The sequence below is a fragment of the Aedes aegypti genome, chromosome 2, assembly GCF_002204515.2.
Source record: "Aedes aegypti strain LVP_AGWG chromosome 2, AaegL5.0 Primary Assembly, whole genome shotgun sequence".
NCBI lineage: Eukaryota > Metazoa > Arthropoda > Insecta > Diptera > Culicidae > Aedes > Aedes aegypti.
In genome coordinates, this window is record NC_035108.1 from 199,119,663 (window position 1) to 199,408,020 (window position 288,358).

A 288,358-nucleotide genomic window follows, 5' to 3' on the forward strand; every position below is an offset into this window, starting at 1 on the left:
CCTCTCTGGGTACATTCAGGAACCGGTGCCAGGTGACCGGGTATCCGAAATGGCCAGAATCAATGAGAACCAATGTAATTCGACCTTCTGGCAGCTTTTTACTTATAGAAAGTACACAATGAATAATTTTCTTACCGCTAATCTTGAAAAATCTAAGGGAACTATCACTTCCGGAACGAATATACCCCATTTGAATCCGGAATAACTCCGGAACCAAGTGGCCAATCCTATTTCTTCCGGAACACAATAAATCTTGAGGAGTATGCGGTTTGTTTGAGACCAAAAGATCCAAAATTGATTAATAATTGGCCAGGTTATGATTTTTTAAAGTTCATTTTTAATGAAAAGTCAGACGTTGGGGGTTTGAGAGTTAAAAATAAAAATTAAAAATTTGTTTTGAAAAATATTACTGCTCATATGTATGTAGGGTGCAGAACCACTTTCATAATTCACTTTGGCATGGGGGGTTTTTCTCGGCAGAAACGTCTGAATATATGCTACACTCAGGAAAATGGATTATCGATAAACATAGGAACCCCTTATGAAAATTCGCCACAAGAAATCGGGTTGAAATTCATAAATTTGCCTTATGAAACCATAATTTGAAAACAAAAAACGTTTACGCGGCAACCTGGAATCGAACCAAGAACCTCGCGATCGATAGGCCCGAGCGTACACCACGCGCCTATCGACGCCTTAATGTGGAGTGATGCTAAAATGATACATAAAGCGTTCGTTTTGCAATAATCGTTCCAACTTTCATAAGGCAAAATGTATGAAATTCGATAGTCCAGTTCGCTGCGTGTATATTGCACTATGGTCCAGAAAGCAGTTTTACGCGGAAAGATGCATTTTGAGCTTTAGAATGAAATATTAGACAAAAACGGTCGTTTACAAAATTGTTCGTATTAGTTAAGCCATTTGTTTGGTGTTATTGTGTATCTTGTGAAACATTCTCATTTGTAAAAATTATATTATACATGCTTTATCAAAGTTGCAGACCATTCAATGTCAAGTAACTTTGCCAAAACAAGTTTTTTTGTATCTATTAAATTGACCGATTTAGCGCCTTTCTCCTAAGGTGACATAAGGTGGTCCAAACAAAACTGGTTTTCTGACTCTAGCGTTTTGTGAAATCTGTGAATATTGAATATCTCTACTCTAATTGGGGCAAACATACAAAATATCTTTGACGGCATTCAAAAGACAACATAAAATTGTATACCCAGAGGCGTCCCGTAAGGAATGTGATTACCTGTGCACTGATTTGCACAAACCGTTAAATTTGGGATTATGTAAACTTAGAATAATTTCGCTGAATAAAATTTTTACCACTCAAATTTTACCTTACTAATATCATTGGACTTAATTTTAATTGAACTATCTTACTTCGATTGAATCTTTGGGAATATTGTTGGCTGGTCTGACAGGTTATTGGGATCGAATCTCGGAGGTCGGTCTGATAAAGGGGTTGGATAACTAGGCTAGCTGGGCAAACCGATCTGTAATTCCTAGCAGACGAACATAGATCTTCTGGCGCATAAGCTAGGAATTTGGAGGCCCCACTAAGGCCCTCCTTACAATTAGCGTTGGGCGATTTTGAATCGATGTTCCGAAAATCGATGTTTTCATTCCGATTAATCGATTTTTTAAATCGATGTTTGGAGTACCCAAAATCAATTGAATCGATTCTCTTCATTCGATTTTTCGATTCGATTCATGCTGTTGAAATTGATAAATATTTCTTAATGAGTCACTGATAGCGTTGGGCAAATTTGACCCGAACATCGATGTTACTGAATCGATTCAAATTTAATATGTCGAATCGATTAACCGATTTAATCGAATCATTTGAATCGATGTTTTTGAATCGATTCGATCTGCAAGAGGATATGAAAATTTACAAAAACATGGTCTCAAAATAAAATCTAAAGCAATTTTATATGGTTTTTAAATTCCTTCAATTGAATTACGTTGAAGATTAAAAATTATATATTAAACAATTCAAGTCTGATTCAAAATTAGGTGTTAATTTCATTAACTCATTAAAAAATTCTAATCCATTTCATTCTTTTGAATCGAAACAAAAAATCGAATGAAGAAAATCGATTCACTCGATTTTGAGTGCTCCTAACATCGATTCAAAAAATCGAATAATCGGAACAAAACAATCGATTTTCGGAACATCGATTCAAAATCGCCCATCGCTAGTCACTGAACAAGAAAACAAATTTTTAACTAGCTTTGAAGTAGTAAATTTGTTCAATTGATTTTCAAAACTGTTTTGATTGAAAGATGTTAAATTCGAATGCGAATGAGTTTGGTCTCATTTTAAACTTCATAATTTTCAATTTGCATCCGATTCGAATCGATTCAAAAACATCGATGTAAAGGATTCGATTAAATCGGTGAATCGATTCGGCAGTTCAAATGTGAATCGATTCACTAACATCGATGTTCTGGACAAATGTGCCCAACGCTACTTACAATACACTTCCCCCACTGTACCTTATATAAAACAAAACATAATAAATTTTGCTAATATGATAATAATTACATCTAGATTTTGTTCCGATCAATATCGCGCGTAGTAGGTATCGCGCGACGCCTGAAAGGTCTAGGCAACATATTCATATAGCATATAACATATCTCGCATAATCTGGGATAACGCCCTAAAAGCCATTGGTAACACCGTGTGTAGCATGGGGTAACGGTCGTATTTTGGACCCCCTAAGGAAGTGATTTTAGTTTTTTGTCCCAATTAATTAATTGCACAGCGTAACCATGTCAAAGAACATGCCAAAATGTAGAGAAAAACTTCCTCTACAAGGTAAAGATTCTAATACGGTCATGCAGGATCCATAAAATGTCGAAAATAATTGAATTGTGAAGCACTGTTTTTCATTATTTTGGACACACCAATACATTTTGGACCCTCAAAGTATATATTTTGGACCCCCGGCATTTTCTATCATCTGGCGGCAAAGTCCATGACACTGGTTGTTTAATATGCTTGCCCATAGTCTAATCAATCGATTGACAATGGAAAACCGAAGAAATTCTAGAAGAAATATGAAAAAACTTTTTGTTTACATTCGAAAAAATTCTGACGGCTTCAATTTCTGTGTGTAACGTATTGTAACGGTTGCATGGATAAACTGATCAAATTAAATTAATTTCAGATACAATAAACACATTTTCTATGTACAAATGGTTGATGCAAGCATGGAATAGACCTATCTTTCCAAATGACATGCGAATTGAGTTGGTTTTTCGATTTAAACTGGGCAATTTGCAGGAAAATGGCCCAGGGGGTCCAAAATATATAGGGGTCCAAATTATATTGGTTACCCTACAGCTAACGTGAATATTGTATATCAAACTTTTTTCTGTGGATAACAAATGAGGGGCTATTATACTTCAAATCATCATTTCTGATTGTTATAGGGTAACAGTCGTATTTTGGACCCCATAAGGAAGTGATTTTGGTTGTTTGTCACAATTAATTAATTGCACAGCGTAACCAAGCCAAAAAAACATGCTACAATGCAGAGAAAAACTTCCTTTACGAGATAAAAAGGCCCACACAGTCATGTAGGATCCAAAATACGCCGAAAATAATGGAATTGTGAAGCACTGTTTTTCATTATTTTGGACACACCAATACATTTTGGACCCTCAAAGTATATATTTTGGACCTCCGGCATTTATTATCGATTGGGGACAAAGTCCACGATACTGGTTGTATGATATGCTTTCCCATAGTCTAATTAATCGATTGACAATGGATAAGCGAAGAAACTCCATGCTATTAATCCAGAAATTTGAAAAAAGTTTTTGTTTACATTTGAACAATTTGTGACAGTTTAATTTTCTGTGTGTAACGTGTTGTAACGGTTGCATGGAAGGACCGATTGATTTTAATTAATTTCAAGTAAAATAAATACATTTTCCATGTACACACGGTTGATGCAAGTGCGAAATAGTCCTATCTTCCTAAATGACTTGCGAATTGAGTTGGCCTTTTGATTTAATCTAGGAAATTTGTAGGAAAACGGCCCAGGGGTCCAAAATATATAGAGGTCCAAAATATATTGGTTACCCTATATTGAGTATGAGAGACTTAAAAATTTACGCCAAATGATCCACTTGCCCCTCCATGGTGGGGTAAGTGGATCACCATTAAAAAAAAAAAATCTGTTCTCGAAACAAATGTGGTGTGATTATGTATATGTAATAAAAATGATATTACTTTCGTTCTTGTTATTAGTTCTAGCAATGTTACATTATAATTCTTTAAAATTAGAGAAAGTACCAATTAACAATTCAGGTTAAATTATAAGAAACATTTTTGGCTACACTTGTATGAAATTTTCTCGTTTGGGGTCGTCCATAAATGACGTAGCATTTTTTCACTGATTTTTTACACCCCCTCCCTCCCCTTTCGTAGCATTTCGTCACAAATGCTGGTACTCCCCCCTGGAAAATACGTAGCATATCAAGTACCCCCCCCCCCCATGTAAATGTAAGGATAATGTAATTTAACAGTTTGATATACGGTAGTGCTCAAAAGTAATTTGGAAAACAATTTTAAATAACATTTTCCTTGGTTTTAGTTTCCAGTTTCATATAGGCTAAATTATATTACTTTTGCTGTTGTTACCATAAAAACAAATTTACTATAGAAAATGTAAAAAATGTTTGATTAGATTGAAGAAGCTCGTTACTGTCGAGTTAGGGTGCAATATATTTTATAATATATTGAACTAAAATTTCGTTATATCAGAGGATTGTTTTTTTAATTATTCGTTGGAAATAGATTTCAATGAAGATAATCAAGAAAATATTGGGTCTTGCACAAGTGTTTAGATTTTTGTGATAATTTTGACATCCCTCTAAGCATGATTTCGCTGCGACATTTTCACCCGATTAGACTCAACGATTATCACAGTACGATTTATTGCGCACAAATCACACAATCGCGCACAGCAAGATCTGTTTAACTAGGTAGGCCAACTGGTCAACTGTCAAAAAGCTGAAACAACCTATCTTATGACAGACCTTGCTTGTATACATTTGCACTGCGAAATTGTATGCGAGATTCGACTGTGATAATAAGAAATTTGGGATGAGTCTAAATGGGTGCAAAAGTCGCAATATTTTGATTTGAAATGAATCATCGTCAATTTCAAATCCTTTTAGCAAACAGTGGCCAGATACATAAAAGATTACACTTGAAATACTTGAAATGTTTAAACAATTTAAGTGATTATTCTACAAATTATTCTATTCATACAACTATCTTTATTAATATTGAAGGCATAATTCGCGGAATAAATATCTTATTTTAAATGTAATATTTGCCAAGAAGAACATATTTTATTTTCTTAAAGAAATAAAGCCCCAACAGAAACTATGGATAATACTAAAACGACTGACTTTATGTCATGTTAGCAAATGGCAACACAATGTTCTCCAAGTAGTTAAAGCACTGATTATTAATCAATTTATTAAACTTGTAAATAGTTTATTTATAAATTTGTTAATTTAGAAACGATTATAATATAATATTCACATAATTATTTAAAGCTTCAAAACATCTGTTTGATTACATTTATCAAGAAAATCTAAAGTTTCATAGATATATTTTCAATCTTGTCAAAAGAATGTTTTGAAGCTTAATCATAATTTTATAACCCAAGTTTATAAGTCAAAAGAAAGAAGTTTGATAAAAAATAATTGTATGTAATTTTTTTCCGCGCCTTTCTTTTAACGGACTTGATTCAAAATGCTACGTTCACTAGCTAGGACCCCTACCTCCCCCTCGTCACACTTCGTCACAAATTTGTGAAGACCCCCCTCCCCCCTAAAAAGCTACGTCATTTATGAACGACCCCTTTCACATTTTTTTGGTAGATCGTATCAGAATGAAACTTTTAACAGCTACTGTTTGTTTACGTTTGGACATGAAAACGTCATAGTTTGTATACACTGCAAAAATGTGTTTTGGTATCATCCTGGAATACTAAAATCTTAATATCATTATTCCTGTTTGGAAAATTCAAACTGTCCGGCCATAGAGGACTTCCCCCTAATAGTTTTATTAGATCTTCCAGGTGAGCGCTGCTTGAAACCTAGAATAGAAACACTAGCAAATAATCTGTAAGTTCCCTCATAAGATTTTAGCTTTCTTTCTCTGAAAAAGAATATCAAATTTTGAGAATCTCTTCTAGGTATATTTAGGCGAATAATATGAACCATTACACGTGCAGTGATTGCACCCTGTTCGTTAAGAGATAGTCATTGTCGTCAGCTACTTTAGTTAACCGCGTTTCGAAAAATTCCTGCACCGTATCGGTGTTCCATTTGGTAATCGACAACGTTTCCTTTACGTTACCGGCTTCATCCATCAGTTTAACTATCGGATCTAAGCCACGAACATATTTGATCGTCAAATTGGGGAACTTTTGCGGTCGATCGCTCTTGATGAAGGCTTGGATCTGAGGATAAGCCCCAAACTTGCAAGTACAAACTTCCAGAACTGCTTTTGGATAAACCATTAGCTTTCCGGTGCTCTCGACATCCTTTTGGCAGCATTCCCGGCAATGATCCCTGGAATGAAATCGGAATTTAAGAATATTTGTTTCTCCATCCCATAAACGTAGTCAATATACTTCAACTCATCCAGACCATATTCGCCAAGGGTATCACACGACGAACAGTACAGTTGGGATTTAATGAATCCTAGGTCCCGGCAGTCTTTTGCAGTGAATTCTGCTTTTATATGCTAGCGAAAATAGGAAACATGATCATCGAATTAGCATCTAAAAACACTTTGAACTCACCTGAAAAATAAACATCAGCAGGGGTAAAAGTACTAAGAAAAGTTTGCCCATTTTGTTGAATTTTAGTATTAAATATGTTGAATAATATTCACTTCCTAAAAACAGTGAAATTTGCCGAAAATGATCCAAAAATCTGCGGAACACGACGCGAACCGAACCACGTATTTGTTTACGTTTAGACTGCGTGACGTTTAAAATTGCCCGCCTACGGAATTCAGAATTAACCCAAATTTAGGATTTTCTGTTACACGGAGAAATCAGACTACCCAAAAAATAAGTCATTTTTACTCAAATTTTGGTAAACTGCATTTAGTTTTTACCCACAAAAGTCAAACTCGAACAAAACCCGCATAGAACCGAGGGGGGCGACACTCGCAGATCACCGTTTAGATGCACTTATGGATAAAATCCGATTTTTTAGATCAGTGCATTATTCTAGATTTGACGTTCTTCATGCGTTGACATCTTCTGTTGAACGATGCGCGTAGATTGATGAGATGTAAGAAGATGTGAATGGGTGGCGGGAGAATCAATGATGATGTTGATGATGGGGAGCGTAGAGCTACAGTTTTTTGCAAACAGTTCCAATAATTCATACTTGTAATTTTCATTGTTGTTACTCTCATATTCAATACAATTCAAGCTAGGTGAAAAAAGAATTGTGAGCTAGGTGAAAAAGGATTGTACTAATCACTATTCTGATCTTTAAGGTGCAGCTCTGCACTACACAATTTCATCGTTAAAGTGAACCGAAAAATATAAGACGGAATCCCTACCTTCAAAAGGCAAAGAGCAATGAGTTTTGTTTATATATTGTTAAATTAAAACTCGATTCGATAATCCATAAAATATGTATTTTTGGGTAAGGGCGTCTACAGAGAATTTATCATTTCACAACATGCACCAAAACTAAAAATGGGTTAGAAAATATATTACTCGTATTTTCCGAGCTTCTTCCGCTGCCCTTTCTGATTCAATGCCACCAGGAACGCCAACTGTTTCAGGCCATCTCCACCCACAAAGCCTCTCGATCACCGAAATGATCCAGATCGTTTATCCTCCAGCCACATGCCTCTTCTCTCGGACCCGGTTTGAACATGATACGTCTCGTCTCGAAGACAATCACCAATCTGATCGTACAAGAGCCGCTTCCGTCGGGAAATTCCATACTCAGTTCTTCAGCCTCTTGAGTAGTCTCGTGCACCACGCTTCCGTTCTATCCATCCTTTCCAGTAACATCATGGAACCGATGATCAGCATCCTGCTGAATCTGGGCCAAACTCCGAACGATTAGCAAACTCAGGAGAATATATACTTGGTGTTCCAGAATTCGAATTTGTCATGGTGTTCGGGAACATTCCATTGATGATGCAGCTCCGTGTTGCTTTGTTGCTGATCGACGACAACTGAGTCAATCCGTTAAAACGCTCATGTAAGATGAGGAAAGATGAGCTAGATTTATGAAGATGGATAAAGATGTTTTGTAAGATGCCACAGATGAAACAAGATAATTTGATGCAGAAAGATGAATAGTCATCGCAAAGATTGTTCAAAGACATCCTAGTAATCTAAAATATCTGGATGTGTCGTCCCCCTCGCATAGAACTAAGCCGTACCGCAAGTATATTAAAAATGGTTTATATTCCACCCAAAACCATATTCACAACGGTAACGTCGACCATAATCGAACCCCTACTGGTTACAGTTTTGACCATACTAATTAATGTTTTCAGAGACTCGACCATACAAACAACGGGTTGTTAAAAATGTTTACCATTTCAAAACTGAGATTTTCCCTTATAATTTCAGCACAGACACATCACTAGTACCACAAATCGTATGCTCAAGTACTAATCATTGAACAATTAGTACAGAAGTCGGGGTACTGTCCTACCATAACACTGAACATTTGCCGGTATAATTCGATCGAAAATAAATAATATTCACTTGAAAATTGAAAAAAAAATGAATGAAACATATTGAGCTCGTTGTTTGATTATTATTATTTACTCATCATTAGAAAACATACATGCACTAGTCACTTTTTTATAAAAACCAGCTGGGAAATATACACAGGGCATCATTTCAGTAGAGCTGCGCAATGCCTCATATTATGCGTGGCGCGAAAAATTCTCGCACCGACTATCTTAAAAAACGCTTGTAGATCGCCGCAGGTACTTCAAATCGTTTTGGTGTCTTCTGTGCGATCATGCCTTGGACAATCAGGAATAATCGCGCAGAAGACACCTAAACGATTTGAAGTACCTGCGACGATCTACACGCATTTTAAGAAGTTTTTAAGATCGCCGTCGCGATAAATAATCGCGCAATGCACAATAACTTTTGACCTAAGCAGATTTCATCAAACACTCTGATGAACTTTTCGGTGGCGTTATCCTCATAATGAAAATGTTTTCACTTGCTGCAACACAATTCAATTTTTTATTATTCTAAATCAATGACACAAGTTATAAACCTGTGATAATAGTTACATATTACGACGATTAATTGATGAAATTTTGCCTAAAAACCACTGCCTTATGTTAAAGTAATCAAAACACAAAGCTGCTGAATGCAATGCACAAAAATCATCGACTAACTTGTGAAAAAGTCCAAATCATGAAATCTCAACATTAAATGAGACGCTCAATATTTTTGAAACTATTCTTATCAAATAATATGATTGAATATTTCATGATAATAAGAAACGAAATGGTATAGGAATTAATAATACACCACGAAACCAATTAATTAATATCAGATTTGTCTCCCACCAACAGGTACATCCCGCATAGCAAAATACAGTTTGTCTTACTTTAAGAACAATAAACATCTTGTAACGGTTACGGTTAATGTATCATAAATAGTTGCTTTTATGTATAACCATATGGATTTCAAAACAGTTCACCATTTCAAACAGTATGAGTAACCCATACCAATCAGTAACAATATATGATACTGCTCGGATATTGTTAAATGATATGGGAATGGATTCAAGCAAGATATGGTGGAAATATACCACCACCATTCGGCAAACTGTTTTTGTTTGAATTTGTGCAACACACTCACACTTGCATTTGGCAATATATAACTAAATTTTTACAGTTCGACAAATACTTACATTTTGTTGGTATTTGTAGACGACATTAAATCTAGCGTTGAGTGTAGAAAACAATCGCCATGGGATTGCCGTCGAAATTTATTCGAAATTAAGTTTACAAAACAACGATTCACATCAAAAAATAACAACTGCAATCGACCTAGTAAGTACATTTCATTCGCCAATCTGTTAGATGTTTCGTTCAAACCCAATCCCCGTAGGAACTGCGCACCAAAATCGATATTGTGCATTCAGATTAACTTTAGACCGAAGTTCATAAGAGAAATGAAATATCACCGAAAGTTCGCCGAAGTTCGGCGTCGGCTTTCTACCGAAGTGCTACGCCGACAAAGGCAATCCTTATGCGTCGGCGAAGCACCAAATTAGAATGCCGACGCCGAACTTCGCCGAAGTTTTGACTGCCGAATTTCTAATTGTCACTCGAATTGTCAATACCGCTTGCCGGACGGCAGAGGAGTTCACCAAACTGCACTACGAAAGCGTAGATAAGAAGTGGCATCAGATGGCCCGGCACTAAATGGACATCGGTTTGTTGGTGTGGAACGGAAATGACGCCAACGGGAAGGACAACATCCAGAAGTACTTCCAGGAACTGCCCCGTTCCGAACACATTATAAACACCCTGGACGCTCAACCGATAATTGACGCTGTGTCCTCGCAGCTGACGTTCATCATCCAGGTTCCGGGAACGGCCAACTTCCAAGACAATCCCACCGAACGCTTCCAGAAGAGTACAGCCCAGGACGACAAGTGGAAGTTTGCGAGCGATTGCTTCCGGTTGCAAGATGCTATCTTTTAAGGGAATAGATTAATACATGGATGCTTTGTATTGATCTATTCCCTTAAAAGATAGCATCCTGCAACAGGAAGCAATCGCTCGCAATCTTCCACTTGTCGCACTGGGCTGGGGAGGCGATATTCCGTGGGTTTCATAATGAGTGAAAGAATATCCTTGAGGTGTAATTGAATCATCGCAGGGCTGGTAGCGGGTCTTTTTTTTTCTATTTTAATGATGGTTAGATAAATTACTCTAGAATTTTCCCCTGGAAACGCTACTACCTCCTGTAATTGGCTACAGGAAACTAAACTTAAAAAGTCAAGCTGATGCCTCCGGAGTTCAAGCTACAGAAGCGTTCTAATATTAGACGGATACGGATGTGAATCTGAAAATATAATGGAAATGTGAACACGTAACTGTAAAAATGTTTAAAACAAACTACTATTAATGGAGGATAAGGACTGGAACAATCAGTTTTTGCATTGATTTTATAATTGTATCTATGAAAAGCAAACTATGAAAACGATGAATACTTGTACTTCAATAACGTACAACTGAAGTCAGTTATGTATTGGACTATGTTGATATGAGTAAATAATTGATTAAGTTAAAGCATGTGTTTCATTATTTTTTATTTATTGAATTCAATTCAAATATTTGATTCTTATGGTATAACACTTACATAACAGTATAGGAAAGGGTAAAAATACAATAAAGCACCGTAAACCAATAATTATGCATACGTTCTTTATTTCCCTCAGAATCATATGGTTCAAATGTTGCGAAACTATTTGGCTTACATTATTTTGCCGAAAAAAATGGACAGTATATGTACCTTTTGGAAAACTGTTGATGCGAAATTTTGTTCAAGAAAATCGACGTTTTCATACGGTTACATAACTTAACCGCCCATTCCCCACATTGTGATTTTCCTATTTACCGTTTTTCGAACTGTTAAAAACATTTCGGGTATGGTGGATATATTGTTATACAGTCATCTCTCCCTTACTCGATATTTCAAATCTCGATATCGAGTTAGAGAACCATAGTAAAAGTTGGTTTTCATGGCTACCTCGATGGTCCCTTGGATCGCAGTTGCATTGATTTTGTGTTCTGTAACTCGATACCTCCCTAACTCGATGGTCCCTTCAATATCGAGTAAGGGAGAGATGACTGTATTTCATTGTAACCAAAATCTTTCAGATATTGTTGCAAATGGTTGAGGACCTTTTGGGAAACTGTACTGATATAGTTCTTGTTTATGCGGGATATTTGGTCATGGACAAATTTGAAAATTTTGCTTTTAGACCTAAATTTGATGAAATCGCTTAACCCTCCCACTACATCGCAGTGGTTTGTAAATTGTATATACTTTTTCAAAATTATTGAACCTATTGTCAAAAACAAGGTATTCCCGACAAAGTTGTACTTTTTTCAGAAAACTTTTTTTTGTCATTTTGCATGCACGTATAAGTTTTAAAAGAAAAAAAAAGTTCTAGGAACATGTTTTGGATCATATAAATAATAACCTCAGTAAGTCAGCATTAAAATAATCTGCTTTTTTTTTTTTTAATTTTGTGATTTGATTATGAGCTATTTGCGAATGTTAGGGCCCATTCACAAATTTCATAACGCTAGAGGGGGTGGGTGGCTGTCCTCGTGATGTTACGGCTCATACAAAATTTATAAAATATTCATACAAAGAGCGTTACGAGGGGGTGGGTGTGTGTCGAAAATGTCCATTTTTGGCGTTATGAAATTTGTGAATAAACCCTTAGGCTTTTATGCCATTCCGAAAGGGGAACAAAAGTTTTAATGGTTTGGAAGAAATTATCTATGGTAGCTCAAACGAACAATTGTTCTAATGTTAATGAACCATAACGAATACGGTAACCTCAATGCATATTACCAATCCTATTGTTTTACCGTTCAACTTGGAATGTAGTTCGAGCATAACATTAATAGGTAACAACATTAGATATATTTACAATATGTTTGTGAACATTTCAAGTACGGTAAATATTTATGCGGGAAGTGATGCGAGCGCCGCGAGTGGCCCGTCGGCCAACTACCAAATATTAGAATTGGACGCTATTCTGCTGTGCGATGAAAATAATTAGAGTGTTAAGTCTGTTTGTCTGTGCCATCACGGAGACTTCGAAAGCTAACGCTGGGTAGATTTTTTTTGCACTGAGTTGTTTGTGTTGCCGCTGTCAAATGGAAACAACCAAATGATAGGTATGTATCAGTTAACCCAAATTTGGGTTATCCTACGAAAGAGCCGAATTGCGTCAAAAGAAGTCAAAGTTGGGTTGATTTGCGGCTCCGTCTACCCTCTTTGTAGAACTTAAACTCAAAAAAAAAAAAAAGAGCAGCCGTCAAGGGCCCATTCACAAATTTCATAACGCTGAAGGGGGTGGGTAGGATACATTTTCAAATCGACGTAAGTAACTCGATTACTTTTTCAAATCGACGTAAGTATCTTTCATACGGTTTTGAGAAAGTTAATTAAGAAGAATTACAACCTTTCTTCTAAAACTGTTATAGATGAATCCCCTTTTTAATTTTTTTACCGTGTACATCGCTTAAATTTTGCATGCAATCAACTCGCGTTTAAACACTACCCAAGTAACCACAAGCATTAAGGTATTACCGTATTTTAACTTTAATTGGGTCCTAAAATGTTTAATGAATTCTTGTTTTTATTTAATAATACGAAAGAGCATGTTATTGCAACTACTTTAGCAAGTTTTCCAGCTCAAATAACGGCTATAACATTTTTAAACTTCAATTTTAAAAATGGTTTCGAATATGAACCTTGACACTTGTGATCTTGTTTGACATTCACTTTTTCGACAAAAATGCAACAGGGCATATAGTTTGAACACTGGGGTTGTTCCTATCTGACATTTCGGAAGGGACACGGAAAACAAAATATACCCAACATTTGAGTTTAAACCAAAAGGTGTGATAAAATCATAAAAAAATGTTTTTTGTACTTAAACCAATGAAAATCAATTAAAAATTGAGTAAACATGTGTTTCTGCCCTAAACTTAAGCGTTTGGTACTAAAATTGAGACAGGGCTTTAGGACCCTATTCAACGAGTGCAATGCATCATTGCTTTTATTCTGCAATATGCGTGCAGTAATGCTTTAATTCCATTTTATGAATGCAATGTAGCATTGTTTTATTGTAGCAATGAAATGTGCATTAATGGGTGATATACGGTCACCATTCAATGCTTCATTGCATCATCTTACTCAATGGTTCATCGCAACAAAAATGGCAAGATTTCATTGATCTATTTATTGTCAATCCTTCGCTTACTCAGGCAAATCCAGGTTTTTACGAGCGCTAATGGATGTTGCAAACTGTCTCGCTTTCTGGTAGGGATCAGTCGATATGATGTTTGGCTTGGGTCCGCACAATATAAAACGACCCAAGCCAAACGTCAAATCGACCGTTCCCTACCAGAAAGTGAGCGTGTTTGCGGCAGCCATTAGCACTTTTAAAAAGCTGGATAGGCTGAAGAAATACTTTAATATCCCTTATGAAAATTCGCCACAAGAAGTCTTGTTGAAATTCGTAGATTTGTCTTACGAGAAACCAGAATTTGAAAACAAAAAAATAGCAACACCCTGGAATTGGACCAAAAACCTTACGATTAATAGGCCCGTGCGCACACCACACGGCTATCGACGATTTAATATGCCAAGATGCTAAAACGATACATAAAACGTGAAGATTTAGCCCCACACAATGAAAACAAAACAAAATCTCAACAGCAAAAAAGCGACATCCGTGGTAAACTTGGAAGTGCAACAGTCGTGTCTACTTACTTATTGCGCACTTCACCCCAAATTGGACTATCACAAAAATTATAGAGTGCAAAAAAGTGTGATAAATAAGGGTGCACGCGTGCATCGGTTCATCAAAACGTATTCGTTACCATAAGAATGTTTATTTTACATTTTTACCTCAACTCGTAATTTGCTCTCGCCAAAGTCTAATCCTTTTCTGCGTTTTCTGCTAACTGCTAAAACTCGCCAGAGCATCTTCCAGTGGTGATAGTTGATGGGAAAGTATTTCCACACCTGCAAAGACGATATGTGTTGATGAATTATAATTTCTAACATTTTTTATATGATTTATATTCAAATAAATACCTTCAAGTTATCAATAGAAAACTATGTTATTTTTTCTTCGGCGGCCATCTTCGTTTATACCATGTGGTATGGGATACACATAAGTAAATTCTACACATGCCTTTAATATGACCCAGATAGAAAGTATTCGATGAGAATATGGTGAGTATGTGGGGCAAATAAATCTAATGAAAATCAAAAATTGAGCTCTGTATATGCAATTGCACATATATTTATGGGAGCTATTATCTTGAGTGTAGTGTTTTGTTTTGATTCGTGTTTAAGTCACTTTGTCTCCCATACAACGGAGCGGCGAAAGTAGTGATTAGGTTGCAAAAGTGGAGAATCTTACTTTTGTCGCTTTGAAAATCCGGAAATTAAACGTTCTAAAAGTAAAAAATCGAGTTGGTTTAGAGCGGAACGTGTAGTTTTTCGTCTGCGAAATACGTAGGATTGATTAAGTAAGTTTGCTAACTTTTCTGACTTGAGTCTGTTCGAATAAGTCTTCGAGATTTGTATAACATTACAAACATAACATACAAAATGCGTTACGAGAGGGTGGGTGGGTGTCAAAAATGGTCATTTTTGGCGTTAAGAAATTTTTGAACAAACCTCAAAACCTGATTTGCTGGTGACAAGTAATTTCTCGGCCTATCTTTATGCATGGAAAATTTCAGCAAGGCATCGCTCAAGATTGCGCTTTTTTTTCTGATCGCAGTACGCAGTTGAAAAGAAATGTCAGTCCAAATGGGAGTCGCTGTAGAAAATTTCTGCAAGGAATTGACGAGAAATTTCTTAAGCGATTTCTTTTTAGTAGCAAACCAGGCATAAGGGTGGAGTGCGGTTATCGAATGGGAGTAAAATTGAAAAGCCGATCACTTAACGGTTCATTCACAAATATCATAATTTTGTATGAGTTGTTACATATTAAGGACACTCGTTACGAAATTTGTGAATGGATCCTAAATCCAGAACAAGTTTAAAGGCTTAACGCGGACGAGTAAAAATCATTGTTCGCAAAATATCAGTTCAACAATGTTGATAAAAGCGATTGTTTGCAAGCAGTTAAAAACTACGTGCTATCATAGACTTAAAAAGTAAGACCTTGAACTGTCGAAGAAGAAACGCCCTAAAATTTTGGGGACCAGTCGGGTACCCAGTATACTATAGTAGCTATTGGTTGGTGCTATTGCAAAGCGCTGTTGGCAGTTGGTAGTCTGATTTCTTCGTGGATATACTAAATTTTGGGTAAATTAAAAATTTAGATAAGCAAATTCCCCGTGTATATATCGATGATACATAAATACAAATTTTGGCAACCCTGATGCTCAAGAGGCGGGATTAAAGTGCAAACAGTAAACAAACATCTTGCGTAGTTTGAAACTTTGATAAAAAATTTATCATTTTGCGAAAATGTTAACACGATTCATTTGTTTTTCATTGCACAAAAGCGCAAATTCTGTGTCTTTATTCAATGCATTGAAACTTCGTCCGCTACAGTTATGGTAGGTATATTTTTCGCGTTTATTCGTGTGTTTCCCTTAATGTATTAATGCGTTCTTACATCACTCGCAGTGTTCGCCCGATTGCGACGAGTTTTCCTCCGCAGCAAGGACCACGAACCATGAAAGAGGAGCGCTACCGTAAGAAGGACAATGTACCGGAAGAGTACCGTATTATCTATCGGGCCCCAATGGAGTATTACCTGTCCGGTAAGTGACGAAACTTTCGCGCATTATGCCGGTTGTGGGAATCCGCCCGCCGGTCAATCAGCTGTTTTATTTGTAGTCGCCAGCGCCTCGTCGTAGTCGGTTGTCAAAGCTGTCTGACATTTCGCTTACGCAAACTTTACAAAACAGCTCTTCGCGTAATGAAATTGTTGTGCCGGAGTTAATTTTGGTCGTGTTTCGTTTAATTCTGCGATTAAAATGTTTTCAAAAAGTGGTATTTGCCAGCGGTTATTGCCAGGTAATTCGGTATTATACGGTTTCCACAGAATGTGCATAAAATACGACATTTTTCAGGACTACTGAGGCAAGCACATAACCAACAAATAGCCACCCTGAAGCACTTTGCGCCTCCCATTGAGTACAAAAGTAAGTATTCGCTTTCTGGTAATGAATTTGATCAAATCTAATAAGTTTCTCATAGACAGAATCAAAAAAGTAGATTTAAGCATAAATACGTAAATACGTAAAAAAAATATCTCATTGTTTCAGATGTTGTCATGCCGGAGCGACCTAAACTGCGGTTTATGGACAAGGTACCCATCTTGCCAACAAATATGAAGGCTCCCAAATTGCAGAAGAAGCTCAAATTTATGAGAGGTCCGGAAACGGTCCACAATACGCTGCTGTACAAGCAGTACGGAATCATAGCGACAGGAGGTGGCCGCTTGCGGTGGGGTCATTTCGAAATGATGCGTTTGGGTATCGGTCGGAAGATGGATGTCAATCGTATGTTTGCCATCTGGCGCGTCGATGCACCCTGGCAGCCGATTACCAAAAAGGGCCAAGGTCAGCGAATGGGCGGAGGTAAGTCCGCAATCGATCACTACGTAACTCCCATCAAGAGTGGGCGCGTGATTGTGGAGATGGCCGGAAAGTGTGAATTTGCCGAGGTTAAACCGATTCTGGAAACAGTATGCCACAAGCTGCCCTTCAAGGCAATGGTGGTATCGCAGGAAATGATGGAAGAAATGCAGGCCGAAGAGGAACGACTGGAGCGGGAGAACACCAATCCCTACACATTTAAGTACATTATCCAGAATAACTTGGGTGGATGCCACAGATGGTTGTCGCCGGTAGATCACAAATGGTTTGGAAAATATCTGTAAATGTTTGAAGTAAAATAGTTTATCTCAGTGAAAAACAGGCTTTTTATTCATCAGTTTTTCCCTTTCTTTCCCACAGCTTTGTTCGACAATTTAACTGTCAAAATGGGGTCTCTGAAAAAAGTGCTTGAACAAATTGCAAATGAGCTATATTATTCAAAATCATCATAAAAAAAGGATTGTTTGTCAATAGTTTGATACTTAGGCCACTTATTTCGATGTTTGATGAGACAAATGAGCGTATAAGTTTATTCCAATCATTAAGCTAAATCGGTGGATCACCTGTGCTACCATGGAAAAGAGAGGGTTAAAACTCAAAGCTTAACTAGGCTGACCATACGTACCATATTTAACCCGTTTCCGTCCGTAACGGCACCGGTTTCAAGATCTTGACGGATAATCCCGTCTTTTTGATGATAATTCTTCATTCAAAAATAATCATTCTTTCATAGATTTTCTGAAAATTATGGAAACTTTTATGAATTTGACCGCTTTGAACGCTTGTTAAAATACATACCAACCCATTTCGTTGTAATTTTTTAGTTTATCTTTTCAAAACTCACATTTCATCATAACTTCTGAAACATAATCGGGATCGGTGACCCAATGGCATTTCCTATAAGGGCAAGTGGATAAATGGGGTAAGTGATAATAACTTGTATATTTCACTGAATGGTCTTATCCACTGGTGTACTAAATCAACTCGGTCGAAGAATTTTGACACTAGAGCGGGTCCGGATCACGTGGGGATCAAACGGGAGCGTGCCCCGCTCAAGTGTCACAATTCTCAGACCTAGTAAATTTAGTACACCGGTGGATTAGACCATAAGTGAATGGGCTTGTTTAGGGGTATTGATTTTCTTACATATTCTGAATCTAGGTTAAAATTTAACTAGAATCCAAAGTTTCACAATTTTCCGTCACCTGGAACTATTTTTAAAACGCATTTGAAATTAGTATGGAAATCACTTTTGAATCACCCCTCGGCAAATTTTACTTCGGGACGAACTGTCATTGTGTAAATTGAAATGTCATTGATTCGACGGATTGAAATCTTTTTTTAATCATTTATAATATCAACATTGAGATATTGAAGTGTAATAAAATCGTGTTATACTTAAAAAAAATGAGCTCTTTCGATCAAGCTGGAACAAACAGTAAATTTTTCTCCACTAAACAACCCAATTGTCGTTTTAAAATCATGCGTAAACCTTTGACGCTATTTAGTACATTACGATGGTCTTATCCACTGGTGTACTAAACTGACTCGGTCGAAGAATTTTGACACAAGAGCGGGTCCAGATCACGTGGGGATCATACGGGAGCGTGCCCCGCTCAAGTGTCACAATTCTCAGACCGAGTGAATTTAGTACACCAGTGGATTAGACCATAGGTAAGAGACTCTTGAGATTAGACCATTATTGCATAATAGAGCGAAAATTTGTTAACCTGTCAAAAATCACTCCGTAACAAGTTGGCGGCATGCAATCTTATTTTAATACTGTGCATTGCGCGATTATTTATCGCGACGGTGATCTTGAAAATTTCTTAAAATACGTGTAGATCGTCGCAGGTACCTCAAATCCTTTTGGTGTCTTCGCGATTATTCCAGATTGTCCAAGGCATGATCGCGCAGAAGACACCAAAACGATTTGAAGTACCTGCGGCGATCTACAAGCGTTTCTTTAAGATAGTCGGCGCGAGAATTTTTCGCGCCACGCATCATATTTTCAGTGGAAAAAAGCTGCAAAAAATAATTTTCTGTACCACTTAGTCCTCTCTGACAGTTTCGAACTGAAATAAAAGTTTAAAAATTAATTTGACGTAGACCTAAAATAACTAAATTAAAACTCCGTCAATTTTCTAATCACGTGGTTCAAGCAGAGTGTCTACTCATTTACAGAAATAAAATTCCCTGATATTTCCAAAATTACAGGTTTTAAAAAATAATTCCAGGTTGAGGAAATTCTTGAAAATACATAAATGGTTGACGAATAGTTAATTTTAGATGACTAAAAAGTTTATTTTCAAAGATAGGCATCTTAATATAATTAAATTTCAAACAACACAGGGTACAGAGCTACTTGGGCACTTCCATGATTCACTTTGGCATAGGAGTTTTTTTTACCGAATTGTCTGAAACTTTACAATAAGAAGCACTCCAATACGACTCATATTGTGGCCAAATATGAGCTTTGTAGCTTTCAAAAAACCTCACTGCGGAAGCAAATCAAAAGTGCCAAGAATAGGATGCGGCTCCCCACTTAGATTTTTTTTCGTTGTTCGGTATTTTTTCTACCGGAAATGTGCTGTAAATAAATATTGTACTGAAGTTTCGGTATTACAAACGAGATTTACCGAACACCCTTAAATATGTATGTATATATATATATATATATATATATATATATATATATATATATATATATATATATATATATATATATATAAAAAACATCAAAACAATATTTGTCCACTTCTACCGAAATCGTTTTGTTTACCAAAAATCTGTAAATCCTTTAGATTCGCCATAGACTGTAATTTTTTAGCGTACTTTAGTTCATAGTTCTACAATGCTTTACCGAACAAATTGCAATTTGGGGGCTGTACACAGCCTTCTAAAAATGTTGCTAGGCTTGTCAGATTTTCCATGGTTTCCCCTTGTTTGTTTTGCATTATTTCCTAAATGATATCTAGAGGAAATCAGGGCTTCCTCTTTCCCTCTTACCCCAAAAAAAAAAAAACAATTATAGCATAGCATAGATTGACTGTACATATCAATGGTTGCCCAGGGGGCCCAGATAGCCGTAACGGTAAACGCGCAGCTATTCAGCATGACCATGCTGAGGGTCGTGGGTTCGAATCCCGCTGGTCGAGGATCTTTTCGTAAAGGAAATTTTCTCGATTCCCAGGGCATAGAGTATCTTCGTACATGCCACACGATATACACATGCAAAAATGGTCAATCGGCAAAGAAAGCTCCCAGTTAATAACTGTGGAAGTGCTCATAAGAACACTAAGCTGAGAAGCAGGCTTTGTCCCAGTTGGGACGTAAAGCCAGAAAGAAGAAGAAGATCAATGGTTGCTACTTCGTGATTGATCGGAACTGGTAAGAATTGCACTAGGATCCAAATGAATAAGGGATGGGAGTTTCCGCTTACTCTCGAAGTGCAATTTTAGCAGATCTAATATTATTGATCAATAACGGCGCCGGCCAAGTCCTTACAGTCATTTGGGATGGGGAAGGAATGTTACGGTGTAATGATTGTTGCTTCTAGAGACCGAGAATACCTCTGCATCTCCGCAATCACCACGGGAAGGGTGTTTATTAGTGAGGGAGGAAAAGATCTGGGAGTCACCTAAACTAGAATTATTCTATACTTATTAATGATGGGAAATTTTGTTCCGAAAACATCATACCCCTAATTTTACGCGTTTTTGAGTTATTCAAGATTTAATCCAATTTCCAACATATGTTCCCTTAAACTAAAGGTTTCATAAAAAAATATTTTCAAAGTATTCGGAACAATGGGAACAGTGCGAGGGTGACTCTTTTCAAATTAACATTTTTTACATGCGAACGTTTTGTATAATCAATTTTACATGATGAACAACATGAAGTGAAATAGATTACTCATATTATTTCAACAGTCAGTTCTTGTACGCAAACAAACAGCTAAACCTGCCCATCAGATTTTAAACCCAATCTTACTTAACAACAGTTAGCTAAAAATTAGTTAGTAGTTAGTTAAAAATAGCTATTATGGATCCGACAGAAATAAGGACAAACATTTTTTTCTCAATTTCCAAGCGTCGCGACTAATATTTGAATAGTGCGCTGTGTTCATAAACATCGTACGAATGCAGTGCCACACATGTCATTTATGACAGTTATGTTATGTTATGTGCCAGTCTTACACGCGCGTTCCGATTTGGTGGGCGCGCGACAATATGAACGGAAAAATAACGGCTGTGAGCAAACTCTGCTCATCCAGCAATCATGCTCTGTTTACATTTGTTTTGTTTTGGATCTCGAATTCAAGAATCTTTGAGCAAATCGGTCGCTGTTGGTTCGAGAGTGTGTGAGCGTGGATCCTGCTTAACATTGGTTCATTTTGCGTAAACGGCATGATGCTTTCCATCACTGGCTATGATAAGCTAATGTTATAAGTTTTTCATTTGCAAGAAACGAAATTGTGTGGTGCAATGAATAGTTTTATGCTACTGATCAATTTTATTCGATTTTACGTTACGAAGCTCACGATTGAATTTATGGTGTATACATTTCGCTTATTATAAAATTATTAGACACCATAAATTCGTAGCTTTGTGGTTTGTTTGGAAATTTATACTCTGACAAATATTTCATGTGTCACATGTGAACACATTTAGGATTTTACCAAAATTAAGTTCGTGACAAGTCAATTTTGGAGCTGGATTTTGAACGTTTTTAAAAATTTCGATGATAATCTAAATTTTGACAATAATCTCAACGTTAGTGTAATAAATTCAATGTAATAACCGAATATTTTGAGAGAAGGCTCTCTATAAGCGTCAGCCAAAAATAGCTTTGTAAATCTTCTCAAAAATCTGGAATAATCTCGTCAGGCAGCCGCTGATCACAAGGACTTTAAAGGAAGTCAAAAATCAAGAACAAATCAAACAAAAAGATCACCAAAATTTTGTTCAAGCACCTCAAAAACCCCCAATAGCTTTGCAAAGAATCGACAAATCATCATATATACATGCACACTGGACATCTACAAAGAATATACTGATAAATCTACTTCGTTTATAATCAGCTACGAATCTTGCCAATCATTTGCTGAGGATTTCATCAGAGTTTGACCAAGATTTTTTCACAAATCGCATACAGGGGTTCTTCAAGATTCTCATTAAGAATCTTCTGGGGATCTCAAAAGAAATCCAATAAGTTCTCTCGCAAAAAAAGTAAAGTTGGGAATAAATCGAAACCAAACAACGAAATTTTGAGTGCTCAAACCAAGAGAACTGAACAGCGTTCTGAATTGATAATTTGAACAAATGATCGCCACCAGCAAGTTTCCAATCGAACACATTTTCAAAGCAAAGGGATATTTGATCATCTAGAAACGTGGCTTCTTTCTATATTTACCTTAAATTGTAAGGAATTCTTCAAAAATCAAGGTTCTGCCAAGGAATTTTGAAAAGGAAAAATGCTCGAAGCAAATGTTGTTAAAAATTGTCTAAATTCATCAAAATCGTAGATTTTGACTGTAGGTCAATAATTATTGGATTGTCTATCAATAATTACACTATTGGATCAACAGAAGGATGTATGACTGTTCTAATAAACTTATTATCTTATTCCAATAAGCTACGATATAGCATCGAGCTGTATTTGTTGAAAAGTGAGCATTAAAGGGTTGATTTCATTTGAAAGGATAACAAATAGCTAGATTGAATGAGTAATAACTGCATTGATTGAAATCTGATGTGTATTCTCAAAATGCTTACAAAAAATCAATCAAAATTTTGCTTCGCCAATTCGGGGTTGAACTGGGAATTGTATTTCTGCTTGATCATCGGTACAGCAGCTTGCGGTGGTGGTTGTTTGGGAGCATCCGGGTCGGGATCTCCCCTCAGTTTGGCAAGCAGCTTTTCCGAACGAGCTTTCTCTCCCTGTTCGCGCAGCAATCGTTCTTTCCGCAATGCTTCGAGCTTTTGCTTTTTGACTCGACGTGTTTCCTCATCTGTGGATTCCGAATCCGATTTATTTCGTTTTTTACGTTTCTTCTTCTCTTTCTTTTTATGCTTTTTGTGGTGGTGCTTTTTCCTTTTCTCACGTTTTGGTTCAGCACTGGAACCACTCGAGGAACTACTGGTTCTTTTCCGTTTAGAACTCTTTTTAGTTTTACCAGTCAAAGACTGATAGGTTAATTTGCTGGTAGATGCAGCCACTATATCTTCCTTGGCCTTGTCTTCTGCCTTAGGAATGGAAGGAAGCGACTTGGTTCGCATTTCAGGAAGGTATCGACGCATCACATTCAATGGGTCATTGTATACCTTCGATTTCAACCCAACTTCTACCCGTTTTCCATCCTTATCCAGATCATCATCTCTCTTCGGAGCAACATCATACCAATCCCTTTTACCCAGCGCTTCATTCGTATCTTGTCCCAAATAGGTCAGATACCCAACCTGCTTTTCATACTTTTCCTGCTCTTCCTTTTTCTCCTTCTCGTGTTCCACATTCTTCTTCTTCACCCCATCGTCCTTTCCGCTTTCCAGATTCTCAAAAAAGTTAACGTGTTCTTTGCGTTGCAAACGTTCATCGATTTCGGAGGATTTCGTTCCTCCTGCTGCTCTGTCAGAGCTCGGTCCACAATCTGCCTGTCCCTTGGCTCGAGCTTTTTGTCGCAGGAAGTCAATTTTAGCTTCTTGGTCGGCCAAGGCAATCCTTCGCTGGCGTTCCTTTTCCTCTTCCGCGGCTTTGGCTTCATCACGGCGAACGCGGGCAATGTTGTCCTTGTTGCGGACATGCCAGCTGCAAGGGCACAAATTATGTAAATTGCATGTTCATGGTGTGAAAATCAATAAACTTACCTCTTCTTCGGTAAAATATTCATTTTACTTTATTTGAGAACAATTTTAGTTACATTTACTGTTAAATGCGGTTTGTTGTTGTTATGTTTTCTTATGCTTTTCTGTTTTTTGTGCTTTGATTTATGTTTTCTCGTGATGCGACTTTATTGCAACATGTGTGTGACAAAACAAAATCGTGACATGCAACATTATTGTGCGATACAAATCACACACTCAGGGAAGTGTATATGCAAAAATTGAAAGGCAATCCTAACAATGAATGCATTCTCGCATCAATGTGATGGATTTTACTAAGGTGGCGCAGATGATTGATGCGTGCCACTAGTCCTCTCTTTTAATCTCCCGCTGTTCTTTTCTTTTCTTTTTTTTTTTAATTTCTTTATTAGTATCATTCCAAACATTACATTCATTTCTTATATCTAGGTGTTCTGTGTTATTAGACAACACTATCATCCTAATTTGGTAAAACAAATTTAAGATTTAATCAACATTTTGTTAACAACATATTACATTTCATTTGCCATAGCAGTTCAGTTTTTTTTACAGGTGAGTTGATTTCACCTGCTTATAAGAGAAAAAAAAAACGTTTTGAATATACTTAACCTAACTTAACCTCTCCCGCTGTTCTTATGCAGCACAAATAGTGACGTCACTATTTGCGCTGCATAAGAACAGTGGGAGAATGAAAGAGAGAACTAGTGGCACGCATCAATCATCTGCGCCACCTTAGTAAAATCCATCACATTGTTCTCGCATCACCTGTGATCTCGCCCTAAAAGCCATTGGTAACCGAGCTTGTAGCTTGTTGTTACCGAGCAAATGAATGAATTTACACGTTATTCAACTATGATACGATGAAGAGAAGATCCTCCTATATCTCCCAGTGGTGATAGTTTCCATCCTGGGCCATTCATTTGCTTAGAATCAAGAGGCTACACACTCGGTTACCAATGGCTTTTAAGGCGAGATCACAAATTATGCGAGCATTGATTGATAAAAAAAATCTCGCTTAATTCTAGACAACATTTGAAAAGGGCGCAAGAGGTATTGAGCCTTTTTTCAGAAACGTTTCTGTTGAGCCCTTTTTTGCCCGCCATCGCAAACTCACGCCACTATCAGAAAGATTGATGTTAGCTCTTCCTGATAGTGGTGTTCGCGAGCGTGGTCGAGTTGAATTCTCTGCTTAATCTGGGATAACGCCCTAAAGGCCATTGGTACGTGGTTACCAGCTGGTGGTTGTAGCTCGTTGTTTCTGAGCAAATAAATGAATCAGCATCCAAACCAACACCCTTGGCAGTCCTAGAACCAGAGGCGCGTCCACGTTCGAAACCATGGGTAGGACAAACGTTAGAAAATAATGGCACAGTGAAGCTAAGAAAAATTTTAACCCTATGGAAGCCTAGGCTGGAAATTGAAATTTACTATGTTTGAGGGGCTCAAACGTAATGTAAGTGACATTTTGGTTGTTTTTGAGTTGAGTTGGGGAATTTCTAATATTTCCAAACGTTCCAAACGATATTTTCAAGTGATTTTTCCGCTCAACAAAAAAAACATAATTCTTAGAAGACTGGTTTGTAGTTTGACTCCCACACAATTTGTATTGATTGCTAAAAAATGCTGTGAAAACTTCAAAGTGGATTTTCTTAAAATTGGCTTTTTGTCGCTGTCACCTCAGAAGCTTCAGAAAGCTTTTTGCCTTTACAGAGGTGGGAGCGAATGAGTGCCTTAGAATTAGGAAATTAGAGACCTGTTGCCTGAAAAAGAGACCTTAAAGCAGTGATTCCCAAAGTGGGCAAATTCGCCCCCCTGGGGGCGATTTTCAGGCCCAAGGGGGCGAAAATTTGTAAAACAGAATTTGGGGGGCGAAAAATCCCGAAAGGGGGCGAAAAAGCTAACATGGGAGCATTTGAAAATAATTACTCATAACCTTTGGAGGACAAACATCTGAAGGTTAATCAATTCCAAACTTAAATATTTCCAGGAATATTTTACCTTACATCGTTATATCTCTAATTATGGTCATTGTTACGAAGACGGTCACGGTTCGGACTCTTAACAGCAAACTCGTTCTTTTGCTTGAGTAGGCTTTAAGCTGTAATTTAGTTTTATTTAGTTATATGTCGCATGTTTTAATTTATTTTACTTACATTTGTTGTCTTCTACGTTAACTGTCCGTCTACTAGTAACAAATGTGTAGTTGTTGTGTATGTCCCTTCATAGATTAAGTTTTACAATTAGAATCAAATTCATTTTAATAGATTAAGCAATACTTACTTATTTTTAGGAACAAATTCTATTTTAGCAACTTTAGAATAAACAATTTTAGAATAACAAATTTATGAGATTCAATCTAGCTTAGAGAGTCTTTGTGTAGATGTCTGCTATTCGTTTTTAACAATAGGTTATCTCAATTTTTCCCCAATCATCCCCATGACGTTTTGTGCTGCACTTGTCAATCGATCGTCGGATCGGTTGAACCAATAGCGGTAGCCGATAACGAGGGGTCTTGTACCGTTGCGCACAGTCATTTTAAAAGTATTATAGACAACATTACATGATTGTCAAACACAAAATATGTGTTTTATTCATTGAGCTTTTTAAATATCATGTGAGTTTTAAGAATGGTCAGCATTTTAGATTTTCACGAGATTTTGCAGATGCCCAATATATATAAGGGTCTTTTTTTGTATGTGAACTTTAATGTTTGGAAGTTAATATTTCTGGCATCCAGCTTTTTACCAAAAAAAATCTACAGTACCATTTGTGATGTTTTTAATCATTTTTAAAGAAAAAAAATTTGTCCTACAAAAATCGCGTTCCAGCGATGCCAAAGACAAAAAAAAACTATTTATAAATAGAATTGAAGAAATTTCAGAGATGCGTTGGATTTATACCTCCAGAACGTCTGAAAAATTCGAGTTTTCTTGTTGTTAGAAAAACACCCTTTTGATAAATTGAATTCAATTGAAAGAAAAGCGTTAGAAACGTCAGGCATTCATTACTCACAATTTCTGAAAATTTTTCCAATAATTTAGAAATAGCAGATAAATCACAATTCACGGGGCGGGATCTTTCGAAAACGAACAATTGCGAACAGAATCATTGCAGTTCACCCAAATGTGACATATTCATGTAAAAATGAATTCATTTGCTTGGAAAACATTGCATTTGGTTCGATTTTCGATAACTTCGCCCCAAACTACGTTACAAGGCGCCTATGAATACATAGCATTTGTTAAGTTGAAACTGGACCAAACTTTTACCGATCAAATCAGTAGCCTGTAATGTAGGCAAGATATTTTTAAAATCGATATTATAATTTACAGCACAGGTTACCGATATTCAAGAAAATATTTTTACATAATAATTATTTCTTTGGATATGCGAGTCGAAGACATTTTTTGTCCTTATTAAAATATTTGAATCACATATCAGGGGGGCGATTCCAGATTAATATTGGCCTCAAGGGGGCGAAAGTTGAAAAAGTTTGGGAAGCACTGCCTTAAAGGAACCAACAAGAGGCCGGAAAGTGACCAAACAGGAAACAAAAAAACGAAACCTTATAGAAAGATGAGAGTTTTATTCTTCATAACATCAGAGTAGACATTCCTCTAAGATCTAAAACATTGTTTGAGAATTCCTCGTGACATTATGCCAAGTATGTGTTTTCCATGATTTTTCCTAGGAATTTCATCAGAAATTTATTCAGATTTTATTTGATCAAATGTTCATTTAGTAATAATTTCCTAAAGGAATTTCTTTACAAGTTTTGTTTAGGACACCCCAAGAATTCAACCTGGATTTTCCCAAGAAGAAACACATAAATGAAATTTCTGCAATGACTATTTCTGAAATCATCTAAATTCATCCAAAAATTCCTTGGGAAATTTTTCAAGAAAGTCTCAACTTTTCCAAGATTTTATTCAGTAATTTATCTATCGATTCGGTTGGTAAATGGCTGGGCATGGCGTACCATTGGTACCTCGCGTACCTGAAGGAATAAAATAGACCCCTTTGTGCGGTCCTTAGCCTCTTGCCCAGCAACTCCTATCCCTACCTCCTCGCGGTACTGGCCGGGGTACGAGTAACCTTAGGGAAGATCGGGTAACCAACCCCCGGTGGGAACTTTGGTCGTATGCTGACAGGGAAGGGGGGGTTTGCTTTTGCTTTTGCTTCTGCAAACCTTGAGCGTCTGTACTCCATGTTAGGAGCGGCTCACAACAGCGTCTGTTCCCCATGTCAGGGGCGGCTGATCATCGTCTGAGTGCCAGAGAAGGACTCTAAGCTAAACTGCGCACTATGGTCCTCCGAACATTTAGGGGGAATGGTCCTCCGGAAATCTAGGGGGTTGGTGTCAGGCCCTGCAAGCCAGCCGTAAAAAATCAAGCAACGAATAATCAACGAGAGAATACGAACTGGGACAATCGGCGAAGACCACAGCGACGTAAAGGGACTAGCGATTGGAAGCTCGGTACGTGGAACTGTAAGTCTCTCAACTTCATCGGGAGCACACGCATACTCGCCGACGTGCTGAAGGACCGTGGATTCGGCATCGTAGCGTTGCAGGAAGTGTGTTGGAAGGGATCAATGGTGCGAACGTTTAGAGGTAACCATACCATCTACCAGAGCTGCGGCAATACACATGAGCTGGGAACAGCTTTTATATATCGATGGGTGATATGCAGAGGCGCGTGATCGGGTGGTGGCCGATCAATGAGAGAATGTGCAAGTTGAGGATCAAAGGCCGGTTCTTCCACTTCAGCATAATAAACGTGCACAGCCCTCACTCCGGAAGCACTGATGATGATAAAGACGCTTTTTACGCGCAGCTCGAACGCAAGTACGACAGCTGCCCAAGCCACGACGTGAAAATCATCATAGGAGATCTAAACGCTCAGGTTGGCCAGGAGGAGGAATTCATACCGACGATTGGAAAGTTCAGCGCCCACCGGCTGACGAACGAAAACGGCCTACGACTAATTGATTTTGCCGCCTCCAAAAATATGGCCATTCGTAGCACCTACTTCCAGCACAGCCTTCCGTACCGATACACCTGGAGATCACCACAGCAGACAGAATCGCAAATCGACCACGTTCTGATTGATGGTCGGCACTTCTCCGACATTATCGACGTCAGGACCTATCGTGGCGCTAACATCGACTCTGACCACTATCTGGTGATGGTCAAACTGCGCCCAAAACTCTCCGTCGTTAACAACGTACGGTACCGACGGCCGCCCCGGTATGACCTAGAGCGGCTCAAGCAACCGGATGTCGCAGCGGCATACGCGCAGCAACTCGAGGCTGCATTACCGGAAGAGGGTGAGCTGGACGAAGCCCCTCTTGAGGACTGCTGGAGAACATTAAAAGCAGCCATCAACGATGCAGCTGAGAGCAACGTCGGGTACGTAGGACGGAGTCGACGGAACGATTGGTTCGACGAGGAGTGCCAGGAGGTTTTGAAGGAGAAGAATGCAGCGCGGGCGGTCATGTTGCAGCAAGGGACCCGGCAGAACGTGGACCGCTATAAACGGAAACGGCAACAGCAGACCCGCCTCTTTCGGGAGAAAAAACGCCGCCTGGTGGAGACGGAGTGCGAGGAGATGGAACGGCTGTGCCGGTCTCAGGAAACGCGTAGGTTCTATCAGAAGCTCAACGCATCCCGCAACGGCTTCGTGCCGCGAGCCGAGATGTGCAGGGATAAGGATGGGAGCATTCTGACGGACGAGCGTGAGGTGATCGAAAGGTGGAAGCAGCACTTCGACGAGCACCTGAATGGTGCTGAGAGCACAGGCAATGAAGGACGGGACAACGGAGGAAATGCCTTCGTCAGTACTGCGGAAGATGGAAACCAACCAGCCCCCACTTTGAGGGAGGTTAAGGATGCCATTCACCAGCTCAAGAACAATAAAGCTGCTGGTAAGGATGGTATCAGAGCTGAACTCATAAAGATGGGTCCGGAAAGGCTGGCCATTTGTCTGCACCGGCTGATAGGCACAATCTGGGAAACAGAACAGCTACCGGAGGAGTGGAAGGAAGGGGTAATCTGCCCTATCTACAAGAAAGGCGACAAGTTAGATTGTGAGAACTTTCGAGCGATCACCATTCTAAATGCGGCCTACAAAGTATTATCCCAGATCAACTTCCGTCGTCTGTCACCTGTAGTAAACGAGTTCGTGGGAAGTTATCAAGCCGGCTTCGTTGACGGCCGATCGACAACGGACCAGATCTTTACTGTACGGCAAATCCTCCAAAAATGTCGTGAATACTAGGTCCCAACGCATCACCTTTTCATCGATTTCAAGGCGGCATACGACAGTATCGACCGCGTAGAGCTATGGAGAATCATGGACGAGAACAGCTTTCCCGGGAAGCTCACGAGACTGATAAGAGCGACGATGGAAGGTGTGCAAAATTGTGTGAAGGTTTCAGGCGAACACTCCAGTTCGTTTGGATCCCACCGGGGACTACGACAAGGTGATGGACTTTCTTGCCTGTTGTTCAATATTGCGCTAGAAGGTGTTATGCGGAGAGCCGGGCTTAACAGCCGGGGTACGATTTTTAGGAGATCCAGTCAATTTGTTTGCTTCGCGGATGATATGGACATCGTCGGCCGAACATTTGAAAAGGTGGCATACCTGTACACCCGCCTGAAACGCGAGGCAGCAAAAGTTTGACTGGTAGTGAATGCGGCTAAGACAAAGTACATGCTAGCTGGTGGGGCCGAGAGCGACAGGGCTCGCCTAGGTAGCAGTGTTACGATAGACGGGGATACTTTCGAGGTGGTCGACGAGTTCATCTACCTTGGATCCTTGCTGACGGCTGACAATAACGTTAGCCGTGAAATACGGAGGCGCATCATCAGTGGAAGTCGGGCCTACTATGGCCTCCAGAAGAAGCTGCGGTCAAAAAAGATTCACGCCCGCACCAAATGTACCATGTACAAAACGCTCATAAGGCCGGTAGTCCTCTACGGGCATGAAACGTGGACGATGCTCGAGGAGGACTTGCAAGCACTTGGAGTCTTCGAACGTCGGGTGCTTAGGACGATCTTCGGCGGTGTGCAGGAGAACGGTGTGTGGCGGCGAAGGATGAACCACGAACTCGCCCAACTCTACGGCGAACCCAGTATCCAGAAGGTGGCCAAAGCTGGAAGGATACGATGGGCAGGGCATGTTGCAAGAATGCCGGACAGCAACCCTGCAAAGATGGTATTCGCTTCGGATCCGGTTGGTACAAGAAGGCGTGGAGCGCAGCGAGCTAGGTGGGCGGATCAAGTGCGTATCGATTTGGCGAGCGTGGGGCAGAACCGAGGATGGAGAGATGCGGCCACGAACCGAGTATTGTGGCGTGAAATTGTTGATTCAGTGTTATCTGTGTAGATGTTAACTAATAAATGAATGATCTATCGATTTCCCTGGCCATCGTCTTCTAAAATACAATTTTCAACTTCTACAGAAATTTCCAGAAATTTCTTATAAAATTGTCTTTTAGGATTAATATAAGATTCCAACTATGGATTTCGCTAAAGATTTCTGGATTTATAAGATTTTTTAAGTAATTCCTCCAGCAATTCTTTGAGAGTTTCTCAAGTTAATCTTGTTTTTTTTTCAGGAATTATTTCAGGAATGTCTCCATAGAAATTTCAAAGAAATGTTTCTGAAAAATAAATCCGCAAGTTATTTTTAAAGAAAATCCTAAAGTAACCTCTGATAAACTTGTGTAAGTTTTGAAGTCACCCTTAATGAACAAGGATCTCTGAAATAGCTACTGGACTCTTGAGGAAGTTTTAGGAGATTACCTAGATAATTTTCTAAGACAAGGCCGATACAAATTTGACTTTGTTTTTTTGTCAAAGTAAATCCCTGTAGAAGATCCTGAAAGTAGGGTAGCCAATATATTTTGGACCCCTGCCTATATATTTTGGACTCCCTGGGCCATTTTCCTGCAAATTTCCCAGTTAAATTCGAAAGATCAACTAATTTCGCATACCATTTGGAAAAATAGGACTGTTCCACACTTGCATCAACCGTTTGTACACAGAAAATGTGTTTATTTTATCTGAAATTAATTTAATTTTATCAGTTCATCCATGCAACCATTACAACAAGTTACATACAGAAATTAAAGCCGCCAAATTTTTTTCAAATGTAAACAAAAACTTATTTCAAATTTTTGAACTAAAATCGTAGAATTTCTTCGGTTTTCCATTGTCAATCGATTGATTAGACTATGAGTAAGCATATTATATAACCAGTGTAGTATACTTTGTCGCCAAACGATAAAAAATACAGGGTGTCCAAAATATACACTCTGAGGGTCCAACATGTATTGGTGTGTCCAATATAATCAAAAACAGTGCATCACTATTCAATTATTTCCGACGTTATTTTTGGATCCTACATGACCGTATGGGCATTTTTATCTTGTAGAGAAAGTTTTTCTCGACATTTTGGCATGTTCTTTGACTTGGTTACGCTGTGCAAAGCATTAATTGGAACAAAAAACCAAAATCACTTCCTTAGGGGATCCAAAATACGACCGTTACCCCATTCCTAATAAATTCTCTGTAATAATTCCTGGAGCTCTTCCTCGGGGAATCTGAAACGAAATTCTTAAAGAGCATTTTAAAACCGTCATAGTCCTTCAAGGTTTCTTTGGAGCTTGTATGTTTTTGCATGAGAATTCAATTTAAGCAGAATAAGGAAAAAAGACTATAGAGGCCATTTTGGTTAAAAGAATTACTTTAGAAATCCATTCCATAAAATACTTTTTAAAGACTTGCATTAAAATAAAGACTAAAGCTCTGAAAAGAAAGGTACTTTCAGTCCTGTCTTTAGGATCATTCATTGAATCAACTTTTGTTATGAGTCATATTAAAAAAAATATGATTATCCTCATTTATTATTACATTTATTATTACATTTTAAAAGAATTCAAAGAAGATTTTAAAAGAATATATTAAAATCGATTTTGAAATGAAATTTATCAAAAAAAAAAAAAAAAACTGTCTGCCTTTACAACCAGTAAGGTTGTAGATAACAAATGGATGATCAGCAAAAAATCTGTGAATTTCTGTAGCTTTTTTTCTTTGTACCGAAGTTTTCAAAAAATTTCGGCAATTCTGAATTAGCCAATAACTTCTAGCGAGGAATTGCATTAAAAATCGTCAAGAGACTCAGCGATGCTTTAATAAATGATATAAAGAGTGATCGCACATTCAGTAATCGCTAGCACCATCATTCTCGTGCTGTGTATTGCACGATGCGACTGATATTAGTTTAATCTAAAAAATCTTCAATAACCTTCTGATAATTATAAATGAATGTTCCAGAAACTTTTCAAGAATAACTTCCAGGAATGCTCACGGCAATTTGCCCCAGAACGCCGTAGATATCTTTAAGAAACCATCCATTAATTCATTCAGAAATGTCATAGAAGATTGCTTCTTTTATTTTTCTAACGGCCAAAGACATATCTTGTAGCATTTATTACAGTTAGTTTCTTAGGATTTTCACTATAGATATCTCAATCTTTCTTTTGACGAGCCAGATCTGTTGAGGATTATGCACGAAACATTGCACGCTACCATGAAAAACCTTGTTGTATCGCCACAAGAAATCGGATTGAAATTCATAAATTTGCCTTATGAAACCAGAATTTGAACACAAAAAACGTTTTCGCGGCAACCTGGAATCGAATCAAGAACCTTGCGATCGATAGGCCCGAGCGTATACCACGCGCCTATCGACGCCTTGATGTGGAATGATCAGGCATTGCAGAATTCGCTCTCTTTTGAGAATGAAGTACGATCAAAGTGAACAAAGAAAAACATCCCATCTGTTGCGGTCCACGATCGTCAATGTATCGCAAGTTGTAACAAGTCTGATAAATGGAAGCAGCGAACAAGAGCCCCAAAGAGAGAAAGCGATTATAAAATCAATTTTTCTCGCTTGTTTACCGTTGGGGGTAGGGGTTTTTCTTTACTAACATGATAAACAATCCACGAGCTTCCAATAGCAATAGTGTCCCCCAGGTTTAGAGCATGTTTAGATGGGTTTTATCATGCACTATTATCCCCCCAATCTGATCAAAGTTGTAGCAGTATACGTTAAACAGTCTCTCATAATGTGCAGCATATTATGATAGTTGCAGAGAGCGATACGTTAGAGGTTCTCTCAATTTTCTCAGGATTCAATCCCTGGGAGTGATGCTTAAACGATACATAAAGCATTCGTATTGCAATATTCGTTCCACTTTTCATGAGGCAAAATGTATGAAATTCGATAGTCCAGTTCGCTGCGTGTACATGTCCTACCTGTCCTACCCACTTCCCGCGATCCGATTATTATTTATTAAGGACACTTTACCACTTTAGTGGCATTCGTGTCAGGCGGAAGAAATGATGAAGGAATTTTTCACAGTGAGCTCCATTTGATTTGACGTTTCTTTTCAACTGCGTACTGCGATCAAAGAATAATACCTTTCTTGAGCATTTCTTGCAAGAAATTTCCCATGCATCGAGATAGGCGATTACTTTTCTGTTGAAGTGCATACTTCCCATTATACGAGAATTGGACTCAACAGCGTCATGCAAAGCCAATGTTTACCAATTTCTACGTGCCCTTTTGAAATGTTTGTCCAGAATTTATAATCTCACCCTGAAACAGGGTGGGTGTACGGCTGTCAACTAGCCTTGAAAGTCATTGGTAACTCTTTACAAACGAATGGATTGTTGTTTCTTTAAGGTGAAACATCTTGGAATACAAAGATGGCCGTCACAATGGCCAACTTGGGCTCCTACTCACGATTTCTAAGGCACTAAACTGGAGAAATAGTTGCCAAACATATCTGATCTTCTTATTTTAAGCTTTCTGCTAGTGCACAACGCCAAAATAAAAAGTTCACTGTTGTTGGATGCTTTCTTCGCGAGATTAGTGTCTTTGAAGTTTCAGTGCAATCTTATAAATTGATTCGGAACTGTTTCACCTTAACGTTCGTTTTTCTGTTCAAAATTAAAAATTATTCGATGAAAATGTGTTCACTCCTGATCTATCAATGCTGCAATTCTTTATACATCTTTGTCCAGCGATGGCGATCGCCATCGATTAAAATTGAATCGTTATCGATCGCTATCCAAAATCACTGACTGGTTGACCAGGCTGTATTTTGGTTGGAGAATAGAATACAGTGAACACATTTTCGTGTAAATTTTCTTGATCTTGAACGAAAAAAATAATTTTGAAAATTCCGAAATAAATGACCTCTTAGGCTGTGAACCGTTTCACCAGTTCGTTCAACTATTAGTTGAAATTTGACATTTCGATAGTTGAGGGGAAAATTCAAATGGTTAAATTGAACATCGCGGTCAACCCATTTGTGCTTTGACAGTTGAGTAGTTATTTCGGAACAAAGTTGACAGATGGTTAGTTATTCTCAAATTCACGGGAGCAGAAAATAACTTTCGAACTGTCAAGTTTAACTTTGCTTTAGAGCAGGGTTATTTCTAACCGGAGGGGAAATAACGATAGAGCTGTCAAATTTTAACTAAAAGTTAAACGAACTGGTGAAACGGTTTACAGCCTCAAAACAACGAGCTATGCACTCGATTACCCTGGGCATTGGTAGCGATTCATAATTTTTATTAATTTTACCATATCTCTCTTACTTACCATAAAAATAGTGTACTTCAGTGTACAGTGCACAATGGACCGAATCGACAATTTAGCCGGAAAAAAGTGTTTCCTCTGTTCTGGTCGATTTTAGACGATCGATGTCTTCAGAGAAGTTATTCGTAATTGACTTTTAAGAAAAAAATTGAATAGGGTAAACCTCATTTAAGTTAAAATTTTGACTCAAACTTTTTTATTTGATGAAATTTATGGATGCGCTCTTCTGAAAACTTTGAGAAATTGTTGTTTTGAACTACTTTGCCGAAGACACTTTTGATCCAACTCTTCATTTGAGCTAAGTAAATTGATTTTAAAAGTTTGAACTTGGAGTGGATCCAAAAAATCAGTTTTATCGATCTATTTTTTTTTTCAGTTTTACGTGAATGTGGTCTTCAGAAGAGTTGCAGAGGAAGTAAAGATATACGAACATCGCAAGTTTGTAATTATTGTGATTTTGATGTTATAAACAAATTTAAGTAAGAAACTATGGAATCTTTAGATGCCCATAACTCATGGAGTTGGTTCGATAAAAATTTTCTTTTAGTAGCATTAGAAAGGCCATATAATAGGCAACTTTTGCTACAAAAACTGTGAGAACGTAATTTTTGTAAATTGAGAAAATTCACTTCAAAAATACACTTAAAAAACTAGAAATTCGCTTGTAACTCACAAGATTTTAAAGTTTAAAGGCGTGCTGTCTTCAGCCAAGTCTTAGAATTTAACTAGATCTGCAACTTTCCCATGCACCACTTTTTTGAGAAATGTCAAACAAAATATGAAGAAATGATGATACGATTCAGATGTAGGTCGCCTTATATTCATTACTATAAAACATTAAGTTAGTATACCAGTAGTCGCTTTCATATACTTGCTTTTGTAAACTTTGTATGGTATTAGGATTTTTTCATTATTTTATCAGTACTCAGACATAATATATATAATTCAAAGTGTAAAATGGTTCCAATGCAATTTAAGAAACTTTAAATGTTTCGTCATTGTGACTGCTATTATTGTGACTGAATACATACAATAGTGTCCTGGGGTACAGAACTGTGGAAATGGTGGAATAATCTAACATTATTGAAGAAGCCAAGATTATCAAAAAGTGCGCAGGTTTGGAAAATTATTGATAGAATAAAAGTACAATTATATTGCTACTACTTGAGCAATTTTGTTTTAACAAATAAATAGTAAAATGTATTATAAAGTTCTACATATTTTTGTTTCACATTTCTCCATTAGGTTTGATATGAAAAAGTTGTAGATCTGGCTAAAACGTAAAACTTTGCTGAAGGCAGCACGGTGTTAACTTTAAAATCTTTTGAGTTACAGGCGAATTTTGAGTTTTTTAAGTGTATTTTGAATTGAATTTTCTCAATTTAAAAAAAATCACGTTCTTACAGTTTTTGCAGCAAAACTTGCCTATAGTATAGCCTTTCTAATGCCACTTAAAGAAAAATGTATCGAACCAACTCCATGAGTTATGGGCATCTAAAGATTTCATAGTTTTTCACATTAATTTGCTTATAAATTCAAAATCACAAGAATTACAAACTGGCGATGTACAGAAAAAATGTATATCTTAACTTCCTCGTAAAACTGAAAATAAAAAAGTTAGATCAATAAAACTGATTTTTTTGGTCTAAAAAAACTTTCAAAATCAATGTACTTACCTCAAATGAAGAGTTAGATCAAATGGGTCTTCGACAAAGTTGTTCACAATAACATTTTCTAAAAGTTTGCAGAAGAGCGCTGCCACAAATTTCATCAAACAAAAAAGTTTGAGTCGAAATGTTAATTTAAATAAGGAGACCACCCCATTCAACTTTTTTCTTAAAAGATGCAAAACTCAATTACGAATAACTTCTCTGAAGACATCGACGAGAACAAAAAACACTTTTTTCCTGCTAAATTGGCGATTCGGTCCATTGTGCAGTGTACATGTGAAATTTTCAGCTTTTTCGATGGTTATTTAAAGGTGGTCCAAAGACAATGTAGGTTTATATGGAATTTACTATGGAGAAACACATTGGTACTGTAATGTAAATACATATTTGTCATCCCATAGTGAAAGCTCATTCCTCAAACCTTAATAAAGGATATTGCTGAAGCAACAAATCCCTTTTGAACTGATTTTGTTGGGGATTTTTGTAGATGTTTGCAGCTAAATAATAGCTAACTAACTCATGAATATCTCTTGTCCTATCCGTCGGATTGAATTGCTCTTTTCAAAAAAAAAACCTTGATTTGGTTTTACACTATTTTGATGGTAAGGATTGTAAGGATGATATGGGAGATTGGATTTTCAAGCTTGTTTAAATTTTGAACCGCCCTCCTGCACAGTGGTCAGTGTCAGACCCTTTGTTTGGCATAATTGAAAATTACCCACATTTTTAAAAAATGGTGTAACTTTCTTCTTTGTAGAAATTATAGTATACATGAGACAGGATTAGTGGTCTAATGGCTACCGCTTCTGCTTCATAAGCAGTAGGTTATGCGTTCAATCCCAGGCCCGTCCCTTAACAAAAACATTGTTATGTGTAGTCAGTCTAAGCTACGCTGTAGTAATTATAGTACCGTCGTTGGGGGTGACAATGGGTCTAGGGGGTGAGATTGTGTCAAAACGGAAAAATATGTTTTGTTGAATATTTCAGCTAATAACGCTGATATTACTAAAATTAATAATTCATAACAATATTGCGACTTTTGCACCCATTTAGACTCATCCCAAATTTCTTATTATCACAGTCGAATCTCGCATACAATTTCGCAGTGCAAATGTATACAAGCAAGGTCTGTCATAAGATAGGTTGTTTCAGCTTTTTGACAGTTGACCAGTTGGCCTACCTAGTTAAACAGATCTTGCTGTGCGCGATTGTGTGATTTGTGCGCAATAAATCGTACTGTGATAATCGTTGAGTCTAATCGGGTGAAAATGTCGCAGCGAAATCATGCTTAGAGGGATGTCAAAATTATCACAAAAATCTAAACACTTGTGCAAGACCCAATATGCATTTTTAAAAATAGTAGTTTTTGTTTACTATATCAATAAACTTGCATGATGAAACTAGATAAAATTTACAACATTAAATTTCTCCTATACAAAGTATCACGCATGTACTCTAGCCTCTCTCGTTGTATTAGTAGAATGTTGAAAGTCTTCTCATTACACATCACAGGTATTTTCCGGAATCTGTTTGATTTTCTCACAAAAAAATTTTTTTTTCGGTACGATGTCTAAAACATTGAAAATGGGGGTGAGATTGGGTCAAGCAAGAACGATAGTAAATGAAATTCCAAGTCAACTTTTTTGACATTTTACGGTGCCGAGTGTTTTCTTTTTTCATTAAGATGTGTTTATTCTTTCTAAATACAGCATCTCTGAAACATCAAACAAGTCTACTTGAGTATTCCGTGCATTGAATAACAATACAACGCATTTTGACAACTTCTCAAACCAGCAACTGTGTTTCGTGCGCAGCATCATCGTAAATTTTTATCAAAAGGGTGTTTTTTTTCTAAATTTGATTATTTATCTGTGTTTTCATATTATAGAAACATCTCACGGAAGTACAAATGAGTTGGATCGCTGAAATACTGGGATTATGACGTCAACTTCTACCTGAAATTTATTGATCGTGGAATGTCGCAATTTAACTATTTGCGAAGGTTTAAAATAATCACTGTTTCAGTACACCTTTGGGGAAACTGAATGGGCTTTAAAGCAATGGGGATGAGACTTTGAAGACAATTTGAGGGAAACACCAAGAACATTTATGTAAACTTGACGATAAATGTTGGGTTTACATATTTTTTCTCATAGCTCTTCAATTTTCAGTATAATCTTTCTTTTAAGGTGAAGATGAATCAAAGCCAAACCTCAATTTTTCAAGAGCACGGATCTGGAGAACCAAACATCCGCTTAAGTTGAAAACTCAATCGATTGATCACTCGCTGGAGGAGACCAATCGATTAAGTTTTCAGCTTAAACGGATGTTTGGTTCTCCAGATCCGTGCTCTTGAAAATTTGAGGTTTGGCTTCGATTCATCTTCACCTTAAGTGGGTTTTTCATACTTGTGAAACATCTTAGATATCTTTTTGTCTTGTTTGCATCGTTTTTTATCAGTTGTGAATGGTTTTGAAATCATATTCTCAAAAACAAGTTATTTCAATTACAGTGACCCAATGTCACTCCCTCTATGGGGTGAGATTGGGTCATTTTTCATTCACTTGTGGGGCCGCTGTGAATAAATATTTGTCTTTAATTTTTTGAACAGTTGTTAATGTACTATCAAAGTACATACACACAAAATTTGAAGTTTATTGGAGTTAAATTGCGATAGTTATTCAAAAAATAAATCGCACATCCCTTTTTGACCCATTGTCACCCCCAACGACGGTATACATGCTTCAGAAAAGTTTTAGACCATTCAATTTCAAGCAACTATGCCAAAAAATGTTTTTGTAGCTCTTAAATCGACAGACTTAGAGCTTTTTCCTATGGTGACAGGGTGGTTCAAAGAAAACTGGTTTTCTGGCTCCAGCGTTTTCAATTCTAACATCTCATCAAAGTAGTCTATGAAACACTTGAGCAATTCTCGCTGAGACCGGCTCACTATTTATACTTGGTCTTTCAAAATGTTTAAATTTATGCTCATTCGAAAGCTCCTGTCGAGTAACTAAAGGAACTGCATTCGGTTGGTTAAAATGATGGACCCCTCGGTAGTTATAATCAGAATAGTTATTGAGGACCCCTTGATTTTTGACAATTCTTGCCTCACTCAAACTGCCATAGTTCAAATATTTCTTCAACAACCCCTTCACAATAACATAGTATTCTAAAAACTTCATTTGCAAAAACAAAAATAGTTGGCGGCCATATTAAATTTGGCCGACATTAAAAATGTCGACGCACTGTTAGATAACTTTTTTTAAATTGATGCTACATGAACAGACATTGTATTTACTTATGTTATTAGTCATTGGGATTCCTGTGTTCCAAATGTTAAAGTTAATAGAAATCGTAAATTCAACAATTAGTTTTCCAATTGTTCAAAACGATAAACTATTCACTTTCCCCATTTGTGGGGTTACCCACTTGCCCCACGGTACCTTATTCAATACTTAATTGATTTTTGTTTTCAGCATGCAACTTGGCCACTACATTCAGTTTCGCGGCAGTCGCTGGAATTACCGCGTATGGATACCTTCACGATTACCACACCATGTCCGTACCATTTGAAATCGACTACGGGTCACTCACAGCGAACGAAAATGATTTGATAATATTTTTGGGATTTTTCTTCCTTGCAAATGTGATGATTCGTGTGATGGTCAACCGTTATGTGCTGCGCATTTACCGCAATGAAGATGAGTAAGCAGTTGAAAGTTAACGATTCAAAACCCAATATTAACGATAAATCTTTCGTTGCAGCTATATCGCTATTTTCGAAGGGCGTTTTCCGTTTACTCGAAGGGAATTAAGGTTCAAAAGGGGGAACGTTGTACCGGTTCCAGAAGGAGGAATAGTTCCGTGGCAGGATGCTCGATTCAAGATCAATGACAAAAACGTTCTTCTGTTAGAAAGTCATTTCCGAACACCGTCAGAGTTGAACAATATGTTGAAACAATATATGAAATAATCATTTGTAAATAAATGTGTTATTTTGAATGATTTGCATATTATTTATCTGCACCTTTGCTCCGGTCCGGTCCGGTTCATGGCTTCCTGCATCCTCTGTTGCGAACCAAGCTCTCCAATTTCAGTTAAAAGTTAATTTTTAGTAAAAAATACCAACAACCTTCCTTCAGGTTTTATAATAAAAAATTTCTTTAGGAATTCATTTTTTGATTCATTAACGGACTTTTTAAGGAATTTTGTTCAAGGTATGTTTAAATGTTCAACCTGGATTTTCATTGATCACCCCAGAAATTACTCCAGATATTCCACCAATAAATTTTTCAGGAATTATGGTAGAACTCAAAAAAAAAAAAAAATACCATAGACTACTTTACAAAATTGTGCATAGCCATCCACGATTAGTGCAAGTGTTCATGCTATGCTAATTCATGATACAAAATGAGGGCAGAAATATCTGATATGGAATGATATTAAAATGGCTGGAAGTATACTTATGTTCATCACTTTGTAAAAAAAAAACGAACAAACTTCCACAAACACTTTTACTCACATATTATTTTTGATTTACAATGTCATTATCAAACACAATCACTTTTTGTAAAGAACCTCACTGTCCTAGATCTAAACTGTAACTGACTGATTTTATCTAACTTAGTAATCTAGTAACCTACCTAATCCTACGGTCGATGACGGCGAGATCCCATGCGATCGTCACGTTCGGGATGCTGAGGTCAGCTGGGAATCGCTGGCGCGCGATGTCTCCTATGCAATTGCCACGTACAGGATCGGATGTCCGTTGTTGTTGTTTTGCCCGGCGCTAACTCTGGCGTGGGAACTATGCTGTGTGGAAGAACTTGTCGAATTATAGTTTGGCAGGTTGGGACATAACTGTATAATTGAAAAAAAGGAGGAACTCCTTGAGGAATTCTTGTAAGGTTTCCTGAGAAAATCCCTTATCGAATTTCTCCAAAAACTCTGAAATCAACCTAGGGGATTTTCTTGGAGGAACTGTACAAATGTTTGGAAGATTTGCTAGAGCTAGGGTCGATGTACCAATAGCCGCATAGCTAAGAACAAATATTCGTATAAAATCGAAAAATAAAGCCTGCGGAATTATGTTTAGATCATCCGAAAGCTTTTTATCTTGGCTTTGTGTAAAAATTATGAAACATACGAAAACTCATGTTTTTGTATTTATTATCGCTTGTGCCACTATCGGAACACATGTGCCTATAGTAGCACTATTCCTAATTTCTGTTCCTATAGTAGCACTAGCCTCACGGAATAGGCAAAACACAAATCAAAACCGTATTTTTACAAAACTTTTATATTTTTCCTTTGAAGTGTGGATCAAAAGCGTTCGATTGATGTGAAAAGTTTCTAATTTATCAACTATTTTGTTTAATAACAAAATAGTTTCTCTTAGTAGTGCTACTATAGGAACAATAGGTTAACTATAGGTGCAAGGGAGCTAAAATTTTAAGCAAAACTATTTATTTCGATCATTTTTTGAACAAAATCGAGCTGTGTGTCAATGGTACCTAGATAAATAGCTACTGATCTTCATGTCAAAAATTATTTTGCTACGATTACCAGCGAAACGGCCGTAAAAAGCCACTAGTGCCACTATAGGGGACCGTCCACTAAGGGAACACCGACCCTACTAGAGAAATCGGTGGAAGAAGCTCTGAGAATCTCTGAAATAGTAACGGGGGAAATTTCCAAAGTGATTGCTGTGGAAATTACTGGAGACAGTTGGGTTGGATTTCCTGAAGCAAATTCAATATAATTTTATAAAATTATCTCTGGAGAAATTTTGAAGGAATCTTTGAATGTATTTCAAAATAAATCTCTGGAGAAATCACTAGAAGAGTTCCTAGAGCTTTTCCTTCAGCAATCTGATAAGAACTTCTGTATGTGAAGGTTTTTCCAGAGCATTTAGAATTCTGCACAAGGATTCACCGCAATGAAACAGTTAAAATGTGTTTTTGAATGACATTAGTTTAATTATAAAAATATTATATTGTTGAATTATATAAGGACACTATCGAGTAATTCTTAGAAAATATTTTAAGAAATTATTATTAGTTCAAAAATTCCCTCACGATTTATTTCCACTAATTCCAGAAATAATTACTCTGACAATTCTTCCATAAGATTTTCCTGCGATTCCCACAGATATTCTTTGAATTCGTTCAATGATTTATCGATCCTCCAGGAATATTCTCCGAATATTTCTTCCTGATTCACAGCTTTCCTAGAAAATTCCTAGCCCAGGAATTATTACTATGGCAATTAATCTACTAATTCTTTCATTTTTTCCTGTAAATAATCAACAGGGATTCCATCCGAAATTCTTCAAGATTTGAACAAATCTAGTGTTTGATGATTTTTTCCGCAATTATTTCAACGATTGACATAGATGGTCTCCAAAAACTTGCTCAGGGAAGAACCCGTAAGTTCATTAAATGTTTTCTGTCAGAGTTTATCAAATATTTATAAAGAGATTTATTACAGGTAACTTAAGGATTTTATGTTGAAAATCTCCCGGATTGTTTTCAATTATTCTCCCAATATTTTCTGAAAATATCTCTTGGAAAATTCCAAGGGAAAATTTCTTGAGTAATTTTGGGAAGAATGTCAATTTCTGAATATTAGATAAGATTCATGATTGAAATGTTAGGACAATCCTCGGTGATAGCTTTAGAGGTAATCTCAAGGAACCATACATAATTACCAACAAGAATTGCAAGAAAAAATCTTCAAAAAAAAACTCTGGAGGAAATTTCTGAATTCAAAATGAAATACTATAAAAAATCTTGAAGATATTACTAGGAGGATAGTAGACACTTGTTGAGTTCTAGAGGACTGATTAGGGGTGGTCCATTAATTATGTATAACAATTTTGGTGGTTTTCGACCCCACCTCCCTCCATGGTAAGGTCTGTCCTATCGAGGTCTGTGTTCAGAATTTTTATAGAGGTCAATGGGCGACCTCTGGCAATTTTTCTTTGCAAAATTAAGTTTTCTCATAGTAAATCCCATTCAAACTTTGAACGGCTGGCGCTAAAATATAGTTTCACCGATCGAGCTGAAATTTTGCACAGTTGTTATGGGACCTAAATGCAACCCAAAAATTAGACTGGAGCGAGAATCTAAATTTTGTCCCACACTAATACACATGCAAAAATGGTCAATCGGCAAAGAAAGCTCTCAGTTAATAACTGTGGAGGTGCTCATAAGAACACTAATCTGAGAAACAGGCTTCGTCCCAGTTGGGACGTAACGCCAGAAAGAAGAAGAAGAAGTAGACCATGATGTTAACATATGTTTTGAGCGTGTAGTACAGATACTAAAAAGTTCGTGCACTTATAAAAACGAACCAAAACACCACGTGTTGACAAGTTGTTTTAATCGTTGTATATTATTCATTACTCTCGTGTCAATGCAATAATCCCTCTTCAATTCGCTTTATTCCCATCCTAATTATATTGTCAAAGTAAACATCGTTATGGACTGTTTTGAAACAATTAAGTAGGAGTCATTCTATTTAATTTTCTGTGATAAATGTTAACAATTGACGAAAATATGCTTCTGATCTATAAGCTCTTGCTTGAGCTTCGAGCTTTGATTGGCCGCCCGTGGATGCTACTCCAGTATCGCCAGATCAGCTGCACTTACACAAGGAACCAACCGATTGACTGCTTGGGACTAACAGACACCCTCAGTGTATAAGTGCTGGTGATCTTCTATTTTTAGGCTATAATAGCGCCTGCCACGTCAGAATGCAGACCAATGTGGGGAAGGGGGAGGAAATGATGTTGCACTTATACTAGCCCACTGTAGACCGTGGAGTCCGACTGCATCTACGCCAGTTCATGCGGAGTGTATGGATTGGGGGAAAGGCATGGCAGAGAGGTTTGCTTTTGTGGTTAGCAGACTGCCTATGTATCAGGCGTAAGGAAAGGCATGCGCGTGGAAGAATGGAAGCGTTAGGGAAATGGTTTCTTGTCCGTCTCTGGTTCTAGCGTTGGCTATGAACGAATAGTTTGAGTGTGATAGATCTAGAATGGAAGACAGAAGCAAGTGAGAGATATACAACTACAAATTACGAGGGAAGGGACGGGCCTGGGATTGAACCCATGATCTTCTGCTTATGAAGCAGAAGCGGTAGCCATCAGACCACCAACCCCGTCAAATGCTTCTGATCTATAAGCTCTTTAATACAAAAAAAAAACTTTTATCTTCTTCTAACCAATACAAAAAAAGTACTTCAAATTTCTTCTCTAAAATCCACTTTAAAATAAAGTTTAAAGTATTTTTTGAGTTCTAGAAGAGATTCCAGCTGCATAAGTTTGCCGATTGTATGTAATTTTATGATTTTTAGGCTATGCTGCCACAATCATCAATAAAGATTACATATTTCAAGCAGTGGTTTTCTGCCGAAGAACCCAATCGAAAAAATCATGTTTTGAATTTCAGGTACAGTTGTTGTGGCCCTGATTTTTTCTCCCAGATATTTGAGAACGAGTTAAAAATGTTTTGCAAATTTTTTTGTTGCAAAATAAACCAAACATGGACTAAATGTGGAAGATCATACGAAATTTTCGTAGAGGAAAACTCCGACTGGTTAGCAAAGCCTGTTCAGCTTTCGTGAATTCAAAAATTGACAATGCAGAGTTTTCCAATTTCGGCTACAAAGGCTGGCATGGGAAGGTCTCTCAAACCGTTAATGTGGAATGTTCAAGAATAACCAAAAAGCGACGTGTTGCGGATATTATCAACAATAATGAACCTGAAGAGCTTGCGCTCGCTGCCACTGCAATGGATCAAACTCTTCGAGTGGGGATCGAGTACAGGTCATGACTGCAGCACAGGCATAAGCTTTGTACATTGATCTAGATCTGTCGGAACGGAAGTACAATTTGCTTAGAAACACTTTGAATGAATTCATCCGAACTTGCTTCCTAGCCTTTATGCCGTTTCTTAGCGCGAAACAAAAATTCCGAAACCGATTTCTGCATCAGAAACATCTGCTACGATCGATCTACAACAGCTCATCAAAGTTCAGGGAATTAAGGACACAGCAAGTACAAATAAGCAATTTCGGAAGCAGGAAAATCTGATGAATATTTGCTGACCGTCGCAATGGTTCCGTTAAAAATAATCGAAACATATGAAAAATTTTAATCTGCTAAGTTAAACACGACAGCTCTACCTGAAGGAGTATAATTGATATTGTATGTCTGTAACTACGCACAAAATTCTGATGCAAAGTGCAAACATAATAGAAGCTTTTGAAATTCCTTTTGGTAATTTATCCGAAGAAGCTTTGGAAGCAAACCATAAGTTGTTCAGTGAAAATCGGATGAAACATACAGAAAGTCATCAAAAATAAACAGTAACACGGACTTCATGAATTAAAACAATAAAAATAGTTTCTTATAAAAAGAAAAAAATTGTTCCTTATAATCATTAAACAGAAACCCACAACATTTGAACTTTCTTCGTGGAAAATAAAATAATGATTCGATTGATCTGTTCTTGGTAGATTGATAGCTGCTAATTGAATTGTATTGCTATTAAAAAAATATACAACCTTTTTTAGCGGGTTTAAATTTATTTGTTGGAATAATCCATACTTCAACATTTTTATAAAAAGTTGGTTATTGAGACACTTTTATGGTTACATCGTTTATGCAAACGACTCAAGTACGTTTTCATGCATTTTTATTATGAACATTTATTCCATTGTGGTGTCAAAATTGAAACTTGACGTATAAACCACTTATGCCATTACAAATGTAATATGTGTCATTCATGCCAATAATTATTATTTTTTGTTTATAATGAGTTCCTCCTCAACATCGTAGGGTAGAACCGCATAAAATATCCTGCTATGAATTTTGTCCCCAAGCGCCAGACGTTCGAAGCACTGTGCGATGGCGAATGCTTCAAGACAAAGTATGCTAGTAACACAGACAAGCAGACGTAACATTAAGAACAAATTTCATTAGAATCCCTAACCCATTTCACACCATCATTATCTGGTGATTTTTTTTTTGCATAAAATCCTGTTTCGTCAAGGCCTGCAGAAGGCGGCATCCACAAATTACGTAACGCTCTAGGGGAGGGGGGAGTAGGCTCAAGCGTTTCGACTCATACAAAAAATTGAAATTTTTCATACAAAAAGCGTTACGGAGGGGGGGGGGGATGGTTGAAAAATTTCCATTTTTAGCGTTACGTAATAAATGGACTCTGCCTATTATGAAACGTCAAACACGAAGAAAAACGATGCGTGGTTGTGAGGTTTGCAATATGAACGTTAAATGAAGAATATTTCGTCAGTGTTACGAGACCGGTAGTCCTCAACGGGCATGAAACGTGAACGATGCTCGAGCAGGACCTGCAAGCACTTGGAGTCTTCTAAAGTCCGGTGCTTAGAACGATCTTTGGCGGTGTGCAGGACCACGAGCTCGTCAAGTTCTATAGTGAAGCCAGTATCAAGAAAGTAGCTAAAGCTAGAAGGATACGATGGGCTGGCCATGTTGCAAGAATGCTGGACAGCAACCCGGCAAAGATGGTGTTTGATTTGGATCCGGTTAGTACAAGAAAGCGTAGAGCGCAGCGAGCTAGGTGAGCGGATCAAGTGTACAACGATTTGGTGAGCGTGGGGCAGAATCGAGGATGAAGAAATGCGTCCACTAGATTTGTGGTGTGAAATCGTTGATTCAGTGTGAAATGAATATCAGCCCCGTAGCCATTATTGCAGGGTCAATAAATTTTCATATATTCTGGAAGGGCAAAAACTCCTGAATCCGAACGCAATTTTTGATATCGGTGCGGAACACTACCTTGTTGCAAATGTGTAGCATCGCATACACCATGCAACACCACTATCCCCCACATCGCATGCAAATATCCTTGTTATGCTTGTTATCCTTTGGGCTCCATGCATAAATGTTTTTTTTTGTTTTCTCTATGATTCTCTCCTGTGCTGACAATAAAAAACAACCATCACAGGACATATATGTTTCCACGCATCCTTTCGATTTCTATCGATCCTACATTAACGCGTAGTTACATCCTAGAAGAGTTCTTGTGTTATTTGCCGTCCTTCTAAATGCAGTACAGATCAAGTGTGTCCAGTAGGTGTTCCCTTTTCCCACAGAAGAGTCCCATTGGAGGTGGCCGCCACCGGGCAAAACCTGCACTGCCACGGTTGGGAAAGTCCACCGAAGGTTTCAATGTAGACTCTGGCTTCGAGACATCCGAATTCGATTTCATCGATTTTGCCGAGGATGTGTTCAATTGCCAGGACCCGCATCCTCCCCAGTTGATTGCAGAGGCGGCGGCTCTGTTCGGATTAGTGGCCGGAACTGCCAATCGTAGACACTCGAGTGCGACACATAATCGGTACAAGTTAGTTGATTTACCCAGACGAAGTGTGAATCCATTTCATACGGGTAAATATCAACGGAGGAGGAATCGGAGTCGGGTGTAAGTATCGCATTGTTACGATGAAACGTGTTAGAAGTGCATGCTCGCGATAAGGCGAGGCGAAAAATCGATGCATGGTCCTGATAAACATGTAATAGCCTTGACACATAAACCATTGATAATAGAATATAGGTTTCTAAATGGCATTAACTCGGTGATCCGAGTTACAATAAATTAATAAATAAATTAAGGACAAAAAAGACAATAAATAAATTAAGGACAATAATTGAAATTATTACACGAGAAAACAAATCACAGAACACATATTTACATTTGTAATTTCCCTTGGTCTCTTAGGGGCCATCCGTTAAATAAGAGATTATGACATTCCTTACGCGCCATACAATTTTTTTTAATTTTCATACAAAAAATCTTATCATGGAGAGAAGGGGGAGTGTGAAATCTCGCTTAATTTTTCTTACGTAATTAATTGACAGTCCCTTTGAAGAAAACGTTACTAGGGAAAGTGTACCAGTTTTGGCCACCCTAAGGAAAAATATTGTTTATACATAAATCAAACGACCTATGTTTACTGTCAATACATTGAACGAAAACTTTCAATCCAAGCTCAGCAGGGAAAATATAAAAAATAGTCAGAAACTTTGTTTTTGTATTAAAAATGGGGGTGGCGCAAGGGGTGGATCACTCCTGATGCATCTGATGCAACAACAAAATTAAATGCATTTAAATGCACATTTCGGAAAATGCGCAATTCATGGCTTGCTTCAACTATTCTCTGTTGTTGTTGTCAAAATGTCAGTTTGATTTTTTTCGTAACCAACTTGAGAAAACCAGTTTCCTTTTAGAAAACGTAACGAGCAAAAAGTTGTAAATTTCTTCGTGAATAATAAAGCTGGTAAATTATTGGAAAGGAAGAATTACAGTATCATGCACTGCTTCACCGTATCATGGTAATCTCATCAGTCTCAGTTGCTTAGAATATCTCAAATATAATTAGCGTTGTTTCGGATAGTCATTTTTTATATAGGTATTATAGCTTTGGAAACCGACAGACTGGATGTGCCACGGTTTGGAGCATGGATTCTGTCTTATCAAATAGGTGGCCTGTAGCTCAACGAAGATAAAATTTAAAAATGTTAAAAGTTGTAGGTTTAAAAATCAAAATACACCCGATTCTGTTTTTGCACGGATTTTTTTTACACGGCCGTGCAAAAAAAGTTTCCATACATTTTTTTCCGCCAAAACCTTATTTTTGCATGAAACGTCGAGAACTGGTGTTACTTTTTTTACACGGTTTTTGAAATTTTGAACTGAAAACTTTTTTTGCACGGTACGCATCCCCCGTGCAAAAACAGAATCGGGTGTATTCGTTTCCTTATCTGGCATAATCCGCATAAGTTAGCACAAAGGATATTATTAAAAATAAAGTTTTTGCAGATTGTCCCTACCTAGGAAGATTAATATCCAAGAACAGTTGTTTCGTTTTTCGAATCTGCTTTAAATGCTACTGAACAATGAAGGGAGTGGATTTGATAAATGCCCTAAGAGCAGTTCATAGGCAACATGACAAAGATAATTTTTACAAGATTGGAGTCTGGGATACTTTTGGAGTTTTGGAACAGCTCCTTTCCATAGTTTATAAACGGCAGTAAAGGATATCATTGTTGCTGGTAGGCAAGGCTTCGATGAATATATCCCTTTAAAGGTGATATAGTTAGATCAACATCAGTTTTCGTCTTTTTATACAAGCCCACAACCAACATTAAAGCAAATAAAACAAGTTTTAGCACATTATTGTTCTGCAGTTTTTTTTTTTATCTAAGTTCTATCCATCCGATCATGTTAAGGTGTCGCCAGCAGAGTGGGGCTTATTCAATCCGCCACCAGTTAATACCGTTGTCTACAACCAGCTCCATTAGTGACTTCCATACGGGAATACTAAACTATTTGGTTCTATCAGGCCATCAACGCCCCGTCCGCTGCATGTACCATAAATGTATATTGTTCTTATATTTGCTAGCTCTTCAATTGAATCAAATATAACTTTTCTGGTTAATTTACAAGCTGAAAGAAATAACGGTTTTGATTGATTAGAAAATATAGAGATGGACTCTAACAACAAACAATGACGCGTTGCTATAACACGATACGATTGTAGTCAGGGCTAAGTTGATGTAGAAGTCCAAAAAATGCATTTAATGCAATTCAATGTACATCTGATGTTCATTGAGAAAGTGATCCACCCCTTGGGGTGGCGAATACTGGACCACTTGCACCAGTATTTGCCACGATTTCAATTCCGGTTCCTGAATTCGCCACCTAGGGTAAAATCACCGGTTTTGGCCAGCCCAAGAGAAAATGTCAATAAAAATTATATGAGAAGTCGTATTTATACTACAAATATGTCAAATGCAAGCTTTCAACCCATATTATGTATGTAAAATATCGGAACTGAGCTAAGACCATTTTTTTGCTTTGAAAATCTCGTTGGTCAATATATTACCAGTTGACAGCTGCCCTTCGTGCGCGACAGACGTTTTCATTCGTATCTCGAGCTTCTCGCGAAATCTGTGTCGAAATACAAGATGTCTTCTTATCGGAAGAACACTCTTGTAGTGGACTTCAGTGTTTTGCCGAAGCGCCCCCCAACGGATCAGGTGGAGGAGTTCCTCAGGGATATCGTTAAACTCGATATGGCCGACGTCAGGAGCATCCAACTGCACACTTTAAGAAACTGTGTGTACATCGAAATGTACAACGCAGGTGTACCCCTTCGCCTAGCGAAACTACATCATCTACGATACACGATCGGGTATAACGGAGTGAAATACTTCATCCCAATATACGTGGATGGCCCAACAACTACCATCCGGATCCACGATCTATCACCACAGATGCCAAACTCAACGATATCCGACTATCTGCGACAGTACGGCAAAGTCATCTCCATAAGCAACGAAGTATGGAGAAATTACTTTTCGGGAACGCCGAACGGAGTGAGATTGGTGCGTATGCGAATGGAGAAGCCGGTGTCGACTTACATCACAATCGACAACCAACCCTCGCTCGTTACCTACCCAAAAGCCGAGAAACCCAAAACATCATCAGAGAAAGGAGATGAGCCAAAGCAACAGAAACCCAACTCTGTTACAAATGCTATCGATCAAGCGAACAACGATGATAGCCAACCGATACAACAGCATCAAATAGACGTGGACGATGGCGATGAAGATGACGATGACGACGCACGCACACCGTGCGACAACGACGACGGCGACGACAACGACGACGATAATAATGCGGTAGATGACGATTTGCAAACCACCACGAAGCGGCGGCTGTCAACCAGAACGTCAAGCGATGAAAACGATGTTGATCGAGCCTACGATAAGGGTCAAGGAACTAGAACAGAAAAAGAATTGAAAGAGCCATGCGAATCCCCCGATTTGGGCTGGAGGATTACCCGATCCAGAAAATGTAAGAAGTTGAATCAAAATTAATTCTTTGTAAAATTAGGTAGGATAATTAATAACTGAATTTGTCGATAGAATAAGTAATTAATCAAAATGAACTGTATTGTTAGTCTTAATTCAATCGGACACGAATGCACCACACTGGAGTAAAGTGTCGATAATAAACAAATCAATCAATCAATATACTGCCCATAACTGCATATTTGTAACATTCGACAAAAGTAGGCATTGAGTAAATGGAATACCAAGTGTACATTTCATGGCAGTATGGGAGGAAACTAAAATTTCTAAAAATTATCAGGAACTCAAAAGTGCTTATTTGAGGCTGATATTTTGTACAACTCATATCGCATACTAGGTGAATAGTCAGAAAATAATTCTGGTAGAAATTTCATTGCTGTTACATTACGAGGCTCATTTATAATCTCAATGTTACTGTTATGCGGTTATAATTACCAATGTGACAAAACAACTTGGTATATTTTTCGAATTTTCTCGAACAATCTCACATATTTCAGTAAGTTGATCGAAAGTATTTATCATTTGATGACTCTCCATGGTATTAACTTCAATTTGTCAAAAATGTCGGATGTGACAAATATGCAGTTATGGGCAGTATAGGCCACCAGAACCAATTTCAGCCAGAGATTTAACTTCAGTTTCTAAATTGGCCAATCGCATTGATTTCTTATGAGAGTGGCCAAATCAGGAGTACCCTGGCCAAATTAGATGTATGGGTATTTGGACGAGTAAATGATTGTAGCTCCATCATGGGAATGTGATCTACCGAACACAAAAGATTTCATGCTGATTGGCTATGTAAAGCGCTGTATAATCCACTATGGCTACAACTGGCGTATGGCCAAAACCGGAGCTTCTACCCTACGTTGATTTCTTATGGAGGGTGGCGAATCAGGAACACCATGGAAAAAAATAGGTGCTAAGGAGCACCAATTTTAAGGAAAATGATTTGTTTTTCTTTTATTTTCTTAGAAAATTTTGCGATTTCCAAGAATGTTTCCGGAGCATCTAAAGCAATTTAGCGAACACTAAACAATTGGCAACCATATATGTCGTAAAACGCTATAAAATCCGGGGTGGCGAATAACTGGAACATAGCGAATACCGGTACACCTTCCCTATTTGCGCGCTACGGGATGACGAAGTTTCGTATTAAATATTTGGATGTTTAAGTCAATCCCGTAAATATTCGATTAAGCACATTGCATTTAGTCAACAGTGGCACAGTTTCTGCCTTCATAGCTGAAATTGATCTAGGATTCCGATTCCTACAGAGCACTCATACTGAATCGATCCCTTTGGAATTATCAGTTAGATATGTGAGGTCGGAGACCAATAAAATACAAAAATATACATTGGCACAAGTTAATTGAATCTTAAATTGATTGCTTACTGGAATGCGCTTTAAAGATCAATGATCGAAAAAAAATGTTGCACCAAGAAGTTCCTTCAGGATTGACTCGAATGTTGGCATTTTTAAAGGTGTATGAAATATGCATTTGTTAGGCCCACAAAGATCGATCACAAGACGAATATTGGTATTTCCTTTTGTAACTACCAACAAGGAGGAACAGAATGATCGGTCCATAGATTCAGTCACTTTTTCAGAAAAACCTGAGTAATGAAATATTAATGTATGATATCTACACATATTGCTATAGCCTAAAGTCTATAGACCAGGCTCTTTGATTCAAGTGAGGAAGCAAAGAGTGCCGCCTATCGTGGTCAGTTGTTCCGAATTTGGGGGATTTAGGTAGGAGATCTTGAAGTCCATTTAGGGGAATCAAGGTCTCCTTTGAAATCGGAAAGAAAGGAGACTGTCGCGGTTTGCCGGAAACTCTTAAAGATCGCAAACTTCTTCTCAAACATCTTGAAGAGAAGTAGCACAAATTTTATGACGACAAAACTGAAAGTTTGTTCAAAGTCGTCTAAAGATCAAAAATGAAAATAATGATTTACTTGGATTTCCCCAGTACAAGTAATCATTATAAAAAGAGAACCCAATCTGGCATTCTTCGGAAAGGGCTTTCTCAAGAATATTATTTAGTTCACTTTAACAAAAAAGATCTAAATAATATGAAAGCTTTAGAAAAAGCTAGACTTATGTTCGATGTCCGTGTGAAATGGGAACATTTCCAGAAACGTGCAGGAAATTGGGCTTAGGCTTCGGCTTGGGCTTCGTGGTCGTGCGGTTAGCGGCGTCAGTCATTTAGGCGTATTGTGCCATGAAGCGTGGGTTCGATTCCCACTCCAGTCGGTGGAAACTTTTAGTCGAACGAAAAATTCATCACTGGGCTACTGGGTGATTGGCTGAAGACGGTGCAAATTGTCTTTTTAAGGTGAAAATGAATCGAAGCCAAACCTTAAATTTTCAAGAGCACAAATCTGGAGAACCAAACATCCGTTCAAGCTGAAAACTTAGTCGATTGGTCTTTAGCTGGTGGTGACCAATCGATTAAGTTTTCAGCTATAATAGGTGTTCGGTTCTCCAGATTTGTGCTCTTGAAAGTTTGAGGTTTAGCATCGATTCATCTTCAGTTTAAACCTGCAGGATTTTTTCCGAACCCAGCTCAGGGCAGGAGGTGCCAAAAGTGGGGTCATGGCACATGGATATTAAGGTGATTATAGAACGAAGCCACACCTCAAAATTTCAAGAGCACAAGACTTGAGAACCAAACAGCGCTCCGCGTTGAAAATTTATCCCATTGGTCTTCACCAGCAAGCAAGCAGTTTGATTGATTTTTAATGCAAACTGTTGTCAGATTCTCCAGTCTTGTGCACTTGAAAATTCAAAGTTTGGTTTCGTTTTATAATCACCTTAAATGAATGATTTGCGAAGGTTCTTCCCACGCTAAGGATGTCTGTCCAGTGAAGGATGATATTTCAAAGTTTGAAAGCTCAAATTGCAAGGGCCCTCATAAGTCTAACTTTTGAGATTGCCCTTCGCGTAGGCGTCCGTTACGATAACGATCGTTTCCGTAATTCCCGGGGAATTATTCCCCTGGTAGAGTACCAATGAGTTACATAGAATATCCAATGTTGAAACATTGGAACAAATGTCAAATGAAATCATTAAGAATTTCAGGCAAAAATCGTTGCAATCTCCTATTGCCACGATAAATGCGTTATATGTTTAGGTTAAGTTAGGTTAAGTTAAGGTTAGGTTAGCCGTTCGAATGTTTTGATTTCGAATGGATATACCCAAGGAAAATCCTACGATATCGTAGCATTTAAACTCCTCCACTTTTTATGCTACGAGTAACCGTTCTAATTGTTTCAAATCAAATAAAAAAACCCTACCGCCACGAGAAACTTCTATTCCGCCTCTTCGTCTACCGAAAATGCTAACGGAAAATCATCAGATAATCACTTCAAGTAATATGTCTTCCTCTGATTTTACTTTTCTAATTGAACAATTAAATCAAATGATTGATGCAATGTACAAAACCACCACTATGACTGAAGCGGTACAAAATGGCGTAAAATTTACTAATCAAATTGTTATTGGATTACGCTTTTCTAATGGATTCGAATAATTTAATAATTTAAATATTTTAAATTGGAATGCTCGTTCTCTGAATGATAAACAGGAAGAGAGTTTTCTTACAGCTAATAACGAACATATAGCTGTTATTAAGGCTAAGTAACCCGTCACTCGTTTTGGCAGACGTGATGACTTTTGAGTTTTCAATTTCAAAGTGATAAAACTCTGTCGTGATAGTCTATTTTGACTTGAAAAAGTATCACTGTACGCGCTTACATGCATAAAGTATGCTGATACTTTTGCAGCTGTGTCAGTGCAAAACCAACTGATTTTCTTCAATTCGAAATCTTGAGATGAATAAGCAACAATCACCAACGACGCGTACAAATTTCAGTGACGGCCTACTTCGCCTTAATGAAACGTACTTGATACCTGGATCCAAACTCAAAAGAGGCGTATAAAAAAGGGGCCTTCCTTGGACGAGTGGTTAGAGTCCGCGGCTACAGAGCAAAGCCATGCTGAAAGTGTCTGGGTTCGATTCCTGGTTGGTCCAGGATCTTTTCGTAATGGTAATTTCCTTGACTTCCCTGAGCATAAAGTATAATCGTACCTGCCCCACGATATACGAATGCGAACTTTGGCAAAGAAAGCTCTCAGTTAATAACTGTGGTAGTGCTCTGTAGCATGGTCACTTTTTTGTAAATATTATTTTAAGATTTATTCAATATAATTATGTAACAATTTATGTACATCTATATTTATATTGAATAAATCTTAAAATAATATTTACAAAAAAGTGACCATGCTACATTATCCTCTACTAAAAGTACGAAAATTTGATTGAAATTGAGAAAATTTCAATCAAATTTTCGTAGGGTTAAACCCTAAAAAATTGTTCCAGCTGATATTTGAATCTATTGAAGAAAAGAGATTGGGCTATTGAATTGAAAAAAATGACTGTTGGCAGGCAACGCATACACACAACAACATTAAAAAACGTGACAATAAAATACTTGCATCTGGAGTAGGCCTTCACTCCAGAGAAGTAAACATGAACTAGGACCCCTGTCTTCTACTCCAGCCATAATGAGCCGAAAACTAAGACAGTGTCCGTAAAACTCCCACAACAAGAACCTGTGAATCCTGAACGTCAGTCTACTCCAGAACATGTTCCGAATCCTTGACTGTGTTCACTTTCCACAATAAATGGACTAGTGAATCCTGGCTGCGATCTCTCCAGATATTCTACCCGAAACATATGATCACAGCCGCTTTCCACTTTAAACAGTGTACTGCGAAAATACTCCAGACATAAGTCCGAACACACTTCACAACACACAAACAACATAAATTTCAAAATTTTCATCATAAATATTTCATTCGAAATATTATGAGAACGTACAATACCACAAACAATGAATCACCCCTCGATCGGTCACTCCGGGAACGAGCCGTCACTCACTCCCTTGTAACTCATCCACTCATGCGCTACCAACTTAACGGAACAAACTGAACACAAACGTCAAAACAAGCAAAACAAAAAGTGGAAAAAAAATAGAAAAGTGCAAATTGTATTTGGAGCTGGCTCGGAATTTAAAGTTTTTACGATGAAATACTACAAGGATAGTGGAAAACATAACGGAAAGTTTAAAATTAATTGTATCGTTGGTTGTTGTGGCTAATTGAACTGTTTTTCGGGCTCGGGGAGGGTTGATTTTCTATTTTTAGGTGAAGCAACGTCTACGAAGTTCAACCGTTCAACAATGGCATGGGCGATTATTTTAATTGGAAACTGGTTCTAGTGATTGATTGGCTAACTGGATTACAAGAATTGCTTCGAATAGCACAAGGACGGATATAAATAACAAACGATGGACTGTATAACTTAAACGCGAACGAAGACGGACGAACTATTCAGAAACGCCATAGAAGGACGAAAATAAACACTGTCGATAAAGAAGGACGAACACTTGACGAGATGAAAACAAATGCAACTAGGACTGGATACTAAATCGAAGGACGAAAACGAAGGCTAATTCCAATAAGAATCGTGAGTGAATTTACTTTACTAATTAATCTAATTTTAAGGTACTAATAATAGCATTACCGTAGGGCGTTAGGCGCGTACTAACTAACTAATCTGATATTTACATTATGTACATGGGAGGATTACGTTTCGTAGTCTCAACTCCCTTTAAGCTTGGATTTCTTTGCCCTTGAAGGTGTTTTCGTGGAGAGTTTCATGGGAATGCCTTAGTTGCTTCGAGGGGAAGTGTTCATAGCTTAAGTTTTCAATGTCCATCGAATTTTCCATGTGAGATGACGTCATTACAGGCGATCGATCACAGTGATGGGTGATTTAGAGCCACCGTATGGTCAATTGGGGCCAGAGGTCAACCATGGGCTCCTTCCTTGGCTTCATAAGAATCAGTACTAACTTAGTACTGAGTACTAAGGATCTGAAGTCATCGCTTAGGCTCTCTGTAGTCTTCGTGTTGCCACTACTACTTTTCAGATCATCGCCCAGCTCCTTCTATGCTTTATGATTCTTACTACTTCAGTGAGAAATCATCGCCCAGGGACACTCTTCAATCGACAATGGTGATTCTCAACCATTTCTCACCCTAATCAAATCGGCTATGTGACGTATGACTTTTCCCCGAAGGTTTTTCTTGAAAATAGTCTCTCACTTTACATAGCTTTGGAAAAAGTCATTGGTCACCTTAGTGACTCGGTGGTTTATGAACCCGTAGGCGTGTTTTTCTATAAAAGGTCACTCCGAAGAGGTTCATAGTTTGAAAAAAAAGTTGTCTAAGACTGTGGGTGCATCTTCTTCAGATGACTCCCATAAAAGACGCCTAGCCGTTTCCCTTGAAGGTCCTCAAGCTCGTAGCAGTGTTTTCCTAAAGTTTTCCTGACTACGGCGAGTTCGTACTTCGGGGCTAGCTTCGCGCAGAAGTTTTTTGCCTTGCTCGACTGTTCGAAGGTTCGCTTCAGTACCGTTTCCCCAGCGATGTAAGTAGGACATTCCGCATTCGATCGCAGATTGTATGTTCGCTTGTGGCGTTCGTATGCTTTCGAGAGATGCTGTTTTATCTCCTCATACAGTCTCTTTCGCTTGTCTTGAGAATTTTCACCACTTGTGTTACCCGAACCTTGTCGCAATCTTTGGTACTCTTTCCCATCCGACACCATCTCCCGACCGAACACTACAAAGTACGGGGTGTACTTGGTGGACTCGTGTACTGCGTTTCGAATCGCACACGCAATCGATTGCAGATTTTCCGCCCAATCTTTGTGTTGCCTAATCGTGGCCCGTATCGCTGTCGTTACCACCCGGTTTACTCTCTCTGTGTTGTTCACCTGTGGGTGGTACGACGGGGTAAGCCAATGATTGACCCCATATTCAGACAGGAGATCTCGGAACGCTTTGGAAGTGAACTGAGTTCCATTGTCCGTCAGTATCACTTCTGGAACTCCGAAGAGCAAGAAAATCATATTTCGTACGAATTCAACCAGTGAACTGGCTTTCGCTTCACGAAACGGTTGGACTAACACGAACTTGCTAAAAACATCGGTGGCAACGAGTAAGCACGTGTGTCTTCCCTTCCCTGAAGCTGGCAGAGGACCAACGTAATCCAGCGTCACAAATTGCCAGGGATACTCTACAAATTCCTTCTGACCTCCCATCGGAGGGTTAACGTTAGTGTTTCCTGATTTTGACGTCTGGCACTTCAAACACTTTTGACAGAGATTCCTGACTTCTTTGGCCATTCCCGACCAGTAATACCGACGTTTGAGCCCCTGCAAAGTCTTCTCAAACCCAAAATGTGCTATCTCGTGCTCTCTCTTAATGATCTCGGTTCGCTCTGCCTCCTTCGGTATCAGCTTCCATCGAAACCGATTATCTTCCGTTCGATGCTTACTTTTTACGTAGCGGAAAATGTTTCCATCGGACACTCGATATTCAGGAAATTTCTCCGGTTCGGCCTGTATATTCTCGGCAAGTTCTTCATATTCTTCATCGTGTGATGATAAATCTAGCACATTCAACGAACGGGACAGGCAGTCTGCAGTGATGTTATTCGCTCCTTTCCGATACTCAAGTTGAATGTCGTATGACTGTATTTTTAAGGCCCATCGGAGAAGTTTCGAGTTGCCGGACTCTACTCCGATGGTGAACAACCACAAAAGGCTTCGTGCGTCAGTAATCACCTTAAAACGTGACCCCTCAACATAGTGGCGGAAGTTTTCAACCGCTAGTAGCACACCCAAACACTCCTTTTCTACGCTCGAATACGCTCGCTGAGTTCGGCTCAACTTTTTGCTAAAAAACGCCACTACTCTGTTCTCCCCTTCCTGTTCTTGAATCAAAGCTGCGCCCACCGCTGTATCTGAAGCATCGCTTTCGATTATAAACGGTTTAGCGAAATCTGGATTGGCCAGTATTGGCGCAGAAGTCAGAACTGACTTCAATTCCATGAACGCGTCCTCCGCAGCCTCCGTCCATTCAAATTTTTTCTTTGCCTTTTTCAAAAGGTCAGTTATGGGTGCGGTGATTCGGCTGTAATTTTGTATAAACCGCTGGTAGAAACCTGCTAACCCCAGCAATCGGCGTACATCTTTAACGGTTTTTGGCCTTGCGTAGTCCAAAATTGGCGAGATTCTAGAGCCGTCTATTGCCACGCCGCGCTCGGTCAACAGATACCCTAGATACTTGACCTGCTTTCGGCAGAATCGAGACTTTTCGAGGGATATTGTTAAGTTGGCGTTCTTCAACCTTTCAGCCACAACTTTCAGTAGTCTCAAATGCTCCTTTAAAGTTCTAGACGCGATCACGATGTCGTCAAGATAGACGAACACCGAAGGTATCAGGTCGAAACCAATGACCTTGTCCATTAACCTACACATGGTGAAAGGGGCGTTGGTCACTCCAAATGGTAAAACTTTAAATCGGAAGAGTCCCTTAGTCGTCCGGAAGGCTGTGTAATTCCGGCATTCCTCTTTAAGCGGGATTTGAAAGTAGGCATCTTTCAAATCTATGATTGAAAAATATTTCGCATTTTCTAATCGTTGGAAAATCTCCAACATGTTCCTTATGGGATAGCTATCCTTAACCGTCATCGTGTTAAGTCTACGCGAGTCCAGGCAAACCCTTATCTTGCCATTGGATTTCCTGACCGGCACTAAGGGGTTCGTCCACTCGCTGTAGCACTCTTCTATGACGTCCATGTCCTTAAATCGTTGGATTTCTGCATCAATCTCTTTCTGTATAGCCGGTGCTGAGCGGTACATTACCTGATTTTTAGGCTTTGCTCCCTCCTTAAGCACAATCTCGTGTTCGATCAAGTGCGTCCGGCCTAAGTTATTACTGCTGGTGAACGGAAACTGTTTGATAGCTTGAATTAACTCCTGACGCTCTTTATCGGTTAATTCGTGCTCTACCTCCAGCGTTTCTACCGTTGGCTCCTGCGATTCTTCTGGGATGTCAAAGGTTGGTACATCAAGTGTCGTATCATTTCCCGTGGACTCTATTCTTGGAAGTTCTCCTATCGGTTCAAGGGTGAAAGCGAATGCCTCTTCGGTTTCCGCGAAACTTCCCACTTGTTCCGGCCCGTTCCCTAAATCTGCCATAGGCGAAATTCCAAAACTTCGCCAGAAATTGCAGCCAAGGATGGGTTTAGATATCTGTGGGACTACTACAGTTGGTACAACTCTTGTCACGTTCTTGTATGTATACGGAACGTTAAGATATCCCAGGCATCGATATTCGGTGTTGTCGGCAGTACAAACTCTAAGTCTGGTTGGTTGGAGCTTCAGACCGTACTTTTCCGACAACTCCAACGAGTTCACCACACTGATTCCCGCTCCTGAGTCTAATAATCCTAGGATCTCGGTGTCGAAAACGTTTACTCTTAAATAAGGACATTTTTTTGTCTGAATTTTGATCGTATGTATGCGGTCAACTGGGTCGAAATAGCCTTTTTCGGTGGGAACCTTAATTTCTATTGGAATGTCCGTAGTTCCCATCGCACATTCCCTTACTGGTTTCCCTGGATTGGTGCATTCCATCTTCGGTTCGATTCAGCGCAACGCTGACATGAACGGATGGTTCGCCCTAACTCCCCACAACCATAGCAGAAGATTGCTCGTGGCTCTTTACAGTCCCGCCAGTTATGGCCTGTTTTCCGACAGTTCCAACATGCATTCCCTGTTGATTCGCTGGTTTGCTGTTGATTCGTTTTGCTCGTGTTCTGCGCAAACGTTGGTTGGACTCTTCTTCTCGACATCTGTCCCCGATGATCCATTCTTGCATCTACCACATCTACTCCTTCCGGTTCGTCGCATTCGTCTTGCGAAGATGCACATTCTATCTGGTGGACGTTTCGCTGATTCCTCTGCTCCGTATTCCTGAATTCGTTATGAATTTGGAAGCTGCTATCGGCTGCGTCGATTCTATGGTTGAGTTGAATCAAGTGCTCCAAATCTCGGACTCGAACAATGGAGATCTTTGAACGATAGTGTGGGCGCATATTGTCCCACACCATTTCGAACTTCCGCCGTTTGGAGAGTGGTCTCGACAGCATCTTGTTTAGACGCTCTATCTCCGATACGAAAGCGCTGAAAGACTCGCCTCTGAGTTGCTTCCTCTCGTGGATTTTCTGCCGGATCCCTTGGTCTTGATTTGGATTTCCAAACCGAAACCTTATTTTCTCCTCGAAATCTTCCCAATCTTCAAACTCGTCCACGTACGTAAAGAACCAGTCCGAGGCTAAGCCTTCTAGGACTAAGTGTATATCTCGAAGCAGATTCTGCTGAGATACTCCTTCACGTGCAGCGATCTTCTTCAGCTTGTACAGGAAGTTTTCGACTGAAACTGTCCTGTTATCTCCCGAGAAAGAGAGCTTCCAATGTTCGATCCTTCGGATTTGTCGACCGTTCCTGTGCTGATAACCATCCGATGAATATGAACCTCTTGCGCTAAACCGATCATCGCTCGGTGTTCTGTTCCTCCGCTGTTCATGCATACGGTTCGGGTTAGACCTGTAATTCCTATTCCTACTCGGAATCTGGTTCGCTGTCGGAAACTGTTGGTTTGTTTGACGCACCTCCTCACATTCGCTGTCAGATTCGTCGGACCTTCCCTCAAGAGTCCTCGTTGCTCTGTGACGCTGACTACTGCCCAATTTGTGCCGGTGTGACCTGCGTTCCTCATCGTGCTGTTTCACCATTTCTGGTTCACTGATGCCGCTACCGATGTCATCTCGTTCCGTAATTGTCCTGATCAGACCAGTCGGCTCAGATTGCTTCCAATTTCGAGATCTCCGTTCATGGCCTTGGCTACCCTGTGTTCGCATCTGTTGAATAGCAGATTGGAGCTCACGAATCTTCTCCTGTAGTTCTTCGTATGTCGGTTGAGATGATTTTGGATCCTTAAAGTCATCGTCTGGTTTCGATTGCAACGGCAAGTTCTTGGGATATGCACCCAAATCCTTAGCAGTCTGATTCTCGTTACCTTGCAGTGTACCCGGGTTCGTTTTGCTCTCATCATCGCCTGGGTACTTATCGGTAACGGTGCGAAGAGTCTCTGAAATAGACCTAAGAAGTTCCCTCCTAGTGTTTTCTACTTCTTTGTCTGTAGTTTTCCCCCTTCGAACTCGCAAGTAGTAATGTTTTAATCGCGAGACTAGCCTAGGATCCCCTTCTTTCCCTTGCCATTCCTGTTGAATCAGTAGAACCCTATTCGAGATTATGTCTACCTCCTGCTCAAACCTGTAAGGTGATCTGTAATCCCTTCCCTCTTTTTGATCCGTTTGAAACAGTTTACGCAACAACCGCAATTTTGTTGGAATATCCTTGTCAGTTTCCTCTTTGTAATTTCGCAGAACCAGCTCATAATTTATTTCCTCATTAGTCAAATAATCAGCGTGTGGAAACGACATTTTTATAATTATTAGAGAATGTGCAAGGCTTATGAATAAAAAAATAACTACAAGTTCACTTTAAATGTCTATTTACAAAGAAAATTTTAGAACGGCACAAATTTGTACACAACATACAACTACGAATATTTCTTTCACACAACAAAATGCTTATAATTGTAATGATATAAATATGATAATATATATATATATGTGTGTGAATTATGTGTAAAAAAAATTATGAAAAGGATTATATATGAAAAATACCGCATACGATAATAAATAAATAATTTTGTATTGTGTATATGTTTTTTTATACTATTATGTGCAAAAAAACACAAAAAACGAAAGAAATTCTAAAAAATGTGCAATTGTCCAATAAGCGCCAAAAATTCGAGAAATGTGTCTGCCTTCTAAACGTTTGGGCGCCAAAATGTAGCACGTAAAATACGGCTAAAGGTTTTCCGTCTCCTGTTTCGTTCCCTGGCTCAAGAAACAGACGGCTTTAGCGCCACCTCCGAAGAGGACCGTCTGTCGAGTTATGTTTGCCCGGCAAGAAACCCAACCTCAGGGCGGGTTTGTTTTATAAGAGTCCAAATAGCAATTTAGGAAACGATACAGAAAACTCAAAGGAATAGTGGATCGAGATTTCTCAGTTATAGAGGTCGCCTTAAGCGATTCTCAAAAAATAGTTGATGTTGACCGTCGTTCTACCGACACAAAAAGACACCACTCACGAGTATCATCACTGGAAGAACTCACTAATTCAAATTTCCCTGTCCGCTTCAGACACGTGAGTGGAGAGACTGATTTCCCAGGCAGTCTATCCTGGCGTACAAAAAACAGAAAAAGAAACAGGTAGAACGACGCGAAACGTGAGAAATCTCGAAGACCAAAAAAACTGTTACAGGGAAAGCTCTAACATATTACAAAAATACATAATCTGGTTGAGAACAGCAAAAACATTTAGAAATTTATTCAAATTTGATAACCTAGGTTTTATTCATAATTGTGTGTTCCTTTCCCCTTCTACTTCTTCTTCCTACTTTCCCTAATGTGTGTGCGGATTTGCTAAACTAATTCTATCGACATTTATCGATCATCTTCTTCTTATCTTCGAGCTCGGTTATTGTGTGGAGTTTTAACGCATGCGCATGGTTAGTTTGGTTGGCTTGTACTCACGGACCCTTTTAGATGCTGCGATGAATGCCGCCGGCAAAGCAGAAGCGACGGCCGTTCAATGGGCTGGCAAAGCAGAAGTGCTGGACGAAGAATGGGATGGCAAAGCAGGATTCCGAAATTAGCACATCGACGATGGTGGTATTGCAACTGTCACTCCAAATACGGCAACGAACTGCGACTTTTTGGATTTACTCCATGATGAAGTGTCGCACGCCGGAAATTACGTGCGTCGGTGACGTATGACGCAGTTGACGACGGTGGGGATCGTCGGGGGCTTCACACGTGGCCTGTCCACGAGGTAATAGAAATGGTGGTGGCCGCTCTGTCGGAACGGTTTGTTCCCTTCCGGCTTTCCCCTCAAACCGGGACTTCTGAACGCTGAAGCGTGGGGTCGAGAGCAGCGTTTAGCTTGCAGATGCGGTGTGCCGAGCTTGGGCCGTAGATCGCTAGATTCCGATCCTAAATAAAAAGCCGTCGAACGGCTGTTCGACGCATTAACAAAAAAATTCTCCACACAACAAAAAAATCACAATTACCTTTTCTTATTCACAAACGCACACACAAACTAGCTTGACCGCACGTAACCTTTGAACTTGGCTAACGAACTTTACTATATTACAGAAAGGAACAAAAAGTAACATTAATTTTAATCTAAAAGACTTCTCACATTTTGAAACTATTACCAATTTAAACACACCGCGACACTAAAAATATTCACGCACTCTCGCCTCTTCCACGGTCCAGGTCAAAATGGACGAGTAGAGATTCTGAAAGTCCTCAGATAAGGTGTGATTTTACATCTTCGTGGACGGAAGTACGTAAAATCACCGAAGTAATTTCACGACCTTTTCAAACGACGATCCTCATCAACTACGAATGAGAACCGATTGAAGCGCTATCTCTTTCGCTACCATTCCATCTGAATGACCTGTATCGTTCCGTCTATTTTTGGACTCCGATCTATTTATAACGATCGTTAACGTTCGGGCTTGAACTTTGAACCTTAGGCTTATTCGTGTTTCGTGGTGTAGTGTGTAAGGCGACAGGGACTTTTATTTGATATAGTATTGGTAGAAGGCGACTTGTATGCGAGTTTTGTATGCGGTTTTGGAAAAGTGCATTTCATTTTGAACTGTGATATTGAATATCGCATATATTTAAGTGAACTATTGAATTTGTTAAATTTGACAATGAAATGATATATGATTAAATGAAAAATAATTTAACACGAATAATAAATTAACATTGAAGAACATGAAAAAACAATATAATTATGTAACAATTTATGTACATCTATATTTATATTGAATAAATCTTAAAATAATATTTACAAAAAAGTGACCATGCTACATTATCCTCTACTACGACTACGACGACTTTTCGAGGGATATTGTTAAGTTGGCGTTCTTCAACCTTTCAGCCACAACTTTCAGTAGTCTCAAATGCTCCTTCAAAGTTCAAGCCCGAACGTTAACGATCGTTATAAATAGATCGGAGTCCAAAAATAGACGGAACGATACAGGTCATTCAGATGGAATGGTAGCGAAAGAGATAGCGCTTCAATCGGTTCTCATTCGTAGTTGATGAGGATCGTCGTTTGAAAAGGTCGTGAAATTACTTCGGTGATTTTACGTACTTCCGTCCACGAAGATGTAAAATCACACCTTATCTGAGGACTTTCAGAATCTCTACTCGTCCATTTTGACCTGGACCGTGGAAGAGGCGAGAGTGCGTGAATATTTTTAGTGTCGCGGTGTGTTTAAATTGGTAATAGTTTCAAAATGTGAGAAGTCTTTTAGATTAAAATTAATGTTACTTTTTGTTCCTTTCTGTAATATAGTAAAGTTCGTTAGCCAAGTTCAAAGGTTACGTGCGGTCAAGCTAGTTTGTGTGTGCGTTTGTGAATAAGAAAAGGTAATTGTGATTTTTTTGTTGTGTGGAGAATTTTTTTGTTAATGCGTCGAACAGCCGTTCGACGGCTTTTTATTTAGGATCGGAATCTAGCGATCTACGGCCCAAGCTCGGCACACCGCATCTGCAAGCTAAACGCTGCTCTCGACCCCACGCTTCAGCGTTCAGAAGTCCCGGTTTGAGGGGAAAGCCGGAAGGGAACAAACCGTTCCGACAGAGCGGCCACCACCATTTCTATTACCTCGTGGACAGGCCACGTGTGAAGCCCCCGACGATCCCCACCGTCGTCAACTGCGTCATACGTCACCGACGCACGTAATTTCCGGCGTGCGACACTTCATCATGGAGTAAATCCAAAAAGTCGCAGTTCGTTGCCGTATTTGGAGTGACAGTTGCAATACCACCATCGTCGATGTGCTAATTTCGGAATCCTGCTTTGCCATCCCATTCTTCGTCCAGCACTTCTGCTTTGCCAGCCCATTGAACGGCCGTCGCTTCTGCTTTGCCGGCGGCATTCATCGCAGCATCTAAAAGGGTCCGTGAGTACAAGCCAACCAAACTAACCATGCGCATGCGTTAAAACTCCACACAATAACCGAGCTCGAAGATAAGAAGAAGATGATCGATAAATGTCGATAGAATTAGTTTAGCAAATCCGCACACACATTAGGGAAAGTAGGAAGAAGAAGTAGAAGGGGAAAGGAACACACAATTATGAATAAAACCTAGGTTATCAAATTTGAATAAATTTCTAAATGTTTTTGCTGTTCTCAACCAGATTATGTATTTTTGTAATATGTTAGAGCTTTCCCTGTAACAGTTTTTTTGGTCTTCGAGATTTCTCACGTTTCGCGTCGTTCTACCTGTTTCTTTTTCTGTTTTTTGTACGCCAGGATAGACTGCCTGGGAAATCAGTCTCTCCACTCACGTGTCTGAAGCGGACAGGGAAATTTGAATTAGTGAGTTCTTCCAGTGATGATACTCGTGAGTGGTGTCTTTTTGTGTCGGTAGAACGACGGTCAACATCAACTATTTTTTGAGAATCGCTTAAGGCGACCTCTATAACTGAGAAATCTCGATCCACTATTCCTTTGAGTTTTCTGTATCGTTTCCTAAATTGCTATTTGGACTCTTATAAAACAAACCCGCCCTGAGGTTGGGTTTCTTGCCGGGCAAACATAACTCGACAGACGGTCCTCTTCGGAGGTGGCGCTAAAGCCGTCTGTTTCTTGAGCCAGGGAACGAAACAGGAGACGGAAAACCTTTAGCCGTATTTTACGTGCTACAGCTCCTAAGAACCCTAAGCTGAGAAGCAGGCTCTGTCCCAGTGAGGACGTAATGCCAAGAAGAAGAAGAAGAAGAAAAATGCATATAAAACATTAACTGTTTTTGTCACTTGAAGCTAAAGTTTTTGAAACTTTGGGCGTTTTTGTTGAAACACAGCTTGGTGAATATACTTTTATTGCTGCCTATTTGCCTTTTCAATGCTCTGAGCAGCAAGTTAATTTGCTCCAATCTAACTTACGAAAATTGACTCTCAATAAGTCAAACTTTTTTGTCATTGGTGACTTTAATGCCAAACATCGGTCATGGAATAATTCGCCAAGTAATTCCAACGGCAAAATTTTATTTGATGAGTGCTCTTCAGGATATTTACCCTGATGCAATACCCTGATAGACCTACATGTTTTTCCTCTTCTAGAAACATTTCTACGATTGATTTGGTCTTAACCGACTCTAGTCATCTTTGTAGCCAACTGATTACTCATGCTGATTTTGATTCTGATCATGTCCCAGTTTTATTTCAAATATCCCATGAAGCGATTCTCAATCCTATCAGCTCCACTTTCAATTATTTTGGAGCCGACTGGAATATGTATGAAACATATATTGACTCTAATCTTGATGTTAACATTTCTTTACAAACAAAACTTGATATTGACAATGCTCTTGAAACTTTAACAAATTCCATTGTTGAATCCAGGAGCATTGGAATATGAAGTAAAATTTGAATCCGTGATTATAGACGATAAGATCACAAGACTCTTGATCCGTCTTAACAACGTGAGGAAAAGGCAATTCATACGCACTCGCAATCCTGGTATCCATCTTGCCAGCTTAGCTTAGATTGACTACACATATCAATGGTTGCTATTCCGTGATTGACCGAAGTCAGTAAAAATGCACAAAGAATCAACTAGAAGTTCGGCTGGGATTGGCCATAATCTTCTTCAGTGTGCATAATTCAGTGCCTCTATTTATACATGGTCAATAACGGCGCCGGCCACGTCCTTGCAGTCAGGTGGGATTGGGGGAAGGAATGTTAGTGTGTAACCTTTGCTATTTGGAGACCGTGTTTGCCTCTGCATCTCCATAAAGGTTACTGGGAGGGATGTTTGTTAATGGGAAGGATCGTTGGGTCACAGGATTCACTTTGATAAGCGATTAGACCATGATAAATAATTATTTGTGAGATATAAACATGCTTATATGTAAATAAAATATTTTCATTTGATATGAACAATATCTATGTAGAGAAAAAATATGCCGACACTTGAGGTGACGAACCTTTCAAAGTTTGTTGAATAAAGTGAACCTTTCGGAAGTCTACACTTGAAGTGTCGAACCATTCAAAGTTTTATTTTTAATTACAAAAATAAAGGTAAAATGAAGGTGTATTGAATAAAAAAAAAAATTAGACATAAATAATTTATGAATCAGAGTTTATGTCGACACTCACAGTGACGAACCATTCATATTTTTTTGAAACATCATATTTACATCTCACCGTTGTAACGATTAACGGTACAGTCATACATATTTTATAGATTAGGAACAGTAGCATGAAACGAGCTCACCAATTGATCCGTCATCATTAAGCAGCAACAATCCTCTTTCAGCTTCAGTCGTTTGCTCGGCTATATAAAAGCACTCAGAGAAAATAGCGACATGTTTGATCCTGCCCTCATCGCCGGCCCCCGCAGGAGCAAGCGTCAAGGTCGGAAGATCAAACACAACTAAGCAATCGCGGTTTTTTTTCACTTTCACTTGACCGACGCGCGACATGTTTGATCCTGCCTTCATCGCCGGCCCCCGCAGGAGCAAGCGTCAAGGTCAAAGGATCAAACACAACTCCCAATCCTGGTATCCATCTTGCCATGCTATAAAATCTTTGACAGAAGCTGACTATCACCACTGAACTGAAACTCGAAAATAAATCCTTAGTAACCCATCACTCACTGAAATAATTTTCGTTACTATTCTGTCACTTAAACTAAAATCTTATTTCGATTTGCATAGATAATGCTTTAATCGCTTAATAATCATTCCCTTTTGTTTTTTAGACTTAGATCATGGCCGAAATACCTTTTTGAGCAGCATGCCAAATCATTGAAACAATATAGTACGGTACAACATTTCCGTAAATATAATGAAAATCAGTCAGCTAGTGTGTAATTTCAACAAGCAAAAGCAAAAGCAAACCTCCTCTTCCCTGTCAGCATACGACCAAAGCTCCCATCGGAGCACGCTATGTTTAAACCAGCAGATTATGCAAATCGAATGTCTCCGGGTTTTTTCCGCTAAATATCAGTATTTGGTCTATAATTTCATAATCGGAAAGTTATAAAATATTATATCGGTGAAATTTTTCCCATACATTTTGTATGGGCTGAAATGTGTAGGAAAACGTGATTTTCATTGACTTTCATAGTCTGTTTATGAAAAAAAAGAAAGGTGGAAAAAATCAAAATTTCACCGATGGTATTTTTAAAAACCTTTCGATTATGAATATATACTGACCTCTAGTGGAAAAAAAATCCGAGGTACATCCGATTTGCATAATCTGCTGGTTTAGACATAGCGTGCGGGGTTGATTACCTGATCTTCTCCAAGGTTACTCGTGTCCCGGCCAGTACCACGAGGAGGTAGGGATAGGAGTTTCTAGACAAGAGGCTAAGGACCACACAAAGGGGTCTATTTTATTTTATATTTTTATGCAGGTACGCGAGGTACCAATGGTATGCCATGCCCGGACATTTACCGTGCAATGTTTGATCCATATTTTTTGTTTCAAAAATTTATAAGCCTTGGTCTTGCGAAATTCAAAGAGCTAAGCCAGGCCTTTTATACTTCTCCTTCAAGTTGTTGGGTTGTATGGTCAACCAACTTATTTAAGCCTAAAATAAAATAAAGAGTTCTTCAATAACGAATAAGATTATTTCCGCAATTTCTAACAAAATTTTCATTTCATTAACAGAAAGAAAAACAATGAAATTTGACTATTCGTCAAGGCATGCTGAGGATATATTTCCAAGTTTCAGTTCAGTGCTGATAGTCAGCATCTGTCAACTATTTTATAGCATATTGTTTTTATGGCGAGCGTAAAAAGCTGGATAAAAATTATATGGCAGGATCTGCAGAGAGAAATTGAAGAACGATTTTCACAATTAAGAAATTAAAATGTTGAAAATAAAATTCCTCAATCCTGGCTCTAAGCCCTTTTGGAAATTATCTAAAATTTTGCAAAAACCTCAGAAGCCAATACCGACATTGAAAGAGGAAAACAAATTATTACTAACTAATTGCGAAAAAGCTCAAAAACTAGCTATGCAGTTTGAAAGCGCGCACAATTTTAATTTAGGATTAGTCCAATTGAAAATCAAATTACTCAGGACTTCGAAAATATTCTCAATCAAGAGAACGTTTTCGAAAATGCCTGTGAGACTGATTTGGAAGAAGTGAGAACTATAATTAGAAAAAATTAAAAATAGAAAGCTCCTGGCGATGATGGAATTTTCTACATCCTCATCAAGAAACTTTCAGAAAAAAAGCTTATCATTTTTAGTCGATATATTTAACAAATGTTTTCAATTAGCATATTTTCCTGACAAATGGAAATATGCTAAGGTTGTTCCAATTTTAAAACCAGACAAAAATCCTGCAGAAGCTTCTAGCTATCGTCCAATCAGTTTGCTTTCTTCCATCAGTAAACTTTTTGAAATAGTCATTTTGAACAGAATGATGGCCCACATCAACGAAAATTCAATTTTTGCCAATGAACAGTTCGGACTCCGCCATGGACATTCGACTACTCATCAACTTTTACGTGTAACAAATTTGATCCGTTCCAACAAATCTGAAGGCTATTCTACTGGTCTTGCTCTTCTAGACATAGAAAAAGCATTCGACAGTGTTTGGCATGAAGGTTTGATCGTAAAATTAAAAAACTTTAATTTTCCAACATACATTTTTAGAATAATTCAAAGTTATCTGTCAAATCGTACACTTCAGTTTAATTATCAGAAATCCAGATCTGAAAGACTTCCTGTAAAAGCATTTTGGGACCAATATTATACAATATTTTCACATCTGACTTACCTCAGTTACCTCAGGGATGTCAAAAATCCTTGTTTGCGGATGACACAGGCCTTTCCGTCGAAGGACGAAGTCTGCGTGTCATTTGTAGTCGATTGCAAAAAAGTTTGGTTATTTTTTCTTCATACTTGCAAAAATGGAAGATTTCTCCTAATGCTTCCAAAACTCAACTAGTAATATTCCCACATAAACCAAAAGCTCTTTATTTGAAACCTTCAAGTAGACATGTTGTCACGATGAGAAGGGTTCCAATAAATTGGTCAGATGAAGTTAAGTATCTAGGGCTCATGCTAGATAAGAATTTTACTTTAAAAAATCACATTGAGGGCATTCGAGCCAAATGTAATAAATATGTGAAATGTCTATATCCTCTTATTAATAGAAAAACAAAACTTTGTCTTAAGAACAAGCTTTTGATATTCAAACACATTTTCAGGCCAGTCAAGTTGTATGCTGTACCAATATGGACTAGCTGTTGTAATACCAGGAAAAAAGCTCTGAAGAGAATACAAAATAAAATTTTGAAAATGATACTGAGGCTTCCTCCCTGGTATAGTACCAATGATTTACATAGAATATCCAATGTTGAAACATTGGAACAAATGTCATATAAAATCATTAATAATTCGTTGCAATCTTCTATTGCCATGATTAATGCGTTATATGTTTAGGTTAAGTTAGGTTAAGTAAATTAAAATCGTTATTTTTTTTTCTCTTATAAGCAGGTAAAATCAACTCACCTGTAAAAAATCTGAACTGCTACGGCAAATGAAATGATATATGTTGTTAAAAAAAATGTTAATAAATTCTTAAATTTGTTTTACCAAATTAGGATGATAGTGTTTTCTAATAACACAGAACACCTAGATATAAGAAATGAATGTAATGTTTGCAATGAAACTAATAAAGAAATAAAAAAAAGGCAATTTCAACGCATTCCCTGCTATGAAAATTATATGGCAGGATTTGCAGAAAGAAATCAAGAAACGTTTTGCACAATTAAGAAACAAAAATTTTGAAAATAAGGTTTCTCAATTGAACCCTAGCTCTAAGCCCTTTTGGAAATTATCTAAAATCTTGAAAAAACCTCAGAAGCCAATTATTACTAACTAATTGCGAAAAAGCTCAAAAACTTGTTATGCAGTTTGAAAGCGCACAATTTTAATTAAGTACCTACTAGTCCAATTGAAAATCAAGTTACTCAGGGCTTTGAAAACATTCTCAATCAACAGGACGTTTTCGAAAATTCCTGAGAGACTGATTTGGAAGAAGTGAGAACTATTATTAAAAAAATTCAAAAATATGAAAACTCCTGGCGGTTATGGAGTTTTCTACATCCTCACCAAGAAAATTTGAGAAAGTAGCTTATCATTTATTCATTAGTACCAATTTTAAAACCAAACAAAAATCCTGCAGAAGCTTCTAGCTATCGTCCATCAGTTTGCTTTCTTCCATCAGTGAACTTTTTGAAATAGTCATTTTGAACAGAATGATGGCCCACATCAACGAAAATTCAATTTTTGCCAATGAACAGTTCGGATTTCGCCATGGACATTCGACCACTCATCAACTTTTACGTGTAACAAATTTGATTCGTTCCAACAAATGTGAAGGCTATTCTACTGGTCTTGCTCTTCTATATATATAAAAAGCATCCGACAGCGTTTGGCATGAAGGCTTGATTATAAAATTAAAAAAAAAAACTTTAATTTTCCAACATACATTGTTACAATAATTCAAAGTTATCTGTCAAATCGTACACTTCAGGGTAATTATCAGAACACCAGGTCTGAAATACTTCATGTCATTCAGCTGGTGTTCCTCAAGGCAGCATTTTGGGACCAATATTATACAATATTTTCACATCTGACTTAGCTCAGTTACCTCAAGGATGTCAAAAATCTTTGTTTGCGGATGACACAGGCCTCTCCGCCAAAGGACGAAGTCTGCGTGTCATCTGTAGTCGATTGCAAATAAGTTTGGATATTTTTTCTTGCATACTTGCAAAAATGGAAGATTTCCCCTAATGCTTCCAAAACTCAACTAATAATATTTCCACATTAACCCAAAGCTCTTTATTTGAAACCTTCAAGTAGACATGTTGTCACGATGAGAGGGGTTCCAATAAATTGGTCAAATGAAGTTAAATATCTAGGGCTCATGCTAGAAAAGCAAAATGCAACAAATATGTAAAATGTCTCTATCCCCTTATTAATAGAAAACCGAAACTTTGTCTTAAAAATAAGCTTTTGATATTCAAACAAATTTTCAGGCCTGCCATGTTGTAAGCTGTACCAATATGGACTAGTTATTGTAATACCTGAAAGAAAGCTCTGCAGAGGATTCAAAATAAAATTTTGAAAATGATTCTGAGGCTTCCTCCCTGGTATAGTACTAATCTGAGAGAGACTCGCGAAGAGGGAAAATATTAACGTCATATGCAGCCCAGATTCTGCTGCCACGAAACGTCAAATGCAGCCCGTCATTTTTATGGCTGTAAAAGTGTAAAGTATTATATTCAAAATAAACTATTATAAAAATACCTCAATCAGCGGAGCAGTTTTTCCAAAGAGGCTGATAAATCAAAACACAAGACTATTTATTTATAATGTCTGCTACGTTTGCTGGCATGAAATTTCACTCAACATGCCGTTTATGCTTCGGTGTGATGCAAACGCAATAGCTTTCTGCTGAGATGGCCATGTGAGAGCTTGAACGGCTTGCGCAAGATTGATGTAAACACCGAGTGTAATAAGAAAAAAACTCAGCAATCGCAGAAAAAGATGACCGTCTCCGCGAGTCTCGTCTCAGGTACCGTTTTGTCTCAAATTCCGAACAGACTCATATTCCGAACACTCGGTTTTTGTATGGCTATGAGCAGGGTTGCGATGGATCTTCTTCGTGAACAATGATCGACGCATCTTCGCGATCCAACATTCGCCAAAATTCGTTTTTCATTTTTGCGTCACGAAGAGCATCGCAAAAAGCGAACGGATGCAACGTCGAAGAAGCAAAATGAACACACCGATAAGTGGTTCGCGAAGCCTCTCCCCTCGTAGGATTCATTTATCCACGTGCTGTTCATTCTCGTGATTCATTGCAAGGTTGCTTCTTCTCGTAAAGCCAAGCAAACACTCCACGCTAAGCCAGCTCCACGCAGCGCATGTGTTAAAACTACACAGAATAAGGCAACCAATGCAGAACTAGCTGACTGAGTGAAAATTCTGAGTAGGTCGCACTAATTCTGTGAGTTGCCGACGTTTTCGCCTTCGGCTGTCCGAGATCGATGGAAAGGGAACTGTCAATGATATCCCGCGTGGCAGCAAACAGTTGGCCGTTGGTAAGATGGGGAGTTTTCTGAGATGTTTTCAAGCGAAAAGCCGGAAGGTGGTCGCAAATGCGAAAGTTTTTTCCCCATTTGCTTCCGCTATTCAAATGAAAAAATCTCTGAAAATCTTTAAAATTGGAATGTTTTTTTTTTTAATGTTTTCAGAAGCAAAACAAAAATGGAAACGAATTCCGCATTCCAAGCGTTCCTCCTCTGTGCGCAATTCACTCATTCAGTTTTGTTTACCACCGTTTGCACAAAACTGTGTACAGCCCCTTTACACAGAATCTGTGCTGCACGAAAAGAGGCCAATTTTGTGCGCTCGGCACTCATTTTTGAGCGGAGCAAGTTTAGCGTGATTGTTGCAAGCCCACATGAAGATGATCGAAATGAATATTTTTCTGTTCTTCGCGAAGAGCAGGCGGCGTGGATCGTACCGTTCACATTACCAAGCGATGGAAAATCACCCGATGATAGCGTCTGGAGAAACAGCGATCCGACAATGAAACACGAACGAATGAAGCGCCCGAATGGTTGTTTGTGTTTATTCGCAGATTCTGTTTTGATGCCTACGAAAATTCATCGTGCCTCGCGTTTCCGATCGTTGTTCAGCAACATTGGCTATGAGGTTGAAATGTTTCGCTGAAATATGTCACCAAATTATCAGAAAATAGCAGTCACTTGCAACTCAATTTTAACGTCTGCAAACCTATTTTATACCTCGGGAGTAGTGATGATTCTCTAGTTCGAGGTCAGTAAAAGTAGCTAAAATAAATTTATTTCCGAAATTATTCATTTGGACACGTTTTATTCATGCTGTTCGGAATTTTAATCAAGGTGTTCGGAATATGAGACAGAATCAACACAGTGTTCGGCATTTGGATCAAAATGTTGTTCCAAACTTTTACGTAAAAACAATACTAAACAAGTTTGAACAAACATTTTTAACGGCACTCTCAACAGTTAACAGTTAGACTTTATGAAGAAATTAGAATTTACACGAATATCAGCTAATTTATGCCTACCAGATGCAGTTGAAGTCACTGTTGGTCTTGAGTGTTCGGAATATGAGTCAAAACGGTACTAATGAGTTACATAGAATATCCGATGTTGAAACATTGGAACAAATGTCAAATAAAATAATTAATAATTTTAGACAAAAATCGTTGCAATCATCTATTACCACAATTAATGCGTTATATATTTAGGTTAAGTAGATTGAAAGGTGAAATCAACTCACCTGTAAAAATTCATAACTACTACGCAAATAAAATGTGATATGTTGTCAACAAAAAACCCTTAATTTTATTATACCAAATTAGGAAGATAGTGTTGTCTAATAACACAGAACACCTAGATATAAGAAATGAATGTAATGTATGGAATGATACTGATAAAGAAATAAAAAAACACATATTGGATCCAGATCCATAGTAAATAGTTATTCAGATTACAGTGAATCCGAGGTGGTCATTTTCACACGTGTCGTATGCAACATTAAGTGTAAACCTCTGCAGATCCAATTATAACTTTCGTTGCTTTTTGTCGGATTCTAGAGCAAACGTACATTCTCAAGTTTCTATTTAACGGAAGGATGCTTTAAGTTACCTTGAAAGTATGCATAATGCTACCTTTACCTTTTTGGCAACGGTACAATCTATCGATCTAACGTCGTGCACTTATATCCTACCAGGGCCGTACATTTTCATTTCATTGAAAGCATTTTCAGTCCCCAACTGACTGACTCAAGCTTGCCTTTCATTTGAAACTCTACTGTTTCGTTTCAATCCGACAAACCTTTCCTTTCATCACAGCAAGCGTACTCTTTCATTTCTTTCTTGCTGCCTGTGCATCGCGCGTCATAAATCAGAGCCTCACCGCAGCGAGCTGGTCTTTCAATCGGTAGTCTCTAAATTTAGGAGCTGATTAATTCAAATGAAGGACGTGGTGGCCCGCATAGATTTTAATTTATTACTTAACATGTTACATACATTATTGTTGCGAAAAATAGGTAAAATTCAATTTTAAACATTTTGATGGATTTCAATGAAATCAAATGAAACGAAATGCCTCTTTCATTTAACTTTTCCTTGTTCGTTGCTTTCAATCGGGCAACGAAACGAATGAGTGTGGAACGAAGAACGAAGCGACGCAGTTGTTCGTCACCATCGAGACGACACAACCAAGCCTTCGTGTTTCACAAAATGCTTTCGAAAATGCACAGCCCTGCCTACTATGCTTTTGTGCATTTTAGGTTAAATTAAAATTCATCCTCATCAAAATTCCGAACGAATCTCAACGTGGTCTAAATGAATCCTCAACAGAGAACATGCTTTGTCAGTTTCAAGTTTATCAACGAGACTCACATATAGTGAAGTATATAGTACTCCAACTGAAATGCTATTCTATGCCAAAAGTACAGCAATTGCACATGTATACATTTTGCAGCTTGGTTTGTTCTCTAGTTGTCGTCCCAGCTCTCATACCATCTCTCTCTGTGAGTGACGACGTTCCGGTTAATTTTTTGGCATGCACGCAGATTTCATCCCGCCACCACACTTTGGTGATATGTGTCTCTGTTAAATTTCGCTTTATAATGGCAAATCAATACAGACCGGAAATTGTTTCAGCTCTTTCGACTTTGACCCATCGTCCCACGACCCAGTCGATGATTTGCAGCCTCAGAATCAGTCGAGTGAGGACCAGCGCCGACAACAGTCGCAACATCTGCCATCGTCGCCCGCAAAACAACCGCAGCCTCAGCCGTTGACCACGTTTACGTCGGCCAAACCGAACCCTTCGCCGTCTTCTGCAGTTTCGTCCCCTAAATCCCATCAACCGATGAACTGGAACCGAAGTGATGCAACCAAGGCTCTGCTAGTGGAAGCAAAGGCCATTGAACTGCTCAAGTCTCCGAATGTGCTGGTGCTGCGTTTTCCCGATCCGGAATTAAACAAGGAAATAGTTCAAGGCTATTCGACTTCTATCGAGAACGTGGTTTTCCATCGGCCTTCAACACCGCGGTAGGTAAATTAGCATGTTGTGTTTTACAGTGCGTTGCGCATCTTTGTGACCGTGTTCATATTTAGAGTTTGGGTTCACTGATTTATATAACGGTGCAGTGAAATGGTTCAATCTTAAGTGTTTATCTATCCTATGAAATATTTAATAAATAATGATGTCTTTAATTTTCAGTTTAGTTGTTTTTCGACGTTTCATTCGTGCATATGATAAAAAAATACACAAATAAATACATGATGTGTAATAAAAGATGAAAGACTTGAAGTCAATAAATTACGTTACCCCGTTTTTGAAGTCTCTATTTAAAACTACAAAAATTAATTCTACAGAGAATACCACTGCACATCCTTAATAGGGAGTACATTATCAAACAGCATCCATGAAACCAGTTCGATTCTATGTTTAAAATAACTGATTAATTACGAGTTGAAAAGTTTGCAACATTGTTGCCTCCTGTACCGTGCTGCATCAATATCCGGACGCTTAAGAGGCATCAATTGTTGCAACTTAATTTTCGACACATTATTGTCTTATCTAATTAAAGTGTGATTTTCATACAATACTCTAGGCTCCAATATTCATGGAAACGATGAAAATTTTTGCGAAAATGGAAAAAATAGCATGTAAATCGCGGATATAATGAAGAATGTTGTGTTCTTAAACCCGGACACATGAATCGATAAGCCGGACACTTATGAATCAAAACCCGGACAGCTTCAATTAAATTGACCATTTCTACACGAATCTCATCAGAATAAACATTGTTACAGATAGAAAATAACTTTTCTGAGAACACAGTACTTGCATTTGGTATATCATACACTAGTGCCGTGTAGTGTCGGTAGTGGTTGTCTCAACTGGCTAAGAATAACACTACGGATTGCCTGATCCTGTAGTAAAAATCTACTAATCAGGTAACCCCAATCCCAAGGTGTGATGCGACCCGTGCTGATGGATGAATGGTTGAGGGGGTTTAAAATATGCTCAATCGCTAACGGAGCCTGGAGAGCACCAGGGCGAACTCTCCAGCATGTAGCTCTTACTGCATTATGGCGGGGCAATGATGCAGCGGACCGTTATTCCCCAGCGACTCGTGGGAACAAATATGAGTACAAATCAAAACAACAACAATCTTGAAGGTGTCGACTGCCTCTCTCAGTCGGAGCCAATGGTAGTGGAGGACGTGCAGAGCAATACTGAGCTAACCGAAGAGCAGTTACTCGCAAGTTCACAGGAGGATATGCTTACCGATGCAACCGAAGTAAGCAACAAAATCCAAAACGGATCCTTCATATCATCCGAACAACGCGAATGACCAACAGACGACAAAAATAAACCTCACGAGAGGACAAAGGAAGAAGTTTAAAGCACTGATGCAGAGCAGCGTGAGTCGATCTGAAGCCCTCATTCAACTTGGGAAGGGCAAAGATGAGCTAGCTTCCTCTAAACGTGGCAGGACGGACCTAGACAACTCGGCTACCAGTGAGGACGTCCCCAAGCAGAAACGAACCAAGAAACGCCTGGATCCCAGAGATCGAGCTGAGCAATCCAACCACGATGGCCCAATGGCTCAGCAGTCAAGTGACGGTCACCAAAATAGTGGAGAAAACCAAACGGCTGGTCATAGCTACAGTGACATGACCAATCGTAGGAAGGTCGGAGTTGTTCCGAAACACTTTCCCACATCCCATCTTTCCACGACTCAGCTTGATGCTCTTCAGGAGGCCCTGCTGCTAAAAGTGGAGAAACAGCGTAATGAGCCGATGAAACCAAAATTCTGCAACCTGCTCTACAAGTCTGGATACATGGTTCTTGTCTGCAAGGATCTCGAGACTGCAGACTGGGTAAAAGAAATAACTCCTTCACTCATCCCTTGGGAAGGTGCCGAGTTGGAAGCAATGGACGAGGAGAAAATTCAGCGTCCAGAACCAATTCGTGCGTTCTTTCCACAAAGTGCAAAATACTGTGATGAGCGCATAAAAACGCTCATCGAGAGTCAAAACAAGATCACAACCTCTAGTTGGCGTATTCTCCAAAGAAGCACACCAAACGATATCCATGTCGAGTGGATATTTACGGTTGATGGGCCGTCTATGGCGAACCTAACAAAATCCAACTTTATCCTCAACTATCGCTTTGGCGAAATACAGCTGAGAAAAATAAAGGGCAAAACCACTCAGTCGAACGAAAATTCAACTAATAGGGTGCCCCAAGAGAAATCTAAGGCAGCCTCTAGCAAAAACCCACAATCAAACCCCATTAAAAAGGCCAGTCTGCCTGTCTCTAAAGATTCAAGCTCCAACCAAACTCCTAGCTCTAGCGGTGGCAGATTGGTGCCATCTAAGAGCAGTGGATCATTCAAGTGAATCTCCATCATGCTCGAAGCGCAACGGATGTGCTTTGCCGGAGATTCACAAAAGAACTGTTCACTGTGGCTCTTATCCAGGAGCCATGGGTCAACCAATCTCGAATACAGGGTATTCATGTAAACTCATGCAAGTTGGTATATGATGACAGCCAGCTCTCTCCAAGAGCAGCTATTCTAATACGCAATGACACTAAATGCTTTCCAATTACAGAATTCATTAAACGCGACATCGTAGCAGTCAGGGTGGAGGTTCCTACCGCTAGAGGGAAGGCTGATATCGTCATGGTCTCGGCTTATTTTCCAGGCGACGCGGAAGATGTTCCTCCTCCAGAGATTGCTGCGCTAACCTCTTACTGTGAAACAAAAAACATTCCCCTTGTCATCGGATGTGACGCGAATGCGCATCACACTGTATGGGGAAGTACAAATATAAATCCTCGAGGTGAGTACCTTTTACAGTTTCTATCCTCAAACAACATAGACATATGTAACACAGGTGACAAGCCTACATATGAAAACGCCATACGACAGGAAGTGCTGGATCTGACTTTATGTAGTCAGTCCATCTCCCACAAAATAACAAACTGGCATGTTTCTGATGAAATATCTATGTCAGACCACAAACACATAGTCTTTGAATGGGAAGGGGGTCTAACTATTGCAAAATCGTTTAAAGATCCTAAGAAGACTGATTGGGAAACCTATTCAGCCACTCTCCGATCCGAAGACTACATCATAAATCCTAATATCAAAACAGTACTAGAGTTAGAAATGGCTTCTGACTCTATAAAAACCAAAATTCTTAATGCATATCAAGAAAGCTGTCCGACTAAAACTGTTAGGTCGAGCAGAGATGTTCCTTGGTGGAACAACCATCTTGAAAAGCTTAGGAAAACTGCACGGAGGGAGTTCAACCGTGCCAAACGCTCTACTGATTGGAGCCTATACCGAAAGGCTCTGACAGACTACAACAAGGAAATAAGGCTAGCTAAGCGGAAATCATGGGTCCTCATGTGTGAAAGCATTGAGAAGACTCCCGTAGCTGACAGACTTCAAAAAACTCTATCGAAAGACCACTCCAATGGTCTGGGAACTCTCCGAAAGACTGACGGTTCGCTCACTGTGGATCCCACAGAAACACTGAGTGAAATGCTGAGGACTCACTTCCCTGATTCAATCCCTGACGCGATCGTGAACGCTAATGGCAACAGACATGGCGTCTCTGGTCAACAAGAGCTCCTGTCATGGGACTCAAGTACCAAAAGAGACGCATTGAAGGTTGCCAAAGAAGCCTTTACGCGAGCAAGGGTGGAAAGGGCAGTGAGATCCTTTGAGCCATTCAAATCTGCTGGCATGGATGGAATTTTCCCAGCGCTTATCCAGAAAGAGGAGCAAACGCTTATTCCTCCCATGATAGAGATTTTTAAGGCCAGTTTAGTCTTAGGACATATTCCAGATGACTGGCGTCAAGTTCGAGTTGTCTTTATCCCGAAGCCGGGAAAAAAAGACAAAACCAATCCCAAAGCATACAGACCGATAAGTCTGTCGTCAGTGATGCTTAAAATAATGGAAAAGGTCTTAGGAGAGTTCATAAATTCAAAATTTATGGAAGCAATGCCTCTTTCCAAATACCAATTCGCTTACCAAAGTGGAAAATCTACGATCTCAGCACTACACATGCTAGTCAACAAGATCGAGAAAACTTTTCATGCAAAGGAAATCGCCATCGTGGCATTTCTTGACATTGAGGGTGCATTCGATAACGCTTCCTATTCGTCTATAGTGTCAGAAATGCATAGGAGGAAATTTGACCCATGCATTGCTACCTGGGTACATGCTATCCCAACTAACAATTTTAGCGCTATAAGCCAAGATTATTTGCTTTGCGCTGTATAACAGTTGAATTGAAGCAGCGAACGCAGCAAAAAATGAAAGCTGTCAAAAATAGAATGATAAGCGTTAATACAGCTGTAACGCAAACGTTTTGCAGCTACAAATCTTAGCTGAATAAATTTCGTCAGTTATCGCTTTTGCTGCTTTCACTCAGCTGTAACTCAACACCGTAAAAGATAGCAACCTAATGATGTGGAATAAAACTCGCCATCATCAATCCGGCTGCTTCTATACAATATGATTTGTTATGCTGCTCAATATATATTTAAGAAGCGCTTTGTCGTTAGTTATACAGCGAGCATACAGCAGTATGCTGTAAAACAACAACTTGTGGCGCATCTACTCAGCTTATTGGATGTAAACATTGCGTTTGACGTTTCGCACCCTTTTACAGCCTGATGAAGCGGTGTAAGCGCGGCTATGGCATCTTTTACGATCATTATAAAATATTGTGTGAACCGTTTTCGATGTAGAACAAAACGGTGTGTTTTCTTTGCCTTTCGATATAGACTGTGGTGGCAACAAGGACAGCGTCGAGACTTGTGGATGCAGAGATCGTAGGTTCGATTCCGAGCGGTGGCAGGTAACGTTGGGGACATTAAATTCAGATACTTATGATATGAATTCCGGAAGCTGTGAAACAGCTTGAAAATAAAATTTAATCGATAATACAGCGAAGCTGTATAATAATTATTCAACAGTTGCGAAATGGTTGAGAAAGCGCCTTCCGAAGATGTTACACAGCTACTTGTCGTATAACTGTCGAGATAGAGCAATGATCGGTATGAATAAGAGCTGCCAACACAGCTTAAAAGTAGCTGAGTAGATTCGCCAGATTTGTTGGTAAAAGAATCGCATAGAAGCTTTCGTTCGTATGTACAACGCCTTTACTCAGCATAAAGCCGTATAAAGAGGGCCTAGAGAATGTTTACATTTGCACTAATCACAGACAAACAGACGTAACACTTAGAACAAATGTCGATCAAAATCATAGTCACGAGGACATGTACGCCCAATGCTAAAATTGGTGTGTTTGGCCGATAGGCCAACAGATGGCGGTAGTGTGCAAACGTCAAACACGAACAAAAACGATGCGAGCGCTGCGGGTGGTGGATCGGCCACCTACCATATTTTTGAACCGACCGTTAAAAAGGTTGTCGATGGCCAATGGTGAGAGTGTGACGTCTGTTTGTCTGTGCACTAATGTTAGTTGGGATGCTAGCAAATCGCCGAATCTCATCCGAGTTGAGCGGATCGTGCGCCACTGTCATGGCCACAAAGGGGTGTCCTCAAGGAGGGGTACTTTCACCTTTGCTATGGTCTCTAGTGGTGGATGATCTACTTAATAGCCTGGAAAAAAGAGGATTCGAGGTTGTTGGCTACGCTGATGATGTTGTCATCATTGTACGCGGCAAATTTGAAAGCGTTGTCCTTGCAAGAATGCAATCAGCTCTCGATTACACGCTCTCCTGGTGTCTGAAAGAGAAACTGGGGATAAATCCTTCAAAAACTACGATTGTTCCTTTCACAAAGCGCAGAAAGGTACAGCTGCAACCTCTTTTCCTTAATCAAACACAATTGGTTTACTCAAATGAAGTCAAATACCTTGGCATTACGCTTGATGCTAAACTCAATTGGAACACACATCTTCAAAACATGGTAAATAAAGGTCTCAATTCTCTGTGGGTCTGCTCAAAGACCTGTGGTAAAAAGTGGGGCCTAAAACCTTATATGATCATGTGGATATATAAAACCATCGTTCGGCCTAGAAAAGCCTACGCTTCCCTTGTTTGGTGGCCAAAAACAAGCGAGGTTACGGCTAGAGCCAAGCTGAACAAAATCCAACGCGCCGCGTGCGTCGCCATTACTGGTGCAGTTCGCAGCACCCCTTCATTCGCCCTAGATGCATTGCTTAATCTGCCCCGGCTAGATCAATTCATAAAGCTGGATGCTGAGAAAAGCGCTCTGAGGCTAAAACGATCAATAAACCTTCTGCCAGGTGATTTAACCGGTCACCTAAGCATACTAAACGAATTTTCTATAAATCCAATTGTAGAAAAATGCAGTGACTGGATGGAAATGGTTGTGAATTATGACATATCATATACGGTGTTCATTCCTTCTCGCCAAGAGTGGCAAGAAGGTGGACCGAGTATTCCTCCAGGTTCAATCAAATTCTACACTGATGGATCGAGAATGAACAAACGTTCTGGATCTGGAGTGCACGGACCAAGAACCGAAATCTCTGTCCCTCTCGGACAGTGGCCTACAGTTTTTCAGGCTGAAGTGTATGCTATCATTGAATGTGTGCAGCTCAGCATAAAGAGGAATTACAGAAATGCCACAATCTGTATTATCTCCGACAGCCAAGCAGCTCTTCATGCTCTGAAAGCTTACACTTTTAACTCAAAATTAGTGTGGGAATGTGCTCTTGCTCTAAAAACCCTAGCCATCCGCAATCGAGTTAAACTATATTGGATCCCCGGGCATACGGGTCTAGAGGGTAATGAAATTGCCGATGAGCTAGCCAGGAATGGATCGGCCAATACATTCATTGGTCCTGAGCCATTCTTTGGCATATCAAACTGCTCACTAAATATTGAACTGAACAGCTGGTTGTCCAGGCAAATTATATCCAATTGGAAAACAGTTTCCAATGCGAATCAATCTAAAAGATTCGTCACAATTAATTCGAAACAAACATAAAAACTCATTGGTCTCAACAAAAGGGACCTCAGCACCTACACCGGTCTTATAACTGGACACTGCCCCAGCAGATACCATTTACAAAAGATCGGAGCCATCCAAAACCCAAATTGCCGTTTCTGTAGTGAAACGTGCGAAACCTCACAACACCTTCTCTGCTCCTGCAGTGCACATATACAACGAAGATCCAAAATATTTGGCAAGCCCTTTTTGGAGCCGGCCGATATTTGGAACGCATCTCCCAGGGAAGTGGTCTGCTTTATCAGGCTGATCGTACCAGATTGGGGGATTCACAATGCTGCAACTTAGGACTTCTGCCCATCAATGGCAGATGGCCAAAAGTTCAGTCACCGCGCAAAGTATTCCGGTGGCGTTCCCGCCACTGAGGGTCTTTGTAAAAGCAAAAGGGTATACCGTTTTGATTCATATTACGGACACTTAAGGCCTCAGTGAAGTATAACCCAGCTTGGACCATACAAAATAAATCATTCTGTATGATTTTTTAACGTTATCGAGCGTCGGAAGCCCTTAACTTTCGGATGGTGGGTAAAGAATACGCGTCCGCAACTTGAATAATTTTAAATAAATCAAAACGTGTGGCCTTTTCATGATTCTTATTCCGGACGCTCCCTCATTTTTGCCTCATATTCCGGACGCTTTGATTCGAATTACGGACAGCTCATGATAATCATTAATGGAACAGTCAAATCATCAATTGAAATCGTTCAACCACTTAAGAGACGTCTAAGGTAGTTGGGCATTATAAATTTGCAATGATATTTATGGAAAAACCTAATAAAACGAGCCTCGAAAATGAGAACTTTTGGACGGCGAAAATTGAAACATTTCGTGTGAAATGTTTCCCATACAAACGAGAGTGTCCGGAATTTGAAGCTGTCCGTAATATGAATCAAAACGGTATCACAATAGTTCTAAAAAATATGGACGCAGTGATCTCACACCCGACAGAAGGAGGATCATACACTATAAAAGCACAACTTAAGAAGAAATTTGTTATTTTTACCTGTATTCCTTACCAGCGGTTCGATGCTACATCTATGCTGCAGCGTTACTGAAATAATCATGTTTTTATCAGGTTTTCTGTGCATAATTATTGTCTTATCACTGATTATATTGTTTTTAACTTTAACTTCAATTTTTCTACGAATACGCTTGACAAATATTCGTTTACACTGCAGATATGCGACGACATCACCTTGTGTCCGGCTATATAAACACTGGATCACTAAGCCGGACAGCATATTTTTGTTCTTAAAATGATTAAATTACACGTAAAATCACCACTTTCACTTATAAAAATTAACAATCTATCATCACATTCAGCATCCCGAACAAAACTAGTAGATAAACTATAATTTTTCCACACTTCCACGAATGAACCAACGCCGGTGAATTAGTCCAAAACCACACAACCAAAACTAAAGCTTACTAGATTGCAAATTATTAGTAAATGATGAAATGAGAATAAATCTATAAATACGTGAAAATATTACCAGATAATTGTAGATTGTCATCGTTAAAGTAATGAATATTGAAAGAGTGTCCGGATATTGGTGCCGTCCGGATTTTGATTCATCACGGTAATTGTCAAGACAATTTTTCATTTGATTGTACCGTGGTGAATCAAAATCCGGACGGTACCAATATCCGGACACTGATAGTATTTAGCAAATTAAATATAAAATTAAACAATAAATGTAGGTTTGTAATTTATATTCATAGCTTTCAATATTACTCTTCATTTTAACTCATGGTTTCATCTAGTAATTCTTTGCAATAAAATATTAAAAATAAAAACAAAGCGGCCCCACCAGTTGAATGTCGTTCCTCCAAAGCACCAAATCCAATAGTGAAGTTTTCGACAAGAACGTTAGCTACTTTCGACTTACGATGAAGCTACGCAATCATGCAATTATAATATTGTACGTCTCTGAAAAGTGTTCGGAATAATAGCGTTGGAGTGTAGTGCACGAAAGAGTGGAAAACTTGTGCAAATAAGCATGTTCGGTCTGAAACTAGGCTGCCTCGAACGCTGTCCGGATTTATAGCCTAGTGATCATTAATCCGGACGCATCGAAAAACCTTATATTTATTGAGCTTTAGGAAAATATTATAATGTGAATTGGTGTAAAACTGTACAATAACAAAACAAAAAGTGTAACAAGTTACCAGATAATGGATTTACGCAAGAAAAGTATTAATATTGAGGATCATTTCAGTGAACCCAAACTGCAGGCTGTTGGCACGGGGTGCAGGTAAAACTATAGTAATTTTCTTCAACGTTTTGGCCTTTCATATATTTTTAAGCATATGAATGCATCGAATTCTATTGCATTGAAGATTTTAGGTTTGAGTTATATGTCTTTTATTAGTTTTTCATATGTTATGACTTCCCAAACGCTACTGTCCGGATTTCGATTCAAAAACGTCCGGCATTTTGGTGCATGTGTCCGGATTTAAGAACACGACATGCTTCAGTAATGTAACGTTTTACATGTTATATTTGTATTTTTAACTATTTTTTTGGTCCATGATACAAAGCTTAGACGTGTACCTATGTGAATAACAATAACACTAGTTCTAAATGTGGCAGAAACATGTTTAAAATAGCGTTTGAACTTTCGGCGTTGCTTAAGTGTCCGGATAATGATGCATCACGGTACCTTAATCCGCGAAAGTTGAGACAAACGGTTGTGAGCATGCTTGCTTTGATGTTTGTCTTTCTTCTATTTTGATGACAATTTGATTCACTGGTTTCTGCAGATTTTCTTCTAGCAATTTTACCAGTAGAGTAAAGTGGGGCAAAAGTTCGAGTGGGGCAAGAGTTTCTTTTTAAGATTTCTAGCTCAAATCAAATCAAAACATAGAAATGTCATGGTGGTTCGAATGCTATTCAAGTAAGAGACTTTCACTCCAAGTATCATAAAAATCGATTGAGATTTGGAAAAGTTATGTATTAGTTTTTCCATAAATAGTTGGAATCAATTTATGGCCCATAGCGGGGCAAAAGTTCGAATCTGCGGGGCAAAAGTTCGACCCATGTATACTGCTTCGCGACTAAAAATGGGTGAACCAACGTGCGAAGTTCGATTTTTGACCAACTTCGCCGCGTCGCGAGTCACTTCGCTATAGTGCGCATCTATGCTCTCAACCGTGTGCATTATGCGCACTATTGAGATTCGAGTTGCGACGCGGCGAAGTTGGTCAAAAATCAAACTTCGCACGTTGGTTCACCCATTTTTAGTCGCGAAGCAGTATATAAACCCAAGGAAAATTTTTCAAATTTCCTGAAATCTACATATTATCTTCAAATTTAGCGAAATTTGCCTGATCATGCGAAAAATGTCACCAAAATTTTACATTTTCACTTAGTTTTGCGAAAAACTGCTATTTTTTGGGTGTATTACAATTAACCCTGTTTTGGGCATTTTTTGATGAAAATTTAGTGTGTATTTTTCGGCAAACATAAGTTTACGGCTGGTATAAAGTATGCCTGGCATAAAAGTATTGATATTTTGTGTTTTAGCCAACGAACTTTTGCCCCACACTAGATTCGAACTTTTGCCCCACCGGTGGGGCAAAAGTTCGTTTAAGACAATCAATTTTAAAACTGTTATAACTAAAAATGGGTAAACATTTTGACACAGGTTTGTTCAGCAAAGTTATAGCCAATATGTTGAAGGTTCGCTGTATGGTATTTGTTTTGTTTCATCTGATATTATTTTCCTGGAAACTTTGATTATACCACTAAGGTCGAACTTTTGCCCCACCTTGCTCTAACCATTTTTGGTAATCCTCAAATAAGTATTCTTAATGTTTACCAGTAGATCTCAGACAGCTATATTAGACATGGATATGTTTTTACATCACAAAACTTTATTGATTTAAATGTTTTGTTGAACCTTCAGCTTTCTCGTGGCTCTATCAGAGAATTTGACGATAAATTATCGCATATGCTTTAATTCTTGTTGGAACCATTTCAAGTAGTAGACACTACACAAATCAATAAGTTAACATTGGACCTAATAGAACCACGGTTTTTGGGGCCTCTAATATTTAGATATGTTTATTTGAAGGCAAAGTGATTAAAAAAACTGTTTTACAAGATTGGCCCAGATAGCCGTAGCGGTAAACGCGCAGCTATTAAGCAAGACCAAGCTGAGGGTCGTGGGTTCGAATCCCACCGGTCGAGGATCTTTTCGGTTGAAAATGTTATCGACTTCCCTGGGCATAGAGTATCTTCGTACCTGCCACACGATATACACGTGCAAAAATGGTCATTGGCATAGTAAGCTCTCAGTTAATAACTGTGGAAGTGCTCATTAGAACACTAAGCTGAGAAGCAGGCTCTGTCCCAGTGGGGACGTAACGCCAGAAAAAAGAAGAACAAGATTGAAATTGTGTTTGAAATAAACGGACCAATATCATATATACTAGTTGATCAAGGGGCCCTCATAAATTATAAATTCAAACATCATCTCAACCTGATTATGCATTGATGGTTTACAGTTAGTTCAACGAAAACTAATTTTTCACTGGGATGAAGAATTTTATCCACGATTCTGGGGCCCCTATGAATCCGGGGCCCGGTGCGGACCGAACGAAGTGTTCAGCTATCACCGTTTTCAGCCATATACATCATTAACCAGCAAGTACAGCCAATACTGTTCAGTTTTCATTGTTACTTGTGTAAATACATTCACACAATAAATATGATGAAACAATGAGCATGTCGACCTAAAGGTCCCTAAATCCATTGTGTACACCTGAATGGGCTGAGTGGGGTCTTTGCGGTATAGAAATCTCTGCGACTGTGCATCATTGGGCAAGATGCGAAATTGATGAAAAATTTGTTTCAAATCCCCACATAGGCTACCCTCCATTCACTGAATCCGAAAGAGACTGTTAACAATGGAGTTTGAAAATCATGCTTTTGAAAGATATTTCTTTGACCTTCGCTGAAGCGTCCCACACAAGGCGTATTTTCTCCGGTTTTCTGGCATTTCGCACTGCTCCCAAAGGTAGGTACGAAACTTTTGCCGGGCCTGACTTCAGTTCCTTTGGAGTAGCATGGTGTATGTAGCTCGAGATATACGCTGATTTGTCGATGGACACTGTCATGAAGTGCTGGTTCTGCCGCTCGAAACACTCTAGTAGCCTCTTGGCCATACCGAAACTGTCAGGAAAGTTGAAGCGGCCATAACGCTACAGAACATCTATTGTTCTTTTTACGGAAAGACGAAACCGCCCCGAGCAGCACACATGTTATAATTAAGCATCATTAACTTTTATATAACCTTAATTGGTCATGTATGTACTCAATTATACTAGGGTCGATGTACCAATAGCCGCATAGCTAAGAACAAATATTCGTATAAAATCGAAAAATAACGCTAGCGTCATTATTTTTACATCATCTGAAAGCTTTTTATCTTGGTTTTGTGGGAAAAATATGAAAACTGCGAAAACTCATATGTTAGTATTTATTATCGCTTGTGCCACTATAGGAATACATGTGCCTATAGTAGCACTATTTCTAATTTCTGTTCCTATAGTAGCACTAGCATCACGGCGTTGACAAAATACTTATCAAAACCGTATTTTTACAAAGCTTTTATATTTCTCCTTGACAGTGTGGATCAAAAGCTTTCGTTTGATGTAAAAAAAGTAATTAATTCATTAATTATTTCGTATAATAATAAATAGTTTCTCTCAGTAGTGCTACTATAGGAACAATAGGTTAACTATAGGCGCAAGGGAGCTCAAATTTTAAGCAAAACTAATTATTTCGATCATTTTTTGAACAAAATTAAGCTGTGTATCAATGGTACTCAGATGAATAGCTCCTGACCTTCATGTCAAAAAATATTTTGAAAAGATTCATAGCAAAACGGCCGTAAAAAGCCACTAGTGCGACTATAGGGGACTGTCCACTAAGGGAACACTGACCCTATGTGTGTTACTTGGGGCGATGGAATTCGACTTTTACGTCTTCTTGGCAATGAGATTAATGTGATTGATCAAGTAAAATATGTCGGAGTCATTCTCGATTCCAAACATTCATGGACACCTCACATTGATTTCAGAGTCAAAAAAGTTTGCATGGCTTTCGGTCAATGCCGGGAATTCTTTAGTAAAACCTGGGGCCTCAAACCCAAGTATATCAAATCCGGAATTACACAACAGTTGTTCGACCAATATTGGCATATGGATGGCTTGTGTAATGACAAAAGGGCGAAGTGAGAACAATCCAATCAAAATTGGGCTATCTCCAAAAGATGTGCTTGATGGCGATGTCTGGTGCGTTCTCTACAACTCCCACAGCAGCGCTCGAGGCCCTTTTCGACGTTGCGCCATTACACATACATCTTAAACAAGAAGCACTTTCTTGTTCTTACCGTTTATGGGTACTGGATCTACTGGAGAAAAATCCAGTGAATCGTAGATCTACACACACTTCGATGTTTCCACTTTTGGTGAATTGGGATAAAATGGTCCTTACTCACTTTCCTTACAGGACATTTACCACACAATTCCCTTCATGGGAAGAGTGGACGTTTGGCTATTTGGAAAGAAGTATATCAAACAATATACAGGGTGATTACTATGTCCTGTCAGTAAAATAAGTAATCATAGAAAAAATATGGTTGTATGAATTTTAATGACCAGTGCATATCCAGTTTTGGACATCTAGAACATTTATCTTCGCTATACATACATATGATATTAATTTTTTTACCTCAATTTCCAGCCACATGCGTGGTTTCATAAGCATTACAGTTAACACGAACGTTATTCAAAAGCATATATTTTAACCAAAAATGACATATTTTTTTCGCTAAAATTTTCCATAATCAGTCTTATGCTATTTCCTAGTTAGTCTTAGAGATTGTGGTAACATGCTGTTTCAATCAAGCAATTTTTCCAGCGGAGTTTAGTCAAAAATACAAATCTGTGGAAAACGTGCGTGCCAAGTGCAATGCCTTTAAAACAACACATATGGCTAAAAACTAAGGTAAATGAAAAAAGATTTAATCTTTACTTTGTCAAAATAAACTTTATAGACATGCAAAACAGGATATACACTGGAAATTAAAATTCATACATACATTTTTTTATCTACGATCATTTACTTTACTGACAGGAATTAGTAATCACCCTGTAGTATGCTACACTGATGGCTCCCTTCTTGAAGGTAGAGCTGGTGCAGATGTATATTCTCGTGAGCTAAGGCTGAATCAGTTTTACTCACTTGGTAGGAACTGCACCGTTTTTTAGTCGGAAATATTTGCTCTTATGTGTGGAGTGCAATCAGCACTTCAACAGCGCGTAATGGGTAAAGTCATATACTTCTGTTCAGATAGTCAGGCTGCTACAAAAGCTCTTGCTTCGGCCAACTCAAGGTCGAAGCTTGTTATCGCATGTCGAACTCAAATTGAGGAACTGAATTCAGTCAACGCTGTAAACCTTGTATGGGTACCTGGCCATTCTTCCATCGCTGGAAATGAATTGGCTGATGAGCTAGCTCGCGATGGAGCATCGCATGACTTCATTGGCCCTGAGCCGGCTATTCCAATTCCAAGTGCTGGGTGAAACTTCAGATAAATTCCTGGGCGGCAACACAGCACAAGCAATATTGGATTAGTTTGGAGTCGTGTCGTCAAACAAAATTGTACATTACTGAGCCATCTCCAAGGGTGGCGAAGTATTTGACAAATCTGTCAAAGCAGAATTGCAGTCTCTTGGTCAGAGCGTTGACAGGCCACTGCCGACGCAACTATCACATGGCAAATATTCAGAGTGCTTACTCATTTGTGTGTGATAGTTGTGACTCCGATTATGGAACTTCGTATCACCTGATATGTAACTGTTCAGTTTTTGCGCAAATGCGATTAAAATTACTTGGTAAACACTTATTAAGTGAAACTGAATTCAGAAGCCTGAATCTTCAGCACACTCTGTTATTCTTAACTCGCTGTGGTAATGAGCTATAGGCTCTCTTTACGCTCATGCGTTTTGCAGTGCCCTTTTTAGGGCGCTGTTCGAACCCATTGTGGTATGGAGCTACATGCTCTCATTTCGCTTATGCAATCTTCCCTCTGCAAGGGACCCCACTCCTATTTCCTCCCATCTTTCCCTTCCCTTTCCTCTCCCATCGGGTAGATGATGAAATAGGCTCAAATATGGCGATGGCACAAATCTCCCAACTGGTGGGGAACGTGCCTTTGGAGCCGGCCTTCTGATACCTGATAGCTTGGCCATACCGAAACTGTCAGGAAACTTGAAGTGGTCATAACGCCACAGAAGTCCCATTTCAAACCCCGAGGAAACGTGGCGCCAGTATTGATCGGGCACGCTTGTCATAATCACTCTCTAGACGTTTGAAATCGGCTACTTCCAAGCCCTCAACGGTGAAGAATTCCTTTACCATATCGTGCATGTCAAGATCTTTCGTACATTCGCTGATGTGGAAGCTTGCGCTGGCTGTGGGATTACTTCCTACATCCATTCCCGATATTGTCCAACCCAACCGTTGGTTGACCCTCTCATGTATTAAACGCTGAACACCATGCCGTTTACCGAGAAAAAACAAATTTCGATGAATTTTTATCTCGCACGGACGATTTAGAGCATAAATCTGAGTGTTCGAGTTCATACGTAGGTCAATAGACCATTTCCGTGATTTTTTTTATAGGCTCATATGATTTCTGTCAATTTACTGAACAAACTTTCCTAAGGAACCGATATGTTTTGGAGCCTTTAACTAGTAGAAAACAATGAAAAACTTGCGGCACGTTAGTTCACCCCTCGGTCCCCTACAATTTGTTTCACCTCGAAAAAATGCATACCCCTTTTTCCCCTATGATTTTGCCACCACGTTGGGGTGAATTTACGATCAGCTGGCATGACCAGATGATTTTTGTTTATGTTTTCATTCATCATAATGGGCTCCGTTGTGGTTTCGCTCCCTCCTTCCTTCACGGCTCCTGAAGTCTCCGTAATCACCGCGGAAATCACCTTCTCCGCTTCGGCCGGTTATGACCGCACCCGGCGAACACTACACGGTTCTGTAACGCAAGGATTGTAGTCGACAGATGCCTGATCTCTCTGCTTTGTGACGACGAGGATTGAAGGGATGAAATATGCCGGAAGATTCCCGCCTAGAGGCAGCAACAGCCGCTCAAGCCTGATTCGCTGCTGACAAGTAATTTCTTGGCCTATCTTGATGCATGGAAAATTCCTGGAAGGAATCGATCAAGGAAGCACTTTTTTCTGATTGCAGTACGCAGTTGAAAAGAGATGTCAGTTCAAACGGGAGTGATTGTAGAAAATTTCTGCAAGGAATCGGCGAGAAATTTCTTTAGCGATTCCTGTTCAGCAGCAAATCAGGCTTCAAGGCGGCAATCTTCCGGATCAACAGCCAACAGATAGATTAAGGCATTTGTCGGCATGAATAGTAAAAAAATAGTCTTCAATAGAACTAGCAGTACCGTAACTGCTGGGTGGATGAGAGATTTGTTGTTAGGGGGTGGTTTTGAATTTTGAATCTGTGGAGGAAAATATATTTTGCTAAAGGAAGACTTGAATCGGGTTGGAGTTGGAACTGTGATTCAGAACGGATTGCGCCAGTTCCAACCTGGTATAAAAACGTTTGTTTGAGTAGTTTCGGTGGCGCTCCTGTTTGGGGCGCCCTGACCGGGATCACGGTCAGTTTGAGCGCGCACCTGATTTGACGTTTGCAAATGTAAACAAGCATCCCAATGCAGGGGTGGAATCGAAAAACTGTTGCAAAATCACCACGCTGATACCCATAGGGTTGAACAAACTGTGCCGCATCTCGAATTATTTTTCAAAATGTGGTGAGTATCCATGTTTTCAAAAATTTGTAAGAAAATCAGGAGTTCATATAAACAAAATCTGAGAGCGTTAATATTCATTAAAAATGATTGTCTTTCGAAGAAAAATACAATAAATGGGGGTTAGATCTGACGGAAATGGTCTATTGAAGTGAAAATATCAACCAAAACTAAGATTTTAGAAAACCACGTTTGAAAATTAGAACTGACGTAACTTTTAGCTCGGCTTTTTCAGTGAGGTGAATATCGTTATGATATGATGTCAAATCTGATACCTTTAGAAATATTTTTGAATGGATGTATTTTCGGTGGGGCAATGAAAATTTTCAGAAATATTTGTTTTGCTCGCGTTTTTTGCATGGTGTTCATTTTACCACATAGTGCAGCTATTTTAATCTGAATCCATGTCGCTGCTATAGATTACATCCCTATTTTTGATGTTGTGCGATAGAACTTTACAAAGTCCTCGTTTTTCTATCAGAAACAAGATGATATCCTTAAGGTGTTCATTTTACCACCCCTTCCCCTATCTTGCGGACTGCATGGCGTCGCTGATCTCGATCGGAATCCGCTAAGATTTCAGTTCGTGTAGTGTTACGTTGCTTGTTCATGTCAATCAAAGCTGGAGATCTTCTCCGTCGTCAATTCCGAGCTCTTTCGCCACCGTATTCTGTACCAGAGTCATGGCCGTCTAACAATGAAAACGTTTCCACCGATCTGCCTTTCCAGTACAAGCGTTAAGGTAGATATTTGAAAAGAACAGAATGCTTCTGCGCGTGACGTGCGTTTACCCGATCGCTTGTTTCTCCCGTTACCGTCCTTCGTTTCATCTTCGCCTGGCCTGTTTTGCTTGTGGAGAATGATGATGACGCATTGAACGTCTCTCTATGCCACAGCTGGATTGTGACTTACATGGCCAGCGACCAGGCACGTCCGACATAAATGGTGTTCGTGGACAACCTTCTAACGACTTTCTGGATAAATTTTCTTGGAAATAGCACAATCCTTAACTTTATGCTGCAGATCCTCACACGCTAGACACCGTACTAATGGAGAGGACTCCGGCTTCCATGACGGGGATCTCTTTGCTGATTCCTACACCTCCATGAGCGTTAAGTAAGTTCCTTTATTTTTCCTTCTCGTTCCTAGTCGGCTACGAGAAGTGTAGACAAATAAGCTGAGAACGTAGGAAGATCAACTGCTGGAAACTGCCGCTTGCACAACGCCCAATCCAGGCGCAACTGCCTCGGAACCTTCTCGACGAACTCTTGGATTAACACTGGGTTGCACAAATGTGCCACTTGACCCGCAGCCTCAAGATGGTCGCAGAGATTCGGCACCCTACTGCATGCTGTAGTTGCAGCTGCCGGTGTATCCCCCATTGTTGGTAGTGGAATTGAAGCCATCACTCGACTCCTCGGAATAGCTCCTTGGTTCATATATTCAAACTTTGGTGCCTGGAAAGGGAGTGATGGTACGATACTGTACGGCATGGCTGCTGGCCAAAACGTTGATGACACCGAAGGCATTGTTGACATCGGTGCCGTGGTCATATTGGGTTTCACGGGAGCCGAAATGGGAGCATACGATGAACTGGTTGTCTATTATCGTTCTGGAAATTGGCTTCTTCTACTTCTTGGCATTAACGTCCTCACTGGGACAGAGCCTACTTCTTAGCTTAGTGTTCTTATGAGCACTTCCACAGTTATTAACTGAGAGCTTTCTTCAACAAAGTTGCCATTTTCGCATTTTTATATCGTGTGGCAGGTACGATGATACGATGACCCAGGGAAGTCAATGAAATTTCGAAAAGATACGAAAAGATCCTGGACCGACCGGGAATCGAACCTAGACACCTTCAGCATGGCTTTGCTTTGTAGCCGCGAACTCTAACCACTCGGCTAAGGAAGCATATTGGCGTGGACGTTGAATTGAACGGGGCTGCCTTTGATACAGGAACCTCTGTCACAACTGGATGTATGAGTGACAGGTTCGTGAACTGATTGTTTACACTTTTCGTCCGTTTTTCTGCTCGTCCTGCTCCGGACTCTTCGACTATCGTAGTCATCGTCGGCATATCCAGTTCTCCACTTTGCAAAATCTGATCTCCGACCTTCGAAATCGCTGACTCTTAATGTTGCTTCTTCCTTGCCAGCTCCAGCATGTGCTGAGATTCCATCTCCTGTTCCAGAAGAGCTTGTTGCTCCTGTAATTTGCGAAGAGAAGCCTTTGTTTTTTTTTTCGGAGAACTGGGAGGAACAGCTCACGATTGGGCTGATAACACTATCGCCTAAGACTACAGCCGCAGGTCAGACGACATCGGAGTGTTCGACACTCTAGCCCAACAGTCACAATTGACAGGGTCGACGTTGAAGGGATCATCAGGGTTGTCCTCAGGGGTAGGGTTGGTGGTAGAGGGCGATAGGCAATCGATGACTTGCATGTCTCGCATCGCTAATTTCTGACCTTCCGGACGTTGCCATCCACTCCCGCACATCCGTAATTGATCCACTCCTCACAGGGCATCGCGGTTGGTTAATCCGATCGTGGACTTAACCTTGAATTTTGTTGGATGGTTGAACAGCGTTTCGGATCCGCCTCGTAAAATACGAATTTTGGCCATTTCAAGCTGTGGATCAACATGTTTTATTTTAAATGTTTTCATTTTACAATAACTTACGTTAAGGTATCCAACTAATTAAATTATTCCTCGAATGCAACAAATAGTTTATTTTTATCAGAAAGAGCGTGTTACAAACGTGATTATTGAAATTCAAATGTTCTGAATGAAACCCTTTCGATGACAGTCTCGTCATCGTTCTGGACTTTATGACGCTGTCCGTCCAATGCTATCAAATGTCGGAATTAGATTAGAAAAAGGCAATTGAGGAGTGTCCCCGGCACTGGTTCTAGTTCCCGCAACACAGGCCGTTTTCGTTCGTCAGCCGTGGGGCGCTAAATTTTCCAATTGTCTGTCTGAACTCCTCCTCCTAGCCATCTGAGCGTTTGAACCTTAAATCTTCTATGATGATTTTGACGTCGTTGCTTGGGCAGCGGTCGTTCTCGCGTTCTAGCTGCGCGTAAAATGCATCCTTGTCATCGTCAGTGCTTCCGGAGTGAGAGCTATGCTCGTTTATGATGCTGAAGTTGAAAAATCGTCCTTTGATCTGCAATTTATATAGTATGGCCCATAAAAAAAAATGCGAAAATTGTTTTAACGTAAATATAGCTTCCACATGCGTTATTTTCTTTGTTTTTGTGAGTGAATGTAATTTCTGATTACTGTAATATATTTTGACATAACTTCGTTATATAGGACAATTTTTGTCAGATTTTTCTTACTGTCCTAAATAATGTAATAAAGCAAAGAAGTTTAAAGGTTTTGTCCGCTCAAGGTTAGAAATAGCGTCTGATTGTCGTACACTCTGGTGATAAACTTTCCATCTTCGAAAATCACACTTTATTGTTGAAAATTTTAGTTTGTTTGGTTTCAGAGGATGGCGAAGTTCTTAGACAACGTGTTTTTCATGGTCACAATAAAATATTTTGTCAGGATCATAGTTTTGAGGGCATTTGCGTCTAATAAGTTTGATATGCCTTTATTTTTTGTAAAAGTTAAATAAAAAATAAATATTGAGGCCTATAACAGTTTTTTGAGAATGAATTTCGTTCCTTCGGTTAGAGACAACTTATATCAATACTATCTCATAAGTTTTGAGCAAAACAGAGCCGCTTATCACATTTATATAAAATTCTCCAAAGTCTCCAATGACCCAGATATGAACCAATTCTACCATTTGATATGGGCGAATGCTGGAGACAAGGCGTTTGTAGAATCTCACGCCATCGTTGATGTTTTAGAAGGTTTAATCTCAAAGATATCGAACTCGACAACTGCATGATAAAATTTAAAGGTATGCTTCATATTCCTCTCTAGTATGGTGAAAGTAACAGACAAAAATCATGTCCAAAGCGAAATACTGAGTCTAAATATATTGAACAATACAAATAATGAATCACGTTTATGTTTCGTTCACATTTTCTATATAAAAACAACCGCAAAACACGATGGGACGATTTTCGCATTTTTTTTATGGGCCATACTGTACATTCTTTCGTTGATCGGACACCAGTGCTGCTGTGCTACTGCTCTGTTTCGATATTGCATTCTAAATTCAATGAGCTTCGAGTTGTTTTTTAAAATAATAGTTTAATTAAGTTATGTTATAATGTACTTGCAATGAAAGTAAATTAATTCATGATACTATAAAATGTTCTGTATACCTTTTACTTTTTCCATAGTCATAGAATTGCGCTACTCACTGTAAGGATGCACCATGTGCTCTCGTTAGGCGGGATTATTCAAATTACTACATATATCGTCCTTGCTTGCTGCTTTGCTAATTCCAGGTACTGTTTGGTGCACTTGAAGCCAGATGCCGACGTGGACCGAGTCATTCAGCAGCTTTCCAAGATCTCGTTCGGAGCCGGAAAGATATCCGTGGAGCGGAAGACGAAAAATGTTGAATCGAAGCCAACGGTGAGCTAGTGCTATTTATTATTTATTTGCTTTCCAGGGGTGATGATCCATGATAGTGACATCGTTTTCTACATATGTTTGTAGTGTATTTGTGCGGTTGAAACCCGGCTCCTTCCGCGTGTGAAGTTTGCTTAGCTTCCTATGAGCGGATGTAAATAACCTAATTTATGAATTATCATGGTGCTACCGCAATGTGCATCTGTGCTCGAGATGTACAGATTTGTATGTATCTGCAGATGTGCAATGGAGTGTATGTAGATGCGAGAGGCGGGAGGAAAATATGCTACATTTTTTCAGTTTTTTGGGAATGTTGCCAAATTACGACTTGAGGTTTTTTGGTCACCTATGTATTATTACTTTGAGCCATATGCATATGGGGAAACTATCAATTGCAGTGGTTTTCCTCTATAAAACGTCAACGGAGCAGATTTTGAAAAAATATTACCAATATAATTTTATAGAACTCTTGTTTAATTTTTTCACAACTTTCCCTAATGTTTTATATTTCCCATGTTGAGCTTAATAATTTGATAAAAACCTGGTAACAGCATTTTGCCTATTTATTCGTTCATTCCCGAGGAGGAAAGAATAACTCGCCAATAACTTATGCATACCATATTTTGGTATCATACCACAATTAGGTATTGTTCAGTTATCAATACCTCATTTTGGTATTATAATGGTATTTGAAAAAAATGTTTAAAACAATTAAAAATACTTCATTCGAATACCAAGACAGCTATTGAGGACTGCTGGAGGTATTGAACTAGTATTGAAAAATTTCACTTTTATATGAAAATCCATCAAGTATTATTTAGGTATTACAATACCTGATCTAATTATCAGCTTGGTATTTGTATAATATTCAGAAGGTATTATTTGAGGTATTTTACCTCTTATGCAGGGCTCATGCATACCTCATTCAGGTTGTAAGTATTGGAAATTATCTGGTATGGAATACCTCAATTTGATATTCAATAGTTATTTTCTTCTGCTCGGGTTAACGTGCCTCTCCACTAGACAGACATCTATAGTTGCAACCAGCAAATTTGTTCATTTGAACCCTCAGAAGATGCTGTAGAAATTTGAAGGGAAGCCATCAGGTTTAAGGGGAATTGGGGAGTTTCAACGAGCTTGAAGTTTGTAACGGGAATCTGTATATTACAATTGCTTTTTCGGCGCTTTAGTCGAAATTTTTTATTTCGTTTGTGATTCGAATCAAGGGATTAGAGACTAGAATGAGCATAAAGTTTGAAAAAAAAAAACTTTTTTCTAAGGAGTAGCTCGTTTCACAGATGGGGAATAGCCTGAGACACGGTTATATGAAAAATTTAGATTCTCGCTTCACTTTTTGAATTGCTTTAGGGTCCCAAATTCAACTCGATCGGTGAAAGTATATTTTAGCGCCAGCCCTTCAAAGTTTGTATGGGATCTACTATGGGAAAACTTACTTTTGCAAAAAAAAAAAAAATTGCCAGAGGTCGCCCATTGTCCTCTACAAAAATTCTGAACATAAAACATTCCAGTTATTGAAGTCTCTTCTCCATTATCCAAAAAAATATGAAGAAAATTCGTCAACTTATTGGCGCCGCCTAAAATTAAAAATGTAAATGAAACATTTTTGTTCATTATATGTTCATACAAACTTTAAGCTCGTTAGCAATTTATTTTTTCTAGATATAAAAATCCTGAAGTTGCGATTAATTGCAAATCCATTTACGGGCGATTTCGCTGTGGCCAGTTCAGGTGAAAAACCTTGGAATCCAATTTCAATCATGTTCCAAAACTTTGAAAGTACAAATTTCGCAAAGGAAGCATCAAACGACAGTGTAATTTCTATTTTAGCTAGGTAGGTATGTGCACTAGCAGAAAGTGTATAATGAGAAGATACGTAGGTTCAATATTCCGACATATTAGTACCTTTGAAATCGTGATTAGATGCACAAGCAGGTTATTGTGAGCGGCATGTTTGGATTCCGACATGTTTCACATTAAAGACCCGAAACCAGATTGTATCAAATGTGCATACAGTTGCTCCCAAAAAGAAACAATCTTCATTAAATATGTCAGAATTTGTTCCAGGATTGACTCTAGACACACAACCTTTCTGAACAAAAATTTCCGCTAGAAATAACGCCATAGGTTCTCCAGGCATCATCCTCGAACATTTTTTGTAGCATTTCTGCAAGGATTCCGACAGAATTTTCGCTTCTGATGTATTTTAGAATTCTTTTATGATTACTTACTTACTTGATGAGCAACTATTCCTTACTTTTAATTATGCTAACCAGCCGAGTGGAATTTTGAACAACTATCGAAAAACTAAATATTACATTGGATTTCAGTGGCGCGGGAAGTGGGTAGGACAAGTAGGACATGTACTACACACAAAAACACCTGAGTAGAACAGTTAGAAAGCTGGAAAAATGAATTGAACTATTTATCATCTGTTCAATATATCAATGTCGTACTTATTCTTATGGTACAGTCACCCCACAGTTATGGATCAACAAATCAAAATTACCTCCCTGACACTGCAGAATATAGTTGTTTTTGAGAATACACCTCAAAATTCGCGGTTCTTTACGAAAAAGTGTCGATTTTGACAGAAATTTCAAACGATGTCCACCCCACAGATGTGAATCAGTGGGAGAGGAGGATCCCTATTATGGATCAAATCGACTCATATTGTGGATCAGAACACTATAAAAGCAATTTATCTGCGAGGGAAACGAATGGTGTGTTAGTGAAAGCATAAGTTTTGGCGTTTGTTTCGGAATCGTCTTATCTTTGATTCATAACTGTGGTATGGTGGTCAATGCCCCACAGTTATGAATCAACGCTTCGGGGAATACGGTTGACATTTTATTTCCTACGGTCGGAAAAAATATGCTTAAGCATATTGTAATTTATTGCAATGCTGTACAGATTTATGGTTCACAAAGGTAAAATGTGTTCTCCATGATTGCAATTTTATTTGATGAGATATTACTGTTTCAATCCAACTCTGATCCATATCTGTGTGCTATCCATAACTGTGGGGTGACTGTAAATGGAAGACACGATAAGGTTTTTCATTGTTTTCTCATGGCTAGGTAAGCGTGACATGGTTTGTGCCTCACCCCCAAAAAGTTCTGGCTTGTGTGAAGAACGTCTAAGAATATCTAAATTGAAAATCTTGGGAAACTAACTGTAAGAATTGTTACAAGAAACTTCTTTAAGACTAATCTGCTGCTAAAAAGGAATCACTGAAGAAATTTTGGCTATTTCTTGAAATCAGTTTGTATCAAATTCCCTCTCTTGTTTTGTGGCATTATTCATAAAAATAGTTAGAGCAGATTATGAAGATTTTCTGAAAGATTCTGTTTTGAAACATTTTTCAATAATCTTTAGTTTCTCCTGATTTTTTTTGCGAAAAAAAAACAGCTACGCAAATTAACATAATTTTTGATGTTTATTCATTTGTTAACAACCCAAATGGTTACATAGAGAAGCAGTTTGTTCTATTTTTGTCAAATTTGTTTCATAAATTGATTGTAAGCGGCTTAAATATAAAGGAAACTATATTTTTGTGTCACTTTGTACTTTATAATACCTGCATTGAATCCCGCTGCAAATTGTACAGGCTCCAAGGACTATAGCAGCGGGTTTAACAGACTCTTAAATAATTTCGTCACAGATTCTCCAAGGAGAAATTTCAGGAATTGTTCAAAGGACGCTTAGTAAAATTTCTCCAGAATTTGCCCCAGGAAATCCATGAGAACTTCAAAGCTACTACCTCCAGTAATTTCCTCAGAAATTATTATGATCTTTTTTTTTCCAAAACTATCCTAGAATTCCTCCCAGATATTTTTTTCTTTAGTTATTTAAATACTAAGGTTTATTGCCATGGCCTTAACATATGCATTTGCTTGCTGTGTCCATTATGCCCCTGGAGTCATATCTGAACATACTTCAAGTAATTTCATAAATAGAGAAGATCATGAAAAAAACATACACAATACTTGTCTTAATGTCACGAGAAAAAAGTCTTAGATCTTCGATAAATATCTGCTCTGATGGTATGAAGAGTCAATCTCTTATCTCCTTATTTGTTTTCTTTTTGGTTCATGTTCGGTCTATTTTTTTTATTCGTTTAAGTTTTTTTCTCAGGCAAGAGGTCTCTAATTTCCTATTTTTAAGGTCCTAAGTCGCTACCAGCTCTGTAAAGACGAAAAACTTTCTTGAGCCTCTTCTAAAATATAGTAACTTCTAATTTCCAGCCTAGTTTTTTGTAATTCGTCATTCAAATTTCAGCCAATTTGGATTACCAGAAGCTGAAATACAGAGCCCCAAACTTGGTCATTTTGTATGGAAAACAGCATTTAGTTACTAACTTTTGACTTTTGGCACGTTTTTAAAGGCGGAGTAGAAGTAGGCAAACGTTTTTGATCTTATTATTTTAAGCTTTCTGCTAGTACACAAAGCCAAAATGAAAAGTGCACTGTTGTTGGATGTTTCTTCGTGCGATTTGTGCCTTTACAGTTTTATTGCAATCTTTGAAGTTGATTCCAAACTGTTTGACCTTAAAGAACCTTTTAAATAAATGCTAATGTATCATACGAGAAATTTCTGATATTTGTTACAATTCTGAGAATTCCTGATAGAAGAATGCAGTGTATTTAATATAAATTTCGTGTAATTTCCGAGAAAAAAAATATAACCTAAAGAAAAACTTATGCTTCAATTACTGATGAAACTCTAGAAATTATTTTAATCTCCTTGGGGTTTTTTGAGGAGCTGTTATATGATTCCATGAAAAATTCTTAAATATAATTTGCGGTAAAACCTTCTGTGAAACATACAAAAATTCCTGAAGAACTTTTTGTAGATTTTTTTGAAATAATGTCTTGAGTAATTTCTGGAGTAATCCCATAGAGAGCAGTCTTAGAGAAAATACAAGGGTGAAATTGTTCAAGGTAAAACTATTCAAGGATACAACTATTCAAGGCTAAAAATATTCAAGGTAAATTGCAATAATTCAGGTAAAATCCAACAATAAATCTCTAAGGGTATTTCTTAGAAATTCCTAAAATATGCAAAGTTTGAACAAAGACAAATTGAAGACCCCCATGTCCCTTGCATTTGCCCAAAATTTTATGGCTCATGAGGTAATCTAGAATGCCGTTCAAAGTGTACTGCGATCTGTCAAACGTGGGTACCTTTTGCACTACCGAGGGACCAAATGCAGTACTAGAAGTGGTATCCAATCTGAGCCCGAGTGGGACGGACCTGGTTTGAAGATGTTCTTAGCAAAATTCCTACTTAAATTCTTGGAATAATCACGGGATGATTCCTATGGGAATTCTCAGATAATTTTAATTTCGATAACTCCGATTGGAATTGCTTTGATCCAAAACTCCAATGCTACTACCTCCAGTAATTTCCTCAGAAGTTATAATGATCTTTTTTTTCCTAACACCCCCTGTTCATGTTCTCCCAGGAATTGCATTGAAGGATCTGAATGAATTCGAGTAAGTTTCAATTCATGAGAAAGCTCTGAAATATTTTTTTTTCTCTAGATGGATTTTTTCGCGAGTTGCAAGATTTAAAAAAGTGATACTAAACCTTAAATGAGTTCATGCAGTAATTCATGGAAGAATCCCAAGAAAATTGTTCGAAGTAATTTCAAAATAAATTTTTGAGAAATTTCTGATGATATCTAAAAGTGAAAATGCATCGAAGCCATACTTAAAAATTTCATGAGCACAAATCTAGAGAATCAAATAGCGGTTCGAGCTGAAAACTTGATCGATTGGTCACCATTAGCGATCACCGAAACCATTAGACCATTTTTGTAGAATGAAACGCTTCGGAGGCAGATCATGCATCTCAAATGATCCGTATCCGAGGGAATGGGGTTCGAGAGAAAGAATAGCCGTGATATCAACCATACGCAGCATGTGAGCGAACTTTGGGCGGATTGTATATACTCAGCTCGAAAAGCTATGCCTAATTCTCTAAATTTGTACCCTTGAGGTTCGGATTATTTTCAGAAAAAAATAGGGAGGGGGAAAACATAAAAGCTGTTGCGATTCGTAAAAAAACTATAGGGGTATTTACGTGTTCTAGGCCATCTAAGCCCATAGCACGCTGCTCGGACATTAGCAAACATATGATATGACTGCCTATTATGCGCTATCAATCCTCTAGCGTTTTGCATCGAAACATTTTTGGAAACGTTTTAACAAACGTTTCAATTTTCTCATGCCATTGCCACTATTTTTTTCGGTAGCCTTTCCCATAAGAACTGCGGGTAAATCTGTTGTTCTATTGTCGGCAACTTGGAATCAGCTCTATTTTGGTTAATGCGACTCAATTTACGACAACTTTTGCGAAATTGTTCGCTCAGTCACGGAAACCTTATCAAAGGGAAGCTAATTAGCATTAGCATAAGCATTAAGCATTTCGCACAAATTCGTAGGTGGTACAGTTCTAGACTATTGTATGAGGGTTGCCTCCTTCCCTTTCGTTACCAAAGTCAGAAATTTGGGAATAACCTCTAATTCTTAGACAAAATTGACGCATCCTCCAATAGACGAGAGCTGTCCTGGCCACGTCCTTGTGAAAATTGGGGAATGGGAAAGGATGATTGATCGAACACCTACTTAAGAAAGATGCAGAGAACTCTACGACCTCTCATAGGAGTTACAGGATGTTGTGGAATGTTGATAGGAAGAGTAGTGCCATAGGATACGTTCGGTAGACGTTCTGGTCAATGAAATATTCACGCATTGTGATCATGTGCTGCTGATCAGAACAAACTCACCAAATTCCTTTAATGATACTCCTGTACAATCTGTCGCTCCTCTTATATTGAACATTGCACAGTGGTCCAGGAATCAGTTTTACGCGGAAAGATGCATTTTGAGCTTTAGAATGAAACATTAGACAAAAACGGTCTTCTACAAAGTTGTTTGTATTAGTTAAGCCCTTTGTTTGGTGTTATTGAAAATTAGGGTGGACCACATTTTCATAGACACAATTTCTATGAACTAACTTTCTTATTTGTAGAAATTATATTCTACATGCTTCAGCAAAGTTGTAGACCATTCAATTTCAAGCAACTTTGCCAAAAAAAGTTTTTTTGTATCTCTTAAATTAACCGATTTAGAGCTTTTTTCCTACGGTGACATAGGGTGGTCCGAACAAAACTGGTTTTCTGGCTCTAGAGTTTTCAATCCAAATTTCTCATCAAAGTAGTCTGAGAAACACTTTTAGAGCTTTGAAAAATGCGTAATTTGGTGAGTGAAGAAACTCGCTATCTCCTTCCGTTTAGGAGTTATTGTTGTTTTTCTCTCAAAAACATGCCTACTTTGATTATGAATATCTCTGATTGGGGCAAACATAAAAAATATCTTTTGACGGCATTCAAAAGACAAAATAAAATTGTATAATATATCAAAAAAATACAGATGTGTTATTTTTGTAACTCAAATAAAATGCCTTGAAAAACAAAGGATTTTAAGCAGAAAAACTTTAATAACTTTTGAACTAAAATAGATATCATCAATATTTTTACATAAAAATTTGCGTTTTGTTAAGTTCTTGAAGTCGTTCATAGACCGCTTTGACGATAAATCCGAAGTAAGAAAGATAGGGCTCTAAAACTATTTTGAAGATTTTCATAGTATGTATTTCTTTATTATTTTACATTTTGAGCATGAAAATGAAATTTTAGACAAAAATGATCTTCTACAAAATTGTTTCTAAAAATGTAAGCTAACATACTGTGTCATTTAAACTAGGGTGGTCCACAATATCACTCATATCATATAATCAACTTTTTCATTTGCAAAAATACTGGTATATGCTCTTAGGCAAAGTGGTAGAACTTGAAATTTTGATCAACTTTGCCAAAAAAAGTTTTTCTGTAGCTCAAAATTTGACCAATCTAGAGCATTTTTCCTAATCATCGCAGGGTGGTCCAACAAAAATAAGTTTTTCAACTCTAGTTTTTTTAATATTATTTTCTCATCAAAGTTGTCTATCAACGACTTTTAGAACTTAACAAAACGCAAATTTTCATGCAAAAAGATTGTTGATATCTATTTTAGTTCAAAAGTTATTAAAGTTTTTGTGATAAAAAATATTTGACTTTCAAGACGTTTTATTAGAGTTACAAAAATAACACATCTGTAATTTTTTGATATAATATACAATTTTATTTTGTCTGTTGAATGCCGTCAAAAGATATTTTTTATGTTTACCCCAATCAGGGATATTCACAATCAAAGTAGGCATGTTTTTGAGAGAAAAACAACAATAACTCCTAAACGGAAGGAGATAGCGAGTTTCTTCACTCACCAAATTACGCATTTTTCAAAGCTCTAAAAGTGTTTCTTAGACTAAAACAAAATTCCACAAATCAGCTTCAGATACAATCTCTGTAAAAAAAAAAACACTTTTACCACTTTGAAAACCATATTCCCACAGAACATTTGCACGTGGCGTAGCACCATCCGAATCTAATTTTTACCAGCCGAATTGAACAAAAAAAAAAAACGCTGAACGAGGTAAACGTGACACAAAATTCAAAACGCAGCCGCCCGCGCGCACGGCTTGCTGCGATCTCTTACGTTATCAAAGGGAAGCTGATATACCAAAAATCATCTACATGTATTCATTAAACTGTTTGGATAAAATAATACTGTGAATTTGGTATTTCAATTTTGTTTGCCGAGCATAGTCGAAAAGGGCCGAAACAGAAAATTACATTAATTCCTGAAGAGGAAATTTTGATGTAATTTCTGGAAAAGTTTTTATGTGAAAATGCGTGAAGATGGGTGTAAAGAAGAATTTCTACAATGATAGAATAAACTCCCTAGTAGGTTCTTTGCTATAAGAAAATTGGTGTTTTGGGCATGGCCTCTTAGTAGCAAGTTATTGAAACTAACATGGTTTCCTTCGAAGAGAAAATTTGTCGTCGAATGCCTGCAGATATATTTTTTATAAAGTGATAAGCATTTGAATTTAGACATAATTTTGCCTACTCGATTTTGAGTGCCTTTCCAAAATTTGACATTATTTGAATGAAAAGGGAGAAAGCACAAGTCATTCAAAGTTTGCAAGAGTTTGATGCCTTTTCACAAGCACAATCGACTTTGTTGATGAAGTTCAACTTGTTGTCGGTAGTTAGGGGAATTCGGTTGTTTAGTGAAGAAAATCCACAATTTTTTTGTAGCTTGATCGAAAGAGCACATTTTTCTAAGCATTACACGATTTTATTGGACTTCAATATATTAATGTGGATATTATAAATTATTAAAATGATTTCAATCCGTCGACTCAAAGACATTTCATTTTACATAATGACAGCTCGTACTAAAGTAAAATTACCCGAAGAGTGATTCAAAAGTGATTTCCATACTAATCTAGAGCGTGTTTTAAAATTAGTTCCAGTTCACGGACAATTGTGAAACTTTGGATTCTAGTTTAATTTTTACCGTACATTCAGAATACCGTAAAATCGGGTGTAATTGATCAGAAGGGTGAAATTGATCATCGTATCACACGATTTTATTTTTTCGTAATGGATTACAAATATCAATGTAAGCTGCAGTAAATGAACGTTGTTTGTCGTAACTATTGTCGAATTGTGTGTTGTGAAGTTTTTTGCGTTAAAGAATGTTTATTTAGCTTAGCTTAGCTTAGCTTAGACTGACTACACATATCAATGGTTGCTATTCCGTGATTGACCGAAGTCAGTGAAAATGCACAAAGAATCAACTAGAAGTTCGGCTGGGATTGGCCATAATCTTCTTCAGTGTGCATAATTCAGTGCCTCTATTTATACATGGTCAATAACGGCGCCGGCCACGTCCTTGCAGTCAGGTGGGATTGAGGGAAGGAATGTTAGTGTGTAATCTTTGCTATTTGGAGACCGTGTTTGCCTCTGCATCTCCACAAAGGTTACTGGGAGGGATGTTTGTTAATGGGAAGGATCGTTGGGTCACAGGATTCACTTTGATAAGCGATTAGACCATGATAAATAATTATTTGTGAGATATAAACATGCTTATATGTAAATATAATATTTTCATTTGATATGAACAACATCTATGTAGAGAAAAAATATGCCGACACTTGATGTGACGAACGTTTCAAAGTTTGTTGAATAAAGTGAACCTTTTGGAAGTCTACACTTGAAGTGTCGAACCATTCAAAGTTTTTTTTTTAATTACAAAAATAAAGGTAGAAAGAAGAAAGTGTTTTGAAAAAAAAAAAAATAATTTAGACATAAATAATTTATGAATCAGAGTTTATGTCGACACTCACAGTGACGAACCATTCATATTTTTTTGAAAAATCATATTTACGTCTCACCGTTGTAACGATTAAGGGTGCAATCATACATATTTTATAGATTAGAAACAGTAGCATAAAACGAGCTCACCAATTGATCCGTCATCCTTGAGCAGCAACAATCCTCTTTGAACTTCACTCGTTTAATAGGCTATATAAAAGCACTCAGAGAAAATAGGCGTGCAACCCGTGAGGGAAAACAACTGACGACTACTCGGGCTTTCTTGACGCACTGCCCAGGAGCAAGCGTCAACGTCGGAAGATCAAAAAGAACTAATCGAAAGTGGCACTTTTTCACTTTACTCGATCGACGCGCGACATGTTTGATCCTGCCCTCATCGCCGGCCCCCGCAAGAGCAAGCGTCAAGGTCGGAAGATCAAACACAACTCCATGCCATGGAATCGGAAGACCACACACTACAAACGCGAATCTCTTTTCGCACTCGCGCCACGCGGACCGAAAACAATTGGTCTTGATTCCATCGCTCGCCCTGCAAGAGCATGCCATGGAATCGAAAGACCACACACTACTAACCAAACTTTTTTGCGTTAAAGAATGTTTATTTCTATAAAAATAATGTAAAATTTCAAAATCGTGCACGGTGCAGTATTGACAAACACCTATGAACTTCTATTTCTAAACAAGGATTTGAACATGGTATAAACCTGAAAGTTGGTGAGGATGCTTGAGATATATCCCCAAACCAGATTTCATCTTCTAAACTCTTACCAATTAGCTCATATGGTTGAAATAATTAAATTTCTGTTAGATATCATTGAATTCCTTAGAAAATTGCATACATTTAGGCGTTTTCCGCGTAATTCTTGAAATTTAAATATTCGTTATTTATATAAATATTGCATTGTTAAGAATTTGACAAGCATATTTGGACTCAGGGATCTCAAATTTATCAAGTAGAGTTGTTTTGAAAACTAACAATAATGGCATTGACAAGTGATCAATTTCACCCCGAAATGAGATCCCCTGATTTTTTATTTTAGAGATATTTGTTAACACTAAAATGACATTTGTTAGAAAATTTCGGTACATGAGTCGATGAGGCTCACCTTCGTACTTGTTTTCCTGCATTTGGTTGTTTGGCTTTGTTAAGATTATAGAAAACAGACTAGAAAAAAACGTGAAAAATGATCAATTTCACCCGAAATTACGGTATGTAAGCAACTGGATAACCCTAAACAAGCCAATTTACGTATTCTCGGCAGTCTAAGCCGATGCCGCGCATCTTTTGTAGTTTTGTCAGGTATCAGCAGACAAATTACGTATTTGTCTTTTTTTTACATTTATGTGCTGTTGAGGATTGATCTATCGATTTATTCTGAGAGACTTGTTAAAAGCTTTTTGGAAACGGTTTTACACCGCTTCGAACATCTCTTGTCAGTGTGACTATTGTCAGCAGCTTTGTTTTCTTCGGCAGCTTTCCCAGCTGCAGGAAAATCTATTCGGTAGCTTGAAATCAGCTGCATTTTGATGCGTATTAATTTTAATTGACGACGTCTCTGAAGAAATTGTTTGTTTAGTCTCGGAAATCTTGTCAAATACATCTCCATAATACTATGTCAATATTCGTTTTTATAGAGCCAGCAAAATTGAAAATAAGTGTAGAAACCCCTGATGTAACAGGAAAAATGCTATCATTCCAATCTTTTTCCAGTTGAAACCGGAGGAAATCGATCCGCTAACTCTTTTTATTGGAAACCTTCCGAATGCTGTCACCGTTTACACTGTGAAGCAAATGTTTCCCACGGCCAGACGTATCGACATAGGACACGCTCAACGTATGAAGCACACTCGGTACGCCTTCATCCGGTTCCACAATGTCGGTGACGCTATCGCAGCTTTCAAGGCAAATTTCAATAAAGTCATCGACGGCAAAAACATTATCGTGCGCTTTCGGCGCCACAATGCTCCCATCGCTATGCCAGAAGATACAAACACTCCCAAAACGCCAAAGAGACAGAAAGGATTGGGACAACTGTTTGTTTCAGTAGAGCAGAAACCAACGCGCAATGTACGTAGCATTGATAAACCGCACAATCTAGAGATACACCATTCAGGTAATGGTACAAGTTTGGAAAAGTTTCCTAACTGATTAGTCACGCTCTTGATTTCAGATACTCTTAACACCATTCGGACGGATATTTTGGACGAAGACATTGTTAAAAACGAAATGGCTCATCGGCATAGAGTTAAAATCGAACCACCGGAAATTCCAGAAAACGACATTGAAGAAGAGGAGTCGGATGATATAGAGGATTGTATGTTTCGGACTATTGTTTAATTGTTGTGTGATTTATAAGAAAATATTACCTTTTCTTACAGTTTTGGAAGATGACGAAGCCGAAGATTTAAATTTGGATGAAATAAATGCAGACGATAATTATTGCGAAGATGACGACACAGATGTGGATGCTATCGATAAAAATTACTGGACGTTGGAGCAGCTGCGTAGCAAGGCCAGTAATGACGGGACGACCTCAGTGTCCGAATCGATCAAAAGTGACATATTCATGGAACCCGAATCTGCTACCAAAACCAGTTGTTCCACGACATTTACGGTAAGTGTTAACAAAAAGAAAAGTTTCCTTAAAATATCGATTTTTTCCCATAGACGAAGCCAAAAGATCACAAACCAGTGTCAACATTTATAGTCAGTAAGAGACGAGACGATCAGTTGCAAGACTTGTTCAGCTGTTTGGAGCCCGATGATGATTTATCGCTTTAAAAATATCAGTGTTCGTTATGCATTCACATTTCATGACCTGTATCTCAGCGTTGGCGTTCTTCTAGGACTTTTAACTGAATCACTTAGAATAGGTTCGTAAATGTGCACTTTACTTGCAATCATTGATTATTTAGAAAGACTGCTTTGCTATCGATAATAAGTAATACGTATATCTGCTTTATCGCATTTGGATTAGCCGAGTTTGCCAAATTTGCTACAAGTGTCGGGACCTTGAAATCAATATTTTAAAGGTGAATATTTTGCCAATTAGAAATAGTTTATTGAAGAATTCCAGTCAAATATTCCAGTTTGCGTGATATAAATTATTCAGTACCGATCAAGCTTTCCACATTTTACGATTTTTTACGATAGAAGAGAAAAGAAATCCCTCTCATGATCTTGCGATAACTGTATTTGTGAAACGTATTTGTATCGGAGTTGTGGCCATGTTCTTGTAAGGTTTAACGAATTCCTTCAAGCTGGACACGTTTGACGGCGTCACTCGGTCGAACGGGAAGCCCATGTTGCGTGCATCGGGATACATTCGGTCACGTAAGCCGCAGAACGAGTGAGAATCGTCGCAAGGCGTGTTTCTGTAAAATAAAAAAGAACGTGTTGGTTTATTAATTCCTACTACATCTTCCAATTTTGCATCTTAGCTATAATTCAGCTCTAAACTCTACAGCAATTTCAAGATTCAATCCTGGGCCCGATGTTATGGAATGCGATGAACGATGACGTACTGAGGCTGCCCCTTCCGACAAGTGGTAAAATTGTTGGTTTCGCCGACGACATTACCCCAGTGGTCTATGGCGAATCGATGGAGAAAGTAAAAATGACAGCAGCGTACTATCTATCTCCATAGTTTAGGAATGGATGAGGTCTAGGAAATTTGGACTGGCCCATCACAAGACTGAGGTGGTGGTGGTCAACAATCGCGGCGCTTTCGAAGATGATGTCTACCAACACAGCTGTAATTCCCAGCAAACGTAAGCTCTGGTTAAAAGCACATGGAAACCTAAAGCGGTTGGAAAGCACGTATAGGATCATCAAAGGATTCTGGAGAAGAAGAATGCAGCACGGGCGGTCATGATGTAGAAAGGTACCTGGCAGAACATGGAACGCTATTGACGGATATGGCAACAGCAGACCCGTCTCTTTCGGGAGAAAAAACGCAACCTGGAAGAGACGGAGTGCGAGGAGATGGAACAGCTGTGCCGGTCTCAACAAACACGGAATTTCTATCAGAAGCTCAACGTATCATGCAACGGCTTCGTGTCACGAACAGAGATGTGTAGGGATAAGGATGAAACCATCTTGACGGACGAACGTGAAGTGATCGAAAGGTGGAAGCAGCATTTCGACGAACATCTGAATGGCGCTGCGAGCACAGGCAATGAAGGTCGAGATAACGGAAGAAATGCTTTCGTCAGTACTGCCGACGATGGAAACCAACAAGCTATCACTTTGGGGGAGGTTTAGGATGCCATTCATCAGCACAAGAACAATTAAGCTGCTGGTAAGGTTGTATCGGAGCTGAACCCATAAAGATGGGCCTGGAGAAACTAGCCATTTGTCTGCACCGGCCTATAGGCACAATCTGAGAAACAGAACAGCTAACGGAGGAGTGGAAAGAAGGGATAATATGCCCCATCTACAAAAAGGTCGACAAGGAAGATTGTGATTCGATCGACAACTGACCAGATCTTTTACTTTACGGCATATCCTCCAAAAATGTTGTGAATACCAGGTCCCAACGCATCACCTTTTCATCAATTCAAGGCAGTATACGATAGTATCGGCCGCGTAGAGCTATGGAAAAATATGGACGAGAACAGCTTTCTTGGGAAGCTCACAATACTTATGAGACCAACGATGGAAGGTGTGCAAAATTTTGTGAAGACTTCAGGCTAACATACCAGGTCGTTTGAATCCCGCCGAGGACTTCAACAAGGTGATTGACTTTCGTGTCTGTTGTTCAACATTGCGCTAGAAAGTGTCATGCGGAGAGCCGGGTTTAACAGCCGGGGTACGATTTTCACGAGATCCAGTCAATTTGTTTGCCTCACGGATGATATGGACCTTGTTGGCCGAACATTTGAAAAGGTGGCAGCCTGTACACCCGCCTGAAACGCGAGGCAACAAAAGTTGGACTGGTGGTAAATGCGTCCAGAATAAAAGTACATGCTAGTAGGTGGATACTTTCAGTATCTTTATATACGAACGGAAAAACTGTCTTGGCGCACGCATTCCTGCACAACGGTTACCCCCGGTGGTGAAGTGGAAGCTGGCTGGCTGAACTCGGAGTAATCGGTGACGTCAGTGTTGGGATAATTTTAAATGTAAATTGGTGAAGCCGCTAGCGAATGACGCCAATCTTAAGTTTGAGTTATGAGTAGGGTTCCTAGTACCGACCCCTTTTGACGAGTACTGGTTCCACGGTACTGTAACTCTCAGTACCGGTAGTACCGGTAAAATACCGGTACTGGAAGATTTTTTTGCAATCAATATAAAGCATTCAATATTGGACAAAATTAAATCATCTTTTTCACATTCACCAATAAGCCCAAGTTTGCTAAAGCTTGTTCTTCATTTTTTATAAATGAGTAAACCGTTCTAACTTTATAACTCATGAAACAATCAAAAATAGGCGTAGACATTCAAGTTTGGTCTGACGTGGTGGGTCACATTAATTCATATATGTTCTTTAACCATCCATAGTTGACCGTTTTACAGGAAATTAGAAAAAGTTGCAGATGCATTGTGTAATATTCTATATAGTGCAGAAAATCGTACAAAATGAATAGTTTATTGACTATTTTCATGTTAACACCTTGCTTATCATTCATAAATAAGGATTTAAAAATCCAAAGCTTGTTGAAAGGTCAATGTTTAACTGCCATACTTGTGTATTTATATAACTAAACTTTCAGACACGGAGATCTCTTTTCTAGCCCATCTGGATGCATCTCGAATTGTTGCCCATGCATCCTGAAGTGTCAACATTTTTTTCGTTTTGAACAGATTCGCAATTCACGAATTATTCCAACAATTTATATCAATCTTTGTATCATAATTGAAGCACCTTTAAATGCTTCAATATCCTGATATTGAACAGAGGAAGTCTGATATTCACCATTAGAAACTTCATTTGTATTCGGCAATTGATGATTCGATAATCCTGTTGATAACCATAGGATCTGCTGAATCATTTCCGTTCAATAATTTAAGTTTTAATTTAGATGTTCAAAAAAATTGTTTTAACAAGATGCAAACAATAAGCGTGTCTCTAACGTTTTATGTACGGAGATAAACCGTCCTTAGTGCTGGAAAGATTATAATTCGAATAGGCCTGTATGTAAATGTTCCTTGATCGACCTGAGAAATTCACCATCAACAAACTTTTCCAAACTTACGTACCATTTATTGTGAAGGAATTTGTTGATTCAAACGGTTATTAGATTTTTCATCAGTACCGAAAATACCAGTACTCAGTGCTCTCCGGTACCGGTATTTCGGTACCAAAAAATGGTCAGTAGTACCGGTACTTTCGGTACCGGTACTCCCGATACCAAAACCCTAGAGTTTGTACTTACTCGTTATACTCCTGGTTAACCGTGTCGTTGTTGAAATTGGATACCATCACAAACAGGTCGTACTGCTGGCCCTGTGGGGTACCTTTCGGAAGTAACATGTGCGATGGCCAGCCACAGTTGCAGAACCTGAATTGATCGCTCTCGGGTTGATTGGACATGGCAATGTTTCGGAACGTACGCTCGTACGGAATGGTCACACTGGATTGTTCCGATCGGCGCACTACATTATTCTCGCCTGGGTTCACTGCAATCACGAATCTACAGTTAATGTGTCACCATATAGATGATCAACGTACTTACAGTTGACAGTAAATTTATCTAGCTCGATCATCCAACGACGCTGATCGCCAAACGGAATGTTGTTGCCCTTCTCATCGGTTCTAGGGCCCATAAACAGACGAACAGTGCCACGCTTAGGAGTTCTACTTTCGTTCTTTATCTCGATCCTGTAAGTAAAGGGAGCATGTTGGATATGGGTAAATGTGGCGAACACGTTGCCTTCGGGTCCAAAATCGAGACCAGCTCCCAAATCCACTTGGGATCGTTGCCAAAATGTCAGCAAAATGTTGTTCTTAGCTCCAGCTCGATTGAGTTGAACGTTGAATGAGTCCACTTCAACATCCGAAAAGGAAAGCTGAAATAAACATGAGATTTTAATTTTAACGACAACCCTTCGATTCTCAGTCTCACAGACATCGTCCTTGGTGTACGGTTTGAAACGGCGCTTATGACGTTGGAAAATATCGTCGATGTGTTGGTGCCAACGGTAGAAGACTGGATCTCGCATTGCCGTCGTATTGTCCCCAACTACTCCGAAACTTTCCAAAAACGAGTTGTCCGGATCGTGCACATAGGCCAGCATGTTGTGTCCTTCGTTGTGTAGTCTGCCATAAAAGTTAACGTTCGGTGAAAGGGACGAGTTTTCCACCATATTTCCCAGCACGTCGATGCCAGATTTGTTGTCAAGAGGGATTTGACGGCCATCGGACTAAGGAAATCGAATGTATATTTATTATCAGGGGTCATGAACAAATAACATTGCGCTACTAACGGGAAAGGGTTATGGAAAGTGTGGGAAGTTTAAAAAAAAAACTCAGATTGACCCTAAACCAATCCGTATTATAAGAATTATTTCAGAGTTGGGCCAAATTAATATTGAAACTCAGAGACACGTAACACTATAAACGATATTTACCGTTCCATTTTAAAAATTGAATTACTCAACTAGGTAACGGCTCTGGTCTAGCTATCTTTATTTGAACTTTTGCAAGGATTATTCCTGTTATCTCGGGCGCTTCTGCTAGTTTTTTTTCCTCAATTTATCAGGTGTTATAGATATTATTATATTTTATGTTATTCTTCATAAAATACTCTAAGGACTTTATCAGAAATTTTTAAGAATTCATCTTGAGTTTTCATCAAAGCATTCTACTAATGCCATTTTAAAAATATATCATGAGATTCTACAAAAACTTTCATGGTCTTGATTTCCTTCACAAATTCAACATTAAACTCCAAGATTTTTTACATTCCAGGGCAAATTCATCTTGAATTTTTCTAATGATTCCTGAAGAATTCTTTCAGGAGTTTTGATGGATGAAGTGTAAAGTCATGATAATAAGCCTAATAGTTTCTCTACAACTCAACTCTTGTTTTTTGTCAGAGGATTTCAGAGGAAAACAATCCTCTGGGATTATCATTCAATTATTAATGAATCTTAAATTAGTTTTCTTTACCAAACTTGCCATTTTTTCGCATTCGTATATCGTGTGACAGGTACGATGATACTCTATGCCAAGGGAAGTCAAGACAATTTCCATTACGAAAAGATACAGCACCGACCGGGAATCGAACCCAGACACCTTAAGCATGGTTTTGATTTGTAGCCGCGGACTCTAACCACTCGGCTAAGGAAGGCCCTTTTACAATCCATGTGTAAAGAATTATTTCGGAGTTGGGTAAAATTAACATTAAAACGCAGACACACGTAGCACTATAAATTATATTCATCGTCCCATTTTTAAGTTGAGTTTCTCAACTGGGTAACGGGTATTAACAAATCTTCTCTAAAGGATTCTAGTTACCGATGTTTCATTTTACCCACCATGGCGGGGCAAGTGGACCATTCGAGTCAAATTCTCAAATCTCGCGTATTCAATGTATAATAATTAAAAAAAAATGCCGCAAATAAACATGTGAATATATCATATATATACGTAAATTTGCTTTATTCACATTAGTGATTGGACTGAGCCAGTATTTCTTTGGTCGGTTGTACGCCGTTGAAAATGAGGTATGAGTTTTATTTTTAAAATTTTATTGCTGGAAATTTGGTCCAATTTTTGAGTTCTTTTTTCTCTGTTGTTTTTTATTCAAATTATCATCAATCAGAAGTGCTAAATATGCCACTGATTGATGCAATTGAAGCTTACACCTTTGGTTCTACTAGCTTCGCGTATGTGGAGCAAATTGAATGGATCTTCAAGATCAATAAAATTCCAGAGGAGGAAAAGCTAGCATATTTTCTTGGGCTATGTGGTCGAGAGACTTACAGTGAACTTAAATTGTTGCATTCTGGCGTCGACCTTGCGAAGTTGACATATGACGCAATGATTGATTCATTGAAAAGACGTTTTGATAAGGCAGAAACTTACATGTTTCAGCGCTATAAATTTTACAATACGATTCAAAGTGAATCGGAGGCTGCTGAAGATTCCATATTAAGGGTCAAGCTCCTGGCGGAAAGCTGCGAATTTAGCGCTTTTATGGAAACAGGTATCAGAGATAAGATAGTAATGGGGGTCCAGGATAATCAAATTTAACAGAGATTAATAGAAGAGGAGGATTTAACGTTGGCCAAAGCAGAAACACTCATCGTAAACCGATAATCCGCAGGCGTCCTATGAACTAAAGAAACAGAAGAAGTTGCATGATAAATTCGTTGATGCTCCTCCAGCTTAAATTCCCAGCACTTCGGATCACTTCGAACGCCTGAGAAAAGATCCAAAAGATGACGATTCTGAATCTAAGGAAAACTGTATGAAAATTAAATCGGTCAAGCGTAGGAAGGAGCCATGTTGTGTAAGACCAATAGTTGAACAAGTGGAAATGCGTATGGAAGTCGTCTGCGGTTCTGGAGTCAGCGTCATTGATGAGCGAGATTTTCTTGATTACTTTGGAAATTTGTCTCTGGAACGAGTTTGGAAGTTTTAGGATGCGTTCGAGTTACAGTCGAGTTAAATTCCATTCGCGAGTATCAACTGGAGCTAGTTGCGTTGAAATCCACCAAGCGGCTGCGTAGAATTGTCCTTCTTCTTGGAAGAAAATGGCTGGATGTTTCCAGAATGGTGTCTGTCTTTATCTAATGAAAGAGTCAAACAAATTTCGGAAAATCTAATCGAAAGTACTCTTGAAGATGTGAAGCGTAAGTTTGATCATATTTTTAAGAAAACTTTACTAGATCCAATTGTTGGTTTTAGATATGATTCTGAAGGATGATAGACCCATTTTCAAAAAGTCTTAAGGCGAAGTAGGCCGTCATTGAAATTTGTACGCGTCGTTGATGATTGTTGCTAATTCATCTCTCGATTTCGAATCAAAGAAAATCAGTAGGTTTTGCACTGACACAGCTGAAAAAGTATCAGCATACTTTATGCATGTTAGCGCGTACAGTGATACTTTTTCAAGTCAATATAAACTGTCAAGACTGAGTTTTATCACTTTGAAATGCAAGCTGAAAAGTCATCATTGTTGCCAAAACGAAAAAAAAAAAATTCAGTTTGTTTGACCTACTGTGTTCTACAAAGTTGTTATACTTATCATTTGCAACAACTTTGATGAAAATACCATAGTTGTATTTCTTATGGTTTTCAGGTTAATTGAGTTTTTTATCTTAAAATTTACTATTTTCTATTTTGCGTCCCTCTTGTGTTCACCGTAAAAAAATCATGCGTAAAATTTTGTAGTACTGAAATTTCTGAACATATTCTCAGAAGCAACTATGGCTCTAAAATCGATAAATCGATGCGAAAACCTCATGTCCGCCTAAATTAGCTTCCTGGACCAGTGTGCAGTGTGTCAATATTTCAAAAGACCATATTTTGAGCGGTATACCTTTGGTAGTTTGTTATGAAGATGACGTTCTAATTGCAGGAGTTGATTTTGAGGTTTGCAAAAAAAAAACAATTCTAGACAGGCTCTCTGAAGCAAATATTAAAATGAATCTTAGCAAATTCTTTGTAGATTCTTTACCTTATATTGGGCATGTAATATCTAATAACGGGTTTATGCCGTGTTCAAAAAAATTAAAACTAATCGTGCAGCGAAATCTCCACAAAATGTGTCTGAATTGAAAGCTTTCCAATTACTTTTGAACTTTTACGAAAAGTTCATTCCGCTTTTGTCATCTCGTTTAAGCTGTCTCCATAAATTACTGAAAAAAGATACTCGTTTTGTTTGGTCCCAGGAATGTCAGAAAATTCTTGACGAATGTAAACATACCTTTTGTGTTCAAACCTTTTGGAACTTTTTGTTCCTATAGATACTATATCATCTTATAAGAAACCATTAGTGGTAGTTTCTGACGCTTCAAGTTACGGACTTGAAGGAGTGATTGACCATTAGGGTGCGGCTTATTTTCCGAGATGCCTCAAAACCAAAAATTCGTGTGCTCTTTTGAATTTATATCACATGAAAATGGAAGCCTCCAATTTTGAGCCAAAAATGTTAAGATTTAGAGGTGGCGCAAGCGACTTGAAGGTGAATTTCCAAGTTATGAAATATGAGCTTCAGTGAAGTCTTCATAACTTTGTTATTTTTCAACCAATTTTGAAGCTCATAGCATCATTCTCTCTTCAAAATTAAATTTAAGAAAAGTTTATACAACATCAAATTTGTCTAAAATTAAAAATAGTCTGCGTCAAAAGTAGTTTTCTCTAAATGTTTCCTTGTTTTACCAAACAAATTATTTATGTTTGATCATACCATCATGAATGCTCATTCGATTCCAGATCTTTTTACATGCCTTTGAAGCTTATTTAATTGTTTTAATACTGTGTATACAATGTGTTAAATTTAAAAAAACATGTTTGACTACCTTATTTAACAAAAACTACCCAAAACATGATTTTTAGTGAACAAAAATCAAAATTCTTGATGGTGTTGAAACCCCAATTTCATTTGTATTTTTTTTCATTGAATGACGTTCAACGTAAGTTGCGCATAATACATTTGGAAGCTTTGGTGGTAGTAAGTACAATAAAAAATTTCATAAATTTTTTTATGAAGAAAAATTTACGGTGTACATCGACCATAAACCAACTCATTGGTATTTTCGAAAAAGAAGGGCGTAGCTCTATGTACGTAACACGACAGATTTTCCAGCCGATTATCAACAAATTGCCAGTGAAACATTGAAAGATAATTTTCTTGAGCAAGTTCAATATTTTATAAATTTTGGCTGGCCAATCAAACCGAACCCAGAATTTAAAGACGTTCATACACACTATCAGAATCTTGAAATAATTGATGGGTGCATTTTGTTCCTAGACAGAATACTCATACCATGGACAATGCAACACACAATTCTAAAAATGTTGCACAAGAATCACATTCAGATTTTTTTCTATCTATATAAATAAAAATGGAATGGTGTTTGTATGTCACGAAATGGCTTACGAACGGGTTAGCGGATTTGGATGATTCATTCTCCATTTTGTTCGTCAAGGGTTCCGACGTGTTTGTGTGTATAAAAGTTCCAGGACATTCACCGGGAAAGCCGGAAAAACGACAGTGAACGGAACTATCATTTTGTATGGGACGATTCGTAGCGGTTTTCATCAGCCTACTTGATGGCAAGACGAAGTTTGCCGGGACCACTAGTTTTCAATAAAAAAGTATTTTTAATAATAGTTGATAGTAATTCTAAAAGGTTAGAAATAGAGCTGATGCCACATAAGACAGACAGCAAAAAGGTAATAAGGAAATTTACTCCATTATTTGCTAGATTTGGATTCCCAGATGTAGTAGTTACTGACGGAGGTCCTCCTTTCAATTCAACTTCATTCATAAAATTTCTGGAAAACAAAGGTATCAAAGTGATTAGGAGCCCGCCTTGTAATCAACAGAGCAACAAGCAGAAAGGATGGTAAGACTGATTAAAAAAGTGTTTAAAAAGTATTTACTACGCCCGCAAATACATTCTTTGGACACAAAAGAAAGGTTCCGTTATTCGGGGTGTAGTTGATCAGTGGAGAAAAGTTGATCATTTCCGTAGCCACATGTACAATCAGTCAAGGGGTCTGTAATTCGATTTCAATTATCAGTATTTATGTATTGTTGCATTGCATTGTCTAGTACATGTACTTGATTTTCCTTAATTTGGTTTGACATTGAAAATAATTATACCATGGAAAAACAGGTTTTTATGGAAATGTCTAATGAGCTGTTGAAGGGTTTTCTCCAAACAATCGACTATTACTAAGGCCACATGAAGACACCATTTAAATAAACTGTATAACTGAATAATTCCAGATATGTTTCCTTAACCCATTTTCATATTTGAGTTGTGGATACAAAATTTTTTCCAGAGAAAAACATACTCTTTTCGTGAACAGATTGTCAATTTAAAAGGAAATTTCCTACATTTAGGCGTTTGATGTGGTTTATTTTTTAAATCACAAAATTAAATTGTAAAATTTATCGATTTATCAACAAGTTGTAAGATTTTTGAGACTTGATTCAGATTCAGTGATCCCATATTTAGGGAATAGCCTATCCCTTTAGTTTTGGAAACCTATCAAAGTAATCGCCGCGGAATCAAAAATTTAACTTTTCGACTTCTAAAACTTATTTATGATATCTTTATATAACTTTATCAAAATTTCCTTTACATAATTCGATAAATATCCAATCAGTACTGGTTTAAAAAATATCTGGATGATAATAATTGCATCCCACCAGATTTTATTGAACAAAATCGCTCAGAAGTGATCAACTTCACCCCATTTTACGGTTCTACAATTTCCTATTAAATTACAGAAACACTTGCCTAGACAACGGTGATTTTCCTTCAAAACGAGTCTTTTGCTTCAAACCAAAACAGATTTGGATCTAATTAACCTAACATTACAGTATCAAAACAGCTTACAGTCACAAAAGAACAGTTATATGTACTTGCTCATGACCCTTTGACTAAATGACAGCAGGTGATCACTACAAAAACCATAACCGTACAGACATACGTCGCTCGATAAGAGTAAAGTTCATTAAGAAGTTATCTACCAACATTTTCCAGATATCGTTTGGTGGTCGTCTGATGTCCGCACACTGGCAACAATTTCGATTGGTGGAGAACTGTTACGGAATTTTGTCCCGGTGTTGTTCGATCGGGACGCGCCGGATCGTAAACATGACCCAGACCAAGCTAGCACAACCAATACAGAACATACCGAGTTAGAAAAAGAAGATTTTTACGGTTTTGCTGCGGAGTCATGTATTTACAGTGCACCTGTCCAATCTTTTTCCTTACCTTTGAGGCTGGACGATGTAAGCTTATCGAGGAAGCGCAAGAATGTGGACACACCTGTTTGGCGATCGAACAGGCTCAAGCCTTCCAAGAAAAACTCTGACTATCTATACTATTAAAATTAAATTAAATAGCTTATAACTAAAGGCTAAAGAATTCTAGGCTTTTCGGGCTTATGGAACAATTTTTTTTTTTAACTAACTCTTAATGAGCTACCACAAAGAACTTTAATACTCGTGTGAGTGTTGCTCTACGACTATAAAAGAGAACTGAATAAACCAGCTGATCAATGTTCATACTTGGATCATAACTAGTCAACAAGTGGTGTCGCTCAGTGAAAGAAGTTTCCCTCAAGCTAAACGTCGCAGTTGGGATAGAGACTACTTCTTAGCTTTGAATTCTATTATCATTTCCATAGCGAGCAAAAGCATTTTCATTCACCTTTCAATCTTTTCCAAAATTTCAAACCCGAAAAGATCATCGATTGATATGAGTTTTATGAAATCGTGTATAACTTTGATATCTAGATCTGTCTTACTGATGTTGACACTTACCGTTGATGCAGATCCTGAGTCGATTGCTTCGAATATTCTACCAGTCCATGTTTCCATATCAGTAATCGAAACAATAACTTGATCCTCAACACGATTCAAATCCTGGCGGCAAAAACAGAAATAAAGTTTCCTTATATATTTATCACTACACTTTGCCACTCACATTTAGAAGTTGATTTCGACCACGACCCGGATAGGATCGATTATTAGAACTCTGGGTAATTTTCGGATAATACCCATCTGGAATTGGTTCTCGCAGTTGAGCAAAAGGACGTACTCTTGACAGACCATTGCAAAATCGTTCAATATTGTACCGAGCCATCGTTTGTTGATGCATATAGTAGAACAGTTCTCCACGGCGATCTTTGCGAACGACAACATCTGGACCTTCAGCAGGATACACCAGATGCCAGTGCCAATGGTGTAGATTGACGCCGATATCCTCACGCCAATAGGCCATTCTCTGCTCAAGCTCTCGATCCGAAGCCGTATAGTTCACCGGAATATCGATGGCCATCTGTCCACAAAAAAATGCTGAATAATCCAATCACTAGGGATTACATGATATACCTACTCTATCACCTTGATTAACAATTCTGCCTTCTTCCTGTAGCTGTGGAAACGCGGATGCTTCAATGAATCGATCTGGAAACAGTTCTAGGAAACTTGGCACCGGTATTTCGGCCGTATCTGTGCGATGTTGTAGGGCTACGGACAAAGCATACTGAAAAAGTGGTCCATTCAAGCGATCTCTGCAATACGAAGCAACAGCACACAGCGTATCGGCATCATTCTGATTCAGGAACATCTCAATCAGTCTGCCAGCCACTTGACGATGACGTTGGTTGAATACACTGAAACCTCCGCGTCGGGGAATCACTTGGGCAAACGTTATATCAGGAGCGGTAATGTTTTGCACGGGGATCCTGGTTTGTACGTTGGAACCAAAGCGGTTCTGAAGCGATTGACCGAGAGGACGGTAACGATCCGTGAGATAGTTATCGGGAAGGTCGAAGTATACCTGTCCATTGGACTTGGGCAGGAACATGGGCTCGTAAGGCCGCTGAAGAAGACCATGAAACTTGGTGCTATTGGATGCCATCGCGAACATCAGAGATCGACTGACTGTGCGAAAAGGTTGCGAGGGAGTATTTATGCACATGCAACCGACGGCGGGAAGACCGCAAATGCAGATAAAAGATGGGATGTGGTTACGAAGATTTTAGCATCGCTTGTTGACAGTGACGGGACTTACATTGTTAATGAAATTAATATGCAATTCATTCACGCATTGGCTGATGAGAATAGCCATGCTAGGAATTGCATTCCAATAATAATATAATTTGAACTTTGCCTTTAGAACTCATTTTGACGGTGTGTTTTGCCATGATATATTGGATAAGATTTTTATTCTATTTTTTCAGCACAGTAGGTATATGTTTTCTGAGTTACATATTTGTTTAATATTTGAGAATGGAAGAATTATTTTTCTTGTAAGGTACAGCTGAGTAAGGGCAGCGAGGTAAGTGAATTAATTCATTTTGCAAAGTATTCCTGGTACCGTTATCCGGGGGCAAATTGATCACTGGGACGAATTTGATCAGGTCGGTACCAAATATAATTTCCTTCCAAGGGTGCTTAATGTATCGTTGTCATCACATAAATTTCAAGTATTCTAGTTTATAGATGTGTAATGATTATTTTTAACCATATTATTTTTTATTAGGATCTGTATTTTTGAAGGTGTAAGCAATGTTGTTGGAAATGTCGATACTAAACAATTCGATGGTGCTAACCCTACATGCAAACATTGAGTGTTCAAAAAGTAGTATAAGATTAAACGTACTGGACTACTGCACTCATTTTTTTTTTTAATCATACAGCATTATAAGCATAGTGTTTCGCTCATAAACCCGTTTTTCTCAAATAAATTGCTTATTTCAAGGGAAATTGAATACATGTAGGTGTATCATGCAAATTTATAAAGTTTAATTTGGCACTAAAATAATCAAATATGAGTTGTAACAATTTTGACATAATTTTATGATTCAAAATACTCAAACTTAGTAGATAGAGAAATTCATTCCCTAATCTGCTATTAATTACGTAAGACAATTCTGGCGGATTCTAAATCCCCTTCACTCCAAAGTATGATTTTTTGTATGAAAATAAAAAGTAATTTGTATGGCGCGTAAAAAATCTCAAACTACCCTCCCTCCATAATCCTTTACGTATTTAAGTCCCCTATGCTATACGGTGATCAATTTCGCCCCAATGCGTCATTTTCAATATTTGATATTAAAACTTATTTTATAAAAGGTAAGATGTTATTTTATAAAGGATCGATTACTTAAACTGATAAAGAGCAATTAAGTTTTGATTTTGTCGAAATCAATTTGACAATATTTGACGAGTAATATAACAGAAAAGTTGTAAAATAGTGATCAATTTATCTCCGGACTACGGTACTAAGCCTAAACATGGACTCCCAGTGAGACCTTTACCCTACATAAACCTGGGAGCCTACATATCGAACCAATCAATACATGACCTGATTCCCTTCCGAAAGAAGACGTCGTCATAGATTTTATGTTTCAAAAAAAAAAAAACCTAGTAGTATCGGTGTACTCAGATGATTAGAGTCGATCAGCTAAGAACAGATATTAAAAAAAAAAAACAAATACTGAATCTAAATCCATAATAAATGTAATAATTTACGGCAAGGAATTTTATCTTAGTTTTGTCGTAAAAACCTAACAAACTTGTTATCTCGTAAAAATCTACAACTTAACTAAAGATACCATGAAGCTATTCTGTCAATATGTTTAGTAATATCAATTATAAAAAATCGTCAAAAAACTAACTTTAGTAACGATTTACTGCTTTTGAGTTCATGATTAAAAAAATTGCTCAAAAATATATGTTTAAATTCAAATTATTTCTGAAGAAAATTTCATTCAAATCGGTCTATGAATAACTCAGATATAACCCTCTAAAGTTGATCATTTTGTATGGAAAAACAAAAAAGTTGCAAATGTTATATCCAATACTGTAGGTGTAAGGGAACTTAACATTCAATCGCAACACATTACATTCAACTCTCTATAACTCGATATTGAAGGGACCATTGAGTTAGAGAGGTATTAAGTTTTAGAATCCAAATGCGATCCAATGGACCATCAAGGTAGCCTTGAAAACCAACTTTTACTATGGTTCTCTAACTCGATTCGACATGCGGAATATTATGTTAGGGACTGTTGACCGTATTTTTTTTGCCAAAACCGATCTTTAAATAAATGGTAACGTAAAACGGAGTATCTCTGATAATGCGAATAACTTTGATAGGGAGGGATCCACATATAGTAAACGAAACCAATATTCATTAATTCGATTAGATTTAAGGGATTCCTGATTAGATGTTTGATTAATTGCTGGCTAGATTATTGCTTAACCCCTCTACCGACAGCTTCATTTTTTTCACAAAAATATATTCAAACAGCAATAACTATTTTGTTTCTCGATATTTTTGCACCATTTTTTCACAAGACTTCAAAAATTTCTTCTATTTTTAGAATCTCTATCAGTATTGATCATTGGTCATATGGTTTTGAAGATATTCAGATGTTCCTTGGGGGACTTACATTCCCCATATACAATTTTTTTGACCGCCATTTTGTTTTTAGTCAATTGATCAAAAAACAAAAATGTGGGCTATACAATCTCATGTTATAAGGAGCTCCTCTTAAAAAATCATATAAATCGGTTGAGTTTTCTCCATGAAATCTGAAAATAAAAAATTGATTTTTTTGAAATTTTCGAGATCTTCAAACGGCCTGATTGATACCAGAAACAAAAATGTTCATTACTCAAAAACGGTTGCACCATTTTCTTTGTGGTTAAAAACAAACTGCCGGTAGAGTGGTTAATTATTGATGAAATCCTTGACAAATTGTGAGAATTTTTTTAAACTTGTTGTACGTGGAATGCTTCCATTCGTAAATGAGCGGTACGATTGACGGATTGGACGTTTTGTCGAATTTACTCTTTAAATGGATAATATGTTGTTGTCTTTATTTATACTGTTAAAAAAATTATTGGCAGTAAATACCGTAATCCGGGGTAACATTGATCATTTTTTTTAGTTTTTCTTAATTTTTTCATTTCACAATACAAATGTTACAAGTTTCATATTTTTAAAACAAGTACTGGCACCCACCGCTCCTAGCTATGTACTTTATTTTGTTTTTCGAAAGGTTTAAACATGTTTAAATAAATGTTTTAAGTGATTTTTTGATTCAGCTGATATGGGGTAACATTGATAACCCAAGTAAACAACGTTCGCTAATATTGGAAATGTCGTTACTTACTAAAATCAGGGCCCCTGAAGCCGAATATGAAGACCAAACTCTTACAAGTCATTTACTTTTTGAGTTATTTCAAAATTAAAAACACCTTGAACCACGTAATACGCCTAAAAGTAGGCAATTTCCTCAGGAAATTCTACATTCGTAATAGTATTTAGTTAATGTTGCCTAAATCAATAAACTTATGAAAGATTTGACAACGAAATCGTTTTGGCGATGCCATTTTTAGTAACACCCGCATTTTCCTTGATCACATCGTCTGCAGAACTCATGTGAGACATGAATTATCGGTAGTGTCAGTGAAAATGATAGAAATCATTGTTTCAAAAAGTTGACAAATTTGCGCATGAACTAAACGCAATTTTGGCAAAAACCTTAATTATCATTAGCTTATGAATGTACGAAAGAGAGGCACCATTCATGGTTCGAAAATGCTTCATCAATAAATCTTTATTTGAACGTTTAACAAGATGAGTCATCCCGATCAATGTTACCCCGCTGATCAATGTTACCCCGGATTACGGTATGCCAAAGATCCGTAAGGTACCGTGGGGTAAGTGGATACAGACAGATCAATAGTCAACTTCATTGTTATATACAGCTAACGTAAATAATGTACAGTCAACTCTCTCTCACATGATATTCCGTATCTCGATATCGAGTGGGAGAACCATATTAAAAGTTGGTTTTCATGGCTACCTGGATTGTCCCTTGAATCGCAGTTGCACTGATTTTGTGTTCTGTAACTCGATACCTCCCTTACTCGATGGTCCCTTCAACATCGAGTTATAGAGAGTTTACTGTAATTCAAACTTTTTTTCTGATGATAACAAATTAGGGGCTAATATACTTCAAATCGTCATTTATTTCGATTTTTCTGATTGTTATGTATTGAGTATGAGTATTAATTACGTAAGACAATTCTGGCGGATTCTAAATCCCCTTCACTCCAAAGTATGATTTTTTGTATGAAAATAAAAAGTAATTTGTATGGCGCGTAAAAAATCTCAAACTACCCTCCCTCCATAATCCTTTACGTATTTAAGTCCCCTATGCTATACGGTGATCAATTTCGCCCCAATGCGTCATTTTCAATATTTGATATTAAAACTTATTTTATAAAAGGTAAGATGTTATTTTATAAAGGATCGATTACTTAAACTGATAAAGAGCAATTAAGTTTTGATTTTGTCGAAATCAATTTGACAATATTTGACGAGTAATATAACAGAAAAGTTGTAAAATAGTGATCAATTTATCTCCGGATTACGGTACTAAGCCTAAACATGGACTCCCAGTGAGACCTTTACCCTACATAAACCTGGGACCCTACATATCGAACCAATCCATACATGACCTGATTCCCTTCCGAAAGAAGACGTCGTCATAGATTTTATGTTTCAAAAAAAAAAACCTAGTAGTATCGGTGTACTAATCATCTGAGTCGATCAGCTAAGAACAGATATTAAAAAAAAAAACAAATACTGAATCTAAATCCATAATAAATGTAATAATTTACGGCAAGGAATTTTATCTTAGTTTTGTCGTAAAAACCTAACAAACTTGTTATCTCGTAAAAATCTACAACTTAACTAAAGATACCATGAAGCTATTCTGTCAATATGTTTAGTAATATCAATTATAAAAAATCGTCAAAAAACTAACTTTAGTAACGATTTACTGCTTTTGAGTTCATGATTAAAAAAATTGCTCAAAAATATATGTTTAAATTCAAATTATTTCTGAAGAAAATTTCATTCAAATCGGTCTATGAATAACTCAGATATAACCCTCTAAAGTTGATCATTTTGTATGGAAAAACAAAAAAGTTGCAAATGTTATATCCAATACTGTAGGTGTAAGGGAACTTAACATTCAATCGCAACACATTACATTCAACTCTCTATAACTCGATATTGAAGGGACCATTGAGTTAGAGAGGTATTAAGTTTTAGAATCCAAATGCGATCCAATGGACCATCAAGGTAGCCTTGAAAACCAACTTTTACTATGGTTCTCTAACTCGATTCGACATGCGGAATATTATGTTAGGGACTGTTGACCGTATTTTTTTTGCCAAAACCGATCTTTAAATAAATGGTAACGTAAAACGGAGTATCTCTGATAATGCGAATAACTTTGATAGGGAGGGATCCACATATAGTAAACGAAACCAATATTCATTAATTCGATTAGATTTAAGGGATTCCTGATTAGATGTTTGATTAATTGCTGGCTAGATTATTGCTTAACCCCTCTACCGACAGCTTCATTTTTTTCACAAAAATATATTCAAACAGCAATAACTATTTTGTTTCTCGATATTTTTGCACCATTTTTTCACAAGACTTCAAAAATTTCTTCTATTTTTAGAATCTCTATCAGTATTGATCATTGGTCATATGGTTTTGAAGATATTCAGATGTTCCTTGGGGGACTTACATTCCCCATATACAATTTTTTTGACCGCCATTTTGTTTTTAGTCAATTGATCAAAAAACAAAAATGTGGGCTATACAATCTCATGTTATAAGGAGCTCCTCTTAAAAAATCATATAAATCGGTTGAGTTTTCTCCATGAAATCTGAAAATAAAAAATTGATTTTTTTGAAATTTTCGAGATCTTCAAACGGCCTGATTGATACCAGAAACAAAAATGTTCATTACTCAAAAACGGTTGCACCATTTTCTTTGTGGTTAAAAACAAACTGCCGGTAGAGTGGTTAATTATTGATGAAATCCTTGACAAATTGTGAGAATTTTTTTAAACTTGTTGTACGTGGAATGCTTCCATTCGTAAATGAGCGGTACGATTGACGGATTGGACGTTTTGTCGAATTTACTCTTTAAATGGATAATATGTTGTTGTCTTTATTTATACTGTTAAAAAAATTATTGGCAGTAAATACCGTAATCCGGGGTAACATTGATCATTTTTTTTAGTTTTTCTTAATTTTTTCATTTCACAATACAAATGTTACAAGTTTCATATTTTTAAAACAAGTACTGGCACCCACCGCTCCTAGCTAAGTACTTTATTTTGTTTTTCGAAAGGTTTAAACATGTTTAAATAAATGTTTTAAGTGATTTTTTGATTCAGCTGATATGGGGTAACATTGATAACCCAAGTAAACAACGTTCGCTAATATTGGAAATGTCGTTACTTACTAAAATCAGGGCCCCTGAAGCCGAATATGAAGACCAAACTCTTACAAGTCATTTACTTTTTGAGTTATTTCAAAATTAAAAACACCTTGAACCACGTAATACGCCTAAAAGTAGGCAATTTCCTCAGGAAATTCTACATTCGTAATAGTATTTAGTTAATGTTGCCTAAATCAATAAACTTATGAAAGATTTGACAACGAAATCGTTTTCGGCGATGCCATTTTTAGTAACACCCGCATTTTCCTTGATCACATCGTCTGCAGAACTCATGTGAGACATGAATTATCGGTAGTGTCAGTGAAAATGATAGAAATCATTGTTTCAAAAAGTTGACAAATTTGCGCATGAACTAAACGCAATTTTGGCAAAAACCTTAATTATCATTAGCTTATGAATGTACGAAAGAGAGGCACCATTCATGGTTCGAAAATGCTTCATCAATAAATCTTTATTTGAACGTTTAACAAGATGAGTCATCCCGATCAATGTTACCCCGCTGATCAATGTTACCCCGGATTACGGTATGCCAAAGATCCGTAAGGTACCGTGGGGTAAGTGGATACAGACAGATCAATAGTCAACTTCATTGTTATATACAGCTAACGTAAATAATGTACAGTCAACTCTCTCTCACATGATATTCCGTATCTCGATATCGAGTGGGAGAACCATATTAAAAGTTGGTTTTCATGGCTACCTGGATTGTCCCTTGAATCGCAGTTGCACTGATTTTGTGTTCTGTAACTCGATACCTCCCTTACTCGATGGTCCCTTCAACATCGAGTTATAGAGAGTTTACTGTAATTCAAACTTTTTTTCTGATGATAACAAATTAGGGGCTAATATACTTCAAATCGTCATTTATTTCGATTTTTCTGATTGTTATGTATTGAGTATGAGGGACTTAAACATTTGCGCCAAATGATCCACTTGCCCCACCATGGTGGGGTAAAGGGATCACCAATAAAAAAAATCTGTTCTCAAAACAAATGTAGTGTAACTATGTATAGTAAGAATGATATTACTCTCGTTCTTGTTATTAGTGCTAGTAATGTTACATTTTAATACTTTTAAATTAGAAAGTATCTTTATTTAATCAAAATATAATGAAAAATATGTATACCTTCGTTCACAATAATTCGAACAAAAAAAAAAAAAAAAACATTGTAACTAGAATATATTTTTATTTATCCATTCATACATATAAGTTATACAGAAGTGTTGTTGGATTATTTCTAATGATGTTTTTGAAAAACACTCGTAGTTTAGAAATATTACATTTACTTTTGAATAATAAACTGAAATTCTTTAAGGGGGCAGGATCCGTAATTGATTTTGGAATTTTCAAAAGCAGTTTTTTCATTCAAAATCAAGAACATTTACAGGAAAATGCGTTCACTGTATTCTTTTCTCCAACCGAAACACAGTGAACACATTTTCGTCGAATAATTTTAAGTTTTGAAAAGAAAAACTGATTTTGAAGTTTCGATGATGACGATGATTACGATGACGGAGCGTTGATCGTTAATTCTATTCATGAATATATTTGTATCATCTCTCGATTACTTTTTCAAATCAACGTAGGTAAATTTCATACGGTTTCGATAAAATAAATTAAGAAAGATCACAACATGTCCTTCAAAACCGTTTTAAAATGAAATTCTTTTTAACATTTTTTTCACCGTGCACATCGCTTAAATTTTGCATGGAATTAACTTGCGTTGACATACTAGGTAGTTCCTATCGATTCCCACAAAAATTGTATAACAAAATGATAAGCCGTTTCGTTCAGTAACTTACGACGCTTTTGTACCATACATACATACATAACGATAATGATCTTTTCATCGAAGCACTCCGAGCAGTAAGCGACGCTCCAAACATGGATGCAGGAGAGCTGACAGAAGCGTTGGCGAGAGCGTGTGACGCAACTATGCCGAGAAAGTGGAGCCAAGGAATCAACGGCGTCCTGCATACTGGTGGAACGACAGACTCAGCATCCTTCGCGCAGCCTGCTTAAGAGCCAGAAGACGCGTGCAGAGAGCTAGATCCGAAGCCAGCATGGAACTTTACGTTCGTAAAGTGACCTACCGACTGGCCAGAGCCGCGTTCAAACGGGAAATAGCGACGAGTAAAACGAACTGCTACAAGGAGTTGTGCCGGGAAGCGGACGCAAATCCCTGGGGCAACGCCTATCGAGTAGTGATGGCGAAGATCAAGGACCCAGTTACTCCAGCAGAAATGCGTCCCGACAAACTGAAGGCGATAGTGAACGGTCTCTTTCCTACGCATGCTCCAACCGCGTGGCCGCCCACACCGTACGCTGACGTAGAGGAAGAAAATGCGGGTATACAAGTGTCTAACGCCGAGCTGATAACGGTTGCGAAAGGATTGAAGCTGAACAAAGCTCCCGGACCAGATGGTATCCCTAATGCAGCGCTAAGGGCAGCAATCTTGGCGTTCCCAGACATATTCAGGACAGCGTTGTGAAGTGTTTAGCGGAAGGCTGCTTCCCAGACAGATGGAAGGTGCAGAAGCTGGTGTTACTGCCAAAACCGGAAAACCGCCAGGAGATCCGGCTTCATATAGACCAATATGCTTGCTGCATACTCTTGGCAAACGTCTGGAGAAGGTCATCCTCGGCAGGCTGACGATCTACACGGAAGGTGAGAACGGATTGTCGAAAAGGCAGTTCGGATTCCGTAAAAAGACTTCGACGGTGGATGCTATTCGGGCAGTCATCGCGTGCGCGGAGAAAGCGTCCAAGCAGAAGAGGAGAGGCAATCGATACTGCGCAGTGGTAACAATAGATGTCAAGAACGCGTTCAACAGTGCCAGTTGGGAGGCTATCGCCGCAGCCCTACACAGAATGTGAGTTCCCGGATATCTGTATAAAGTTCTGCAAAGTTACTTTCAGAACTGGGTACTGGTCTACGACACAAACCACCATACTTGGTCCAACATTGTGGAACATGATGTATGATGAAGTGCTAACCTTGTCACTGCCGAATGGAGTCGGGTTCGCAGATGACGTCGTTCTTGCGATAACTGGTGAGACTGCGGAGGAGGTGGAGATGCTGACGGCGAAATCGCTAGACACCATTGAATCGTGGATGACTGGAGTCAAGCTGCAGTTGGCTCATCATAAAACGGAGGTGGTGCTGGTCAGCAACTGCAAGGTGGTTCAGCAGTTGGAGATCAACGTCGGAGGGCACGCAATCCCATTGAAGCGCTCTCTAAAGCATCTTGGAGTAATGGTCGACGACAGGCCAAACTTCAACAGCCACGTAGACTATGCCTGCGAAAAGGCAGCGAAAGCTGCTAACACCGTAGCTAGGATCATGCCCAACATTGGAGGACCAAGAAGCCGCACGAGGCGTCTTCTGGCGACCGTATCATCGTCTATACTAAGGTATGGAGTCCCGGCTTGGGCGGCAGCGTTAGCGACCAAACGTAATCAAAATATGCTGGCAGGTACGTTCCGGCTCATGGCGATACGGGTGGCGAGAGCCTACCGTACTATATCATCGGAGGCAGTGTGCGTTATCGCCGGAATGATCCCCATCTGCATCACTCTGGCTGAGGACATCGCATGCTACCAGCAAAGGGAAACTAGGAATGTGAGGAATTCCATTAGGTTGGAAACAATGGCCAGGTGGCAGCAGAAGTGGAATAACTCGGAGAAAGGAAGGTGGACCCACAGGTTCATTCCTAACGTGTCGGTGTGGACGACCAGAAAGCATGGAGAAGTCAACTGACCCAGTTTCTGTCAGGCCATGGATGCTTCCGGAAATATCTGCACAGATTCGGACACGCAGAATCTCCACATTGTCCGGCCTGTCCAAATATCGAGGAGACACCGGAGCATGTTATATTCGACTGTCCTCGATTCAGGGATATACGAAGCGAGATGATGCCAGAAACCGCAAGCGTCCTAAATCCGGACAATATCGTGCAGAACATGTGCCAGCATGAAAGTACCTGGAATGCGGTGAACAGAGGAATAACGGCGATTATGTCGTTGCTGCAAAGGAGATGGCGTGAAGACCAGAGAGCTCCGGGTCGCGATCGGAGTAGGCTAGATCCTCCGTCGGGGACTAGGCCGAGTAGAGCGGGCGTAGCGTAGTATCGGTTAATAGTCGTCGGGGCGCCTGCAAACCGGAAGCCATCCTCCAACCGGAATTGCAGAACCGACCCTGGCACTTGGCCTACCAACGTAGAGTCCGAGTAGGCTGAGTCCACCGCCGGGGTCTAGCTGAGTAATTCGCGAAATAGCACCGGCAAATGGTCGTCGGGGCGCCTGTGAACCGGAAGTTTCCCTCCACCGGAATCACAGGACCGACCTCGGCATCGGCCCGGCCAGCTTCGGAGTAGGCTAAGTCCACCGCCGGGGACTAGTTGAGTAGATCGCGTTGTTGGCCGGCAAATGATCGTCGGGGCGCCTGTGAACCGGAAGCTTCCCACCACCGGAATGGCAGGACCGACCTCGGCATCTGCCCGGATAGCATCGGTTCGGGAGATCTTCCGCCGCCGGGGAAATCTCCGTCGGAGTAAGATAGATCCACCGCCGGGGACTACTCTGAGTAGTACCTAGCGTATCTCCGGCTTGAGTCGTCGGAGCATCAGTGAACCGGAAGCCATCTTCCAACCGGAATCGCTGGACCAACTTCGGCACTCCACCTGCCAGTATCGAAGCATGAAGAAGCACATAGCCGGAGTAGGCTTGCTCCACCGGCGGGGACTAGGCCGAGTAGCATCGATCGTCACAAACCAGTTTTGGGTCGTCGGGGCGCCAGTGAACCGGAAGTCATCCTCCAACCGGAATCGCTGGACCGTCCTCGGCATCCAACTGGTCAACCAGGAGAGCTCGAACAGCAGCAGCGGAGAACGAGTCGTCGTAGAACAACGAAGTGCACCTGAGCGTCCAGAAGAGGTTCTACAGGGCTGTGACGCGAGGCCAGCCCAAGGGAAGTATGCGTCGTCGCACAGAAAGCTGTCCAAAACCCGCCCGGAGAGATCTTCAACCGCCAATTGGGCAAAAGTCACAGAGACACCGTAGAAATGTCGTGTTGATCTGCATTTTTGACGACATTGAGCTCCAACAGCGAACTAGCAGAACAGCTAGCGGCTGAGATTGACGAAGTGCATGAGCACAGCCCTCCCCCGATGAAGTTGCCTGATGTAGTTCCGGGGGGGATCGAGGCACAGGAGTAGTAGGGAAAGTTTTTTAGTGGTTAAGCAGCCTAACGTGAGTCCCACTGTGCCAACATACAAGGGCCCATTCACAAATTTCATAACGCTGGAGGGGGTGGGTGGGTGTCCAAAAGATGTTACGGCCTATATAAAAACAGAATAATATTCATACAAAAAGCGTTACAAGGGGGTGGGTGGGTGTCTAAAATAGCCAATTTTAGCGTTATGAAATAAATGAATGAGCCCCAACAGGCCAGGCTTTTGAAGCTTTATTGTACCCTACTATAAATAAAAAAAAAAACATACATAACGGAAATTTCCCCAAAGGGGCCCTTGTGCAACCTGTGCAAGGAGCTCTGGAATGAGCACATCTGTTCGTACCGAGTTTTTTCTTCTTTTACTGACATGTTCTTCCGAATTCATGAAGATTGAGACGTCGCACGATATGTTTTGGTCATGAAGCGGAAATTTCCCCAAAGGGGCCCTGGCGGAACCGGCTACGATGTTCCGGTACGATTCACTAATTCAAATTATGATTAAATGATTAAAATCGACCATCATCTTACGTTTTACATAAAAACTTCGGTGTTGTAACTGCAATAAATGAAAAAAATATTACATTTCCAAAATTTGTTACCATCATGACCTCAGTACAACCCGGAATATCTCCAGCATAGTCCTGAATTCAGCATTGTCCATTTGTGACAAATATTTGGTACCTTTTTAAAGTCAGCTGAGGGTGGTTTCAAAAAAATCCAATGGAAATTGACGAAATAGCAGCTATTTGAAAATGCCTTGTCGGAGGTCGGGTTCGTAAAGGTTAAAGTGTTATTTTTGAGACAAAAATAAAAACAATTTATCTAAAAATATGATAATTCCACACATTATTCCATAAAATTAGTTTTAAAATAGATCAAGTTTTCATTGATGATCCATATACCCAACCATAGTGGGAAAAGTGCAACTCCAAGTCCCTCGTACTTCATTTATAATAATCAGAAAATGGCAACAAATTACAATTTGAACTATCCTTCATTTGTAACAATTTAAATTACTCAAAATAGGTGCCGCCAATCATGTTCAGCATTTTCAAGTTTGGTGGACTTAGGCAATAGATCTTGAACTTCAACAGTGAAATCAAAGTTTCTTTCCAAAACGAGAAGAATGAAGACTGCAGTGTTTTAACGAAAACCCTTAAATAATACGAACAAAATTGAGCGTCTGTTCAAGGTCGTTTTAAAAGATCTCCGAAGTGACTATAAATCTCCTATAAAGATCAAAAGTGAAAACAAATATTTGCTTAGATTTTCCCCAGCTGCAGTAATTATAATGAAAGAGAAATGCTTACAACGGAACGGTCTATCTCAAGAATATTGTCTAGTTCACTTTGACAAAATTGATTTATGATCGAACATGCTCGAAACCCGTGCCAAATTCTTATTTATTAAATCATATCAGAAGACATTTATTTCAATAGATTTTGTGTTTTTTAATGTTTTATCCATCGTGATTTGTGCGATAAGTGACGGTAGGGAAAAAAATCACAACATTAGAAATTTTCACACGTTTTGAATTTTATTTTATTTTTATTGTTGATTAACTGAATCAAAAAAAAGTTATATATAAAGTATGTTATTATATATAGGCTTTTAGATATATTATTTTTCGCTCGTGCAGTGCAAATACATCTTATTAAATTATAAAGTATTCAAGTCACATTTTGAAGTACAGTCAACTCTCCATAACAAAATATTGAAGAGACTATTGGGTAAGGAAGTTATCGAGTTACAGAACTCAAAACCAATTCAACTGCGATCCAAGGGACCATCGAGGTAGCCATAAAAAACAACTTTTACTGTAGTTCTCTAACTCGATATTGAGATACGAAATTTCGAGTAAGGGAGAGTTGACTGTATGATTAAATTACTTCTGATAGTCTAACAAAACAGCTTTTTTGAGATTATGATCTTGCAATTACTGTATTGGTGAAGCGGATTAGCACTTGGTTGAGAGCCATGTTCTTGTACGGTTTGGCGAAATCTTCTAAACTGTTCACGGATGGCCCCAACAGACGATCGAATGGAAATCCCATACTTCGAGCATCTGGATAGAGGCGATCACGCAACCCGCAAAACGTGTGAGCATCGTCACAAGGGATGTTTCTGGAAGAAGTTGAAACTCTGGTACGGAAGAACTACATGAGGATGATCAAGTACTTACTCGTCAAACCCTGGACTGATAACGTCATCGTTGTAATTGGAGACCATTACAAACAAATCAAAACGCGTTCCCTGAGGAGTTCCTTTTGGTATCAACATGTGCGATGGCCAGCCACAATTGCAGAACCTAAATTGATCACTCTCCGGTTGGGTTGACGCCGCAACATTTCGGAACGTTCGCTCGTAAGGAATCGTTAAATTCGATTGTTCGGAGCGACGAACAACATTGTTTACTCCAGGATTCACTGTAACGAAGGTTGATTTCATAACCATAGTTAAGGAGAAGATGAATCGAAGCCAACCCGTATTTTCAAGAGCACGAATGTGAAAAACAAAATAGCAAATTAAAATACAAACTTGATCGCTGGTGGTGACCAATAGTTTACAATTCGAGTCGCTATCTGGTTCTCTAAATATGGGACCTTGGATGATTTAAGGTATGGCTTTGGTTCATCTTCACCTCAAAGTTACTGATACTCACAATTCACAGCAAATTTGTCTAGCTCGAGCATCCAGCGACGTTTCTGTTGAATGGGAATCGATTTCCCATTTTGATCGCCAGTTGGGCCCAGAAAGATGCGAACCGTGCCCCGTTTGGGAGTTCTACTATTGTTGGTGATCTTGATCTGATAACTGAAGGGTGCATGTTGAATGTGAGTGAATGTTACAAAAGCATTGCCATCTGGTCCGAAATCAAGCCCTATTCCAAGGTCCACTTGTGATCTTTGCCAAAAGGTCAACAGGACGTTGTTTGAAGCGCCGGCACGGTTCAATGAGATGTCGATCGAATTGACCTCAATATTTGGATTGGAGAGCTACCGCAAAAGAGATCTGATTTAGCCTTAAAATTATTGATAGATATTACTGATACATACCTCAGATGCGGTATAAGGTCGGAATTTGCGCTTATGTCTCTCAAAGATGTCGTCCACGTGTTGATGCCAACGGAAGAAGGCCGGATCGCGCATTGAGGTTGTATTGTCAGCAATAACTCCAAAGCCTTCAAGAAACGAGTTGTCGGGGTCGTGGATGTATCCAATCATTTGGTGTCCTTCGATATGCAATCTACCATAAAAGTCCGCATTCGGAGACAATGATGAGTTTTCAACCATATTCGCGAGAACGTCGATCCCCTCTTTATTGTCGAGAGGAATCCGCTGTCCATTGGCCTTGGAAATTTGATAGGTTATTGATGGCAGTTCACTCTCATTGTTGAAATACTTACGGACATAGCAAAGCCAGAATCGATTGCTTCAAATATTCTTCCAGTCCAAACTTCCATTTCTGCAATTGTTACTTCAACTTGATCTTCGACACGTCTCAAATCCTGAAAAAGTATTCGCTATGCTTAGACTTCTTTATATAGAGAGCTGTCAATAATTTCAGTTTTTATTTGTTCTTGAATCGACAATTAATACATGGAAATAACGGCATCATACCCTCGTGCTGCTCTCTGAAGTGTTAAACTACCTGAAGCAATAAAACAGTACTTCTCATGCTACTTTTTATTCCAATTGATATTTTTTCAATCCTTGTTTGGACCCGTGCCTTCGATTTCTCGTTGGACCCGTTAACGAAAGCCAACGGTTGTAATCAGGGACGAAAAAAATCATGCTCACTATACTCAATTCACTGACATTTATGCCACCATCAAAGTAACCGCACCACCACCAAAATGATTGCACCACACACTCAATCTGTTCGGTAAAAATAACTGGGTTTTGGAACTACCGAAAAAGTCAGTAAACTAAAAAAAAATGTTAGAAATCGAAAAACAGAGATTTTTCACTGAAATCATATATCGATAAAAAATAAAACATGGTAAAATTTGCTTTTCAATTACGCGTGGCGACAGTTTTCATTTTACTGATTTTTTCGGTAGTTCCAAAACCCAGTAAAATTTTACCGACCCCAGTATTTAATCTAAGTGTGCAATGAAAATGGCACAAAAGTAGATGAAAAAACAAACAACGATGCCCGTACGTCGCTGGTGTTTTTGATTATCAGGAGCAGAAGAGTGTCAGTTTTAGAAAATTGATTATCATTGAGGTTCATACTAATTAAAAAATATGCTGCTTTACGGGTAATGAACGATCCGATGCACGGAATCGATGATGTTGACGCGTCTTTACTGTGCTTTGTGCAAAAATTACAACTTCCCGAAGCGGAATGTAAAAAAGTCAAGCTGTCCAGAATGAATATCATTTTTTGCTTCCGATGATCATAATGCGGTTGAGTATCAGCAGGGTAAAAGGAAACTGACAATCTTGCGGCAAGCGCTTCGCCAATCTTTGTTGTGTTGTCAAGGCGAGGATAAAAACAAATAAAAATCAACGAAGATTCTACCCAGCAAGTATCAATGTAGGCGAGGGTAGATTGAGTATTTTCGTCCCTGGTTGTAATCCTTCTTGGACACCGTCTTGGGCACAACATTTTGGTTGGTATAACTTTTATTATACATCATTTTATATGAATCAATTCAATCGTATAGAATGCATGAAATACATACCAAAGTTGAGGCTATATGCGTATTCAGCTCGACTTTTGCAGACTTTCTGCGATCAGAAATACGATGCCACAAAATTTGGATAGATTTGAATGCCGTTGGGCTCAAGATTAAAGGATTTCTTTTAGCTTAGAGCATACTCTACCAGAGGAAGAACAAATACCTCGCAATAATACAGTGGGTTGTCAAAATAACTGGGACAGGCAAAAATTGGGCCAACTTTGGAATGCTGTAACTTTCACAAAAATTGGCCGATTTCAATTTTTTAAGAAGTAATGGACGGGTCAACTAATCTAGTTTTGAGGTGCATCCACGGAGATGAGCTATGACCACTGGATACCGGTGATAATCCGGATTTCTGGAAGCATGTTTTGTGCAGTAAAATTATGACGTGTTTTTAGCAAATATCTCGGTTAAAAAATCAAAATTTTACTGAACATGAAGAAAGAAGATCAAATTCTGAAGCGATTGGTGCGCCAAGTATTAAGATAGGTCCAGAAACAATCAAGATATGGCAATTTCCCCGAAATCGTTGCCGGTAGTGGATCCGAATTGGGATCAAACAATTTATTCACTCAAAATATGTCGCGCAATATTGTTTTTCCCCTAGCTTATCATTAAATACCCTATTATAAGTTGAAAATGAGTCTTGTACATATTTGGCCACTCATGGCGCTGCCAAGTGCCCCGGGTAACCTTGCATAGGGGACATTTCGATTTTGACACCAAAACATATCATGCGACGGCTTAACTTTCATGTCTTGTCATAAATAGGGCAACTGTAGACTCAAAATGGATAGTTGACTACAGCGACTACTTTTGGGACCACCGAATGTCCCCGAGGGAACCTGTAATTAGGGACAATTGAAATTAAACTCCAATACATATCGTGCGACGGTTCATTTTTCATGTCTCGTCCTAAATAGGGCTATTGTAGACCTAAAATGGATATTTGACTACAGTGGCCACTTTTAGAACCACCGGAATTTCCCGGAGGAACCTGTCATTGGGGACATTTCTGTTTTTTCACCAAAACATATCATGCAACGGCTCTTTCTTCATGCCTTGTCGTAAATAAAGTAACTGTGGACTCAAAGTGGGAATTTAATTGCAGTGGCCACATTTGGGACCACCGGGTGTCCCCTAGGGAACCTATGATTGGGGACAATTGGAATTGAGCTCCAATACTCATCGTGCGACGGCTCATTCTTCATGTCTAGTCATGAATAGGTCAACTTTCGACCGAAAATGGATATTTAACTAGAATGGCCACTTTGGGGACTACCTGTAGTTCCCTAAGGAACCTATCATTGGAGACATTTCGATTTTGACACCAAAACATATCATGCGACGGTTCATTCTTCATGTCTTGTAGTGCATAGGGTAGCGGTAGATTCAATGTGTATATTTAACTATTGTGGCCACTTTTGAGACCTTCGGGTGTCCCCGAGCGAACCTGCAATTGGAGAAAATTGGAATTGAACTTCAATAAATATCATCTATTAATAAAAATATTTGCTTTTATAATTCCAAGACAACTACTGCAAATTAAAATAATAAGAATCAATTACCTCGATTTCCATTGTAAACAATGTTGCCTTCAATTGATTTACAGTTCTCAAAACCATTGTCTTTGTTTTAAATTAAAAAGAGATTTGTCTAATAATGTTTTGGGCCATTCTTTTCAATTCAGATCGGGACTCGCTTGGTTTGGTTCCACGGAAACATTTAAAAAGATAATTATTATAAAATATTCTAATACTTCAACACTTCACATTAAATTGACTCAACGAAGACGAAGTGGTCCAACAAAGAGTATTGACTCAAACTAGTGACCACTATTGTCAATATTGACCAAGCCTACAGTTATCCTATTGATGGCAATACATTAAGAATAAGTTGCACGAAGCATAGGCGTGGAAACATTTTTTTCCAATCCCTCGTTCCCTTGATGTCCGGTGATCCCACTATAGTCAAATATAGTCAAATATAGTCACTATAGTCAAATATACACTTTTAGTCTACCGTTATTTTTTTCATCACAAGACAATAAAAAAGCCGTTCCTTTATATGTTTTGCCGTGAAAACACAAGTGTCCCCAATAACAGGTTCAATTGGGGAAATCCGGCGGTCCCTATAATGGCCATTGCAATCAAATATCCACTTCGAGTCTATAATTACCTTTATCATGACTAGACAGAAGAATGAGTCGTCGCACGATATTTTTTGACGTTCACACATAATTGTCCCCAATCACAGCCTCCCTTGGGGATATCCGGTGGCCACAAAAGTGGCCACTTAAATTAAATTCCCACTTTGAGTCTACAGTTACTTTATTCACGACAAGACATGAAGAAAAAGCCGTCGCATGATATGTTTTGGTGTAAAAACAAAAATGTCCCCAATTGCAGGTTCCTCCGGGAAATTCCGGTGGTCTCAAAAGTGGCCATTGTAGTCAAATATCCTCGTAAAGTCTGCAATAGCCCTATTTAGCACAAGACATGAAGAATGAAGCGTCGCATGATATGTATTGGAATTCAATTTCAATTGTCCCTAATTACAGGTTCCCTCGGGAACATCCGGTGGTCCCAAAAGTAGTCACTGTAGTCAACCATCCATTTTGAGTCTACAGTTGCCCTATTTATGACAAGACATGAAGAATGAGCCGTCGCATGATATGTTTTGGTGTCAAAATCGAAATGTCCCCAATGACAGGTTCCTCCGGGAAATTCCGGTGGTCCTAAAAGTGGCCACAGTAGTCAAATATCCATTTTAGGTCTACAATAGCCCTATTTAGGACGAGACATGAAAAATGAACCGTCGTACGATATGTATTGGAGTTTAATTTCAATTGTCTCTAATTACAGGTTCCCTCGGGGACATTCGGTGGTCCCAAAAGTAGTCGCTGTAGTCAACTATCCATTTTGAGTCTACAGTTGCCCTATTTATGACAAGACATGAAAAATGAGCCGTCGCGTGATATGTTTTGGTGTCAAAATCGAAATGTCCCCTATGCAAGGTTCCCCCGGGGCACTTGGCTGCGCCATGAGTGGCCAAATCTGTACAAGACTCATTTTCAACTTATAATAGGTGCGTCATATGATCTATCAGATCATTCCTACGGTCGATGTCGGACCTGACTGCCCGCTACGCTACGTATATGCTATCGAACCCACGGAAGATTGGACAGCCAGGTGCGTACATAAACCAAAAGCTCTTTATTTGAAACCTTCAATTAGACATGCTGTCACGTTGAGAGGAGTTAAAACAAATTAATCAGATGAAGTTAAGTATCTAGGGCTCATTCTAGATAAAAAATATCTTTTAAAAATCACAATGAAAGCATCCAGGCCAAATGTAACAAATACATAAAATGTCTGTATTTACTTTTTAACAGAAAATCGAAATGTTGTCTTAAAAACAAGCTTTTGATTTTCAAACAATTGTTTATGCCCGCCATGTTGTATGCTGTGTCAACTGTTGTAACACCAGAAATAAAGCTCTGTAGAGGATTAAAATGAAAATCTTCAAAATAATTTTGAAGCTTCCTCCTGAAGCACTTATGAGTAACAAAGAATTTACAATGTTGAAACATAGGAACATATATCGAACAAAATAAATCATAATTTTAGACGAAAATCGTTGCAATCGTCTTTTGCCACAATTAATGCGTTATATATTTGATTAAGTTAATGGGAAGCAATATTTTTCTCTTATAAGCAGGTGCATACAATTAATCTGTAAAAAATCTGTACTGCTACGGCAAATTACATTTAACACATTGTTAACATAATGTTAATGAAAGCTCATTTCAGTTTTACCAAATTAAGGATGATAGTGTTGCCTGTGTTAACCGTAATAAAATAAATGATTGTAATGTTTGAAATAATACTAATAGAGGGAAAAAAATAATGAAAAATATTGTGTTTGGCAATGGGTCAAATTTCACTGAATTATTCTGCAAATTTTTGTATTGCTACGAATTAATTGAAAATGTATGGATATTCCGAACTACATTTGGAGAACATTACGAACTAGCCCTTCCCTACCCAAACTCACATGCAGCACTTGATTGCGACTCCGGCCCGGATAGGTACGATTGTTTGAACTCTGCGTGATTTTCGGATAGTATCCCTCTGGAATCGGGTCACGAAATTGTGCCAAGGATTTTACCCTTGGCAGTCCATTGCAGAACCGTTCAATGTTGTATCGTCCTTGAATTTGTTGGTGCATGTAGTAGAATATTTCGCCACGGCGATCCTTGCGCACTACCCGGTCTGGACCTTCCGACGGATACAGCAAGTGCCAATGCCAGTGATGAAGATTGACTCCGATGTCCTCTCGCCAGTACGCTACCTTCTGTTCCGGTTCAAGGTCCGATGCAGTATTGTTAATCGGAATATCAACGGCCATCTACAGGAGTACATATTATCTGAAATCACGTTGTGGAAAGAAACACCAATTATTACCCGATCTCCTTGGTTAACGATCCTCCCCTCCTCTTGCAATCGCGGAAACGTGGACGCCTCGATAAACCTATCAGGAAACAACTCCAAGAAACTGGGTATCGGTATATTGGCCGTATCAGGTCGATGTTGCAATGCAACAGACAATGCGTACTGGAAAAGTGGTCCATTCAAACGATCTCGGCTATAGGCAGCTACTGCAAACAACGCATCGGGATTGCTCTGGTTCAGAAACAACTCGATCAACTGCCCAGCAGCTTTGCGATCCCGCGTGTTGAACACGGAAAAACCACCACGCCGAGGGACAACTTGGGCAAAGCTTATATCCGGAGGGGTAATGTTTTGAAGGGGAACTCTCGTTGAAATGTTGGTGCTGAATCGGGTTTGTAGGGATTGACCTATAGCGCGATAGCGATCAGTTAGATAGTTATCCGGAAGATCGAAATACAGTTGCCCGTTGGATTTGGGCATGAACAAGGGCTCGTATGGACGTTGGAGAAGCCCACGAAATTTTGCGCTGTTTGATGCCATCGCTAACTATGTACGACTAATCGATACTCATTGCATCAGAAGTATTTATATGTAGGTCAATCAACACGTGCTTAGATGCATTGCAATTGAAATGCAGTATTACTGCACCACAAGCCGGATGTTGATAAAGGGATGCACATGTGGTACAAATGCGGTTTAGTTGTTCACTTCGCATTGCCCATGATTGTTAATTTGTATTATAGATCAATCTCTAATGGTTTGCGATTTAATATCGGGAATAAGAGTTTGGAATGATAAGTGGGATTAAATTTGGCTGTTTCTTTTAGCCTACGGAAACTTCTAATACCGTTATCACCCCCGATAACATTGGGCCATGGTGGTGACCTTAGGGCAAATCATGATCGGGAATATATAAGCACATATTGGCAATATCGATATAAAATATTAATTTTGTATTACTTACAGTTATGAACAGATACCGTAAAAAAAGGTCTGGGGAGCTTATAATTAATTTTAGTAAATCTTTGAAAAAGCTCGAAAATAATCACTTTTAAAATCACTTTTAGGGTGTTATAAAAAAATACCTCTTAGGTGGATGAATACTATACTAATCTCACAATCATGTCCATCATGTGACCTGTTTTGGACAGCTGTAGGAAATTTGAGCAGCAGACGATTTTCTCAATTTGTTATTATTGTGAATATCGGGTTTAGTTTGTTTGGCCCAATGTCACCCCGTCGAAAGGGTATGAATGGGCAAATTTTAATTCGTTTTCCGTTCAATGAAAAACAAACGAACTTCAAATATTTGTTCAGCATTGGCAAACCATGAACGTCTTCTTCTTCTTTCTGGCGTTACGTCCCCACTGGGACAGAGCCTGCTACTCAGCTTAGTGTTCTTATGAGCACTTCCACAGTTATTAACTGAGAGCTTACTATGCCAACGACCATTTTTGCATGCGTATATCTTATGGCAGGTACGAAGATACTCTATGCCCTAGGAAGTCGAGAAAATTTCCAACCCGTAAAGATCCTCGACCGGTGGGATTCGAACCCACGACCACCAGCTTGGTCTTGCTGAATAGCTGCGCGTTTACCGCTACGGCAATATGGGCCCAACCATGATCATATTCTTATATTAAAAAAAAACTGTTGTGGGGAAGTCGTCCAAAGTACTGAACTGGCTGGTTAGTAGTTAAAATAACAAAAAATATAACATAATTTCCTCTACACTAAACAAAATTGAAAGTATTATAATAAATCTTGTTATTAGCAATTGATCTCATTTTTTATAACAAATTGTGCTAAAATTATGTTGGTAAATTGAAACAAATTTTAAACAGACTTTGTTGTTGAAACTGAATTTGTTTTAAATATGTTATAATTTTCTCCATCAACTCAATGTGCTTCTAACAAAAATAAAACAAAATTTATTATTTGGTTTGGTTTTATTATTTGGTGACGCGACAAAATTCATTTCATTAAAAATTACGAAAATGGCTCAAAAATCAATCACGACATACGTATTTTTTGCCAGTCTCACCACGACCACGGTAGGCTGATGTGCTAGTATCCATCGTATTAAGCATTGATCAGTGAGAACTGCAATTTTCTCAGTATTGCAGTGAATGATGCTGATACAAACCAATGCCAAACATTTCTTTCTCAAAACGGCTTTAGCATTGTACAATTAGATTTTGATAAATCTTGATCTCTTTTTGGAAATAAAGCATCTTGCTGTATTCTCAATTCGCCGTATCGTTTTCATTTCTGTCGCAATCAGTTTCCAGATTCATCTCACAACTTACGGCTCACTGTGATATAGTGAATGGTCAAAACACAACATATCGACGCTATAATAAAATGTTATAGAATATATAGATCTACGGGCATCTCCCTCCATATCTTCAGCATGATGGAATATGCTATTTTCCTTTAAAATTCATTGTTCGTCATCAAAATTCAGCCCAAACTTATAAACACAATTCCTTTTGACAGTGCAGCGAAAACAACACAATCAAAGGAACCGTATTTTTACGTCGACCATCGCGCACACATTGAACTTTGTTTACATTCTCAATTTTACGAGATCGTTGATAAAATTTCATAAAATTCCGTGAATTATATTTAGAACTTTAACGGCGTGTGATTGGAATGAAATCTTTTAGTGAGGAAGTACGAAAGTTTTCCATAGCGAAAATAAGTGCCTGGCGAAGTGAGTCACACAGGAGGGCGGGTACAGTCACCCCACAGTTATGGATAGCACACAGATATGGATCAAAGGTGGATTAAAACGGGAATATTTCATCAAATAGAGGTGTAATTTCGCAAAACACATTTTACCTACGTGAACCATAAATCTGTACAGCATCACAATCAATCATAATATGCTTGAGTATATTTCTTTCGTCTGTAGGAAATAAAATATCAACCGTATTTCCAGAAGCGTTGATTCATAACTGTGGGGTATTGAAACCCTTACCACAGTTATGAATCAAAGATAAGACGATTCCGAAAGAAACGCCAAAACGTATGCTTTCACTAACACACCATTCGTTTACCTCGCAGATAAATTGCTTTTATAGTGTTCTGATCCATAATATGAGTCGATTTGATCCATAATAGGGATCCTTCTCTCCCACTGATCCACATCTGTGGGGTGGACATAGTTTGGAATTTCTATTGAAATCGACACTTTTTGGTAATTAACCACGTACTTTGATGTGTATTCTCAAAAACAACTATATTCTGCAGTGTCAGAAAGGTAATTTTGATTTGTACAACGTCACCATGATTTTTAATCATACTTTGTTCTGAAAATTGACCCTTAGTTGATCCATAACTGTGGGGTGACTGTAGAAACTTGTATCATAAAGTGGTATGACTGGTGTCGATCGTTAAGTCGAAGCAGCGTGTAACTCTAAGTAACTCTAAGAATTGTTGAGAAATTAGGGATGGTACACAAATTATGTCACGCTAAATTTCGACTATTTCGACCACCTCCCCCCCCCCCTTTGTCACGTTTTTTGTATGGATCCTTCGAAAATTTTGTAAGGCTTGTCACGCTTGGCTTGACACCCCCCTTAGAGCGTGACGTAATTTGTGCATGACCCCTTATATGGAATTTTATATGAAAGGATTTGTTAGATACATTCATGATTAATTTAAGGGAAATTCGGAGGAATTTCAATTTGATATTATCTCAGAAGGAAATCGAAAAATCTCAAATCGAAAAAAATCTCTAATGTTGTAATTATTGCGGATGTCCGGCCAAATTTCGTTGGCCAAATGCCATGCGATAGGTCCTGATGTCGATAATGTCGGAAAAATGCCGTCCATCAATTAGAACGTGGTCGATTTGTGCTTCTGTCTGCTGTGGTGATCCTCGGATGTATCGGTATGAGAGACTGTGCTGGAAGTAGGTGCTACGAACAGTGCTGATAGACTCACACTCGAATCTCAATCTGCTTCGCAAATCTCACGCTTTTGATTTTGATGCAAAATCACTGAAACAACTTAAATCGTATAAAATGATTCAGTCGCAAAACCCGTCAAATATTCATGAAAGCCGAATATTGTTGTTTACATTAGAAAGGATTACTATAATAACCAGACTATAATTACCAGACTAACAAAAATATATTGCTGTGTGTGAATAAACTGTGGAAATACGAGACAATGAGTCAAAAAATAAGCCAATTCATCCATGATTTTTTGACTGCTGAGTTGCGTGATTGACAACTCACGCATGAAAAATCTTTAGCATGAGTTATGAGAAATTGAGTTTTTCACAACACTGGCTACGAATGGCCATATTCTTGGAGGCAGCGAAATAAATTAGTCGTAAGCCGTTTTCGTTCGTCAGCCGGTAGGGCGCTTAACTTTCCAATAGTCGATCTGAACTCCTCCTCCTGGCCAACCTGAGCGTTTAGATCTCCTATGATGATCTTGATGTCGTGGCAGCGATCGTATTCACGTTCAAGCTGCGCGTAAAATGAATATTTTCCATCATCAGTGCTTCTGGAGTTTGGGCTGTGCACGTTGATTAAGCTAATGTTGAAGAATCGGCCCTTGATACTCAACCTGCACATTCTTTCATTGATCTGCCATCACGCGCTTTAGCATGCCGCCCATAATGATGAAAGCTGTTCCCTGCTCGTGTGTGTTTCCGCAGCTCTGATAGATGGTATGATTATCTCTAAACATTTGCACCATTGATCCTTACCTACAAACCTAATGCAGCGCTACGATGTTGAACTTGATGGATTCCTCATTGTCATCAAATTAGGATGAACTCTCAGAAGAGTGCTGTAAAAATATTTGATGAAATTGCACAAGTGAAGAACAATATGGAATAAAATGATCAGCATAATTTTAATAAATATCAATCATTTATGTATATTATTCAGAAATAGTCTTGATAAGGTTCTTCGTAAACACGTTCAAGTTCTAGCCACAACAGTGTTAGTAAATCTAATATTCACCGTCGTCACGGTCATGTTCTGATACGGTGCCACAAAGTCGGCAAAGCTATTAACACCAGGCGGAACACGGCGGTCAAATGGATATCCCATGTTGCGAGCATCCGGATAACGGCGGTTACGCAGGCCACAGAAAGAGTATGAATCGTCGCAGTTTTGGTTCCTGAAAACGACATTTTTTTAAGGAAACTGATTTGATAACCTTACTGCAAAACTCTTACTCATCATAATCAACATCGACGGCATCGCCACTGAAGTTGGAAATCATCGCGAAAAGATCGTATGTTACTCCTTCAGCATTTCCCTTCGGAATGAGCATATGCGAGGGCCAGCCACAATTGCAGAAACGGAACTGTTCATTGCCGGATTCGTTGGATTGCGATATGTTGCGGAAGGTTCTCTCATACGGAATGGTGACGTTGGATTGCTCAGATCTGCGCATTATGTTGTTCACACCAGGATTCACTGCAAATGGGTATGAGAGTGTAGCGTATCTTGAAATGTAAAGTAAAGGGATGAATGATCCATACGTCTCACTCTAAAGCTATCCAGTTCAATAGTATGGAGGCGTTGCTGCTCGAATGTTAAACGAGCTCCTTTTTCATCATATCTTGGGGCTAGATAGATACGAACTGTACCTCGACGGTTTCTAAAAAATATTTGGGTCTTAACCATGTGTTTCTTTCCCCGTTATACCCAAATATACCTGTTGTCACTGTTGATGACCTGCAGTTGATAGAGGAACGGTGCATGCTGAAGATGGGTAAACGTGGCAAACAGATTGCCTTCGGGTCCAAAATCAAGCCCAGTGCCTAGATCTACTTGTGATCGTTGCCAAAATGTCAGCCACAAATTGGGAGGAGAGCCTCTGCGTTGTAGTCTTGTTTCAAACTTGAGTAGAGTGATGCCTTGGTATGACAACTCTGGATACGAGTAAGGCGAAAAACGATTCTTGTGTCGTCGACAGATTTGATCGATGAACAAGTGCCAGCGATAGAATATGGGATCCCGCATAGCTGTTGATACATCTCCCATCACTCCGAAGCTCTCCAAGTAAGTACCGTCTGGGTCGTGAATGTAGGAGATCATTATGTGACCATTGTTGTGTACGTCTCCGTAGAAATCGGTGTTAGGGCTTAAAATTGAGCTTTCCAGAATATTGCCAAGCACGTCGATACCTCCCGGATTGTCTAGCGATATGCGCTCGCCGTTTGACTGTAAAGAATAAAAACTTAAGAGCCAGTTCGCGAGAGCCGCAAGCCCATCTTGTATCGATGTTCTTCGATCGGGCTTGTTTTCTCATGTAAGAGAAGATATTTTGCAAAATTTTAGATTTTATAATAAACCTTCAATTTAAATTTATATTTAAACTGAAGGTTAATATGTTTATTTTAATTCTTTACTTTCGATTTAAACATGATTGATCATTTCACACGCATTGATTGTTTAGTTAGCATTGATAAATAATTAAAAATAACAAAAATAAAAATGTTGCTCCAAACGAACTTCTGTTCACCGTGGTGCAACTTATATTAGTTATAGTGCCGATGAATGCACCCACAACGTTTATCTCTTTTGGGACGGACCATATATGAGTGATTATTTCAAAATTCACCTTATAAACTCATCATCTCGTAGAACAAAACTTTATTTAGTTTGGCTATTCTATCAATCCATGAACTTTTTAGGGTCAACTTCCCCAAGGCGGTCAGTGTTCGAAAAAAAGTTTTTTTTTATTTTTTTCCAGTCATGGCTTTAAAAAAAATGGACCCGTATTTTTTATTTCATCATTAGGATGCTTTTTCGTGGGATAGAGTGACCCAAAAAATCAGAAAAAACTGATAATCTCTAAGATTTAAAGCATTGGGTGACGATAACGTTTATCGCGATAATTCAAAATGGGTAAACATACGTGTGTGAATAAAATGAAAACTAATTTCTAATCTCAATGAAACCGTCATGGTTTTGCTATGTTAAATGAGCCTTTGGATTGTTTAGTGGGATACCTATAAATAACTGAACACTGAATTCAGAACTATACCATTCAATTCCACTAGAGTCCTTTGACAGATACGCGTTATTCGACTTCCACTATAAAGACGTTATCAGAGTCGTTTACACCCGATTCTGTTTCTGCACGGATTTTTTTTAACCAGCCGTGCAAAAAAAGTTTCCATACATTTTTACCGGCAAAACCTTATTTTCACATGAAACGTCGAGAAATGCACGGTACGCATCCCCCGTGCAAAAACAGAATGTGGAAAACAATAGAAAATACCTAGTTTTCGAACGCGAGCTGATTGTATGCAAACTTTAAGCGATGTACACGGCGAAAAAATGTTAAAAAGGTGATTCACTTTAAAACAGTTTTAGAAGACAGGTTGTGATTCTTCTTAATTAATTTTCTAAAAACTGTATGAAAGTTACTTACGTCGATCTGAAAAAGTAATCGAGAATTATTATAAGAAACCACTTCCGAGCAAGAAAATAGTGCGATCAACGAAGTGAACCGAAAATCCATATTTCAAAGCAAATATGTCTATCTAAACCATTATTATGCCCACTATCACGCTTTTTCCCAAGCTCCTAGTGCATGCACTGTCACCCTTTGGTACCCCCCCATTTTCCTAAATAATTGACGTAATTTTTTAACTTTCCCCAAAAATTTTACTTCTTCTTAAACTTTGCTATAGGAGATTTAAAGGATTAAATGTGATTTCCATTCTATTTCAAATATGGACGTATCCAGCTTTTTACGAGCGCTAATGGCTGCCGCAAACAGGCTCGCTTTCTGGTAGGAACATGCCGATTTGACGTTTAGCTTAGGTCTGTTCAATATAGGTCAGTGAAATTTGAACACACGTAGACTAGCATACGCTCGTAGTAGGGTAACGTATATAACTTGGACATGCTTATAATTTGGACAGGCTAGTCGTTCTATGCTCATTTCCTATGAGATGGTGAGAAATATATGTACGGGAAATCATGTATTGCATAATTAATACACTATGCTTCTTATAAATAATGACCATTTTCATGACAATTATAAATTGGCTTCATAAATATCAAAATTGTAAATTGTATCAACAGAACATCTGTAAAACATACGAATGCAAGAGGATGTGCATTTCAAGAACATACATTAAATGCAATAAGAGCGCTCAGAATTTTCATTCATAAAAAGTTTAAACGTGGCAACATGATAAAATATGTCTAAAATTTAACCTAAGTTCATCTAAAATCTTAACATGAGTGTATAAGGCATAAATCAGGTGATGTCCAAAATAGATTATGGCTTTGTTCAGTTGATATAATTTAGCCAAATGGCTAGTCAAATGTTTGATGAAACACACTGAAATGTCGTATACATGCATACTTGCAGGCGTTTTTCGTGGATCTATTGATATTTGCTTGCATTCAATGAAATTATTGATTATCACTAATATACACATCCGATAAGCGAAAAAAATGCATAAGTCACATGTAAACTCTTAAAATTTGATGATATTGTCGTCTTTTTAAGAAACCATTGCATGAATTTTGAGATAACGCCCTTGTTCAAATTATATTCACATGAGGGTGTCCAAAATGTATATTTGGTTTCCGAAATGTATAACAGACAGGCTGCCAAAAAATGGTAGCTAATACCACAGTTTGTAGGCTTTTGCTCCCCAGAAATTCAAATTACAATGGGACATTAAGCATATAAGTAACATTAGGTAATAAAATATTATTATCTAATGCAGTTAATCAATTGCCGTTTGCAGACATATCCTTAGCCTGTCCAAAATACATAATTTGTTTTTGTTTTCCTCAAAGAAACTTGCACACGCTTTCCAGACTCATCAAAATGCATATGGAAATATTACCCAATTTGAAAAAAACACCCGGTTCTGGGTATTTTTCGAGACTGAGTGCATATCGTTTTCCCCTATGGTTCATAACTACATCTACACTAGGACACCCATACCATTGAGCGTACCTCCAGAAATCTTTGCTGTTTGAATCAATTCACATTTGGTCTTCGCCATTTCAGAATGGCTCTTTCACTTTCGATTCGTATCTGTGCATACCTAGGAAAAAACGAATAGATGAAAAGTAGCGATAGATAAAAGTTGTTCAAATTCTTACGGTGTTTGTTGTGCTTAACTACAAGTATCAATGATAATTCAGTAATCGAAATCAAAAAAGTTCAGTAAAACAATGACTTATTGGCTAAAAGAATCAACCAATGTCATGGGTGCCAAATTGTGAACAATAGGGTCCTAAACTGCCCATAACTGCATATTTGTAACATTCGACAAAAGTAGGCATTGAGTAAATGGAGCACCAAGTGTGCATTTTATGGCAGTATGGGAAGAAACTAAAATTTCTAAAAATTACCAGGAACTCAAAATTGCTTATTTGAGGCTAAAAATGTGTACAGCTCATATCGTATACTGGGAGAATAGTCAGAAAATAATTCTGATAGAAATTTCTTTGCTAGTACATTACGGGGCTTATGCATAATCTCAATGTGACTGTTATGCGATTACAATTACCAATGTGACAAAACAACTTGGTATTTTTTTAGAATTTTCTAGTACAAAACCACAGATTTTAGTAAGTCGATCGAAAGTATTTATAATTTGATGACTCTCCCCGTTATTAACTCGAAATTGTCAAAAATGTCGAATGTGACTGATATGCAGTTATGGGCAGTAAAGCCCTGTGCCAAACGCTTAAGTTTAGGTCAAAAACACATGTTTACCCAATTTTTTAATGTTGTTTGTTTGTTTAAGTCCAAAAACCATTTTATGTTCTTTTAGATTTTGTCACACCCCTTGGCTTAAACTCAAATTTTGAGTATATTTGGTTTTTCGTGTTTCTTGCAAAATGTCAGATAGGAACAACCCCAGAGTCAAAACTAAAACCCCTGTGGTGTTTGTGACATGATCAAAAGTGCCAAGGTTTATTTACGGACCCAATTTTTAAATTAAAGTTTGAATATGATATAGCCGTTATTTGAGCGGAAAAATGCTAATGTGGTTGCAGTAGCAAGCTCATCCATGTTATTAAATAGAACAAGATTTCATTAAACATTTTAGGACCCTGGTTCGTCCCGATAGGGATACGGGGTGATTTTTGATTAATTGCATGTACAAAATCTTAACCCTCTAATACCCCATTTTTAATCTTCGATTCAAATATCATTTTCTTCTTTAGACATAGCTTAAATCGATCTAAACACGTTTAATGCATTTTTTCGCGTGTTCGTGTATTTTGGTTTTTGATGTTTTATTTTGTTATTTTATATCATTTAAGCCCTTTTTTTAACTCTGGAAAAATTCTTTGAGAGTTTTTCGAAAAATTCCAACGGATATGTTTTAAAAATGCATGGATAAACGGTAGAATCATATAAAATCACAAATATCCCTTAGAAAATCTTTGAATTCCTAGAAAAACGTACACACCTGAATTCTAAAACCGAACTCAGCAAACGGATTTGCCATGAACTCAACAGCTGATATCTTCGTAAGCGATTACCAAATTTCGTTAGCGGTCTTCGATATCTCGGTACCGTAATCCGGGGGCAAATTGAACACTGAGGTTAATGTGATCAGTTCGTTACCAAAAAACATTTCCTGTCAAGGATGCTGAAGGTTTCGTTTCCACCACAGACATTCCATGCATAGAAATGCATAGAAATATCCATACTTTTCAAAGGTGTAAGCAATACAGATGGAAATGTCGGTGCTAAACAATCCACTGGTACTACGACATACAGGCCCAGACTTGGACCCCCCCTCCCCCCCCGAGGATCGAAAAAAGTGAAACATGAATTTTATTTTACACATCCAAATCCGATACGATTTGGAATAGAGATATTATGACATGAGATTATTCTATATATAATAAATAGTAAGTACGATTGTTATCTGAATCTCTCAGTTTCAATTTACTAACGAGTTAATAATTAGCAAATTGTCACTGCTTTCTTGTAAGATAGGCCGAAATTATGGTGCTATGCCCTGTAGAGTAAAACGGGGCAAAAGTTCGAGTGGTACAAGAGTTCAATTCAAAATGTCATGGTGGTTTGAATGCTTCAAGTAAGAGACTTTCACCCTAAATATTATAAAAATCAATTGATATTTGGAAACTTTATGGCTATTTGTTGTTTTCTGATATGAAAATTAAACTTCGTCGAACTTTCATTGCATGGAATAAAATAAAGATAAAATATTATTCGAGTTTTTGACGTAAGGGCGTTTCTAGATCCATCTGATGCTTTGAGGTGTATTAGTTTTTGTATAAATGCTTAGAAATCATTTTCGGCCCATAGCGGGGCAAAAGTTCGACCCATATATAATCAAGCCAAAAAAATTTCAAATAGTCTAAAATGCATATATTATTTTTATTTGGCAAAATTTGCCTGATCGTGTAAAAAAGTCACCGAAATTTCACATTTTCACTAAGTTTTGCGAAAAAAAACTGCAACCGGAAATTCGAATTATACTTATTTCACTGCATTTTTTTTTACATTTGTGGTCCTGATATGTATATTTTTTTGTTATTTTTTATGGTTTTGTTTACCTATTGCGATTTTTACTGAATGCTCAGAATTCACCTTAATTTTAACCCGAATTTACAGATCAGAGTATTATCTACCAGTTATCTAAGCGTGTTTAACCTTCCAGTCGTCGCGCGGTTCGCCACCGTCAGAAGCACCACGCTGCTGTAGTGACCGAAAAGCGAGATTTTTTAACAACAGACTGAACAAAATATAAAATGTGAGGGAATTAAATACGAGCCTTGGCGTAGGCATATGTAGCTGTTTGCTGGAGTTTTTAGAGATATTATTTTCATATAACTGAACTGGTTAGCGTTATCGACTCATTTTGCACTTTTCAAGAGATCTGACCCAGCACCGCGTATTTCGATTTCGATACCGCGAGACTCGACTTGAAGAAAATCATCGTATGCACACATTATATATTTAAAATAGGTTTAAACGTAATTCCCTACACATTTTCTATAAGATTAAAATTTAAGAGCTGTTAGGTACATTCCATCAATCTTTTGTTGAAACTTTAAATTTAAGAGCTGAAAGGTACATCACGAGAACGATTAGTACACTCAAGCAAATGTACTATCGAAATACATAAGAACCCTTTATGAAAATTCGCCACAAGGAATCGGGTTGAAATTCATAAATTTGCCTTATGAAACCAAAATTTGAAAACAATAAACGGCGACCGGGAATCGAACCAAGCTCGAAAGGCCCGTGCGATCGATAGGCCCGTGCGTACACAGATAAAAATATTTGAATTCCAATGTAGTGCAATGCTACATGGTCGTGTAAATTTAAAGTGAATTTGATTGAAAAATAAGGGATTTATCATTGATATTTGAGTTTATTTTGACGCTCCAAATATGTGCATGAAAATAAACTAAAATTTAAAAATATTTTAGCTGTGTATGTACCTGTTTGCAAATTTCCAGACTCTCCGCCACATCCAGTTTCCAAGGAGAAGAAACATTTCGGAGAGTCTGGAAATTTGCAAGCAGGTACCTACGACGCTACTAAACAGAGACAACGGCAATACATGGCTTTTCTACTGGATACCTACTAAACGTTCCCGTGATGTACCTTTCAGCTCTTAAATTTAAAATTTCTACAAAAGAGGGATGGAATGTACCTAACAGCTCTTAAATTTTAAGCTTACTTAAAATCGAACATTATTGGTAAATGATACATTCTGTTGAAAGGTCCGTTCCGGTTAATGGTTTTCCGGTAGCAATAATAGTAATAATTTATATAGAATCAGTCATGCACATTTCTGTGCTTTTTTGCCTGTGTAGAAAAGTATATTTGGTAGATGGAGGTTAAGGCTAAGTAGCCCATCATTCGTTTTGACAGCCATTGAAGCTCGCAATTTCAAATCAATAAAACCCATTCCTTAAGGTTAAGTAGCCCGTCATTCGTTTTGGCACCAATGATGACTTTTCAGTTTGCAATTCAAAGTGATAAAACTCAGTCTTGATAGTTTATTTTGACTTGAAAAAGTATCACTGTACGCGCCAACATGCATAAAGTATGCTGATACTTTTTCAGCTGCACTCTTTGAAAAAATCATGTAAATTTAAGTCTTCATAGATGCACATAAAAGAAGCGAATCATATGACATAAATTTACGTCCGTTCTTAAAATTTCATGATACCAACAAAACAAAAAAACGGCATGGCGTGAAATCTATAATGACTTACTTTTACATCATGACATAAAAGCAAATCGCTACAGATTTCACGCCATGCCGTGGGTTTTGTATTTACGATTTTGTTTTTCTCTAGGCGAATAAACGAAGAATAGGAACACTCACCCTCTTATCTCTATTATAAGGATTTCTCCCGCACTTATCGTACTGTATATTCGCTCTGCAGTAATTAGATCCTTTTATGGGAACTCGCACGGTAACGCAGTGAAATCATCGATCATATAGATCAGAAACTTTGCTGCACTAAACTTTCAATTTCCATTTCAATATCACAAATTCCTCTTGATTATTAGTCGATGAGATTATCGAACACTTTGATTATTAGCATTTATGCGTGTCATACCATTTACTAGATCAGCTATCAGTTATTGAACTATTCACTATCAACATCTTTAACAGGAATCGTGGGCAGCACAAACGAAAACCACGAAGAACGAAACATCATATAATCTTCCCCATCCGGATTTTCCCGGCCGTTTACATCACTACCGTACTCGCATAATAATCACGCACTGCTTCAAGTAATACAAGATCGTCATCGTTTGTAAAATTGTATTCAAAATTTAACACAAATAAAAACTTTTCAGAACATTGAAAAACTAAATCACTCCCGACGTCGTGAACCGGCCATGTTTGAAAACAGACTTGATGGTTTGCAGGACATCGTCTGGCAAATTCATTTTCATGTAAAATTAAGTTTCAATAAACACAAAAATTAGCTATGTTTTGAAGTTTCCTAGCTCGAAACACCTGGTTTTACGAAGATGACGTTCATTTCAAAAAACTATGTAAAATTTGGTTACCAAACATTGAAATATTATAATACGTCAAAATAAGCATAAGTTTCAGTCGTTTTTGAGATTAAGTAACAACATATTTAAGTGCAAACAGGTTTACGTCACCCGTAATTCTCATTATTTTTAAGAGTGTGTGTCAGAGCAAAACCAACTGATTTTCTTTGATTCGAAATTGTGAGATGAATTAGCAACAATCATCAACGACACGTACAAAATTCAATTACGGCCTACTTTGCCTTAAGGCTGTCATTGATATTTGTATGCGTCGTTGATAACTGTTGCTAATTCATCTCACGATTTCGAATCAAAGAAAATCGATTGATTTCGCAATGACACAGCTGAAAAAATATCAGCATACTTTATGCATATTAGCGCGTACAGTGTTACCTTTTCAAGTCAATATAAACTATTAAGACTGAGTTTTATCACTTTGAAGTGCAAGCTGAAAAGTAATCATTAATGCCAAAACAAATGACGGGCTACTCAGCCTTAAAGTTCATATTGAGTCGAAAAAGTATCACTAGGTGCGCTTACATGAGATGAATTAGCAGCAATTATCAACGACGTATGCAAAATTCAATGACGGCCTGCTTCGACTTAATGAACATTTCTCGTGTCGTTATTTTTACTTACACTCATGACAAATCCATCATCAATGGACCGGATAATCCGGCTCAGCTGTTGCTCCATTTCCGCTACAGTAATATTAATTTGATCGGCGCTGCGATTGACATCCATGAGTACCATTCCGGGATATCTCGCAGGGTGAGTTCTATTATTAGCACTTCTTAAAATTTTCGGATAGTACGGTTCTCGGATCGGTTCCCTCAAATTATCCAATGGCGCCAGCGGACCCAATCCATTGCAAAACCTTTCCACGTGGTAACGAGCAACCATTTGTCCGTGGAAGTAGTAAAAGAGCTCACCTCGGCGATCCTTATTAACAATTTCCCGAGGACCAACGCCCGGATATACCAAGTGCCAATGCCAGTGGTGCAAATTCACTCCAATATCTTCGCGGAAATAGGCGAGCCGTTGTTCTGGTTCTCTGTCTAATGCTGTAAAATTCATCGGAATGTCGATTGCCATCTATAAATTAATGACATTAATTCCATTATGCAGGGTTTGTATTATCAAGAATCTATTACCCGATCTCCTTGGCTAACAATCCGTCCTTCTTCGCGCATGCGTGGGAACGTTGCAGGGTCAATGAAACGATCCGGAAAAGTATGGAGAATCGAAGGAACCGTAACATCCGCTGTATCTGTGCGGTGATGCAATGCAACAGACAAAGCATACTGGAAGAGAGGAGCATTCAAACGATCACGCACATAAGCACTAATCGCATTTAATGTATCCGCATCCGGTTGTTGCATAAAAAGCTGAATCAACTGATTGGCTGCTTCGCGGTGCGATCTGTTGAACAGAGAAAAATCCCCCCGGCGAGAGACGACGTTGGCGAATTCGATGTTGGGTGGGTCAATGTCTCTGACTGGAATTCGAACGCCGGCGTTGGTTCCAAATCGATTCATCAAGTTTGACCCGAGAGGCCTGTATCGGTCCGAAAGGAAACGTTCCGGAACTTCGTAGAAAACGCGGCCATTTTCCTTCGGCACAAAAATTGGCACGTGAGGATTGTAGAAATGTCCTGAGAATTTGACTTGATTAGAAATCATTGTTGCTTTGCGGTGCTAGCTGTTGAACTGACTGATGCATCGTCGCATTCGGTGGGTTTTTAAAGGCACCAAACTAGAGCAAACATTAGATGCTCGAATTTGGCAGCAGCGTTTTGGAAGTAACCTACATTCGAAAAGAGATTAGAAATAGATGACCACACTAGGATGTGGTCAAAAATTGCGCTGCCAAATTTCAACAGCAGAACATATAAGTTGATTAGATTTATGTTGATGTTCTAATGTATCTATTTTACTAATATGCGCATGCATCTATTTTGATTTACAAATTTAAGATATTGATATATTGATCTCCATTATTGCGTTCAGTGAAAAGAATGCCAAAAATAAGCAGAAAGTCTTGTATATTTTGCATTAGAATTGTTTTCACCTTTCAAATGTGATTGAAATTTCACAATTATTGTACTATGAGCACTTACTATTCAATTTATGACTAAAAATCCTACAAACCTCTGCCATGACATTCGCTGCATGATTTTGAGACATCACGTTACTGGTAAAATTCAATTTGCAACAACAACAAAAGCAAAACTCTCAAACTTTCTTCAGTTTTTTGATGATTTCGCATTACATAATCCATGCCAATGTGCCAAAAATGTAGAATAATAGAGACTGTCATGCTATGAGCACAAACTGTAATTGCAGGGTATTCAATAAGTTCGATTACACTTTAAAAGTGTGTTAAGAAAAATACAAGATATTATTTTCTTAGTCAATTTCTATTGAAGCAATATTTATTGAGAATCTTTGAGGAATATTAGCTAGGAACACACCCCCTGTGTGCCTTACGAAAAAAAAATAATTGCAGGTGGCATGCACCTGATCCATTGGCATCTCGTCCCAGATCTTGGAAATGAGCTTCTTAAATTGGTCCATAGTGTTCACTTGATGTTCGCTCTGCTTGGCCGGCATGTACGATCATACATAAAAATCCAGGGGATTAAGGTCCGGGAAGCTGGGAGGCCACAAAGTCTTATCGAGAAAATCAGTCAAATTATCTCGTCTCCACGCTTGGACAATATTCGCCGTGTGGGCCGGTGCACCGTCCTGTTGAAAGTCGAAATGATTCTGCCCGTAGAGGTCCCGAAATGCCTGGGCCACAACCTTCTCCAGAACCTCGGTCTTATAATACGCGGCGTTGATGTTCACGATTTTCTTGATAAACACCAGTGGGAGCATCCCACGCCTGAATTCTTCTTCTTCTTCCTGGCATTAACGTCCCCACTGGGCACTATGGGCCAGAAATTAAAATTTCACGACAAAATTCCAAACACTTCCATTATAAACAAAAAACAGCTCATATGCAACAAAAACTCAAATTTATCTATGCAAGTTATGTTTGAAGTGATATAGACATTTTTGAGAATGATTTGTTTAAGTAATGAGTATTAAGAAAAAATGATTATTTTATTAATTATTGTAAATAATCAGTTAAATTTCTTCATATCAATTTCACTATTCGATTGTTTCTAAAAAAAACTTCTGAATATCCGACCAATTCCATAATGAAATTTATTTCAACAAAGTATGGAGACGAACCAGCCGCAGGCTGAAAGTCTCGATAATAAAGAGATAATAATAATAATAATTTCAACAAAGTATGAAATAAACAAAAAAAATCAAAAAAAAATTGGGTTTTCAGATCTTTTTCTTCCTTTTGGCGTTACGTCCCAACTGGGACAAAGCCTGCTTCTTAGATTAGTGAGCTTTCTTTGCCGATTGACCATTTTTGCATGTGTATATCGTGTGGCAGGTACGATGATACTCTATGCCCTGGAAATCGAGAAAATTTCCAACCCGAAAAGATCCTCGACCAGCGGAATTTGAACCCACAACCCTCAGCATGGTCATGCTGAATAGCTGCGCGTTTACCGCCACGGCTATCTGGGCCCCAAGATCTATTTATTTCAATAATAACGCTTAAAAATAAGGCAAATTCACAATTTATACTTCAGAGTCACTCAGACAATTTTCTGTAGGTTCATGATATTGCTCAAGCATTATTCCATATTGTCCTTGTCATACATCTTATACACTTATTCCCCCGATAACAGGGAATCAAAATCCTAACGCATTTAATACTTCTGCTAATTCACGTGTTGTAGAGTTTTTTCTCTTCTTGCTGATGATTAAAGGATTTGATGAATCCATTACCCTATAAAAACGTTTTCATAATCGAGGAGGAATGCACCAAAATCTTGTGCAGTGTTGCTGACATAGGATACCAATTATAATAGCGAATGTACAAGTTGTACTTTTCTTCACAAAATTTGTCGAACTCCTGGATATCGATTTGATATTTACTATTTATAATAATCAATATCGCAGACAGATTCCTCACCAAGTTCTCATTCATATCCAATGCCTTTGCTAATGCATCTGGTTTTGCTAACATTTTGCGGCACACAGCACCGGTTGTCGTGTTTCCACTCGATCCTTCTTTTGGCATATCAACGCGGATTTTAAATTCTGCCAAAAGACGTTCTTGAATTTCCTTCTAGCGACGTTTCACTTCAGCCTTATCCTCAACGGTTTTTGCCTGCCATCTCATCAGATTTTTTGACGTTGGATAACGTCTTACGGCAACATACTGGGGTACAATTTCGAAGAACGAAAATCGCTCGCGTCACGAAAAGTGGTTAGATTTTGACTGTTAATAACATACTAAAGCAGGGACAGATTTTCGAGATTTTTGCATCAATCGATTGGAAATCTTTCTACGAATCGACTCCAATGATGAAAACTATTGATTTTCATGACTAAACTATTGATAAATGGGTAAATATCGAGGCATGTCTTATTTTCCATATAAGAGCACATTTTTATTGCTGTTATAAGGTTTTGACGTTTTGAAGTTTACATGTGCCGTAATTTCGGGTGAAATTGATCTTTTTTCACGGTTTTTCTTGATTGTTGTTTTTCAATAATGTAGAAAATACCAAACAACTGAATGCAGGAAACCAAGTACGACGGTCAGCCTGTTTGGTTCATGTGCCAAAATTTTCTGACAAATGTGTTTGAGTGCTACCTAAATATCATCCCTTAAAGAAAAAATCGGGGAATCCCATTTCGGGGTGAAATTAATCACTTGTTAATGTGATTATTGTTATTTTTTAAAACGACTCTACATAATGAATATGAGCTCCCTGAATCCTAATATGCTTGCTAAATTCCCAATAATGCAATATTTAAAGAAGTAATGGATAGTTAATTTCAAGAATTGCAATGAAAACGCCTTAATGTAGGCAATTTCGTAAGTAAATCCCTGATATCTAACAGAAATTTAATTATTTCTACCGTATGAGCTAATTGGTACGAGTTTATAAGATGAAATCGGGCTCGGTGATATATTTTAAGTATCCTTAAAAACTTTACTTACTTTGAATATTGCCGTTGTCGTCGTCGCTACCTACATGTAAATGCATGGTAGAGCGATCAGAGTATCAACTTGTTAACCAAAGAGCTAAACTAATCAGCAACAGCTTCGTAGGGAGTAGGAAAATGTATGCAGTTTGACAGTTATGTAGCAAATATTTTTCTGAGCGAGAACAAAGGGAACACCAGCGACATTCATCCTCTATAGTTTTCTTTCTCTAGATGAAATTTCTCTGGTTGTAACTCTTTTACGTCGAATGCTTTGGAAAAGGATCGTTTGTTTGTTTGAAATGGATGGTATCCTCAAACAAACTGATCAGTTAGGCCACTCGCATCCTACAGGACCATGACGGCCGAGCTCTGGAATCGCAGATTTGCCTCTACATTTCCCCGGATACCACGACGAAGCAGAAGAAGTTCTTTATGGTGTGGAACTTCTTCGAGTATCAAAAGGAGATCATGCCAATCATCGTGACTGACAACTTTAACATCGATTTGAGCAAAGAGGAGAACATGCTCAGAATATGGTCGTGACGATCTCAAGCCAGGAAATAGAACAAGCTAACGTTAAGAATGAAAAACTTTGCCTCCGATCACCACGGCATTCACAAACCTCTGGTATCAAAAGGTCGGCTACGTTCCCCGCTTATTGGACCGGATTTATTCCATCGTACAGGAAAATAGCACTAAATACTAATATTTGGTTGTGTACCACATGTACAGTCACCCCACAGTTATGGATAGCACACAGATATGGATCAAAGGTGGATTAAAACGGGAATATTTCATCAAATAGAGGTGTAATTTCGCAAAACACATTTTACCTACGTGAACCATAAATCTGTACAGCATCACAATCAATCATAATATGCTTGAGTATATTTCTTTCGTCTGTAGGAAATAAAATATCAACCATATTTCCAGAAGCGTTGATTCATAACTGTGGGGTATTGAAACCCTTACCACAGTTATGAATCAAAGATAAGACGATTCCGAAAGAAACGCCAAAACGTATGCTTTCACTAACACACCATTCGTTTACCTCGCAGATAAATTGCTTTTATAGTGTTCTGATCCATAATATGAGTCGATTTGATCCATAATAGGGATCCTTCTCTCCCACTGATCCACATCTGTGGGGTGGACATAGTTTGGAATTTCTATTGAAATCGACACTTTTTGGTAATTAACCACGTACTTTGATGTGTATTCTCAAAAACAACTATATTCTGCAGTGTCAGAAAGGTAATTTTGATTTGTACAACGTCACCATGATTTTTAATCATACTTTGTTCTGAAAATTGACCCTTAGTTGATCCATAACTGTGGGGTGACTGTACAGCGTACACTCTTGGTGCTCGTATTGCTTTTGTTTGAGTTATTTTAGCATTGGGCGTTGATGTTCGCGGTACTATGTCTGGTTCTGGTCAACATTGGCGTAGACAAAGGGGGGCACGGGGGGGCACGTGCCCCCCCAAACTCCAAATCAAAAATTCGTTTATATTCAGTTTTGATCACTTCACTGCACTGAACTGAACTGAACTTATGTTTAATTATATAAATATTGATAATGATTGTTTAGGCTTTTGTTGGCCTTATTGAAATAGCGATTAATTGGTGAATTTCGATATTTTCAGTTGGTACGTATTCTTCTAAAAGCATTTTTTATTTGTTGATGGTTGGAACATTACAACATACATTTTATTGATAATACTTGCAAACATTAACAGTAGTCGACCTTTAGGCGTTTTTGATTATTGTACTGCTATGCAATCCTGATTCTTATTAGATAATTAGGTTTATGGCAAGCGATTCAAACCCGAAAACCTCACTTTAAAAGGTTACTCTGTATTTTTATTTTTGCAAATGTTTGGGGAAAGTTTACCTTCAATATCAATCATTTTTTGCAACTAAGTACTGGAATTCATGCATCTAAAGGCAGATCATGTATTTTTAAACAACCATGATTTTGGAGATTATAAATATTGTGTTGACGCCAAAGACAATTTTATTTAAAGCATGTTTGAATTGCTCATCTTCAGTCTAGGCCATACATTTGTTACAAATGCTAAAATCAGAGGCATCTTGAAAAGATAATTTTCATTGAAATGTAACAAAATTCATATATTTTATTTCTACATCTAAAGTGTTTCTTTTTGTCATGAAGATATATTCTACAACGCGGATTTTTTTGTAAATTATTCATAATTTCAAGATTTAAGTTAGTGAACCATAACTTTGACCAAGTGCATTGGCATACCCAGAGGTGGAGGTTGGTGGTGTTGGTTTAGGATTAACCCCCCAGTGCTGAAAATTTAGGAACGAGTTTTTGGTATGGAACGACATGAAATTTGAAAATTTCTCGGCTGCGCCGCCTTTATCACCAAATTAATCCCCATGAGATTTTTGTGTTTCGGCTTGTTTTCTTCTGAAAATCTTAATTGTCTATGAGTGTACGATAAATGAGATTCCGATTGATTTTACTATTGCTGAAAGGTTCATTGATTGACATTTTAATACTGCTTAAACATAAATTTAATTTAACTTTTTCAAATTGATGTAAAACTAGTATTTCTAACAAACTGATTAAATTTAATTTTTATAAAACGCATTGCGAGAAAAATGTAGATTCCAGGAATAACCAAAACATTCGTTTGAAAATTTAAGTTGCGTCTATAATTTGTAAAAATAATTCCTTGATTTTGTTGAATCTACTATTGTATTGAGCAATGTTTGCAGCAGGTGTGCAAACAATAAATTGCGTCTCATTTATATACACTCCCGTGCATAAAAAACCTACAAAAATGTTCAGTCCATATCTCTGGGATTACACGTCCAATTGAAACTGTCTTCGAAAAGCAAAGAGTTATTCTTACTTCGTATGTAGTTTTGCAAAAACATTTTTTGAATTTTGTGTACAAAACTTTTACTTAAAGTTGTGCAGTCTATTGCTTATAGGTCAAACTCATAGTTGATCGAGAAATTTATCGTTATAATCTAAAGATGTCCGTCAAGCAAGTAGCTACGTTTTCAACTTCAAATAATCCAATCCACAGATTATATCCTCCAGAAGATCTACACTCCCGTGCATAAGTTTGGGTTCACCCCCTAAAAAACATACAAAAGTGTTCAGTCCATATCTCTGGGATTACACGTCCAATTCAAACTTTCTAAGCTGCATTCGAAAGGCAAAGAGTTATTCTTACATCGTATGTATTTTTCCAAAAACATTTTTTGAATTTTGTATACTAATTTTTTACTCAAAGTTGTGACATTTTTCAAAAAACACACTGAAAAAACATAGCCAATTTCCTCAGCATTGGATCGACTAAAATTTTAAAACAATGTGTCATTAGAATCGTAATCTTATATTCTTTGAAGGGCGCTTACGATTTTTTTTGCGGAAAAATCTGAAAACTATTTAAAATCAATGAAAGAGTCATTCAAGTCATCGTGCAAAAGTTTGGGTTCACCCCTCAATATGATGCAAATCGTGCAAAAGTTTGGGTTCACCTGAGCCGCACACACATATTTTTTGTTTCATTGATTTTCAATAGTTTTCAGATTTATCCGCAAAAAAATCGTAAGCGCCCTTCAAAGAATATAAGATTACGATTCTAATGACACATTGTTTTAAAATTTTAGTCGATCCAATGCTGAGGAAATTGGCTATGTTTTTTCAGTGTGTTTTTTGAAAAATGTCACAACTTTGAGTAAAAAATTAGTATACAAAATTCAAAAAATGTTTTTGGAAAAATACATACGACGTAAGAATAACTCTTTGCCTTTCGAATGCGGCTTAGAAAGATTCAATTGGACGTGTAATCCCAGAGATATGGACTGAACACATTTGTATGTTTTTTAGGGGGTGAACCCAAACTTATGCACGGGAGTGTAGATCTTCTGGAGGATATAATCTGTGGATTGGATTATTTGAAGTTGAAAACGTAGCTACTTGCTTGACGGACATCTTTAGATTATAACGATAAATTTCTCGATCAACTATGAATTTGACCTATAAGCAATAGACTGCTTCTCAAGTACGATACATGTTCTAGCTGAGATATTATTTAAGAATATTGACGTAATGTTAACTAGAAATCATCAAATATTTGATCAGCCCATTGTTTTAAATTAAAAAATGAAAACTTTTTCTGAATTATATTTAATGAAAAACATTCAAAGTGTATATTAATGCGGATTAATATTGAATGAATGGATCTCTCACGAAGAACAGTGTGTTACCATTCAACTATACTTCAGATTTCGAACAAAAAAAAATCTCATTTTCATGATTGCTTGTATTTTAAGTATTTTATCTTTTAAAGCAAATTAAAAAAAAACAGAATTTGAATAACTTTTCTAGCTGACAAAATTGTGTGATGTTATTCTTGAATTCTAAATTAAGAAAGGTTGACGTTGATCTTAAATGCTATTAAGAGAGGTCCTAATTACTTGATGATTATGATTAGTTATCGTTCAAAATGAACGATCTTCTATGTTTTGAACCTATATGTTTAAATAAATATTCAAAAATAGTAAAGATTTGTATATCAAGGAAAAGAAGAAATTCAATTGTATTTTAGACTACAAAATATTTGCAGTAACTATTTTTGAACTGACTATATGCTTAAGATCATAACAGAACGTTAGTTTCATTTTTACGCAACCATCACAAGTTGGTAACATTGAGTAAAATTATGTGCCGTTTTTATACAATTGGATGGGTTCGATGCACAAGTTTAAATCATAGGAATTCGTACATTTATCATAGATTGTTAAAAAAATAAAGTTTAAATGTTTTTCTAATTTTCTATAGATTATAATTGCTCCTTATCCGAGGAAAAATTGATCGGATTTTGAAACTTAAAAACATTTTATCACCTAAAGCCAATAATGCAAGCCTAATATGTTTCAAGCAAGTGTTGTTTTACAAAAATTGGTACTACATAAAGTATTCTTCATTTTGATGGTCAAAAATAGATTAACAATTTTAAGATAGATTTTGTTCTTGATTTAATCTCTCACTCATATACAGGATATGCGGACATGTTGAGAAAAATATTTAAAATTAAATTTATGGTATTTAGTGAGAATAATTAGATGAAATTCTTGCAACTCTTACAATTTTCTAGCAACGTTCAAGAATCCGTCATCGTCTGTGTTTTTGTTGGAGAATAAAATACAATGAGCACATTCTTGTGTAAATTTTCTTGATTTTGTACGACAAAACTGCTTTTGAAAATTCCGAAATCAATGACAGATCCTGCTTCCTTAACGTTCAAAACTAAAACTAATTGGATGAACATGTGTTCACTGTGTTTCGATTGGAGAATAGAATGCAGTGAACACATTTTCATATAAATTCTCATGATTTTAAACGAAAAAACAGGTTTTTAAATTCACAAATGAATGACTCATCCTGCCTCCTTAAGATCACAAAAAAAAAAACACCGAAGATACTTGAATGGTAAGAAATTGTCTAAGTGTTTTTTGATGAAAAAAAAAAAACAGAAACATGTGCATGACTAAACCGACTCCGGTGATTCCATTTTAAGTAAAAAAAAATCTACTCCCTGGTTCATATCGTTCATGAAATTTATGTGAGGTATGAAAGTTCGATCAGATTATTATATCATTCTACCATTCAGTGTTACCTCACTTAAAGATGTTACGCCATTTAACAGTACTATGAACCACATCTAAAAAAAATTATCGTAAACGCAATCAACAAATATTTTCGGAAATTTAAGGCTCAAGAATCCATCATTCAATCATCAGTAATCATCGAAAATGAAAAACCAGTTTTTTCGTACAAATTGTAAGAAATCCTCATAAAAATCTATCATTGCAATCCAGATAGCAAGTGTAATGCAATGATAGATTTTCTTGAACATTGCTTAAATTTTAAGCAAAAAAACTGGTTTTGAAAATTTGAAAAACGATGATGATTATTTTCCTCTTTAGTCACTTCTATATTGAATGAATACTGTGAAAAACAACTATTTTTTGAAAATAAATCTTTGAGCTGTTTAGAGGAATATCTAGAAGTAGATGAAAACCCGAATTTAGTACTATACCAATTAATTCCACTAGAGTTTGTATCCTTCGACAAATACGCGTATCTATCAAAAGATACAAACTCTAGTGGAATTAAATGGTATAGTACTTAATTCGGTTTTTCATCTACTTAACTATTTTTTACTATTTAATGGAAGTGAAAACTATTTCAGTATAAAAAATATAGTACTTAAAATATTAGAACAATTTGAAATTTGAGTCAACACAGATATATTAAGAAACTTGTCATGTCTTCAAAATGGCATCGAATTTTAACAAAAAAAAAAAAAAAAGTTTATTTATGTTTGTTTTAGGTATGACCCCAAACTAAAAATAAAGTAGTAACTCAAAATAGAATATGGTTTTAGGTTGTTCAGCTTGACTCAAATTTATTGTTTTCAACTATATGGTGGTTTGGATTTGCCAACTGTCAACCCAAATTCATTTTCAAATAGTCTATATGATGAGATACGATGTAAAAATTTGTAGTTTTAGCTATAATGTCATTACATAAACAAAGCCAATAAAAATGTAATTGATCACGTAGTAGAAACACGCAAAAATATGTTTTACACAGATTTTGTGAAGAATTATGTTGGGTATTTTGTTTGGTGCTATTTTTGGCACATATCAGGTGAAGTGTTTTTTCTTTAGAAATATCAATATCTTATACTTCAATCAGCGTACTTTTATCCCCGACTTATTTGAAAATCTTCATTGGCATTCCTTTTTCAAAGAGAATGTAGATGGTAGATTAAAGATCCTAGATATACAATTAATATATGAAACAAGACTGGGGAGTGAAATTTGATCCAATCTTAAACAAGAATACCAAAACGATGAACTTCGCTATTCTCGGCCACGCCCATCTTTACTGTAATTTGGTATAGTTGGACAGTGCTACGGTGTTGGGTATTGGTAGAGATATTAGGTCAGCATTTGCCTGAAAATTTAACGACGAACCCAGAGCATTTATTGTTCAAGTGTGTTTAATTTAATCTTTTGTATGTCGGCAACCAAGGGCAATACTTGTTTTATTCATAGTATGAAAATATCGTGGTGCGTAAAATGAATCAAGAACCTGTAGAGTTCCTTCAATAATTCTTGCGAAGTTTCTCCAGGAATTCTTGAAGAGTTCCTACAGGAATTTCGGTGGAGTTCTTTCATAAATTCATGCGGTGTACCTCCAGTAACTCCTGCAGAGTTCCCAAGAACAAATCCTGGATACATTTTAAGGCGGATCCTTGGTGTAATTTGTAAAACTTAAAACAAATTCTTAGGGAAACCGCAGAAAAAAATTCTACAGAATTATCTAATGTATGTCTTTTATGTGTAACGCCTTACCGAGAGGACGGCATGGTATTCAAAATCAAAGAAGGTTGAAATTTCTAATAGCTTTAAATTATATACATCAACATATTGGAATAGATGATAGATTTTCCAAATTCATAGGATGAATATTAAAAAGTAAACCGAACAGTATGTTATAAATCAATCTTTATAATACAACAGTAAAATCCAGAAGGTTTTTTTTTCGAAAAAAAGTACATATTCTAAAAAAAAAACTTCATAAAGAGTCCCAGAAGGTTTTTTTTTCGAAAAAAAGTACATATTCTAAAAAAAAACTTCATAAAGAGTCCCAGAATGAGATTCTGAAACATTCTCTGGAGGAAATGATAGTGAAACTCATGAATAATTTACAGTAAAGTTTGTGACCTAATGAATTCAAAGAACTTTGTTAGTAAACACAGAACTAATTTTTGTCCTTGGACGAATTGCTGCAGGAGTATCTGAAATAAGTGTTAAATAAGTTCCTATCTACGATCTATGAAAACTAAACATAAATCGTCATAAAAAGGAAACCAGGGAAAATCTCTAAAGGATTTCTCTAGAACATTCTCTGACAAATTTGTGAAAATGTTGCTACAGAACCAGTGAAATGTAAGGAAATTCCCAAACGATTTCTTTGAAGAAATAGCAAGGAGTAGTATTCGATGATCTGATCTGATGAATTTTTTTTCGATGAATAATAGTTTTATCAGCAGGATTTATGTTAGAATTAATTAAATTGTAGAGGAAATTTATTCGAGAGTTTTAGCAAGATTGCAACATGGATTGAGATTATTGAGCAGGATGTATACTGCAAGTAAAAAATAATCACAGACTGAGCCATCACGATGTAAATCTTCATTCGCCAAAATAAATGCATTAAAACTAATTGAATTATTGAATTGACCACTACGTTCATAATTTGACCATTAAAAAAATATTGTATTGTTTAATTGAATTGAAAAACTAGCAAATGAGAACAATAAAAAAAACATCCATGGAATATTGAAAACCGCAAGTATTTACTCTGGAACTAGACGTTTTTGCCAATGATAGTATATATAGAAGATATAGCTTCAATGGATCTTTTTCCTACTGCTAGTTTTAACTATCATATAAATATTTTTGAAAACGTTGCATAAACATAAATAATTGTTTAAAATGAAAAAAAATCCTAAAATTTTATCAAAGTTATTGATTTATCTTTTTAAATAACATTGTTTATGGAATCAAAAATAATTCAAATTCTTGCTTTGTCTAAATTATCATTCTGTTTTCTGCTTCCAATTAAACAGAGATTGTGTTGAAACATACAAACACCTGAATTAATATAACAGAGATTGTGTTGAAACATAAATAACACCTGAATTTTATATTATACCATTTAATTCCATTAGAAATTGAATCCTTTGACAAATACGCGTATTTTGACCCAAACTGTGGCCTTACAAGTACGCGAATCTTTCAAATGATATAAAATGTAGTGGAATTACATGGTATAATACTTAATCCGATTTTCATTTATTTATAAATGTCCCACTAAATAGCTTGAAATTATGTTTTCAAAACCCCTTATTATGTATATTGTTCCTTAAGGAATTCAACTTTTAAATAAACCCTCGGAAGAACACTGAAAACCAGGGATGCATTTTGAACAGCACATGAGCTTGGGTTTTGAACAGGACACAATTTGCAGCGTGTTCAGAATAGAATATGAGCAGGTAACTGAAACATTTCTATATAAATGGTACCTAAGTTCAAAATCACACAATCAAGCATGCTGGATTTATACCATAAAACTGATCACGTGTTTCCATATTTTTGTGATTTCTGCAAAGCATGGCCAAGAATATGAACTTGAACAGGCCATTTGCAAATTCGTCTCTGCTGAAAGCTATGTGTTCCTCTTGACGAATATAAATTAATGAATAGAAAAGAATGTAAAAACAGTTGCGACAATTACTTGGGAAATTTGTGTGAGAGTTTTACGAAATATTCTTGAAAGAAATTGAGAAAAAATATGTTTTAAAAATCCTGTACACATTTATGTGTTTATAAAAAAGATGAACTCTTAGAGAAATTGATAATTCACCTATTTGTTTGAAAAAATCCTGAGAAAGTTGGAGGGAATCTCGAGAAATTCATTAATTAATGTTCGACAATGATTCATGAAGAAATAAATGATTAGTCGTCAATTAAACCGTTCTGCGATTTCTAGAAGAGAACTTTTAAGGAATTTCAGGAGGAATTTGTTAATCATTTAAAAAACATTAAAAGTTCCTGGATCAAGCATTGAGTTATTCTTGAAAGAATTATTGAAAAAAACCTACTGAGAAAATTTTGAAGGCATGCATTTTGGAGATTATTCGAGCGATGGCCTTTTATGTGGTGGTCAAAATTCCTGGAATATCGTTAGAAATAAAAACGATACAAATCCCCGATAATATTACAAACGAAATTACGAACAAACTCCTTATGGATGAAATTAATTGAAAAATCTGGAAAACTTTCTATTAGGAACACTCAAGGATGGCTTGGAAAATTCCAGAAGAAATTTTAAAGTTAATCGTTTTGTCATCAAGACGACCGTAAGATATACTAAGATGTTTAACGCACAAAACTAAAAAAGTCAGCAGTGCTATTCCCTTTTTTGTAGATAATATTAGATGACCAGTTTTGTAGCTCTACAGAAGTCAGGAATTGTCAATTGTAGCAATCATATTGAGATTCTGGATGTTTAAACTTCAAGTAGAAGTTTTTGATGATTTCCTGTGGAATTTATCAGAAGAATCACTTTTTTGAATCCTGTGGAAATTCACAGAGAAATCATTTATCAAAATGTATAGAAATCTCAACAGGCCTGGATGAATCAATAAAGCTTATCTTATTTACATCGAGACAAAACTTAAACAAAATGTTTAATTTATGAATCAAAAAAATGTAGTGAACAAAATTTGGCCACTTTGGAATATATTTCAGCTAAAAAAGTTTTTGAATGAGCAATGTTACTTGAAAAACTGTTGGAAAGCTTACATACCTTTTCCGAAAAAAAAATTACAATGCACTGTTCCACTAAAAGAATAACTGTTTCGATTAAAACTAAGTTCATTTGAGAGATAACGAGCACTTTAATGTTTGCTAATCAGATTCAACGTATTTGGGTAGAATATTATTCATAAGAATACTGTAGAATTTTATCGTGCTTTTGTTAGTCGATTGTTAAGTGTTTGAGAAATAAATAATAGGAATCCATCAACGAGAAAACAAAGTTTAGAAAACTGTAGCTCAAATTGTCAAATCTAGACAATCTTCTGCCGCCAAAAAAATCATTCATGGTTAAGATATGTTCAATTCACTTTTTCCTAGGCGCCAAATAATGTGTTATATGAACTCTCACTATGTACGCCATCGTCGAATCACATGCGCCATTTTTCTGAAGTGCCCCCCCAAACACAGGCGCCTAGCTCCGCTAGTGCTGGTCAATCAACTATAAATTGCTGAACAATAATTGAGGTAATGCTCAAAGTATTAAAAATTAGATAAGGGTGTATAAAAGAAGAACAAATATAATAATCTACTTCCAAAAACAGAGTACACAAGTGTTTTTACGTCGATAGACGTTCTGTGTAAAAACTGCGTTGTTTCAAAACGAATCAAACACGAAGTCATGTTTTACGTCGTTTTTTAAATTAACGCGGTTGTACGTCGTTTTTTATTTACCACGTTTTTACGTTGTATTGAGAATAAACGCGTTTTTTTACGCGGGACGTCGACCGACGTAAAAATACCTTAGTGTATTGCTCTGTTTAAATAAAAACCTGACTCAGGTTTTTGAAGCCGGTTTTAAAAATAACGCCGTTTAAAAAGCGCAAAAATAAACCGTGAAAGAAAAACTTCAATATAGGTTATCAATCGGTCATCCAGCAACAATCACATAATTAATGTTTGAAATTGACATTTACACGTTGTCGTCTGTTTGTCTGTGATGATCCAAGTTCTCCTTAAGATATGAAAACAATATTTTATTTGTTATTATGAAAATTTATTGTTTTTTTTTCGGTGAATACAATACCTATACTCAGAGTGAAAGGGAGTAACGAAAGTAATGAAATGACAAGATGGATAGAATCGCAAGCGAGCGACGAGAGAAATGAATAGAAGTTCAAAATTTGTTTTAACAGAGGGCCATATGTGTAAACAACACAATCGAAACGACAAATCGTTGCCTAACGTCCTGGTCTTGAACGGCTAAATGTTGTAGTGTTGTACTAACACTAGACAGGCAAAAAATTGCATTCTCGACCTGTTAACTATATTGTAACAGTTCTATCGATCGTTGGCATATTTACGTTACTTATTGGATTTTTTCGCGTCTAATATCACATACCCCTAATTTGCCCAAGTGATCATTCGAACTGAAGTTAGATTTCTTTGCCAATTATATTCTCAGAATACTACCAAAAAAAGGCCAATAAATTTTCATGATAATAAATTCATGCGGTGATTAAACCTTATAAGGTAATTTGCCCATTATTGCGGTATTCCCTATTATTGCGGTATAAGAATTAAACGCTCATTGTTAATCGAAAACTCTATTTACCATGGATATTATTGATGATGATGAAAGTTTATAGTATTCCCAAGCCGTACTACATAAATGCTTTAAAACTTAAACGATTTTGATCGTTGGAAGAGCAGTTTTAAATGATGCATCAAGAAAGGCCTATATTTTTAACCAGACCCTCTATCTACGGACGGGTTTTCATAAGCGTGATTTTTAAAGTTTAGAACCAAACCAATTATATGCAGCGGGTATATCAGTTCAGTATGGATGTAGTTACATGATAGATATTGAATTTTGAATAAAAGTTCTATATTTTTGAGAAAAAGCATATACCGCAATAATAGGACAATGAAAGATAAGATCTGTTGATCGTCGGCTAACCTGTTGCTTGGTGCAACAGGGCACAGGACCGATAGCTCAACTGGAATGGGTTCTCAATGACTCAAGCCTTCACGGAAGGCTTGTTGGCTTCCACTGAGGAGGAGGAAAAGATGATTTGAATTCACTTGACTACTGTTCTGTATTCTCAACTTGATGTTACAAAGCTTCAAAGAAAACTGATACTAAAATGAATCGAAACTGATGATGTTCTTGCGCATGCAAGCTGCTTATATAGGCTGCAGGTAAACAAAGTCTTGCATGCGCAACGGTGTGGGGAATGATGGAAATTTCCACTGCCTGGAAGATGCTGCAGTGGGTTCGATGATGATGGTGATGGTTGTGCTGGTGGTTGTGAAATCTTCTTGGTTGACGCGTTCACGCTATGCATAGCTGGCTGGATGGATGATGAAACGAATGAGCAGAAAAGGGATGCAAATTCTGGACAAACATTTCAAAAGGGCACATCGACATTGGTAAACATTGGCTTTGCAAAACGCTGTTGAGCCCAATTTAACTCGATCACGCTCACCAATACCACTATTAGGAAGAGCTAACACCAATCTTTCTGATAGTGGTGTTAGTTTGCGTGGGCGGGCTGAAAAGGGCTCAACAGCCACGTTTCTTAAAAAAGGCTCAAGACCTCTTGGGCCCTTTTCAAATGTTTGTCCAGAATTGTCCTTTACGCGACAATATGGCGACAGTGGGTTATTTTCCGTTCCCTGTGATGATGCTGCAAACCGGGTAGCGAAATGCGAGGATGTTGATGATGGAATATTCCGCTGCTGCCTGCTGCCAGCGTTTATCGAACTGAATTTTGTGACGTCGGGACGGAACACAATCTTTTAAAATTGCATTGGATTTGTGAAAACTAGTGAAAAATATGTTTAAAAGCATCAAAGTTGTGGCTATACTTAAGTCAAAAAAATAATTTCTTATATTGCGATTAGTGGTCTCAGATGGAAGAACCTTGTCTAATGTAAATAACATTGTCCAGCAACGACGGAAAAGGAGACGAAACCGGCAGAAAATCATTCGATTCTGTTGATTTGTTTTCGAATCGTGACATAGAGTAATGAATTAGTTTTTTTTTAAGATATGTCCAAAGTCACACAAAATGACAGTACCGTGCAATGTCATTAGCATAGAGGGAGCTTATTTTCAATGCTAGAACATTGTGTGGCATTGAATGTATACTGAATGTAATAAAATCTATGATTTTTGGTATACCGCAATAATAGGACAGCACTACCGCAATAATGGAACGGAATACCGCAATAATAGGACAGAGGAAGAGCTTCAGATTTATGTTAAAAATGTATGTTTGGTTCCAAAATTTACTTTTTTACTTCACTGTACTCCAGATAAAGGATAGTTTTAACACTTCACATTGCAAAATACTATAATATTTAGGTTTTGGACAATGAAATACGATTTAAATTTCAACACCGTGCTTAAGTCCTCCATAATAGGACGGATACCCTAAATGTAGAATATTTTATTTGTTACATAACCACGATGCAATCCTTGGTAAATCAGTAGAAATCAAATTACAATACTTCCCATCAAAGGAAACATATTGGTGGGTGGTACACGTATATTCAACGAGTCTACTGCAACGCACACAGTCCAACTGATTTACAACTACAGAAACAATCTAATGATTGCTTTCAAAAACAAAAACAAGAAGATTAAGAAAACGTTAAAAACAGGATGTCAACATCTTCAACCTTAAAAGTATTATTTTGTTTAAAAGTAAAGTAAAAAGTACAATACGTATTGTAATGTAAAGTACATTGACATGATACCGTTTAATTGTCTATCTGTGTTGTTCCTCAAATATGTTTTCAAGTTTTTTAGGATGAGAACAATCTTAGAGCGCAAAATTTTGCAATAGAAATCAGCATTGCAACACAACAACCCAGAGAATCGAATCTAAAAGTCAAAAATGAGTTCTGCTTTCTCTTTGAAGATTCCAAGACCAAATTTGTGTGAACATCTTATTTTTTCAATAATATCATCAAATTTTGTTATTGGATGATTTTGTATAACTACTGTAGTGATTAACGTAAAAATAAAATGTAGTTTCTCATCAACAGCTTCAAAATCTCGTAATTGTTGAAATGCCAAATGGAATAGATATGCGACAATCTAATTCTTTTCGTAATCTTCAAAACCGTTATCCGTTGTTAAGATAGTTGTAAAATTTGGTTAAATTCGACCCCCTAATCCCCCTCTGGTTGAGCCACTGAACTTGGTCTCAGAATACCACTCAGACTTAAAGTGTGAAAGTACAGTCAATCTATGTTTTCAGATCCCAGTTGCGAACCTCCAATAAAATCCAGGTAATCTTTTGCTTCAAATTTAAATTTTATTCTTCCAAAAATCGTAAACCAAAGAACAGGCCAAATATGTCTTAAAACACAGCGTGCAACGTCGATCCTATCAACCCCAAGTATCAAACTTTGGAAATGGTGGTATTTGTGAACCGAATTTCCACAACCGTCCGTTTCATGTTGGAGAAAGAACCTGTGAAGGCCTCCATGTGGGTGATTTCCTTCGGCACAGTCCTATCGAACGGGAAGCCCATAGCACGACGATCGGGGTAGAACTTATCCCGCAAGCCACAGTAAGAGTGAGAGTCGTTGCAGTCCAGATTCCTGGAAGTATAGAGAGAGAGAGACCATAAATTGAAAAAATGTATTAATTTTTGGACATCTCAATACATACTCATCGAAGTCAACGTTGACAGCATCCTGTTTGAAATCCGAAACCATGACAAACAGATCGTACGGCAGTCCATGGGGGGAACCTTGCGGAATGAGCATGTGGTCGGGCCAGCCGCAATTGCAGAAGCGATAGCTCTTGGTGCCTGGCATTGTGGAGATATCCTGTCGGCGGAAAGTTCTTTCGAAGGGAATTGTAACGCTGGAGTCTTCTGAACGACGGACTATGTTGTTCATACCAGGAGTCACTGAAAAAGGTAACTTGTAAGTTACAATGAATGTAATATACTTATGATTAGGGAAACTTACAAGTTACGGTGAATTTATCTAGTTCAATGACATAGCGACGCTGTTGATTGAACGAAAGAGGTTCTCCGGATCCATTGTAGATAGGAGCAAGGAAGATTCGGACGGTTCCTCGACGAACCCGTTGAGCGTCGTTCATAACATTGATCCGGTAGACAAACGGAGCATGCTGCAAATGCGTGAAAGTGGCCAGCACATGTCCAGTAGGTCCAAAATCTAGACCAACTCCAAGATCTACTTGCGATCGTTGCCAGAACGTAAGCAAACGATTTACTGCGGCTTTCCCGTTGACGTCTTGCACGGAAACATCCTCAATGGTAACTCCTGGATATCCAAGCTCTTTGGTCGTGTATGGTGCAAGTTTCTTTTTGTAGTCTTCGAACAGATCGTCCACAAACGTATGCAGTCGGTAGAAAATGGGATCGCGAATGGATGTTGCGATGTCGCCAATCACCCCCACTCCTTCAAGATATTTATTGTCCGGATCGTGCACAAAGCCGATAAGGGAGTGTAGCATGGAGTGGATATTGCCGTAGTGCGGAATGTTCGGCGATAGGAGTGAATTTTCCATCACATTGCCCAGCAGATCGATACCGGTTGAATCTTCCAGCGGAATGCGCTGACCATCTTCCTACAGGATGAAAGTTTGTTATGTTAGAAGATTATGAAGAACCAAGCTATCTGAATTGAATTTTGATTCGGAGTACTTAAGAAGATTTTTTCAGCAATTCATTTAGTGAATTTTACGGAGTATGTGTTTATGTGTTTGATTCGTTGATTCGATTGCATGCTCCTGTGGGCGAGCGACAGAATCCGGATTAATCGTGTCCATTTTGCGTTGTGAGTTTGTGAAAAAGAATTGATATCTATGATCATGTTTATGTTCTGCTTCTTCTTCTTCTTTTTGGCATAACGTCCTTACTGGTACAGAGCCTGCTTCTTAGCTTAGTGTTCTAAGAGCACTTCCAGAGTTATAAACTGTGAGCTTTCTTTGCCAAAGTTGCCATTTTCGCATTCGTTTATCGTGTGGCAGGTACGATGATACTCTATGCCCAGGTAAGTCAAGGAAATTTCCATTACGAAAAGATCCTGGACCGACTGGGAATGGAACCGAGAAACCTTCAGCATGGCTTTGCTTTGTAGCCGCGGACTAAGGAAGGCCCCTCATGTTTATAAATTCATTTCAAATTATTTTATCGTTTACTGAAACGAATCCCTTAAACAACCCATTCCCATACCCAAATGCCCAGTGGTTTCTTCTAGAAATGCAGAGGACTCAAAGGTTTCCTTAAAGCAAGTAACAAGTCAACATTTCTCCCTCATCCCAAAATTGACCTGCATTCGGACGCAGCTGGCGCCGTTATTGTTTCTTATAAGGCTGATACAAATATTAAATTTCTTCTATGTCCGAGATCACTTGGAAGGTACGGGGGGGGGGGGATAAAAATAAATAAGGAAAAAAAAATAAAAAATGAAAAAAATAGTTATTTTTACGATTTTTTATTTTTAACGATAATTGTTAAACTTTTTTCAAACGTTCTTTGGATCATTATTTTACTTGTTTTTTACTTTAAAAATTGAAAAAACCTAACTGATGTCAAAAAAATGATGATTTTTTTTCTCCCCTTTAAAATTTTCGGAATTTTGAAGGGGCACATATTTTGCACCCCGCAGAGAGATTGAATACTTCTCCCGTATCTGGCCAGTCGACTGGTTGGTTGGTTGGTTTGACTTTATTAACGAGATTTTTAGCCCTGGGCTAGTTCATCTCGGGACCAACGGCTTTACTTCCCTTCCGAAGGAAGTCGTCACTATAACTTTTGTACGTCATAAGTGACTATGTCGGGGATGGGATTCGATCCCAGGTCCTCGGCGTGAGAGGCGAGTGTTCTAACCACTACACCAGGTCCGTCCCCAGTCGACTGGTCTATAAACTTATAAACTTAAGGTTAGAACATATTAACGCAATCTTATCCATTTTTTTTTTAAAATATGTGAAAACAGAATTTCTATCACGAACAAGAGACTTATTGCGAAAATTCGTAACACATGCTCTCTGAAACAAAAGCTAGATTCTCTTATAGTTTTGGGCATAGTTTTACGCAGTGTTTAATAAGATTCTTAATAAGTTAGGCAGATTTCCCATAATAACCTGGATTAGTTTTATTAATACACCTAGACATGATACACACCTTAAAGATTCTCACTATGTATCCGGCAAAATTTTGCAGAATCTTTACAGGATTCTACAGAATATAAGTTACGATCATCATCGAATCCGAGACTTTATTATCACTAAGTACTGGGCAGGATTAGTATTCAATACAATTATCGCAGCGATCTTGCTAGATTCAGGGCAGAATGCTCCAAAATCCTTTCGGTGAGATTTTTACAGAATATGGACAATGATATTTTTATGATTTTGGGAATGACTTTTTAGTAATACTGTAATAATAATTTAGTAATAATTTAGTAATTCTGATAGATTACCTTACAAACATCAAAACTATGAGCAAAATTCTTATAAAACTGTGCATATGTTGCGGAATCCTGGGCAAGATTTTTACAAAATTCTTCTGAGATGAAAGGGTTAGAAGCAATAAAGTGTAATAGATAAATCACTACTTTTGAATTAAATGGTTTTAAAGGTTTTCACTAGATCCGTGCTCCCAGATCCTACAATTGGCTCATGTACCGAAATTTTCTAACAAATGTTATTTTAGTGCTAAAAACCAGCTCTTAAATAAAAAAAAAACGGGAGGTCTCATTTCGGGGTGAAATTGATCACTTGTCAATGCGATTATTTTTGGTTTTCAAAACAATTCTACATAGTAAATTTGAGCTCCCTGAATCCGAATATGCTTGCTAAATTCTTGACAATGCAATATATATAGGAAGAATGAATAGTTAAATATCAATAATTACGCGGAAACGCCTAAATGTATACAATTTCCTAAGAAGTTCCCAGATATCTAACGTAAATTATATTATTTCAACCGAATGAGCGAATTGGTAAGAGTTTTGGCGTTGAAAGCTGGTTTGGGAATATATTTTAAGCATCCTCACTAACTTTCAGGCTTGTACCATATTCAAATCCTAGGTAAGAACAAGAACTATTTCTAGGTTGATGTCAAATCATTATATTTACAACAGCCATTTGTATCGCATCAACATAATAGATTCTAATTTGTGCGATTGTGGGAAATTTTATGAAGACATTGATCATGTAGTATTTCATTGTAACAAACACATTTCTCTTTAGGTCTCCCAGTTCCTGTGTCTGTTCGTGACAAACTTGGTGCGAAATGTCATCCAGTTTCGGCAATTTTGTTCAATTTTCTAAATAAAATCTCATATATTGTTTGATACTTTTCTGTTTTTTTTTTAACTTTATTTTCAGATGAAGGTTGTGCCCCGTTCCATGACCTGTTACTTGTTACGCTTGGTGATAGTTTCCCATTTCAAGACTTAATTGATGCCCTTTTCAAGATTATGGCTCTGCTATGGTTCGTTACCATGTGAGCCTTTAATTTTAAGTTTGTGTTTATAACGTTTTGTAAAAGATAGAGAGGTTTTGTGCCTCTTTGAGAATGATTTCAAAGAGAAATCACTCAAAGGGGTTTTTTCCTCTCTCAAAATGTTCAATTAAAATAAATAAATAACAAGAAGTTTATGAATATTTGTCAATACTGCACCGTACATGATTTTGAAATTTTACATTTTTTTCCATAGAAATGAACATTCTTCAATGCAAAAAGCTTCACAACACACAATTGGACAATAGTTCCGACAAATACCGTTTATTCACTGCACGCAACATTGATATTTGTGATCAATTTCACCCTGCTGAACAATTTCACCCGAATTGGTGGTAATTTTGTTTTTCTGACATATTATATGGGAGCCAAAAACAACGAATTATTTGTCCTTGGTCCGGTCAGGCCAAACAATCAACTTAAAGATTTTTGAAATGCGAGAAAATTTTGGAATTTTTCAATATGTTCAATACAGTCCTAAAGCCCTGTCTCAATTTTAGTATCAAACGCTTAAGTTTAGGCCAGAAACACATGTTTACTCAATTTTCAAATGCTTTTGGTTGCTTTACGGCAAAAATACATTTTTTTCTGTTTTTTAAGATTTTGTCAAACCACTAGCCTTAAACTCAAATTTTGGGTGTTTTTTGTTTCCGATTCCTTCCGACATGTCAGATAGGAACAACCCAGTGTTAAAAAGATGAGCCCCTGTGGCATTTATGTGGACTCACGTGTACGTCAAACATGATCCTAAGTGTCAAGGTTTAAATTTAGACCCGTTTTTAAAATTCAAGTTTAAATATGATAAAGCCTTTATTTGAGCGGGAAAATTTGCCAAAGTAGTAGCAAGAACACGTTCTGTCGTGTTAATAAATAAAAACAAGATTTTATCAACAAATTTAGGTACCTTCTCAACCAAATTGTCTCTTACACCCTTCTGCTGTTTAGGCCCTTAATTCTGTTTCAATCCTAAGCTGAATTTTAAGCAGTATTTGTTCAGCAGTGGTTCCCAACTTTTTGAAGCAGCGACTCCTTTCAAATCTGTACAACCATTTCGGACCTCTGTTTTTTTTATTTGAAACTAATACAATTTTTTTCCGAAACTATACGAATTATTTCGTGTTACAGCTCAAATCATAATAGACATCCATTGAATTTCTCTCAAGTAATGAACTAAACTCGCCAGATAGAAGTTCTAGCAAGAAGCCTAGTTAGAGATTCAGATTCAGAATGTATTCAAGGAATATGACAGGAATGTGGCAAACATCCTGGTGAAATCTGCCAGGGATTGAACCAAAAATATGCTAGGAATGTTTCATGGATACCTCAAAGAACGATTGTTATAATTATATACAATTGCAAATCACTGTTTGACAGAATAAAAATGAAAATATCTTGTCAGTAATTGCAATGGCTTCGTGACCCCCTTGAGAAGTCTTCACGTCCGCCTAGGGGTCCGTGGACCACAGGTTGGGTAACCCTGCACTAAAACAATTTTACCCGCCGCACAATAGTTCAAAAAGCTTGGACATGCGTGAACCCTCCATGAATTTATCAATCTACTGATTCTTCCATCGATTTCGCTTGGATTTCCTCGAAAATTCTCGTTTATCACATCTTCAAGAATTCAACCAGTTATATCCAGTTACACCAGTTATATATCAGAAATACCTCCAGGGAGTTCTAACGATTTCCTACAATATTGTCGTCCTGGATTTCTTTTAGATATCCTGGTTGAATCCAAGTGAAATGTAATGTTTGCAGGAAATGTAGGAATGGTCCTTAGATGAACTGCTGGAGAAATTTGAGAAGGAACTTCATGACGATTTTCAGGTCGAATTTATTGAGGATTTAGTTGAAAAGTTCCTAATTGATGTTCCCAAATAATCTCTTGAAATATTTTTGAAGTAACTATGAATGAATTCTTGAAGATATAGGGTGCAGGTCGTTAGGCCAAAGGCCATTAGGCCGTATGCCGTTAGGCCAAAATAATCGTTAGTCCGAAATGGTTGTTAGGCCGAAATTGCATTTGATCATTTACTACTTTTTCAAATGGCTAACACATTCAGCAGTGTTTTTTCCTCCTTTTAATCAAAGGCTGTTATTTCTAGTTATATATCACAGAGGATATAGTCGGCTTCTAGGTATTGTAATTTATCTTGATCTAACAATTTACATTTATTCATAGAACCTGGATGAACTTGTTGAATAGTCGCGAACTTATAATGTAATTTAGCAAGCAGAGCAAGGTAAACGTGACTTTGAAAACCATATGAGTGAAAATTTAGATTTGAGAAACCATACGTTGAAAATAGAGACTTATTAGATACGTGCATTAAAATAGTGACCAAGTTTCTAGAAAAAGTCCTGCTCATTAGACTGACCCCTAAACAAAAAAACTTAAAAAAAAAAATCGGTGCACGCCCTAGATATGTGCCTCAGGGTCAGAAAAAGCTCCCTCTTTATTTTTTTTGTTTACAATATTTAAACTCAATCGGTTGCTTTACTAGCTGGCGTACTCAGTCCAATGTTTGTATGGGATAGAGTAAAAGCACTGATTCTGAGCATCCTAAGAGAAAATGTATTTAAAAATTATATGCGAAGTACGAAAAATATCGGAACTGAGCTAAATAATTGTTTCACTTTGAAAATCTTGTTGGTGCATATAGGCTACCAGAACAAGTTTCGGCCAGGTTCCTTAATTGGCCCATCACATTGATTTCTTATCAGAGTGGCCATATTAAGTGCCCTGGCCAAATTAGGTGCATGGAAGCTAAAATTATGAGGGAAATAAATCATTTTCTTATGTTTTCAATAAATTCGATCGAATAAATTAATGTAGCTCTATCATGTCAATGATAGAGCACACGAAAAACTTCATACTGATTGGCTTTGCAAAACGGTAGGGTAGGTGTGCCAGTTATGAACATTGTGGTTCCCTATTCCGCCATACGTGATTATTTAAATGGCTACAAATTTTGAAAATTTGTGTGTGTGGTAGTAGTTAGATTTAAGATATATCTTGATATATCTTATATATTCATACACCTTGTACAGTAGCTCACTCAGCATCATAGGTGGCTATAATGCGCCTAGTGCCTACCACCATGCTATGTTGAAAAATTGAAAAGTAGTATTTCAGGAGCTTGAAAAATCTGCTTCAAATATTAAAAAAAAACAACCGTTATAGGGTGTCCCAAAAATTATGGGCACGACTTTGATAACGAGACACACATAACTTTTTCAAACAAATATACATTTTCATATTTTTTTTTCTTGTGGCATTTTAAATGCTGCCTGTGAAAATTTTGTTTTGAAAAATAAACTTTTACATTGTTTTTTTTTTTTTTTATGCAATCAATTATTATGTACAGTCACCCCACAGTTATGGATCAACTAAGGGTCAATTTTCAGAACAAAGTATGATTAAAAATCATGGTGACGTTGTACAAATCAAAATTACCTTTCTGACACTGCAGAATATAGTTGTTTTTGAGAATACACATCAAAGTACGTGGTTAATTACCAAAAAGTGTCGATTTCAATAGAAATTCCAAACTATGTCCACCCCACAGATGTGGATCAGTGGGAGAGAAGGATCCCTATTATGGATCAAATCGACTCATATTATGGATCAGAACACTATAAAAGCAATTTATCTGCGAGGTAAACGAATGGTGTGTTAGTGAAAGCATACGTTTTGGCGTTTCTTTCGGAATCGTCTTATCTTTGATTCATAACTGTGGTAAGGGTTTCAATACCCCACAGTTATGAATCAACGCTTCTGGAAATACGGTTGATATTTTATTTCCTACAGACGAAAGAAATATACTCAAGCATATTATGATTGATTGTGATGCTGTACAGATTTATGGTTCACGTAGGTAAAATGTGTTTTGCGAAATTACACCTCTATTTGATGAAATATTCCCGTTTTAATCCACCTTTGATCCATATCTGTGTGCTATCCATAACTGTGGGGTGACTGTAGCCAGCACATACCCTACTTTTGTGTTTGTTGGAACTTAACTAGTAATGAATGGTTTTCTCAAAATCCTTCGATGTAATGAGTTCAAGTACATTATATATAAGACGTTCCACAAGAATTTTTGTTTGTAGTTTTGTGTGGCTTTGCAAGAAACCATTTGACAAAATGGTAATATTTAAAAAATACCTAGATTTTCTTTTCACATCCGATAATTTCACGAAATCATAGCTCTTCAGGTATTTTCAGTATAAATAAAATTATTTCATTTAAATTTTGTATGTGTCAAATATCTATACTTTTGGATTTGCAACAAAAATTATAGATTTTTTTTACATGTTTTATGGATATACAAAGACTTGGTTATGACCCTTTTAAAAATCGACCACAGCTGAAATCGGACTTTAATTTTCTATTTAAATTTCATATACTTAAGTTTATAATTTGGGGGCCTTCCTTAGCCAAGTGGTTTGAGTCTGCGGCTACAAAGCAAAGCCATGCTGAAGGTTGATGGGTTCGATTCCCGGTCGGTCCAGGATCTTTTCGTAATGGAAATTTCCTTGACTTCCCTGGGCATAAAGTATCATTGTACTTGCCACACGATATACGGATGCAAAAATAACAACATTGGCAAAGAAAGCTCTCAGTTAATAACTGTGGAAGTGCTCATAAGAACACTAAGCTGAATTGCAGGCTCTATTCCAGGGGGACATAATACCAAGAAGATTAAGAAGAAGTAGCAAGAATAATGTCAATAATTACGAGAACAATATGACTTCAAAGAACAACCGTTGATTACAAGAAGGGATTAAACCTTTGATTAAAGAAGGGATAAAAATCTACAACACAAATAATCTGAATAACTTGGATGAACTGCTTGTGACTTCAAGAAAACAAAATTAAAATATCATTTGCTTTGACACTAATGCTTATAAATGCTCTACATAGAAAAAAGGGAGTATTTTTAATTTGTTTAGATCACATTTCGGAACCCTACACTTCAGCATTGTTGGCAACCAATGTTGGTTCATAATTCGTCCTAAAGGCGTTTGGTCAAACAACATTCAGTCAAATACCAATGGCTTATTAATTAATTAATTATAAGGTTATTAATTATCATTATCATTATTTCCCCATTTTATTCCATTTTGTACCACTGCTGTCAACATCGTTGAATTCTTTTCATTTCACACGCTATTTACACTGAATTTAAATGATTCGATTGTACTGTTCAACTTGGGAGTAGTCGATCCAAAATTTATAGCTGGTAAGTGAAGACGCAACAAAGTAAAACGAACAGTTGTTTACAATCAAAATAAAAAAAAAACAATAATTTTCATTGATGTATAGAGTCAGGCGGGCCAAGATGAGCACCCTAAGGATAAACGCGATTTAAGCCTACTTAAACATTATTATTTTACCGAAGTAACCATCCTTAACTTTTACATTATTACTTTGACCTCAAACCATTAAAAGTTTCAAAAAGTTATAAATAGTTTTCTAAATAACACGTTAAAAAATAGCTTTTTTATCATCGGTCAAAAATACTCCGGGGCAAGATGGGCACCCCCATGAAAAGATGAAATTGACTAAAGAAAACTATTATTTTTCAATGCTTGTAATATCCGAAGATATTATCTTTAATTTCTAATGATATTTATTTTCAACTAGCTTAAATTTTTAGGCTTTTATCAAAAAATAAATAAATTTTAATAAATTACTAAGAGTTCACTTAAAAAAAGATCAATTTATTGTTTGCTAAAATATTTTTTTAGAAAAATAGTTTTGTCCAAAGCGGATATCGTAAGTCAAGCCCACAGCTAAATGTGGTTCAATAATTTCATTCTTTTACATTATTTTGAACATAGTGCTCATCTTGCCCCGAAGGTGCAAACTTATTAATGAAATCAAAACAATTGAAACATTTTAGTAATTCGATAAAAGTTCTGTTCCAGATGATCTACAGAAGATTGTTCTATAACTATACGACCAAAAACAACTAAATGAATTTGTTTACGTAACTAAAATAACAGTTTTAAATGATAAAATCTTATATGAAAAAGTAAATTTTTGGACAACTGTGTATTTTTGACAATATTCACGTTGTGTTGTTGATTTTTTGGCTGTCATATTAATTTAATGATATTCATCAGAACCTCAAATATTTTTTTGAAAAATTTCGGTAAGAACGACACAAATAAGGGGTGCTTATCTTGCCCCACGTTCCCCTTCCATGCACTTTGATATACAAATTATTAGTTGCATGTCAAATTTATTGAACCCTGAATACATGGGTTCAACAAACTACTCTGAATATTGTGCTGCAAGGACTAATTTAATTACATGATGAAATTAGGTTCGTAATGCCCAATGAGCCTATGAGAAACCAGTTACTTATGAAAAACTTTAAAAGTATGTTATCACGGTTTGTCGTAGAGAATATTCAAACATGATGATCGGTTTTAGAATGCCTCATTAGTCTAATGAAATAATGTTTTTGATAGGAACGCCGCAAAAAGGGCGTAACTCAACATTTTGTAGATCTCTTTATTCAGAACTTCACCCAAATACTAAAAATGACTAAACCACCAACTTCAAATCAAGTTTTTATGGTGAATTTCATTTGTTCTTTTTTTTCTGATAATAATGGTCTGGGGAGCACCGTAAGACACTTCTTAACGACATACACACTCAATCTGTTCGGTAAAATGGTTGGCCGTAAACCACGATTCAAAATTAAAACAAGTATTTATCGAGCAACGGACTCATGTTCCGTAACCGGTCGTTTGAGAACGTCGCGACCCATTGGAAGCCCACACAATAGAAACCTCAGCCAGCGCAGTTGCTGGCTAGTGTAGTGTGCTATTCCTATACCTAAAAAACAATGCGCTCTCGGGCTAGGCATTGGATATATATAGAAAGCGTTGTGTTTGGATGGGCATCTAATTCTTCCGAAAGAGGTGCACTTTGCGAAAGAGGACCACGTGATTATTGAGCTGAAATCGAATTCAGGTTAACTTCTGCGTTCATGAGTCCTCTCATGGCGTAGTGGTTAACGCGCCCCAACTAGAGATCGGGGAGTCGTGAGTTCGATTCTCACTGAGAAGACGTGTAACTTTTTCGCAAATCTTCACATCAATTTGTCCATCTAATCCAATTGCAAATTATATGTAATGTTTAGCTTTTCGGTAGTTGTTAAAAATAACTGGGTTTTGGAACTAAAAGTCAGTAAACAAAAAAAAATGTCAGAAATCGACAAACAGAGATTTTTTACTGAAGTTTTGCAGAGAGCTTTCCTTTTATATCATTTATCGATAAAAAATAAAACATGGTGTAATTTGCTTTTCAATTACGCGTGGCGACAGTTTTCATTTTACTGACTTTTTCGGTAGTTCCAAAACCCAGTAAAATTTTACCGACCCCAGTAATATAATCTAAGTGTGTAAGGTACCGTGGGGTAAGTGGATACAGAAAAATCAAATTCTAACGATGCTTTATAACAATACTAGTATTTTAAAAATATTAGTTACAGTTACTTTTGAATAACAAACTGAAATCCTTTTATTCTAATTATGAATATATTTGTATAATGTGTCTAGAACAATTTATATGGTCAAATAAGGTACGATGATCCGCTTTCAATTGGAAAATTAGTATATTTTGCTCTTTTGCAACTCAGCTTAGATAAACCACGAAAAGTTTATAATAATAATACTTGATCCACTTACCCCACCCCATTTAAAAGTAGTACCATGTACAATATATCTGTATTTATTTATAAAAACCACATATTTTTCATTGTGATTCATTCATTTAGAACTAAAATGCTCACCATGTGTCGAAAAAACTAATAGTATTCGATTTTAGACAGAGATACAATGGGTTTTTGATTGATGGAAAACAATTTGCAAATTAATTATTTTTTGCAGGTAATAAGTTTGCTTGTGTTAGAGTACGTGTAGTACCAGATTTGCAATAGTATCAGTGTGGGCGTAAGAATATAACCTAAAACGAAGCAATCGTATGAAAAACATTCAACATATTCAATTATTTTTGCTTAATATTGACGAATGATCCACTTACCCCACTGTTACACTTCCCCCACTGTACCTTACATAAAATAGTTACCAAGTCTCTAAAATGAATTTTCTGGTATGGCAAGTGCAATTTTAGTGCAGTGGGATCATAGTTGGTGAAACTGTCCCACCTGGAGAGATTACTGTATTCGTGACTTGACTTACCCCTACAACATAACCATGGGTGATGGCTTCCTTGAAACGGGTTATCCAGTTTTCTATTTCCAAAACGGTTGCCACAGAATCCTCATCCTCTGGTCTGTTCACATGCTGTACATTACAAAAATAAAATGATTAGCTACATTCAAACTTTCAAATAATTGTATATTTACAGTCATTACGGCATTCTCGTGCCTGCCCGAATACGTCCTGTTCAGTGCACTGTTCAGAAGCTTAGGGAAGTATGCCTCCGGGATGGGCTCTCGTAGATTATCCAGAGAAGTCGGCGCCGGCATAAGATGGCAAAAACGTTCTGCAATGTAGCGCACCAAAATCTGACGATGCATGTAGTAGAACAGTTCACCACGCCTATCTTTGCGGACAATTTCGATTGGGCCCTCCATCGGATAGATGATATGCCAGTGCCAATGGTGCAGATTGATTCCGATATCTTCTCGGAAATAAGCCAACCGTTGTTCCAGCAACTCCTCGGATGCCGTGTAAACCATGGGAATCTCGATCGCTACTCGCTGTGGCTGATCAACCACGAATCCTTCTTCCTCCAACTGTGGGAACAATAATGGATCAACGAATCGCTTCGGGAAGGTTTCCAATAGTGAGAGCACTGGAACATCCTGCGTATCTTTTCGATGAAGCAAAGCGACCGTCAACGCATACTGGAACAGCAGTGGGTTCAACCGATCCCTGCCATAAGAAGCCATCGAAAGTAAGATTTCCGGATCCGGGGCGTTCATGAAATCTTGCACCAATTTACCGGCGATGTTGCGATGCTTCGGACTAAACTGGTTGTAATTGCCGTTACGGGGAATCTCCATGGCATAGGTAAAATCCGGTGGGTCAATCGATCTTACAACCACATGGTTCGGGGCAGATCCAAAGCGATCATTGATTATTGGAGCAAGTGGTCGGTAACGATCCGTGAAGAAATGTTCCGGTAGTACCATGAACGTTTGGCCTCCATACTTGGGATAGAACAGTGGTTCCCGAGGCCGGGTCATCAGGCACATGAATCCAGTTTTCCAGTCGGTCATCTTGAGTATTTCGATTGGATGAGATTGATCAGAGCAGATCGAATTCAAAGCAAGTTGTGGATACGACGAATGTTTCCAAACTGACTTCTGTAATGATTGGGTAGAGCTTTTATATGGTGAATTTGCGAAAAAGTAGTTACAATGTCATCGATCTTAAGTTCGTTTACATCAATAGAACTGAACGTTCATAGAGTTCTCACAGAGGAAACCGCAGCTGATCGCAGTGCACCGTTAGAAACAAAGTATTAGATGCAGCTGATATCTCAATCATTAGTCATTGCACTTTAGTTGCACTTGTTTCGTCTAGCACAACCATACTGATCGATCGCGTACCGTACAGTATTATCAATCGGCCTTTTTGTTTTGTGGTAAGCGTGTATAATTATTTATCAAGGATTGGTATAATAATGGTCCAATGTCAAAAAGCAATGCCTCAAAATGGAAAGACAAATCATGTAGCCAAACAGGTGACTCTTAGTTTATGTTACATATTTAACAAATTTACATGATTTGAAACTTAAAATTACATGACTTTATGAATATTTCGTATTTATGGTCGGGGTTCTGCTAAACCGCACCAAATGCCAATTTTCAAAAGTGAATTATTTGCAGTAGAGGATTCAGATTATCATAACCATTTCACAATAAAAATATCAAACAATTTAAACCGTCCCTCGTTGAGTAAATTCATAATATTACTCAAGCATGATGTGTGAAACAGAAATTGTATCTATCCAGAGCGAACCATAAACCTCAGATTGTGATTGGAGGTAATTTAGTATTCTGATTCAAAACGGCATTTTTTACATTCTTCTTAAAACATAGTGATCATTTCGGATAACATATAGAAACAACGCCAACAAATTTTAGCATGTAAATAAATGAAAAATGTGGGAAAATCTCTTGAAAATAATCGTTTTTGAAGCACAGCATCAAATCACTGGTTTTGGCGATTACCAATCGCGTTACAAACGAAATCATTTGCTTAGATCAGATTTGGTGAGTTTTACCCAATTACAGTACTTATCTTTAATGAAACTAGGAGTGTTGCAGACAAAAGGGTCATTTGATCTTCTCGTTTCAGAGAGCGATCAATGTTAAGCGCCAAAGCTTTTTAGCTTGGACACATAGTGGAAATCCGTGGAAGACACATGCATTAAGCGATAATAAAATTCTTAGCAACGTCACTCCCAACAATTGCAATCCCAAACTTCCACTCGGCTGGTTAGCCGTAAACCACAATTCATAATTAAAAACAAGAATTTTAATCCGTTTGTATCACTCGCTTATAGTGGATCCTAGACTATTCCTATCATCCTACTCTTAGACGAGAGTCGCGGAGACGTCTCAGCTAAAAACTATTGCGTTTGCTTTACACCGATGCATAAACGGCGTTTTGAGTAAAATTTCATCCCAGCAAACGTAGCGGGCATTATAAATAACTAGTCTTGAGTTTAAACTTATCAGCATCTTTGCTCCGCACGTTGATATTTTTCCTCTTCGCGAGTCTCTACCAGATGTGTGTTTTTTGAAAAACGTCACAACTTTAGGTAAATATTTGGTGAACAAAATTCAAAAAAGGTTTTTGTCAAAATAGCTACGAAGTAAGATTAACTCATTACCTTTCGAATGTGTCATAGAGAGTATTAATTAGACGTATAATCACAGAGATATAGATAAAACACTTTCGTATGTTATTTTGGGGGTAAACCCAAATTTTTGCACGGGAGTGTATTTGCAAAGTTTCACTTATAAGATGTCGTCAAAAAGCCTTATGCGTTCAAAATTGGAGGCAATATCCGTGCATATTTGGCCTGATGAAAAATGGCATGTAATGCGAGGGTATAGATTTTATTGTAAACTAATCTGCACTCTTATGCGACATAATTTGTGATGACAAATGTTGATTTGACAGCTATTACGGATTGATTCGACTTACTTTGTACTAGTATATGACACGCTGACGACAACGCCTTCACTGTTAACTCCTCAAGCTGCTTCATCACCTGCCACCCCCGTAATGGATCTGAGCTAGATTCATCAAGTCAACACTCGTCATCTTCAGCTTCGGGATGCACGCCTGCAAGCCTTATGGGAGCCCTCAATCCCCTCGTCGCAGTCGAGCCACTCCTGCCAGCGTCCAGCAGTCATCCCGGCCCTGCGTATGAGTGTGGAGAAGAGGTCTCCCAACTCGCTCCAGCAGGCAAGTACTCCCATCCTAAAAACGCTTCTCGTCCAGTAATTTGCACCACTTTTGACAGCCCTACGCACACTGCCTCCAATCCGTCTTCTGAATGGATCGAATTTTCCTCGAATTGGCGAAATATTTCTTCATCAACGAACGAACTCAGAACTTCTTCGAAAGGTTGCAACGTTTCATCATCATTGAGCAAATTTTCTTCAGCACAACTTCAATCCTCGGGATGCGCGCCTGCAAGCCTCATGGAAGCTCCCAATCCCTTCGTCGCAGTCGAGCCATTCCTGCCAGCGTCCAGCAGCCATCCCGGTCCTGCGTACGAATGTGGAGAGGGAGTCTTCCAACCCGTTCTCGCAGGCAAGTACAATCACGTTAAAAACACTTCTCCGTCAGTAATTCGCACCACCTTTGGCAGTCTACCTCACATTGGTTATGGCAGTAACTCATCAAAGTGTATCGTAACCTCAACAATCGACAGCATCAGATCTCTGACATCAAGCCAACCATCATTAGCCCAACATTCATCTCAATCAACGCTTCCATCGTCGTCCCCGGGATGCATGCCTACAAGCCTTATGGGAGACCCCAATTCCTTCGTCGCAGTCGAGCCACTCCTGCCAGCGTCCTGCAGTCATCCCGGTCCTGCGTACGAAATCGAAGAGGGGGTCTCCCAACCCGTCCTCGCAGGCAAGTATTCTAGCTACGAGAACAACTACCTCCCAGTAATTTCTACTGATTCCAGCAGCCAAGCTCAACGCATTGATCGTCACGCTCCAAGCACACCACCATCGAGCGACATTTCACCGGGATCCAGCATAGCAGTATACTACCAAAACGTACGAGGTATGCGCACCAAGATTTCTCGACTCCGTTTGATACTGTCTAGTTGTGATTATGACGTGCTTGTTTTCACTGAAACCTGGCTCCGTGATGACATAGATAGTACAGAAATTTCTCCCGACTACACGTTCTTCCGTTGCGACCGCAGTAGAGTAAACAGTCAGCATGCACGTGGTGGTGGCGTGCTGATTGCCGTTAAGCATCATCTTCGTTGTGAAATGTTCCCACTGTCGGATTGCGATCAATTAGAATAGGTTGCGGTTCGGATGAAGTTGGACAATCGCTCACTCTACATTATTACTATCTATATTCCTCCTAACTCGTCCGCCGACTGATATTCTGCCCACGCAAATGCAGTACAGGGCCTCGTAAACAGTGTTTCAGCAGATGATATTGTTCTCTCCGTGGGGGACTTCAACCTCCCAAATTTGCGATGGCAGATGGACGACGAGCTGAACGGCTACATTCCCTCGAATGCTTCATCGGAACAAGAGAAATCTCTCATCGAAACCCTTTTCGCTACAGGCCTGCGACAAGTGAACAATTTCGAGAACATCAACAATCGACTCCTTGATCTTGTTTTCGTAAGTCTGCCAGAGCTACTGGATCTAGTTCAACCTCCCGCCCCACTATTACCCATTGACAACCACCATGCGCCATTCATTTTACTTCTCGACGTGAGTGTTAGTATTCCAGCCACACTCGATGACGATGCTGACAGAGTGGAGTATGACTTCAACGTGTGTGATTTCGATCAGCTGGCTATAGCTTTAGGAAATGTTGACTGGAGTATTCTCGAGCAAACCGGTACGGTCGACGAATTGTCTGCAGCGTTTTACAACAAGCTTCTCGAAATTTGTGACGCTTTGGTCCCGCGCAAACGACGTACGATTAACTCACCTTCCAGCAAACCGTGGTGGACTTCCGAGCTGCGTCGTCTCCGTAATTTACTGAGGAAAGCACGACAACACTTCTTCCTCTCGAAGTCTGAAGGCGACAAAATCGCCCTACGTGAAGTCGAGGCAACATACAAGTCTGTTTTGCAGACTACCTACGACGACTACATATCCGGAGTGCAGGCCAGCGTCAAGCAAGATCCAACGCGCTTCTGGGGCTTTGTAAAGAAACTGAAGTCATCCACCCGCATCCCTTGCAATGTAAGCTATGACGAAACTCTTGCCAGTTCTAACGAAGAAGCCGCTAATCTCTTTGCTGAATTTTTCGAAAGCGTGTTCAGTAAATCGTCTCCTGTACCCCGTCAGGACTGCTTTGCGCATGTTCCTTCGCACAACATTAACTTCCCCATCATGCAGTTCACCGCCGATGAGGTGCTGAATGTCATTTACACTCTGGACTGTAAGAAAGGACCCGGGACGGACGGCATTCCACCACTGCTCCTGAGAAAATGTGCTGCAGAACTTGTCACTCCTGTCACGCTTTTATTTAATCGATCTCTGAGCGAAAGAACATTTCCTTCCGTGTGGAAGACAGCTTTCATCGTTCCAATCCACAAGTCAGGGAACATCAACCGAGTCAGAAACTACCGTGGTATTTCAATACTGTGTTGCTTGAGCAAAATTTTCGAAAAACTGATGCACAATGCCCTCTACACCGTAGCTGCACCGATAATATCCGAGTATCAACACGGATTCATGAGACATCGCTCAACAACAACAAACCTGATGTGCTACGTTACCTCGCTGTCACGGGAGATAGAGTCGGGAAATCAAGTTGACGCAGTGTATGTTGACTTCGCAAAAGCGTTCGATACGGTTCCGCATATTTTAATCATCGATAAACTCAAGCGAATTGGCTACCCGGATTGGCTCACGGAGTGGATTTTTTCGTACCTATCCGCTCGTACTGCGCAAGTAGTGGTCAACTCATCAAGGTCCCGTCAAATCAACGTAACGTCTGGAGTGCCCCAGGGTAGCGTATTGGGTCCACTGTTATTCAATATCTTTGTGAACGACTTGTGTTTGTGCCTTTCATCTTTCAAACTCTCGTTCGCCGATGATCTCAAATTCTACCGTATCATACGTTCATCACTTGACTGTTTTGCGCTGCAAGAGGACATCAACACTTTGCTGATCTGGTGCAGCGACAACGGTATGCGTGTCAATAATGATAAATGCAAAGTTATAACTTTCACTCGCTCCAACAACCCCGTTACCCACCAGTATCACATGGAATTTGCACATCTAGAACGTGTAGCTTCGATCTGCGACCTGGGAGTTACCATCGACGCTAAGTTACAATTTCATGAACACGTTGGAATCACGACTGCTAAAGCTTTTTCAGTCCTGGGACTAATCCGGCGCCACGCTTCAGAATTCACTGATATCTATGCTTTGAAAACACTCTACTGCAGTTTAGTGCGGAGCATTCTTGAATACGCGGCCCCTGTCTGGTCACCGTATTATGTTGCACAGATACTCTCCATTGAACGCGTTCAAAAGAAGTTTGTTCGTTTCGTACTTCGCTCCCTTCCTTGGAATGATCCGGACAATCTTCCTCCGTATCCGGATCGCTGCCAACTGATAAGTTTAGAACCGCTGACTGTCAGGCGTGTAAAAATGCAACGTCTATTTGTATTTGACATTCTTAACGGTGCTATAGACTGTCCTGCGCTTCTCGAGCAAATATCTCTGCAAATCCCTTCTCGACGACTGCGAAACACTCCCATGATTGCGATTCCTTACCATCGCACTAATTATGGTTTCAATAATCCGTTCGACTCTTGTCTTCGTTCCTTCAATGTTGTTTCCGATCAATTTGACTTCGATATGTGCAAAAATGTGTTTAAAACTCGAATAAGTAGAATTGTTTAGATGTTAAGTATGCGTAAATTAGTGCTAAGTGGTTCAGTCTGTACAATTTTAATTCGAAGACGGTGATTATAAATAAATATATGGGAAGAAATGCAAAGAACAAATGAACTAGCGTTTTGTGCGACGAAATTCATCAATCAAACGATTTCATTCATCGTGTGATGCGATTTGTATGAATAAACGGGTTATTGTGTGAATTTTATGCGATTTCTGGTTGTTTGAAAAAGCAAATAACATGACAATTTTCAGTATGCAATCTACGAAATACTCCGTTACCACGCAACGCAACGCCATTCATTCACCAAATTTTTGTGTAACAACGGGTACCAACGTGCCGAAGCCCGTATGACTTTTCGCTCGCCAATAAGTCGTCCGGCGTGACCATTATTCCAATTATAAGCTCTTCACTCCACTTCAAGGGGATGCATATACCCCGTAATCGACGTCAACGCGCAAATCACATGTTAGCTTTACCGGTCGATGGTCTAAAGATTCTCGGCAATCGGTGAGTACCTCAGTTCCATTCTGCTGCCGTTGGACCACGCGGGACATTCGACGAGGGTACGTCGCGAAGAGTAAAGACAGGTCTAACAATTGAGGATAAAAACTAGCTCAAAGCTAGAGTTTGAACTGGTAATAAATTGGAAACAAATCGTGAGTGTGACGTCAGGGGCAAGGTTAACTTGGATTTAAATAAAATAATTACAAATTATATTTCAGGCAATCGATTTGAATTTTTAATAATCTTACTTTAATGTTAGTGAGATCACTTCGCTAGTTTCATTACGTCACGGTTTTATTTATTTATCAAAGACCATTTAATCTGTTGAGATCCTTCAGGTCGATAAACTTATTAACTTATCATTGACATTTTTTTCGTTCTCGTCACGAATGAATATTTATCTAGATTGGTGTTTGGGTTCTTTTAGTGAATGAGCATATCCCTCATTGGTTAAATTTGGATTTGATTTTCGGTTCCGGTATTCTTGCTGACATTTGACACTGGTTCTGGTTAGTTGTTGGAAACGTTCTTATAGACTAGTTTTACTTGCCCTGCCGGATAGTTTCATGTCGGGTATTTGAAGAGCTAACGGTTCTTCTTATTGGAAGGTGGCACCTCAGCTGTTCGCATAGCGTAACAGAACGAAACGTTACAGTAACATTAACCTATTATTCAATGCTAGGGGGAGGACAGCTTTGCTCTGAGCAGGCTATGTGCATCAAGCAACTCTTTGAGTTACTCAAACCTGCTCAGATAGCAACACATTTAGTCAGAGGTCTGATTTGCTTCGATCTTACATCAGGGTTTGACAAATGTAGAATAGGAAAGTTATTACGAAGAAAGCGTTATCATATTTTAGAGAAGTTCGATAGATGGAATATAATAGTGCTAAATAATATTTTTTCCTAATTTAAGGTTAATATGAATTGAATCCACGAATCAGTACCTCAAAATTTGAAGAGCACGAATGCATTGAACCAGACTGCCATTCGTGATTGAACCAGGCTGAAACCTTTATCATAATCACTTGATGGTGGTTACCAATTGATCAATTTTTCGTTAAATTCTCTAGATTTGAGCTGTGGAAGATTTGCGATGAGGCTTTGACTTTTCTTGACCTCTTACCTCAGCCTGATCTTGTTGAACGTGGCCTTCGTAAATATAATTAATAATACTGCATTTTAGGAGTAAACAAAAGCTATGTGATTTAATATTTTATTATAAAAACATTGATTGAAAACTCATCAAAACCGATTTTTTGTCGAAATGTAAAAATAAATTCCCTGCATTCATTCATTCATTTTTTGTTACTACATTGTTATTACAATAAAACCGCGTCAACAATTCCACGCCATTTCACTCGGTTCGCAGCTGCCTCCCTCCATCGTCGGCTGCGGCCTACACTCGCCAGATCTTGCAGCACCTGGGCAGCCCACCGTGCCCGCTGTGCTCCTCGCCTTCTTGTACCTGCCGGATCGGAGGCGAACACGTTCTTCTGCACACCGCCAAAGATCGTCCTAAGCACCCGACGTTCGAAGACTCCGAATGCTTGCAGGTCCTCCTCGAGCGTCGTCCAAGTTTCATGCCCGTAAAGGACCACCGGTCTGATCAGCGTTTTGTACATGGTTCATTTGGTGCGGGACGAATCTTTTTTGACCGCAGGTTCTTCTGGAGCCCATAGACTTCCACTGATGATGCGTCGCCGTATTACACGGCTAACATTATTGTCCGCCGTCAGCAAGGATCCGAGGTAAATGAATTCATCTACCACCTCGAAGCTATCCCCGTCAATCGCAACGCTGGTTCCTAGACGAGTCCTGTCGCGTTCGTTTCCGCCCACCAGTATGTACTTTGTCTTGGACGCATTCACCACCGGTCCGACTCTTGTTGCTTCGCGTTTCAGGCGGGTGTACATTTCTTGAAGGCGGCGAAATCAATCAGTCGAAGGCCGTTCCCGTTCGCCAACCGGTAGGCGCTGAACTTTCCAATCGTCGGTCTGAACTCCTCCTCCTGGCTAACCTGAGCTCCTATGATGATCTTAATGTCGTGGCTTGGGCAACGATTGTACTCACGTTCAATCTGCGCGTAAAATGCAGCTTTATCATCATCAGTGCTTCTGGAGTGAGGGCTGTGCACGTTGATTATGCTAATGTAGAAGAATCGGCCCTTGATCCTCAACCTGCACATTCTTTCATTGATCGGCCACCACCCGATCACGCGCTTTTGCATGTCGCCCATCATGATGAAAGCGGTTCCCAGCTCGTGTTTGTTGCCGCAGCTCTGGCAGATGGTATGATTACCTCTTGAACCCTTCCAACAAACCTCTTGCATTGCTACGATGTCGAACTTGCGGCCCTTCAATGCATCGGAGAGTATGCGGTGCATCCGATGAAGTTGAGAGATTCACAGTTCCACGTTCCGAGTTTCTAATCTTTAGTCCTTTTTCGTCGCATTTATCTATGCCGATTGTACTGGTCCATATTATTCAGTTAAGGTCCCTGTGCTTGTTATTTTTTACGGTTGGCTTGCCGGGCCTGACACCAACCTCCTAAATTTCCGGAGGACCATTCCCCTTAAATGTTCGGAGGGCCATAGTGCGCAATTTAGCTTAGAGCCCTTCCCTGGCACTCGGAACAGAAGCTGTTGTGAGCCGCTCCTAACATGGAGTACATATGCTCCAGGTTTGCAGAAGCCAAAGCAAACCCCCCTTCCCTGTCAGCATACGACCAAAGCTCCCTTCGGGGTTGGTTACCCGATCTTTCCCAAGGTTACTCGTACCCCGGCCAGTACCACGAGGAGGTAGTTGTTGGGCAAGAGGCTACCCAGGTAACCATAAGCCGTATATCGGGCCCAATCCCCAATATACGGCTTATATAGTGCTATTTAACGGCTTATTGGCATTATATTAGCCGTAAATCAACATTTTGGCCCAATATACGGCTTATTGGTTACCTGGGTAAGGACCACACAAAGGTACGCGAAGTCAACGGCATCCTTAACTTCCCTAATGACGTCAACTTTTCTCTAGCACCCCTATTTATAGATATGCTTGAAATCAACGTTCTCTTTTTAAACAGTTAAACTATTTGGACAGGTATGTGGGATTCAGTAAGTAAACGACATGATCCTTCTATGCCTCGTCTTTCGATTGAGGTGCTAATCAAGGAATTTTGTTAAGCCAGCAAAAAGTTAAAAGAGTTTAAAATATTTCATGCCAACGTAACGCTCTTAATTTTGGAATTCCTATTTCACTTCTGTATAGAGAATTATTATTTAATATCAAACTGAGCGGCATATTCAAATGCAAACGTGTTTCCGGTGGTTAAACAAACAAGAACCGTTTTCAGGCCCACCAAAATGAGTCCAAACAGAGTTATCTTCTGAAAACTTCATCCGATCTCTATAACAACACAAAACTAGTACACTAACAAATTCATACACATGGCAAATAATCTTTCACTACACTCATACTCAAACTTCACTGTCATTCAATCATCATAATCAAATCAAATCCTTTTTAAAGTATTTTACTTTGAAATCCGAAACTCTGAAAAAGCTTCCAAACCAAAATGCAGATCTCCCTTAAAACCATAAAGTTACTGAATACTCTCAATCGCAGCATCTATCATCTATCATCAAACATCATATCACATGCAAAAAGCTACCGCACTGTTGTAAAAGACTGACCCAGAATTTATCGAAGTTGGGTCCGTAGTAGTCCTACGTCAACCCCGCGGTAGTGTAACAGACATTACCCACCCTTATTTTTTCTACGCACTCATCACTTCCACTCCAGTGATTTTGCTCTAACACGAAAAACTTGAAGAAAGTGTTTAATTCCATAATTCCATATTCCTTGAAGATCAGAGCAAGATCTTTAGTAGTTTCATTGATACAGTACGTCAGAGTTAGAGTTAAAAAAAAATAATTCAGTGCAAACACAAGGTATCCGTTGAATGAAATATACTACATATTCATAATATTTCATACAAATATTTGTACACTGTTTGGAAGCTTATTCAATGATGAATGAAATCAAAAATCGTACTTTAGTTCGATTTAACTTACCCAACTTACCACTTCGTTTAACTACCCATAGTGCCCCTATGTTACGCCCTTTCCTATACCTAATACATGCACTGTCACACTTACGTAGACTTCCCCTCCCCCAATGATGAACGTCATTTTTTAATGTGCCCTTTAGAATATTTCTCGATTTTTCGAGAATTTTCGTGATTTTACCTGATTTGCAGAAAACATCATTCACAGTTATGGTTATGTCCTCAATATTATGTGCATCTTGCAATCAACCATGCGCCCTCATCGAACTGCTATATTTCTGCTTACATATTGATTTTGTGATTCTTATCGATCTCATATTCATTACTATGAACATGTAACATCAACTCATTATTTAATGTAAAATATGTCAACATTTTAATTTCTTTTTGTATTGTATTCATTTCATTTTCGTTGTATATAGTCCTACAGGGTTACCCAATAATCGGACGACAATGCAAGAATTTGTATGTAGATTGAACAACATTTAACACACTATAAAACCTAATTTTGGATCATTCTTTTGAATTGCGTAAGATTCTCAAAGATGTCCCAAGAGACGAACCAGCCAAGGGCTGAAAGTCTCGTTAATAAAGAAAATTCATACATTCATTCAAAGATGTCCACGTCGTTGTAGCCCTCGTTGTAGGTCCGGCATAAACGAGATAAAGGCGTAGATTTACCCAAGTTTGTTCTTGACCTGGGAACGTAGAATAGATCCACGTGGCGAAGACCGTTTGTTGGAAAGCGATATTGGAGATCGTTGGTAAGGCTGCAGTGGATAGAACCATGCACTAGTCGGTGAAGCGTAGACATGTCAAGAACGCGCCGTCGGTCATATAATGATGTCATCTGCAGACGGCTAATCCTAGTCTGATAAGGCTCGTATGGAAAATGAAATTTTATGTATATAAAACGAGTGAACGTATGCTGCACTGCTTCAATACGTTCTACATACTGCAAATAGCATGGGTTCCATGATGGTGAACAGTATTCTAGAATTGGGCGTACGATACGGTTAAAACGTGATATCATAGGATCAAGTTGGTTGAAGCTTCTGCATATCCTCATCACGAACCCAGACAACCTTGCCGCTTTTCGTACAATCATATCAACGTGTGGACTAAAGCTCAAGCGTCTGTCAACTGGCCTAGATGACACACCATTCAGTTTAACTTGATACGCCCGATTTGAAAGGATGTGGCACTGTAGCAGATTTTTGAGAATCCTTTCCATGATTTGACCGAACCCGTTCTGCACCACCACACCACGATAGTTTTCACGATTCATTGCATTTCCATCCTTAAAGATCGGTGTCATATTCCCCAGCTTCCAACGCTCGGGATATCGCTGCAAAATTAGTACTCTGTTGAATATAAAAGCCAGTGGTGTTGAGAGTGAGCGAGCATTAGAGATTCCATCGGGTCCCATCCTTGTCCTCTTTGAGTGAACTCAACACACGATATACATCTACATCAGTTACCGTTCCAAATGAGAAAGTGTCTGAACATGAAAAATCGAATTGCAAGAATGGCGAATGTTGACTGGTTGATGCGAAAGTGGTACTGAAGAAATCCGCAAAGCCTTCTACGATCTCGTCTGTGCCAGTCTAGTGTCTGCTACCATAAAATGCCTCGTTGGGTGCAGAGTTTGATTTCCTTAATGACCTAGCGTACGCCCAAAATGGTTTGACTTCTCTTTTTGATTTGCGCTGTAGATCGTCTAGATATGAACGCTCACATGTCTGCAATAACTGTTTCGCTTGTCTACGAAGATCACTGTATGATCGGTATCCACCAATCATGGTTTCAAGAAATTGAATTATGTCTGTAAATATTGTACATAAAACTAACCCTAATATTAAGATATTTGAATTGAAATCAGACTAACCCGCAATGAACTTGAACCAGCCTAATTAAATGTTATACGCTCGCGAGAGCAAGGTTGAAATACTCAGCACTGGTCAAACTGCTGCTGACCAGCTATCGTTTATCGAAAGCAGTTTAGTTAGAAATACACTTCGGGATCGTCCTTCATGTCCTCCGATTTGGCATCCTTGTCCGTCGTGGTCGTTTCCGAGCGCCACCCTTGTACGACCGGTTGTCTCTTCGACCGCCCTCGCCTTCGTCTTCCGAGTCGGAGAACTCATTGTTCGGTACTATCCGCTTGTCCTTGTCGGCCTGTGGTAACCGCTCGTCTTTGTCGACTTTGTCTTCGTCGTCGCTTTCCTCGTTAACTGCATCCTCGGGGATGGCCTGTACCTGAACTTCAGGTGCGTGTGGCAACATGCGTAGATTCTCGAATAACCGGTTCTTGATATTCTCCAAGTACTCCGTCGTGTTCTGGTTGCTCATGTTGCTGGGGCTGATGTGCAACTTGAAGTCCGGTCCAAAGTACTCAAAGTAATCGTTGTACGGCAACTCGTTGGCAATCTCGCAATCCAGCGCAACGGATGTTTCGTACGTCCAGCAGCGGGAGACGTTACGGATTGTGTAGCCACCGCCATCCACCATCAGGAAGGGAAGAATGTACTTTTTGACGAATTCCACACATTTGCCGTGACCTTAATGATCGGTATCCACCAACCATGGTTTCAAGAAATTATCTTAATATTAGGGTTAGTTTTATGTACAATATTTACAGACATAATTCAATTTCTTGAAACCATGGTTGGTGGATACCGATCATATTTTTTTTGGGCTTCCAACGGCTGCAAACCATGGTTTGTGGACTGTATCCATAGCTCGCTGGTTCATATCCGGTTCGAAGGACCAATGCCGGAGACTCTGTATTTTGCCGGGATCGACGGGTTTGCTTCCCGTTCGAGCTTCGAACGGCGCACAGGAATCTCAGGCCACAAATTAACACCACTAATCACTTCCAGGTGATTCTTCTCCTTCTTCACCGTAGGCAGAATGATGTCACTAGCACTAGATTTAATTAATAATCTTCGATCGCCCCCACGCACAACGCACGATTTATCACCAACGGGCCCGTAATTGATTGTTTTATTGCCCCTTGGCCATTACCGCAAATATCTTCGGATCGACAAAGAAATTCAATTTCACGTTTCTGTAGCACCACTTTATTACAGCACAACGGTCAATGGGCGAGAATGGTTGGTAGGTAGTAAAAACGATCGACAGAGCTACCTTCTGAACGCTACCGAGATGTATTTCTAACTAAACTGCTTTCGATAAACGATAGCTGGTCAGCCGCAGTTTGACCAGTGCTGAGTATTTCAACCTTGCTCTCGCGAGCGTATAACATTAAATTAGGCTGGTTCAAGTTCATTGCGGGTTAGTCTGATTTCAATTCAATTATCTTAATATTAGGGTTAGTTTTATGTACAATATTTACAGACATAATTCAATTTCTTGAAACCATGGTTGATGGATACCGATCACTGTAAGTCATGTAATCCAGTGGGTCCCTCGTATGTTTGTACTTTTTATGCGCCTTGTCTATTCTACGAAGCAGTCTTGTAAGTTCTCTTGTAAAACAAATCGGATTTTTATGATGACGTGGGAGAGTCTTGCGGACAAGACGATTCACGATGTTATATATCGCGGCATAGAACTTATCTACAACATCGTCAATATCAATGCAGTCCAGTACTTGGTCCCAGCTCACTTCTGAAACCTCTTCATTAACCTTCCAGTCGTCGCACGGTTTTCTACCATCTGAACCACCACGTTGCTGTTGTGAATGAAAAGCGAGGTTTTTTCAACAATGTTGTACAAAATACATCAGCGCGACGACTGAAGTGTTAATAACTTCATAGTTTGCTTTTCTGAAGTTAAAGAGAGTCATCTCATGTTGAGGGGCGTAACGTGCTGCCGAAAATGAAATCTGAGTAGAGGATGATGTGGATCAACTTTACAGAAAGGTATAGCATTTGCGACAGTGATGCTTGACAAAGGCAGATCAGTGAAGCACAAGTCTAACGTACGACCCAGTTCATTTGTTATCCCGTTGAGCTGGGCGAATCCATTGCATTCCATGAAGTCAACAATGTTCTCAGCATATCTGCCTTCGCACTATGATGGTACCAAACAGTTGCTCTCATGTACCCATTGGATATATGGTGCGTTTATGTCGCCTAAAATCAGCAGATATGTCTTATCATCTAGTTGGTTCTTTATGGCAGTGACGTTATCAGTAAATTCGTGTAGTTCCTGAAGTGAGGTATTGGGCTTAAGGTATACGACGCATATTAAGAGCTCATAGTCACCACCAAGTGCAACTTTCATCCATAGATCCTCGTTGGTCCTCAGAACTTCGAGATGTTTCATTCTCTTCAAAGCCATGTCTTCATTCGACAACGCCACGCAGCCACCTCCTCCTTGAATTGCAACTGCCACTAGATCTCGATCTTTCCGATGTATCAAAAATTTCGAGCCAGATGGGCAAATTTCTGCATCAAAAACATTATTTTGAATCTTTGATTCGGTACCACAAATAATATCATAAGACGAAATGTACTGCTCACGTCTGATATCATCTAGTTTGCTGCGTACTCCGTTAAAATTTTGGTAAAATAGACTTAAACTGTTTCCAATCATTGTGATGGATTGAAAAGACACGAGTAGCAAAGAATAATAAAAGTGAGCTTACTGATCAGCGCCAATGTTAACTTGCCTAAGAGCATCAATATCGCCTTTTGAGCTAATTAAAGACACTTTTTGGCCTTCACTTTTTTACCTGATTTGCAGAAAACATCATTCACAGTTATGGTAGTGTCCTCAATATTATGTGCATCTTGCAATCAACCATGCGCCCTCATCGAACTGCTATATTTCTGCTTACATGTTGATTTCGTGATTCTTATCGATCTCATGTTCATTACCATGAACATGTAACATCAACTCATTATTTAATGTAAAATATGTCAACATTTTAATTTCGCGAAAATAATACAATACTTGGTTTAAAAATAATATATTCAGGTTAGGCGATTCACTTAATATTAATTACATATTAAAATCTACCATGTGCCTCCATCGGACTGCTATATTTCTACTAACATATATGGGGAAAGGCATTTTAATGCTTTTCTGAAGTTACGTCGGAAGCTTTTAGACTTGTATGCAAGTTTTATTCCTAAAGCTACTGAAGGATTCTGCAGTCCATATAGCTTGCAAGAGGATTGTATGTAGTTGTGAAACTGTAGGTAAGCAACAAACATTTTGTATAGAAAAGTAGAAGAGAAGCAAGTGACAATTGCTCAGTTTGTTTTGATCGGTCTAGCTTGAACGGTTGGAATAATTCTTTTCTTTGATCCAGGGAATACTTTCATTTGTTTCCGAAATGATTATATTTTGTGCTGTGAGGGGATGTTCGAACAAACTATGCCTTACGAAGGGCATTACAGAAATTTCATACCACAAATTTCCAAGCCATCCGGATTGTTTGGACCAGTGGATTCGTTTTTGTGGGTGGCACGATGGATGGAATCCTCGGCCAAATCAGGGCATTTGCTCAAAACACTTCAACCAAAGTTGCTTCGGTGGACAATATAAGATGCGGCGCAAGTTAAAAAATAGAGGTAAATTTGTTGAATTTCTATTTTATTGTTTTAATAAGTGTGTATTTGTAGCAATTCCCAGTAGGAAACCTGGAACAGACGTCAAAGATATTACAAAAAATGGACAGGGTCCAAGTAAAGGTACCCATTATTTAATCTCAAGTATTAGGGAGACGAAATTTTCCACTTTTTACTTATTTTAGCAAAAACTGCAGAAATCGGTCATACAAAACATCCAGACATAGTGACGGAAGAACATATAAAAACTGAAGATGAATTTAGTCAAATTGATGTGGAATCTGAGGCAGCCCAGCAAACTGATACGAATTTGTGCAGGGTTTGTCAGTCGGATTTACTACCTGATGCAAAACATTTGCTTGAGCCAGCAGTGGCAAGAAAATCTTACGCAGATGCAATCGGAGAAATACTACATATTCAGGTATGAATAATGCATTCTTAGTGTGTTGATTGTGTATTACATTTACTCTTATTCTTTGAAGGTGTTCTGCGATGGTGACGCAAACATGCGTATTTGTGAAAAATGTAGTAGTTTCATTAAAGATCTTTATTCCTTTGCAAAATTATGCCGAGATTCATTAACGGAAATGAAGTTACCCCATAGCAATTTAAATACAGTAAGCCAAGAGCTGTCGGAGTTGGAGAAGGAGAAGGTTCTAGAAATCCAGATTGAAACGATTGATACTCATGAAACCCAAAGTGAAGCATCTTCACAATTGGATCCAAAGCGAGTCAAATCCGTCGATCCAAAGCAGTGTGATATTTGTGGTGTTTTCATCAAACAAGATTTACAACTGCACAAGAAGACGCACTTCAACGTATCAGTCAAATGTGATGTCTGCGGAAAAACCTACTCGAACGCTCGTCAGCTGCAGGTGCATATGAATGTACACACGAAAAACATTCCGTATCCATGTCAGTTTTGTGACAAGGTTTTTTATGTCTGGAGATCACAGAAAGATCACGAGGTCCGTTAAATTGTAATACGCCATATGCTTCAACTAAAATAATAAACTTTCATTGTAGCAAACGCATTTGGACAAAATTAACAATGTTGAGCATCGTTGCACTGAGTGCGACAACGTTTATGCTACTAAAAAGCAACTCGAAGTTCATTTCAAATTGAAGCACTTGGGAATTCGGAAATACGCCTGTCAGCACTGCAACTTCAAAACCAATCTAAAGTAAGTAGCTTCTCTCTTTCTTTAAAAATGCTGGATTCTTCAAACGTTCTACTATTCTAGGGATCGCTTATTGCATCACGTCCGAGCCACCCACACCGATAAACGACCTTACGGTTGCACGGTCTGTGATAATACGACTAGTAATGATTCCAACCACTACATTCACTTCAAACGGCACAAGAAAAAAGGCGAATCAACTGAGTACCAGATTAAGTGTGCCTACTGTGGGAAAGTTTTCACGAAAGATGCTGTTTTTGAAATGCATTTGGTTGATGATCACCCGGAAGAAGCTGTTATTGTTTAGTTATGAAATAAAGTTTCTAAATACAACATTGAGATTTGATTGAGTGGAGTGTAAGTTTTGATTTACTTCTTGGCTTCCCTAATCAACAGGACAGTTTATGTTGGGGATCCTTCCGCCGCTCTGCTTGCCGAACAACCTGTAGATTAAATCGTGGAACGTCTGTACTTCATGTTAGGAGCGGCTCAAAGCAGCGTCTGTTCCCCATGTCAGGGGCGGCTGATCATCATCTGAGTACCAGAGAAGGACTTTAAGCTAAACTGCACACTATGATCCTCCAAACATTTAGGGGGAATGGTCCTCCGGAAATCTAGGGGGTTGGTGTCAGGCCCTGCAAGCCAACCGTAAAAAAAACCAAGCAATGAATAATCAACGAAATAATACGAACCGGGACAATCGGCAAAGCGACGTAAAGGGACTAGGGATTGAAAGCTTGGTACGTGGAACTGTAAATCTTTCAACTTCATCGAGAGCATACACATACTCGTCAACGTGCTGAAGGACCGCGGATTCAGCATCGTAGCATTGCAGGAAGTGTGTTGGAATGGATCAATGGTGCGAACGTTTAGAGGTAACCATTCCATCTACCAGAGCTGCGGCAACACACACGAGCTGGGAATCGCTTTTATAGTGATAGGTGATATGCAACTGCACGTGATCGGGTGGTGGCCAATCAATGAGAGAATGTGCAAGTTGAGGCTCAAAGGCCGGTTCTTCAACTTCAGCACAATAAACGTGCACAGCCCTCACCCCGGAAGTACTGATGATGCTAAAGACGCTTTTTAAGCGCAGCTCGAACGCGAGTACGACAGCTGCCCAAACCATGACATCAAAATCATCATAGGAGATTTAAACGCTCAGGTTGACCAGGAGGAAGAATTCAGACCGCCGATTTTAAAGTTCAGCGTCCACCGGCTGACGAACGAATACCTACTTCCAGCACAGCCCTCCTTACCGATACACCTGAAGATCACCGCAGCAAACAGAATCACAAATCGATCACGTTCTGATTGATAGACGGCACTTCTCCGACATTATCGACGTCAGGACCTATCGTTGCGCTAACATCGACTCTGGCCACTATATGGTGGTTGTGAAACTGCGCCCAAAACTCTCCGTAGTTAACGCCGTCAGTACACTCCGGTATGACCTAGAGTAGTGATCCTTTATAGAGAGATAAGCGGAAGTAAAATGGAATGATTTGGCAACAGACCAGCAGTGCTGATTTTGCTCGGCGTCGAGAATAATATTGTAACACGGACATGACTTCCTCATTGCTAAAAAGTGTATTTTGTTTTGTTATAGATCTTTGAGCTACATATCCAAACTAATAAACAGCCGAAAAAATCAACAGCTAAAAATCGCATTGACAAAATTTTAAAAAGAAAAATATTTCATTTTTTTTTGCTTCATGCAAAATTACTTTTACCGAAATAATTTCAAGCGGACTCCATTACTCCTCAAGAAAAGTTTAAAACAAACATAACGCATGTTCGTTTGGCTCACACTTTGACAGCTCTCGCTGCTCGATTGGCTCACACTTTGACAGAAATGTCACCTTCCGCGAATCTCTCTTATAAAGGATTACTAACCTAGAGCGGCTCAGGCAACCGGATGTCGCAGCTGCATACGCGCAGCACCTCGAAGCTGCATTACCGGAAGAGAGTGAGCTGGATGAAGCCCCTCTTGAAGACTGCTGGAGAACAGTGTAGGCAGCCATCAACAATGCAGCTGAGAGCAACGTCGGTTACGTAGGACGGAGTCGACGGAACGATTGATTCGACGAGGAATGTATTTATTTATTTATTTATTGCAAAAGTCTTCGATAAAACTAACTATCGTACAGACTATAGCTTAATGCGCTAATTCTTAATCTAAACACATTTTTGGACAAATTAAAATCAAACAAGTGGTACACTTCATTAAAACGTTGACAACATATATTTAGAGGGTTATTCTGCCCATACTGGGTGCGATGTGTAGCCCTTTGAAGTCGTCAGCATACATCACTTTAGAGGATTTGATCACAGTGCATAAATCGAGAGCAAACAGCACAAAAAGAAGCGATCCTAGGTGGCTGCCCTGCGGGACACCAGATGCGACTGCGAATGGGGCAGGGATTGATGATCCATCCCTTACGTATGCTTTGCGACCTGTTAGATACGAACGAATCCAATCTGGTAACCGATTTGGAAACCCATATCGTTTCAGTTTCTCGACTGTGATGGCATGAGGGACACGGTCAAATGCTTTCGAGAAATCGACGTAGATGCTGTCCACTTGCTGTCGTTTTTCGATTTTGTCTATGAGAAAGGACACGTAGCTCATGATGTTGGTGGTAGTTGACCGTTTTTTGACAAACCCGTGTTGTTCGTCTGCGATGATATGGTGGACCGACAGGTATACGACGTCGAGTAGCATACTCTCAAAAATCTTCGGTACACAATCGAGGATCGATATACCTCTGTAGTTTTCGACATTGTGGGTGTCACCTGATTTGTGGATAGGAGTAATCGCCGCCATCTTCCACATTTCTGGAAAACATCCTTCCCTTAGCGAGCGGTTGAAGAGTAACGACGAAGGAAGAGCCAGCGAGGAGCAACACGCTTTGATAAACGAAGGCTGTAGCTTATCTGGACCTGGACCTTTCGAAGCATCGTTGTGGGACAGCTTAGTTTTCACATCTTCCTCATTCAACGATACTAAAGGCATGTTGATATCAAAGGACGGCAGACTACTCAAGTATTCTTCATTCAAAGGTGGTGAGTTTTTACTTGACACACTTTGAAAGAAACATGAGAATAAGCCTGCGGACTCGGTGGGCGACGTAGACGTGGTATCCTTGTAGAAAACGTTCAGAGGAATTCCGTTGCTCGTTGTACGCTGCCGAATATATTTCCATAAATGCTGTGGGTTTACCTTCATATCGTTTTCGATGCGAAGCACGTAAGACCTAAGCATGCTTGGTACAGAGAGTTGAATTGGCCCTCTAATTCCCGCACAACTGCTTTTTGATACTCGCCTCTCAACCGAAAATAACGCTTTCGTGCCTTCCTAAATCGATTTCGCAAATTTCGCAGCTCCCCGGTCCACCAGGGTCGTCTGTTCGCTGCTTGAACATATCGTTTTCGAAGCGGTACGTTCAGATGAACGATCGTGTCCAGCTCTAAATAAAATCTGCTCACAGCGTCGTCCACAGTTCCGATTGTGAGAATTTTTGCCCATTTAATTGATGAAATTTTCCTATTCAAATCGTCAAAATCGCATTGGCGAAAATCGTAAAAGTATTCCTGTTCTCGATTAGTCGATGTCGTGTTTAATGAGCAATTCTCGCTGAAACCAGGCCGCCATCGGTACCCATAGTTAGAATTCCAATTTTATGTCACTGATCGCTAGTTTTCGATAAAACTTAAGGGTGGTCCTTTCGGTTTTTTTCAAATCGGTACGCCAAATGGCTAAACAGTTTGCAAAAAAGCCCATTTTTTGATAAATCTTGGGTATTTCTTCACGTGATATGTCCCATATTTCCCTTGGAACACATAGCAAACCTAGTGGCATCGTATAGAGAAAGGATATACTTTGCTGTCATTTGAAGTTAAAAAAAATTTTGGCGGCCATTTTGAATTTTGTTAGAAAAATCGATTTTTCACCATTAGCGCACCGCTTATTCGAGTCGAGTGAAGAATAAGAGTATTATTTAGAGTAATAAAATCTGACGTCCATCTTGGAGTTTGACGCCATCGTAGAAGGAAATTCGTACTATGAGTACCCATTCTACTTGTTTCAAATCAAATGGAAAAAAAAACCCTACCGCCACAGGTTACTCCTACTCCGCTTCTTCGTCTACCGAAAATTCTAATGGGAAATCGTTAGATAATGTACCCACTTCAAGGGACATGTCTGCTTCTGATTTTAATTTTCTAACTGAACAATTGAATCAAATGATTGATGCAATGTTCAAAGCCACCACTATGACTGAAGCAATCCAAGTAGGTGTAAAATTTACAAATCAAATTGTTATTGGATTACGTTTTTCTAATGGATCCAAATAATAATTAAAATATTTTAAATAGGAATGCTCGTTCTCTGAATGGTAAAGAGGACGAGCTGTTTAATTTTCTTACGGTTAATAACGTGCATATAGCAGTTATTACCGAAACATATTTAAAACCTGGATCTAAACTCAAAAGAGATCCTAACTTTTTTATTTATCGTAATGATCGACTTGATGGGGCATGTGGGGGAGTTGCAATCATCATTCATAGTCGTATAAAACATCAACTGTTTTCGTCATTTGAAACTAAAGTTTTTGAAACTTTAGGTGTTTCTGTTGAAACACAGCTCGGTAAATATACTTTCATAGCTGCCTATTTGCCTGTTCAATGCTCTGGACAGCAAGTTAATTTGCTCCAAACTGACTTGCAAAAAATGACTCGAAATAAGTCAAATTTTTTGTCATTGGTGACTTTAATGCCAAACATCGGTCATGGAATAATTCTCAAAGTAATTCCAACGGCAGAATTTTATTTGATGAGTCCTCTTCAGGATATTTCTCAATTCAATACCCTGATAGCCCTACATGTTTTCCTCTTCTAGAAATCCATCTACGATTGATTTGGTCTTAACCGATTCTAGCCATCTTTGTAGCCAACTGATTACTCATGCTGATTTTGATTCTGATCATGTCCCTGTTACATTTCAAATATCACAAGAAGCGATTCTCAATCCTATCAGCTCCACTTTAAATTATTTTCAAGCCGACTGGAATATATATGAAAAAATTATTGACTCTTATCTTGATGTTAATATTCCTTTACAAACGAAACTTGATTTTGACAATGCTCTTGAAACTTTAAAAAAATCAATTGTTGAAGCCAGGAGCATTGCAATTCCAACATGTGAAGTAAAATTTGAATCCGTGATTATAGACGATGATCTTAAACTCTTGATCCGTCTTAAAAACGTGAGGAGAAGGCAATTTCAACGCACTCGCGATCCTGCTATGAAAAATATATGGCAGGATTTGCAAAAATATATCAAGAAACGTTTAGCACAATTAAGAAACAAAAATTTTGATAATAAGAAATCTCAATTGGACCCTGGCTCTAAGCCCTTTTGGAAATTATCTAAAATCTTGAAAAAAACTCAGAAGCCAATACCGGCATTGAAAGAGGAAAACAAATTATTACTAACTAATTGCGAAAAAGCTCAAAAACTTGCTATGCAGTTTGAAAACGCGCACAATTTTAATTTAGGACTTACTAGTCCGATTGAAAATGAAGTTACTCAGCAGTTCGAAAATATTCTAAATCAAGAGAACGTTTTCGAAAATGCCTGGGAGACTGATTTGGAAGAAGTGAGAACTATTATTAAAAAATTCAAAAACATGAAAGCTCCTGGCGATGATGGAATTTTCTACATCCGCATCAAGAAACTTCCAGAAAGTAGCTTATCATTTTTAGTTGATATATTTAACAAATGTTTTCAATTAGCATATTTTCCTGACAAATGGAAAAATGCTAAGGTTGTTCCAATTTTAAAACCAGACAAAAATCCTGCAGAAGCTAGAAGCTTCTTCGTCCAATCAGTTTGCTTTCCTCCATCAGTAAACTTTTTGAAAAGGTTATTTTGAACAGAATGATGGCCCACACCAACGAAAATTCAATTTTTGCCAATGAACAGTTCGGATTCCGCCAGGGACATTCGACCACTCATCAACTTTTACGTGTAACAAATTTGATCCGTTCCAACAAATCTGAAGGCTATTCTACTGGTCTTGCTCTTCTAGACATAGAAAAAGCATTCGACAGTGTTTGGCATGAAGGTTTGATCGTAAAATTGAAAAACTTCTATTTTCCAACATACATTGTTAGAATAATTCAAAGTTAAAAATAAATAAGGAACAAAAAAAATAAATAAATGAAAAAAAGTTATTTTTTCGAAGTTTTATTTTAACGATACTTGTTTAACTTTTTTCAATCGTCATCTGGAGCATTATTTTACCTGTTTTTTATTTTAAAAAATTAAAAAACCTAACTGATGTCAAAATAAATGATGAATCTTATTTTTTCTTTCTTACAAATTTATATTTGTATCAGCCTAATTTCAGGCAAAAATTGCTACAATCTTCTATTGCCACGATTAATGCGTTATATGTTTAGGTTAGGTTAGGTAAAGTATATTCAAAGGTTTTTTTTCTCTTCTAAGCAGGTGAAATTAACTCACCTGTAATAAATCTGAACTGCTACGGCAAATGAAATGTAATATGTTGTTAACAAAATGTTAATAAAATCTTAAATTTGTTTTACCAAATTAGGATGATAGTGTTGTCTAATAACACAGAACACCTAGATATAAGAAATGAATGTAACGTTTAAAATAATATATTAGTATAAAAAAGAAATAAAAAAAAATAAAAAAAATACAAAAGTGTTTTGTGAGTGCAGCAAAATTATAGAAACCGAACCGAGTGAAATTGTTTCTTTATTTCTTTTTAGAGTCATCAAATGATAAATACCTTCGATCAACTTACAGATTGTTCTAGAAAATTAGAAAACAATACCAAGTTGTTTTGTCCTTTTTTAATTGCAACCACATAACAGCCACATTGAGATTTTACATGAGCCTCATAATGCAGTTGCAATTAAATTTCTATCAGAATTATTTTCTGACTATTCTTCCAGTATGGGATATAAGTTGTACAAAATTTCACCCTCAAGCCTAATTTGCTGCTGACAAGTATTGCTGTTTGCATTTGAGATGCAAATGTTGAGTATACGTCCTCCAAACGAGGTAACACAAAATAATCAAAGGACACTTAACAACGATTACATAAATCACCGCCGCCCTTGTAAGAAAAATCTATCTTTGACATCGCATTTCTTGTGAAAAATCTTACCGCGTTTGGTGTTCCCGCATTTGATATTTGCATTTCAAACGCACACAGCAATATTTTCTTGGCCTATCTTGATGCATGGGAAATTCCTGCGAGGAATCGATCAAGTAAGCGCTATTTTATGATCGCAGTACGCAGTTGAAAAGAGGTGTCAGTTCAAACGGGAGTCGCTGTAGAAAATTTCTGCAAGGAATCGGCGAGAAATTTCTTTAGCGATTCATGTTCAGTAGCAAATCAGGCTTCATATAAGAATTTTTGGGTTCTTGGTATTTTTTAGAAATTTTGGTTTCCTCCCATACTGCCATAGTGCCATAAAAGGAACACTTAGTATTCCATTTACTCAATGCCTACCTTTGTCGAATGTTACAAATATGCAATAATGGCCAGTTCAGATGTTAACAATATAAATGAAATGGAAATGAGCCAAGTGGCTGTGAAAGGACTTGGGAACCCTAAACTTTCGGGGCCACCTGAGAAGTAACGTCCATGGTCGATGAGGACGGAGCTAAACAGTACGCCTGGCAATAGTGTCGGGATGCTACGCAATAGCATTTAAATACAAGGTAGGCATTGACGTAAATAAGGAATTGCAAGTGGGCCCCAGCCCCTCCCCATGTATAACTTTTAGACCCCTCTTGAACATCAAGAATCCAATGCTGATTGTGAGTATGTTTTAGCTTATTAGAAAATTTCTCGATTGAATGAATCTGACTCTTTTTTATATTGAAATTTAAATACGCCAATGAAAATAAGTAATTTGAAATAAGTAAAATTTATTGTTAATCATATTTATTTCGTTTAGATTTGCAATTATAAACTAAAATTCGATTCATTTGTAAAGTATCCTTTTCCATTGTTCACGACATCAATGTTGTACAACCAAACTACGTTCGGGCTATGACTGTATTAGTAAAGCGGACCTGCACATTCGTGAGAGCCATGTTGCTGTTCGGCCGTACAAAGTCCTGCAAGGTGCGAGTAGCGTTGGGAGCACGACGATCGAATGGATAACCCATTGGACGACGATCAGGATACAGACGATCCCGAAGGCCACAGAACGAATGTGAATCATTGCAGTCAACGTTTTCATCGAATTCCTGGTTTACAGTATCGTTAGTGAAGTCGGAAATCATCGCAAACAGATCGAACGACATTCCCTCTGGTGTACCCTTGGGAATCAACAAGTGAGATGGCCATCCACAGTTACAGAAACGGTAAACTTCGGTGCCGGATTGATTAGAAGGTGCCGCTGAACGGAAGGTTCTCTCGTATGGGATGGTCACACTGGATTGCTCTGAACGACGGACAATAGAATTGGTACCAGGGTTTACTGAAATGTAAGATATAATTAGTAGATTATCCAAGGTATTTGATTGGCTGGAAACCTACATGTAACAGTCCATTTATCTAGCTCAATCATGAGAATACGTTGTTCCTGATAGGTAAGCGCTATGTTGCGTTCATCTGTCTTTGGACCAATGAAGATTCGGCAAGTTCCTCGACGTCTGGCCCCAGTATTGTTGACCGTTAGACGGAAAGTGAACGGAGCGTGCTGCAGATGTGTAAACGACGCAAATACGTTTCCTTGTGGACCGAAGTCCATTCCAGTTGCTAGATCAATTTGCGAACGTTGCCAGTAGGTCAGTAATACATTCGGCGGGGCATTAGCACGATTCAACTGAACTCCAAGAGATTGAATCTGAACACCGTTATAGTTGAGCTGGTTCGCCGGATATGGTTGTAGAGTATTTTTGTAACGATGGAACATGTTATCAACTTGAGCGTGCAGACGATAGAAGGTGGGATCTCTCATCGCTGTTTGGAACTCTCCAACAACTCCGTACCCTTCCAAGAAGCGACCCTCAGGATCGTGACTGTAAGCAATGATGTTGTGTAGATTGCCGTGGTAGCTTCCATAGTATTGACGGTTGACGGAAAGTGAGGATGGCTCCATAATGTTTCCTAATATATCGGTACCGGTTTCTTCCGTCAACGGAATACGTTGACCATTCGCCTGATAAAATATAAACAAGGTTGTTAGATTTCAGCAGCAAACACGTTAATTGGAAACGGATTGACTCACCCCCATGACAAATCCAGCATCAATGCTGTCTGCAATACGTTTCTCCCAGTTCTCCAAATCGGTAACGGTGAAGATCACGTCATCGTCTACTCTATTAATATCGGTTAAAACCTGATTCTGAGGACGCGGCGGGAAGGCTCGGTTATTAACACTCCTGATAATCTTCGGGAAGTATCCTTCAGGGAGTGGGACACGCAGATTAGTCAAAGGTCTAACTCGACCTAACCGCGCACAGAAACGTTCCACATTATAGCGCGCAATCAGCTGTTGGTGCATGTAGTAGAATAGCTCTCCGCGACGATCCTTGCGAACAACCTGATCGGGTCCATCTCCTGGATATACCAAATGCCAATGCCAATGATGGAGATTGACTCCGATGTCTTCACGGAAGAAGGCCAGACGCTGTTCCTCTTCGCGATCCGAGGCAGTGAAGTTCATTTCAATGTTGACAACCATCTAGTTCATAGAAATCAAAATATGTAAACTTATACGAGTGATTCAATAAAATAATACTTACTCTGTCCACCTGTTGCACCACTGATCCTTCTTCTCGGGCCTTCGGGAATGTTGTTGGATCTACGAACGAGTCCGGGAACAATTGCAACAGCGACGGAATGTTAACGTCCTTCGTATCTGGTCTGCTTTGGATGGCCACCGACATAGCGTACTGGAACAACATGGGGTTCAGACGATCACGTGCATACGAACCCACAGCCATTAGTGTGTCTACATCCGGCTGGTTCAGGAACAGTGCAATCAGATCTCCAGCAATCTTGCGATGCTTTTCGTTGAACAGAGAAAATCCACCTCGGCGTGGAATGGCTTCGGCGAAAGCGATACTCGGAATTCCAACATTTCGGACGGGAATACGGGTCTCTGCATCGTCACTGAATCTACTCTGTAGGTTTTCTCCAATCGGGCGATAACGATCGGTGAGATAGTTTTCCGGAAGATCAATCAGTGTCTTGCCGTCATCCTTTGGATAGAAAGTGGGCTCCAAAGGACGCTGCAGCAATGCAAGTAACTTTTGACTTCCTGATGCCATTATTGCCCAAAAATAACTTTAAACGAGTGTTGTCCGTGTAGCTACTTTCTCGACTCGTCGAGATATGATTTCCAAATTGATTTGACCTAGCTTTTATACTTAACGATTGCAGTTTGAACGCTTATCCGTCCATGCAGCTTTCAGGGACAAGTAAAGCGACTTTTAAAATTTGTCAAGCACCGATCTTATCTGTAAACTGCAATATTAAATAGGATCCCTCAATATACAGCCTTGACTCTGGCACTATCATGCTGCGGGTGGTTCAGCTGTCATATAAAAACATGTACAATTTTCGGGAATCCCTATTGCACAAATTCTAAACCACAACTGCACGATGCAAACAAATGTGGCAAACAAACGTGGCAAACATATGCAATAAGAAGCCGCAGTTTGATAAACTCTGTGGGACCGCACAACCGTGATCAGGGATTGAATCCTGAGAAAATTGAGAGAATCTCTCACGTATCGCTCTCTGTAATTATCATAACATGCTGCACATTATGAGAGACTGTTTATCGTATACTGCTACAAGTTTGATCAGATTGGGGGGATAGTAGTGCATGATAAAACCCCTCTAAACATGCTCCAAGCCTAAAGGACACTGTTGTTATTGGAAGTTCGTGGATTGTTTATCGTGCCAGTAAAGAAAAACACCTATCCCCAACGGTAAACAAGCGAGAAAAATGGATTTTATCATCGCTCTCTCGCTGGGGCTCTCGCTCGCTGCTTCCATTTATCAGACTTGTTACACCTTGCGATACAATGACGATCGTGGACCGCAACAGATGGGATGTTTTTCTTTGCTTGCTATGATCGTGCTTCATTCTCAAATGAGAACGAATTCTGCAACGCCTGACCGTGATGCATTTTTTTTTAAATTTCGTCTTGTAGTCTCGAGTCGTGGCACTTAACCGATTCGAATTCAATATCTAACTTGTTTTGGAGCTGTTCCTAGTTCAGTGAGAAAATATTACTGAGCAACGTTATACCGATATTATATCGATTCTTTTGCGCATAGACTACTAACATGACTGTCACTAACATCATATGGCAAGATGTGAATATCTATATTTATCTGAGAAGGTACAAACCTATCGAAGGAACTATTCTTTCAGTTTAGTGCTGTTGAAAACGTGAGTAGGGCTACAAGTCAATCATCTTTGGATAGGTAGATAGTAAATAGTCTTAGGGGCCTTTCTTAGCCGAGTGGTTAGAGTCCGTGGCTACAAAGCAAAGCCATGCTGAAGGTGTCTGGGTTCGATTCCCGGTCGGTCTAGGATCTTTTCGTAATGGAAATTTCCTAGACTTTCCTGGGCATAGAGTATAATCGTACCTGTCACACGATGTACAAATGCGAAAATGGTAACTTTGACAAAGAAAGCTCTCAGTTAATAACTGTGGAAGTGCTCATAAGAATACTAAGCTGGGAGGCAGGCTCTGTCCCAGTGAGGACGTTAATGCCAAAAAAAAAAAAGAAAAAAAATCTTCCAAAGCAGTCTTCCAGGAATTTTTGAAAACGATCTCTTGATTGAGAATATTTTCGAAGTCCTGAGTAACTTGATTTTCAATTGGACTAGTAAGTCCTAAATTGAAATTGTGCGCGCTTTCAAGCTGCAAGTTTTTAAGCTTTTTCGCAATTAGTTAGTAATAATTTGTTTTCCTCTTTCAACGCCGGTATTGGCTTCTAAGTTTTTTTTTTCATAATTTTAGATAATTTCCAAAAGGGCTTAGAGCCAGGGTCCAATTGAGAAATCTTATTTTCAAAATTTTTGTTTCTTAATAGACCATTTCCGTCAGATCTAACCCCCAGTTTTACTGAGCAACTTTATACCGATATTATATCGATTCTTTTGCGCATAGACTACTAACATGACTGTCACTAACATCATAAGGCAAGATGTGAATATTTATATTTAGCTGAGAAGTGGTACTTCACTATCACAGGAACAAGCCTATCGAAGAAACTTTTCTTTCAGTTTGGTGCTGTTGAAAACGTGAGTAGGGCTACAAGTCAATCATCTTTTGATAGGTAGATAGTAAATAGTCTTAGGGGCCTTCCTTAGCCGAGTGGTTAGAGTCCGTGGCTACAAAGCAAAGCCATGCTGAAGGTGTCTGGGTTCGATTCCCGGTCGGTCCAGGATCTTTTCGTAATGAAAATTTTCTTGACATCCCTGGGCATAGAGTATAATCGTACCTGTCACACGAAATGCGAAAATGGCAACTTTGACAAAGAAAGCTCTCAGTTAATAACTGTGGAAGTGCTCATAAGAATACTAAGCTGGGAGGCAGGCTCTGTCCCAGTGAGGACGTTAATGCCAAAAAAAAAAAAGAAAAAAATTCTTCCAAATCAGTCTTCCAGGAATTTTTGAAAACGATCTCTTGATTGAGAATATTTTCGAAGTCCTGAGTAACTTGATTTTCAATTGGACTAGTAAGTCCTAAATTGAAATTGTGCGCGCTTTCAAGCTGCAAGTTTTTAAGCTTTTTCGCAATTAGTTAGTAATAATTTGTTTTCCTCTTTCAATGCCGGTATTGGCTTCTAAGTTTTTTTTTCCATAATTTTAGATAATTTCCAAAAGGGCTTAGAGCCAGGGTCCAATTGAGAAATCTTATTTTCAAAATTTTTGTTTCTTAATAGACCATTTCCGTCAGATCTAACCCCCAGTTTTAGTATTTTTCTTCGAAAGACAATGATTTTTAATGAATATTTACGCTTTCCGATTTTGTTTATACGCACTCTTAATTTTCTTAAGGATTTTTGAAAACATGGATACTCACCACATTTTGAAAAATAATTAGAGATGCGGCACAGTTGGTTCAACCCTATGCGTATCAGCGTGGTGATTTTTCAACAGTTTTTCGATTCCACCCCTGCATTGGGATGCTTGTTTACATTTGGAAACGTCAAATCAGGTACACGCTCAAACTGACCGTGATCCCGGTCAGGGCGCCCCAAACAGGAGTGCCAACAAAACTAACCTCAAATTACTCAAACAAACATTCTTGAACCAGGTTGGAACTGGCGCAACCCGAATAACAGTTTCAATCCCAACCCGATTCAAGTTTTCCTGTAGGAAAATATATTTTGCTCCACAGATTCAAAATTCAAACCCACCCCGCAATTCTCTCATCCACCCAACAGTTACGGTACCGGTAGTTCTATTAGAGACTATTTTTGCTGTTCATGCCGACAAATGCCTACATCTATCTGTTGGCTGTTGATCCGGAAGATTCCCGCCTAGGGGCAGCAACAGCAAGGAAATTTTGAGCCAACCGCTGTTGCTTCAAGTCGGAAATCTTCCGGCTTATTATATTCTTGTCGGTACAAAACATCTATTGACAACAAGGCATCTGTTGACTACAATCCTTGCGTTACAGAACCTTGTAGTGTTCGGTGGGTGCAGTCATAACCGGCCGAAGCGGTGAAAGTGGTTTCCGCGGTGATAACGGAGATTTCAGGAACCGTGAAGGAAGAAGGTAGCGAAACCAGCGGAGCCCATTATGATGAATGAAAATATAAACAAGAATCATCTGGTCATGCCAGCTGATCATGAATTCACCACAACGTGGTGGCAAAACCATAGGGGTAAAAGGGGTCCGCATTTTTTCGAGGTGAAACAAAATTGTAGGGGACCGAGGGGAGAACTAACATATTGTGGGAGTCTCTTCCATCCACCGTACTGATGAAGCCATTCCTCCTGCTATCTTGGTCTTCCTCATCTGCGCCATTCATATGTTCTTCGTAAAGCTGCTTCCACCTTTTAAACACCTCATGTTCGTCCGTCAAGATACTTCCATGCTTATCCCGGTACATTTTGGCTCGCGGCACAAAGCCTTTGCGGGATGCATTGAGTTTCTTGTAGAACTTACGCGTTTCTTGAGAACGATACAACTGCTCCATCTCTTCACACTCCGACTCTTTCAGGCGGCGCTTTTTTATCCCGGAATCAATAAATCAATTGTCACCCAACACGCAGCAACAAAGACATTGTCACCTCCTGCTCTTGTTGCAACAATTGTATTCTGCAACATGAGTTTATCATCACTTGAACAGAATATGACAAAGATCGATCACCACGTGCGCAGAGCTATTGTGGGATTCTCATTGCATTTTTCGAAAACCTTCTCCGTGTTGGTAAACATCGACACATTATTAAGCACCATCCATAAAACAAATTTGGTTTTGTGTTTAAAATAACTGATTAATCGCGAGTTGAAAAGGTTGCAACAATGTTGCGCTCTGTGATTGTCATGACAATTTTGCTTTTTATTGTGTCCTTATCCGCAACAGTTGCGACAAACGGTTGTGAGCGAGCCTGCTTTGTTATTTGTTTTTCGTCTGTTTTGATGACAAATTGATTCACTGCCCGGAATAGATGGGTTTGCTGTCTTCGCTTCTGTTTGTATCGTTCCACGTTTTGACGGGTGCCTTGCTGCAGCATAATCGCCAGCATAGATTGCGACCGCTCGTGAAGCCAATCGAGATTGCCATTACAAAGGACGGCAAGTCGATCGTGGCACGTCATTCCGGAACCCTACGATGGATGTCCGTCGTAGATGGTGAGTCCGTTCCATGTACCATTAACAATGTGTTGTTTGTACCTTCATTGCGATTCAATTTGTTCTCTGTACTGAAAGTCGAGGAAAAGGGAATGAAAGTATTGTTCGGCGACGGCAAAGTGAAAATTTTCGACGGTTAAAGGGTAGTTACGACTGGTGTACTTCGAGGTACATGTAATTGTAGGAACTTGACCTTTACGCGATCGATCATTGTGCGGGAAAGTCGATTAATCACGAAAGAACTAGAACTGTGACATCATAGATTCAGGCATCTGAACATGCACCAGCTGATCGGTAAGCAAATGGTTGATGGTTTGTCGCCCGGGAAGAACTTATACCGAAATGAAATCATTTGTGAACCTTGCGTCGTGGGTAAACAAACTCGAAAGCCCTTTTCCATGCGTCAAGGCAAACGTTCGTCGCTAGTCGCTAGGTCGTCCATTCAGACATGTGCGGCCCTGTAACGCCGATCGGCCGAGGAGGTGAACAGTATTTTGTTACGTTCATAGACGATTGGTCGCATTTCATAATAATCTTTCCGATGAAACCAAAGAGCGAAGTCCTCAAGTGATTTCACTACTATGAGCCACTGGCAATAGCGAAGTTTAGGGTTTGGATTTCTCGTCTCAAGTGCGTTAATGGTGGGGAATACCGGAACACAGCATTTGAAAGTTTCTGCCGAAAGAAGGGAATCCAGATCGACTGGACGATTTCCTATACGCCGAAACAGAACGGTACTAGCGAGAGAATGAATCGTACCGTTGTTGAGCGTGCGAGAGCGATGCTTGAAGATTCGAGGATCGATAAGTTATTCTGGGTTCAGGCTGTGCAGACGGCCGCATACCTTGTGAACAGGTCTCCAGCGGCACTATGGCTTATCAGGTGGTCAATAATCAAAAAAAGTGATGTGCCCCAAATTTCAATTCTTGTTCGCCATTTCATTGTAAACATGTCTGCTAAGAAATCCCCAAAATATTAGGGCTTGATTTGCATTGCACACTCAGATATGAGGTGCCAAAGATGTGCCTATGGAGAAAAACTTGTTTTTATTAGGAAAAACTATGGTTTACTCAAATGAATATAACTTTTTTTCTATAATACTTACGTAAAATGTTTTTACACCATTTGAAAGCTTACAAAAAAGGCTTCCTAGAAACAATAAAAAAATAAAAAAAGCTTAAAAAAAAATCCACTATCTTTTATGATGTTTTTATAAAGCAGTTAAAAAAATCGAATAAGCTTATAGTTAACACATCGAGTACTTTTTTGTCCCAAGTTGTCCCAGGCTTAAATTCAGTTCCAAGGGTACTTTAGGATGTAAACTAAAGGATCGTGAAGAATTTAGCTGCACAAATTTGCACTTTTTTAATATAAGGCTTTTTGAATTTTTCCATTATTTTTAACCATTTTCTATTGAAAACAGCTAAAAACTAATTCGGAAAATAACTGAATTTCGCTAAATTATTCATATCATCATTTCTATGTAAGTTTTAACATTTATAATGGTTTGCACAACGTTAATCGCATAAATGGCTTATCTATATAAATAAAATTGGAATGATGTTTGTATGTCACGAAATGGCTTGCTAACGGGTGAACGGATCAGAATGATTCTTTCTCCGTTTTGTTCGTTAAGAGTTCCGACGTGTTTGTGTGTATAAAAATCCCAGGATATTCACCGGGAAAGTTGAAAAAACGAGCGTGTACGAAACTGTCATTTTGTATGGGACGATCAGTATTGTTTTTCAACAGCCTACTTGATGGCAAGACGAAGTTTGCCGGGACCACTAGTATGCATTATAAGCAGGGCTGGGAATGGTAATAGTAGTAGGCTTGACTTTTCGCGAAAATCATGTGGCTCTCCCAGTACAGTAGTTTAAAAACGTGAATCTCATCAAGTAGCCTCTGTTGGGTGCACGAATTTTCTAAATCATGAGTGTCATTGAAGGCTCTAAATGCGGGAAATGCAGCGGGAAATAGAACATTTTTCTACCGTAATATCGGGTTGCCCTTAGCAACGGGTGTTTTGCAATTTTCAAGGCATTTGCCTACAGCAGCGATGGGCGTGAGTTTCACTGGCTTCGCTGACTATGATTGGCTTTGTTTGGCTACTGTAGAGTGAGTTTCAGACTTTTTCCCAACCCTGATTATAAGTAACAAAGTTTTATATTTCGCTATAGACCCTATTCAAAAGTTAGTCTCGAAAACTTGTTTTTGAAAATAAAACATCAAATTTGTATCATAAAACTCAGATATACGACATGAGATGGAAAAAAATATTTTTGGCCGTCAGTCTGTATGGAAACCGCCCATAGTGAGCGGGTGCGATTGACGAAGATAAAACACTTTCGGAGCGTTGGGAGGGCAAGAAGCCAAATATGTCTCGATTTCGTGTTTTTGGGTTTAGTGTGTTCGTGCACGTTCCGTCGGAGCGGCGCAAGAAGCTGGACGCCAAAGCATGGAAGGGTGTGCTAGTCGGCTATTCACCAAACGGATATCGTGTGTGGAATCCAGTAACGGATGAGATAGTGGCTGCTCGAGATGTCGATTTCGTGGAATCGGCTGAGGCTGAGGCGGTGCGAAGAAAAAATCGAACAGTGAAGTGTCAGTAATCCGAGTCCGTCCGATTGACAATGACTTTGAGGGACATGACGATGAAGAATTGATAAGTGATTTGGGTAGTGATCTCGAAGATAACGATATGACTGTAAATGACGATGAAGAAAGCGATGAGGGTGAGCAACGTGAACCAACTGATCTTGTTTCTGGTGGAAGGCAAACTCGTAGTCGCGGTGCGCCTATCTGGCACAAGGATTATGAAGTAGCCAATTTTGCGTTGAATGCGTTGGGATATGTTGAAGACTTGCCTGAATCGGTATCAGAGTTGCGGAAGAGAAGTGATAGGCCTCAATGGCAGAAGGCCATGCAAGATGAGATTGATTCGCAGGCGAAAAACAATACATGGAGTTTGGTGAAGTTGCCGGAAGTTCGGAACGCGATATCTTGCAAGTGGATTATTAAGATCAAAAGGTCAGAGGATGGACAGCCGCCGCGATACAAGGCTCGATTCGTAGCTAGAGGCTTCATCCAAAGACGTAGTTTTGATTACAAGGAAAAATACTCGTCGGTGACTCGGCTGGATACGTTGCGTGCAATTTTGGCGTTGGCAAATAAGGAGGGGATGGCCGTACACCAGATGGATGTAAAGACGGCGTTCCTCAACGGAACTTTGTCAGAAGAAATTTACATGCAACAGCCGGATGGATTCAGTCGTACACAGTTCGAACGAAACGTGTAAATTTCTGAGACATATAATGCACATAATTGGAGCGTGGAGTATCATGGATATTTACATGATATGTCATGTAAACTTCAATTATATGTCATGTAATCCAGCAGAATCCTGAGTGGTTACATGACATATAACACATTTTTACATGGTTTCAGACTTAAATTTACATGACGTCATGTTTACATTGCATGAATGAAGTTTACATGACGTGTAATCTTCATTATTTTTAACAGTGTAAGAATGGTCTCGTATGTCACCTTCATAAGTCAATATATGGCCTAAAGCAAACGTCTACATCGTGGAACGATCGGTTTCATTCTTTTATGGAAATGCTAAGCTTCAAGCGCAGTTCGAATCATCTTTGACTCTACGTTCAGTGATCGGGAAAGAATCGAGTGATACTAGTATTATATGATGACGATGTCCTGGTGGTTGATCCTTTGCAGGGAATAGTTCTGCAGATCAAGAAAGCTTGGTCCGGATAATTCGAAATGACCGATGTATGTCCTGTGAAGTGCTTCCTAGGGATGAAGATAGAACGGGATGTTGAAACGAAGGTTATGCGCATCAGCCAGAGAAACTATTTGGAAAGCCTGTTGGTTCATTTCGATATGGAGGACAGTCGTCCTGTCTCCACACCAATGGAACACAGGTTACGATTTGCGAAAGGAGATAAGACCAAGCGGATGGATAAGCCATATCGTGAGCTCGTGGGCTGTATCATGTACGTCATCAATCCACAATGAAGATAGTGTCAAATCCTAAGGATACCAGAAGACTTAAGCATATCGACGTGAAGTATTTATACGTTCGGGACCTTGTTGAGAACGTAAGTATCCAGATAGAATACGTTGCCATCATCGGAACAGCAGGCAGACTGGTTATTTAAAGGTCTCCCCGGCGTTCGTGAAGCTGCGGTCGAGCATCGCCTAACAAACATTTTTTCTGAATAAGAGTCTAAAAAATCACTCTCAAGCATGCTTCGGCTGAATAAACCGTTATTCAGCGACTAATTTTACTTGGGCGGAGTTCTGGATTGCAGCTCTTTAGAGGGCGTGTTGAGAATTACAAAAATCTAAGTATGCATAACTTTGTGCAGCTTCCAAAAAGGCGTCGAAAAGCATATTCAATATCCAATAGCGTTTTCCAAACATGTTTGAATAACTTAAATCCATTGTCTGGAGCACAACGGGATGCAGTATCAGAACAAAACATAATTTAAAGTTATGGTGACACTGTATAAAACAATATTATCTCTCTGTTACTGCCGGAAATATATCCCAAAATTCGCGATCTTTTTTATCTCACAGCTGTGGATCAGATCTCATAAAATTTGAAGAATGAAAAAAAAAAAAGTGCAATGTTGTATGAGAGCTTCGCCTCATATTTTTTAAGTTTTGTATCATTTAACTCTGTTTTCGACCGTTCCGCTGTGAAACAGCTTCAAACTGAATATAAATCCCCATTCAAGGGGCTATTTTATAAACATATCGAACATAAGGTTCTAAAGCAAATGGTTGTTAATGGGGTTATAATTAGATATATGAACTAGAAAATTATACAACAGATACAGGAAGTCATACCATGTGTATGGAGTACACTATTACCGATGCCGGGAATTGCCTAGTATCTGTTATTTCCATTAGGTAGCTAAATTATTGCATAGAAGCAGTTATGATGATCTTTATCATTCATTTGCGAATTAGGTTCTTCTATTAGTAGAGTTTTCATTCACCGCAACTAAGTCAAATTTGGTGGTTTTATTACCCAGTCTAACAAAACATCTATGCCTTAACAAGCAATGAATCACCGATACTCGATCTATGCGAGGCTGTGCGTAATAGTGTTTGACGCCTAAAATATATCAAATTTTGTGGTTTACGGTTGACACGATTTCGTTCGCAGTCAACATTATTTGACTATATAAGCTGATATCGGGTCATTTGTGCTTCATACTTCATCAGTTTTTACGATTAGTAGCATTGAGTAGCTGTTGGTGTATTATCCGCAAGCAATGGCCACTGGAAATCGTAAATTGCTTGCCTTGCTGCAGCGCCCCTTGGAGCCTACGTTCTACCCTAAGGACGATGGAAGGACGGTTATTGACCTGCCGGAAAACTATCTCACCGAACGCTACAGGCCAATTGGTGCGAACATTCAGAACCGATTTGGAAACGACGCAGACACCCGAATTCCAGTTCGCAATGTTGGTAGTCCGAATATTGCCTTTGCGGAGGCCATTCCTCGCCGTGGTGGATTTTCCCTGTTTAACCAGAGAGATCGTAGGGTTGCTGGAGATCTAATTTCATTGTTCGTGAATCAACCGGATCCCGAAACGCTGATGGCAGTTGCTGCCTATACACGAGATCGTGTAAATCCAGTCCTGTTCCAGTATGCATTGGCCGTTGCCATCCAACATCGACCGGATACTAGGGAACTTAATATTCCCTCGTTCTTGGAGCTGTTCCCGGATTCGTTTGTAGATCCCTCTGTATTTCCTAAGTTGCGTGAAGAAGGTTCGGTTGTTCAACAGGAGAATCGGGTAGGTTTAAAATGCTTGATCTTGATCTGGTGGAATTAAAACTACTCATCCATTCTGATTGATTTCATAGATGGTCATCGACATTCCGTTGAACTTCACTGCTTCAGAACGCGAAGAGGAACAACGGCTGGCGTTCTTCCGCGAAGATATTGGAGTCAACCTTCATCATTGGCACTGGCATCTGGTGTACCCAGGGGATGGACCCGATGCAGTTGTTCGTAAGGATCGTCGTGGAGAGTTGTTCTATTACATGCACCAACAGCTGATTGCCCGATACAATGTTGAACGTTTCTGTGCACGTCTTGCCCGAGTCCGACCGCTGAACAACCTTCGCGTTCCCATCCCTGAAGGTTACTTCCCAAAGATTATTAGAAGTTTGACCAATCGTGCATTCCCACCGCGTCCTCAAAATCAAATTTTGTCCGATGTCAATCGAGTGGATGACCAGGTGGTTTTCACTATAACGGATTTGGAAAACTGGGAACAACGCATCTCAGACAGTATTGATGCTGGATTTGTGATGGGAGTAAGTACAGTGGATAAATTGTATTTGAAAATATAATAACCTTTCTTTTCAAATTTTCAGATGAATGGTCAACGCATCCCTCTGACAGAACAGAACGGTACTGATATACTAGGTAACATTATGGAACCTTCTTCACTTTCGGTCAACCGTCAATACTATGGAAGCTATCACGGAAATTTGCACAATGTTATTGCATACAGCCACGATCCTGAGGGTCGTTTCTTGGAAGGTTATGGAGTTGTTGGAGAGTTCCAAACGGCCATGAGAGATCCCACCTTCTATCGTTTGCACGCTCAAGTTGATAACATGTTCCATCGCCACAAAAACACTCTGCCACCTTATACGGCCAGTCAACTCAACTACAACGGCGTTCAAATCCAATCTCTTGGAGTTCAGTTAAATCGTGCTAATGCTCCTGCGAACGTATTGCTGACCTATTGGCAACGATCGCAAGTTGATCTGGCCACTGGATTGGACTTTGGGCCACAAGGAAACGTATTTGCCTCGTTCACACATTTGCAGCACGCTCCGTTCACTTTCCGACTGATGGTTAACAATTCTGGCGCAAGACGTCGAGGAACTTGCCGAATCTTCATCGGTCCTAAGACTGACGAACGTAACATTCCACTCACCTATCAGGAGCAACGTATTCTGATGATTGAGCTTGACAAATTCACTGTTACATGTTCGTAGCTAACCTTTGCGTTGTATCAAGCCACTTACTAAGTTTTTCCTATTTCAGTGAACCCTGGTGCCAATTCTATTGTCCGTCGTTCGGAGCAATCTAGCGTGACCATCCCTTACGAGCGTACATTCCGCTCGGTAGCAATGTCCAATCAACCAACTGGCGCTGAACAGTTCCGGTTCTGTAACTGTGGATGGCCATCTCACTTGCTGATTCCCAAGGGTACTCCAGAGGGAATGACCTTCGATCTGTTTGCGATGATTTCCGACTTCACCGGCGATACGGTTAACCAGGAGTTCGATGAAAACGTTGACTGCAATGATTCGCATTCGTTCTGTGGCCTTCGGGATCGTCTGTATCCGGATCGCCGTCCAATGGGTTATCCATTCGACCGTCCTGCCACTGGCGCCACTCGAACCTTGCCGGATTTCATTAGCTCGAACAGCAACATGGCTCTCGCGAACGTACAAATCCGATTCACCAACACTGTAATTGCTAGAACCTGAACAGTTGAAAAATTGAAGAAAATGATGAAATGATTTTGGCTCATATGTATATTTGAAATGAAATTGAATAAATTTATTTATCATGGTGTAAGCATACGTCCAATTAGATAGATATTCTCCACATGTCCTGGATTACTACATATCTCCAGCGAGAGCAAAATTTACCTTTCTCCAGTTTCTCTCCCAGCATCAATGTAGACACTATCTTGCAACTCGAATTTGTATCAGCCGATTGCTACCACTCGACACAGTTTGACCGCTCTCTGTTGTTATCACATGACACCATTATCAAGATACACTCATATGGTCCTCGTTGGTGGCATCGAGCATGTGGCTTTTCGGAGCTCTTGACCCATACTCTGCCCTAACACTACTGCAGTTTGTGCGTGCAGCTTTCAAAAAAGAACCCTGAAAACCGAGATAAATAATGGCAAGAGACCAGCGGAATTGATAATATGTGTGTCACGCGAATGTGGGTTGCGGTGCGATCAAATGTCGTTAGAAAGTCACTCATGAGCACACTGCAATTTGTTGATTAATTGGAGTAAAAGTTAGTTTAGTGGATGAATCTTCAGGCTTACTAGCTGGTTGAGTACAAAAAATACAAATTTGTTAAGCCTTTTTTTTTAATTTCTTCATTAGCATCATTCCAAACATTAGATTCATTACTTATATCTAGGTGTTCTGTGTTATTAGACAATACTATCATCCTAATTTGGTTAAACACATTTAAGGTTTTGTTAACAATTTTGTTAACAACATATTACATTCAATTTGCCGTAGCAATTCAGATTTTTTACAGGTGAGTTGATTTCACCTGACTATAATAGAAAAAAAAAAATGTTTTCAATTTACTTAATCTAAATATATAACGCAATAATCGTGGCAATAGAAGATTGTAACGATTTTTGCCTGAAATTATTAATTATTTTATTTTACATTTGTTCCAATTTTTCAACATTGAATATTCTATGTAACTTATTGGTACTATACTAGGGAGGAAGCCTCAGAATCATTTTCAAAATTTTATTTTGGATCTCTGCATCTTCTTACAGCTAGTCCATATTGGTACAGCATCTGGTCTAGTTTCAAAATTGGTACAACCTTAGCATTTTTCCATTTGTCAGGAAAATATACTAATTGAAAACATTTGTTAAATATATCAACTAAGAATGATAATCTACTTTCTGGAAGTTTCTTGAAGAGGTTGGAGAAAATTCCATCATCGCCAGGAGCTTTCATATTTTTGAATTTTTTAATAATAGTTCTCACTTCTTCTAAATCCGTCTCCTAGGAATTTTCTAAAACTCACTCTTGATTGATAATATTTTCGAAGTCTTGAGTACCGTAATCTGGGGTATCATTGATCAGCGGGGTAACATTGGTCGCAATGACCCTGCTCGTAAAAAGTTCGAATCAACATTTATCGATAAAATATTTTCAATGCATGAATAGTGATTCCCTTACCTCTATTCATGAGCTAATAAACAGTAAGGTTTTTGCGAAAATTGAGTTGTGTTCATGCGTAAATTTTTCAACTTTTAGAAACAATGATTTTTATGATTATGGATGACACGATTATAGAAACATGTCATACATGTGTTCTGATAAAAGGGAAGAAATGCGGTTGTTACTAAAAATGACATTGCTGAAAACGATTCCGTCGTCAAAACTTTCATAAATATGTTGAGTTGAGCATAATTGACGAACTACATTAGAAATGCAGAACTTCCTTAGGCAATTGCCTACCTTTAGGCGCATTAGACAATTCATTATGTTTTTAATTTTGGAATAACTCAAAAAGTAAATTACTTGCATGAATTTGGCCTTCATATTCGGATTCAGGGACCATGATTTTAATTAGTAATGGTATTTCCCATATTATCCATCGTTGTTTTCATGGGTGTTCAATGTTACCCCATATCAGCTAAATAAAATCACTTAAAACATTTGTTTAAACATGCTTTCAACATTCAGAAATAATAATACAGTATAAAGACACGAGCAATGGGTGTCAGTACTTGTTTTAAAAATATAAAACTGGCAACATATACATTTTCAAATGAAATTTTCTTGAAATATCAAAAAAAAAAAACTGATCAATGTTACCCCGGATTACGGTAACTTGATTTTCAATTGAACTAGTAAGTCCTAAATTAAAATTGTGCGCGCTTTCAAAGTGCATAGCAAGTTTTTGAGCTTTTTTGCAATTAGTTAGTAATAATTTGGTTTCCACTTTCAATGCCGGTATTGGCTTCTGAGGTTTTTTCAAAATTTTAGATAATTTCCAAAAGGGCTTAGAGCCAGGGTCCAATTGAGAAATTTTATTTTCAACGTGAAAAACGTTTTTTTTTATTTCTTTCTGCAAATCCTGCCATATAATTTTCATAGCAGGATCGCGAGTGCATTGAAATTGCCTTCTCCTCACGTTTTTAAGACGGATCAAGAGTTTAAGATAATCATCTATAATCACAGATTCAAATTTTGGAATTGCAATGCTCCTGGTTTCAACAATGGAATTTGTTAAAGCTTCAAGAGCATTGTCAATATCAAGTTTTGTTTGTAAAGAAATGTTAACATCAAGATCAGCATCAATTAATGTTTCATATACATTCCAGTCGGCTCAAAAATGATTGAAACTGGAGCTGATAGGATTGAGAATCACTTCATGGGATATTTGAAACGTAACAGGGACATGATCAGAATCAAAATCAGCATGAGTAACTAGTTGAGCTTGAGCTGGAGCTTGAGCTTGATTGGCCGCTCGTGGATGCACTCCAGTATCGCCAGATCAGCTGCACTTACACAAGGAACCAACCGAATAACTGCTTGGGACTAACAGGCATCCTCAGTGTATAAGTGCTGGTGATCTTCTATTTTTAGGCAACAATGGCACCTGCCACGTCAGAATGCAGACCAATGTGCGGAAGGGGGAGGAATTGATGATGCATTGAACTGACTCCCACACGTAGACCGTATATTCCACTGCATCCACGCCAGTTCATGCGGGAGTGTATGGATTGGGGGAAAGGCATGGCAGAGAGGTTTGCTTTTGTGGTTAGCAGACTGCCTATGTATCAGGCGTAAGAAAGGCGTGCGCGTGGAAGTAGGAAGCGTTAGGGAAACGGTTTCTTGTCCGTCTCTGGTTCTAGCGTTTGCTATGAACGAATAGTTTGAGTGTGATATATTTAGAATGGAAGATAGAAGCAAGTGAGAAATATACAACTACAAAGTACGAGGAAAGGGACGGGCCTGGGATTGAACCCATGAACTTCTGCATATGAAGCAGAAGCGGTAGCCATCAGACCACCAACCCCGTCCAAAATCAGCATGAGTAACTAGTTGGCAACAAAGATGACTAGTGTCGGTTAAGAGCAAATCAATCGTAGATGGATTTTTGGAAGAGGAAAAACACGTAGGGCTAACAGGATATTGAATTGAGAAATATCCTGAAGAGCACTCATTAAATAAAATTCTGCCGTTGGAATTACTTTGAGAATTATTCCATGACCGATGTTTAGCATTAAAGAGTGCTTCGTGAAGCCCAAGCAGGACAGTTCGGTTTTGCGTCGTCCGATTGATTTTGCTCACGGTTTCGTGCGTGGTTTCGTCGCTGGAGATTTTTTTTTTCTGTTTTGGAGCGTCTTGCTGGGTAGGTATTTGGGAAGGCACAAGCAAGACGGTTTGTTTTCGGGACGCCAAGAGGTTTTGCTGTTAGTGTCAGTTTTGTGTTCAGTCGAGGATGGATTACCAACTTGTGAGTTCGTTTCATGTTTGTGATAACACATTTTTTCTTGAAAGCGTAACTTTTAAGTAATATTAAAACAAACTTTGTATGGTTCGTCACGATAAGTGTCGGCATTATGCTTTGTTTCTTATACAATTTCAATATACATACATTTTTCTCTTTTTGACATTATTAAAAATTATCTTTTGAATTGTTCGACATTGTGAATGTTGACGTATTTTTTAAAACTTCTACCATAACGAGACAAAATGCACAGTAATACTCATATGTAATTTTCAAACAAACTATGTTTAGTTCGTCACTACAAGTGTCGGCATTATTCCTGTTTCATATAATTTAAAATATATACATGTAATTTTCAGTTTTCGTCATTGATAAAAGCATCTTTTGAATTGTTCGACATTATAGATGTTGACGTATTTTTTGAAGCTTCTACCAAAAACTTCTCGAGACAAAAATACAAAACTAACTTTAAATATAAGTCGTATATTTCCCCCTTGTCCATGGATCGCATCATCGACCAGAGGTGACTCCCAGATCTTTTCCTCCCTCACTAATAAACACCCTTCCCGTGGTGATTGTGGAGATGCAGAGGTATTCTCGGTCTCTAGAAGCAACAATCATTACACCCTAACATTCCTTCCCCATCCCAACTGACTGTAAGGACTTGGCCGGCGCCGTTATTGATCAATAATATTAGATCTGCTAAAATTGCACTTCGAGAGTAAGCGGAAACTCCCATCCATTATTCATTTGGATCCTAGTGCAATTCTTACCAGTTCCGATCAATCACGGAGTAGCAACCTTTGACATGTACAGTCAGTCTATGCTATGCTATTCCATGACCGATGTTTGGCATTAAAGTCACCAATGACAAAACATTTTGATTTATTGTGAGTAAATTTTTGCAAGTCAGTTTGGAGCAAATTAACTTGCTGTCCAGAGCATTGAAAAGGCAAATAGGCAGCTATGAAAGTATATTTACCGAGCTGTGTTTCAACTGAAACGCCTAAAGTTTCAAAAACTTTGGTTTCAAATGACGAAAACAGTTGATGTTTTATACGCCTATGAATGATGATTGCAACTCCCCCACATGCCCCATCAAGTCGATCATTACGATAAACAAAAAAGTTAGCATCTTTTTTGAGTTTAGATCCAGGTTTCAAATACGTTTCAGTAATAACTGCTATATGCACGTTATTAGCTGTAAGAAAATTAAACAGCTCGTCCTCTTTACCATTCAAAGAACAAGCATTCCAATCTGAAAAAAATCTTAATCAAGCGATCGTTAACGGAAAAATGAGTATTGTTCGATACTCTACCAGGCAAATTCCGGAAACGATCGTTATCGTAACGGATATTATCTTTCATCTGCCTGGTACGAGCCTCAATGACTCTCTTTCGCGAAGGGCAATCGCAAAAATTGGATTCATGATTGGTCCCGCAATTTGAGCAACTTGGTGGTATCTTCCTTCACAGGACAGACGTCCTTAGCGTGAGAAGAACCTCCTCAAATCATGCTTTTAGCATCCATGCGACAATTTTTTGTACCATGACCCCACTTTTGGCACCGACGGCACTGAGTGGGGTTCTGGTTATTTCCTCCAGGTTTCTGGAAATGTTCCCATGTCACACGGACATCGACACAAAAGTTTTGCTTTTTCTAAAGCTTTAATACTATTTTGTTCTTTTTTGTTATAATATTCTTGAGAAAGCCCTTTCCGAACAATGCCAGATAGGGTTCTCTTTTTCATAATGATTACTTGGACTGGGGAAAACCCAAGTAAATCATTTATTCCATTTTTGATCTCTTCAGGTGACTTATAGTCACTTGAGATACCTTTCAAGACAACTTTGAACCAACGTTCAGTTTTGTCGTCATAAGTGAAATGTGCTTCTTCTCTTCAAGATGTTTGAGAAGAAGTTCGCGATCTTTAAGATTTTCCGGCAAAATGCGACAGTCTCCTTTCTTTGCGATTTGGAAGGAGACCTTGATTCCCCTAATGGAGTTCAAGATCTCCTGCCTAAATCCCCCAAATTCGGAACAACTGACCACTAGGGTGCGGCTTATTTTTCAAAAGTTCTCAAAACCAAAAATTCGTGTGCTCTACTGAATTTAAATCACATTAAAAGAGAAACCTCAAAATCTGAGCCAAAAATATTTACATTTAGAGGTGGCGCAAGCGTCTTGAAGGTGAATTTTCAAGTTATAAAAAATTACCTTCAGTGAAGTAAACATAACTTTGTTATTTTCCAACCAATTTCAAATCTTCTAGCATCATTATCTTCAAAATTAAATTTATGAAAACTTTGTAGAACATCAAATTTGTCTAAAATCAAAACTAGTCATAGATTCAAATACTTTTATACAAATTTTTACTCATTTCACTAAAAATTTCAAATTAGTTGGACCATAACTTCTTGAATACTCAATCAATTCCGATTCTTTTTACATGTTTTTGAAGTTGTTTTCAAACTGTTCATATAACACATTTTTCTAAAAAATGGTTTTGCCTAAGTTTTTCACCAAAAACTATCCAAAAACATGATTTTTCAATGAAAAAATCAAATTTCTTTTGATTATTTAAGTTTTTTCGCCAGAAATTGCATTTTTTCTATAAAACTTAAATTTAGAAAGCATCTTTCCTTTATTACGAGTTGAATAGAGCATATATTTTTCATTATATGAAAACATAGTTTTGTTTCAAACTTATTTAAAAATTGTTGCAAAGTCCTTCTCAAAGGTTTAACAAATGAGAAAAACTAGTTTCAGCTTTAGAGATAATATTTAACTGGCAAAAATTTGGAAAAACTGGCATTTTTCGTTAAAAAACATGTTTTTGTGCAGTTTTTGCTGAATAACTTGCTCAAGACATTTATTTAGTGAAATGTGTTGTATGAACAGTTTGGAAACAATTAAAATAGCGCCACCCCTAAATGTTAATATTTTTGGCTCAGATTTTGAGGATTCTCTTTCCATGTGATTTGAATTCAGTAGAGCACACGATTTTTTGGGTTTGAGAACTTTTGAAAAATAAGCCGCACCCTACTGACCACGATAGGCGGCACTCTTTGCTTCCTCACTTGAATAAAAGAGCCTGAGCTAGAGACTGCTTCGATTTGGTGTTCGGAAAATTTGTCTAGTGCATCGAATTGATTGCTCATTTCGATGCAATTATCAACATTATTCATTTCACCCTTGGAAGAAAGTTCGCATTCCGGAGAAACTTCCTTTCTTCCATTCTTGCCACGTGTAGTGACAGTTTTAAATCCCACTTTTTTTGAAGGAAGTTGTGAATTCAGAGATTCGCCCATCCTTTTGTTTGTAGTTGCAACCATGTTTAGTGAATAAACGAAAAAATACGTGACCTCCTAAGAGGTTTTTTTTCCAAGACGGTGTCCAAGAAGAATTACCACCGCTAGCTTTCGCCAACGGTTTCGAAAAATCGAAGGCACGGGTCCAAACAAGGATCGTAAAGGCATCAATAGTAGAAAAAATAGTACTGAACAGTACTGTTTTAGTAGCAATGAAAAGTACCGTTTTTTTATTTAAGCACTGAAAAGTACTGTTTTATTGCTTTAAGTGGTTTAAAAAAACCTCCAAGAGCAAAAAGAATTCGTGTACGCACAGCACGAAGGTACGATGCGCACTGACTTAAACACTGAATCGTGGAGACAAACGTTTGTAGTACATTTAAATAAATAATTTATACAATACAAAATAAAAAAAAAAATAACGATTAAATTAATCTGAACAATTGGCTTGCTATTCCACCACACCAATTCATTGTTACCCAACCGTTTGGGTACCAATTTTATTTAGTACGTACTCCTGAGCAACTTTGCCGAAGACCCGAACTTTCTATCTCTTATGGATCACAAGCTAAAACTAGTTTAAAATACTCAATTTTACGTTCTCACTGGCACCACCTAGCGGCAAAATCGCGAACTAAACTGTTCCCTCTCCGGATGTCCTTGATCCCCTGAACAACTTTGCTGAAGATCGCTTCTTTGCAAGTCGTAAGGATCTCGAGATATAGCAATGTGAATTAACTTAATTTTGAGGTGATGCTAAACTTTTTGGGGGTGATTCATTATTCAGCTGAGTGTTGCAATACTTATTTCAGTGAGTCCGTATTTATGACGGGTAGTGTAAGTCCTAATCACTGTTTACTTATTATTCGCGGAACTTAACCGGCTTGTATGGTAGCGGACAAAACCGGACCGTCACCGGGGAAATGATGTCTCCGGACCAAACTTAAAAGAGATCTTCCCCAAACCTTGCCATTCCATTTATAGTCGTCATAAAGGGGGGAGGGGTCCTTCCACTAGCCACTACCCTTATCCAACTGGCATGTCCTTGATGACAAATATGAAGATGTCGTCTTTCTTTCTATTGATAAGCGGGCCTTGGTAGCGATGAGATCCTTACACACTAAACATATTTTGGTTCTAAAGGTGTCTAGCAAAATTCTTTAAATTAAAATTCCGTCTTTGTTACATGCAAAGCCTTCACATTTCCTAAGCTTACACTTGTTTTCATGCTCTCAAATAATCTGTGACTTTTTTTTTTGTTTCTGTTCGGGATGAACCACTGCGACCAGTTTTCTTTGATCTTTTGAGGTATACCCGTGTCCTCTGTTTTTAGTGCATGTCGTTCTACTCCATTACTATTGAGTAATAATGAAGTAGTCGTTTTTATACAAATATCATTCTTCGATCAAACGGGGTTTTCATTCCATTCTTAGACAGAAACACACCAAAAGCTAACCGAAGACGATTCAATCAAGGTGAAACAGTTTGGAATCAGTCTCTAATATTGCACTAAAACTTTGAAGGCACAAATCTCGCGAAGAAAGCATCAAACAAAAGTGAACTTATTATTTCTGTCTTTGTACACTAGCAGATAGCTTAAAATAAGAAGATCAGAAACGTTTGCCAACTATTTCTCCAGTTTAGTGCCTTAGAAAACGTGAGTAGGGGTACTAGTCGGCCATTGTGCCGGCCATCTTTGGATTCCGAGGTATTTAGCATTAGCTTTAGCACTAGCATTAAGCATTTCGCATAAATTCGTAGGTGTCCGTTACCAATTTCAGAGATTTGGGGTTAACCTCTAACTCTTAGACAAGATTGACGCATCCTCCAATAATCGAGAGCTGTCCTGGCCACGTCCTTGCAAAAGCTGGGGAATGGGAAAGGATGATTGGTTGAACACCTACTTGAGAAAGATGCAGAGAACTCTACGACCTCTCATAGGTGTTACGGGATGTTGTCGAATATTGATGGAAAGGATAGTGCCATGGGATACGTTTGGTAGACGTTGGCAGACAAATGAATTCTTTACGCATTACGATCATGTGCTGCTGATTAGAACAAACTCACCAAATTTCTTTTTCGAAAATCCGCGCAATCTAATAATGAACAATAGTGTGAGCCGTAACATAGCACTGCCCATCAAAATGCACGCACTGCAGTTCTTAATTCATCCCGAATCGAGCATCCACGAACCAATTTTTGAATAAACACGCAAGAAAAGATAAAAAAAAAAAACAAGTCACGCGAAACGAATTCAATTGATGGTGCCATTACAGAGCACTGTCGAGTAATACGCAAATAAATCAAATAAAAGTAAAAAACAAAACTTCACAAAACAACTTCAGATATGATCTCCGATAAAAAAAAAAACACATCTATCACTTCGAAAAACATGTTTCCACAAAACATTTGCACGTGGCGTAGCACCGCCGAATCTAATTTTCACCAGCGGATTTGAAAAAAAAAACGCGGACAAGGTAAACGTGACACAAACATCCATCTTTGGATTCCGAGGTGTTTCACCTTAAAATGCTGTTGGTAATTTTGTGCTTCCTATTTCCCAAGTCCATCCCTGTTTTCGATGGCAATTTTCAAGCCTTCTGGACACGTTGTCCACGAATTTGGTGGACTATCTGGATGCCCATGGTTATGATGAGCGATTTCACGGAACCTGTTGCATTTAGCTTGGGAATAAACAACAGCAGCAGCGATGAATGTGTAAAATTTATTAGGGTGCCTGGGTGTAAAACGGGCCCTCTAAGAAAGGAAGCGTTTTTAGCTATAAAGAACATTATTATAAGCTCTTTTTTATTCATTATCTCATAGACAAACATGTTTTCTATCAAATAGTAGAAACAGCCATCCATTTTCTTTTTTCTTGAGTTAATAATACAATTTTCATAAAATGCTTGCTTATCTGCATTTTTTTTTTGCGGGGTAAAACCCGCCACCTGAGCTCTGCGTTAGTCGTTCGCGCGCACGCATGTGCAATGATGCCTGCAAATACGTTGCATACACAAGGGCGTTTGATCAGATGTTATTGTTCAATAATAGTATACATGCTGATTCGAAAAATATGCATTTGTAAGGTTCAAATTGGCACGTAACTACAGCTTGGCATTACGTTTGCTGGAATTTGAATTCAAACGGCTGTTATAAAATAGGAGTGGCCGTTTTGCCCCATGAGTTGATTAAAGTTTAAGTTCATCAAACGTTTTTAAAGAACAAAATCAAAACTTTTTTTGCATGGAATACAAACTATGGGAGTGCACAAGTCGATTCTCGGTGAAAGTTTCAAAAGTTTGTTTTTGTTTGTTTATCGACCTGAAAAGTGACCTAGAAAATAACAAAAAAATTACAACGAAAACAGCGAAAATTGTTTTTTTCGAGTTTTTCACGATTTTTGCAATACATTTTCTATTATCTCGGGTGAAAAACAGCGTCCCAAAGCACGTCGTTCGTTCAAAACTAGGGTGGCGCGTTTTATCCCAACGGCGCATTTTACACCCAGTTCCCCTACTATAGGAGTCGTCCGGTTACTGGTTGATGATTGAGTGATGTGAGTAAGGTTGATTGGAGTTTGGTTGGCTTCGAATGAACACGATACAATAAGACCGAAAGGGGGCGTTTCCCTTTGAATGACGAAAGTGGCTAAGATATCGCACAATGATGCCTTTTGTACATAAGAAAAATGTGCTCGATATTTACCAATTTTCCAATAGCTTAATCATGAAAATGAATAGCGTATTGGAGTCGAGCCGTAGGAAGATTTCCAATCGGTTGGTGCAAGAATCATGAAAATCTATCCGGGCGTTAGTAAGTTATGAACAGTCAAAATCTAACCACTTTTTGTGACGCGAGCGATTTTTTCTTTTTTGAAAATGTACCCCAGTATGTTGCCGTAAGACGTTATCCAACGTCAAAAAGAAGAGGAAGTGACCGTATTACGCGACAGTAGGCATAAATTTACATGATGTTGATGTAATTTTACACGACGTGTCATGTAAATTTGCGACAAATCTGGCATTCCCTTTAAGTGCACGATTTAACGCTGAAATTTACATGGATTTTTCTTTCTGTGTATGTGATATTTTTCTACGATGCACGATGTGAAATAGATACAGGTAATCGAAAAATATTCATGAATTTTAACCGTAAAACTTTTCAAAACAGTTATTTTGCTTATATTTTTTGCTCCTTTGTACATAAGAATCAATGGTTTGCGCCACTAAAGGAACCATTCTTAAAACATACCTCCACTGAAGGAACAGTGTTCAAATTAATCGTGATTTTTATACATTTGAGTAAAGTGACCAGACGTCCCGGATTGTGCGGGACAGTCCCGGATTTGAGCAACCTGTCCCGCATCACCAAGCGTCCCGAAAAACGTCCCGGATTGTTGGGATTACACAAAAACATTGTACTTGAAACTTGAACAATGAAATGTTCTTAATTGTTACATAAATCATCTATCACACATTGGTCGGCTTTCTCCACCGAAAAAGAAGCTAAATTTGAACAGAACTTTGTTCTTACTTTTACAAAGTTCGTGCTGAATTTTTTTGCAAAATATTATTGGAATCTTAACTTAATCCCATTCGCACGCAAAATTAATTAAAATATCTGATTTATGATCTAAGTTTATTGAATCTACAAATATTCCTATTATCAGAATCCCAACAAAAATAGGGTAAAATGTGAAATTTTCACAAAATTCACAAGACTTTTTCACAATATTTCAGCCGGAGTCTTGACAAAATACTAATAACTATATTTTCAGCTCATGATGTGGTTCAGATTTTTTTCATGACACTGTTAAGAAACCCTTTTATGCTTTTGTTCAGAATCTACTTTTCATTTCCAATTGTTCCAATTGTTTTCAAAATGGTTTTTCTATTCCTGCAATGATTTTGATCGTAATGAAGTCTGAATTCTTGGGATTTTTTTTAGTAAATTAAATCACCGTGTCTACTCATAATTCTTCTAGATTCTTTCTTGGATTATATTCAGTCTAAAATACTAACAAGAATTCAGTTCGAAACACCATACATTTTTGCTTCAATGTCTCTTAAACTGGTATGTGAGGCTTACAAAATTCTGATTGCAACACATTGAAAATTCTGGTTCACAAATATCACGTGATCCAGATCTAAATTTAATCTTATTTTGTAATTTTTTATCTATTAAATATTCAATATTAACTCTTTCAAAACAGATTATGGAAATCCAACTAAATATTAGAAAAACACATTTGAAATTTTGAGCAAAAGTGCGAATCCAAAAATGCCTGTTAAATTAAAAACTTCATAAAAATAGCTTAAAAATCCAAATTTTATTATTTTATTACTTTGAAAATACTAATAAAAATGTGTATACAGTGTTCTTTTGATTTTGGAACTGTTAATCTCATTGTTTCTGTGGGCTCTTTTGAGACATACCTCGTTCAAAATAGGTAAATTCAATTCGTGGTCATTATTACGGTGAAAAAAGTTTTAATGGAATCAACCGTTCGATTTTGGCACGTTTCAATTCAGGGAACATGAAAATTTTTGTCATGTTGGTAAAATCGAACCGACATTGTACTTTTTAGTATTTCTTGCAATAATTTTCATAAGTTTACTATTTTTGTCCCGCATTGAAGCCAATCACATCTTGTCACTTTAACTATGGACATGGTCACATTTACTGCACTGCTCAGTGATTTGTACCAGATTATAGTAAACTTAACAGATTTTTGTAGTCGGTTGAAAATCGTTGGGACAGTCCTTAATTCTACCATGGAATCGGTAGATTATACAATAAAATTTGTAAAATTGAAACTACGATCGGCAAGTGATCGCTACCATGGGGGTTCTGGATAACTCTTCATGAACAATCCAGCGATAACGAGCTAGAGCATATTGGAAGGTTTTAACGGCTGTCCCTAGGACTTCCATCTTATGCTGGAGGTGCCACTTGTGTATCTTCCCCAGTGTTGAGAATTATCATATTGATGTCGTCGCAGAGGTCATATATCAACGTTGATCGGTGGTGGTCATACAGTTCTCCCCAGTATGTTCCGTGGGAGTTGAAATACCCAATGAACAACCGTGGTTCAGGCATAACTGAGCAATCTCGGAGGAAGATATATGGAGGCTACTGCCTCGGATAGTTACCTGACATGCAACGACTTCAATGCCTGACATCGGCGGCAAATCGACTCTGTAGAACGCACCCCTCCATACGAGTCGGATCGATCAAGGTGAATAATATTAACATCATGGAAAGGGAGGGTCACATCAGGTGTTAGCCATGTTTCTGACAACGCAAAAACATCTCACAGAAAATTATTAACTAAAAATTAAAGCCTACTAATTTAGGCATAATACTACGACAGTTCCGGTGTAGAACAGAAATCACATCTTCGACCTCGATGGATAATTTATCCATCAAAAGATATGATTCTTGCAAGGAGGGGCATTCTAGAAGCCAGCTGCTTCAAAAGAGGAGTCACACATGGAAGCAATCCATTGACAATATTCTTCACTAGGTCAGAAGCATTGAAGAACAACAAATTGTTTTTGGCAATGTAATATTCTTTTCTCTTGCTCATATCGTTTTCAGAGCTCATGTGAGACATGATTCTTTTATCGTGTCATCCATAATCATGAAAATCATTGTTTCCAAAAGATCAACTCAATTTTCGCAAAAACCTCAATGTTTCTTAGCTCAAGAATATAAGGAAGAGAATCACCATTCACAATATTTCATCGATAAATGTTGTTTCGAACTTTTTACGAGAAGGATCATTGCGATCAATGTTACCCCGGATTACGGTGCTTATGTAGCAGAAACGACTGTCATTGGACCGCTAACCTCGTCTTCTAATCCATGTAGAAAAGTTATAACACAACAAGTTAATTTATCTAAAAATAACTTCCTCAAGGAACACCGCTTGTTTGTTTGCTTCGGTTCACAATCGAGAGCCATACAGCATCACCATCAAGCACCACCACATGGCTTACTGCCGGATGCGAGAGGCATCCTTGTCGACAAGGACTCGTCCAACGAGGACATGGAGTGAATGTTTTCGGGAGAGGGAGAGACTGCTGGTTCTGGCTTTGGGAGACTGAGCAAAGTGGAGCAGACGAGAGACTCGGTCATGTGTTCTCCCACACGGCGCTGCATCCAAAGGAGGCAAAGATCTCTGGAGCCTCTGGAGGAGCGCTTTTGATCTCATGCCAACAGCAGCATCCTTGCAGGGAGCCGTAACTAGAAGGGTGCTGGCGGAAGATAAAGAATCATCGGAACTGGGCTGCTGGAGAAGAATATGTATTAAAAAGCGAGTCACACGGCACTGTTATCGTTAGTTATTCGCCGTTTTCGGACCCGTTAGGATCTGCTTTTCGAAAGTTGAAAGCTCTCTTCTCCGGGCATTTTTGTCGTCGGTGTGAAACCATCATTGCACTTTGGTGTTCGCTCGAGGCACGACCTTTGCTTTTGCTGCTTTTGCTCTACGGTTGGCGAGTGAGGCGTGAAAAATTGTGGGTGGTGTTTTGGTATCCGTCTGCTTCGGTGTGCAGTAGTGTTACTTTCCGGCAGGCAGTTGGAGGTCGAAGGAAGGATTTATAAATCCGGTTTTATCACCTTACCGAAGCATGCTTTTGGGGTACTTTCACGTGTGAAATAGGCTTCTCCTGAGGGCAGCAGGCTCCCGTTCCTCCAGCGTGGAAAAGTGAATGTGATTCAACCCAGAAGGGTGTCAATATCAATAAGATATTTTGCATATTACATAAATTTCGTATTTCGGTTGATAATCCTATCCTGCTGGTGGTGTTCAAGAGGTAACAGTTTGTGCCACAGTGCGTTGTTCGGTGAGATTTATCTCAGTGGAAGCCGTTCAGAAAGGGAACACATAATTGCTGTGTTTCCCAGTGGTCCCGTCGGATGTAGTGCATCGTCACGTGAATTGCTGCTAGTGAGATATTACCAAACACATGCTCTCACTACAGTTTTTATGAGTGCCGTTTAAATCCATTACATTAGCATTACAGAAAACAACAGATCTGATAAAAATAGAAAGATAAGGGTAACATAATCCTTCCTTCTTTTGGATTCGATCAATTATCGTCCCATCATCGTTAGCGTCGGCTTAGGAGACGTGGGCAACCTCAGTCGAAGGTTAGCTGGCAGACACCGTTAAAAACGTTTCATTCTGTGCATTTCTCATCATTCGAATGCTACAATAGCCGCCCCAAAATAACCCATTCTGAACGAGCAAAATTTGGGGAAAATCATTCATACAACGGAAGCACCAACAACATCAGAGGGAGCAGCACAAAAGGAAAAAAACAGATAGATACAGCCAGTTAGGTGTGAGGGAACGGAAAAGTTGGAAAGTGGTGAAAACCGGGATGAGAAAGTGAAGCTAAGATAAAGTGTATTGTGAAAGCCATACCCATTTCCAAGGGCCAACTTCCAATGTTTCAGAAGCAGTGTACAAGAAAAGAGCAGGTTTTACAATTCAAGCTGTGGTGAAGTGTTTGGTAGTCAATGGATGTTTGTCATCTCCTGCTGTTTTCATACCTCCAGCGCCGGATTGTTCAAGGCTCAGGTGTTCTGCCTCTAAAAGCAGGAGCGTTGTCTTCTTTTTTGCTTGGAACCGTTGCCAGAGAAAAATCGTCAAAACGTGGGGCGAAATCAAGAAAGGTAAGTGGCTCGACGTTCGTTTCGGGAGCCTCAACTTTTGTTTATGTTGATTGGTGATATCTGTTGGTGAAAGGCTTATTGAGGAAGCAAATAAGAGGATTACCTACTTCTGATGCGGATCCTTACTGCAAATGTGAAAATAGGCTATTGATGGAATATGAGACTATCATGAGGTGGTGGCATGGAAGGAGAGAAAAACTTAGATGAACATTCTATCGTACAACTGGGTAACATTGTTTGGAATTTTCCTCTTAATTAGCAGTTTGAAACTCCCTTATCGATGGAATATTTCAAATGCATGAATATTGCTTTTTTTTTCTTATATTCATGAGCTAAAACAAATTAAGGTTTCTGTGAAAGTTAAGTTTTGTTCATGCTAAAAATTACCAATAAATCGAAACAATAATTTCCATTATTAGGGTAACTTTGGACATCCCAAGCAACCAAAAGTTCGGATAAAAGGGCATGTTTTGGCTTAATCAGCTCACTTTTTAAGTTATCAATCGAACTTCGCAGTTTACATGAAGTTCATTTATTCACCTTCATGTGGGAAAGAAGTCCAATTCAAACTTGTTCTGAGCTTTTAAGTTTATTATGGATTCATTAGTTAACCTTTCCGAGAATCAAGTTCTGTTCAAATCCGTAGTATACCCTTAATCAGCGAAAAAGTTTCACCGAAACTAGATATGTACCAAAATTGAACGTAATTAATGGACGGCACCTAAGAATTGCACTTCGATCCAAATTAAAAAGGGATGGGACTTTCCGCTTACTCACGCATGTAGTGCACATTTTAGCATCTCTCATATCATTGATCAATAACGGCGCCGGTCAAGTCTTTACAGTCATTTGGGATTGGGATGGAATGTTCGTGTGTTATGATTGTTACTATCAGAGACCGAGTATACATCTGTATCTCCACAATCGTCACGGCGTTGTTCAGAAATGCGATCCATGGATAGGGAGAAAAAATACAACTCTTACTCAAAACTAGTTTAGTCTCGCTGTGAAGTACGTCGACATTCAAAATATCGAACTGTTAACAACCTATGACGAAAAAAGAAAATTACTGTAAAATGGGATGAAATTGATGACGGATTTCACGCCAACTCGACACGATCAATCACTTATGACAGATTCTATTCAATAAGATCTAGTGGGATGCATGTATTATCATCTAAATATTTTTAAAACCAGTACTGATTGGATGTTCATCAAATTATGTAGAGGATTGTTTTACAAAATGCTATAATAATAACAAAAAATATTTTTAGGAATCAAAAAGTGAAGTTTTTCATTCCGGGGTGAGTTGATCATTTACTGTGATAGGTTTTCAAAAATAAGAAGACATGTTATCCACTAAACAAGGAGTCACTGAATCGGAAACAAGTCTCAACAATCTTACAACTTGTTGATCAATCGGTAAATTTTGGCATTCAAGTTTATGAATTAAATGATAAACCACATTTAACGCCTAAATGTAGGCATTTTACTTTGAAATTAGCACATTGTTTACGAAAAGAACATTTTTTCTCTAGAAATGATTTTTTAAACTCAATCAAATTCAAAAATGGGTGCAGAAAAGCAATCTGGAATTTATACAACAATTTATTTGATTGTATTTAACGGGCTTGGTAAAAGTCGATTGCTTGGAGAAGAACCCTTCAACAGTTAATCAAACTTTTCCCAATAATCTTGTTTTTCCATGGTATAATTATCTCCAATGTCAATCCAAATCAAATCAAGAGCATCAGGCAATGCGACATCACAGAAATTTTGAGTACTGAGATCTAATTAGAGCTCTATGACAGACTATGCATGTGGCACTAGAGTGGTTCAAAAAATTGTTTTTGCTTCACACCGCTCATTCGATTCTAGATCAAATTCTGGGTGTCCTCCCAAAATTTGAGCTCATTTGGATGAAAACTATCAGAAAAGCAACCAATTCGTTCAATTGATCATAGTATTTGCCCATGTGCTCTTGGGGATCAGAGCTACGTTGATACTGTGAGATCCATTTATCAGCTACAACTTTGCCGAAGACCGTTTTCAAATCGGACGCCTCAGTAATTAGTTATTGATTTATATCCAGTCACAAATTCTTCAGCAGTGCTCATTTTACTTCTGAACAGGCAACATTGCTGCACATGGCACGAAAGATAGCACGCACAAATCATGGCTACTATATCAGTGGTCCTCAGCCTAACTGGTTGTGCGGGCCACCATTTTGCTCTTATAACACGTCGCGGGCCACAAGATGTAAATTTATAAGTCCAATCGAAACGACTCGATTAAAATTACTGTCGACGAAATAAATTCGCTTAGCACGACTCATTCAGTCGAGTTTTTCGACATATGTTACTCAACTTGAACATATGTTACTCAACTTAAAACGAGACTCGACAACACGTATTATTTTTCTCTTCTTTTAAATTTTCAATGATGTGTACCAGTTTTCTTATAATATTTATAATAATTTTATAATATTTCTTCTTGTTGTATACATCACAAGGATCAGACAAGAGAGGAAAACTAATAAGAAGCCAGATGTAACATCTTGTTTTATAGGACGACAGGTGATTTCTGGAATATGCATGCGTATTGTGTCTGACAGTTACTAGTGGTTTCAATAATCTTTCCGAATAACACTGATGTCCCTGGATTCTCAAGAGTTCATCCTTCGTGCAAACATAAATATCAAAAATTATATCATTTCCGAAAGTGAAACATGATGGTCATAATTAATTCAATACCGATTCAAGAGACAAGGCGGGTGGATTATTTCTTTCAAGATGAGAATGGATTTAATAAACTTTTAATATCAGCATCTTTTTATGTAATAATTGTAACAATAGAATAATGTCAACAATTAACCTCCATAGAATAGAATAAACCTTTCTTACTTGAACTTTGAAAACTGCTCTACTAGAACGTTGGAAACTTTGGTGTTTTGAAGAAACGATGATATCATACTTGGAGAAACTTTGGGTTATCGAACAAACTCCAGAAATAATAATATTTATAATTTTCCCTTCGTTTCTTGATAACCATTCCACTGCTAAATGAAAGAGAAAATCTGGAAAACTATTTAATAGCTTACTACTTATTACAGAATATAACTTTTCAACTTCTAAAATCACAAGATGCGGGCCGCAATACTTCCATATTCAAAATCACTCCGCGGGCCGCACAAAACCTTGCAGAGGGCCACATGCGGCCCGCGGGCCGCAGTTTGATGACCACTGTACTATATTTTACTGCATATGTCCAGTGATGCCTGTAGAACAACCCAATAATTATAGTCAAAGTTTTACAGCTCATTCAAAAATCAATAACTAATTACTGGGGCATCCGGGGGTGGGACGTTTCGCATAAAGACGTTTCGCATAAGGACGTTCCGCATAATATTGAGGGTGAACGTTTCGCATAATGGACGTTTGGCATAAAGTGAATTATATGCCTTCTTTAAAATGCTACCTGTTCTTATATGAAACTGCTTTATGCGAAACGTCCATTATGCCAAACGTCCTTATGCGTAACGTCTTTATGCGGAATGGGTCACCCCCGGGGCATCCAATTTAAAAACAGTCTTCGGCAAAGTTGTAGCTGATTATTGTATCTCACAGTATCACCAAAGTTCTAATCCCCAAGAACACATGGGCAAACACTATAACCGATTGAATAAATTGCTTGCTTTTCCCATAGTAATTCCCATATAAATATTAAAGGGCTTGTGCAGTCTCAGTTTTCATACAAATGAGCTCAAATTTAGGGAGGACACTCTGAATTTGATCTAGAATCGAATGAGCGGTGTGCAGCAAAAACGATTTTTGAACCACTCTAATGTGGCACCCAACTGATCAACTACACCCCGAATTACGGTATGTGTATATGGAAATTATATGAAACAGGAATAAGAGTTTAGGTCGACACTTTTAGTTTATTTGGAAATTGCATAACGTCACATCACATAACAATTGGTAGAAAACTATAAAGGTACTTCGGTATCATAGTGTCGAGCAATCGAAAGTTTTTTTTGTAATGGCGAAAAGGGAAAGGTATGTGCGTATTAAAATTATTTGGAAGCAGAATAAAAGTTTATGTCGACACTTATAGACACTTATATACTAGATCATAGGCGTGTGATTTGAGGGGCCTTCCTTAGCCGAGTGGTTAGAGTCCGTGGCTACAAAGGAAAACGACGCTGAAGGTGTCCGGGTTCAATTCCCGGTCGGTACATGATCTTTTCGTAATGGAAATTTCCTTGACTTCCCTGGGCATAAAGTATCTTCGTACCTGCCACACGAAATACGAATTCGAAAATGGAAATTTTGGCAAAGAAAGCTCTCGGTTAATAATTGTGGTAGTGCTCATAAGAACACTGAGAAGCAGGCTCTGTCCCAGTGGGAACGTAATTACAAGAAGAAGAAGAATAAGAAGAAGAAGAATAAGAAGAAGAAGAAGAAGAAGAAGAAGAAGAAGAAGAAGAAGAAGAAGAAGCGTGTGATTTCTAGTAAACAAGTCAAATATTACTTTTCAATAATATTTTTTGCGATTTAAATGACCTTGTGAAACGGTCAAACTTTCAATGTTGAACAATTCGAAATTTGTATTTTTGAGTTATCGAGTTGTAGCATCAAGAGAATGAAATAATCCATAGTTTGTTTGAAAATTACATGAACATAACGTTGCCACGATAAATAAGCATGAAACGAGCTCACCAGTTGACCATCTATCCTCGACTGAATCTTTTCATACTCGCAAACCGCGAACCGGGGGTAGGGTTACCATCCGTCGTGATTCAGCAGGACATATCCTGATTTTCAGCTTAGGCTAAAATTGTTCAACAAATCCGATGAGTTTTGCGGATTTTTCAGACAATACATGAAATGTCCTGATTTTCTACACTAATCAGATGGTATCCCTAACCGGGGGCATTCCGAAACACTGCCTAGCAAAACGAGCGCAACGTTTGAGCATACTCCCCCTCCCCATAGAGCGTTACGTAATTTGTGACCGGCGCCTTAGTCTGCACCTGGGAGGGAAAAGCCGATAGGTACCGTAATCTGGGGGCAAATTGATCACTGGGGCGAATTTGATCAGGTCGCTTCCGAAAATCATTTCCTCCCAAGGCACCACAGACATGTCATGTTTTCTGGTTTATAGATGTCTAATGATTATTTTGAACTATTTTATTTTTACACGGGTCAGTTTTGCATACAAATATTCACACTTTTTGCAGGTGTCAGCAATACAGTTGGAACTGTCGGTGCTGAAAAATCCACTTATGCTATACCTACATGATAAATTGGAGTGTTTAAAATGTTGTATAAGCTAAAGTATGAACTATTGAACTAATTTTTTGTATCAAGCAGCATAGGAAGTATAGTTTTTTTTTGCCATAAAACTGTTTATTCTAAAATAATGTGCTTATTTTAAGGGAAGTTGCCTACATTTAGGCGTATAAGGCAGATTTTAGAAGATTAATTTTGTAATAAAATGATCAAATATTCGAGATGTAAGATGTCTGGGGGTGTTTTTCATGGAGTGGAGTAGGAAGCCTCTTGAAAACCGACGGAATAATGACGGCAGATTCCTACATCAACATCTTGCGGGAAAATCTGGAGGTTTCGCTGATCCAGACGGGCCTTAGCTTAGCTTAGCTTAGCTTAGACTGACTACACATATCAATGGTTGCTATTCCGTGATTGACCGAAGTCAGTGAAAATGCACAAAGAATCAACTAGAAGTTTGGCTGGGATTGGTCATAATCTTCTTCAATGTGCATAATTCAGTGCCTCTATTTATACAGGGTCAATAACGGCGCCGGCCACGTCCTTGCAGTCAGGTGGGATTGGGGGAAGGAATGTTAGTGTGTAACCTGTGCTATTTGGAGACCGTGTTTGCCTCTGCATCTCCACAAAGGTTACTGGGATGGATGTTTGTTAATGGGAAGGATCGTTGGGTCACAGGATTCACTTTGATAAGCGATAAGACCATGATAAATAATGATTTGTGAGATATATACATGCTTATTTGTAAATATAATATTTTCATTTGATATGAACAATTTCTATGTAGTGGAAAATTATGCCGACACTTGAGGTGACGAACCATTCAAAGTTTGTTGAACAAATACCTAAATGTAACATTGCTACAGCTGTCAGGACGAAAGCATGTATTATTATATTTTACTTATTTGAAAAGAAACAAAAGACTTGATTGGTTGGAACATCATAGAACACTCTTATGCTTATGCCGACACTTACAGTGGCGAACCATCCAAAGTTTGTTGAATAAAGTGAACTTTTCGCAAGTCTACACTTGTAGTGTCGAACCATTCAAAGTTTTTTTTATTAATTACAAAAATAAAGGGGTGTTCTGAAAAAAAAAAAAAAAATGTGAAACATAAATAATTCATGAATCAGAGTTTGTGTCGACACTCACAGTGACGAACAATTCATAGTTTGTTGAAAATTCATATTTACGTCCCACAATTGTAACGATTTAATGTGCAGTCATACATATTTTATAGATTAGAAATAGTAGCATGAAACGAGCTCACCAATTGATCCTTTATCCTTGACTGAGCAGCCACAATCCACTTTCAGTTTCACTCGTTTGCTCGGCTATATAAAAGCACTCAGAAAAAAAAGGCGCGCGACCCGAAAAGGAAAAAAAAATAAACTTGGCTTTCTTGACGCACTGCCCAGCAGCAAGCGTCAAGGTCAAAGGATCAAAAAGAACTAACCGATCACGCCACTTTTTCACTTACTCTAACCGAACTAACCGATCACGCCACTTTTTCACTTACTAGACCGACGCACGACATGTTTGATCCTGCCCTTGTCGCTGGCCCCGTAGGAGTAAGCCAAGCGACAAGGTCGATAGATCAAAAAGAACTCGGTTTCGCTGATCCAGACGGGCCTTGAAGAGAAATTCATATTTCTCAAGAACAACGACCCGAACCATACTGGCAAGAAGACCAAGTCTTTCTTCCGGTCTTTTTGGATTGAACCGCTGGAATGGCCTCCCCAAAGCCCAGACCCCAACCCCATCGAGAATTTGTGGGCGATTCTCGATGCCAGGGTTGACAAAACTGGTGTTACCAACACAAATAATTATTTTGAGGCCTTGAAGCGCGCCTGGGAAGAACTAGAACCACAGCACCTACAAAACCTGGTGAAAAGCATGCTGAAGCGCCTCCAGCAAGTCCTTAAGGCCAAAGGAGGACACATTAACTATTAAATTGCTTTTGGTTTTTCTTAAATCATCTTTTCTGGGGCCAAGAAGGAAGTGGGCACTTTATTTTGTCAATATTTTTTTTCAATTTTTACTTGATACTTGATGGGCTACAATTCGATGAATCTACGCCGAATGGATGAGTCTTCTCCACTGGGCTCGGTCCTGGGCCAATCGCTTCCAGTCGCCCTGAACGTTAAGTGCCCTTAAGTCCTCCTCAACCGCAAAAAGCCATCGTGTGCGTGGCCTGCCACGAAGTCGGCGGCCTCGTCCGGGTTCTCTGTTGAATATTATTTTTGCTTGTCGTTCTTCCGGCATACGGGCAACGTGACCAGCCCAACGCAGCCTGCCGTGTTTTATGCGCTTGACAATATCCACCTCTTTATACACTTGGTACAACTCGTGATTCATGCGACGCCGCCAGATGCCGTTTTCTAGTTTACCGCCGAGTATTGTTCGCAGCACTTTACGTTCAAACACCCCGAAAGCTCTCCGGTCGACTTCCTTCAATGTCTATGATTCATGGCCATATAGGACAACCGGAAGAATCAGTGTCTTGTATAACGCGAGTTTTGTTTTCGTTTGCAGGCTACGGGACTTCAGCTGGTTACGGAGCCCGTAGAAAGCCCGACTCGCAGCTGCAATACGTCTTTTCACCTCGCGGGTAACATCATTATCGCATGTCACTAGTGTTCCAAGATACACAAATTCTTCCACCACTTCAAACTTTCCACCACCTAGCACCATTTCGTTACCACTAACACGTCCGGACCCACGTTGACCACCAGCTATCATGTACTTCGTTTTTGTGGTGTTGATCGTGAGCCCAATCCTCGCTGTCTCCCTCTTGAAAGGCACGAACGCCTCTTCCACTGCCCGACGGTCAATCCCGATGATGTCGATATATCGTCCGCAAAGCCAAGGAGCATATGAGAACGTGTGATAATGGTACCGCTTCTCTGCACACCGGCTCTCCTGATAGCACTTTCGAGCGCTATGTTAAACAGCAAGTTAGAAAGAGCGTCACCCTGTTTCAATCCATCTAAGGTTACGAACGATGACGAAATCTCGTCCACCACCCGCACACTTGATTTCGATCCATCAAGCGTTTCACGAATCAGTCTAATCAGCTTCGCCGGAAAGCCATGTTCGGACATAATTTGCCACAACTCGTTTCTCTTCACTGAATCGTACGCTGCTTTGAAATATACAAACAGATGATGAGTCTGCAAGTTGTACTCCCGGAATTTATCTAGGATTTGACGCAGGGTAAACATTTGATCCGTCGTTGATCGGCCCTCTCGAAAACCAGCTTGGTATTCGCCGACAAAGGACTCCTCATACGATCTCAATCTGTTGAACAGAATTCCAGACATGATTTTGTACGCCGAATTAAGGAGTGTTATCCCTCGGTAATTGGCGCACTCCAGTCGATGCCCTTTCTTGTACAGAGGGGAAATGAGACCTTCCAACCAACTAGTAGGCATTTGTTCTTCCTCCCATATCCTCAATATGATACGGTGGAGGAGTTCGTGCAGCTGCTCACTTCCGTGTTTGAGAAGTTCGGCCGGGTGCTCGTCCTTCCCAGCAGCCTTGTTGTTCTTCAGCCCATTGATAGCTTTTTTTACCTCATCTAGGTGTGGGAGGTTCCACAGCCTGTCCATCGTCATCGATTTGAATTCTGCTACCAGATCCACTTCCATTATCTCCGTTTAACAATGACTCGAAGTACTCTTTCCACCTGGCGGCCACCATTGTTTTATCCGTCAGCAAGTTTCCTTCGCGGTCGTTGCACATGGCGGGAGACGGCGCTGTTTTTCTCCGCACACCATTTACGGACTCGTAGAACCGTCGCATGTTGTTCTGTTCCATAGCTTCTTGCGCCTGAGCAATTATTGCCTCTTCATGCTCCTTTTTCTTTCTGCGATGGATCCGTTTTTCGGCTGCCCTTGCTTCCTTGTACCGCTCTCTGCTCTGACGGGTACCAGACACCAGCATCCGGCTTCTAGCCAAGTTCTTCTCGTTCGTCATTCTCTGGCACTCCTCGTCGAACCAACCGTTCTTTGGTCTCCGTTGGGCAGTACCTACCACTTCTCGAGCTACTGTGTTCACCGCTCCGTGGACTGACTCCCACAGATCGCTGAGGTTGACGCTTTCGTCGATTTCGCTAATCCGCTCGTCGAGATTTTGATGGTAGTCCGCTGCTACGCCATCTGCCGACAGGCGTTGGATATTGAAACGCAACGATTGTCGATTTCTAGAACTCGAAACGGTTGATAATCGCGCTCGAATTTTGCTTACAACGAGATAGTGGTCTGAGTCGATATTAGGACCCCTGAAAGTTCTAACATCGATGACATCGGAAAAATGTCGGCCGTCTACCAGAACATGGTCGATTTGGTTGCAAAGTTCGCCATTTGGGTGTTTCCAGGTGTGCTTGTGGATATCCTTGCGTGCAACGTAAGTGCTACTGATGGCCACCCCTGGTGGCAGCAAAGTTCACTAAACGTAGGCCGTTGTCGTTGGTAACAGAATGAAGGCTCTTTTTACCAATGATAGGGCGGAAGAAGTCCTGAAGAAGTTTTTTTTTCAATACAAATTGATTTTCTTTTTCATTGAGTAAAATTCTTTTTTTTTATCAAAATTTCGTAAGTGCAACTTTAAAAGCATATCAAAAATAAAATATCAAAAAAGATTTAAGTGTGTTAACTTTAATTTGAACCAAATCAATGAGCGAAATTCGAAAACTGGTAAGGTGGGCACTTTATTTTGCCTATCAGTGTACATGTAAATGCATGCTAGAGCGATCAGAGTATCAACTTGTCAAACAAAGAGCTAAAACTAATCAGCAACAGCTTTGTTGATGTTTTGATTTGGTAAGAAATTGTCGATCGAATCGAAATACGCACAAAGAGAAGACTGCAACAATGCTACCGCCGCCCGACCCAAGCGACGGGAACCTAGGTAAAACTTTGTTGAAAACTAATCAACCAAAATTATAATTGATAAATCTCGCATAATTTGTGACCTCTCCCTAAAAGCCATTGGTAACCGAGTGTGTAGCTCCTTGTTTCTAAGCAAATGAATGGTCCAGGATGGAAACTGTTACCACTAGGAGATAGAGGAGGATCTTCTCTTCATCATATCATAGTTGAATAATGTGTAAATTCATTCATTTGCTCGGTAACAACAAGCTACACGCTCGGTCACCAATGGCTTTTGAGGCGAGATCACAGGTGATGCGAGAAATTAATAAATTAATTAATCAATTAATAGTAATAGATGAAATGTCTCTGGTTGTAACTCTTACCGCAAATGCATTGTTGTGACCCGTTTTGTTTAAAATTGTGCTGCAATTCAATTTAAGCGCGTTTTTCACGGATACGACGAGTCAGCTGGATGTCCTTCGGCATGATGCTGACACGCTTGGCGTGGATCGCGCACAGGTTGGTATCCTCAAACAAACCGATCAGTTAGGCCACTCGCTTCCTGCAGGACCATGACGGCCGAGCTCTGGAATCGCAGTTTTATTTCTACATTTCCCCGGATACCACGACGAAGCAGAAGAAGTTCTTCATGGGGCGGAACTTCTTCGAGTATCGTGACTGGCAACTTTAACATCGATTTGAGCAAAGAGGAGAACATGGAGCTCGCGGACTTCAGGGAGAAGTACCTCAACCTCAAACTGGCTTCGGAACCCACTAAAGCAACCCATCTTAGTGAATCATGTGTGGACCTAACGTTCAACCGGAATATTTGTTTGAGGAGCAAGAGTTACCGCTCATGCTTCTTCTTCTATCAATCGGTTCAATCGGTTGAAATGTTAACCGAACCAACCAAATAATATCACACAATGTCCATAATAGGTCAGAATTGACATGCAACAAATAGTATGGAAATTGATTGGATTTTTATCAGTAGAAATCTTTCATAAGTTCGTGACGGTCTCATCTCAAGCCAGGAAATAGAAGAAGCTAACGTTATCCAACGTCAACTTGGTGGTTGTATCTCTGAAACAACCTCTTACTTTTTCCATACAAAATGCCCAAGTTTGGGATGCTGTATCTCAGCTTCTGGTAATCCGAATTTGCTGGAATTTGGATGACGAACTACAAATAACTTGAAATTTTGCCTGTGAGAGAATTATTACATTGTAGTCATTTTACATAGAGTTTAAGAGGGTTGTTCAAAGGCAAAAGTAAGTAACCGAGAGACTTTTTGATTTAATTCGAAAACAGAAAGTCTTTGAAAGTTGGGGTGTTCTGCAAATTTGTGTGACTTCTGGAATTGAACAAATTTGTGGAACAGACCAACAACCCACAACTAATTGTTTTAGAATGTAATTACAAAGTTTCTCGGTTACTTACTGTTGTCTTTGAACAACCCTCTGAAACTCCATGTAAAATGACTGCAATGTAACCATTCCCTTATAGGCAAATTTTCAAGTTATTTGTAGTTCGTCATCCAAATTTCACCCAACTCGGACTACCAGAAGCTGAGGTACAGCACCCCAAACTTGGGCATTTTGTATGGTAAAACAGCATTTGGTTACTAACTTATGTCACTGACTGTATCTATAGAAAATGACACTTTTTCTAGTTAAGTTGTTGTAGATGGCAGTTTCTTTTTAAAAAAGAACTACTTATCTACTCGCGAGCCGAAATCGAACGTAAATAACCACGAATTTTGATGTGTATTCTCGAAAACAACTATATACTTCTGTGTCTGAAAGGTGATTTTGTTTTGTAGAACGTCACTATGATTTTTACTCATGTTTTTTTTCTGAAAAATGACCCTTAGTTGATCCAAAACTGTGGGGTGACTGATTGATAGAAAGTCTTCGCGACTCTGAATCCGATCGGTTGTTTCTGAAGATCCCGCGTAAAACAAAAGCTCAAATAGCTGACCATGAATGTGAAGTACATACAAAACATGTGAACTGTACTGCTTATGATAAGGGTGATGGTGCGAAAGAATTAGAAGAAATTTATCAACCAACAGCATGTGATTTGAACGACTTCTGGAGATCAAAAGACATGAGTGATGGATGGTCATCGTGGTGGTTATTCGTCTGAGGGTGATAATGATTTGTCAAAAATAAATTCTTAACTTAAAATATATTAGCCGTCGCACTGTGGAGATGTATGATCATCATTCAATGAAAATATGATACATCTTCTTAATTATTTATCTTCTCCAAGCGCATCGTTTGGCGATAGTGTCAATCGGCCATATGGTAGATTCGTTAGAATCTTTGAAGAAATAAAACTACATTTTCAATGCTACTATATTGGAATAAAACCTCCTCCAGAGTATCAACATCAACTACTCTTACTCATACAGATTAACCTGCTTGTTTCCTAATTTATTTTCCAATTAGCTACCGCGCTATAATAACGCATACCTGCTTTATCGCATATTTTTAATACTTGTTTATTGAATAAATATTCTCCAAATGCAATTACTTCAGAGGCAGATGCACGTGTCTCCTGTCGCAGCTATAGTTGGCGCCGGCAGTGGGCTGAAATATGTTTTACACCGCTTTTTCACAGACAAAGAAATGTAATACTAAGATTAATAATTGTACATCTATATCTCCTTTACATATTTGTCTGAAACTCATAGTTCTGCCAAGCAGGCTCTTGGTGACGGTTATGTGAAATAGTGAAACGTGAACAAATACGGTTGGATTGCTACTTACTTGAGCATACCAGATCATGTCATAAATGAGAAATCAAAACGCAAAGGAAAGTGTGACATTTTGATCGGTTTTGTGTTAAGTATACTGAAATATTCCACTATTTCCAAACCTTTCAACGGTAGGCTTTGAGGTTTTTTTTTTTATTTCTAAGTTTAGATTTTTTCGTCCAACAGAAAACATAATTCGTGGAAGATTTGTTTTGTTTGGTTTCCATTGCTGAAAAACTTTAAACTCGTTTTTTTATGGAAGCAAATTGTTGTCACTTACACCATGCTTACACTTTGCTTCTAAACCACTCAAATTGTAACCTTATTTTTGAGCATCACTTTTGGTGGTAAATACGCAGAACATTACGTTATGTCCGTTTGCCTGTGGTCTTATGCTTTTTTTTACCTCGTGCCGTTTCCACCCAGTCTAAACCAAATTTATTGCGGTGGAACTTTTGCCACGTCGCGTGGTGGTGCTCACAAACATGAGTGTTTTCCATTTATGCCCTAGTTCCCAGGGCGCTCATTTTGCCGTTATTTCATTTGGAAAAAAATCGTGGGCTTTATATAGGTATGTGAGTATGTTTATTTTTGCGTGTGTGGGGAGCGGTTGCGGTTGTTGCCCAACAAAGCTCTGGAAAATTGTTAAATGTGGGAAAAGTGTTTGAATTCGTGGATTACGAAGATAAGAGAAATTGAGCGTGTTGTGTGGTTGTTGCTGGAAAAGCTCTGTGGGAAGGGTAATGCGTAGGTCTCCTATAAATATACCTTGTTCGTTCTGCTGTATGTTATTTCACCATCCTACAATGTTATTTTATGTGATATTGAATTTTTCTCAATCTTGAATTGATACATATTCAATTAGAGGTTTTTATCAGATACTGTAACTCTCTTTCATATTACCGCAATTTCTCAGATGTGGTTGGGTGTTAACATAAGCTTATTACCAAAATTCATCACAATAACTTTTTGACCTTCGCGTACTCCAGCTATACTATAAATTTATTAATTCATGTGTGGTGACAAAAGCAATTGTTTCAATTGTCTCACCCACAGGATGTGATATGACTTCATGATTACCGAGTCAAGAAAAAAATGGATAGAGAGGTAGCTAATCGCAAAGTAGCCTGTAAAGTACTATTTGGTTTCAATCATGCGTTTTACAAAAGGTCAAAGGGACAAAAGGTCGAATAGACTAAAGGTCGAATGGACAAAAGGACGAATGAAAAAAAGGTAATTATTATTGGCTTTTTATTTGATACATTTTCAATAGAGATTTGTCCATATTTTAAACATTGGCTGTTCTTCTGGGGTTATACATTGAAGTGATTTTATACTGCTGTAGACATTTGTATCTACGATTATTCCTTCTTTTATATATTCATAAATTTCACATTTAAATCTAGCCTGTATTTTTGATATATTAGCATCAGGGACTAATAATCCTCCTTTGCTGGAATTACATTCCCACTAGGGTAGGGTCTGCTTCTCAGTTACTCAAGCATTTTCTGAGAGTTTTTCTATTCATTTGATCATTTTTGCATTTGTGCATCATGCTTTTCATTAGGAGATGATCTGCGGTGTTATGTTGCACCACCGACGACCTGAAATCTACCCATGCTCTGAATTGCGGTTTACAGAAAACACATTACTCTTGGATATAGACTCATTTCTCTTCGGAACTACCTGATGGTAGTACTTCGAGGAGAGGATATTGCATATAGCACTTTAACACATGCAGCAGAAAAAGTCTACGCAAACTGCTTCTCCTAGCCATTACATTACATACAAAATTGTGACAGAGAACCAGCAAACCTTCTGCTCTGCAGTCAACTCATGCTTGGTACGCCATGGGTGCTGTAATTCCAGTATAATCTGAATGACAGCCGCAGTTACTGCATTCCAGCACTCGGCATCCCAACACATAGCACATCGAGTGGTATGCACTTAAATACACTAAGAGTTACATAATTCTCAGGAGAACATAAATGAACTAACGAGTCTCCAATCAAAACGCCTTTCAACGTATCAGAATCGTAGTATGATGCGCTAGCCGGAGGTTCACAAAAATTCTGAAAGCGCGCGCTTGGGGAGATCCATTGCGCTGCTCGGTGTTACGCTCGCCATCGGTATCCAAGTTGTAAAACAACTACTTAGTAACGAAGAGTCTCTACAACTATTTTTACCTCATTATGCAGGTGTCTAGATGGTCTACATCTGGGAGGGAGGCACCGATACTACACACGAAATATAAGACAAGGATATTTTGCACTGCAAGATAACTCCAGTATGCCAACAACAATCAAGGCAGGCTTCGAGAAAATCGGTAGTTTCCTTTTGTTGTGCACCTTCGATCTTTCCTGACAAACATGAAAAAAGGGCCACAGTTTTCTATGCACTAAATATTCATTTTCATTGGAAAAAGTAGAACGATGCGTCTTTCAATGCTTTATGTTCAATCAGATTAAATGGTGCTCACGTGACATTACTTGCATTATGTGCATGAAATGATTTTTATTCGATTTTTATCACTTTTGAAGAAATACGAAAATGTGTTTTAATCAGTTACGCGCTTTTTTTCATGTTAGTCCAATGTTTGAGATCTGGGCTCACAGTGACAGTTCGTGACAGTGGAATCTCGACTCACTATGACGTACAGAAATTTTGTATTGGTTTCTCCCTCCCAGGTCTACATGATACGGTCAAATACGCGCGATCCGGGGACTACAATTTCGATTCTCGTTTTAAAATTTTGTTTTCACTTCAATTATTGCGCTGTTTTTGTACATCGCAAGCGCATGAGATGCATTGAGAAATATCTCAAGGAAAACGAGGAACACGAACATAGATCTCAAAATGTACAGTGCACGGGTGAGCCTGGAGCGAATGTGGCTCTTGCACATAAGGATTTAGCACATACACAGTAACTCTGGATGCACTTCAACCTGAAAAGTCTAACGAAATTTCACCCCGAAAAAATCGTTGGCCAGCTGATATTGTTCCTCCTTCAGCACGGTCTTTCTGAAAATATGCTCGTTTTCGTCACGTGTATTTTAGTTGAAGCGCTTGTACTTGGTTTAGTGACAACTTGCTTTTTGATCTGCAGAGTATAGGCTTTTGTTCTTCCGAAACTTGTGTCCATTCGACCTTTTTTCCATTCGACCTTTTGTCCATTCGACCTTTTGTCGTTGTCATAGATTCTGCAACGCCTAGTGGCACAGTAAAAAAAAGAAGTTCACGAATGGCGGCTATTTGAAAATGCATTGCCGGGGATCGGTAATGAATAATGTTTGGCGTCAACGTCGCAAACTTTTCATAGGAAATTTTTCCTTCCTTTAATTATAGCTTATTCTTTAAATCAGTTTTGCTACAGTGATTATTAGCACATAAATTTCTACATCTATATACCTTCTCTATTTAGTTAATTCGGTCTAACGGCCTGTTCCGGCCTGTGTCCATTGGGCCTAATGACTCAGCACCATCGAATTCAAGCCAGCGCTACAATAAAGTGAGTGCTTTTCTGGCATAGCCGAGGCTCCTTTTTTCAAACTAAAGATCTACCGTTCGCATATTATGTTTAAATTAGAATGCTGCTTATTGAAAGGAGCCATACGTCGTTCAACTACTCGAGTTCAGATTGGGTACCACTTCTAGTACTGTATTTGGTCCCTTGGTACTGCAAAAGGTACCCAACTTTGACAGATCGCAGTACACATTTCACGGCATTCTAGATTATGCTCTTTTACCTTATGTGCAATAACATTTTGGGCAATTGCAAGGAACATGGAGGTCTTTATTTCGTCTTTGGTTCAACTGCATGTAATCACTTCTTCCTGGAGCATTAATAGCTAGGAAAGCTGCATCCAGATTTTGCTGAATAAAATGGAGAAAAGAAATTTTGTTTCCTAGGAAAGAAACTTTAACCGATTCATTACTTACTTACTTATTTGGCTTTACATCAATTAGGGTAAACAGGTATAATACGCCCCCCCCCTAAGGAAAAACTGCTCTATCGCAGAGGCAAATGCATTTCTTCTATAGTTTTTGGTGTCAAAGTGTTATTTACTTAGTTGATCATACTCTGCATGCAACTTTCTCTTGCCAGGTAGGTTCAAAAAAGGGTACAAGACGATTTCTGTAAATGGTCCAAATCTTGACATTTCAAAACAAACCGGGCAATATGCCCCTTCCGTAGAAAAAGCTCCGCAGCGTTGTAGAAATGTTTCCAAGAAGAATTCCACCACTTGCTAAGCTTAAAGGGGTCCATTAGCAGTCGTCTTCCGGTAAAAGTTTTTGCAATAAGTACATCAGTAAAGGATGGGCATCATTTACAACGAGTATTGCCTTTTGAACCCAAAATTTTACGCCATAAAGCTGATTTTCGATATTTTTGTTTTTTCTATTGGTTGTTTATATTTCCCAAAGATATTATATGCGCAACATCATTTTTTCGCGGATATTTAAGATATGTAATCATATTTACGTGTTAAAGAAGCCTCAATCCCTTAAAAATGAATTGGGGCGTATTACCCAGTTGGGGCGCATTATACCAATTTACCATATCTTGATAAAGCCTCGCCAACAATATTTCGCCAATTCACTCGGTTCATGGCCGCTTCTCTCCATCCTCGACTGTAACCCACGCTCTCCAGGTCCTGGTGCACCTGGTCAATCCACCTAGCTCGCTGCGCCCCACGCCTTCTTGTTCCGACCGGATTCTTAGCGAACACCATCTTTACAGGGTTGTTGTCCGGCATTCTTGCAACATGCCCTGTCCAGCGTATCCTTTTAGCGTTAGCTACCTTCACGATACTGGGTTCACCGTAGAGTTGAGCGAGCTCGTGGTTCATTCTTCGCCGACACACGCCGTTTTCCTGCACGCCGCCGAAGATCATCCTTAGCACTCGGCGTTCGAAAACCCCAAGAGCTTGCAAGTCCTCCTCGAGTATAGTCCACGTTTCATGCCCGTAGAGGACTACCGGTCTCATGAGCGTTTTGTACATCGTGCATTTGGTGCGGGGGTGAATCTTTCTTGACCACAGTTTCTTCTGGAGCCCATAGTAGGCACGACTTCCACTGATGATGCGCCTTCGTATTTAGCCCGACTCTTGTTGCTTCCCGTTTAAGGCGGGTGAACAAATCTGCCACCGTTTCAAATTTTCTCCCAATAATGTCCATGTCGTCCGCGAAGCAAACAAATTATCCGGATCTCGTGAAAATCGTGCCTCGACTGTTAAGTCCGGCTCTCCGCATGACACCTTCTAGCGCAATATTGAACAACAGGCCCGAAAGTCCGTCGCCCTATCGTAGTCCCCACCGAGACTCGAACGAACTGGAGTGCTCGCCTGAGATCTTCATGCAGTTTTGCACAACGTCCATTGTTGCTCTGATCAATCTTGTGAGCTTCCCGGGAAAGCTGTTCTCGTCCATGATTTTTCATAGCTCCACGCGGTCGATACTATCGTATGCCGCCTTGAAATCTATGAACAAATGGTGCGTAGGGATCTGGTACTCATAGAATTTCTGGAGGATTTGCCACACGAAAAAGATCTGGTCCGTTGTCGAGCGGCCGTCGATGAAACCTGCTTAATAACTTCCCACGAACTCGTTTGCTATGGGTGATAGACGACGGAAGAGAATCTGGGATAGCACTTTTTTAAACGGCATTTAGAATAATAATTACACGATAATTCTCACACTCCAGTTTGTCGCCCTTTTTGTAGATAGGGCATATAACGCCTTGCTTCCACTCCTCTGGTAGCTGTTCCGTTTCCCAGATTCTGACTATCAGCCGATGCAGACAAGCGGCCAACCTGTCCGGGTCCATCTTGATGAGTTCGGTTCCGATACCATCCTTGCCAGCGGCCTTGTTGTTCTTGAGCTGTTGAATGGCATCCTTAACTTCCCCCATCGTGGAGCTGGTTGGTTTCCACTGTCCGCTGTGCTGACGTAGCCATCGCCTTCGCTGTCCTGACCTTCTGTGCCTGTGTTCTCTGCGCCATTCAGGTGTTCATCGTAGTTCTGCTTATACCTTTCGATCACCATGCATCCTTATCCCGGCACATTTCAGCTCGCGGCACGAAGCCTTTGCGGGATGTGTTGAGCTTCTGATAGAACTTCCGTGTTTCTTGAGAATGGTACAGCAATTCCATCTCTTGGCATTCCACCTCTTCCAGGCGGCGCTTTTTGTCCCGGAATAGGCGGGTTTGCTGTTTCCGCTTCAGTCTGTATAGTTCCACGTTTTGTCGCGTACTATGCTGCAGCATTGCAGCCCGCGCTGCATTCTTCTCCTCAAAAACCTCCTGGCACTCTTCGTCGCACCAATCGTTTCTTAAGCTCCGTTTCACATTTTTTTTTTTAGTATCATTCCAAACATTACATTCATTTCTTATATCTAGGTGTTCTGTGTTATTAGACAACACTATCATCCTAATTTGGTAAAACCAATTTAAGATTTAATTAACATTTTGTTAACAACATATTACATTTCATTTGCCGTAGCAGTTCAGATTTTTTACAGGTGAGTAGATTTCACCTGTTTATAAGAGAAAAAAAAAACGCTTTGGATATACTTAATCTAACTTAACCTAAACATATAACGCATTAATCGTGGCAATAGAAGATTGTAACGATTTTTGCCTGAAATTATTTATTATTTTATTTGACATTTGTTCCAATGTTTCAACATTGGATATTCTATGTAACTCATTGGTACTATACCAGGGAGGAAGTCTCAGAATCATTTTCAAATTTTTATTTTGAATTCTCTGCAGAGCTTTCTTCCTGGTATTACAACAGCTAGTCCATATAGGTACAGCATACAGCATGGCTGGCCTGAAAATTTGTTTGAATATCAAAAGCTTGTTCTTAAGACAAAGTTTTGATTTTCTATTAATAAGGGGATAGAGACATTTTACATATTTATTACATTTGGCTTGAATGCCCTCAATGTGATTTTTGAAAGTTAAATTTTTATCTAGCATGAGTCCTAGATACATAACTTCATCTGACCAATTTATTGGAATCCCTCTCATCGTGACAACATGTCTACTTGAAGGTTTCAAATAAGGAGCTTTTGGTTTATGTGGGAATATTATTAGTTGAGTTTTGGAAGCATTAGGAGAAATCTTCCATTTTTGCAAGTATGAAGAAAAAATATCCATACTTTTTTGCAATCGACTACAGATGACACGCAAGCTTCGTCCTTTGGCGGAGAGGCCTGTGTCATCCGCAAACAAAGATTTTTGACATCCCTGAGGTAACTCAGGTAAGTCAGATGTGAAAATATTGTATAATATTGGTCCCAAAATGCTGCCTTGAGGAACACCAGCTCTTACAGGAAGTCTTTCAGATCTGGAGTTCTGATAATTAACCTGAAGTGTACGATTTGACAGATAACTTTGAATTATTGTAACAATGTATGTTGGAAAATTAAAGTTTTTTTAATTCTACGATCAAACCTTCATGCCAAACACTGTCGAATGCTTTTTCTATGTCTAGAAGAGCAAGACCAGTAGAATAGCCTTCAGATTTGTTGGAACGGATCAAATTTGTTACACGTAAAAGTTGATGAGTGGTCGAATGTCCATGGCGGAATCCGAACTGTTCATTGGCAAAAATTGAATTTTCGTTGATGTGGGCCATCATTCTGTTCAAAATAACCTTTTCAAAAAGTTTACTGATGGAGGAAAGCAAACTGATTGGACGATAGCTAGAAGCTTCTGCAGGATTTTGTCTGGTTTTAAAATTGAAACAACCTTAGCATTTTTCCATATGTCAGGAAAATATGCTAATTGAAAACATTTGTTAAATATATCAACTAAAAATGATAAGCTACTTTCTGGAAGTTTCTTGATGAGGATGTAGAAAATTCCATCATCGCCAGGAGCTTTCATGTTTTAGAATTTTTTAATAATATTTCTCACTTCTTCCAAATCAGTCTCCCAGGCATTTTCGAAAACGTTCTCTTGATTGAGAATATTTTCGAACTCCTGAGTAACTTCATTTTAAATTGGACTAGTAAGTCCTAAATTAAAATTGTGCGCACTTTCAAACTGCATAGCAAGTTTTTGAGCTTTTTCGCAATTAGTTAGTAATAATTTGTTTTCCTCTTTCAATGCCGGTATTGGCTTCTGAGGTTTTTTCAAGATTTTAGATAATTTCCAAAAGGGCTTAGAGTCAGAGTCCAATTGAGAAATTTTATTTTCAAAATTTTTGTTTCTTAATTGAGCAAAGCGTTTCTTGATATCTTTCTACAAATCCTGCCATATAATTTTCATAGCAGGATCGCGAGTGCGTTGAAATTGCCTTCTCCTCACGTTTTTAAGACGGATCAAGAGTTTAAGATCATCGTCTATAATCACGGATTCAAATTATACTTCACATTTTGGAATTGCAATGCTCCGGGCTTCAACAATGGAATTTGTTAAAGTTTCAAGATCATTGTCAATATCAAGTTTAGTTTCTAAAGAAATGTTTACATCAATATTAGAGTCAACATACGTTTTATATATATTCCAGTCGGCTCGTAAATAATTGAAAGTGGAGCTTAAAGGATTGAGAATCGCTTCTGGCGATATTTGAAATGTAACATGGACATGATCAGAATCAAAATCAGCATGAGTAATCAGTTGGCTACAAAGATGACTAGAATCGGTTAAGACCAAATCAATCGTAGATTGATTTCTAGAAGAGGAAAAACATGTGGGGCTATCAGGGTATTTAATTGAGAAATATCCTGAAGAGCACTCATCAAATGAAATTCTGCCGTTGAAATTACTTTGAGAATTATTCCATGACCGATGTTTGGTATTAAAGTCACCAATGACAAAAAAATTTGACTTATTGCGAGTCAATTTACGCAAGTCAGTTTGGAGCAAATTAACTTGCTGTCCAGAGCATTGAAAAGGCAAATAGGCAGCTATAAAAGTATATTTACCAAACTGTGTTTCAACAGAAACACCTAAAGTTTCAAAAACTTTAGTTTCAAATGATGAAAACAGTTGATGTTTTATACGCCTATGAATGATGATTGCAACTCCCCCACATGCCCCATCAAGTCGATCATTACGATAAAAAAAAAGTTAGGATCTCTTTTGAGTTTAGATCCAGGTTTCAAATACGTTTCGGTAATAACTGCTATATGCACGTTATTAACCGTAAGAAAATTAAAAAGCTCGTCCTCTTTACCGTTCAGAGAACGAGCATTCCAATTTAAAATATTTTAATTATTATTTGGATCCATTAGAAAAACGTAATCCAATAACAATTTGATTTGTAAATTTTACACCTACTTGGACTGCTTCAGTCATAGTGGTGGCTTTGAACATTGCATCAATCATTAGATTCAATTGTTCAGTTAGAAAATTAAAATCAGAGGCAGACATGTCATGTGATTTCCCATTAGAATTTCCGGTAGACGAAGATGCGGAATTACCTGTGGCGGTAGGGTTTTTTCCATTTGATTTGAAACAAGTAGAATGGGTACCCATGGATCGAACAGGGGAGGAGTTCGAATTTCCTGCTACGATATCGGCAAAGGATTTACCGTGGGTAGATACATTCGAAATTGAAAGATTCGAACGGCTACCCGACGGATTAAAATTGGTTTGTGAATGAGCATGATTATGATCTTCCTGATGGGTATGATTCATGATCAAGCGATCATTAACTGAAAAATGAGCATTGTTCGATACTCTACCAGGCAAATTCCGGAAACGGCCGTTATCGTAACGGATATTATCCTTCATCTGCCTGGCACGAGCCTCAACGACTCTCTTGCGTGAAGGGCATTCCCAAAAGTTAGCTTTATGAGGGCCCTTGCAATTGGCGCATTCAAACTTTCTGGTATCTTCTTTCACAGGACAGACGTCCTTAGCGTGAGAAGAACCTCCGCAAATCATGCATTTAGCATCCATGCGACAATTTTTTGTACCATGACCCCACTTTTGGCACCGACGGCACTGAGTGGGGTTCTGGTAATTTGCTCCAGGTTTCTGGAAATGTTCCCATGTCACACGGACATCAAACAAAAGTTTTGCTTTTTCTAAAGCTTTAATATTATTTAGTTCTTTTTTGCTAAAGTGAACTAAATAAAATTCTTGAGAAAGCTTTTTCCGAACAATGCCAGATTGGGTTCTCTTTTTCATAGTGATTACTTGAACTGGGGAAAATCCAAGTAAATCATTTATTCCATTTTTGATCTCTTCAGGTGACTTATAGTCACTTGAGAGACCTTTCAAGACAACTTTGAACAAACGTTCAGTTTTGTCGTCATAAGTGAAAAATTTGTGCTTCTTCTCTTCAAGATGTTTGAGAAGAAGTTCGCGATCTTTAAGAGTTCCCGGCAAAACGCGACAGTCTCCTTTCTTTGCAATTTGGAAGGAAACCTTGATTCCCCTAATGGAGTTCAAGATCTCCTGCCTAAATCCCGCAAATTCGGAACAACTGACCACGATAGGCGGCACTCTTTGCTTCCTCACTTGAATCAAAGAGCCTGGGCTAGAGGTTGCTTCAATTTGGTGTTCGGAAAATTTGTCTACAGCATCGAACTGATTGCTCATTTCAATACAATTATCCATTTCACCCTTGGAAGAAAGTTTGCATTCCGGAGAAACGTCCTTTCTTCCATTCTTGTCACGTTTAGTGAAAGTTTTAAATCCCACTTTTTTGGAAGGAAGTTGTGAATTCAGAGATTCACCCTTCCTTTTATTTGTTGTTGCAACCATGTTTAGTGAATAAGAAGACGTGACCTTCGAGAGGTTTTTTCCCAAGACGGTGTCCAAGAAGGATTACCACCTCTAGCTTTCGCCAACGGGTCCGTAAAGGGATCGTAAAGGGATCAATAGTAGAAAAAATAGTACTGAAAAGTACTGTTTTAGTAGCACTGAAAAGTACTGTTTTGAATTTTAGCACTGAAAAGTACTGTTTTTGTAGCACTTAAAAGTACTGTTTTATTGCTTTAGGTAGTTTTTAAGAAAACTTCCTAGAGCAGAGAGAATTCGTGTACGCACAGCACGAAGGTACGATGCGCACTACCCGTTCCACATATCCGACACTGCTTTCGGCAGCGTTGTTAATGGCTGCTTTGACTGTTCTCCAGCAGTCCTCAAGAGGGGCCCTATCGAGCTCGCCCTCATCCGGCAACGTTGCCTCAAGATGCTGCGCGTAAGCATTGGCGACATCCGGTTGTTTCAGTCGCGCTAGATTGTCCCGAGGCGGGCGTCGGTTCCGTACATCGTTGATGACGGAAGTTTTGGGCGCAGTTTGACCATCACCAGGTAGTAGTCGGAGTCAATGTTGGCGCCACGATAGGTTCTGACGTCCGTTATGTCGGAGAAGTGCCGTCCATCGATCAAAACGTGGTAGATTTGCGATTCTGTCTGCTGAGGTGATCTCCAGGTGTACCGATACGGGAGGCTGTGCTAGAAATAGGTGCTACGAATTCTTGGAGGCGGCAAAATCTATCAGTCGTAGGCCGTTCTCGTTCGTCAGCCGGTGGGCGCTGAACTTTCCAATCGTCGGTCTGAACTCCTCCTCCTGGCCAACCTGAGCGTTTAAATCTCCTATGATGATCTTGACGTCGTGGCTTGGGCAGCGGTCGTATTCGCGTTCGAGCTGCGCGTAAAATGCGTCCTTGTCATCATCAGTGCTTCCGGAGTGTGGGCTATGCACGTTGATTATGCTGAAGTTAAAGAATCGGCCTTTGATTCTTAACTTGCACATTCGTTCATTGATCGGCCACCACCCGATCACGCGCCTTTGCATATCACCCATCACTATAAAAGCTGTTCCCAGCTCGCGTGTGTTGCCGCAGCTCTGGTAGATGGTATGATTACCTCTGAACGTTCGCACCAAAGCTCCTGTCCAGCACACCTCCTGCAGCGCTACGATACCGAAACCGCGGGTCTTCAGTACATTGAAGAGTATGCGAGTAATTCCAATGAAATTGAGATATTTGAAGTTCCACGTACCGAGTTTCCAATCGCTAGTCCATTTTCATCGCTGTGGTCTTTGCCGATTGTTCTGGTCCGTATTCTCTCGTTGACGTTCCTGTGCTGATGTGTTTTCACGGTTGGCTTGCAGGGCCTGACACCCACCCCCTAAATTTCCGGAGGGCCATAGTGCGCAGTTCAGCTTAGAGTCCTTCTCTGGCACTCGGACAATGATCAGCCGCCCCTGACATGGGGAACAGACGCTGTTGTGAGCCGCTCCTAACATGGAGTACAGACGCTCCAGGTTTGCAAAAGCAAAAGCAAACCCCCCCCCTTCCCTGTCAGCATACGACCAAAGTTCCCGGTCTTCCCCAAGGTTACTCGTACCCCAGCCAGTACCACGAGGAGGTAGGGATAAGAGTTGCTGGGCAAGAGGCTAAGGACCGCACAAAGGGGTCTATTTTATTTCTGTAGATACGCGAGATACCAATGGTACACCATGCCCAGCCATTTACCGTGCCATTATTAATTCCAAACCACAATACTAAATAACAATATTATGATATCGAGAATTTTTATATGAACATCCATCAGATACAATGGTTTGGCCACTCCATCATTCTTTGCAAAATTTAAGAACTCATGTAGATCGACGAGCCGTGTATAGTCAAAACCTGAGAGAGAGGAGACACAGGAGACAGCTCACTGACAGTTGGTAGATTGTCTTACCTTCTTTGACTGCTTTCTTTAGTTCTTGGGTTGTGCACAACAGTCAAAATCATGTTCACTTCTTGTTGTTCACTATTAAGAGGGTGTAAATATAAAAACAAATTAATAGTTTGCTAGCACACAACTATATTAAGGTATTCAACTTTTTAAAATGTGAAATTATGGTATTGTTATAGACTTATTAAATTTTTTTTATTGTTTGTCACACTTCGCCGCACCCCTTCCCTTGAGTGTGACATAATTTTTGCATATGACTCCTAGGAATAGTTAGCGAACTATGCTCAAACCGCTTTTTAATTGCTTATAATCACATTCGGCCTCATTTCCGTTTATGCAACTCAGAAGCAACTGCTCGTCTCAAAGTCTAAACAATAGAGTGATTCTGTGTTTGTCTTATCACACAGTGAATATTTTAACTGGAATTACACGCTATCCCCTGAGCAGAATTTAGATGAAACAAGTGGCAAATGTCTCTAGATAAATTTAAAAAAATCTCACTAATTATGCAGTCAGTTGGAGTTCTATGGTGTTTTTTGTCCGCTGCGCTACATAGCACTTTTTGTGTCTGTGTTCGCATATCCAGGGGATTTGGAGCAAATAGCATACAATAAACACTCCATCCTGCCAACAGACAATGACGTTCTATGGAATGACTGCTCGGCGGAATAAGAGTCACAAATGGGGACATGGGCAGTGGTTTTTTTCGTTCCACCACGGAATGGTTTGAGAAAACATAACTTGAAACCAAAACGGCGCGCACTCACTGGCAAATGGTGTGCACATTAGCTGGGACGCAGACTATTATATTCGTTTCAAGAGAAGGGGATCACGGGAAATGCATTTCGCCCATTTTTACTTGCTATTTTTTGCATTACTTATGTGAATTAAAAATGCAATGTTTTAATGCGACTTAGTTTGGGTTTTTCTAAACAATGAGAAATCTTTGAAATTAGCTTAATTTGATGAAATTGATGCATTCAATTACCGTTATTTTGATCACGTGAAACTAATCCACTGAAACATTGAGTAAGAAGGATTGGATTCTTTCTTGAGTAAGGATGACTGGACGTCAATATTGAAAATTCCACAGAAGGGTTTAAATCCCAAATCTTCTCTGAACGGACCCAAAATATTTAGCAATTAACTATCATTATGTTTATTATATGATAAAATAGACCATTTTTTATTAGCCAACCGCTATTCTCTTTCAAGAACAATAGATTTTACAAGAGTACAATTCATATTTTCATCTACTGACTTATTGTTCTTGATAGAGAATCGCGCGTTGAACTTAAAATAACTCAAGAATGTCTACTTTTAGAGAAGTGATCATGATTATCATTATGGTTCAGAATCCAGCTTTTTACGCTGGTCCGCCATAAATTTTGAATCACTCCCGTTTGACATCTCTTACATACACTAAAAATTTTGTGGCTTGATCATAGCAAGCTTAGTGATAAATGAAATAAGTAATGTTGACAACAAACAGTTTAACGTGTTATTGTGTATCAAAATATAATTTATGTATTTTCTATAATCATTTTCAATCTAATCGTTTTTTTAGGACACCAGATAATCAACAAAGTTTATGGAATTGGTTTTAACTTATCCTGAAAAGGACACACGAGGTGCAGTTCAACACTGCAGACTGATTTTTACAAGGCTTCTTTTTTTTTCTTAAATTTTGAATCGACCCTTTCTGAAATGTCTTGCCTACACTCGATCGAAGCAAGCTTCGTGGAAGTAAGAAAAATCATTGTTGATGATGTAATGCCACTTTTGTTTCCAGGATCTCGAAAAACGAAACAGATTTATCATTTAATAAGAATTTACTAATCTTTTTTAGCTAAATGAGGTGCAATGGACAGTAGCTAATGCCAATAGTGGCTACGAGGTGAAGTGGCTTATGATGGAATAGTTTTGATCTGGGAGGGAGAAACCGATACGAAATTTCTGTACGTCATAGTGAGCCGAGATTTTGCTGTCACGAACTGTCACTGTGATCTTAAATAATGGACCAACATGGAAAAAGCGCGTAATTGATCAAAACATATTTTTGCATTTCATCAAATGTGACAAAAAATCGATTGATAAGCTATTCATGCCTATTCAAAAGTATTGTCACGATAAATAATAAAAACGAAAATGAAAATTTTGGCCTTTTTTCCATGTTTGTCCGAAAAGGTGAAATGTTCACAACAAAAGAAAACTAGCGATTTTCATCAAGTCTGCCTTGATTGACGTTGGCAAGCTGGAGTTTTCTTGCAGTTTGGAAAAAAATATGTCATATTTCGTGTGTAGTATCGGTGTCTCCCTCCCAGGTTTTGATTACCTCTTGAAGATGTTAAAGCGATTGAGATCATCAAGGACCATTTACCAAGTCTTTCTAATTCTCAAAATGTGCGGTGTCGAGTCGGCCCTTATCGCATTCTCACAACCCCATCAAATAGTTTGTGATGATTGATTTAGTGTTAAGATTTGAAAAGCATTTAAGTTAGAGAATCGGTGCAAAACCTTTTTTTTTGCTTCCACAGAGCTAACTAATGTAATACTTTTTCTAATTTGAAACTGTTGCTATCCTAGACAATTTCAATTTGATTTTATTACAATCTAAACTGGCGTTCAACCAGAATTACCAGGTTTATGGCAGAGAGAAATATAGTATGTTGCACGAAGAATGCATTTTTTATTGAAAAATATGTAAAATAAAACAAATTCTCATTTTCTGTAAGTTTTTCTCCACGGTATAAGAGAGGCATGAGATATGGATAACACTGAGTTACTGTATCCTTGCATCGGAAGCAAAGAAATGATTGATTTTCACTGCACTGTCGACATCGAAATCATCAAGCAAGATGGGGAAACTTTGGATCCTGCTTAGGACCCATTCGCAAATTTCATAACACTGTGTGGATGGGTGTCTTTATGATGTTAGGGCTTATACAAGCCGATCCAGTCAAGGAAGTCTCCACTTGGCAGGAAAACGTCTCCGACTACAATTCTGATTACTCTGGCAATTCAGAAGATCAGGCAATGAGGATAACCGTTCGCTTCCGCCGCTTTTGGCTCGAGTTGGTGGTAACATTAAAGTTCTTGGCTTCAAATCTCGTCAGAGAAAGAGTTTCTTGAATGCGATCATGCGTTACGGAATGCCTCCTCAGGACGCCTTCAACTCTCAGTGGTTGGTCCGTGATTTGCGTGGCAAATCAGAACGTAACTTCAAAGCATACGTATCACTGTTCATGCGGCATCTCTGCGAACCGGGAGTAGACAATGCGGAAACCTTTGCCGATGGAGTACTCCAGGAAAGATTAAGCCGACAGCATGTTCTGACCAGAATCGGTGTCATGTCTTTGATCCGCAAGAAGGTTCAAGAGTTCGAACACATCAATGGATACTACAGCATGCCAGAGTTGATCAATAGGCCGTGCGAACCTATCAAGCCTTCGCCAGGGGAGTCTAGCAAAACCCCGGCGCACTGCATTGATTTTCAAATATTTCTTATAAATCGATTGAATTCAGTTGAAAATAACGATGATTCTTTCAATAGAGTACCTAACAAAATAAAGTAAAATGCAATTATTAGGATAAATATTATACATCTAAGAGAATTTGAATACTGAGCAATTCATAACAAACGACGTGAAAATCTTTGACAAATGAATCAACAAACGCAATTCATTGCCTACTAAGATCAAACCATAAAAACTGTAGGAAGGAAATGTCAAAACTCATTCACCCCTCGTTGTTTTATAGCTAGCGTAAAAAGCTGGATAGGACAGAATTTTAGGTACCATAGAATCTGACTTGTGAAAATAGTTTACGGACATTTCTAATATAATAATTCATGTTCCTTAAAAATATCTCAGGACGCGGTCTGTGTGGTCTCTGGCTGGGTTGGATTTCTTTAAATAATTACATGTATTTTCTGAAGGCGTTAGTCACAAGATATTTCGTGGATAGGAGCTATCTGAATCTATATTTCCTTTTCTGTTACTCGGCCCAATATGAGAGCTGACTTTCGTCTTGCCACGGACAAACTAGAATCAGATATAATTCCAAACACCACATCATTATATTGGCACATGGCATGACAGATAGATTTAGAAAATTCAATCAGCCAATACAGACAATTTTTATTGTTTTAAAATTTACGACGTTAATTTTGGAGCCACCAAGAAGCAATTTCATTTATTGGCGCTCCCCTCCTACAAATAATTTATTGTTGTTTTTTTTACGAAGTAGATTTTTACTGTTCACAATAAGCAGCAACTTTAAATATGAGGAAAACCTCTCAGGATTCACGACTTCGCCAGTAGGTGACCACGATGGTATGGATAATACCTGTACTGTAATATTGATATTTTTTGTAATATTGAGGTCTCGGATCAGTCAGGCATCGGATAATCTTTGGTCCTTGGATTCCTAAATTAAGTCAAATTGAATATTTAATACGAAGATTACTTTTAAGAAAAATAATTCAAACCAAACATCCAACAAACAAGCCTAGTTAAAATTTTTGACAGTTAAATCAACAACCAAAAATTTCAGCCTACTAAGACCGAGCTGTAGGCAGTAGTTCTCAAAATCCAATAACCCCTCGTTGTTTTATAGCTAGCGCCTGCCTTAGCTGAGTAACAAACATTTTTATAATACGAAATTGTAAGAGTGATTATTGTTATACTAATGATTATTGGAAAAATCATGACAGAGGGAGAGAGAGGTTCTAGAAACCCTGAAAAACTATGGTCCGTGTTTTTTAAGGTGAAGATAAATCGAAGCCAAAGTTCAAAATTTCAAGAGCACGGATCTGAAGAACCAAACATCCGTTTGAGCTGAAAACCTAATCGATTGGTCACCACCAGCGAGTGACCAAGATTGTGTACCACTTCTTGTACTGCATTTGGTCCCTCGGTAGTACAAAAGGTACCCAAGTTTGACAGATCACAGTACACTTTTCACGGCATTCTAGATTACCTTATGAGCCATAAAATTTTGGGCAACTGCAAAGGACATCGGGGTCTTTAATTTGTCTTTGTCTTCACCTTAATCTTCCCTACATACTTAAAAATCAAGTGATTTAGTCTTTTGAGATGCACATAAAATAAATCGAATGACGTAAATTTGTGTCGAATTTTAAATACGCTAGCGTCTGATTCGGGAAATGTCGATCACAGTTCCATCGTTATCGTGTTCTTCAATATGTAAAATTACATTTTTTTCCCAATAAATATTCAAAGACATGTTTTTGTGTCGTTTCATCACTTACAGCATGTGTCATTCAATCATAAAGAGAATTACGTAATTTTCATTAGTTTCAAGAGTGTTGAGACGAGCTTAAGGTTGTGCTTGATTAGCCGCACATGATTGCTACTATGTATGCTACACACTTAAGTTTTTTTCACGAGCTCGGCTGTGCGAATCTCGGTTTCCCGATTTTAACCGAGACTCAGCTTATAATTTGTCCGGCTGCTTAGCAACGAAGCACGATTTACTGATATTCGGCTTTTATTTACTGAGATCCCAGGTAATTGATTTGCCGACTTCTCGGCTGCGCGGATCTCGGTTAAAATTAGCCGAGATTCGGCATTAAACGTTTGACTTCTACTGTGCGCTCTGATAGCACCAACACATGGCGCACAGTAAAAGTCGATAGAACAAAAGAATTTAAGGCACGTACAAAGGCTCATACTTGTTTTATGGCAGAGAAGCTTGCTTTTGGTTTGCAGACTGCCTATGTATAAGGCGTGAGGAGAGGTGTGCTATAATAATGTAAGAATGGAGCGTAGGGAAACGATTGCTTGTCCGTCTCCGAGACTATATTAGGAGGACCTCGAAGAAATCCATCAGGATTTCTTCTAGAGATTTCATGAGGAATTCCTCTAGGGATTCTATCAGGAGTTCCATCAGGAATCTTATTTGGAATTCCTCCAGGGATTTCAACTGGAGTTCCTATAGGGATTTTATCAGGAATTCTTCTAGGGAGTTCATCAGAGGTTCCCTCAGGAGTTCCATCAAGAATATCTTAAGAAATTCTTACAAGGACTCAACCAGGAGTTCCCCTGGATTTCATCAGAAGTTTCTCTAGAGATTCTATCAGGAGTACCTTTAGGGCATTCTCAGAATTATTCTGGGGATTTCATCAGCATTTCTTCCATGGATTCTATCAAGTGTTCCTTCTGAGATTTCACCTGAATTCCTCAAGAGATTCTATCATGACTTCCTCCAGAGATTATATCAGGAATCATCAAGTATTTCTATATAAATCATAAGGAGTTACTCTAAGGATTCTATCGGGAGTTCCATCAGGAATCTCATCAGGATTGCCTCCTGGAATTTCATCAGCATTTGCTGATGGAATTCCATCAGGAGTTCTTCCAATGATTCCATCAGAAGTTCCTCAATGGATTCTATCAGGAATATCTTTAGGGCTTTCATCAGAGTTCTTCTGGGAATTACATCAGTAGCTCCTTCAAGGATTTCATCAAGAGTTCCTTCTAGGGATATTATAAGGAGTTCCTCTAGAGATTATATTAGGAGTTTCATCAGGAATCTTATTTGGAATTACTCCAGGGGTTTTATCAAGAGTTCCTATTGGGATTCCATCAGAAGTTCCTTCAGAGATTCCACTTGGAATTCCTCCACAGATTATATCAGTAGTTCCTCAAGGAAATGCATCAGGATTTCTTTTACGAATTGCATAAGGAATTTTATCAGTAATTTCTTCAGCAATTTCAACAGGAGTTCCTCTAGGAATTACATCAGATGTTTCTTTCGAGATGCCACCTAACACTCTTCCAGGGATTGCATGAGAAGTTCTTCTATGGAATACATCAGGAGACTCCTGACAGGAGTTCTTCTTGAGGTTGAGGTTTCTTTGAGGAATCTCATTAGAAGTACCTTTAGGGATTTCATTAGCATTTTCTTTAGAAATTCCACCTGGAATTTCTCCAAGGGTTCTATCAAAAGTTTCTGTAAGAATTAATTAAGGAGTTCCCCTGAATCTTTCAACAGGAGTTCTTGTTCAGATTTCACCAGGAGTTCCAATAGGGATTCAATTAGGAATTCCTACTGGGATAACAACAGAAGTTCTTCTAGGCTGAGTTTGCATAAATAGTTCTTCCAGAGATCCCACCTGAAATTCCTACAGGGGTTCTGTCAGACCTTTCTCTAGGAATTCCATCAAGAGTTCCTTCGGAAATTCCTCTACAAATTGTAGCAGGGGTTCCTCAAGGAATTCCATCTATATTTTTTCTTGGGATTTTATAAGGAGATTCGCAACGCATATTATCAAGAATTTCTCCAGGAGTTCTGTCAGCGATTCTGTCAGGAGTTCTTCTAAAGGTTCCATCAAGAATTCCTCTAGGATTGTTCTGGGTTCCGTCTATTTATTACAAATTCCTTCCGAAATTCATTAAGGAATTCTACCAGAATTTTCTTTAGGGTATTCTTCAAGAGATGCCTCCAAGAACACGTCGGGGGGAGTAGTCCGAAATTCCTGGAGGGATTCCTCCCGGAATTCTTTAAGGAATGTTTTCCGTAGTTAACCAAGGGATGCCTCCCGAAATTACTCAAGGAATTAATCCTTAAGGAATTCCTCTCGGGATATCTCCAAAAATTCTCGAGGGTTATTCGAAGTTCCTCCTGGGAATTAACCAGAAATTTTTCATAAGGATTCCATCATCGGAATTTCACAGGAGATTCCTTGCGGAATTTCTCAAAGGGCTCCTTGTGGAATTCATCAAGGGATTCCTCTCGGAATTCCGCAATTAATCAGTCCCGGAAATACTCAAGAAATTCATCCGATTTTTTTCAAGGAATTTCTCGCGGAATATTTTCAGGGATTCTTGAACGTTTTCAGGAATTACTCCTGCGATTTCACCAGAAATTTCTCATAAGGAGGTCAGTGATTTGTGAATTCACCAGTATATCATATATTGGCTCTATGAGGAGTTTGTCCTGGAATTCAAAACAGGAATTCCTTCAGGGATCCCTGAAGGAGTTCCTAAAGAATTCTGCAAGGTAATTCTGGTGGATTCTTTGATAATTTCTGATAGATTCTTGAAGTAATTCCTGCAGAAATACAATGAAGAATCTTTGAGAAAAAACTCTGGTGGAATTTATAAAACAAATATTTAAGATTCCCTAGAAGAATACGAAGGATAGCCTAACCTTTCAAAAAATTGCAAGCGAAATCTCTAAAGAAATTCCTGGTGATATTCCGTGTAGGTAGCTTTGATGATTTTTTTGCAGTATTTCTCGTAGAATACCAAATGGCTTCCTGGTGAAGTCCTTGCAGGATTTTTTGGTGGAATCCCTGGAGGAACTCCTTGATGAAACATTGGGTAGAATCATTGTAAGAGTTTCGGGAGTCAATCTTAGCATGTATGTCTGTAAGAATTTTTGAAGAAACTTCTAGAAAAAAAGGTGAAGGATTTTCTACAGAAATCTGTGGAGACATTATTAGGGAAATCACTGGAACATTCACTGGAAGGTTTTTGATAGGAGCTATTCCTGGTGAAAATTCATGGTGGAATTTTTTTGGAATTCCTGTAATAATTTCTTGGAAGGGACTTCTTGGGAAATCTCTTTGAGAATTTCTGGAGGAATTTCTGGAGGAATTTCAGGAGGAATTTCTGGTCGAATCGCAGGAAAAAAATCCTGATAAAATCTGTTTAGAAATTCCTGAAGTTTCGCTAGAGGAGTTCTTGAGTAAATCATTGGAGGATTTTTCATAGGAATTCTTGAAGTAAGCATTGGATGAATCACTGAAGAAATCGCTCGAAAAGTTTCTGTATAAATCCCTGGAGAGATCTGTAGAAAAAAATAATAGAAGGAATCACTGAGGAAATTCCTGGTTGAAGTTCTGAAGCAACTTCTTGTGGAATTTGAGGGGGAATCCTAGGAGGAAGCCCTGAAAAAAGTCCAGGTGAAATTCTTGAGGGTTAGCCTTGTTAGGATCTGCGTGGTCTACCTTTCCAACAGAATCCCAGTAAGAATTTTAAGTGGAATCCCTAGTATAACTCATAGATTCCTGGAAAGACTTTAGAATAACTAAAACTACTTAAAGCTTCTGGGTAGAATGTTTGAAAAAATTCCCATAGCCATTCCCATATCGACGACTGCTCAGAATAATCCCCGACAGAAACCCCTCATAATTTGTAATTTTTGCCTGGATACTTCGTGCGACTAATTACTGAAATCATTCATCTATATCCATTTTTCCGGTGCTTAAATTTTGAAAGTTCTGCTCTTTCTTACTTTGATTATTGTCCAAAAATTGTTAAGATGTTCTCCCCACAACCACAAAATGCGAAAAAACAACAATCACATATCTACTAGACTTGCCGAGATTCAAACATGCGAAGAATTATAGTGTTGCTGCAACAAACTTTGACAGTCGGTCAAACGGTTGCATCAACATAAATCGGTTTGACTAACTTCGGGGGCGGAGTCAATGTTGGTCATACCGTCTGAGCATCTGTGGGGTGCATTATAGATTAAGAGTTGAAGATAGAAGCAATAGATATTCTGTAAATTGTAGATAAAACTTCAAAGTACGAGGAAAGGGACGGGCCTGGGATTGAACCCCTGACCTTCTGCTTATGAAGCAGAAGCGGTAGCCATTAGAACATCTCATCTATAAATTGTGAAACGCATACCTTTATAACGAATATTCCATGAAGTTAATGAATCGTGAATAGTACAAGTACAAATATGTCGTATGGTGAGCGAGAATAGTGTTATGTGTGTCAAAACTTTTTTTTATGAAATGAATATTAGATAAAATACGAGAACCTGTTTTAAGTCTAACTAAAATCGTCTGTTCTATACCATGAGTCACATGTTACTATTCTATGGGCTGCCATCTGCTCACGAGAAGAACAAGCGCTCAAATTAAAACAGAACAAACTCATGCTTCAACAAAATCATAATCGAGTCTTTCGAAGCGTGTTATTAAAAATGAAACTGCTCCACATCCTATACAAATTGGTTCCTAATAATCAATAAACGGTAACCATAAATTGTTCTGATTTATGATGAACAATGCACTCGTTTTCCTGCCGCCGTCATAAATTGTGAAATATCTTCTTTTGTGCAGTTCACTTCATGGTGCAGTAATGGAAAATAAAAACCCACCCCCGTGTAGCACAAAGAGGCTGAAATATGTTTCCACTATTTTTTCACAGCTTCCGTCGAACATCAACCATTCCATTGTATTAAATATATATAAAGAGTTGTGGGTGCACCGACAGCGATGATGGTTGGGTCCATTTTTACTCAAACAGATGCTTCTGGATCTTTGTCTACAGCAAGCAGTCGCTACAATAATGCAATGGGATGGAATGGACTTCGTATATATTTTATTGTTTGTCATCATGTGATCAGATCTAGTGAATGACAATTCTTTCTTTCTCCTTACAGGTTGGTTTCAGCACCGCCAGAAGACACGGCGGAAGGACCATCTAGGATTTGTTTCTTTCTTGCAAGGAACAGAACAGCATTTGAAGTAACAGATAATTCGATTATTGGTCGTACAAGATGAAAATGTGTTCGATTATGACGAACATCTTTTCTGCTCCTTCTCCTTCAATTACCCAATATATCAAATAAATGTATCACATAATATTGATTGAAAAGCTTTTTAAAGCTAAACATAGAGCTTTTCGATCATTTTTGATAGGTTTCGGCTCAATAGAAAACATCCGATTATGAAAGATTTGGTCTTTGACATCAGTAATGCACTAAAAACTTATTTAACGAAGTTATTTTGCACCGTATAACGGGGTAACTATGATAGTTTTTTATTGCAAGAAAATCTGATTGTTACTACATTCTGTTTTAAAGTTTTTTTCGTTCAACAAGAACTTGGTCTTGATTGTCGATTGCAATCGGAAGATAATTATTCATGTAATCGAAAGTCGGTAGCATATTCAATTCTCCATATAAATTGTGATTAATTTATAAAATCTATATCAAAGTTAATTTTCTGATCTACCATTGTGAACTTTCTGCATGAAATTTAGCATGAAGGCTATGTCGGAAAACCTACAGATTCAAGATATAATACGTCGCATTGGTTCAACCATGCATAAAAAAGATATGTGAACATCACCGCACGGTGCCCCGACAGACCGTTATTATGTAAAAAAAAATGTCCATCAAATCTGAGCACAGGGCTCGATTCCTGAGGTCATTCTGTACATCTGCGCCAATCCTTGAAAAAATCTCTAGGAGGAATCTCGAGAAATCTTGATTTCAAGTTTTTCACTTAAAAATTCAATATAATCCATATTAAAATTTTGCAATAGCACTGCAAACTACAAAAACGCTCAAAAAGTTGTCCAAACTGTTCTCAGCTAGTCAACAATTGTTACCGTTGTTACAATTAGAAATATTTACAACTGGCTTAACTTACTAGAGTGGCTTAAGTATATTTTTACATGCCTTAAACCAGTCAACTTAGTTTAATAGAATGAAATCTATACAATTGATGTCACTTTCGATAAACGTGAAACATTCAATGCAGAATATTATTAATTAACAGCTTATTTTACTACTTTCATACTAAGTGACCAGCCCGTATTTATTTTGCTTAATAAAAATTGCTTTTTGTACATCTGGTATTGGCTCTTGATGTTTACGTCAAGTTTTCCACCGAGTATAGCCGGTTGTAGGACATTTCCCAGAAAGTCAAACCCCAGAACGACATTCCCCAGAATGACGTTCCCCAGAATGACGTTCCCCAGAAACCCATTCCCCAGAAATCCTTTCCCCAGAATAGGACATCCCCAGAAAACCATTCCCCAGAATGGGACATTCCCCAGAATCGTTTTTATACGTTTTTAAATAGTGGAAAAAATAGGTTATTCAGTTTTTTTTTTTGTCGTTAAAATGTACCTACTGAATTGATTCAAATTCCGGACACAGACGTCAAATCAGCCAAAGGCACGGCCCTTACAAATTTCAAAACGTTTGTACGGACAAAAGATCACGAAAGGGGCAGGAGGAGCTTTGAAAATCCAAAATAAATGACTACGTAGTACATCGGCAGACCTAACCAAAATCTTAAGGGAAAAATGCTGTTTAACAATTTTACATCTACTTAACATGATTGTACTACTGTTATTTCCCTGAATATCATTTCTCGGAATGCCACCTCTCCGAATGACTCGTTTCCCCAAAAGACATTTCCCCGAATGTCTCGTTTCCCCGAAAAGTGATGCAGTTCAAACAGGTGCAAGAATAGTCTTGAAGGACTGGATGCTGAACTAGAATGAATGATAAGCAATTAAAAGAAGAAGACAACATGGATTATAACGTCATCCTCGACTCAATACATCTTGCCAAAAATGCTGATGATGGTGAAACTCGAAAGAACCGCCAATGTAGTGAAGAAGGGTGCATATCAGATGACCGGTTCGTTCATCACTTTGAAACACAAAAAGTTATGACAATTATAAGAGCTTAAAAACTTTTCGGGAACTAGGCTATTCGGGGAAACGGGTTGCCACGGCATCCTGCGAACTGGCGTTCGGGGAAACGACAATTGGGAATCCGACATTCGAGGAGTAGCACAACTGTTTAAGATAAGCTGCTCTTACATATGTCAAACTATGTTCATGATCAAACTTGACTCAAGCTATTGGATTTGTTTGTTTTCATAGTTATTCTTCCTTCTTTTTAAATTGTTTGTTCTTTCTAATTGTATTTTCAAAGGGTAATTTGTATACCAAATAAATTGATGGAATATGCTTTCTGGTTTCATAGAATATTCTCCCTTTTTTTGAACATATGCTGTTCTTCCTAGGTGTATTGTCTTCGTAATTATGTAGATTAATGGAATACAATTACACTAGAAAATTTCTCTTGTCTTTGGTAACTTCCTTTCATAGCAAAACTAAAGCTACAAAAGATCGTTGTCTTTGTGCACTAGGGTGGCCCATATTAATCAGACAACAATAAAATACTGCAAACATTTGAATAAAGTTCATCAACTCTAAGGAGGGACTAAACGTGCTTGAAGATTGTAAGGAGAAAATCGTCAAAAATATATAAAAATTGTCCAAAAGGTTCGAATTACATTTCTGACCAAAAGTGGCGCTGTATTTGATGAATTTCTAGAATTTTTGATTTAAAGATTCTCCAGTCAAAAAACGAAAGATTGAAATAAAATGTCGTTAAAAAAATACGAAAATGTTTTACCAATATATTTTGGTTTTCCTCGAATTTTGCAGTTAAATGCGTTCACTCTTTACTATTAACCATTTAACTGGATTTTAACACCTCAAAC

At 38.5% G+C, this 288,358-nt stretch overlaps 12 protein-coding genes, 1 long non-coding RNA gene and 1 pseudogene across 16 annotated transcripts; 5 read left to right on the forward strand and 9 right to left on the reverse strand.

Moving 5' to 3' along the window:
* Positions 1 to 6,215: 6,215 nt before the first annotated feature.
* LOC5578058 (selenoprotein F) lies at positions 6,216 to 7,041 on the reverse strand. The gene is made up of 3 exons (XM_001663630.2): positions 6,847 to 7,041; positions 6,676 to 6,788; positions 6,216 to 6,613 (listed from the first exon to the last, which is right to left on the reverse strand). Exons 1-3 carry the CDS (start codon positions 6,895 to 6,897, stop codon positions 6,262 to 6,264), a joined length of 516 nt encoding a protein of 171 aa, XP_001663680.2. The 5' UTR covers positions 6,898 to 7,041; the 3' UTR covers positions 6,216 to 6,261.
* A 3,350-nt stretch (positions 7,042 to 10,391) lies between these two features.
* LOC5578059 lies at positions 10,392 to 11,173 on the forward strand (annotated as a pseudogene).
* A 5,042-nt stretch (positions 11,174 to 16,215) lies between these two features.
* On the forward strand, positions 16,216 to 113,616 carry LOC5568462. Of its 3 annotated transcripts, XM_021843686.1 has the most exons (8): positions 16,216 to 16,397; positions 16,468 to 16,604; positions 78,412 to 78,804; positions 100,058 to 100,187; positions 112,205 to 112,607; positions 112,665 to 112,808; positions 112,873 to 113,108; positions 113,162 to 113,616. In XM_021843686.1, the coding sequence occupies exons 3-8, from the start codon at positions 78,623 to 78,625 to the stop codon at positions 113,273 to 113,275; spliced, it is 1,209 nt and encodes a 402-aa protein (XP_021699378.1). In that variant the 5' UTR covers positions 16,216 to 16,397; positions 16,468 to 16,604; positions 78,412 to 78,622; the 3' UTR covers positions 113,276 to 113,616. The 3 variants fall into 3 exon arrangements, with proteins under 3 accessions (XP_021699378.1, XP_021699376.1, XP_021699377.1); XM_021843684.1 differs by lacking the exons at positions 16,216 to 16,397; positions 16,468 to 16,604 and adding an exon at positions 48,598 to 49,123; XM_021843685.1 differs by lacking the exons at positions 16,216 to 16,397; positions 16,468 to 16,604; positions 78,412 to 78,804 and adding an exon at positions 48,600 to 49,123.
* Positions 16,699 to 17,763, forward strand: LOC110676304 (39S ribosomal protein L16, mitochondrial). Its single transcript, XM_021843687.1, has 3 exons — positions 16,699 to 16,860; positions 16,917 to 16,988; positions 17,112 to 17,763. Exons 1-3 carry the CDS (start codon positions 16,821 to 16,823, stop codon positions 17,726 to 17,728), a joined length of 729 nt encoding a protein of 242 aa, XP_021699379.1. The 5' UTR covers positions 16,699 to 16,820; the 3' UTR covers positions 17,729 to 17,763.
* On the reverse strand, positions 17,628 to 18,417 carry LOC110676305. Its single transcript, XR_002500251.1, has 3 exons — positions 18,243 to 18,417; positions 18,070 to 18,182; positions 17,628 to 17,722 (listed from the first exon to the last, which is right to left on the reverse strand). It is a non-coding gene; the product is annotated as an uncharacterized LOC110676305 (long non-coding RNA).
* LOC5578061 (leukocyte receptor cluster member 1 homolog) lies at positions 23,185 to 24,467 on the reverse strand. Its single transcript, XM_001663633.2, has 2 exons — positions 24,311 to 24,467; positions 23,185 to 24,251 (listed from the first exon to the last, which is right to left on the reverse strand). Exons 1-2 carry the CDS (start codon positions 24,331 to 24,333, stop codon positions 23,228 to 23,230), a joined length of 1,047 nt encoding a protein of 348 aa, XP_001663683.2. The 5' UTR covers positions 24,334 to 24,467; the 3' UTR covers positions 23,185 to 23,227.
* LOC5578064 (phenoloxidase 2) lies at positions 113,532 to 126,191 on the reverse strand. Its single transcript, XM_001663635.3, has 7 exons — positions 125,525 to 126,191; positions 125,114 to 125,467; positions 124,951 to 125,052; positions 117,566 to 117,859; positions 117,172 to 117,505; positions 116,872 to 117,115; positions 113,532 to 113,868 (listed from the first exon to the last, which is right to left on the reverse strand). Exons 1-7 carry the CDS (start codon positions 126,110 to 126,112, stop codon positions 113,667 to 113,669), a joined length of 2,118 nt encoding a protein of 705 aa, XP_001663685.2. The 5' UTR covers positions 126,113 to 126,191; the 3' UTR covers positions 113,532 to 113,666.
* Positions 126,192 to 139,231: 13,040 nt separating this feature from the next.
* On the reverse strand, positions 139,232 to 147,424 carry LOC5578063 (phenoloxidase 2). Its single transcript, XM_001663636.3, has 7 exons — positions 146,870 to 147,424; positions 146,460 to 146,813; positions 141,120 to 141,221; positions 140,770 to 141,063; positions 140,376 to 140,709; positions 139,896 to 140,139; positions 139,232 to 139,837 (listed from the first exon to the last, which is right to left on the reverse strand). Exons 1-7 carry the CDS (start codon positions 147,395 to 147,397, stop codon positions 139,636 to 139,638), a joined length of 2,058 nt encoding a protein of 685 aa, XP_001663686.2. The 5' UTR covers positions 147,398 to 147,424; the 3' UTR covers positions 139,232 to 139,635.
* Positions 147,425 to 151,742: 4,318 nt separating this feature from the next.
* Positions 151,743 to 162,567, reverse strand: LOC5578062 (phenoloxidase 2). Its single transcript, XM_021843689.1, has 6 exons — positions 162,040 to 162,567; positions 161,525 to 161,980; positions 152,546 to 153,054; positions 152,370 to 152,488; positions 152,061 to 152,304; positions 151,743 to 152,002 (listed from the first exon to the last, which is right to left on the reverse strand). Exons 1-6 carry the CDS (start codon positions 162,565 to 162,567, stop codon positions 151,801 to 151,803), a joined length of 2,058 nt encoding a protein of 685 aa, XP_021699381.1. The 3' UTR covers positions 151,743 to 151,800.
* Positions 162,568 to 180,640: 18,073 nt separating this feature from the next.
* LOC5578065 (phenoloxidase 2) lies at positions 180,641 to 194,547 on the reverse strand. Of its 2 annotated transcripts, XM_021843688.1 has the most exons (6): positions 194,296 to 194,547; positions 193,250 to 194,215; positions 193,083 to 193,187; positions 181,327 to 181,954; positions 181,022 to 181,265; positions 180,641 to 180,951 (listed from the first exon to the last, which is right to left on the reverse strand). In XM_021843688.1, exons 2-6 carry the CDS (start codon positions 194,126 to 194,128, stop codon positions 180,750 to 180,752), a joined length of 2,058 nt encoding a protein of 685 aa, XP_021699380.1. In that variant the 5' UTR covers positions 194,129 to 194,215; positions 194,296 to 194,547; the 3' UTR covers positions 180,641 to 180,749. The 2 variants fall into 2 exon arrangements, with proteins under 2 accessions (XP_021699380.1, XP_001663688.2); XM_001663638.3 differs by having other exon boundaries at positions 193,250 to 194,547.
* A 12,034-nt stretch (positions 194,548 to 206,581) lies between these two features.
* Positions 206,582 to 207,125, reverse strand: LOC110675487 (histone deacetylase Rpd3-like). The gene has a single exon (XM_021840614.1). It carries the CDS (start codon positions 207,068 to 207,070, stop codon positions 206,591 to 206,593), a length of 480 nt encoding a protein of 159 aa, XP_021696306.1. The 5' UTR covers positions 207,071 to 207,125; the 3' UTR covers positions 206,582 to 206,590.
* Positions 207,126 to 209,768: 2,643 nt separating this feature from the next.
* LOC5578067 (zinc finger protein 468) lies at positions 209,769 to 211,634 on the forward strand. Its single transcript, XM_021843690.1, has 6 exons — positions 209,769 to 210,105; positions 210,157 to 210,225; positions 210,288 to 210,523; positions 210,585 to 211,070; positions 211,129 to 211,286; positions 211,347 to 211,634. The coding sequence occupies exons 1-6, from the start codon at positions 209,868 to 209,870 to the stop codon at positions 211,588 to 211,590; spliced, it is 1,431 nt and encodes a 476-aa protein (XP_021699382.1). The 5' UTR covers positions 209,769 to 209,867; the 3' UTR covers positions 211,591 to 211,634.
* Positions 211,635 to 219,235: 7,601 nt separating this feature from the next.
* On the reverse strand, positions 219,236 to 221,939 carry LOC5566258 (phenoloxidase 2). Its single transcript, XM_001650588.2, has 4 exons — positions 221,083 to 221,939; positions 220,566 to 221,021; positions 219,872 to 220,496; positions 219,236 to 219,812 (listed from the first exon to the last, which is right to left on the reverse strand). The coding sequence occupies exons 1-4, from the start codon at positions 221,608 to 221,610 to the stop codon at positions 219,367 to 219,369; spliced, it is 2,055 nt and encodes a 684-aa protein (XP_001650638.2). The 5' UTR covers positions 221,611 to 221,939; the 3' UTR covers positions 219,236 to 219,366.
* Positions 221,940 to 231,399: 9,460 nt separating this feature from the next.
* Positions 231,400 to 233,817, forward strand: LOC5566259 (phenoloxidase 2). The gene is made up of 4 exons (XM_001650589.2): positions 231,400 to 232,004; positions 232,075 to 232,530; positions 232,591 to 233,215; positions 233,273 to 233,817. Exons 1-4 carry the CDS (start codon positions 231,477 to 231,479, stop codon positions 233,719 to 233,721), a joined length of 2,058 nt encoding a protein of 685 aa, XP_001650639.2. The 5' UTR covers positions 231,400 to 231,476; the 3' UTR covers positions 233,722 to 233,817.
* The last annotated feature ends 54,541 nt before the right edge of the window (positions 233,818 to 288,358 follow it).

What these genes read in the sequence shown, in the direction of transcription:
- LOC5578058 (XM_001663630.2), bottom strand. Translation starts at nt 6,897, where the DNA reads ATGGGCAAACTTTTCTTAGTACTTTTACCCCTGCTGATGTTTATTTTT. An exon ending in TGCTGATGTTTATTTTTCAG is followed by an intron (nt 6,789 to 6,846) that starts GTGAGTTCAAAG and finishes TATTTTCGCTAG; the next exon opens with CATATAAAAGCAGAATTCAC. An exon ending in TATGGTCTGGATGAGTTGAA is followed by an intron (nt 6,614 to 6,675) that starts GTATATTGACTA and finishes ATTTCATTCCAG; the next exon opens with GGATCATTGCCGGGAATGCT.
- LOC110676304 (XM_021843687.1), top strand. Translation starts at nt 16,821, where the DNA reads ATGTTTTCAAAAAGTGGTATTTGCCAGCGGTTATTGCCAG. An exon ending in TTGCCAGCGGTTATTGCCAG is followed by an intron (nt 16,861 to 16,916) that starts GTAATTCGGTAT and finishes GACATTTTTCAG; the next exon opens with GACTACTGAGGCAAGCACAT. An exon ending in GCCTCCCATTGAGTACAAAA is followed by an intron (nt 16,989 to 17,111) that starts GTAAGTATTCGC and finishes TCATTGTTTCAG; the next exon opens with ATGTTGTCATGCCGGAGCGA.
- LOC5578061 (XM_001663633.2), bottom strand. Translation starts at nt 24,333, where the DNA reads ATGAATATTTTACCGAAGAAGAG. An exon ending in AATATTTTACCGAAGAAGAG is followed by an intron (nt 24,252 to 24,310) that starts GTAAGTTTATTG and finishes GTGCCCTTGCAG; the next exon opens with CTGGCATGTCCGCAACAAGG.
- LOC5568462 (XM_021843684.1), top strand. Translation starts at nt 48,747, where the DNA reads ATGCAGTACAGATCAAGTGTGTCCAGTAGGTGTTCCCTTTTCCCACAG. An exon ending in AGGAGGAATCGGAGTCGGGT is followed by an intron (nt 49,124 to 78,411) that starts GTAAGTATCGCA and finishes AAATTGTTTCAG; the next exon opens with CTCTTTCGACTTTGACCCAT. An exon ending in CATCGGCCTTCAACACCGCG is followed by an intron (nt 78,805 to 100,057) that starts GTAGGTAAATTA and finishes TGCTAATTCCAG; the next exon opens with GTACTGTTTGGTGCACTTGA.
- LOC5578064 (XM_001663635.3), bottom strand. Translation starts at nt 126,112, where the DNA reads ATGTGCATAAATACTCCCTCGCAACCTTTTCGCACAGTCAGTCGATCT. An exon ending in GTCGAAATCAACTTCTAAAT is followed by an intron (nt 125,053 to 125,113) that starts GTGAGTGGCAAA and finishes TTTTGCCGCCAG; the next exon opens with GATTTGAATCGTGTTGAGGA. An exon ending in AGATAAATTTACTGTCAACT is followed by an intron (nt 117,116 to 117,171) that starts GTAAGTACGTTG and finishes TCGTGATTGCAG; the next exon opens with TGAACCCAGGCGAGAATAAT.
- LOC5578063 (XM_001663636.3), bottom strand. Translation starts at nt 147,397, where the DNA reads ATGGCATCAAACAGCGCAAAATTTCGTGGGCTTCTCCAACGTCCATAC. An exon ending in TCGTTAACCAAGGAGATCGG is followed by an intron (nt 146,814 to 146,869) that starts GTAATAATTGGT and finishes GTACTCCTGTAG; the next exon opens with ATGGCCGTTGATATTCCGAT. An exon ending in GACCTTATACCGCATCTGAG is followed by an intron (nt 140,710 to 140,769) that starts GTATGTATCAGT and finishes CTTTTGCGGTAG; the next exon opens with CTCTCCAATCCAAATATTGA.
- LOC5578062 (XM_021843689.1), bottom strand. Translation starts at nt 162,567, where the DNA reads ATGATTTCTAATCAAGTCAAATTCTCAGGACATTTCTACAATCCTCAC. An exon ending in GTCATCAACAGTGACAACAG is followed by an intron (nt 152,489 to 152,545) that starts GTATATTTGGGT and finishes AATATTTTTTAG; the next exon opens with AAACCGTCGAGGTACAGTTC. An exon ending in GTCGATGTTGATTATGATGA is followed by an intron (nt 152,003 to 152,060) that starts GTAAGAGTTTTG and finishes TGTCGTTTTCAG; the next exon opens with GAACCAAAACTGCGACGATT.
- LOC5578065 (XM_021843688.1), bottom strand. Translation starts at nt 194,128, where the DNA reads ATGACCGACTGGAAAACTGGATTCATGTGCCTGATGACCCGGCCTCGG. An exon ending in CCCATGGTTATGTTGTAGGG is followed by an intron (nt 181,955 to 193,082) that starts GTAAGTCAAGTC and finishes TTCATCCTGTAG; the next exon opens with GAAGATGGTCAGCGCATTCC. An exon ending in AGATAAATTCACCGTAACTT is followed by an intron (nt 181,266 to 181,326) that starts GTAAGTTTCCCT and finishes TACCTTTTTCAG; the next exon opens with TGACTCCTGGTATGAACAAC.
- LOC110675487 (XM_021840614.1), bottom strand. Translation starts at nt 207,070, where the DNA reads ATGGTGGATGGCGGTGGCTACACAATCCGTAACGTCTCCCGCTGCTGG.
- LOC5578067 (XM_021843690.1), top strand. Translation starts at nt 209,868, where the DNA reads ATGATTATATTTTGTGCTGTGAGGGGATGTTCGAACAAACTATGCCTT. An exon ending in GCGCAAGTTAAAAAATAGAG is followed by an intron (nt 210,106 to 210,156) that starts GTAAATTTGTTG and finishes GTGTATTTGTAG; the next exon opens with CAATTCCCAGTAGGAAACCT. An exon ending in TGGACAGGGTCCAAGTAAAG is followed by an intron (nt 210,226 to 210,287) that starts GTACCCATTATT and finishes TACTTATTTTAG; the next exon opens with CAAAAACTGCAGAAATCGGT.
- LOC5566258 (XM_001650588.2), bottom strand. Translation starts at nt 221,610, where the DNA reads ATGGCATCAGGAAGTCAAAAGTTACTTGCATTGCTGCAGCGTCCTTTG. An exon ending in TGGTGCAACAGGTGGACAGA is followed by an intron (nt 221,022 to 221,082) that starts GTAAGTATTATT and finishes TCTATGAACTAG; the next exon opens with ATGGTTGTCAACATTGAAAT. An exon ending in ATGCTGGATTTGTCATGGGG is followed by an intron (nt 220,497 to 220,565) that starts GTGAGTCAATCC and finishes ATATTTTATCAG; the next exon opens with GCGAATGGTCAACGTATTCC.
- LOC5566259 (XM_001650589.2), top strand. Translation starts at nt 231,477, where the DNA reads ATGGCCACTGGAAATCGTAAATTGCTTGCCTTGCTGCAGCGCCCCTTG. An exon ending in TTGTTCAACAGGAGAATCGG is followed by an intron (nt 232,005 to 232,074) that starts GTAGGTTTAAAA and finishes TTGATTTCATAG; the next exon opens with ATGGTCATCGACATTCCGTT. An exon ending in ATGCTGGATTTGTGATGGGA is followed by an intron (nt 232,531 to 232,590) that starts GTAAGTACAGTG and finishes TCAAATTTTCAG; the next exon opens with ATGAATGGTCAACGCATCCC.